The sequence below is a fragment of the Myxocyprinus asiaticus genome, chromosome 23 (genome assembly GCF_019703515.2).
Source record: "Myxocyprinus asiaticus isolate MX2 ecotype Aquarium Trade chromosome 23, UBuf_Myxa_2, whole genome shotgun sequence".
Lineage (NCBI taxonomy): Eukaryota > Metazoa > Chordata > Actinopteri > Cypriniformes > Catostomidae > Myxocyprinus > Myxocyprinus asiaticus.
The window spans coordinates 30,757,421-31,025,602 of NC_059366.1; the positions used below are offsets into that span (position 1 = coordinate 30,757,421).

The 268,182-nt window shown below is 37.8% G+C and overlaps 9 protein-coding genes and 1 pseudogene across 19 annotated transcripts in view; 7 read left to right on the forward strand and 3 right to left on the reverse strand.

Moving 5' to 3' along the window:
* The window catches only part of LOC127413585 (V-set and transmembrane domain-containing protein 4-like), an 11,004-nt gene extending 7,428 nt beyond the window's left edge, over positions 1–3,576 (forward strand). The window contains exons 3-8 of the mRNA XM_051650841.1: positions 284–337; positions 876–983; positions 1,100–1,133; positions 1,230–1,354; positions 1,505–1,569; positions 2,402–3,576. Of these exons, the coding sequence (XP_051506801.1) occupies positions 284–337; positions 876–983; positions 1,100–1,133; positions 1,230–1,354; positions 1,505–1,569; positions 2,402–2,563 (548 nt within the window). The 3' untranslated portion in view covers positions 2,564–3,576. The remainder of the gene's footprint in view (positions 1–283; positions 338–875; positions 984–1,099; positions 1,134–1,229; positions 1,355–1,504; positions 1,570–2,401) is intronic.
* Positions 3,577–8,789: 5,213 nt separating this feature from the next.
* On the reverse strand, positions 8,790–69,905 carry LOC127413583 (WD repeat- and FYVE domain-containing protein 4-like). Of its 5 annotated transcripts, none has more exons than XM_051650838.1 (64): positions 69,662–69,905; positions 68,735–68,961; positions 66,977–67,215; positions 63,751–63,862; positions 63,009–63,115; positions 62,238–62,390; positions 61,644–61,833; positions 60,246–60,435; positions 59,311–59,471; positions 58,033–58,494; positions 57,835–57,936; positions 57,091–57,281; positions 54,592–55,193; positions 54,282–54,372; positions 52,895–53,109; positions 52,709–52,791; positions 52,350–52,569; positions 52,046–52,122; positions 50,394–50,606; positions 50,040–50,218; positions 48,963–49,194; positions 48,724–48,875; positions 48,102–48,213; positions 47,777–47,967; positions 47,171–47,323; positions 45,948–46,021; positions 45,576–45,737; positions 45,017–45,108; positions 44,730–44,826; positions 44,406–44,608; positions 43,985–44,151; positions 43,142–43,264; positions 42,252–42,413; positions 41,938–42,114; positions 40,899–41,025; positions 40,500–40,651; positions 39,806–40,044; positions 39,601–39,722; positions 39,120–39,311; positions 37,626–37,735; positions 33,454–33,531; positions 33,047–33,238; positions 32,708–32,792; positions 32,436–32,593; positions 29,413–29,561; positions 28,671–28,791; positions 28,446–28,531; positions 28,293–28,355; positions 26,597–26,629; positions 23,519–23,561; positions 23,019–23,138; positions 22,775–22,892; positions 22,016–22,125; positions 20,755–20,908; positions 20,490–20,581; positions 19,268–19,480; positions 17,877–18,009; positions 16,973–17,130; positions 16,628–16,786; positions 15,964–16,143; positions 12,906–13,088; positions 12,342–12,438; positions 11,537–11,657; positions 8,790–10,023 (listed from the first exon to the last, which is right to left on the reverse strand). In XM_051650838.1, exons 3-64 carry the CDS (start codon positions 67,205–67,207, stop codon positions 9,957–9,959), a joined length of 9,531 nt encoding a protein of 3,176 aa, XP_051506798.1. In that variant the 5' UTR covers positions 67,208–67,215; positions 68,735–68,961; positions 69,662–69,905; the 3' UTR covers positions 8,790–9,956. The 5 variants fall into 5 exon arrangements, with proteins under 5 accessions (XP_051506798.1, XP_051506796.1, XP_051506795.1 ...); XM_051650836.1 differs by having other exon boundaries at positions 66,977–67,219; XM_051650835.1 differs by having other exon boundaries at positions 66,977–67,222.
* On the forward strand, positions 23,570–28,286 carry LOC127413587 (leucine-rich repeat-containing protein 18-like; annotated as a pseudogene).
* Positions 69,906–70,320: 415 nt separating the features above from the next.
* On the forward strand, positions 70,321–77,977 carry LOC127414250 (putative ZDHHC-type palmitoyltransferase 6). The gene is made up of 10 exons (XM_051652145.1): positions 70,321–70,834; positions 71,478–71,613; positions 71,749–71,859; positions 72,484–72,616; positions 73,188–73,366; positions 75,010–75,083; positions 75,172–75,334; positions 75,458–75,540; positions 75,637–75,827; positions 76,143–77,977. Exons 1-10 carry the CDS (start codon positions 70,708–70,710, stop codon positions 76,596–76,598), a joined length of 1,653 nt encoding a protein of 550 aa, XP_051508105.1. The 5' UTR covers positions 70,321–70,707; the 3' UTR covers positions 76,599–77,977.
* A 1,125-nt stretch (positions 77,978–79,102) lies between these two features.
* LOC127413970 (rho GTPase-activating protein 22-like) lies at positions 79,103–117,712 on the forward strand. 2 transcript variants are annotated; one of them, XM_051651568.1, is made up of 10 exons: positions 79,103–79,248; positions 85,550–85,749; positions 90,769–90,856; positions 106,967–107,095; positions 109,607–109,814; positions 110,327–110,459; positions 111,079–111,152; positions 111,261–111,382; positions 112,262–113,138; positions 114,438–117,712. In XM_051651568.1, exons 1-10 carry the CDS (start codon positions 79,200–79,202, stop codon positions 114,658–114,660), a joined length of 2,103 nt encoding a protein of 700 aa, XP_051507528.1. In that variant the 5' UTR covers positions 79,103–79,199; the 3' UTR covers positions 114,661–117,712. The 2 variants fall into 2 exon arrangements, with proteins under 2 accessions (XP_051507528.1, XP_051507529.1); XM_051651569.1 differs by lacking the exon at positions 79,103–79,248 and adding an exon at positions 80,315–80,483 and having other exon boundaries at positions 114,438–115,790.
* LOC127413972 (mitogen-activated protein kinase 8B) lies at positions 115,930–131,600 on the reverse strand. Of its 3 annotated transcripts, none has more exons than XM_051651570.1 (12): positions 131,448–131,600; positions 128,808–128,976; positions 128,584–128,713; positions 128,414–128,472; positions 128,068–128,206; positions 126,590–126,755; positions 124,484–124,555; positions 124,087–124,269; positions 123,662–123,786; positions 122,572–122,635; positions 120,621–120,698; positions 115,930–120,427 (listed from the first exon to the last, which is right to left on the reverse strand). In XM_051651570.1, the coding sequence occupies exons 2-12, from the start codon at positions 128,927–128,929 to the stop codon at positions 120,282–120,284; spliced, it is 1,284 nt and encodes a 427-aa protein (XP_051507530.1). In that variant the 5' UTR covers positions 128,930–128,976; positions 131,448–131,600; the 3' UTR covers positions 115,930–120,281. The 3 variants fall into 3 exon arrangements, with proteins under 3 accessions (XP_051507530.1, XP_051507531.1, XP_051507532.1); XM_051651571.1 differs by lacking the exon at positions 124,484–124,555 and adding an exon at positions 125,642–125,713; XM_051651572.1 differs by having other exon boundaries at positions 120,291–120,432.
* Positions 131,601–137,172: 5,572 nt separating this feature from the next.
* Positions 137,173–181,271, forward strand: LOC127413787 (tyrosine-protein phosphatase non-receptor type 13-like). The gene is made up of 47 exons (XM_051651210.1): positions 137,173–137,218; positions 138,244–138,399; positions 138,486–138,641; positions 140,793–140,858; positions 141,020–141,199; positions 141,303–141,378; positions 145,024–145,113; positions 146,365–146,443; positions 146,551–146,704; positions 147,819–147,890; positions 148,054–148,228; positions 148,619–148,754; positions 148,896–149,034; positions 149,121–149,273; positions 150,253–150,438; positions 150,581–150,740; positions 151,475–151,718; positions 151,837–151,937; positions 152,062–152,139; positions 152,442–152,549; positions 152,632–152,752; positions 154,195–154,378; positions 154,472–154,573; positions 154,663–154,756; positions 155,292–155,377; positions 157,811–158,000; positions 158,822–159,027; positions 159,505–159,600; positions 160,699–161,141; positions 161,823–162,138; positions 162,428–162,598; positions 162,706–162,880; positions 163,129–163,339; positions 163,446–163,483; positions 164,892–164,978; positions 165,643–165,707; positions 166,668–166,829; positions 166,904–167,078; positions 167,713–167,798; positions 168,227–168,300; positions 168,894–169,042; positions 171,569–171,714; positions 171,966–172,056; positions 176,528–176,862; positions 178,117–178,332; positions 178,936–178,998; positions 179,165–181,271. The coding sequence occupies exons 2-47, from the start codon at positions 138,268–138,270 to the stop codon at positions 179,237–179,239; spliced, it is 6,642 nt and encodes a 2,213-aa protein (XP_051507170.1). The 5' UTR covers positions 137,173–137,218; positions 138,244–138,267; the 3' UTR covers positions 179,240–181,271.
* A 41,060-nt stretch (positions 181,272–222,331) lies between these two features.
* On the forward strand, positions 222,332–226,187 carry LOC127414023 (growth/differentiation factor 10-like). Its single transcript, XM_051651672.1, has 3 exons — positions 222,332–222,935; positions 223,701–224,596; positions 224,982–226,187. Exons 1-3 carry the CDS (start codon positions 222,695–222,697, stop codon positions 225,171–225,173), a joined length of 1,329 nt encoding a protein of 442 aa, XP_051507632.1. The 5' UTR covers positions 222,332–222,694; the 3' UTR covers positions 225,174–226,187.
* Positions 226,188–228,280: 2,093 nt separating this feature from the next.
* Positions 228,281–232,560, reverse strand: LOC127414051 (PR domain zinc finger protein 8-like). Its single transcript, XM_051651734.1, has 4 exons — positions 232,404–232,560; positions 231,701–231,925; positions 231,226–231,457; positions 228,281–230,723 (listed from the first exon to the last, which is right to left on the reverse strand). Exons 2-4 carry the CDS (start codon positions 231,914–231,916, stop codon positions 229,618–229,620), a joined length of 1,554 nt encoding a protein of 517 aa, XP_051507694.1. The 5' UTR covers positions 231,917–231,925; positions 232,404–232,560; the 3' UTR covers positions 228,281–229,617.
* Positions 232,561–233,237: 677 nt separating this feature from the next.
* LOC127414151 (anthrax toxin receptor 1-like) lies at positions 233,238–266,185 on the forward strand. Of its 4 annotated transcripts, none has more exons than XM_051651938.1 (19): positions 233,238–233,616; positions 237,786–237,857; positions 237,935–238,006; positions 238,198–238,279; positions 238,384–238,414; positions 238,502–238,575; positions 238,694–238,762; positions 239,107–239,187; positions 239,271–239,331; positions 243,806–243,904; positions 244,487–244,558; positions 244,998–245,067; positions 247,466–247,544; positions 248,419–248,517; positions 248,806–248,844; positions 250,594–250,692; positions 251,213–251,380; positions 251,544–251,624; positions 265,070–266,185. In XM_051651938.1, the coding sequence occupies exons 1-19, from the start codon at positions 233,468–233,470 to the stop codon at positions 265,325–265,327; spliced, it is 1,755 nt and encodes a 584-aa protein (XP_051507898.1). In that variant the 5' UTR covers positions 233,238–233,467; the 3' UTR covers positions 265,328–266,185. The 4 variants fall into 4 exon arrangements, with proteins under 4 accessions (XP_051507898.1, XP_051507899.1, XP_051507900.1 ...); XM_051651939.1 differs by having other exon boundaries at positions 233,239–233,616; positions 248,422–248,517; XM_051651940.1 differs by lacking the exon at positions 244,487–244,558 and having other exon boundaries at positions 233,239–233,616.
* Positions 266,186–268,182: the final 1,997 nt, after the last annotated feature.

The window sequence follows — 268,182 nt, forward strand, 5'->3', positions numbered from 1 at the left end:
TCGCAATTGTTTTTTTTTTTTTTTTTTTCAAGGAATACAACACAAATTGAAAACATAATGTTAACAGTTTCAACAGTAAGACACCATGAAAAAAAAAACTGCAATAAAATGGAAAACAAGTGAACAGAAATATCAGTGGGAAAAATGCTGGCCAATGCACACTCATGAAATCTATTAACAGATGTTTACTTTTTCAAATGTTTCAAAAGTATTATTTAAAATAAATGAATAAATAAATAAATAATTCATGTTACTTTTCTTATGTCTCTCTTAATGTTTTCAGTACATCATATACCAAGCGCAGGAAAAACTGATGACATATGGCGCATGTTTGAAGGTATGCTATTACCTCTATATTTTATATTTTAATAAAACTAGTCAGCATGTCGTTCATTGCAGTCTGGAGCATGGTCTCTGTGACTGATAAAGACTAATTTTTTGTGTGCTGGATTGGATCTGTGTTAGACAGCTTTTGGATTTTGACTTATCTCCTCCCTGTTGATGGAGGAAGAGCAAACCAAATGTAAACCAAGTGTGCTCTCGGTATTTATTTCCCCGGTCCACTCTGCCCAAGCATTTATTGGAATACAGATTCTTCCTTCAGTTCTGACACATCGCAAATGTTTCACTACATTATAACAAAATTAAAGAAAAAGTTAACAGACAGAAAGTACATGAATTTGACTTAACAGTGTCCAATTCAAATTAAATACAATTTATAGTTTTACATTCAACTTGTTCAAACCCCAAAATGTACTTACTTATGTAGGACTGCTAAAAGAGAGAAATAACACATTTCTCTAAGACTGTTTTAAAGACATTTTCGATGTGTTTTACAGAATCTGTTTTTCCTGTTTTGCTTGTCCCTCTCTCAGATTTGCACCTGTGTGCTGTGCTCATCTGCTCCATCGGGCTGGTCTGTATGCTCATCTTTGCCATGACTATCACATGTCAGCACCTTCAGCACAAACGAAGACTACAAGGTAATGAGCGTTTGTCCTAGAGTCCAACTTTAAAAACAAAATATCATCACAGCAAAAATGTATATTATCTGTATTTATTATTATTATTTTGCTTGTTCAATTCTATCTCCATCTAGCCAGTTATTACCTGGTGAAGTGCCCAGAAAACAGGTAAAGCAATGTAATAATATCACTCCTTTAATGGTATGCATAATTTGATTAAATTTCAGTCTGATTATCAAATATCTCTGTTTTTTATATATCCAGCTCAGGAGAAACCGTAACCAGTGTGGCCAGCTCCTCTCCTGGAATGCACAGAAAGGAGAAAAGACACAAATCACAGCTCAGAGACATTACTGAACCACAGCCACCACCACAGATACCAGCTAAAGGTAACCAACTGGATACCTTTCAAAACCTACATTAATGCACCAAGTCAACAACGTCTTGTGTTACTAATATATTGAAAATTAAACCATAAAAATGCAATTTTTTTCTTTCTTAATTTTGTGTTATAATGGGTTCTTTGGTTTGCTGTCTAGCACCTGTACCAAGGAAACCACGCAGAACCAAACTTTTAAAGGCACAAACTACAAAGACACAAATGGTAAGAAAGCTTACTCATATTGGACTCATTTTGCATAAGAACATTATTTAGTTTCTTGCCAAATCATTACATTTTGAACAGATTAAATTATATTGATATGGTTTCATCATTGTCCTAAACATAAATCTGGCTAATCGACTTGCTTTCCAATTAATTTTGTATGTGTAATAATTTTATTCACAATTTTATAATATTTGCATCTAACAATGCGCTTTCTTACCTCTCAATTGAATTATCACAGGCTAGAAACACGCAAGAGGGAAATAATGTAGCTTTCTTATAGAGCTTTCTGTTATTACTATACTTTCTTAAGCACAATTATTTATTTAACATGCTTGATTCATATTAGATTAGTTTCCAGGGAAATCATTACAGAAAGGCAGAAAAGATGCACAGAGAGAGAGAGAGAGAGAGAGAGAGAGAGAGAGAGAGATGATACAGCCTTTTGCCATGAAATCAAGTTGTAATCTGGTTGGTCAAACTGCACCTGAGCTGCTTTACTGGCTTTGATGACAAGTGCTGCATCCAAATTCCTGTACTTTCATAGTATGTACTGAATGTGATTCCCCTACTGATCATGAATTCATAAGTGATCTGAAGACATTAATATGTTTATCCAATGGACGGACTGCATTCTCTTTAGCTTGACAAGATAAGTCTGCAGAAGCTTTGAGACATACTCAGTCTAAGTCAATCCTAAAATACACTTATAATTTCATGTTGTTCTGACCCCACATTCCCCAGCAAATCCCAAAATTCTTTTTTCAGACCTCTGACCACATACTGTAATCTCTAAATATTTGAAACGCCCTGTTCTCTTCTTGTCCTTAAGCCAAGGGTGGCAGAGGACAGTCTGACATACGCAGAGCTGGAGCTGTTTAAACCAAAGCCTGAGCTGAAAAGAGAGTCAAATGGATGTGCAGAGCTTGAGTCCCAAACACACTGCACAGGAACTGTATATGCCCAAATACTCTTTGTGGAGAAGCAAGTGTAAATATGTATTTGAAGAGTTTCATACCAAAATTATTTATGAGATTTGTTGAAAATATTTTGCACCTAAATACTGATGTTCTGGTATTTCACCTACAGTATACTAGTATGAAATCTGCAATACAACAGCAGCATCTACAGTGGGGTTCAAAATTGAGTCCATGTTGGAAATGTGGCATTCAAAATCTGATTTTAACCTGGAAAATAAACTAAATGTTTTAGGTTATGAATATGTTATGAATTTCTTTTAAGTTCTCACTCAACTTATGCTGATTTTTATTATTATTATTATTAAGAGTATTTCATTAGAAATATCCAAATTAGAAGAACTTTTCACTAGTGGATGTTTTTTTTATTTTTTTTTTTACTTTTGAACCCCACTGTATTTGAGCCCATTTATCATTGTACCTATGAATTAGGGATCTTCCTTTTCTTAACAAAACTCCTGGGGGTTGCATTACTGTTGGATTTAACCCCAAACATGCATAAATTGATTATGCACATTTGGAATGTATATAACAATTTTATTTTTTTGCTATGTTGAAATAAAGTTTACTCCTTTAAATGTTGAGGACGATAAGAACAAAAGAGTGCAGTCAGTGATTTATGTCAGCATTTATAGGCAGTCATTATAACTCAGCAGCATGTTGAGGAACATTTTACCCTCAGAGACCCAAGCATTGATATTGATGAAAAAAAATAATAATCTCCTTCTTGAAAGCATTTTTAGCAAGCCACTGATTATACAAATTGCAATATTTATGCAACATTTGTTTTTGGGCGTATTTTAGGGAAAATTTGCAAAATTGCAACACAGTAAGAGGAAGTTTTGAATTCACAATTCAACAATATAAGAAAAATTATTTATTACAAGCTGTAAGGATATGTTCATGTACAGTTAAGAAAGCTGACCATTCCAAACTAATGAGGACTATGTTTTGGTAAAATCAAAATAATGAAATATCCATCTCCATGTAATGTAGCATATTTAATAAAGTTTGAATACCATAAAACAAAGTTTTCAGTTTTGTTTTTTGACAGAACAGCACAGAAACTAGCTGAAAATAATTTGGAATCGTTATCCTATAATTTACTTTGTAGTCTTTTGACCACAAGGTTTGATGCCCAGCGTTGCATTTTTGCTACACAAATAAAAATGTATACTTTCATGAGATATAATCTTTTTTTTTTTTAAATCAGTAAACATGAATATTTAAATTGAAAATTGCTGAACTTGTTCCGAAAATGTCAGATATTGTGCCAACTAGTCGTAACCATTTTGTGTGACTTTAGCGAGCTCTGACTGTTGATATACACATTTTATTGTTGTGATGCTGTTCAGTGTGTCAGCTATTGTTATGTGTAGTTTTTACCTATGTTTAATGAAGATTAGATATCATTTAATTTCTTTAAACAGATTTCGCAATCTGCTACTACATAATAAGGTTTGGATAAGCTGAGATTAGTGCTTTAGCTATTATAAGCACAAGCACAAAGCCACTGACATGATAAGAGCTCAGGTACATCATGAGTTTTCAATTCCTCCTGTCGTCTCCCATTGTCCGTTCTTGTGTTTAGAAGTCTCTCTCGCTTGCTCTCTCCCATTTCACCCACACACAGCTAAGAGCCAGTGACTGTGATGAACCCTTTAATGGTTACATTTATTAAAATCACACTAATTGTAATCATGCTTAATAATTAGCTTTACAGTGCATTAATTGGGTTAGGCTACAAGATGGTTCTGCCTAGGTGCTATCATTTATTTGATTTAATTATTCAGAGAAGCCCAAATAGTTTGACATTTAATATCATAAAACCACTGACGTATTAAAATTGAGATGGCTATTGCCTTTTGAGAAGGTCATTTGCCTCTCTCCATGAGATATAGGGTGATTATTTTCCAGTCTATTAAGCGCCTCTACTAAGCACAATTAGCCGCATGCACAAAGGTTAAAGAGAGCGACTCTCCCCTTCTTCATTGTGGTCACAGTGCATATTAATGAGCAGATGCAGTGTGAAGATAGCAGTGAGGCCTCCTCAGTACTCAAGAAGGAGAGGTAGTGAGAGAGGGCGAGGGAGATACAGTTTCCCTTTTGCCCCAGCACTGAAACATAAGCGTTGAACATAAACACGCAGCCATGCTTTCCATCAAAGCATGCCCCTTTAGTCTCATCTATACTTACGGTGACCTTCTGCTGTCCTTATTTGTTTTAACACTGCAGGAGTGCCCAGGCTGCAGTAGTTTAGCATTTCCTCTGCTGCCCCAGATCTGCCCAGAGAGAGGCCTCTTTGCTCTTTTGTATGGAGCCATGTGCAGATGCTGCAAGTATAAAACCTAGAACAAAGAGAAAATGTTAGCTATTCTCGAGAGAGAGAGAAAGAGAGAGATCCATAACAGTGTACCACAAATAGTGAAAAGCCATTAGAAGCAGAGCAAATTCATCTGCTCTCAATTCTGTTGTTTTGAACAACACTCTCAGCTAAATATAAAGCAGCTGCTCATCAGCAAAAACCTTACATTTTTTACAGAGTTGCAACTTGGATAGAAAAAGTGCACCCCCAAAAAAGAAAATTCTATCATTATTTACTCACCATCATGTTGTTCCAAACCCTTTTGCTTTTCTTTTTTGGAGTGTCTATTTGCACCCCAATGAAAATAGCATCTGCCACACAGGGCAGCTATTTGCACCCCAATAGCCTGGTGGAACCACAGAAATATACTGTATGACAAACTAACCAATAAATGTCGATGCAATGGCGTGGGGTTTAAAGATGGTGTGTGAATGTGTACTGCTGTCCTAGCGACTGCGGTTCGAATCCGTTTTTTGTCCCACACTTTTTCCCATCCGATTTCCTGTTTCCACTCTTAATATTTCCTTTAATGCTACTTAAAATAATAGATAATAATGAATACAAATGTTGATTTCATCACAGTGATTTGGTCACAGTGAATGTGCAGAGAAGGGTTTGATCAGGAGGCTGGATCTGTTGATCGCACTTGTTCCCGTATGAAACCATAGTTACTGTAGTAAAACCAAGGTTATTTTTTCTAAGGTAAGGTTAAGGATAGGGGTTAATATAGTTTGTCTGTTGGACTCTAAATAAACACAATAAACATGCTGCAGTGATGCCCATTTACTGTATGTTAGTATTAAAATATGGGTGCAAATAGTATCTGAAGCTATTTGCACCAGGGTGCAATTAGTATCTACCATCATTTTACTTAGACCATCCCCAAGTCTATAAGACATCCTGACTTCTAGACATGTGTGGGGACCTTTTCAATGGAAGTCTATTTTTCATCCGCCAGACAGAAATGTATTATTCTGAAATAAAAATGTTTTGAATAAAAACCATGAATCTTAATTTGTGTCAAACAGGTACAATTTTTTGTACTCAAAATGAAGGGATTATTTTAAAAGATCTACTGTAAAAGAATAGTACCACGACTGACATATACAGTAGGTGGTGCTCTTTCCAGATTATTAAGCTATTTTAAAAACCTTGTGTTTTGTGTGAAAAACAAGCCTATGGCACTGTTCATGTTAATAATCAAAAGGGAGGTGCTGTATATCTACTGCACTCTACTGGGTCTTTTTGGACTCAAATAAAACATTTGATTGAAAATTTCTCCAAAACTGAATGGTTAGATCAAAAACCGCATCTTACTGCAGTGAATTGAGGCAATACATGTTTGGACATAAATATTTCTTCATCTTTCTCATTAAGAGAGTGAGAATATTACACCCATGTACATCTCACTATACACACCAGAGCACAGTGGAGATATAACCTTATAGTTCTCAGATTCCCATCCCCGTTTTCTTTATGGCCCGGCCCCCACCGCTGGATTATTCATGCTGCTTAATGACGGCTATTAGGAGAAGGCAGTCTCCAAAGGTTGGAGGGGAGCTACAATTATCCCTCTTCCCCAGAGAGACAAGTGGAGCATGGCCTGGTGGGAGCTCCCAGTAATCACTGCTCATATCTGCATTTTTCTCTGCAGTCTGCCTGTTTGAGAGAACCAGAGACAGCCCCACTCACGTGTCAAAGAGGCCCTTAGTTCACAGCAAAGTTATCTGGATAACTGAAGAGAGGAAGACCAAAAGGTTTTATTTTTCTTTTGGCTGGCATAATTTGTGCAACAGGTCCTGATAGCCTCGAGATATACAGTGGGATCCAAAAGTCTGAGACGACAAGTGAAAACGCTTCTATTATATCAATTATATTTGAGCTTAGTTGAAATTTTGTTACATAAATGTCAGAATTTCTTAGTTTTTAAAGTTTCAAAATCCTAAAAATGTCTTCAGTTCCCAGTTTAAATGAAAAATATCCCATTTTTTCAGTGAGCACATTTACATGCACACCAATTATGCTTTACGGAATGTTTTGGGTTCTATACAAGTTCAGCTCGATCAACAATATTTGTGGCATAATGTTGATTACCATAAAATGTATTTTGACTTGTCCCTCTTTTTTTTTTTTTTTTTTTATGAAAAGAAGCAAAAATCGAGGTTAAAGTGAATCACTATACAACAGAAGTGAATGGGGAAATTTTTTAGAGGGTTTAAAGGCAGAAATGTGAAGCTCACAATTTTTAAAAAGCACTTACACTAATTCTTCTGTTAAAACTCACGTATTATTTGAGCTGTAAAGTTTACAGGATTTTATGTTGTCACATTGTCAATTTTATGGTAATTAACATTATGCCACAAATGTTGTTGATGAAGCTTAACTTGCATTGAACCCGGAATATTCCTTTAATAAGCCAACAACATTTACATTACATTTATGCATTTGGCAGATGCTTTTATCCAAAGCGATTACAGTGTACTTATTACAGGGACAATACCCCTGGAGCAACCTGGAGTTAAGTGCCTTGCTCAAGGACACATTGGTGGTGGCTGTGGGGATCGAACCAGCAATGTGCCAGTTATGTGCTTTAGCCCACTACGCCACCACCACTCTCAGACTCAGACAACATGTGTGGTCACGTAAATGCTTTAAACAGGCTACGTCTAAATTCACTGAGATAAATTATTTGTTTATTTGAAATAGTTTAACTATTTTTGATGATATATGTAATGAAAAGGATAGCCTACATTTACTGAAAATGCATTTTTTTTATATAGTTACTATATTATGCTTGTTTATGCTGATCCTTCCACACAGGAAAATATTGGATTGCTTATTTTGGCTTGTGAGATCTGGCAACACTGCAACTGGTATATCACCCACCCTTAACACAGAGTAATGACATTAAAAAAAAAAAAAAACCCTTAACTGTTCTTCTATTTAGTTCTTTTGGAAAGGAGGCCATGGAACCCCAGAGCCAGAACTGAACTGAAAAACATTTTCTTTTTAATCCTGTTATTAGTAACTAGAGATTTTATATTTCACTTATAATAAGCTGACATAACAAGCAGTTACGCAGCCAGTAAACGAACCGATATTTGGAAAATATCAGTAAACTATGTCTACTTGATTAAAGCACTGAAGCATATAATGCTATTTTGTTAAAGCAAAAGCTTTACTCTGCATGCAATGACCCATATTCTTAAACATAATGGGCGTCTGTGTTGATTCTATGGATTTAACTACTGCAGTAGCCCTGACAACTACCAAAAGCATTACATCAACTACTGGATGCTGCCAGAAGACCAGATGTACAAATAGCCAATTCACAGAAAACTTAAATTTGCTAGTATTTTGTAGAATAAACACATTCGCTCATGATTCATTAAGGATGCCAGAAAACACTGGCTATTATTAATATGTATGCATGCAAACAAAAGTGTTATTCAAGGTCATAATAATAATAATAAAAAAAGCTATTCAAATTATTAGAACCATTAGAATACTTGCATCATTAATGGATGATGCTACCTATCTAAACCTCATGTGTTAAAGATGCCTATGATTTTCTAGGTTTCAAATCTGAAGCTGGGTTAAAATCTGAACCAAAGGCTAAAATTGTTGCATTGCCGCAAGACATGGTTTAGTATAATGTGGATTCTGTCCTGTAATGAGGGTGAAAAAACAAAACAAATTAGTTTAGCCATGCACAGTACAAACATGTTTTCTAAAAGACAACTGAACTAAACAACAAAGCATTCTCTTCCCAGCTCTTTACCGCACTATAAAAACAACAGATGTCCTTTCAATTCAAAACTGTAAAAGCTTTGAAAATGTAAATACAACTACTCAGTACAGACATTAGGTCCACAATAGAGGGTTTTGAAACATTTCTTTTTATTTCAAATAATAATACTTAGCATTAAAACAGCATGCCACTGTGGCTACACCATACTTCATAATTCAGTGGTATTTATTTCAGAATTGTCTACATCATGGAATGCGCAAGGGCTCAAAACGCAAGCTCTACAGACCAACACCCTCCCTAACGGCAAACTGGGGCACATTGCCAATGGAAACTCCCACTGTAATTGGTTGGGGAGGGTTGATTCAGCCCTTTAAATGTAGAGCGATGTTCCAGATAAGTGTTATTGCAAAATAAAAAATAGTAGGACCACAGTAAGCTATTTTATTCACAGTAAACCAGTTTATTCATCTTTAATTACCGATTGTTAGGTTAAACATTCACGGTTCATTTTACAGTCTTTCTATTATTATGCATTTGTATGTATTATGTATTACTGAGTAATAATTGTAAAGTAACTATATGTACATACTGTGTAATTATTTTGTGGTTTGTACTTAGATATTGTTATTGTTGTAACAAAAACACTGTAAAATAAAACTTTACCGGTTTAACCAATAAAATCATCTTTTGATTTAAAAACAACAATGTAACAACATATTGCCCAAGTTGGTATGCTATGCAACATATATTTGAACATTATGGTCCCAGCATTAAAAAACTGCTAGTAAGCAGAACCCTGCTGCTTTATAAAGTACACATACCCATTAAACGTAAATATTTGACTACCAGTGTAATTTGTAACAAAAATACGAAATGGCACATAAGCAAATGGCTTTGAAACTCCAGCATTCTGGTGGTTATAAAATAAACATTATTTTGGCTTTCTGAAAGTCCAGTGAGAGAGAGAGAAAGGAAAAGACCTACTTTACAATAAAACTGATCTGCCAAAATTTATTTTATTTTTTAAATGGCATCATCTTTCATTTCTTAAATAAGCAGGGTTAGTTTCCAGCCCAGGCCAGTGAGCCTCACTCAGTCCAAGAAAGAATGCGTCATCACTATAATTCAGCAGGACCACAGCGGGTCTCCTGAAGTCAGCAGTCCTGTTGGAAGTGGTGAGAGCAAAGAGCAAACGTAGGCAGCACTTAAGCTGGACTCTGCTAGCATGTGGCAGCGTTCAACTGCAGTTACTGCCGACTGTAACGCCGGCTGACTGATGACTGATGGTCAGATTCTAGCTCTCGCAAGTCCAGCCGTACACCCTGCCCCAGGCATCACCTACCAGCAGTGTGCCATGTGTCCTGAAATCACAAGAGTGCGTGGACAGACACATGCACACAGACATTAAAATTATGCATCTACCTCTATCTATCAGATAATCACATACAACTGAGACTTTTAAATCCCATAAGAACTGTTTTTTTTTTTTTTCTTTTTTAGCTTTTGAGGCAGAGCAATAAAAAATGGTGTTGATGAGTCTTATTGAGTGTATGCTGTGTGTTGGTATTTATGCTTCTTATTTTTTGCTTATTTATTCTTAGTTAGTTTACCTGGAAAGCACTGTGGTCAGCTTCTGTTATAATGCTATAGCAATTAATTTACACTGTATTGTATCTTCATAAGAAAAGTCATTTGAAAAAAACAGACACTGCTAATCAGTAATCGAAATTACCAAGTTAGATACCTGACTGCAGGTTCCCACACTTAATGACCAAAACATTTTGATGACTTTTCCAGTTGTTCATGATTACTGGATGAATATTTTTTAAACTCATTTGAAAGAGATTGCTGGCCCAGATTTCTATTTGCATGCAAAGCACCATTCTTTGGAATTAATGGTTTTAAATGATAATACTTAGTGTACAAATGCATCCACAAAGACCCTCTTAGGACAGACTAATTTTTTTATGCTGGTTTACAAGCGAGTTTTACTCTACACACACTCAAATAGAATAATATCTAGCTAATGAATTACTTTACATCAAAGCATGACTACAAAAATGTTTATTTCCTGACTTGAAATTTTAAGATTGTACTAATTTCAATTATTTTCCAAGCCATGAAATCACACTTTTAATATTTCCTGACATTTCCAGGTTTTTCATCATAACCATGGGAAACCTCAAGAAAACTCTGGCTTGCTGTATACTTACCATAGTATGTTGGGCCAGGATTAATCTTAAAACTTCACTGAATCATTTGAAAACTGAGAAGATCAATTAAACCATCTTTAAAGGAATATTACAGGTACAGTAGAAGTTAAGCTCAATAGACAGCATTTTAGGCATAATGCTGATTACCACACAATTTATTTTCAACTTGTCTCACCTTTAAAAAAAGCAAAAATCGAGGTTACATTGAAGCATTTACAATAGAAGTGAATGAGGCCAATATTTGGAGGGTTTAAAGGCAGAAATGTGAAGCAGTTTATAAAGCTCATACTTTGATTCTTCTATAAACACTCGTATTATATGAGCAGTTTTTAACAGTCTTTTTAGGTTTTTAGTGCTAACAGAATTACGTCATCATGGCACCAAAGTTGTAAAATTGGATATAGCTTCTCACATTAAAGGTTAGTTCATGACCGTATCACCCTAAAATCCTGTTAGTATGCATGTTGTTTACATCTTGTGGCAAGAGTATTTTAATGTTTACGGTTTTGCCCCATTCACTTCCATTCTAAGTGCCTCACTGTCACCTAGATTTGTCTTTTTTTTTTTTTTTTTTACAGTAAACAAGGGACAACTTGTATTGACAGCTTAACTTGTATTGAACTCGGAATAGTCCTGTAAGACCATATTTTGGCCTCAATACCTGGATATGCCCAGCGCAGTAACCGCAGGGTTATTTTTGCAGCGTCGACGTGAGGTGGCCTGATTGCGATTTAACTCCCGACAGAGCACCAGGTGTCTTTCCCACTTCCTCAAGCTGCTGTCTGAGAAAAGCAAAAGCAAGAGAAGAGTGAGATATGAGACAGCGAGATTATTTATGGTCAGCATGTTGCTAAATTGAGAGAAATACATCTAATATAAAGCCTTCACTGTTACAATCAGTTCCCTCAATTTAATTTATACGCATTGATACTTACACGCGCTGACGCTGTGCTGTAACCAATGTGTACCAAATTAGATTTGGTTATTATTGCTTTCTAAATTGCATGCCTACATAAGCAAAATTGCTCATCAGTGTTTACGGGCTGTATGTTTAATAACTTTGCCCCATAATTCCTCGCAGCTAGCCCTAATGCGTTGCACAAAACAGTAGATCATTATAAACTTTTCTATGGATCGCTCAAAACCAAACCTCTGGCGAAGCGCCTACACCATCACACTTAAGAAAAGACGTAATGTGATATACACACAGAAGTTTTGAAAGATGTCTAGCATTTGGTCTGGTGATTTCATTTCACACATTACTTGTATATTAGAAAATAACGACTCTTATGACGACAAAAAGCAAGTTATTTTCCAATATTCCAAGAGAGTTTTTCGCGTTAGAGCCATTAAAGAAGCTCATGGTTATAACAGTCTTATGACCGGAGGCTACTGCAGACCAAGAACAAAAGCACATTCATGCTCTAGTTCAATTTTGCACTTAAGGTGAAGTGTTTTAGTGTTACCTGCTTCTTCAGGAGCTGATGACAAAACATGCCCTTGAGACACTGAGGACTCCTCAAGTCCAGGTAATTGTACTCTCGTGTATTGAGTCTTCCATATCTGCAACAGAACCACACAGCTAATGAAAAAAAGAGGAAAAAAAAAAAAAAAAACGACTGCAATTGAAGCTATATTCATAAATCAAATCTGCCAGCCACTGATGTCGCAGGTCCAGGCTCCAATTGCCTAATTTAAGAAGCATTTTGATTTAATAACTGCTCTTACCTCATCTAAAGTGAGCACATGTAACTATTAATGCTTCTGTGGGACTCCAGAGCCAAGCATGAGAGCCCCATTTCAATATCCCAGTTACCATATTTTAATATTTTGCAACTATATTACCTGACTATTAAGCAGAAAACACTACAGGAAAGATTTATTGCTTAAACACAAAGGTGTAGTCTTTGGAGAAGATTCTCATTTAAACAGTCTCATTATAAAGTTCACTACACAAATGCAATGGCCGATCTTTCAGTCAGAGCCTTTGGAGGAGCACCGAAAAGGCCCGTTCTGAGGATCTGTCATACCCTGACAATGCCATCGGCGCAGCCGGTGATGATCACATTGTGGGGATCCCATTCAGATTTCTGTGTGAAACAGCAGCACAGAATGTTTCCTTCAGGCCCGCAGGAGGTGTTGATGGAGGTCAGCAGTTGCCCTTTCATGGTCCACAGGTACAAATGGGTCCCTGCACATGACACAATCTCACCCTAAGACAGACAAAAGGGCAGTTAATGTTTCACACACCAGGCAAATATCTATTTACAGAGGCCCGAAAAAGTATTTGGATACCTAAGCCAAACTTAAATTCTATGAACTGTGTTGTATGAGATAATCTGCAAACAAATAATTCTAATGCTAAACAAATAAATAAATGTGACTTTTCTAATTACTATTAACCAAAAACTCCCAAGGTGATTTTTAGTGGATGTGTCTTATGCAGAACACAAACAAAGATTTTAAGAAGAATATCTCGGCTCTGTAAGTCCTCACAATTCAAGTGAATGGGTACCAAAACTTTGAAGCTTCAAAAAGCACATAAAGGCAGCAATAAAAGTTATTAGGGTTTGAAATTAACACCCACCAACCTGCCAAATGCGGCCGTGGTGGGTAAATGTCACTCTTAATAGCCACTTTGGCAGGTGACGTTTTTTCAGGGTTTTTCCTGCATTGAAAATTCTATGAATGTCGGGTGACTCGTAGCTGCTGCTGAAGGAAATGTAATGGTATTCATACCTCTCATAACTTACACGTGCATCTGTGCGGTGCGAATGAAGCGTGCTTTCATGTGAACCGCCGCAGTGCACACCAAAGCGCTCCAGAGATAAGATCGCCAGAGCAGAATGATACTTGCGTGATCCTTCACACAATATTGCGCCGGACGGTGGAAAACACAAAACGTATGTGATCCATTTGAATTCTACAGAGAACATTTTAGTATAAAGCGCTATATGGAGGAAGTCAAACCTCTCAAACTGCTAGACAGCCCTGACATTAAACAGCACTGAGGAGGTAAGGAGGAGACAAATACATCTTCAGTTTTTAAAATACACAGTTTACAGTTACAGTTTTTAATCCAGTACACTAACTGGTAACTTGAATGATTCATATTAAATCTATTAGACTTTATTTTATTAGGCTTCAACTTTGAAATTAGTTAAAGGTTTTTAAATGTGTTTCGGCTATAATTTTTTTCATAACAAATACTACAGTTTATTTTTTAGAAAAGACTATCAACATTAACCTAACCACAGTAAGGTGAAGCCACCCATAGTCTTACCTAATGACATTGTCACTACAAATGCAACTGTTAAACAATGGAAGAACAATGGTAAACTTTCACAGGCAAGTACAACTTGAAGGGTTTGAAACTTCCATGAATTATGAGAAAATGATTGACAAATGTTCCTCCTGTTCTATCCTAATCCTTTTCTAACTAGCGTTTGCCTGTGGATATTTTATAGGATACTTAAACCATTAGCTCATGTGTCATGCTGAACTCATATCATTCTTGTTTAAATGAAATATCCAAACAAATGCATGCAGTTACAGTCTCCAGTTACCTTTATCACTTTTTGCGAGTTGGGGGATTATAACTAGTGAAAATGCTGAGTGGCTAGTGATCTTGGAAACCTACTAGCCACAGTGGCTGGTTAGCCAAAAAGTTCATTTCAAACCCTGCATACAACTCTAGTGGTTAAATCATGTCTTCTGAAGAGATTTAATTGATTTTGGGTGAGAACAGACCAAAATATAACTCACTGTACATCTTACCATGATCAGGCATGATCATGATTTCCAGCTCCATTACACTTCCTATTGCTTGACGCGTGTGCAGAACGCTAGATGGTGATAGGAAGTGTAATCAAGCTTGAAATCAGGATTTCCAAGGAGACTGCTGATGTCAAGATTTATAGTAAAAAGGATATTTATATTTTATATTTATAAAATATTTTATATTTATAATTTATATTTTGGTCTGTTCTCACCCAAAACCAATTGGATTGCTTCAAAAGAAATGGATTAAACCACTGGAGTGGTATGGATTACTTTTATACTGCATTTGTGTGTTTTTTGGAGCTTCAAAAGTTTTCGTCACCATTCACTTGCATTGTATGGAAAAAAAAAAGAGCTGAAATATTTTTTCTAAAAAAATCTTTGCTTGTGTTCTACAGAATAAAATGTCATACACATCTGGGATGGAATGAGGGTGAGTAAATTATGAGATAATTTACATTTTTGGATGAAATGTTCCTTTAAGTTTCCCTCAGGTTCACAAAAGTGTCTTAGCAGAGTAACCACAGGTGTTGTTCATCATAATAACTATGGAAATGTTCCAGTAAGTTTGACTACCAGTAAGTGTCCAAATACATTTTGTCTTCATTTTGAACAATATCGGTTCAACGACTGTTGTGTAGTTTTTCTATTTTTAACAAAAAAAAAAAAAATAAATAAAAGGATTGTTAAATTGTTATAAACAAACGTTGCAATTCAGCTACACTGGGTCTGAGGGTTAAGCACAACTTGAGTGTCCAAAAACTTCTTTGGCACTTATTACATAAGACTACCTAATACATTCCAACCCTTTTTATAACTCTTATTATTTCATATTTGAATAACTTGCATATATTTTCTTCTTTCTTACACAGTATATAAAAATGTTCAATCTTTGAACATTTGGAGCAACTGTAAATAGATTTTGGGTACATGAACGACTACATTTGCTGAATTAGTACCGACTGAAGGAGGTTTGGAATCACACATCAAGAGTTTGCCTCTTTCTGGTGTTTAAAGTAGCAGGTATGTTTTAGAGTGTGTTAGGGTGTTAAAACTGGGGGTTTAAGTGTTAAAACAGGTCTGAAGGAAAGGATGTTCCCACCCTTCACACCTCCACCCACAGGCACACTCCAACTGTGGATACAAATGAGCAGTGGTAAATGTGTCATCAAGACAGCAGCATAAGCTGAACTGCACTAACCAGATTAAATGTTTGTAAGTGAGCTGGATGGAGAGATCTGGGGACTAAAAAAAATGCTGGCTGACTCTCTATGCATGTGCTGTTTGTTTTTGCTGGAGGGTACTCACAGTCAGGTCATTAATAGCCAGGGCAGAAACGGCAGAGGAATGTTCTAGTAACTGTGTGATGTAGCCGAGTTCCTCTAGGTCCCACAGGATGCAGGTCTCGTCCAGAGATCCACTAATAATCACACTATGGGCTTCTGATGCTGCCAGACAAGTCACTGTATCTGTGTGTCCATACAAAGTCTAGGAAGGGAAAATCAGAGTACACAGAACATGAGATCATAAAAAAAAAAAAAAAAAAGAAGACAACTGATACTAACAATCTGATTTTTTCTGTCACCTGTTTGAATTCTAGAGTATTACACATGCAACACTGTAACAAGCCAAAGGATTTCTTTTTTAAATACATGTAGCAATTGAATTGACCTTTTGCCAGACCCAAAATATGTTGACTTTTTTTTTGCTTTCAATGTGCCAACTTTGAGGGAAAATCAGCAGAATTCTGTGGAATGCATTTATACATGGCAAAATGTTTTAAACAGAGCTGAGAGAGTTACACTCTTAACTAAAGGCATAATTAGCTAAAATATTTAATAAACAAACACGCATGGGGCAGGAGATCTGCAGAACTTCATTCAAATTCTGCATAAATCTGAAGAACTTTCTGTGCCTACCTATTGCTAACCCTGAACATGGCTTTTTATGAAAAATAAAAAGTGTGACTGACCTGTTTGAGTGTCATGTGTTTGAGTTTTTCCTTGCTGATGGATACATCCCACACACACACCACAGTGCTGCTCCCGGCTGTGATGATGGTGCAACTGTTGGGGCAGGTGGCACAAACAGTCTCCTCCCAGTCTGAAAGACTCTCGCACACTCCAAAGCTCTGAACCACAGGTAATAAAGCTATCAGACTATAACAGCACAATCAGAATTTTAAACTTGTTAAGTCATCAACAATCATTCAATTGATGACAACGAACATTGTAGACAGGGCCGTTGCTTAAACTGATGGAGCAGAATCCCTGATTACAAGCCTACAAATTAATCTAGAAGAAGTAGAAAAACAAACCTTTTCAGATGTGTAGTTCCCAAATGAGCAGGTCTGGTCATAAGAGCCCCAGCTGAAGTATGTGTTCCTCTGGGGAGGGATGAGAAGTTTGTTCTTTTCCACAACCAATACATCCTTCTCTCTACATACTATTTGACCTACGGGCCCCGACGAGAGCTCTACAAAGAGAAACAGAGGAAAATCAGCTTTATCAACATACTGTGACAATCAATTTTCACATTGCTATTATATCTATCTTGCATATGTACACAACTATACACTTTTCTGAGCCAGGTATTTTTAATAGTTTATTCGCCATGTGCAAAATATGTTGGAACAACACTATCTCAGTTTGACAGATGAAACTGGTGTAGAAATATACACATTCTTTTCTGCTTGCTTTAAATTACCTATTTATGCCAGGATATGCTGCTCAGTAGAACAGTAACAGGAATCTACACGAATCCTGTGAGACAATTGCAAATTCCTCTCAAGATAGCCTTTAAATCTCTCCTTGTTGGATTTACTGATCGGAATGATAAAGTAACACGATGTGAGAAAGAGATATTGAGTGCGAAACAATAGAGTGAGATAAAATGGACACAGAGCGAAAGAGATTCATCTAATTTTACGGAGAGATTCTTTTGGGATGTTCAGATTATTAAATAAGCCTCAGTGGCAGTGTCATCAAGAATGGCTTAACAAATAGCAGGAGCTGAATGATGACTGAGAAAATGAGCCTGTGAAAAGTCTAGCCAGCATCTACTGCCTCGCGGCTCCTATTGCTCCATGTAGACATGGCCCCATCTTGTAAAATATAATTGAGGAATGGAATAAAATAACAAGGTGACTATGAATGATTAAATCGAGGGTCTTCTCTACCACAGATTTGTGTACATTCTTGATTTGACAGTTCGTCATGTACCTTTTATAGGCTGAGCGGAAGGCTGGAGTTTGTCCAGTTTAAAGAAAAAGGGGGTTATCTGACTGGATACTGATGTCTCTTTCCCAGCAGAGCTCTTGTGAGATGTACGACTAGGGTGTGGTTTTGTGAACAGCTGGAAATATACAAAATCACATTAAATCACGTCAATACAGGAGAAAATCTTTCAAATACATACCTGCCAACATCAGAATGTGAAAAATAGGGAGATTTTGCGGGTGGGGGGTGGGTTGGGTACGTGGTTCGTATGTGAGAGGAACGGTAGCCAGTGGAGTTTCTGGTGCCCCCCAGGGTAAGATGGTGCCCCAGTAGGTGCACAACGCAGACTGCGTAATACGCGTATAGGGAGCGGCAGTACCGGTCAGTAATACTACATTGAAGATGAATATTAACAAGAAATTTACTATGTATTCAGATGGTCCTTTACCACGTCCTTCACAGTTTTAGCAATAAATGCTTTTGAGTTATTAATAATACATAAAGTGTATATACTTTCTTATTTGCTGAGAATTTTTCTGACCCATGAAAAATATAATTACTTTTATTTCTTCGATTATCTTCTTTATCATATTGATGTATCCATCTGTTTATATGTATTTTTACCTTTTTTTAATTTAATTTATTTAAAAGAAATTCCCATCACCTGTACTTTTTGTCTTTATGACTCAGTGATTGTATTCATACATTGTTGGATCTGTGTAATTTTGTACATTTTGTTGAACCTTCTGTTTTTCAATAAAAAAAAAAAATTCACAGTTGTAGCACAATGTGTGGAAATTTCAGACAGTCCCTTACCACACCCTCCACATTATTAGCACTTTTCAGCGCAATATGTGGAATTTTCAGACGACCCCTAACCACTGTATGAAAAATGTCCAACTTTTATCAACGTTAAATTAACGATCTGGAACGCTTTCGCAGTAACACCATGATGCATGATGGCGTCGCCATCTGACCAGCTTAGGTGACAAATCGCGTACCGTGTTGATTTGATACGGGAAGCATCATTTCATATTTGAATATGGGACGATCCTGTATTTTTACGGGATGGGTGGCCTACCTGGTGGTCTAATACATCCTCATGAGCAAAGTGTGGATGCAGAAAATTGTGAGTTTATTGGGAGAAATTGTAAATCGGGAGCACAGCGGGAGGAGGGGTGGAAAAATTGAAGGAACCTGGTAAAATTGGGAGTGTTGGCAGATATGCAAATATCAGACTCAATAAATGTTGCTCAAATGTTAAATGATAATAGACATTGACTAAAAGCCACAAAACTTCAATTTTTTTAATTCACAGGGGGGAAAAAAGTGCCAATAAATACAAATCCAACAAATTAGCCTTATTTTATTTAAACACAACTCAATATGTTTACCTGCTTTGGCATTTGGCCAAAGTTGTTGATGTAGCCAAGGATAGTGCTTTTTATGACAGGATCCTTCATGCTCTCTGTATTGTGTTTGTCAGTGTAGAAGTAAGGGTGGAAGCTGTTCAGGGCCTCCACTGCAGACTGACCTTGCTGTCTGTAGCCAAAGATCAGATCAATCCAAAGATGCAGACGTGCACTCACATAATCACTCTCAAGAGCCTGCAGAGAATGCAAACTCAGTCAGTCAGCAGGTTTAGACAGGAACTATTACACTATCAGAGATGCCATAACTTTTATTTCTGTAGAAATTAAGCTGGGTTTAACAATATCAGGTCAAAGATATTGCACAATAAAGTATGTAAAAAATAAATCCGGGGTACTTTTTACAGTTCAAACAATTACATCTTAAAAAATTACATTCCAAAAGTTAGTATTCCTATTCTATCTTACTAAGTTACTTTGTCCCATATTTTATTCCAAATAAAGTATTTTAGAGATGTCTAAAGTGTCCAGACATAACAAACACATACAAATTCAAAAAACGCACTTAAAATAACAACAATAATCACATGAGTTCTAAGCTCTACATTGTGGAAGATATCCTATATTACCCTTCATTTGCATATGAAGGAAAACGAGCAGACAGAATAGCTCATTTTTTGCCATTAGGAAATGATACAAATATTGCTCTGTAGATTGAGAACTGATAAAGCCTGGTCTTTATGTGCCTGCAGGCGTAACATAGTGAGAAAGCAAGCATTCATTCCAATAACCAGAAGGCTTTAGTAATGGAGTTATAGGAGGGTGCTGATATTGTGCTTGTGCTGAATTGGCGCTGTTATCTTGTAATTACAATGGTGTTAAACAGAGTAACGGGGCTTTTTTGGATGAACTCAACAAGTGACTATTATCTTAAGAAATGTAAAATATAAAGCAGCTCCAAAAATTATTTAACTCTAGCCAACTATAGCTGGAAATGAATGGTGCACAAACAAGGATACTATTTCAATCCTATGCTTGTTCTGTGATTGCACTGGCCCTCATTGTACATCTCATGCAAAATAGAATATTGTGATGTGGGTGGTCTAAGGTTCATTTTGAGGTTGATAAAGAAAGCCTGGTACAGTCTGAGTAGAGAAAGACCGATAATCACTTTGACCAATATTTTTGTTCCAGTATTTACACTTTTCTAACTAAATCGGTTACTATCTAGTACAGAGATATTGACCTCCCTGTGAATCCTGATGAACTCCTGTGGGTCTCCTTTGGCCCATGGCGGCAAAACCACATCACCTAATGGTGTCCCATCCTGCATGCAACCTGCATCATCAAAACACAATTTATAGGCTTATAAATCTGGTTAAATATTTATAGTTTATTACAGCATCCACTAATAAAATATCAACAGAATGTACGGTATTTGACAAAGATCACGAAAAACTACATTTCCATTCTAAATGCTCTCGGTTGTTGAGCTTATGCTGATGTCTTACCAAAGTCAAAGTCGTTGGAGTTGACAAGGAAGTCTGGGAGATAGAAAAACTCAGGAATGAGCTCTCTGACATCACTCATGTTGTCTTTAGATGCAGATTCCCACTCTTTCTGAATGCTGTAGAACATCCGTTCTGGAACATCAAACGATCCACCCTGCAACAAAAGTTATAAACCATCAAAATTTTGACTATGAAAGTCTAGCAAGTGTGTATTGCTGAATATTCTTCTAAAGCAAAGTGGCACAATGAAAAAAGACTGTCAATGAGTCATTAAAAGAAGTGATAAAACATTACAAAGTTTTCCAACCCTTGTCAGGCTTTGTCTAGAGGGAATTTAGATACCCTCTCAAAGAGATTGCTTTTTGTTTTGTTGTTTTGTCTGTTTTTGTCCTTTTGTATGGCTGAGTTTTTGGTCTCAACCCTGGAGTTTTTTCTTATTATTGTATACTACGTCTGGACTTAGACCAGGTTGTTACAATAAGGAGGTTGAAAAAGATGCATTATCATATGCATGTTTGTTTAATGCAAAAGGTTGGGAGCTCCACTGGAAGAAACTGAGAACTCTAAAATGGCCTGTTGTGTGTATATGAATCAAATTCAAGGAACAGTTGCTTATATTTGAGACATGATCAAGCAACTGATTCAGGCTTTTTATATTTCAAGGGAATTTATATGTCCTGATGAAAATCTCAGGAGAAGTTATGTAATTTGCAGTAAAAGAAAATCGGCTCATTGAATGAAAGTAATATACTTTTAGTGGCACAAATCTGATTATGAATATTACCGTACAGAGGAAAGCTGCTCAAGTGAAGCAAATATCATTGCAACATGTTATCCTAATGTCTGCATTACATTATACAGACTATCAAATATGCATGGCATTTTATTTTTATCAATTGGTTCCTTGTGTATAAATGAAATATTCTTTAAAAACAAAATGCGGTTTTGCATGCAAGGGATGCAAAATAATTTATTTGCATAGATATTAAAACCTTACCTAATTCAGTTTCGCTATGAAAATAATAGAAAGGACACACAAACCCAAACAAGACCAAAAATAATGAAGCTCATTTCATCTAGCAAACTTATTTGAAAAAATAAAAATATATTTTAACAGAAGTTTGTGCTTAATTTGATAAAATAAAAAAACACATATTATATATTTCAATATCTTTAGCAATGAATGCCACTGCAATGCCGCTGCAGTACCATGCTGTATGAGCCCGGCCACACAGGTGTTAAGAAGTATGAGAAAGTTTACCTGCAGGCAGATGAAGGTCTGGGAGAAAGGCTCCATCCTCACCAGGTACGAGGCCACTATGATGGCTGAGGAATAGTGTGTGCAGTAATGGCACTGTGCAGACAGATCACCTGTAATCATGACATTCACAAAGCAGATGAAGGCAGCTGTTCCAGGTTTTCATTTATTTGATCATTTAATTCAGTCCTGCAGGCCCCGGAATGTTTTTGTTCTGAATAACAGTCCTGATTCAGCCCTTATGCTTGTCAGCTGAACTGGGTTAAATTAGATTTCTTAATTTAGAGTTGGATAAGAAAACAAACAAACAAAAAATTCTAAGGTAGTCCTCCAGGACTGGAGGTGAAACATCTACAGCCATCTTACAGGCACAAGTTAAGTGATGTAGGAACAATTAATTCCACAAAACAGGGGTTCCAAAACGTTCGTATCTGCTAAACCCCAAATAGCATATTTTATTGTAACTACATTACCCCCTGAGATTATATATTATGTTAACCTTAATAAAAATTTTGTTATTTTTTTTATAATTCACTTATTTCCACATTCATTTGTGAAAAATTCTATTGTTTAAAAAAATATTTTTACATTTTAATTAATACATTTGCATTTTTTTTTTTTCCCAAGAGCATACATTAGAGTGTACATTGGTAAAACCTGGGTGTTCACAAAATCTGGGTGTTCACAAACTTCCGTTTGGGAATCCCTGCCATATAAAGCAGGAAATACCAGAAACAGTGAGCACAAGGAGTGATGCTTTACCATCGTTATTTTCCACTTCAAGGTATCTCTGAATGAATTTCTCTTTTCTCTTCTCAGTCTGGGCTCCCATTGGTTTAGACAGATCTCGGAATGTAGCAGGAGAGGATAAATCCAGATTCTAACAAGCAGTGAATAAGAATGTCATGAAAAGTGAGTGGCATCTCAACAGTTTCAACAATCTGGCTTGCTAAAAGGATCCCTCAAATTATAGAGCTTCAGGTTAGCATGTAATTGTTCATTTCACCTCTGATTCATAATCAGCGATAATCCATGGAAAGACAGGATATTGCATCAAGTCATTGTATGTCCGTCCAGCAAGTGTGTTCAGATGCATAAGGTATTCAAAGTTAGTAATTTCACCCCTCTATGGAAAAGAAAATTAGTACAGTCGAAACAGAACAATAATAATAATAATAATTTTAAAAAAATTGGCTATTTTCGACTATCCAAATATTTTGGGTAAAAAAAAGAGTCACTTTTGCATTTACATAGGTGTATGGAATCAGCAGGTTTCTCTCAACTTTTGACTAATTATGTATTAATATAATATAAAGATTACTGGATATGGAGATTGCACCCAGTCGCAATTTCCAGTCGCTGAAATATTTTAGAGCTAAGCATTACTACACAAATTCAATTCACTATAGAATCTTCCATGATTTTTTCATGACTTTACAAACAATCCATTCACTGTAAATGCAAAAAGTAAACAACAGTGAAATTCATTTAAGGCACACACATTACCTGCCATTTCATTAAGACAGTCTTCTCAGCTGCTGCTGACTTTCTGTAAGAAAGAAAAGTACTATTTGACATGTAATGCTATCAGAGCTGTTCACTTGTTAATGATCACAGAATGCAACTGAATATGCAAAATTCTGAACCAGTCATCATAAGTCTGCTTTGGTTGCATGGCAACAGGTTATGGGACAGAAAGGTGGGGCAGAGTGGCTCAGCGGTTAATGCTCTGGGTTACTGATCAGATGGTCAGGGGTTCAAGCCCCAGCACCGCCAAGATGCCCTTGAGCAAGGCCCTTGACCCTATCTGCTCCAGGGGTGCTGTATCATGGCTGACCCTGCACTCTGACCCCAGCTTAGCTGGGATATGTGAAAAAAAAAATGTTTGGGACAGTGGTGGCTCTGGGTTACTGATCAGAAGGTCAGGGGTTCAAGCCCCAGCACTGCCAAGATGCCACTGTTGGGCCCTTGAGCAAGGCCCTTGACCCTAACTGCTCCAGGGGTGCCGTATCATGGCTGACCCTGCACTCTGACCCCAGCTTAGCTGGGATATGTGAAAAAAAGAATTTCACTGTATATGTGCAAACGTATAATGTGTGATAAATAAATATAATTATAAATTATAAAAAAAGAAAGTTGTTATTTGTTTTAAAACAAGGAGGGCCTGTCTTTTATCAAACACAAGGGCCATAGGAAACATCCACACATTCTTGTGAAAACAAGGGCAAGCTTTTCTTCAAGTAGGTAGTGCCATCTATAGGTTTTGAATATAAACAGAAAAGAGCATTTTATTAACAAAGAAGTTTGTTTGCTACATCACACAGATAATTGAATTACAAGATTACAAACATCACTCTTACTCCACCACATGCAGAATCACACCTGATTATTGATACGCATGCATGCAGAAGATTTTGCAGTGAAACAGTAACTAGTAAAACTGTTCTAAGGTCTGCTCCAAATGACATAATTAATAAATAAATAATTTATCACCAACTATTCCCATATTAAAGAAAAGAGAGAGGAGAGAGGAGAGTAAGTTCAATCGAGGCAATCGTGGACTGAAACTGTTCTTAACCTGAAACTAACTTGCCAATGTACACTTCAGAGAACAATGTGGAAATGTAATGTGAGGGAGTGTAGAACCCCAAATGCTGCAACAATACTTTTTCGTCTTTCTTTTGTGTGGGTCCTGTCACAGGACAATAAATCTCCAGGCACCCGGCAAACGCGTTGCTTGGCAACAAAGTTAAACAGGACACAAAGCTTCTTTTGAACATGAGTCTGAAGATCCTCCCCTGATTCTCAGGCAATTCAGTTCTTTGTATGAACCTCATTTAAAAACTGTAAGAAATTATTTCTTGAACGGAAAGGGGATGAAATGAATCCTAGACAAAAACAGGTGGTTGGAGCAAATTGATGGTTTTCACAAATGTAATCTGTTTATAAAAGCCTCTTTAAAGTTGTTATGAAGTTTGTGTACATCAATGACAGACTAATGACAAAAAATCTAAGAAAATTAGAAATCAGAAATTTAGCTCCTGACTAATTTAGTATTCAGTTTTAGGTTTAGTAATCACTCTTATATCTTTGGCACAGGATTAGAATTAAGCTACTGAAAGATTTCCCCCACTAAACAGTCAATTGAGACATTTCTATCGATTAAGACGATTTGTCAATTAGCAAGAATTTATTTGGCTGCAAATTACTTCAGGTTTACTGATGGTCAGCTCTGTGTAATTGCACCTCTCGGATGCAACGGATTCAAAAACAAAGGTCTAGTAGAAACGGAATGAACCATATTAGCCCATCCACCAATGTGATTAATGAGTCGCCAAAGGGATTACAATGCAGCCACTCCTCCTTTTTAATGGGCAGATATGAGGAGAGTGAGTTGAAATCTCTTTCCAGTGTCATTTATCAAAGTACTGATCTGACTCTCTTTATAGTCACACAGACTACTAGTGCCACCCTGGATCAGTCAGCTGAAACACACGCAGCTTTAATACACCTTTCCCACAATATGCATTCAGTGCTCGCCGTACCCACTGTTATCTGGTATTAGCTTTAATTAGAGAATGGCATTATCCGAAAAGATCCCTTTAGGGTGAAATGGGTGAGTGAGTCATTCCCCAAATGGCCCGACACTTCTGCAAGCCCCTGAAATACTGCCTCTGGGTAAACATGATATCTCCATTCCTAAGCAAACAACTAAACTGTCACATCATTAAGTTGTACATGTTTAAAGCTATGAGGTCCTGAGATAATAATTACACAATTCGGGTTAAGACTTAATCAGATTGCTGCCTCAGAAATGCTTAACCATTAATCTGTCTCTGCAGCTGCATGGCTAAAAGAAAGAGAGCGGGCGCAGCCAAAGGTACGAAGACCACATTGAAAATGGCTTAAAATGCCATGTGAGTTACCCCAGAGGGCAAACTACGGCTTGATCTTCGCAATGCAGGCAACACCACATTTCCCAAATGCCTCCTAAAGTTAAGCAACGTAGAAAAACTTGACCTGAGCCGGAACAAGTTGAAAACAACCCCAGATTTCATTGGACATTTCGCCAGTCTCCATTGGCTAGATCTTCACAACAACCAGATCGAGGAGCTGCCTGAAAGCAATGGACACTTAGGATCTCTGGTCAACCTCAACCTCTGTAACAACAAACTATACTCTGCTGGTTTATCGCCTGAAATAGGAAGTCTGAGAAGCCTCCAGATTCTGAACTTGGGTATGAAATGTCTGACCAGTCTCCAGTCTTTGCTCATAGAGGTACCCGAGTGCATCCACGTGCTGCCCAACTTGAAGAAGCTGAACACCAAAAGCAACCCTGTGGCCTACACACGGGGTGACGGCAAAGATTAAACTCTGTGAATACCATGGGAAATCTGTATTTGGTGAGAGAGGGAGATTTGTGCAAACCTTGTCTAGAGAGATGTAAGGAGGAGGAACAAAGGTTCAGAAGAAAAAAGCTTTTTGATAGGTCACAATGGAAGAGTAACGTTTCAGGGCTGATCTCGCCAAACTCAGTAGCGCGGGGTAATCAAGAAAATTGGCGGCAGCAGACTACCATCTCACCTCAAATTTCCAATAAAGAACAAGGCAGACCTGCTGGAGATATCAATAAATGGTCTTTTATATACAGCCTTAATACTACATAATGTTAACACTGTTTTAACATTTGTATCTCCTCTTGTTTTTCAAGAAATAAAATTTAGGCTGAGAAAATCTGTTTTATGTACCATTAGAAAAAAAACAAAAAACAATATGCATCAAATTACATTTCATGCTGTAAAATGAAAATGATTGATGATATCCAATTCTGGCTTTGAAAATAATGTGAGTAAAATTAAAGGTGCAATATGTAATATATTTACTGTACTAAAGCATAAAATTATCATAATATGTTATCAGAGATTTAGGAAACATGCCAAGTAGAAAAACTGGCTTCTCCGAAAATAATGCTACAGCCAGTATATTCTAATTTGAAATGTCCCTTCTGGGCCGGAATTTCTGTTTGTGTTTTAGCCTGTGTGATCCCGCCCACTGCCCATTTCCCAGTAGTATTTGGACACCCCGGGTTGCCAGATTTGAAACAAGTTAGAAGGCAAACACAGCACGCTGCAGCCATGGAAGCCAGCAATACATCTAGCTAACACTGACAGAGTTATAAAAAATCCACATGAGCTGGTTTATAATTTGCAAACAATAAAAACATTGCAAACGTATACATTAGCTGATCAACTTAAGAGTGTAAGGCTCGTCGCTTGCCACTGTCAGTTTGCTCGTTCCTGTTGCATGTCCTCAACCTGGCAACCCGCATGAGCTCGGAATCTAGGAAGGAGGAGGGCGGGGGAGACAACTCTCTCCAATATTTTGAATTTGGACTGCAGTACCCATTTTAAACACTTGATGTCAATGTTACATATTGCTCCTTTAATGAAGTTGACATGAATGCAATGTGACATGCTATACTTCATCTAAAACTATTTTTAGCAGCATTTTTCTATGCAATCTATGCTAAATGCAATTACTATGCACATTTCCAAATTAACAGAGAGACTACATGGAATACTTGTACTTTTAAAAATGTATTTGGTCGCACCATAGAACCATTTAAAGTAAAATGAACTAGAAGGCACAAAGGTGATTAAAAATTGTGGGAACACTTGGTGACCAGTGACAGCATACATTGTCAAATATAAATTCTTATAAATATCTAAAATCTAAAATCTAGTTGTTTATTTAAATTTTTTTAATTTATATAAAAAATAATTATATTCAAATATAAAAAAAAACAGGACAACTTTGATATTAAATAAATTTTCTCTTCAGGAAAACTAAACATAATAAAACTAAGTTGAGAGGAAACTGAAATGGTGAGTAAAGGAGTAGTACTTTGAACCAAAACAAAATCTCAAGCAATGAACAGGGAAAAAGCTTATAGTACCCTTACAGACAATTAACAATTATCAAATCATAAGATGCATTGGCTGCTTTTGACTTTGAACAGTTACATAAGCTGTTTTAATTGCTAGGAAGTGCTGAAGTTGCCGTAATTGTAGTTTCAGTGTAATTCCTGGATATTGTTTAGGGGATTGAGAATCTTCCTGTCAATACTTAAACCACACACATACGAGAATGACCTTTCTGAAAACTTTGAAACCACTAAACACTGTCTGTTGCAATACAACAGTATCACAGTCTCTCAATAAAGTGGCAGCAGTCTGGAAGGACTAGTAGATGATGGAATTTTGTCCGTTTTGACACTCACCTTGCATTAAGTACAGTCTCTGAGACCCCTCTTCCCTTTAATGAGGAGACCACAGAGCAAAGCCTGGAAAAAAGAACACATCGAGAGAAATCAGTTTGGTCTGTATGACCTCACACACAGTTCTTTACATGCACAAACACTCTCTCACTTTACCTTTTATAGGCATTAACGTGATCATTGTTGAAAAATACCAGAAATACTGAAGTCCCGTTCTTCAAGAATATTTCCAGAGCATTGTCCTAAAGCATCAAGACACAAAACCAAAAAAATAAGTAAAAACAATTTAACAAACTAATAGAACAAAAATTAAACATGAAGCCCAATAAATGAACTGCAAATAAATAACTCTGGAAAACACTGCTACTCTTGGATTCTCACCTCAAGCAGGAAGCGCATGAAACTGGTCTCTTTGATGTCATCATATGACCAGCGTTTGCAGCTTGTGCTCACAGAGCTTTTCTCTTTATTCATCATGTTGCAAATATAAGAGTCTCTCACACTTGAATAAATTCAGAAAACATTAAGATATTGAGATACTGTTTATCCAATCGCAAATACTGTACATAAATGGTTCTATCTCATAGATAATATTAAAAAAATCTTAATACCTTTTAATATCATGTTTTACTAATACAACAACTTATCGCTGAATTGTGCATTTTTATATGTACAGTATATGTATGTATAGGAACAGTGGGGTTCAAAAGTTAGAATATACAAATCTGGGATTTTAAATATAATTTAAACCTAGAAATAAACATCTTAAAGTTTTAAGATTTAAAAAAAAAAATAGTTTTGATGTAAAATGAATAAATATTCATATTCAACACCATTTTATGTCACTGATCAAATAAATAATTTTGATGATGTTAAATCTTTTGTATAAAATGTCAGGTTTTCTTCCACTGAAGTACATTTTTCAACTTTTCACACAAAATGTTATGCTGATAAACTAATTTATAATAGAAAATGTATTCAATTAGAAAAGACTGCAAAAACAGAAGCATTTTCACTAGTGGTCTCAGATTTTTTTAACCCCACTGTATATACAGCAAGATCTTGGATGGCCACTAAAGACAGCTGGCTGGAGAGAAGTGCTAAAAGAGAACAGTAGCATTACTTGGTCCGATGATGGATTCTACAGCACAAATCTCCTGTGGAGGTCAACGTGAAGCCTTCACATATGTACAGGTCAGCTTTCCCAAACAACAGCACCCCTTCAGTCACCACGTGACCACTGACGACCACCACGCAGTGCTTGGCTTTGACCTGAGACAGACACATTACATTAGAACACGTTTCGAGTAGCTTATACAGGAATCCATATTGTGCACGGTATTGCACTGAGCCATTAAAAAAAAAAATAGTAGTTGAAATTTCCTTTACATGCAGCCAAATACAATGAATAAGCAAACACAAAGTTTTCAACAGTTGTACAAAGTGTCACTGCAGCTTGCCTTTTAAATTGTGCCCTGGGGCTTACGTGTCAAAGAAGCACTACTCTGGTGTTGATTGATCACTGTTACTACTTCATTACCTAAACAACATGGTGGACAGACCAAAATTAAAGGGCGAAAAAGCAAAAATGCTGAATGGATGGCGTGTTTGTGAAACGGTGCCAATCGTCTGCAGGCGGAGTTTGCACAAAACCTCTCGATTATGCACGGCTAATTGTATCTCCCTTCATTTCACACCAAGCAGCTGCACCTGGCCTCAGCCCTGAGTCACCGTGGCTCTGGGCTCCGGGGATCCGCATCTCAGAAACATATGGGGTCCAGCCGCTCCGCCAGCCGCTCCATAATTAATACAAATCAAATCAGAGCCTCCTCTCCACGCAAGCGTCCCCTCACCAGCACAGTGAGAAGGCCCCACTGTTTATTACCAGAATTAATCAATGACACAGCAACAATAGCAACACACTAATTGATTAAGGCCTTGTGTAAATATATGGTCCACCTGACGGCCTTTGGTTTTAGACAGAGCTTTTTAAACAGAATCAGCCCTGACCTGAGTCGCTCCTAATTCTGTCTGTTCTTGGGGATTTACAGCAAGGTCATACTTGAGGCTGTCGGAGGAGGTATGCTAGGTGGGAGTTTACACCAGAAAAATTGTTATATATGTAACGGTTTATCATTACTATCATAGACTTTTGCTGTGTCTGAAAACAAAGGCAGCCTTATTGTGGAGTCAGTAAATGACTTAAAGGGATAGTTCACCCAAAAATGAAAATTCTCTCATTATTTACTCACCCTCCTCGCATCCCAGATGTGTACAACTTTCTTTCTTCTGCAGAACACAAATTAAGATCTTTAGAAGAATATTTCAGCTCTGTAGGTCCATACAATGCAAGTGAATGGGTGCCAAAATTTTGAAGTTTCAAAATCCACATAAAGGGAGCATAAAAGTAATCCATATGACCCCAGTTGTTAAATCCATGTGTTCAGACATGATACGATATAGTTGTGGGTGAGAAACAGATCAATATTTAAGTCATTGTTTTAATCATAAATTCCCCTCCCTGCCCAGTACGGGGCGATATGTATGTAGAATGTGAATCACCAAAAACAGAAGGGGAAAGTGAAGGAAAGAGGACTTAAATATTGATCAGTTTCTCACCCACACCTGTCATATCACTTAAGAAGTTATAGATTTAACCACCAGAGTCGTCTGGAGTACTTTTATGTTGCCCTTATATGGATTTTGGAGCTTAAAAATGCTGGCACCATTCACTTTCATCCTACAACTGGGATGGCATGAGGGTGAGTAAATGATTAGATAATTTTCATTTTTGGGTGCACTAACCCTTTAACAAGCAGAGTTTTTGCATGAAGGTACCATGTAAGAATTTTTTTTTAAACAGGCTTCCAAAGCACCAAAAATGTCACTTATAATGATCTAAAAGCTTTACATATAAACCAAGCTAATATCTACTGACTATAATGCTATCATAACTTGGAAAAAAAAAAAATTAATTGTACATACGTAAACTAATTTACTGCTTTACACCGCTCCATCAGACACAGTCAAAAACTAGTCCAAATTAGGGCATTTAATTAGACAGAATGTTACGTAAACATTTGATTCGGAGATGCCTTGATGCATTCCTCACTCATTTTTCAGGTTTCAGTCAGAGCCTTTAATTTCTATATTTTAAAACAATGGTTTCCTCCTTTTATTGACTGATTTAAACAGGAAATGATGGGGAGAATTGGGAGGAAGTGGATCGGGATATTATGCAAACTGCACTTAAAATCACATTGCTCACGTGAGCTCCATGGCTCAATGTGTCAGAACGGCTAGGCCACGGTTGATAATACATAATACTGTATTTGTGAAGTTATTTCCATTTTGAGCAAAATAAAAAGCTAAGCCTCTGAATATATTGTGCTTGTAAATTCCAGCCATCACATGGTCTCTGGAATTACTATAAGAATGCAGATGTTGGTAGTGTGCATTTCTGTATTAATAAGTATGGAGAGGGCAGTTCGGCTGACACGCAGCACAGCAGGACACACCACATTCTGAATGAATACAAGACAGCAAACATCACCCCCTACTGTTCCTTATTAATACTTCTGCCAGGCACTCTTCACCCTGTTAATGCTGAAGAGCCCTATCAGGCTCTAGTCTTTACTGAAGCACGTGATTGTTTTTTTTCATACCACACCATAACTTGACCAAAGCTGCAAAGATGTAAAAAAAGGAAGGCAGTTCAGGAGTAACAAGAAGTACTTTGAGATGCTATGGTTCCCACGCTATTTGAGTATGATCTTTCATTCATGATTATTTGATGAAAATGTAAAAAAAAAAAATAATAAAAATTTCATAGAGATAAGTGCGGCAGGTTTCCATCTGGATATCATGTACCAAGTCTTTGAGTTAATAGATGCAAGCATTTATACTTCTTTGTGTACAAATGTGTCCAATAAGACCCTCAACAGACATAATGATAAATTATGATATACAAAAAATAAATATTCAGAACAGAGCAAAACTAGAACCATTTATATACATTTATACTGTATCTTATAAAAATGTCTATGAGTATAATTGTAAAAATACATTCTCATGACTTTTCCAGGCAGGGAAATCACTATTTTAATTGCAGCGGAAACCCTGAGATGAATATGTAGTCACTCTCACCTCTTCATTGGGTACCAGCTCCTGCAGAATGAGCTGTGTGTCCATGCACTGCTCTGAGAAATCCTCAGACAGAAGCGAGACTTCATTTAATACAGGGAAGAAGGTCAAACCAGACTGCTCCTCTACCTCGTGGCTTGCCTCACACAGGATCCTAGGGTCTGGGGTACACACGAAAGCACAAATGCTTTAAAATAGATGTGCAGATACAGCTGGAGCTGCAGAATACAAAAATGATATAAGTCATAATAAAAATGGCACAGAAAATGAGATACCTAAATCAGCCTCAACAACTTCTGTAACTCCCATGCCTTCTTCAACAAGATTCTTCTGAATGAGGCCTGAAGTCAGTGCTGGTATCTATGTTTAAAAAAAAAAAGCAACTTAAGAAATAAACACTCTTTATTTCACACTTGTCTTCTGTATCTTACCTCACTGCCAATGCGAAGAATTATATTCTAACAAGATTTTCGAGTAAGAAATTATTATAAAAAAATAAAAACTTTACAAGATTTTATTAATTTCAATAACTTATTCAGGTTTAGAAATCCCCCTGATATTTCCAGGTTTGCCATGACTGTGGTAACCCGGTAGGTACGACCACAATGGTTCACCTTTTTGGAGCGGTGTAGCTGCTTTCGACGAATTCGTGATCGCGTACGGTTGCGCCCTTCGGCAGTGTTCTGCACCCAGCCCCGTTTGAGGAAGACTCCTGGCCCGGGGCCGAAGAGGCCCCTCTCCCTGAGCAGGTCCTCTTCTATTCTTAGCCACTGAATGGCCATACGCTCATTCTCACTGCGAATCATCTACACAGAATGTGACAGCACAGCACAATGAGTCATTTAAACTGTTTCTGATGGATTTCAGTGGCACAGCAATTACAAGAAATGTGTGTGTGTGAGTGTGTGTGTGTATATATATATATATATATATATATATATATATACATATATACACATACACACACACACACTGTATATATAATATATACACATTTATAAAAAAAGAAAAATCCATAAACCTGTGCATGACTCCTCAGCATGCCATCAAATATGGTCTCACAAGTTCGCCGATGGGCTTCCATGACGGACACAAACCCCTTTAGCCAATACACACACAACATGAACATAAACACATGAAGGCACATTATAAGGTGAACAACTGGACAATTATATATACGTAAAGTCTTCTGTAGCTATTAGGTTTGCACAGAGACAATAACATTTTGCAAATTGCATTCATGTGGGAAAAACAAGCTAGTGGCTATTTAACCATACAATAAAGCTGTCTCCAATAGTCCTCAGTGTGCACTAATTAACTTAAAGTATTATATAAGCACAGTGTGAGGTGGCTGCTGGACCCACGCCATGCTCTATGTCCTGCTGATTTATTATACTGATAGGCATTAGCCCTTCAGGATGCCTGTGTACTTCACCACCAGCCTGCTCATATCCAGATTTACTTTAAGGCTCATTAAACCAATCATCACAGTGGTGTCCTTTCAGAGCCGACCCAACAGCCTCACTGACTGCAGTACAGAGACTAGATGGTACACTGTGAGAGTACTGAATCCATCACTGTTATAGCTCATACTGAGACAAGCATGAATTTAAGGCACAAGAATAAAACTAAGACTGCTAAAAAGTGAGTTTGTATGAAAATGTTTTCTAAACAAATCTCAGCATTCTTTGACTATGTACATATGCTATCTATTGACCAATGTGCCTATAAAAAGTCACAGTGGATTTTTTTGGCCACTTTTTGACCAAAAGGTGCATTTAAATAATGAATACATTGGTAACACTTTACACAAAAATGTGTTAACATTAGTTAAAAAATGTCAGCACTTTTACTATATCATTTAAAGTAAAAGTTGCATATTAGTTAATGTTAGTTAATGCATTATAAACTAAAATGACTTAACTATGAACAACTGAATTTTTATTAATTCATAATAACCAATATTAATAAATGCTGTATGTTTATTGTTAGTTCATGATACCTACTGTAATTCATTAACTAATGTTAAAGGGATAGTTCACCCAAACATTTAAATTCTCTCATCATTTACTCACCCTTATGCAATATAATAGGTGTAGGTGAGAAACAGAACAATATTCAAGTCCTTTTTTTTTTTCCTCAATCTCCACTGAAACTTTCACTTGTGAAAGTGAAACTAAACAGGCACTACATGTGACTTTCAGATGTAAAAGTGAAAGTGGAGATTGAGTAAAAAATGATAATTATATTATAAAGGTTATTATATAACCACTTGAGTGTTATGGATTACTTTTATGTTTCATTTATGTGATTTCTGGAGCTACAAAGGTCTGATCACCATTCACTTGCATTGTATAGACATACAGAGCTGAGATATTCTTCTAAAATCTTTGTTTGTGTTCAGCAGAAGACAGAAAGTCATGCACATCTGGGATGGCATGAAGATGAGTACATTTTCATTTTTGGGTCAACTATTCCTTTAACAAAAATAGTTTTATTGTAAAGTGTTACCAATAAACTAAATATAGACTTTAAGTGGGTTAATACTAAATTTAAACAATTATTTTGTGAATAATAACTCAAATAAATCAATTTGTAGAAATTGTTTCAACTTTAATCAGTGTCAAAAAAGCAAAAATATATTTCTCTGTTCTAAAACAATGAAACATGAAAACTTTGAAGGGAGTGAACACTTTCTGAAGGCATTTTACAAAAAGAACTTTGAAGTAAACAGCAAAACAGCTCAGAAGGACAACATTTCAAAACATTCAAAATCATTTCAATATATTATTGGGAACAAAATAAATTTGTTATTCAGTTTCTCCACACTCAATCTACTCGTTTCACCTACATACTGCTGATTGCTGTTTGCCACAGCAAAATGAGAAAAAAATTGGTGGTCATAGCAAAAAAACAACTCTAGTGAAAAGTTATAAAACAAGATGAAAATTGTGCATTTGTGTATGCCAAATGGATGGCAGGATTAAAAAATGTTACTAAGAAGTTCACAGGAGTAATTACTGCCCTGTCTTGACAAATAAACACTGAATCATCGCCTAATCGCATCCCTTTATTTAGAGAATCATAAGTAATATATAGCATTAATTACTCCATTTACCAAACAGCAAACTTATTGGCCTCGTACGCGAGCCACATTAAGCAGCATCCCCTCTGCAATTAACATCACACTGATTTCCATTTTAATTACTTTCCACAGAAAAAGACCACCTCTGATGATAACATAAAATTGTCAGCTTCATTTTAGGCTGTTGGTGAATGTGTAATAAACTTAACTTGATCATTAGCTATGTTAATTATCTTTCCATTATGAAGATAAAATTAGTCTGTAGCATATATCTGAAATGAATCCTGAAATGAGGAAAGTTTGCCCTGTGCTGCATCATTTAGTTCTCTGGTGTACAGGCTACTGGATTAGACTGTATATGTTAAATAAACATTTTAAAATGTTGGAAGCATTGGCAGATTTATCACCTACCAAATGGGAATCATGTAATAGACTAAAATATCTAGTAACAGAAAAGATCAAAAGGACACAATCACAAATTAACAAGATTGTTAAATGCACAAATAGATGGCATCATGAGGAAGGAAAATTATGTGTATATATTGAAGCAACATCTCAAGACACCAGCCAGGAAGTTAAAGCTCGGTCGCAAATGGGTCTTCCAAATGGACAATGACTCCAACCATACCTCCAAATTTGTGGCAAAATGACTTAAGGACAACAAAGTCAAGGTGTTGGAGTCTCCATCACAAAGCCCTGACCTTAATCTGATTTCAGCAATTTATTGTGAGAAGCTTGTGGAAGGCTACCCAAAACGTTTGACCCAAGTTAAACAATTTAAAGGCAATACTAACAAATAATAACAAAGGGTATGTAAACTTCTGACCCACTGGGAATGTGATGAAAAATATAAAAGCTGAAATAAATAATTCTCTGTACTATTATTCTGACATTTCACATTCTTAAAATACAGTAGTGCTCCTAACTGACCTAAGACAGGGAATGTTTTCTACGATTAAAATGTCAGGAATTGTGAAAAACTGAGTTTAAATGTATTTGGCAAAGGTGTATGTGAACTTCTGAATTCAACTGTGCATATATTTATTTATTTATTTTTACGAGAGATGCATCGATATAGAAATTTTGGCCTATTCTGGGGGGCGTTATTTATTTTTATTATGGCCGATAACCAATATGATGGCCAATATTATAAATCTATACTGTTTAGTCTCATTTTTTGTTTGTTTGTTTTTAAACAGTGTTTACAGTTAAGTTTCAAATTAGAATGATTCATGCTTAAAGACATATTTAAATATCTTATTTTCTTAAGTGTTTTTTTTTTTTAACTGAAAACAGAAAAAAGTACACAGCTTGAACTGGAAAAAATAAGCCCTAGTATTATCTGCTTCCAATATCGGCAGATTCAGACTGATATTAATAATTCTAAGACAAAACAAAAAAACAACAAGGCTATTTTCTACATTTATAAAACTTTCCAGGATAAACTCACAATGCCTAAAACTGTGTGCAATACTCACAAAATTACAAGCAGCATGTTTTTGAGGTGGCCAATTCATCAAGACAGCTGATAGGCTGTCACAAGCTGATATGATACAGAGTAACACAAAATGAATGTTTTCGTCAGGTCGGGGCTGCCTATAATTACTGCCCCGTTTCCGTGGCGGAGACGAAGATAGCAGCAGTTGCAAAGAAACAGCAATTTCATGCCCTTGTGCGTGAGTAAAATCTCTGTGCATCCTTTTCCAGATGGCGACGTCTTCGGCGGTGGGAACTAATGATGTGGGCCGCGTTTCAAGGGGGAAAAACAACAATAACATATTCTTTAACCTTCAACAGCAATGTTCTAGTGAGTGTTCCCATGGAAAGAATTAACAAATATCAATTACATTGCCCACTGAGGTGTACTCAGCTGTAATAATCCAAATTGATTTAGAGAAAGGATTGAGACAGTGCCACAGGGTAGGTGGGCAACTGTCGTTGATGACATTGGGATGGTGTGAGGGCACCTGTGAAGGAATTCTCCCATGCTAAGCAATTCACTATCAGTCTGTCCATCACATGCCCTAAGCATCACTGATAGAGAGCACTTGGAGCACAGCAGGACATGCATCCTGTCAAGGCATGGAAATATCTGTTGTGTTCCCTACCTCAGAACTGCTGACTGAATCCTTCCCAAACCTCCTCTGAACAGACTGCAGTGCACTGCTGAGAAGCCCTGCCCTCTTCTGGTGACCATTAATTACTCTCTTCTGAGAGTCTAAAAAGAAAATGCTCAATTACATACACAACCAATAAAGAGTCTGGAAATGTTTTTCATGATCTTAAAAACTTGTGATCTAAAGGCTTATGCTTAAACATTTAAAATTAGTTGAGTAGACAAACATTTATTGTGCCTATGAGTCTCTTTACGAAATATACATTTCCATATAAATTCAAAGAATGAGTTGGAACAGTGAAGGAAAAGCAGCTAACAAGATTCCAGCATACATGGGGAAACTGTCCAATACTACTTAAAGGGATAGTTCACCCAAAAATGAAAATTCTCTCATGATCTACTCACCCTCATGCCATCCCAAATGTGTTTGAATTTCCTCCTTCTGCAGAATGCAAATTACAATATTTAGATGAATATTTCAGCTTTGTAGGTCCTCACAATGCAAGTGAATGGGTGCCAAAATGTTGAAACCCCAAAATCCACATAAAGGGAGCATAAAAGTAATCCATATAACTCCAGTGGTTAAATCCATGTGTTCAGACATGATATGATAAGTGTGGTTTAGAAACAGATCAATATTCAAGTCATTTTTTTGGTCATAAATTCTCCTCCCTGCCCATTAGGGGGCGATATGCAAGTACGATGTGAATCTCCAAAAACAGAAGGAGAATGAGAAAGTGAAAGTGAAGTGGAGACTGACTGAGCAGGGAGGAGAATTTATAGTAAAAACAGGACTTAAATATTGATCTGTTTCTCACCCACACCTATCATATAGCTTCAGAAGATATGGATTTAACCACCAGAGTCGTCTAGAGTACTTTTTTGCCCTTATATGGATTTTGGGGCTTCAAAATTTTGGCACCCATTCACTTACATTGTATGAACCTAAAGAGCTGAGAAATATTTCTTAAAAAATCTTCGATTGTGTTCAGCAGAAGAAAGAAAGTCATACACACCTGGGATGGCATGAGGGTGAGTAAATGATGAGAGAAGTTTCATTTTTGGATGAACTAACCCTTTAAAAAGCATACCAGGTGGATACCTCATGAAGTTGGTTGAGAGCTGTTATCTAAAGGTTGGCTACTCAGAAGCAGCTAAAATATAATATAGATTTGATTTGTTTACTCCATGTTTTGGTCACTACAAAATTCCCATTCTTCCATTTGTATTATTTCATAGTTCTAATGACTTTACTATTAATGTGGAATGTGGAAAATAGTAGTAATAAAGAATGAGTAGGTGTGTATAACCTTTAGACTGGTAGTGCACAAGAAATTCATTTGCTGCACTCAAAATTAGCAGGCAAAATTGTGCTATAGGCTACAGTTAATGTACATTCTCCTCTCATATGTTAGCCATACAAATAAAGCAAAAAGATTAAAAAAAAAGATGGCTGACAGTAATCTCAGAAGTAGCAGTGACTGACCTATAAAGAGCTGCCAGGCTTTTGTTGCCATCTCCTCCCACAGAGGGCTGACATCACCCATTGAAACCTGGCCCTCTTTCCCAGTCGGCTTAGCAGACAAGTCGATCTTATAGGCCTCCTCTAATGCCTGTCTCCGCTCCTGCATCACTTTCCTCCAGGTGCTTTCCACAAGCATCATCAGCTCTGACTCCACTACAAGGATTACAACAACATTCAATACATTCTACTTTTGATCAAAATGTAATGTGCCATGTTGTTACATTGCTTGGCAAGCATAAACAGCTTACAGTTAGGCAGAAGAATTGTTTCTACAGATACTAAATTGAAATGCCGGTTTATAGAAGACTGTTGTCTTGTATCATAATTGTGTTGCCACTGATTTATAAAAGAAATAAGTCACGGCAAGTCAATGTAACACATGGCCTCAAGTGGCATAATGCTTTATTTTACGTATCTGTCTGGCAGAAAAAAGCAAACTGACCCTCTGCTGAATCTGAGACATTGATCTGTGACATCACTCGGCTGTTCTTGTGAGGGAACAGGTGCCTCCAGATGTTTCTTGAAGGCTTTTTATGGATTTCACAACCAAAACCCTCACTAAAGCTGAAAGACAGTGACAACATTCTTCTTAACATACTGATCACATGCAAACCACGAGTTTGCAACTCACCAACAATGAAACCCACCTGCCAGAGCGGATGAGGAGGAGGCAGTGCATGAGACAGCTGATGAAGTGGACATTAGCATTGTATGTCGCCATGATTACATCCCAGTGCTGCTCTAACACGTGAAGTGTTTGAATAATGAGCTCCTGCTCGGCTGGAGTCTGTCTGGGTCGGGACAGGAAGTAGAGCAGGGCTCGGTTCAAGCTTTTATAAAGAACACTGACCGTCATCTCCCTGTGACTCTGACCTCTCTCCAGTGCCTGATGCCAATACAAAAATACAGTATGGACACAGGTTTGTCTGCAGGTAGTTGACATAAAATAATTTTGGAAAGTTGACATTTCCTGCAGTGTGACACGCAATACTGCATCTAAAACTATTTTAAATAGAATTTTGGTGATTCTTTTATAAATATTATGCATGCAACTTTTATGACCTCATATTATTTGAGAGACTACATGGACTTTGTACTTTTGTACTAATATTGCATCTGTACTAAAACTCGTTTATGTCATGTCGCAGGACCTTTTAAAATGAACTAGTGAAGGCAAAAAGGTGATTAAAAATGGTGAAGAGACACATTTTCCCTTACGTCATTTAACATTTTTTACCAAAATCTTGATGTTATAAATGTGTCCATGGACGCATTATGCATCATTCACCCATAGGCTTCAAACAATAATATGCTATGACTGAAATAAGAACATAAACTCACCACTGCAATCTGTTCTGCTATGAAGACCAGGAGGTTTTCTGGATCAACCACAAACATGCCCGTATAGAGTTTCTCCACTAGCTTTTTACTGAAGAATGCCACATTCTCAACCAAAATGGCAGCCTTTCCTTCCTGCTTGGACATGGATGGATCTTGGGAGAATTTAGCGGGACATTGAGTTAACAGGATTTTATGTGAGAGGTGTAATTTAGAAGAGCATATACAATATTTAATGATGTAACAAATCTTTTGAATTCTGACAGATGAGTCTGAGGTCGTCAGATATAAATATACAGGCTAGGTTCATCCATCATTTGCAGGTGTAGAACCCAGCCTGTATATATGTGAGCTTTGCAAAGATACGTAGTGTAGCTTTATATGATGCGTGATATAGTTTACCATCTCTGGCCACATGTGTGGACTGGCCCTCTTCCTGTCCTGTCATGTGGATGATGTCCATCATAAACTCCAGAAGCTCAGTCTGGAAGCTTTGCCTATGCTCTTGACAAACACCATCTGGAGAAAACTTATTAAAAAAAAAATAAAAAAAACTTTCACGATGTTAACATAAACAACGCTGAGATAAAAATATCTTTACTACAGTCCACAAATGCACTATTGGCAAGGTTGTATATAAAAACAACAGCTTGTGATTGTCTTCCATTGCGCAGTACCATCAAAACTGCGCAAAGAGTGGCACCTTATGGAGGAAAGATACTATACACAGCATCACATGTTTAACAGCTCAAATGTGAATCCTACAGCATAATATGAGTACCTTTCATTACAAAAAAATATTTAAAGAAAACATGCACTTAGTCATATTCCATATAATTATGTTAGGGGTAGGGGTATGAACAAAGTAACCCTTATATTTAAACTTTTTTTGGTGTTAAAATACTTACGAGACAACTATAAGTAAACCATTTGTGGGTTAATTTTCTTGCAAACTGTAAACACTGTGTCTATGTGGCACTATAAAAAGTTTTGTTTTGAGTGACCTGTCCAGCCCGACACAATACTGTAACATCGACTCAACCAATGGCATGAGTTTGGGGCAGGACAATCTGTTTGTTTGATCAGCAGCTGATGGGGGGCTTATTCTGAAAGCGGTTTCAAAACAAAGCTTATTTTTGCAATTCCATTCGGTGGGGCAGAAATTATACACTTGAGCTTTAAGTATTAAAGTTTGGATCAGTATATCATGGAGACTTGGGGTTGGTCTTTAGCCTTAAACACCAAGAAGCAATCCACCAAGGAAACCACCGAGAACACCCCTAGCAACCGCACAGCAATACCCTGGCAACTACCCACAACACCCCAGCATCATGGTGGTGAGTTCTGCATGGGCAAGCACCACTCACTTCAGAAAATATAAAAAGTTTGATTTATTAAATGTCAATATTTTACATTTTCACATTTATGAGAAATGCCTCACCTCTAGCAGTTGTATTAAAGGATGTAGACCATCTTTGGCAGAGATGTTAATGAGGCTGTCCATCAAGAGGATGCGGATGAAGTCACACACCTGCTTCCTGCCTGGGTGGGAGTGGCAGAACAAGAGGGGCTCCCCCACATCACTGCTCTCCATGGTAGCCTGAACACCTGCAGAGCTCTGTATGAGAAGATGAGATGCATAAGATCACTTCTGTAAACTTCTGCTGTCACATGCCTTTGGGACAATAAAATGTCTCTTGGGTATATTTTTTAAGTTGCACAGAAAATGTAAGGTGCAGTCCCCAAAAGTCTCACTTCAGGGGTTTCAAAGGGGAAAACAGCACTGGCCAGCGAACTGAGGAAGTCAGGGGCGGTCCAGAGGGGGTCTTGAGGAAACAGGCTGTGCACCAAGCAGAGGAACTGCATCACACTACCTGGGTACTGGACTTCCCAGCCATCTGCAGTTCCTGTTACAGGCTTTGAGAAACACAAGAATGACACAAAACCTGAAGAAAGCTGGATTTACTGGCCTTGCACAATGCTTGTGATGACAGATTAAGGCTACATGTAAGTGTAACATGTAACCTCTTTGCAATTACTGATTGTAACCATCATAACCATCACCTAAAGAATGTGTCAAAGATGACATCCTCTGAGATTACAGAAATACATTTATGACATCCTGTAAATAGTGTTGTAGTCATTTTGAATGTTTCAACAAATAGGCTATATTCGTTTAAAAAGTAAACCAAAGAACTCAGATATTGTTGAATGAATCAGGTTGCCAAAATGTAGTGCATGGAAATAAAAATGCAGAGGAACTGATTTTTTTTATTATTATTTAACCTGTTAAATAAAACTGAATCAACAACAGTATGAATACAGCATATGTCTGTTTATTTTAGTACTGCATGTACAGAACATCCTTTTGAGACATGCAGTATATTTTGAACACGAGGTGGCCCTATTCCTTATTTATGTTTTCACCTGCTATTGATTTCCAGTGAATAACACCTGAATTTGCCTCAGTAAATATAATTTTTTTCATTTTTTATATTATCTTACTCCAGCACATTTAGCAGCACATTTCATATATAAAGTGTTAATGAGGATCCAGCAACAGATTCCACTTTAGGACCAATTCAACATAGCAGATTTTTAACATGACCGAGCATTATTGCAGCATATTCAACAAACACACTTACCTTAGTGAGGATAACCCTGATTAACTCTAAAAGGACGCAAGCTGCATCTGTACACAGTTGAACCCCATCAGTTTCATCACAACATCTGTCAATCAGACTCTGAAGTATCATGTCAACATCCACCTGCAACCAATAAGACAAACATCATTTTATAAACATTGAGGGGAGAAGGTAATTTAAATTCAAATCAACACACACACACACACACACACACAACCGGTCAAAACTTGCCTGAAATGTTTCTCATGATCTTAAAAAAATCAAATAATATATATATAAAATCATATATCATAAAATATATATATTATATTATATATATATATATATATATATATATATATATATATATTATTGTGCCACCATATTAATTTCATCACAAAACTAAAATTTAATTAAAAAAAAAAAAAAGTTTTTGAAATTGATGACTTGGACCAAATAATAAAGAAAAGCAGCCAATTAGTGCCCAACATAGATGGGAACTCCTTCAGTACTGTTTAAAAATCATCCCAGGGTGATACCTCAAGAAGTTGGTTGAGAAAATGTCAAGAGTACATGTCTGCAAATTCTAGGCAAAGGGTGACTACTTTGAAGATGCTAAAATATAACACAGTTTGATTTATTTTGGATTTTGTTTAGTCACAGCATAATTCCCATTGTTCCATTTATGTTATTCCATAGTCTTGATGATTTTACTATTATTCTAAAATGTGGAGAAAAAAAAAAAAAAAAGTTATAATAAAGATTGAGTAAGTGTTTCAAAACTTTTGACCGGTAGTATGTATATATAAAATATGTAAAATATGGCATAAACATTTACATCAGTTAGGAAAATGTAGCTATTACCTGACCAGCAGGAATCTGGAAGTCTGACTTTCCTAAAAGCAGTGCAGCAAGTGGTCCATAAATGTAAGGCAGGTGAACATGGCTGACAAGAAGTTTCTGCAGGACTTCAAACCCCGGACAAATACAGCTCAAACACTCAAAAGACCATGCGCGAGACTTCAAATTATCTAGAGGAAAATGGGACAATAGAAACATATCCACAATGCAAAAAGAGATTCGATGGCAATTCATTTAAATCTGTTGTGTTTCTGTAGCTCAACTGGTAGAGTAAAAATGCTAGGTCATGGGATAGATTCCCAGGGATTCCCACATTTTTGTGGTGCTGTACTTAGCAACAATGTAGATGGACACTTTTGAAATTTCATTAATAGATTGTTCTATATTTGTGTAATAATGAACCTTATCTGCAGTCTGTTAATACCTGTTACACTGGTAGGCATATCCATGGTCTCCACTAATGTTCCTGGTGACACACCCTCCTTGAAATTGGCCAGGATGTTCTGATTAGACAGGAAGTGAGTGAGTAGTGTGAGAACCAGCAGCACTGTACTGGTGTGGATGTGGCCTTGTAAGAAGAGGAGGAACCAATCTGACCCCAGTGCAAAGAACACCTCTTCCTGTTTTCTGCCATTAAAAAAAAAAAAAAAAAAAAATTAGCATAGCAGAATAAATGCACTTGTGTGACTGGGATCATGGAAACAAGAGAAGAAGACTTGTCATTGTTCCATTGTCAAACTTGACTCACTTGCTAAACAGAGGAGGGCCTGAGATGATTAGAGAAGACAGCATGGAGAGCAACTGGTTCCTGATCCAAACTGATCTCCCAGGAGTCTGACTCCAGCCTAAAGCAGCAAGAGTTTAAAGAAAACACAAGGAGTGAGCATCAGTCATAGATCAATGGTTTCAGCTTCACAAAATGACAGTCCTCAGGGAAACATAATGATTTTGGAGCGGAGCTGCTTTCATTTACATATTTATGATCATAAAGCTCATGTCTATTGCAATTTAAGGTATTTTATTGAATAATGGTACCTTGTGATTGATCATCAAAATCCAAATCGGTGAAAGTGGCATTCTCATTCAAATTGGGAGGTAAAAGAGTGTGAACTAAGAAGAGTCCAATCCTGATTGAACAAACAGAAGTGTAAGTGAATAACACTGATTTAATTGTATTTATTAATTCTGAGTCTAAAAGTGGTGATATAATAAAAAAAAATATATCATTCCATGCAAATGTGATCATGTCACATGTTCAAATGTATTTATTTGTCTGATGTTAGAAAGTCGCAGAAGTAGGTAATGAGCTGTGATTGCAACTTAGTTTCAATGGCCTTTTTTCACTGTACAATGAACTCAGTGAACTCTTATCTCAAAAGTTCAAGGACAATTTAATTCTTTATGATATGATCCCTTTAAAAGGTTTGGCAAGTTATATTTCTAAAAATAAAGAAAGTCATGGGACCACACTGGCTGCCTGACCATACATGTGTCATATAAGCCGTAACTGGCTTAGGGTTATTAATTTTGTCCTCATGTTTAGATTTGTGCAACAAATGATTCAACTCATATGAGCCTGTAAAAGGTAACATGCCTCTTGATGTCGGTGGTGTTGAAATGTTCCTCGAGGAGGGATCTGATGATGGTACAGATGTCCAACACCTTCCTTTGGGTCACACTGGTATCATGCAGTAGTGTAAAGAGTTTGCTCATCATGTTGAGTCTGTGCATGACTTCAGCATTCTGTTGGCTCCCACTAAATATACACAGAGAGATTCATCATCATCTTGATCACCAAAATCAAGTATCTACAACAAACAGAATTGGCACTAAAACATGTTTCCGGAAACATTGTTTATGCATGGTTTATGCTTGAAAAAGCGGAACTGAGCCATATGTTGCAAATCACTTCATGCAGCAACCTAAATGTGAAATCACAATTATTTGACATATTTGTGCAACGTACCTTGATGACTTCAGCACATTAACAAAATGATTTAAAACACAAAGGTCGAGATTTTCTGGAGCATTCTGCCACACCTACAAAGAAATGTAGAAAGAAAGTTGTTATGAATTAAGCAAATGTACATTAAATATTGCATTTGTAACAAACTGAATGAGAATCATTTTGTATTTTAAACTCGTGAAAATATAAGAATTAAACTATAGTAATTCTTTGTACAATAGAAGTCAAAAGTCTCGACAAACTTGACTGAATTTACACTTACAGAGCACTTTATTAGGAACACCTGTACACCTACTTAATCATGTTATTATCTAATCAGCCAATCATGTGGCAGCAGTGCAATGCAATGCATAAAATCATGCAGATATGGGACAGGAGCTTCAGTTAATATTCACATCAACCATCAGAATGAAGAAATATGTGATCCCAGTGATTTCAACCGTGGCATGATTTTTGGTGCCAGCCAGGCTAGTTTGAGTATTCCTGTAACTGCTGATCTCCTGGAAATTTTCATGCACAACAGTCTCTAGAATTTTCTCAGAATAGTGCCAAAAACAAAAAACATCCAGTGATCAGCAGTTCTGTGGACAGAAATGTCTTGTTGATGAGAAAGGTCAACGGAGAATGGCCAGACTGGTTCGAGCCAAAAGAAAGGCTACGGTAACTCAGATAACCACTCTGTACAATTGTAGTGAGCAGAATAGCATCTCAGAATGCACAACATGTCAAACCTTGAGACGGATGGGATACAACACCAGAAGACCATGTCGGGTACATTACTAGGACCATCGTGTTTCTATGTTTCTCATTATTTTAAAAAGAAAAAACGTTTTTTTTAAAGACTTATGCTTATATGCTTGAAATAAGTTTGGTAGACAAACATACTGTTAATTGTGGCATTTCTTTAAAAGAAAACACATCTAAAAAAAAAAAAAAATGTATCTTACAAAATTTTTATGAATGCATTAGACCAGAGCGTGAAGGAAAATCAGCTAACAAAATCAAATATAACATAGTTTTGATAAAAAAATGTTTGTCTCTCTACCTCAATTCCCATACTTCAATTTGTGTGTACATAAGGTACAGTAGGAGCCAATCAATTAAAAAAACAGTTTGTGTTTTCAAACTTTTGATTGGTAGTGTAATTCAAAAATATTTGCCACATGATATGGCAGATAATATCATAGTATGACAAAAACATCCCACACCAAACTACAACTTACTTCAAAGTCACAGAGGATGTCCTGGAAGGCACTGATGTTAGGGATGTGAACAGTGGCACTCCCCATCTCTGCTGTGCCCACTATGGCCAGAATAAGCTGGAAAATTCTGCTGCTGATCAGCTGAGACTTCATCTTCAGCAGGAAGGACAAGAGCTGACAACAAAAACAAGTCAAACCTACAGCTTGGATTTTATGAACTGCAATCAATACTTACTGTAAAGGGATAGTTCACCCAAAAATGAAAATTCTGTCATAATTTTCTCACCTGTGTTGTTCCAAACCTGTATGACTTTCTTTTTTCTGTGGAACACCAAAGGAGAAGTTTAGCAGCATATCCAAACTATCAAAGTACTGTAAAACTATACGTCAATAGATTTATGTGAAGAACAGATTGAAATTAATGTCATTATTAAAATCTTGCTTGACAGCTGTGGTCACCATTCAATTGCTTGAAAAATAGCAGCTTGGACATTCTGCTATAAATAACTCCTTTCCTTGTTCCATGGAAGAATGTAAGTCAGGTTTCAAAAGGCATGAGGGTGAGTAAATTATGACAGAATTTATTTTATTTTGAACTGTCCCTTTAAGTGTATTTGACAGTGCTACCTTATAACCATTGGTCCGTTTCATCTCCTTCTCCATCACAGGATTTGTCTCTAAAACTGAGAGCAGAACTTTGACAGCAGCATACAAGGATCCATCATCTGAGGCCATCGCCACTAAGCTCAGAATGGCTGCAGGTCCACCAATATACTGAAAACTGCTACCAGCACTGTATGGCCTGAACGTCCTTACTCCTGGAAATCAAGGTTTGAAATCAGCCAGTTACACTAGAAATGGTGTACAGGTACAGGTACTGCTGTGTCTCGCAATGAACACTCTGCAAGGCTGCACAACTGAGAACAGAAGCTAGTGGACTTGTGCTTTTTACCAAAACAACCAACAAGGGCTGCCCCAATTGTCCGAGCAGTTCCACTGAGGTGCTGACAGAGATTGTGGGCCAGGAGGACAGGAGTGCAGTTATCACGTGATGTAATCCCCATCTGCAAACAAAATAGTAGATGTATAAATCAAGATAATCCAATCCATTAGTGAAATAAGAGGACAATAATTAAAGGTCCAGTCAGCATTTTCCACCCTTATTAAAAAGTTGAACAAAGAAATGAAAAGTACATAAAAAATGTTTTAAAATCATGGACACTAACATAAATCCAAACCATATCAGTAGCCTAAGGGGCTGTTCAGACCTGCGTGAGACACTGATAAACAATTGAAAACAGAGCAGAGGGATGAAAAAACACATTCGGTGTGAACAGCCCCTAATAAAACTCCCCTGTTATTGGTCACTTTCGTTTAATGGAATAAATTAATCATGGCTGACCTTCAATTTTAGCACATTTCTATAATGGCATTGGTAACCAAAAACTTTTGCGTAATGCTGCCCATAGGTTTCAAAACCCTTCGAACGGCCATTCAGGCCAGCGCAACATAAACCAAAAATTACTGAGTGCACCTTTAAAGTAAATCATCTAAAACAAAATATTAACTGGCACCTCTTTAGCTATAAGACGACTGTCCACTTCATTGTACTGGTCTCTAATATCTGCTACCGTAGTGATGGTGGATACAACTGTGTTTATGGCAAAGGAAATCCTCTCTGGGGACACAATCCTAATTTGCGACCTCTCATCTTCTGTCTCGCCTCCTAATAAAACACATGTAACACATAAAAAACAGATATCTACCAAATTAAAAACTGTTGCATTTTCATACAAGAAACAAACTTTCTCACCAAGGAAGTTAAGAGCAAGGAAATTGCCAATGTATTTGGTGCCCTGCCCATAAATGATCTCCACCTGATTGGAACTCAACACTTCCTCAAATAAGTACGTAGGACCAACTCGCCAGACCAGAGCAGCATGCTGTTTCCATAGAGATGGAGTGCCAATAATCCCATATATATCAATGACTGCAGAGGGATCCATTGAGATGCACTGACCGGGAAATGGCTGAATATACTTGATCTACAAAGAGAGCAAGATTTTGAGAGTTAATGCTTCCTAATATTTATGTCATATAATTAATGCATTAAAGGGTTAGTTCACCCAAAAATGAAAATTCTCTCATCAGCTCTGTAGTTCCATACAATGCAAGTGAATGGGTGCCAAAATTTTGAAGCTCCAAAATCCACATAAGGCAACATAAAAGTACTCCAGACAACTCCGCTGGTGAAATCCATGTGTGGGTGAGAAACTGATCAATATTTAAGTCCTTTTTCCTTCATTTTCACTTTCTGCTTCTCCTGTTTTTGGTGATTCACATTCTTTGTGCATACTGCCCACTACTGGGCAGGAAAGAAAATTTATAATAAAAAAGGACTTAAATATTGATCTTTTTATCACCCACACCTATCATATCACTTCTGAAGACACTAATTTAACTACTGGAGTCTTAAGGAATACTTTTATGCTGACTTATGTGATTTTTGGAGCTTCAAATATTTGGCACCCATTTACTTGCATTGTATGGTCCTACGGAGCTGAAATATTCTTTACAAATCTTTATTTGTGTTCTGCAGAAAACAGAAAGTCATCCACATCTGGAATGGTATGAGAGTGAGTAAATCATGAGAGAATTTAAAATTTTAGGTGGACTATCCCTTTAAAGGAACAGTTCACCCCCAAAAAAGGCCTTTTCAATTCAATGACAGTTCATAGTAACCATGTTTCCAAAAATGAAAAAATAAAAAAGCACCATAAAAGTATCCATACAACATGTGCATCATATTCCATGTCTTCTGAAGCCATACAGTATTTACATTTTTGGATGAACTATGCCTTTAAGAAATAACAATATTTTGCTTGCCAACCTTTGCCGTTCCAGCTGCTGTTCCATTTAAATATGCAGTGACTAGACAGCTCTTCTTGATTCCTTTGGCCATAACTAGACAAAGATGGTGCCATTGGCCAGGTATTAGCTGTTTGGAACATTTAAACCGCACTGAGGCTGGCAGCGTACTGGGGGTCAGCACCTCAGGCTCCATCATGTCTGTCGAGCACAATAAACAAATTAAGAAATGACACATCCCAAACTAGTCCAAATGTGCAAATCAAACTTTAAACGCAATCACTGTTAATCTAAAGGGGTCTGTTTCCTTACATAGTGGCAACAATATATATCAGAGCATCTATAACGTTTACTGCAATGTAGTATCCATTTTCACCTAGGAATTGATAAGTTTCCTCCTCAGTGGAGATCACCAAGCAACCGTCAGAAATACTAACAGACAGGCAGCTGAACTGCTGCTCAGCACGAGACATGTGGCGTACAACTGTGAACAGACGCACAGGGTGAGAGTCAAAGGACGAGCTGAACCTACAGATCATGAACCAGCAGGAGAAAGACAGGCCAGCTGATGGAGGGAAGCCTCTGCAGCCTATGGAGATAAAAAAAGATATAAAAGAACAAGACCTGCAATGTGCTTTCTGTATATTATGAAATCTTCTGGCGAATGGGTCCTTTCTGAATCAAATTAATCCATTTGGAATGGCCTTTTTATTGAATTAGAATTTTCATGGCAAACCAGTTTTAGCATTTTATGTATTAGGTGATTTCCTGAGGTGGTGTTTTTATTTAAATCCAAGATTACTTTTATGTAACAATCCTCAATATGTACACTGGGGGCAAAAAGTTTGGAATAATGTACAGATTTTGCTGTTTCAGAAGGAAATTGGTACTTTATTTCACCAAAGTGACATTCAACTGATCACAAAGTATAGTCAGGACATTACTGATGTAAAAAACAGCACCATAAGTATTTGAAAAAAGTCATTTTTAATTTTGATCAAATTTAGGCTGGCCCCATTTCCAGCAGCCATCACTCCAACACCTTATCCTTGAGTAATCATGCTAAATTGCTAATTTGGTACTAGAAAATCACTTGCCATTATATCAAACACAGTTGAAAGCTATTTAGTTCGTTAAATGAAGCTTAACATTGTCCACAGTATGCAATAGGCTGGCATGTCTCAATATTAGGTCAAAATGGCAAAAAAGAAAAAGCTTTCTCTAGAAACTTGTCAGTCAATCATTGTTTTAAGGAAGGCTATACAATGCTTGAAATTGCAAAAAAACTGAAGATTTCATACAAAGGTGTACACTACAGTCTTCAAAGACAAAGGACAACTGGCTCTAACAAGGACAGAAAGAGATGTGGAAGCCCAGATGTACAACTAAACAAGAGGATAAGTACATCAGAGTCTCTAGTTTGAGAAATAGACGGCTCACATGTCCTCAGCTGACAGCTTCATTGAATTCTACCCGCTAAACACCAGTTTCATGTACAACAGTAAAAAGAAGGCCTTTTGGGAAGAATTGAAAAGAAAAAGCCACTTTTGAAACAGAAAAACAAAAAGAAAAGGTTAGGGTGGGCAAAGAAACACAGACATTGGACAACAGATAATTGGAAAAGTGTGTTATGGATCTTAACCCCATTGAGCTTTTGTGGGATCAGCTAGACTGTAAGGTGTGTGAGAATTGCCCGACAAGACAGCCACATCTATGGCAAGTGCTACAGGAAGCGTGGGGTGAAATGTCACCTGAGTATCTGGACAAACTGACCGCTAGAATATCGAGGATCTGCAAAGCTGTCATTGCTGCACGTGGAGGATTTTTTTATGAGAACTCTTTGAAGTAGTTTAAAAAGTTCAGAATTGTTTTTTTCAAATTGTAATAGTAATTTTTCAAGTCATCAATGTCCTGACTATACATTGTGATGAGTTGAATGCCACTTTGGTGAATAAAAGTACCAATATCTTTCCATAAGAGCAAAATCTGTACATTATTCCAAACTTTTGGCCACCAGTGTGTTCTTACCAGTGCCCAAGCCTCCAGTGGAGATGAAGTCTGCACTGACACCTTTCACTGTAGCAAGGGATGGCAAAATCAGACACCTGTGGGGACAGAATAGTTCGACAGAATTTAGTAAAATAAATAATACTGTGTAAATAAGACTGTATTTATGTATGAGTATGAAAACTTAATCCCTTGTTCTACTGTGAGTAATGACTCAATTTTATTTTATTTTTTTTACATAAAACCTTGAAAAGGACACAAATCTCTGTTGTCTTAGCTTAAAACCATCCGTGATTAATTTCAGTGGGCATCTCCAAATACTTACCCAAAGCCACTGTCTGTCATGTCAAACTCCACAAAAGAAGGGGAAACAGAGACTTTGTGTGGCTGAAAGCTTCGTGGCGATGTGATGGATACAAGGCTTATTATTCTGTGAAGAGGAACTACTGTTCCACTGCCTGAAGATGTTTTCAATAGACTAAAACTTCTTTTCATTTGCTTTTTAGAGGATTTCCTGACATCCTCTTCGGAATCTTTTGTCTGGTCTGTGCAATAGATAACAGAACACATTAAAGATCTAATAGATATCCTACTTCAATCAATATGTTACAAATTATCAAATATCTTTCTGGAAACGGGAAGTAAACGAAAAAGGAACACTGTAAGGACAAGGGGGAACTCTACTTGTGCCACTGGCCTCTTCACATGAGACAGGAAGCTGGTTTTCTCCACTACACATCAGAGGATCCCCAAGACACAGGAACTGCCTGAGGAAAAGCACACTATGGTAATGGCATAGAAAAAAACAACAACAAAAAACGTTTTGTCATAAATAACACATGAGGATGTTAACTGCAAACGCATGCCCACCTTAGGCACTTGTGATCCATGGACTGAGAGGCGAGTTTCTCTAGGATCCGAACTATGGGCAGGTGTAGTGAATGGGAATTGTCGATGAGAATGTGTTTGCAGTGTGTTAGCAGTGTGGACAGCAGACCAAACTCACACATGATCTGCCTGTTTCTCTCTGACTTCACCAGAGACTGCACATGATAAGCCACAGCCAACTGCAGCTCTTTAGACAACTACATGAAAGAAGGTTCTGACATTACTGTAATATACTGTATGCATATAAAGAGATGTGTTTAGCTTGGCATATAGTTTGCTAGATTAGCATGTTAACTACATTTTATACCATGGTCTGTTCGAATAATCGATTCTGATTGGCTGGAATGCGTGCGGTTCAAGCCGTTGAATGCGCAGGTAGTTCCGGTCAGTTTTAATCACCGTTCGATATGAATACGCTGTTTGTGACCCTAGCAACATAACATTACAGAGCAAGCAGAGTGAGCTATAGCAATTGAAAACATTTCCTAACCACTTTCATCAGCATTGCTAATATAATGGAATTCAGCTTGTTTTGCACGGAGGGCGAGAGAAGGAAATCGGGACCTATTAAATGTGTCTTTCACTGTCCGGCAAGGCGATGCAAGTCCATTTAAACTGTAATGTGTTGTGTATGTTATTTGCTCACAAATCTCTGACTCAAACGCTGAAGGAGAAGCACTGTTTGTTTACAAAATGCACACAGCATTTTTCAGTGAAGCGCTACCATTCAAGGATAAATTGCAATTTCATTCTTAAATCAGTCAATAGTGCAGCCTTGACGGATACCATACTGATGTCTCAGAGGTCAAAATCGTTTTTTCCACATTCATGTGAAAATGACAATGAATAAAAATTAAATCATTCATTTTCTCTGGAGTGCCAACCCCTCTACGTTCTGTCGATATTATTATTTCTGGATTGTGCATTTAGATTCACAGTTTTGACCAAGTGTGTGGTCACACTACTTTTTCTCTGTGTCTGAAAAGGTAGAGCTGTAGATCTAACCATCATTAGATAAAGTTAACCGTTATTTTTTGTTCTTCCAGTCAAAATTTGCACTGCAAAAAATGTATGACAGCTGTAACTAATCAATTCTGGCAAGTGACCATGGTATAAGCAGGATAATCCACGGCTAGATGTGCATTAAACGATTTAAATGCACTTCGCTGAGGCAAAGTGCTTCACGCCGGCAAAGTGCTTCGTTTAACGCACAACTAGCCGTGGATTATCCCTTACATAAAGTGAACACGCCTTCACTATTTGCTTGTTCTTTTGAGTAAATCTAACATGGCAACAGTTCACTTTTCTTTTTTACACACCAAATACAAAAAAAACCCAAAGAGGTGAATGTAAATGTGGCTTTACTTACATGAGGGTCACTGGGACAGTAAATACTTGGCAGGAGAGTCATGATGAGTTTAATAGCTCCAGGATGAAGAATGGTGAGGTCACAATAAACCCTGAATAAGAAATATTACATTTAAGGATAGATGGATGGATGGATGGAAGGAAAAGAGTGATAGATAGAGTGATGGATGGATGGATGGATGGACAGACAGACAGATGGATGGGTAGAAAAGAGTGATAGGTAGAAAAGAGTGATAGATTGAAAAGAGTGATTGATGAATGGATGGATGGAAAAAAGTGATGGATGGATGGATGGATGGATGGATAGATACCTCCCAGACTCTGTTGATACCGAGACACTGCCCCTGGTGTGCCTCAGAGTCTCATCGGCATCGGACGGCTCCCCTGCCCTCTGACCTGAGACTGCGGTCTGACTCTCACCAGCCTCAGTTCTATCCTGTATGCCTGCACATGGGTCTGCAGCCAAGCTCAAACCGGTAGCAAACTGTTCTAGGAAACCCAGAAGCTTAACACAGTCACCTAAAGGTGGCGGCAACTGGGGTTCTGGTCTCTCCACCATTTCCACAAACTGTTGGAAACTCCTGCAAAGTGAGCTGTCTTTGTCTGTTTCCAAGGGCACGCCTCCCTGGAAACAGCCCAGCTTATGCAGGGCCTCATCCAGCTTCTCGCAAACACCGGAGGTGTGGAAAAAGTGGCTGTTGACTGGGTGCACATGCACAGCCAGGGCAATGGTGTGTAGGGTGAGTAGGAGGAGCTCCACAAGGCTCTGGCGGCAAAGCGATGCCCACACCCCCACCGGCTGCTGCAGCAGGGATCCTTCCATGTCCACCACAATGGAAAGCAGGCCGTTAAAGCCGCCAGCAGTACGGAAGGCGTTCCAGCTGTTTGGGTTCTCCAGAACTTTCATAATAGACTGAGTAAAGGCAAGATGCAAAGGATTATTACAAACAGTTCAGACACTAAGGCATATCCAATACTACTCCTTTATGTAATAATTATTATACAACCGTTAGCTACGGTAATATAATCTGATTGGACAATCAATGCTCCAAGAGTGCTGACATTTAGTATGTTTTATAAAAGCAATATTACAAAAGCAAAAGTGCTATTGTGCTGAATATCAGCATTACTGTGATTCAGACACAGGCATGAGGTCGATGATTAAATAAGACTGGAATTAATACTTAAAGGTGACTTGTGTAATTTTTGTGACCTAGCCTTGAAATTTGATAAACAAATAAACAGTGTTGTAAAAGGCAGCTTCTTTCAACTGAGAGGTATTTCTAAACTGAAATCTATTTTATCTGTTAAAGATCTGGAGACAGTGATTCATGCTTTTATATCCTCTCGCCTTGTCTACTCTAATTCCCTATTCATGTGAATTTCACAGTACCATCTTTCCTGCCTGCAACTAGTACAGAATGCAGCTGGAAGGCTTCTGACACGTACTAAAAAGAGGGAACATATTACACCAGTGCTGCTGTCTCTTCACTGGTTACCAGTTCAATATAGAATTGAGTTTAAGGTGTTGTTATTTGTTTTCAAGGCTTTGCATGGCTCAGCTCCACAATACATTGTGTATCTTATCTGTCCCCATCAGACTTCCAGACCTCTGAGGTCTTCCAGTCAATTGCTACTGTCTGTCCCCTGATTGCAAATGAAATCTAAAGGTGATCGTGCCTTCTCTTGTCATTGCTCCCAAACTTTGGAACTGGCTTCCTTTAACTAGATCCTCACCAACTATAGTGACTTTTAAACCGCATCTTAAAACCTATTTTTTAAATTTGGCTTTTGAAGCAAAGCAATGACAATGGTGTTGATGAGTCTTCTGAATGTTTTATGCTTTTGATTTCATGTTATTTTATGTCTTATACTGTATGTTTTGTTTTTGTTTTGGGCTTTCTTTTAATTTTATTATTCTGGAAAGCACTTTGGTCAACTGAAGTTGTTTTTAAGTGTGCTATAAAAAATAAAATTGTATTGTATTGTATAATACTTTAACCTTGTGGTGCTATCAAAACATTGCTCTGCTTGAGCATCCTGACAAGCCAGATATCGCAACATCAGCTCAACCAATGGTATCAGATTAGGGCGGAACTATCTGTTTGGTGACCAGAAACATGTTTGACAACAGTAATTTTCGCAATTCCGTTTGTCCGTTTTTTCTGTTCAGAAATTATGCAGGGAAGGGTCTCTGGTTTCGAATGATTCTGGCATAAAATGGATTAACCCTTATTCAATCTACCATGCTAAAACATCAAAGAGCTAATGTGTCATAAGATGAAGCCCAAACCTTATTATGATCAATAGAAGTAATACAAATGGCTTTGACACATCGGGGTGAAATCCAATTGCCAGCAGTCTTAACCCAGTTATACTTTAATGGTCTGCAGGTTAGTATTCCTATGCTTGAATCTAAAAAATGGACATGTACAGTAACTGACTAATGTAGTTATGCATAATTAGATTTCTCTCACATTCTCTGATTTGATATTGTTCATAATTTTCTGTGTGTAGCACCACAAGGCTGCAGGCTTAATCGAATAAGGCTTGAGTTAACAGCTAGGTGTATATTAGCAAATCAATCTGAATTTGGCTATAATGCAATCAGGCTCCCAAAAGCTGATATAATAAATTCACTGGCTCATTATGCTTTAAACATATTATAATTTGTTAGAATTAGGACTAGAAGTTGAATATACAGACAGGTACTAGACACCTGAACACAGAGACTAGTTTAAGTGCAAGCCCTATTAAACAGATTAATATGAAAGCAAAAACAATCAGATGAAGCAACAGAATTTATGTACCTTTAGTAGGTCGAGTTTGAGTGTGAGTTCACTCTCAGTGGAGGAGCAGAGAGCTCCGATGGCCGTGCTCATGTATTCCTCCGGGTTCACCTCAGACAGCTGCTCCAGGATACATAGAGTGGGACTGCGGAACTGCTCAACATCCAGGAAGATCTTCACATAGGGAATCATCCCCAAGTCCCTGATGAACACTTTAAAACCAAAAGACCAATCAGATAGCTAAACAGTTCCCACATGTACTGTAGTTTCAAAGTTTAAACTCCTTATTTCAAATGGCATGTGTGTTCAAACTAATCAGAATACCACAAATGACATGATTTTTATTAAATTAAATAGAAATACTACATGCAGTGGTGAAAAAAGCATTTAGCAACACTTAAGACACAGTGCATGAATTTAGTGCATTAAATAACAAATTATAAATGAAATATAAACTTTATAGCACAAGCACACTTGAGATAAACTTCTGTTCGGTGTATAGTGTTCAAAATTAAGAAAAAAGGTATTTGGACACTTTCTGGTTATCAAACGCTGGACCACTTGATTTAAATGAATTGCAGAAAATGGCTAAGAAAAGTGAAGATAGTTTTGATAAAAGGTTATTTGCAAATGCCACTTGGTTTGATATTTTATGCAATGAAATTCATACTTTTTTTTAAATGTGGCATGACATTTTAAAAGTGTCCAAATTCTTTTTGTGGCTACTGTAGATGATTTATTATGGTGAAAACTAATGCAACCAACCAGTGTTTCTGACAGACTGCAAGGCCAATGCTGCCACTACATTTAGAATGTTGGTGGTCAACTTCATCTCGTAGTCATCTGCCTTCTCCTCATACTCATTTACTATCAAGAAATGAGATCTCAGATCAGGATTAGACATCCGCATTCCAATCATTCTTGTTACCTTTCTTAGTAAAGGCTAAACCCCAAAGTACTCACCAGCAACACCAGCCTTTCTGATGATCTTAGCCCTTCTTTTAAGCTCAAACAACAGTTGATTCATCAGTCCTCCATCACTCAGGACTTCAGACAGCAACTCGCTGTTCATGATGAGTCTGTAGAAGCAGTCCAGAGCAGCCACGCTGAAGGCCTCCGAACAGCCTTGTTTCAACACTGCCTGCACCTTCCTGAGGGTCTCGTGTGGGATATAGGAGAGCTGGAAGACGATGGTCTCAAGCAGTTCAAAGAAAATGAGGTGAACAGGTGGAGATTTCTGCCACACACACTCAGCCAGCTGAGCCAGAGACTGCAGGGTCCACTCCAGCAGGAAGAAGTTTGCCTTTTCCCATGACCAGATCATCTGGATGGTATGCAGGATTTGGCTGCAGATCACGGTGTTACTCGAACGCAGGAAGGAGGACTGGATGATTTTAAAGGCTGTGAGGTTTTTCACTAGTGAGCCTGGATGTGTAAATCAGGCACATGTTAGAGAAGTTAGCAAGACACAAACTACTCAGAAACTGAAGAGGAAACAACACCTAAATTAAATCACTTCTAAAAAACAAAGCAAACAAAACAAAAAAATTTGATTTTGACACCAAATGAACAAGAATGGAAAGAACAAAAAAACACTTGCATTATTTTTGAGGAATGAGCAGGATACCTGTAATCTTCTATTGAAGTAAACATTACATAGACTAGTAGATTGAATTTCATTATACATTTTTAAGTTTATTCCTAAAAGAACATCTCTTGTGAGAAAGCAATAACATTATAAACTACAAATGGCCCATGCCAATGAAAGATCTGCATTCATATTGAGTAATTCTCAGTTTTACTGACTGAAACTGCGTTTTATGGCATGCATGAAATAAAATAAACCACATTTACATATATATCAACATTCAAATGTCAAAAGATTAAGAGAGTGATCGGCCCTTTGGACAAAAGTGCACTAATTTATATAATAAATAAATATAGCTGCAGAGGGTACTGTAACAGGATTGAATTTCACCCATAATTAAAATCACATCAATACCAAATAAAATATAGCTAAAACAAAGGGCTGTTTCTCTCTCTCAGGAATGAGGTGCTTTTGTGGTGATGAATGGAGGATTGCTGTATGGATTAGGAGAATTGATGCAGCATGGCTTAAGTGAGTTAGTGAGGAGGGCTACACTTCATCATCTTGGACATAATTGCCTTTTCTGTGGCATTACCATGAGGTGGCTGAGCAAAGATGCAGCATGGCACACACTGTCTGTCATGGCGGTTTACCTTTTGTCAGGGCAGGGTCAAACCTGAAGCTTGGGGGTTGAGGGTTGTTCACACATATGGCCACCTTCAACTCAGCCTTGCCAAAAAGGGTGAATGACGCAATAAGGTCTAGAAGGTCTTGGACGGCAAGGAAGTGCTCCTCTGTTACTTCCTCCTCACAGCTGAAAAAGCACAAAAATATGTAATTATTTTAGTCCGGTGTGGCACGTGTGTACATTTTTGATAACCTCAAACAAATCTGAAACAGAAGTTAATACTAATGTATTAAAAATCCCTATAGAGAAGTCTAAGCTAGATAACAGAAAGTTAGGTAACAGAGTTCGATGGGGAAGACTTGTCCTCCAGTGGCCCTTGCTGTGAGGTGCAGACACACAGCAAGTTAAAGAGAGCTGGCATGATCGCTAATATGATTGAGCTCAATTTACCACTGATCTCATTACAACCTCTTTAATTATTAAATTTTCCAGCATTCAAAGAAACTTGCAGACAATGACAGACAGACGGACAGATGCAAGTAACGAAAAGTCCCTAAGAATTCATTAGGTATTTGTTAAGCAAATGCATTTTTAGAAATTCATCGGAGACATCCAGGCTTCAATAGTGTGAAATGTATGCCTTCGATGTGAGTGATATTTAGGAATTGTTACCAAAAATAATTGCACAAATAATGACAGGTTTCCATAACTCCCACATCTTCCATTGGTCGGACTAGCATATAGTCCCATCCCAAATTCACAAAGTGTCATGACATTGGTTGAGCTTATGTTGCCACATCAGGCTGGTTTGCTCAAGCTAACACAGCAATGTTTCAATAGTCACTGAGTCAGTGTTCACCCCTTTTGGGGAAATCAACCTATGAATGTTTACTTGTTTATGCATATTACTGTTGGCTGGAAAAGGCTGGTATGCATCACCTTTAATGATTTCAAACTTACCGTGATAAGACGGCCTGAAGGATGCCGTAGCCATCGTTGTTCTCAAACTCCTCAAAAAGAGCAGGGTTCATTGAATAAGAGTCCTTTACGAAGCTGAATACACTCACAACCACCTCAGCTAGAACATGCCCTGGGACCTGCTCACTGATCTTCTGCATGTTCTGGATGCAGATCTTCATGCAGTTACTAGCTAAAGAGAAAAGTAAGAATCTATTTAAAGAAACTGAAAACTAAGTGTTCAAAACACAACTCTTCAACATTCTTTGTACAAATATCGCATTAGAGCTTACATGAATAATTCTAATCAACATTATCCTTGTTAAACCTTGTTTAAACAGCAACTATCACTGGGTACGTCTCAATCAGCTTCCTAGCTCCCTATAACGTGAATCATCAAACCATTAAAACAAATTCAGACACTGGCAAGGGTGTTTATACAGTAAGCTTTGGCATAATTATGACTATCACCTGCGATACTATTATGAGCTCACACATTAAGACACAGCTGGTATTAATCAACAACTTTGTTGTATAAATGACACTGTCATGCATTTTCGTTGTAGATTTTCAAACGTACTGTGTTATTATGAAAAATGTATTATATAAATAAAGAAATAGAAATATAAAAAGTGTAATTTTAACCTTCTTCAAACAACTAATATTTAAGACTGTTTCCCTTTCTTGGTCATTATGGATGAAAGACATTACAAACAACATCTCTTTTAAAGAGAAAACAAGGCTTTGACTTAATAGTTTTACACTTGTTCTCGTCTTACTTGAAAGACTTCAAAAGACATGACAACATTTCTGGTTAGGGAACATTGTGAGCAACAATGCTCCCTTGTTTTTACGGTGGATTCTGGGATTTGTTTGGGGAGCGAATGTTTCAGTGCACTGGAACAATTTTGCGATTGAGACGCAGAAATGCTGACTCCCTGTTCAGTGCCCTGACTACTGAACTAGGGAGCTGATTGAGACGCACCCATTCCCTACTGCCTAATTTGTCCTAAATGTTACTGGCTACAAGACAGCATGCCCCTGGGTGAACTTGTAATAAGATTGTCCAATATGAAATCCTCCACTTAAAAGCAAATGTCCAACTAAAAACAAATGTTATGTAATCAGAGGTCTGGAACAACTGAGTAAATCAAATAAGCATCATGTGAAAGCATGTCATTGCTGTCTGACATGTGCTTACAATATGTTCCCTATCTCTATTCAGGCAAAACACATGCAAACAATTATTTTGCAAACAAAAGTAATTATTACCTACACTCCAATGAGAATTACAAATCTGATGTATTTAGTTTGATGATGAAACAAGCTACAGAATGCCTTCCCATGGGCTAGGGCTTGTGTGCACGAGTTTGTTTGGTGGTTGACGGTGGTAGAGCTGACCTTGCAGTGCAGATACAGTGTTGTGAGCCTGGGCAGCAGACATTGCTCTGAGCACACAAGACGCCTGCCTTCTCCATGAGGGGCTGCACTGATCCCACAAAAGGGTGAGAGAGATGATCACGTTTGAAAGCTCCTGGGTCTCCAGCAGAACCTCCACAAAACAAACCTGCCTGCAAAGCTGCAGGATCACCTGAGCAGAGTTGTAAAGACTCACTTGTCTCTGTTCTGACACTGATGCATTAGATATGTATGCATGCTTTGTGTACAAGGTCAAACACTGTGATATTAATGGACGAAATGCATTTTTGCTACTTTTCTCGCTATTCAAGCAAAAATATATGGAAAAGACATGGAGGAATGACAATGAAATGGTTTTAAAGAGTGGACTGAATGAACATTTCACAAATATAAAACACATTAGTACAGTGCATTGACCCATCTAAATGATGTCTTATAAGTGAACAAATAATGACCTATCTGAAGCAGGATGTGCAAATGAAGACATATTATCCCTTGTTTTGATATGACAAAACGAGCATTTGTCATATAACTGTGCAACACAACATTAAATAGAGATGGTGGAAATGTACAAACCTGAATAAGAGTGTCCTGAAAAGAGCATTTGACTTCCTTTTTCACATCCTCTGGAGAATCAGAACTCTTTTCTCTGGGAGGCAAAGCAACGAACAGGTACAGACACTTGACTAAAGCAGCAGGGAGACTTGTCTTGATCATAGCACTAACCTCCTGACAAAGAACAAAACAAACCCCTGTCAAAATGCGCCGAGGCCACTTAAAAGACAAGATAAAGTCATGCAGGGAAACATTTTTAATGACATAGATGCCTGAACACTGAATTATATCATAAAACAAGATAAAGATAGCAAGTAAAAAAACAACAAATTCAGTTGTTTTTTGAATGTATGCTTTAATAACTAGTAGAAAATCTTCATGAATCTTATGCTGAAAGATTTTTTTCACTTTATAAAGTATTTAAGCAGATGCTCCAAATATCTGTAAACATCTATTTAAATGACATAATGTCACAGAATTACTTATTCACATGTCGTCTATTTAGATTTTTACCATTTTTAATTATGCGCAACAACACTATCAATGTAATTACAATGGTAAGAGAAGTCTGTTCAAAAAGCAATAACCAGTGCTGTCAACTGAATAAGTGACTTCAAAAACTTTTTTGCAACAAAGCTTTTTTACTAAATGTTTAAAAGTTTGCCATCATTTCTGTCTTAATTTCTAGTCTCAAGTTTAATAAATGTGGAAACGTTTGCATTGTTGATATTAATTCAGCAAAGGATAAGGTCAGGACCTGCATCGAAAGCCTATTTTAATTGTGCAACTTACAGCATCTCCGTTGGACAAAAGAGATAATGATTTCAGCAGGAGCCATCCAGTGCTGTTGTTGACCTCTGACCTCTGAAAGAACTGCTCCAATTCAAATCGGGCTTCCTCTAATGTAAACAAAACAATAAATTAAACAGACAGTACTATAACAGCCACATCAGCAGACAACAGATTGAAGGATCTTTGTAGAAGGTTTCAGATCTCCCCACACTTCCACATCCATTTTAAATGAAGTTTTTGTAATTTCACCTATAAATCTAAGTGCAATTTCAACAGTCATTTTTCAATCAGCAGTAAGAAGAGGTGAATACATTATAAAGTGGCAAAATGAACTTTGATCGAAGACCATAACGGTCACATTATCATGCAACTTATTTTATGCTGCATGTCTGTGAATTGAAGAAGTAGGCTACTTCCCTTCAAGCACTAACCCTATCCCTTATTTAGCCTTTATGTTGGCCTTTAGAGACACCACCATTGCTTAACTACTTCTTCACAACTTTAATAAAGGTGAAAATTCTGTCACCATATCCCCACTCACCACCACACCCTATGTTTTTTCCAAACCTGTATACCTTTCTTTCTTCCATGGAACACAAAGAAAATGTTAGGCATAATGTTAGGGACTGAAAGCCTCAGTCACCAGACTCTGGATTTTGAACAACATGAGGGCGAATAAATTATGACAATTTCATTTTTGGGTAAAGTAACCTTTAAGTAACAGATTGTTTCTTGTGGGTACCTGCAGGCTTCTCTGCCACTCTCTGGTATACATGCCAGACGAAAGCCTCTCCAACCAGCAGTGCCAAGCCCTGGAGATCCAGATCATCATGGATGCTGCCAGTCTCTGAGACCTTTCAAAGAGTTGGGTGGGAGTTATTTCTGCTAATATTTCAACATGAACACAATAAGTAAAATTAGGTTAAGAGCTAATCATGATAATAATAAAATGGAACGCAAAATCAGAACTCTACACACTGGTTTCCTTTCGTCGTTCTCTTTCACCCTCGTGCTTTTCCACTGCTGTCTCTACCTCTCTTCCCACACAAAACGCATTTTCCACCCTGGATGTAAACACTGCCACAGACACACTAAGCTCGACTTTAACAACCTGTCTAGACAGCATCTGTCCTCTGCCCCTGGCTCTCTGACATCTTCTGTGAACATCGGACTGACCTCAGGGCAGCTGAGAGGAGATAGTGGAAATCTAAAGATCCAGCAGATCTGGGTAAGTATCAGTCTCTGCTTGCAACCTTTTCGGATAACTTTAAATCTGCAAAAACTTCCTATTACGAGAACAAGATCAACAGCACCACAGACACTCGCAGCTTGTTTAGAACATTCAACACACTTCTCTTTCCTTCCCCTCCACCACCGGACACATCACTGACAGCAAATGTCTTTGCCACATTTTTTACTAAGAAGGTTACAGCCATCAGCAATACATTCTCAGCACCACACCCTGTCAAACACCCACCTCCTGTATGCAGCTCTTCTGTCTCTATGTTCTCTCCTCTGACTGACACCGAGGTCTCTAAACTCCTCCCCTCCAACCACCCCACCACCTGTTCCCTTGACCCCATTCCTTCCCACCTTCTCCAGGTCATCTCTCCGTCCATACTACCTGCACTCACACACATAATTAACACATCTCTACTTACAGGCACTTTTCCCAATACATTTAAGCAGGCTCGAGTAACCCCGCTGCAGAAAAAACCTGCACTTAACCCAACACAAGTAGAACACTACAGACCAGTCTCTCTCATCCCATTCATGGCGAAGACACTTGAAAGGGCAGTTTTCAATCAAATCTCTGCCTGTCTCTCACAGAACAAGCTGCTGGATGACAATCATTCAGGCTTCAAAAGTGGACACTCCACCGTGACTGCCCTGCTGTCTGTCACTGAGTTGCTGAAACAGGCGAAAGCTGGATTCAGATCATCCGTCCTGATTCTGCTGGACCTTTCTGCAGCCTTTGACACAGTCAACCATCAGATCCTACGCTCCACCCTCTCTTCTCCGGGCATCACAGGAACTGTGGTTGACTGGTTTAATTCCTATCTCTCAGGTAGGTCCTTCAAGGTAGCCTGGAGAGGTGAGGGGTCCAAGTCACATCAGCTACTTACTGGGGTACCTCAGGGTTCAGTGCTTGGGCCACTTCTCTTCTCTATATACACAAAATCACTGGGACCCATCATTCAGGCACATGGTTTCTCTAACCACTGCTAAAACGATGACACACAGCTCTACTTGCCTTTCCAGCGCAACGACACCACAGTGACTACTCGAATCTCTGCCTGTTTGGCAGACATCTCGGCCTGGATGAAGGAAACTCCTTGTCTTTCCAGCCAACTCTGCTGTTGAACACATCACCGTGCAGCTGGGTACTTCAGTAACGCCTTCCAAAACGGTCAGAAATCTAGTGGTAACCATCGATAACCAACTAAATTTCACAGACCACATCTCAAAGACAGCACAATCATGTAGATTTACACTTTACAATATCAGGAAGATAAGACCCTTCCTCTCTGAACATGCCACACAATTTCTTGTTCAGTCACTTGTCATAACTAGACTGGACTACTGTAACACTCTCATTGCAGGCCTCCCTGCATGTGCAATTAGACCCCTGCAAATGATCCAGAATGCAGCAGCACGTCTGGTCTTTAATGAACCAAAGAGAGCGCATGTTACACCACTCCTTGTCTCTCTTCACTGGCTGCCAGTTGCTGCACGTATCTAATTCAAGGTTCTGATGCTGGCATACAGAGCAGTCACTGGGTCTGCTCCAGTATACCTAAAATCATTTCTGCAGAGCTACGTTCCCACCAGAAGCCTGCGGTCGGCTAAGGAACGTGGCCTTGTTGCACCAACACAAAGAGGCACCAAAACACTTTCCCGGACTTTCAGCTTCATCGTACCACGTTGGTGGAATGACCTTCCCAACTCCATCCGTGAAGCTGACTCACTTTCTGTCTTCAAAATACGGCTAAAAACATATCTTTTCCATGAGCACTTAACCAGTCACTTAATAAAAACAATGTTGCACTTTAATCTGTCTTGAATACTACTATTCTGATGCTAGTGAAACTTTGTAATACGGCACTTTTCGTACCACTGTCTCCTTAAGATGATTCGCTTATAATGTATTCCTCTTTTGTAAGTCGCTTTGGATAAAAGCGTCTGCCAAATGAATAAATGTAAATGTGTACATCCAGAGAGTAGCAACCATGTTTTCATAACAATATATGAAAACTTCATTTTCCTATGCTGCGTGTGTTTTCCCATAAAATTCCTGACTTCAATCCCAACTTCTCTGTGACTTTTCCAAGCGGGTGTGGAGCCTTACTTCTTACTCTATGGTTGGTCAAATCCCAGTAAGAATGCAGAAGTGGTAAGCCATTCAGTCACACGTGTGTAAACCCCCCCCACCCACATCCATTTTAATAGGTCATGAGTGTTTGTCAATGCAGCTGCAAAACAGATCAATGGTCCTGATGCAATGTGCTTCTGTAAGAGTGAAAAGGGTTTCATCCAATTATTGATGAAAAGTTAATTTGTTTTAAAGTTTAGGTTCAGTGTCATGGGACTCATTTTCATGTGTTCATTTGCACCTATGTAAAGTATGCTTTACGCAAACTATATATACTTAGTTACATAATCTGTCAAGTTATCCTTCACTCCCATCGCTCGCCATGTTTATATGCACGTAATTATCTGATTAAGGTCTATATTGTGGTAAAGCCTTTTTTTTTTTCTTCTCGAAAAGAGGTTTACATTCTCCACAGCTACAGTATTGATGTGTGCCATGTATATCAAATGCATGTATGCAAATGTATGCAAGTTAATCAGCATATTTCAAATAAACTAAGATATGCATGTTCTTTTCCTGCTATTTTCTACTGGAATTGTCCTTCTGTCCATTTATTACAATGCATACATTACATATACATAATCAGGGCCATTACCTGGATGAACAGAGGCAGGAGTCGGTTGATCTCTTGGTCTCTTTGCTCTGGCGACAATTGGGTTATTGTACTCAGCTGGGATAGTTCATCTCTCAGAACCATCACTGCATCACCATCTGCTTTCAGGTTCCCATTTGTCTCACTGTGGATTTGGCCTGTTTTCAGTTCCACACTCTCTGAACTCTCTCCTGAAGAGCTAAGTTCCCCATTCTCCTTGTTGATACTTTCCATTTCTCCACCTGCCTCCTCAAAAAAAAAAAAAAGAAAAAAAGGGGTATCACATGGACATAACATACTGACATTATTATAACACTACTACAGTCCAGATCTGTTGTATTCTTGAATAATTTCTCTGGAAAATCAGACCTTCTTTCTCAGGACAGTGACCATAACAAGGAAGTCATTAATTTCAATGCACAAAAAGACACAACCTAAAGGAAGGGGAGTTTTCTTTTTTCCTTTTTTTTTTTAATGAGATCTTAATATCTCCTAAACATTACAGGGACCTGGGTAGCTCAACGAGTATTGATGCTGACTCTCACCCCTGGAGTCGCAAGTTCGAATCGAACTTGCGAGGGTAGGGTAGAGTCACATGGGGTAACTTCCTCATGGGTGCAATTAGTGGTTCTCACTCTCAACGGGCGTGTGGTAAGTTGTGTGTGGATTGACTGTCTCAGAAGCGGAAGCAACTGAGACTTGTCCTCCGCAACCCAGACTGAGGTAAGTAACCGGGCCACCACGAGGACCTACTAAGTAGTGGGAACTGGGCATTCCAAATTGGGGAGAAAAAAAGGGGATAAATTAAAATGAAAAAATTGAATGACATCCTGCTTCCCAGATTTTGTCCCTGAGAAATAGACCCCAGAAATCTCATGTGCCTCCTCAAAAGTTTCAGTAGAGTGTCTCATTTGTTTCTATTACTTAATTTTTATTTTTATAAGGAATTTTTGGAGAAATGAGACAAAGTAGATACTTAAATAAAAACATAAGTAACTCTGTAACATTACTAAGTAACATTAAGTTCTCTATTAAGTCAGGAGTAACTTCTAGGCAAAATAAAATTCCATCTTGTAGGCTGCCACACAAAAACAGTATGATATAAACATTGAAACTGATGACTTTGACAATAAACATTCATTAAAGAGGAAGGCAAATCTGTGACTGCCTACTGGCTGTTAGCAAGGGATAATGGCAATTTGGAAGATTTTTCTGCAACTCAGAATCAGCTGTTCACATTGAGCGTTAATGGGATCTTGTGATGTCAAGACGCAAGCTTGTTTTGCTACAGGGAGGACAATTCACATTCCTATAGAAATTACATTTTGGCACTGCACATTCCTAGCAGTTTACTAATTCAGCACAGAGGCTAAATACAGCCAATGAACTCTTCATCCAACATTATCTCATCATTAGAAGTAAAAAGACAGTAACTATTCTCAATGCTTAAGTGGGTTTGTCTGTTTCTGAAATGTTTAAACCTGATAAAGAAAACTGGAAAAGGAGTTTCAGGTGAAATCAGAAAGTACTTCAGTAAAAAAAAAAAAAAAAAAAATCTGCTTCCTTTTTAATCTTGTTACTTCTTGTAGTGTTTTCTAAACTGAGCCTCCAGGGGACAAAATAGAACCAATTTGAATCACCAGGCAACCCCACAACAACAGCTGCCAAAATTAGTCCATGTCATGAGTTAGGTGAATTAAACAGAATAATATGCATACTACTTGAAACACCAGCTCAGATGGAATGTAATCCGCCACATACCTGTTGTTTGGTGGGTGGCATCTTAGTCTACGATAAGGCTTGTGTACAAAGATTTACGGCTGGATAGAATGTTTTCCCCTTGTTTCCCATGTCACAGCACCCAGTGAGTGTCCAGCAGAGACATGCCTCTTAATCTGCCTGAGACGGCTCTAATCTACACTGGGTGCTTGAATGTTGCACAATGTGAAACTCTGACATCAGCTGCGCCTGGTCATGTGCCTCACTTCCTAGCAAAAAAAAAAAAAAAAAAAAAGCAGAAGAAGGACTTTCTTGCGCATTTGTGTGTGTTTGTGTTTTCCACACTTCAATAGTCTCAAAAGTAGGATCATGTTAAGTAGACTTCAGTGAAGTATTGGGACTGATTACTCATATTATTTCAAAAGGGGATAACATTGAGAGCACGTAAAGAATTTCTATGCATGGTGTTTACTAGTGTGATTTCCAATTGACTGATAGATGGTCTATCTACACATTAAGGTAAATCTATCAGATTGTGGACAATAGCGACATCGTGTGGTGATTTAAGATAGCAGAACTCAATTCACAACAGGCATCAAGGAAACGACCTTCCCTAATCACAAATGGAAATAATACTTCCAAAATAAGAACTATATAAATTAACTAATGACTGAATGAAGCAATAGATAAATGACTCATATAATCAACATTTTTATGATAGATTAATCTCGCGTGTTTAGACAACTTTTACATTTGATCTGCGTGTTTGAATTAAGCTTATCTGCCGATGTGAAGCTCTTCATCAGCTGCGAAACCAAACCAGAATGTCATACACATTTTCGAATGGTTAAAGTTTCCCAAGTTAGTTAATTTAACCCCTAAGTTGGAGTTGATGATGGCTGGTTCAGTTAAACACAAACATATTAAAACGTCGTTAAACTCAGATAGGCTACACATGTACTTGCTTACCTTGTACGCACCCATGTAATGTTAAGAAGAAGAAAAAAACGTGAATTGTATGAAAAATAGATCTTCAGTCCCTTATTTTGAGCCCACAGGTTTTGCTTAAGGTAACCGAAGTAATCACAGAATAGACTTTCAATGTTACCTGCTTTAACTTCGCGAGGTTTGCAGAAGAATGAGCGTGAATTACTGTTATTACAATATATTTCTCGTTTTACTTGGCTTATATTTTGAAAACTGTCGGTGAGACGCGAAAATGCAGTGTCACGTGTTGAAACCACATATAGATCAGTGGTTGAAACCAGAAATAGAACCGAGTGGGTAAATCAAGTTACTGCAGAAACGTATAAGACGAAAGTATAAAATGGGCGAGGCTTGGAAGTTGTCTGTAATTATTTCGGTTCAGTGGGTCTAAATAATGGTTTCCCTCTTTTAACTCTTCATTGTGTATTTTATATTAAATCGATGTTAAAATTTATTATTGGCTTACCCGTATCTGCTCCTGGAGCTGCGCAGACAGCACTGTCATGTGATACCTGTTACTTTTCCCTGCGCTGGTTAGGATTGGCCAATCACAGTCATTTGTGTTTACATGAACGTTTTTGTTTTGTTTTTTTTTTTATTATTATTATTATTTTTTATTTTTTTTTGCATACCATGTAACAACCCTTATATTTTATATATTTCAAACGACTAATCTGTGATTAAGTCAAATACATTGATATTTTAATGCGTTTATATTATTGGGAATTTGGTTTTGGGGCCACGGAGCGCCCCCTGGACGAACACATTAGCCAGAGCCAAGCTATTGCTTTTCTTTTCAGTTCATTGGTTGAACATCAACCAGAGGCGGAGTTTTCCCCAAATCAGTACCGCATATTAACATATTACCAGATACACTCTCTTATCTGATAACTGATACATGCATGTTACGGGGTTATCGTTTTGTGCAAGTAGACTTTACAGTAGAACAACAAAGGTAGTATTATTTTATAATGTTTCTCTTCCAACTGCCCAGTAGTTTCTTCAGTCTAAAGAAGGCGTAAATGTAAATGTATGGTACCATGATGCCGCTTTCGCCTGCTGCAGGAAGTTGTTTATTTGAGTCGATTCAGCGCGGTGAAATCGATCGAGTTTCTCATTTAATACAGCAGGATCGGGGTGTTTTGAAACAAAAAGGTGAGTGCATTTGTCTTATGGCTTTAAAGCAACTGTAATTGATCCTCAGTGAAAGACAGTGACTGTTAACATTTCACTTTCACCTTCCTGATCCTGTTCAAGTCAGTGGAGATTAATGTAGGTGGTGTTTTTCCATTCCTTCCACCGCCTATCGTTTGCTTTATTATCTATTCATGGAGAAAAGCCCTAATTATGCGATTATTTGTCATGCATTTGCTGTTTCTCTTTTCGAGTGATATCGTGTCAGTCTGATACCTGTTTCGCTTTTACAAGGTGTCCCAATTGCAATGATTTACATTGGTAAACATATTTTCCTCTAAAATACCATAGTTACAGTTATTGATATACTACAATAAAATAGTATAAAACTTGGTTTTAGCCACCACTGTCATCACAAAGGAATTAAACAAGGCTTATTTTTTAATGAGATCTTTTGATAGTGTATTATGGTTTACAGTAAATACAATCACTGTAGTAGCCTAATTATACACACAATATACACAAGTTTTTTGTTGTTGTTTTTTTTTTTTTTTTAGTGCATGTCTATGCTCAAGTGATCAATCCGTCTTTATACTCATCTGTCAAGTTGCATTGTTGGTCCGTGTATCCAGCAGCATGTTTTGAAGTTTACTAATTTTTCCAGGATGGGGTGGTTTCACAGCCCTCCACTTTGCTGCTCTCCATGGAAATCGTCCAATGGCTGAACTTCTGCTGAACAGTGGTGCTGATCCGAACATCCCTTGTGATGCAGGACAAACTCCTTTTCACTTTGCTTGCAGGTATGGTAGACCTCATCCATCTTATGTTGTGCGTTATATGAAAGCATCCTTCATAACTGCTTCTGAAAGACACTATTCTCCTCTGTTTTGCAATTTGGCTTCAGACTTACTGTGCTGTGTTTGTTTCTGTAACAGAAATGGCAATATATCTATCATGCACAAAATGATGCAGCATGGTGCAGACTTAAACATAGTAGATGAGCAAGGGAAAACATCTCTTCTTCATGCAGTTGGTGGTGGAAGCGTGTAAGTAACTTCAGGGCTGTATTGTGTTCAACCTGTTACACTAGTGCTGCAGCATTTTCACAGCCAAGTGTTTTGTAATGTAGAAAACTCTGCGTTAAAGGCATAGTTCATGTTAAAATAGAGCATTCTGTCATCATTTACTCACCGTCACGTCGTTCCAAACCCATGTGATTTATTTTTTTATTTTTATTTTTTTTGTGGAACCCTAAAGGAAAGGTTTTGAAGAATGTTCACACTGCTCTCTTCCTATGCAATAAAAGTGGGTGGGGACCATAAAAGTAGTCCAAATGACTCAAGTTTTATATTTCCAGTCTTTTGAAGCCATTTATTAGCTTTTTGTGAGGAACACGTTTAAATTTAAGTAGTTATTCACTGAAAATCAAACTTGGAAGTCTTGATCACCTTTCACTTTTATTGTGTGCAAGAGTGCAAATTTAACATTACAGAATTCTGTATTATTGAAAGTCATATATGTGAGTAAAGGACGGCAGAATTGTTATTTTTGGGTAAACTATTTAAAAACCTTTAAAAAGAGTCATAGGTTTGCTTTTAATTTTGGTGTGTGCTGCGTATATCAGTATATTGTTCTTCATATTCCTCTCTCTGTCTCTTGCTCCCCATCAGTATTGCCATGCAGTACCTGTGGGAGACTGGAATGTTCCGTTTCTCAGATGCAGATAATTACCAGGTCACACCACTGCATTTGGCAGCTTCCACGGGCAATACTGACGTCGTCCGCTATCTCCTTAGAGCAAATGTAAGCTCTTTTACTTTACAGCACTTGCTCTCTCAAACAGCCACTGGTGTTTGTACATAATTTAAAAAGTGTTTGTATTATTTTTTTCCATACCATTTAGTTTTACACTTTCCATAATTACTAGAAAGAGAGAATCAAAACGACACCTGTAATCTGGTGGAAGTTCTGTAATCGTCCATAAGGAGATTTAACAAAGTAGACAGTAAGATTTTAAAGATATTTTTTAACATTTACATTTTAATAAGCAAAGTAAGAGCGTCAAAGGCAAAGTTGCTAAATAGGTAATTGGAAATGGTACTAAGACTCTGGGTAATGGTTGTTCTTTTCTTGTAGTTACTGGTAGAAATTTTTCTCACTTGTCAAATAGAGCAGACTGAGATTAGTGGCTTACATTAATTTGCTTTAATCGTAAGCTCCTAGACGCTTTAAAGCTTGTATTTGTCTTCGGCTGTAACACTGTCAGAAATCAGAGCTTTTTGTTTCAGAGGTGTATTTAATATTTTCATTGCTAGTGCTTGTGTTTTTGTGGCGTTTGATTTTTCAGCCATTTTTCCGCTAAATATTTTACCAGAGATGTACACCAGAGGCACTTGACCACCAGGGGGCGACAGCACTTCACGTGGCTGCAGAGAAAGGCATGATTGAGGTGTGCTGGCTACTGTTGAAGAGTGCCGGACTCCACATTTTACACATGAAAAACCACACTGGCCTCACACCTCTAGACCTCTGTAATCGAGGGAATACTTTTAGGTCTGTTGAGAACAAATGAAAGATTCAAAAACTCTGATTTTCAGGTTTTAGAGTTTTTGCCCAACTTTGTCACAGACTAGAATATTTGAAGAATGATATAAATAAAACTTACATGGTGAAGTCAGGAAAAATCCAAGAATATTTTTTGAAGTGATTTGCATTACTGTTGAAGCATAACTGTATATGTGTGGAGTATACTTTGAAAGAATCAAAGCATCCTTTAGCTGGATTCATACTTCTTTGCATTCTCAGATTACTGGTGCTGTCATTTTGGCATCCAGACAGTTTTATTTAAATAAAAATCATTAAAGGGGGGCCTGGGTAGCCCAGCAAGTAAAGACGCTGACTACCACACCTGGAGTCGCAAGTTCGAATCCAGGGCGTGCTGAGTGACTCCAGTCAGGCTTCCTAAGCAACCAATTGGCCCGGTTGCTAGGGTTGGTAGAGTCACTTTGGGTTAACCTCCTAGTGGTCACTATAATGTGGTTCTCGCTCTCGGTGGGGCGCGTGGTGAGCTGTGCATGGATGCCGCGGAGAATAGCGTGAAGTCTCCACACGCGCTAGGTCAACGCGGTAACGTGCTCAACAAGCCACGTGATAAGATGCGCAGATTGACTGTCTCAGACGCGGAGGCAACTGAGATTCGTCCTCCGCCACCCGGATTGAGGCGAGTCACTACGCCACCACGAATTGGGCATGCCAAATTAGGGGAAAAAAAACCATTCATTAAAGGGGTCATGACATGCCTTTTTTATTATTGTAATATGTTCCTTGAGGTCCATTTATGATATTAGTAATGTTTTTTGCACAATAAAACAGTCTTATAACATGATCATTTTCCACCCTCATTCTGACCCTCGATTTTGGTGTTGCTTCTCCTTTAAGACCTGACAGGAAATGCCCACTGTCATGATTGGCTCTCTGCTCTTGACTGACCTGCTCTCTCTCCTTGCCATCTCACTGCTCACCACTACTGGGCGGGCTGTGGAAGTGAGATGGTAAAGTAGGCATTGATGATTGTTTTTGTTGCGGAGGCGGGTTACACCCTGTCTACATCGGGCGCGAGCGACGCGTCAAAAGCAATAGAACCCCATGAGAATCAATGATTCTGTCTACACTGGAAGCGTCTGTTGTGGAGCATCCATCACACGACAATAAGTGGGTGTCGTGTTCCATTTTATTCTGCACGCGCTGGTGCTACTACACAAATTAAATGGTTTAGAACGTTCGTGTTGACGCGTCCAGTGTAGACAGCCTCAAGCTGTTGTGGTGTGTCGCGTCAACGGACATGCCTGGTGTAGACAAGGTGTTAGATGCAAATGTCTATCACAGTGTGAAATCACAATGTGGAGGAAGTAGCGAACGAGTCGTTTTGGCAGCTTGATTTCAATAAATGCTCTTCGCAGTGAGGAGGAAGTTTTGAGTTCTGAAACTTGCACTGTGTTTTTACAGGACAATGGACTCTTACATGTATAAAGATAATGGAAGATTTGATTCCTAATGTCATGACCCCTTTAAGTATAGTTGTTTCTCTTCACTGATGTTATTTTTGTACAGTAGTACAAGGAATCTCTTGTACTTCCATTTACATTACATCAGAATGAGATCCTCTAAATCAGCTTTTTCTCTTATTACTTGTGTAGACATCAGCAACTCTCCAGGATTTTGACGCATTTCAGCCAACGACCAAAGGATCTGATACCTAAAGACTCATATGGTACCTGTGCTTTGCATTTCTTTTGGTTTTATTGTATAGTCATATATATTGGCTGTAATACTTATCCATGAAATGATCTGTTCTGCAGTGCTGTACTTCTGGATGCTGCTGTTGCCATCTCTCAGTGGGGCAGCGGTTCTCATTATTGCTGCAGCTCTTGGAGAATATGGTGGCATCTTTGCAGCGGTGCTTTTCCCTTGTATGGCAAAAGTAATTCTTTCACAATACCACAGATTGAGCAGCTTTCAGAGGTTAGATGGTTATGATTCAATATTTGGAAATTGTATTGCATCGTTCAAATTGTATCAATGATGATATAATTTCTAATGGCACTAAGTTGTCCTTTTTTTCCTCTGGTTTTTATTGGACTCTAGATTACCAAACCCTATTTACCTTGGAACACTGACTGCGGGCATAATTCATTCCACAGCCTGCTTTCTTTATAAAATTGTACCTAATATCCTTTGAGAGCAGCTTATGTCATCTTTTTTAACTAATTTCAAAAGTTGAATTCCTTACAGTGTTGAATTGTAGCATTCCCTTAACTGCTCACGTTTCTGGCCAGCTTATACCCTCTTACACATTTCATTTTTCCATATGTGTGTGCTCATTGCACTTCTTTGGAAAGTTTTAAACCGGAACCCAGGACAACTCAAAGAAGCTGATACTGATGCCCAGTTTTCCAGTATTGGAGACTTACTAGAAGCCAACCAGAGCCCAGACAGATTCTGTATTTACTGTGAGGTGAGCTCTCTCTTTTTGTTGTTGTTTTTTTCTTTACTCCACAGAGAATGATTAGTCTCCACTGGGTCTGAATGTGTTTGCTGACTTACGCATTTCGACACACAATTCTTCTTTTAAAGGTGCACAAAAATTATAACTGTATATAAAATTGTGTGGTTGGATTGTCATTTATTTTGGATGGTTAAATAAGTCTCATTTTCAGACTTTCCTCTTCTTTATTAGAGATTATGAATTGCTTTCTGTCCTTGTTACAGTCTGTGAAATGTGAAATTAATCCAATTCAAATTCAGAAATGCACAAGCCATTTTCTTACAGCTTATTCAAGTGGAAAACTGCAAACACTGTCGTTTGTGTGACATGTGCATCCAAGACTACGACCACCACTGCCTCTTCCTCAATCAGTGTGTGGGACGGGACAACCACCGTCTTTTTGTCCTCTTCATCATGGCCATGGTAATGGCTCACTTCATCTTCATCTGCAGTGCCTTTTACTACCTCCACCTGAAACTGTCAGGTTTGCAGCTCTCTGACTGGGGAACCATGGCTGGAAAAGATGCTTGGATCCTACTGTTGACTCTGTTTAACATCCTCTCTCTGATCTGGGAATGCTGGTTGCTAAGTGAGCAGCTTGATGCCATTTCCATGGGGACCACCACCTACTCTAGGAGGTACGTCCACAAGAGGCCTTCTAAAAGACAACGTTTGGCTACAGTCCTTTCTTTTCTGCTTGAGGGGAAAAGAAGCCAGCAGCACTTTCACTCTGTCATATAGACATTTTAGATTCGTCTGGGGTTTATTGTGAATTAACAAAGCAACATCACAGTCTCCCTCTCTCTTCTTTTTTAAAGTATTAATAGAATGTTCCTGGTTAAAGCAAAAAGGCCGGTCTGCTCTCATTGAAAATGAATGGTTTCCTGTCGCATCCAGGGACAAAATCCCTGACCTGTGTGAATGGGGCTTTAAGCTTGAGATTAAGGTGATCGAATCACTTACCATTTTTCTTCTTTCTTTCTTCAGTCTTTTTCTTTTCAAAGTTATTTCCAATTTTCAACATCTTTCCACTCTGGCCTGTTTAACACCACATGCGAAAGCAGTGTGTAAGCAGTGCATATAGTTTTCTGGCGCCCATAATACAATGAAAACGCACTACAAACCTATTTAACCACGTAATCTTTTGCAATGTAGGCTTTTATGAAGCAATATAAAATACTGGAATGAACTTCACACCTGCTGTTTGAAATCAGACATCTGGTGGGCTTGATGCAAGTTCCACACGCAGTGACAGGTACACAAACACACTTTCTTTTCATCAAAACAGATGATTTAAGCAATTTATAGCTACACTTTGGTGTTTGTGTTCCCTTCCGTTTAGAAAAATGACCATTTGTATGTACCGTGATCCCTCATCTTTTGTGAACAAGTGAACAAGTTCGTAGTAACTCTGAATGGCCGACTAACAATAATCATTTTATAATTTGTCTGTTAATAAAGGAAATATTCAATGTAGTAACACACAAACCTCTTGATCTTCTGTAAAAAGCTGTAGCTCTGACTGTGATTTTGCTGCATGACAATGTGGAAGCTCACCACAAGTCTGTAGGTGTAGGTACACTGCAGCTTTGCGTATGTACTGCTTTGGCGTACGGTGTGAAACAGGTGTAAAACGTAAGGTTGCTAGGAAGGGGTGTGATACAACTATCCACAAATCACTTTGTACATAGAGAAGATCTACCCACAGGAAATACATCAGTAACACATTACCAGAATTATATGTAATTCAATTTAGACAACTTTATGCTCAAAATAAAAAAAATCCTGAAAAATGCATGCAAATTCTTTACATAAATAGGACAATTTTTAATGTAAAATTTCAGTCAAAATTATTGTATAAATTATTAACAATTACATCAAATGTATTTAACCTGGAATAATATAATTTAATGTTGGATGCAGGAAATGTTCTCTGTGATGTGAAGCCTTTGCAAATGTTTGTACTTTGTTCAAGTTTTATTATACATTTATAAACAATTATGAATATCTGTAATAATGCTTGAATTAAACAAAGGTCAATGTTGCCTACTTCATAATTGTATCTGTATTGTTAATGTTATTTATTTGTACTCTTATAGGAAATATTTTAAATAAAATACTTTTACACTATAGATATATTTTGGTTTTGCTTTTTTATATTTTAACATTTTGAAGTGCTGGTAATTTAGCAAGTCAACAAACTGAATGAAAATGCAATACAACAGCATCATGAGAGCCTCACAAAAAAAACAAAGAAAACAATGAAAATAGACACCTGGTCATTTATTGTTGTAGTTCAAATAATTTTTATTAATATTATTCTTGTTATTATACAAAACTTATAATAGCATAATTACTATGTAACAGCAATATAAGTTGTTTTAAGACTGGGAATAAATCACTAATAATGTTGTACGCTGTACTTCGGGGAGGCGGGGTGTCCTGCGTCTTTTTGCCAACCACCCGCAATCGTTAAACCAGGCCTTTTCAGCTTAAATGCACCTTCTTTCTAAATTTGGTTTGTTATAGATTATTATAGATGTATCTTGTTCAATAGATAGGAATACTTAGAGCTGGACTGCTTCTCTGTTCCTTCTCTTTTAGCTGTTATGAGTGTATGAGCAGCATGTTGTGAAGCGTTCAGTACTGCAGTCCCAGCCCTGCTTTTAAGATGTGTGTCCATCATTAATCATCTGTGAGGACTGTTTAGTCTGCTGCTAATTTTCCATTGATTTTGTTGCCATAATACCATTCAGTGGGGAAATCTGCAGACCTATATCATTGATCTGAGTGAAATGGCAATGAGTTTCACAGACCTAACATGACATATAAGGACAAAATAAAGGGCACTTCCACACTGCACAACTGTTTTCACTTCTCCATTACCAGTCGTCATTTCCTGTGAATCCACCGACTTTCATCACATTTTACATGTCTCAGCTTTTATAAATGTCCCTCTCCATTGCAGTTAAGCACAGATGTTTTGAGACTTTAGCTGCTACTCAGAGCTTGTGAATTGAGTTGCAAATACTGACCTCGTAGTGTTTGTCTAAGTGGGACAAATAACTACGTAATCTGCTCCTGAGCATCACTCTTGTTATTTCTTGATTATGTGGACACATTTTTTAAGATGTAGATTTGATTGAATTTCTGCATTTGAATTCTGACTCATTTAAATCATTCTCCTCCCATCAGTTCCTGAAGATATCGAGTGGGAGTCACCAGCTAGATGTCACATTGTTGAACTTTACACTCATATCTGTGGTTCTTCTATTTATACAGAGATTTGAGGCAGTTATTTTCATACATCAAATACATTAAGATGTTAGATTAGACGTCCTAATGAAGAACTTTGCAAATTCACTACCAAGGAGCAGATGGAGGTATTTAGGTAATTATCTTTAAATCTTCTTGGTTCATACTATCTAAATTGGTAGTGCAGGATCTTGTAACTGACTTATTTGTAACATTCATGATACCGTTATGGCTTAGGATTATTGCGAGCATTTATAATGAAACTTATATAATTATTTACATCACCTTGTGTCATTCCAAACCAGTGTGCTGTCTTATTTTTAAAGAGAAATTTTGGATAATCTTTCTGATAACAACAGTATATAGTGACCAATGTAACAACAACAGCATAAAAGTAGTCCATACAATTTGTGCGCTATATTCCAAGTCTTTTTACAGCTATTGGATAGCTTTGTGTGAAACAAAGTCTTCATTCACTGATAATCTTCCCCTCCGCTCCACCGAATCTCTGAAATCTCATTCACATTCATGTTCCTTATGTGTTGCACAGAAAATAACAGCATGCAGGTCGGTCTCGTGACAAGTCGTAATAATTAGCGCAAGATGTCGAAATCGGCAAAAAAGGAGGCTAGATAAAATGTTATGCCTGTATTGTATCGATTTGAAATTCTGTTTGTTGACTGGTTGGTCTCTTTTGGAATAAAAGTTGTACATTTTCGTATTAGCCAAGTCATGCTATACCGTGCAATTTCACCATCTTGTATGAATTATTACGAGTTGTCACTATGTTGGGTTTAGAATGACATGAGGGTGAGTAAATAATAGTGAACTATTCCTATAACCAACTGTTTTATTTTTGGAAGTGGATTTAAAATGAGGATAAGTTCGGGTGTAACAACAGCACATGCAGATACGTTCACCAAACTAAAGAGGCAATTAGGAGGTAGAGCGGGGGGCAATGACAGAAGCCCTTCTGCTTCACTGAATTATTGAGTGTAATCATCCAGGCCTTTAATGGCTGGCCCACCATGGAATTAATTTGGGTGGTGTAGGATAAATAATGAATCATGGGTAAGGCTGGATTTGAGCTTGTGCAAGAGGTCTGTCTCTTCCAACTGCCTCTGCATGAAAAGGGTGGGAGGGGCCCGGGAAATGTGCCGCTCAGTGTAGTGGGACATCAAATGGGGAGAGGGAGGGGGAGAGAGAAAGAGAGGGAGGTAGAGAGAGATGCTGTCCAGAGCAGGCGGAGGAGGTGCAACAGGGCGAGGCTCAGGAAGAGAGGAGAGTGGAGATCCCAACATGTTGATGGAGGACAGTGTTACTAAGCTATGAACACCATGCTAAGCCCCAAGATTAGACAGACGAGGAAAGGTAAGGATCTGCCTCTCTCTGATGCTCTTTTTTTTTTTTTTTTTTTTTTACTGCTGTTTGCCCAGCTGTGTTTTGCATCAGTCATCCACTCCCATCCTTACCAGCACCCTCTTCTGTTTGCTTCGGCTGCACCCCGGCTCTTACTCCGCTGAAAATGAGGCTCTCTTTTTGATGATCTCATTGCATGGTGATGGGCTGGTGAGGACAGTAGGCTAAATCTCTAAGGTCATAAGGCAGTCATCAAATACACTGGATGGTTGCTTAGTAACATCTTTCAGCTTGATTAGAGTGGTTAATGTGTGTAAGTGGTTTGTGTCACAGATCCCACTCTCCTTAACCAGGAAGTAATGATGCAGTCAGTGCTCTCATGGTCTGATAGGATCTTGATACACACTGGTGGTGCCTCATATACAGTGTTTTACAGTGTGCTTTCTCTTTGTCATATGTGATACAGAAAAATCGATAAACTGTGCTTGTGTTCTGTTCTTAGTCCATGATGTATTGGAGTTTGGACACTTAGAATCAGGGGACTTGCAGGTACAATAAATCATAACAGCTGAACGTCAAACATAGTTCCACCTGTATGTAATAAAGCTTGCTGACAATAGCCTACATGAGTATGCTATACTATTGAGGCAAATAGTATTCACTGTAAAAGTGATAACATGCAGTTACTTTAAGGATCTATTTATTTTTACTTGATCATGATCTTAAAAATGACTTTTGTTGGTTTAACCTAATATAGTCAGATTGATTCTGCCATATGTAATACTTTTGACTTGAATAAACCCTGTAATTGAGACCATACTACTTTTTTTTGTTACCTGACTAAATGTTTTTTGCAGTGTACATAAACTACAGTTTATTTAGATTAATTATTGATTAATTCCACAGGTGCTATACGTTATTTTTTTAAAGTTTAATTATTATGCACTGCATGGTTATTCTGATTCTTTCCTCCCTGAATGGAGAATAGAGACTTGTCTGCTCCAGCAGTCATATTGTCTTGCTGTAAAAGGCTATTTGTGGATTGATTTCCACCCTGCTGTGCAACATAATGCTGACAAGAGCATCTAAAGCACACTGCCTATCTGCTCTCTGATGCATTTGTCATCCCGGGTATGGATTGTGTCATTTTTGATGAGAGTTTCAGGTTCTCAGTGTTTTAAGCCACCACAGCACATATTCCAGCACAGCAGGCTCAGAGACATTGCCAGGTCTAATTCATTCAGAGTGTCAGAACATTAAGTGGATAGACATGTGCCTTTCCATTTTGAAAATCTGTTATTTGCAGGATGTTTTACACTATTTTTTCTGTTGATTACTTGGATGTGTGGCACATTGAACAGATTGTTTTTTTTGGTTTTTTTTTTTTTTTGCATTACAGTTTACATTTACACTTTTGAAGATGGGTAGTTGGTATGTGCTGTGGTGTGACATGCTAGACTCAATCTAATACTATTGTAAAAAAAACAAAAAAACAAAAACATGCTAATTCATGTAAAATTGTGATGTATACAGTTTTATTACATCATATTAAATACGAATACCTGGAATATGTGTATTAAAAATAGACATTTGTCACACTGCTGGACTAATACAGTATTTTAATATACATTTTAATGCACATAGTTTCAAGACACCTTGTGCATAAGTTGTACAAGATGGCGAAATCGTAAGATATCGTACTACTTGGCTCGTACGAAAGCTAAGACTTTTAATCCGACCAACCAATCAGTTAACAGAATTTCAAATTGATACAATACAGGCATAGCATTTTATCTAGTCTCCTATCCAACACTTTATTTTTAGGAAAAGTCTGTAAACAAATTTGATTACACATTCTATATTTATTTATGCAATACAAAATAATTGAATAATGTCAATAACCTGTAACACCCTTCCCTCATCTCGTTCCAAATTCCAATGTTTTCTTTCCTTACTAGCAGAAGTTTGGATTATGGGTTAAATTTATGAAAAATCATAATAACATTGATTGCTGGTTCATATACGTAACTCTTGTCATGAAACCCTGTTGTTCTGCCCTAAAATCCTATTGTTCATTATAAAAATGTTCATGGACGCATTTTGCGTCAACTACCCAGATGTGAATTTGTTCTGATGTCGTACATATTACTGGTGGAAAAGTTAACTTTTCGCAGCACATCTGTATAGGGTCTTGCATTAGGTCACTTTTTTTTTATTTGTACTTTTTTATTGCTATAATCTAACAGAGGACCGAAATGGTGTATTATAACAATGATTGTCAGCTTGCTTCAGCAAGAAGGAATAGTCTAAACCAGAGAGCTACACAAGATTCATTATAATTCTGTTCCTTGTGCCATGCTCAAGGTGTCCTCATAAAACAATGTCTTGTATGAAATCCTTAATGTGATTCTCTTTATCACATGGCTATTTTAAGTAGTCTGATCCTTTTAGGCATAGATTAATTGTTGATTTTAATTCTTAATTCGCCTTAATATCCTCTCATTCAGCAGCAGAGCACAGAAGGGATATTTAAGGAACAGTCAGCCAAAAAATTGGTCTCTATCATTCTAAAATGAGTCTGAATGAAATATGCATGGACCTGTTCAGACTTTCAGTATTTTTAGATTCGATCATCTCACCAGGGCTGAAAAGAAACAAAAGGAGGAAAAATATAATGCTTTACCCCCCTCGTCCCTCCTGCAAGCTGCAATGTTATTGAGAGTTGGCAGCTAGGTTTATTGGTAATAAGGAGAAACATCATTCTGTGTGTCCCTGGAGACTGGTGTTCAGAGGACAGGATCATTGGAGGGGCTTTCCTCCCATCTGTACTCTCTTACTATTTCTCTGCATATGGCTGTGAGGTGTACATTAACACTGATGAGGCTTCCATTACTTATAGTGATTGAATCAGAGTGGCAGCATATGCAGCCCTCTATCAGCCATAACTTAGCAAATAAGAGCATTGGGACAAAATGGAAAGAAAAAGACCCAGAGGGAGGTACACAGACATTCAGAGAGGCTATGTTCACACAGCAGTCAAATACAATTGTCAGTCCTGTTTTAGAGTGCTAAATATTGTTAAGTTCCCACAAAGTTCGGTTATAATTGAGAGTGGCAGCTGAATTTTATAACCATAGTGACTCCCTTAAATTTCCAGTAACTCACAGAGATTGAGATATGAGCTGTGTGTCAATCGAAGGATTAAGTTCAGTCGCTGTCTCTCGCCAGAGCTGCTCCCATCAGTGTTGTGGTCTGGGCACAACCCAAATGCTGTGCTCTACACTCAGGAAACATATCAAACATTTAAAGCCATTGTCGATTAATTAGGTTTTAGATGGATGAACTCTGTCTATTGGACTTGCTAATTAAATAGCATTATCTAGTTGTGATAAGACTCTCCGGTGTTATGGAAGTCACCATCTTTGATATTTATTTAGTCACTGTCACTTTAGTTACAGGTGTTATTCACAACTATCGTGAGAGTAGAAAAGGGGCTTGGCTTCAATCATTCGTTCATCTAGTAGGCTACTAAAGCCCAGAAGAGAATTAGCATTTTCAAGCCATCAGAATTTCCGTTGGGTTTTAAGAATGGTGATTTTCGTAAAATATGGTCTTTGGTTAACATTATTAGAAAATGTGGCAACCTGTTAGCATCTTTCAAAAAGACACATCGGTTTCAAAATTCATGATTGAGGTATGACTGTGTGTAATTTGTTGAAGAACAAAATGTGAAAGTCTCTTCAAATAATGTTAACCACAAACCTTATTTTGCTCATAGTTGGAAACCACCATTCTAAAAACTCACTGGAAATTCCCATGGCTAGAAAATGTACTACATGAATTAGTAGTTGAATCAAAAATTCCAGAGGAAACTCAAAAGGCAAATTAACCTTCATGGTTGGGCTACAATTTCATGTACGTTATAACTGAACGGCTCTATCCAAGTAGTAACTCTTGCTGATTTAAAGGAATATTCCAGGTTCAATGCAAGTTAAGCTCAGTCAACTGGATTTGTGGCATAATGTTGATTACCACAAAAAATAATTTTGACTCGTCCCTCCTTTTCTTTAAAATAAGCAAAAATCGAGGTTACAGTGAGGCACTTACAATGGAAGTGAATGGGGGCCAATTTTTGGAGGGTTTAAACACAGAAATGTGAAGCATATAATTTTATGAAAGCACTTACATTAATCCTTCTGTTAAAACTTGTGTATTATTTGAACTGTAAAGTTGTTTAAATTGTCATTTTTAGAGTCATTTTAGGGTTTGTTGACATTAGACATTACATTGTCATGACAACAAAAAATTGGCTATAACTTTACACAGAAAATGTTAAGTGATTTGTTTCACACTAAAATCATGTTTACATGCATATTTTTGTCTTGTGGCTACATTTTTGAAACAGTGAGTATTTTAACATTCAAAAATTGGCCCCCATTCACTTCCATTGTAAGTGCCTCACTGTAACCCAGATTTATTTATTTTTTAATTTTTTTTAAAGAATTTAATTTATGTGGTAATCAACATTACGCCACAAATGCTGTTAATAGAGCTTAACTTGTATGAACCTGGAATAGTCCTTTAAAGTGGACCTGGAAGGTCTTGCATCTGAGTCAAGACACCCCATGATCATTGTGTGCCATTGAGTTTTCCAATGGTAAATACGGCTTTGCTTGGTCATTCATGTCTTCGAAACTCGTAACTGTGATATTTCCAACTCCACTTGAAGGCCACTTGTAAGCTGATGTTAGATGAACAGGACAATTCAAGAGTCACCTGTTAGTAAATACTGTTGGCAATCTGTGAACGTAGCCAGAGAGATGCAGAGACATACTGAACAATACAAAGGAAACTTGGGAGTGCACTCTGTTTACAACTCTCCTGCTGCTCTCAGCACATAGGAAAGAAAGGATTGATTTTTCACTTCCAGCCCACAAGTATAATGCAGCTGCTGGTGACACTGGGCTCTGCATGAGACAGGACTCCCTAACAGCTCAGAATAGGTTGTATAATGTAAATGTAACTTCAGTTGAACCGTGTGTGTGTGTGTGTGTGTGTGTGTGTGATTACGTTTCCAGCTAGATCTAAGAGCATGGTCATGGGGGAGCTCTCCCGTGGCTCCAGCAGGCCGTCGTCTCCAGGCCTACAGGAGAGGGTGTTGAAAGCAGGCTGGCTTAAAAAACAGCGCAGCATCATGAAGAACTGGCAGTTGCGCTGGTTCGTGCTTCGAACTGACCAGCTCTACTTCTACAAGGATGAGGAGGAAACCAAACCACAGGTAGCTTACAGTCTAAACATAGATTATGTTTCTTAGACGTTAATCATGATAAAATCTGACTGATGTATCTGAACAAGGTGGCACTAAATGTTGCAAAAATAGATTTAGGGAGGAGCTTTACCTTTTATCTCAAATCTGATCAATATATTTACCTCTGAAAAATCAATATGTTATTCCTCTTTGTGATATAAGCATTGATGTTAGAGAATGACATGATTTTATAGTTCAACCCTCAACCTATTATACATCCAGTACTATCTACAGGCTTTTGAAGGCCAGAGCTCAAGCTGTATCAGTGGGAGGGACAACACTGTTATTTTATACTGTACATTATATATGCATAGGTATTTTTATAATAATTCAGTATGCAGCTCTCTGGAATATTTTATTCTGATAGATTAGTTGCTGCATGATGCTGTAGTCCAATATTTTTGTACAATGACTGCTAAACTGTATTAAAGGCATATTCCAGGTTCAATACAAGTTAAGCTCATTCGACAGCATTTGTGGCATAATGTTGATTACAACAAAAATGTATTGCGACTTGTCCCTCGTTTTCTTAAAAAAAAAAAAAAGAAACGAGTTTACAGTGAGGCACTTACAATGGAAGTGAATGGGGCCAGTTTTTGAGGGTTTAAAGACAGAAATGTGAAGGTTATAATTTTATAAAAGCACTTACATTCATTCTTCTGTTAAAACGTGTATTATGTGAGCTGTAAAGTTGTTTAAGCAACAGAGTTGTACAGTTGGATATAACATTACACAGAAAAGGTCAAACTAAAATCATGTTAACACACATATTGTTTACGTCTTGTTGCTATACTTTTGAAACACTGACAATTTTACAGATTGGCCCCATTCACTTCCAGTGTCTTGCTGTAACCCAGTTTTTGGGGGGTTTTTTTAGAAAAGGAGGGACAAGTCAAAAAAAATTTTTTGTTGTGGTAATAACATTACGCCACAGACCCGGAATTACTTGTATTAATTGTTGTCTCAGATAACTAATTAACAACATAGCTGGGCTAGTTTCATGTATCTCGTATCACTCTGCAATCTCTTTTTGACAGTACATAAAATGTTTTTCTAATTTTGTTGTTTGAAATTTTATTTGAATTTTTTCAAATTCTCAAATCATATCAATATTTCATGCCCATTTATGTATTTATTTGGTAAGTACACTGTAAAATAAATCCTGTTAAATTTACGGTAATAAACTGGCAGCTGTGGTTGCCAGAAATTCACCGTAAAAATTACGGTAACCACGTTTCAGGCTTTACAGGATGTAATTTTGATGCCTGTATATTTTACGGTGCATTACCGTCATTTATATTATTAAATAATAAACTTAATATATTAACCTTCTGAAACTCTAAAAATCTGCTTTTCACTTTATAATGTATTCACTGTAAAAAAAAAAAAATCCTGTTGTTTTTACAAAAAAAAATTTGGCAGCTGTGGTTGCCAGAATAATTATGAAAAAAATACAGTAAAAATGTAAACAAATTTACAGAACAACCTGTAAATTTTACAGTTTAAAACTATTGTAATTTACATGACCACGATGGCGCTGTAAAATAAATAAATAAATAAAATCTATTAAATTTACAGTAAAAAAAAAAATAAAAAAAGAAAAATGCCATAAACTTGTTATTAGCCTACTGAAACTGTAAAAATCTGCTTTTTACTTTATAAGGTATTTGTTGTAACTACAGAAGAGCACATGATGACATGAAATTCACCAACAGTGGCTCTTCCAGGAGCAATGACCAATGAACATGTAGAGACAGTGCTCAGTGTCACACACAACACTAAACACCATTAGGGTAATGCATGGGAAATTAAAATAATGCAGTAAACATTAACTAAACTACATCAAATATAAAACAGTACACCCCGATGTACGTAACGGATATTAAAAATAAGAAGAAATGTAACTATTCCTATAAAATATAATGAAATGTAATGGGTCACGCAAGGAATTGTGGGAATGCCCGATTACTGCTTTATACTGTAATTTTAACAATAATTTGCTGTAAAAAGTACATGTACTTTCTTGTTAAACTTGTAATTTTTTTTTTTTACCAGTAATTATACAGGAAAATCATACTTTTTCAATCTAAAAAAATTAATTTTTACAACATTTTATTGTAAAAACTACTGTATTGTCTTTTAAAATATATTAAAATTTTTTACTGCATATTTTACAGTTAATACTTGTTAATCAATTAACGTTTTATTTCTGTAGCATTTTTACAGTCTTTTACTGTTAAAATTACAGAAATGTTTTACAGTGTTGTTAATCACCGTAGTAATTACAAAAGAGCACATGATGACATGAAGTTCGTCAGTAGAGGCCCTTCCTGGAGCAATGACCAATAAACATGTAGAGAGAGTGCTCAGTTTCACTCACATAAACACTAAACACCATCAGGGTATCACATATATATATATATATATATATATATATATATATGTGTGTGTGTGTGTATGTGTGTATATATATACATATATATATGTATATATATATATATATATATATATATATATATATATATATATATATATATATATATATATATATATGTATATATATGTGTGTGTGTATGTGTGTATATATATACATATATATATGTATATATATATATATATATATATATATATATATATATATATATATATATATATATATGTATATATATGTGTGTGTGTATGTGTGTATATATATATATATATATATATATATATATATATATATATATATATATATATATATATATCACTCAATAATGCAGTAAATATTAACTAAACTACATCAAATATAAAACAGAACACCCCAATGTATGTAACTGATATTAAAAATAAGAAGAAACATAACTATTCCCATAAAATACTGGGTCATGCAGGGAATTCTGGGAACGCCCGATAATTGTTTTTTACCGTAATTTTTAACAATAATTTACCGTAAAAAGTACACGTACTCTCTTGTTAAACATAATATACATTTTTACTGTTAATTATACAGAAAATCATACTTTTTATATTAAAAATATATATATATATATATATATATTTTTTTACAAATTTTACCGTAAAACTGCATGTATTGTCTTTTTAAATATATTAAAAAATGTTACCGTATATTTTAAGGTAACTACCCGTTAACCAATTAACGTTTTTTTACTGTAGCATTTTTACTGTCTTTTACTTTTTACAGTGTAACTGTGTATAATCGAGATAATGTACAGAAATCTGGTCATTATCGCAAATTATTACATGGCTCTCTGGAATACTCGATTCTGATTGGTCAATGGTGCCATCTAGCAGTCTTTTATTTCTGAGTTACAACCGCACATCCATGTATCAGACCGCTCATCCGGGTATTTGAGCCATCTTTCCTGCTTCTCAGATCACTGTCTGATCCCTACAAGTAAGCTAATAAAATAATTTATACTCAAATCAATGTTTCATGTCCATTTATTTGCTTATTTGGCAAGTACTGTATTTTTGTAATAGGCTGGATAATGAGCTGTCAGACAGTTATTATTTACAAAATAAACACCAACAGAACTCCGATGCAAACCAGAGGTAGATTTCAGCTGTTCAGCGATTTGTTTCTTCTCACATAATTACATAATTTCAATGCAAATCAATATTTTATGCCCATTTATTTATTTAGTTAGTAAGCTATGTAATAAGCAGGATAATTTACAGTCAGCCAGTTGTAATCATAAAATTAACGCCTTTCAGGCTGATACAAATCCCGATCACCCTGTCGGGGTTTATTTTGTGAAAACAACTGACTGACTGTACATTATCCCTTATATAAACCTCTTCGGCGTGAATCAAGACCCCTCCATTGTCTGTCAGGTTCTGATCATCTTGTCTGGGTTTATTTTGCAATAATGGTTAGCTGACTGTACATCTCTTATGTGTTATATATTGTGGAACTTTTTAAGTAATACCAGCTAATACTGCCTTTTTAAACAACCAAATCAGTTAAAAATTTATGCTCTTGAGTCTCTCCGTGTCAGAGAAGTTTATGTAGCCTTTCACCATCCCCATTATACCAGGATAACATCAGCATGCTGTTAGCCTGACAAGCTAATTTGGGAACATCCTGCCCTTCTGTGGTGTAAGTCAAAGCATTTAGCAGATACAGAGCGACTGACCTGTAACCCCTGCATAGTTACAGGTTACATAGTTACAAAGTTCCATTACCTTGTTACGCAGGTCTTTTGACAGTTTTTTGTGCTCCCCATGGCTCAGTATCTAGCTTGCTCAGTGCATCCACACGAGAGCTAACAAACTCATTGACTATTTATACACAGATACTAATTGCAATTTTAAAAGCCGCAGGTGTGGGAAATTAACCTTTAATTGCCATTTAAACCTGTGTGTGTCACCTTGTGTGTCTGTAACAAGGCCAAACATTCAAGGGTATGTAAACCTTTGATCAGGGCCATTTGGGTGATTTCTGTTATCATTATGATTTAAAAAGGAGCCAAAAAACCATGTGATAATAAATGGCTTCATATGATCACTGTCCTTAAATAAAAGACAGTTTTTTTGCATGATCAGTCATATTTTCAAAATCAATGCCAAAATTTCACAATTTCTGCCAGGGTATGTAAACTTTTGAGCACAACTGTAAATGCTGGGACAGCAAAGTAAAGGATGAGCTAAAAGAGGATGGTGCATAATTTATTATTTGACTGTGGTTGGGTCTAGTTGTGCATGACTCAGCATTGCTAATTACAGCGTAAAATAGGGCCATGCATACTACAGACAACTAAAACTCCACACTGTCTTATCTCCAATGAAAACCAGCTCCCTGAGGTGCCACAACCAATCAGTTAATAGCTTAATGATACATTAATCTCCAGTTATCCTGGAGAGTAATTCTTCATTCAGCTAATAAATTAATAGATAAAACAGCTTAAAAATTGTAAAACTGTGTACAAACTGAACATGCTCCTTTCACTGTCTAAGGTTGCTTTTTCTCTCTTTTTTTCCTTTCAGGGTTGTATCCAATTACAGGGTAGTCAAGTCAATGAGCTGATAGCCAATCCTGATGAACCTGGGAGGCATATTTTTGAGATAGTTCCAGGTAGGAGATAAATAAACACACCTGAATCTTGTGTTCTGATTGAAAAAAAAAAATAAATACATTGAATGGTCTGTGCCATCAGTGCAAAATCTTTAATCTGTATGTCCTTTAGTTTACTTGTCATTTAATAGAAGAATATATTGGCAAAGCAAGCAAACAAACAAGACACTGTGCTCACAGTCTCTATGCGGGAGCTTGCATATTGTTACCGATGAAATACTGCTTCCTCATTACCAGAGTTAATCACTAGAGGGCTCTTGGTATCCTCGAAGAGAATATATAAAGCAGATTTCCGACAGTGCCTAATGCTTGCCACCTACAATGGGGTCCATAAGTCAGAGACCACATTGAAAATCAGAGTTTTTTATTTTATTTATTTTGTATTATTATTATTTAAACCTGTAAATAAAGAATAATAGCCAGTTTTAGGGTTTAATAAGTTGTTACTGATGGAAAAAACCCTCCTCATTACATTCATCATTCCTCATTAGTATAACATTAAAATAGTTTTTCTGATCATATAATTTGTAACAATTAAAAAAGAATGCATTTTCTAGGGGGCCTGGGTAGCTCAGCAAGTATCAACGCTGACTATCACCCCTGGAGTTGCGAGTTCGAATCCAGGATGTGCTGAGTGACTCCAACCAGGTCTCCTAAGCAACCAAATTGGCCCAGTTTCTAGGAAGGGTAGAGTCACATGGGGTAACCTCCTCGTGGTTGCGATTAGTTGTTCTCACTCTCAATGGGGTGCGTGGTAAGGGAATAAAATGAAGCAAGAATGCATTTTCTAGTGGTCTGAGACTTTGGACCCCCACAGTATGTCCAATATGAAGACATATTGAACAGTTGTTACATTGATAATTCACCTAACAACAATTCTTTTAGCACAAGGTATAGTGAAAAAAATGGGGGGGGGGGGGGTTGTCTAATTTATTCAGTTGTTGTTTAATTAGTTTGGCACACATTGTAGCCAATATTCACCAGTTATTAACTTTTACGTTTTTAGAGCGTCACATGTCAGGAATAATACACAGTTTGCCTGAATTCCTTTAATCAAAGCAAACAATCCACCCCTGTATTGTCACATTGGTCACGCTACAGATTCAGCAGTATGTTCCCATGGGACAAATTCTGCTGAAGCATCCATTGTTTACATGTACCCTGGGAACCTCCACATATCACATCATTTTGCACAGCCTGACCTTGGGTGAACCTTAATACATTTTTGAAAATGCATTAAGGATTGGTTAACTTGAGCTATTGCAGTACTGAGTCTAGATTTCAAAAAACTTAAATTGTGGCTTAAATTGATACACTTTAGGCATTTTTGGCATGCCTAGTGAAACCTTAAAGGGATTGTTCAAAAATATAAATCCTTTCTTTATTTACTCTCCCTCATGTTTCATTCTTTTGTGTTCTACATAAGAATGTCATACATGTTTGGAACAACATAAAGGTCAGTAAGTGATAACAGAATTTTCATTTTTGGGTAAACTTTACCTTTAAGCAATTAGTGACAGCTGCTCACCTTTAAACCCTGGAGAAAAATCAGTGACTTTTAGAATGTTAAAAAATGCACTCAATATTAGAAAATCCCACATAAGATTTCGCTGACAGCTGGTCTTTTTTTTTTTTTTTTTTTTTTTTCACTTATCAGTTGCCCTACTGGTTGCCTTAATCATGCCTTGCTGGCGGTATGGCACCAGGCCAGTGTCAGGTTCATAAGTGTCCATCACTGGATACACTTGTGTTTGCAAAGATGATGTTAGATAGTGCCAGCTGCAGCCCTCTGCTAATTTTGATGACGGTTTTTTAATGCCTGCAAGAGTAACAGTGATTTAAATCTGGGCCATTAGAAATTGACTGTTTCAGAGGTGTTTGTGCATTGCTCTTCTTGATGTGCTGCAGAAATGCAATATGAAACATCTTTCAGCATTACACAACTGTGAGTTACTCGCTATTGTGTTAAGTTTGGACCAGTGCTGTTGTTGGCATATCTATTTCTGTATGCTTAGATTTATGTTTATGATATAGCTTTAAAGGAATAGTTCACCCAAAAAAGAAAATTCTCTCATCATTTACTCACAATCATGCCGTCCCAGATGTGTACGACTTTCTTTTTTCTGCAGAACACAAACAAAGATTTTTTGAAGAATATCTGAGCTCTATAGGTCCATACAATGCAAGTGAATGGTGGCCAGAACTTTGAAGCTCTAAAAAGCATATAAAGGCAGCATAAAATTAACCCATATGACTCCAATGGTTAAAACCATGCAGTATCTTCTGAAGTGATACAATAGGTGTGGTTGAGAAACAGATCAATATTTAAGTCCTTTTTAAAGGTGCATACAGTAATTTGGGGCTAATTTAAAAAGTTTTACACATTAACAAATGAATTGTGTTTTTGTGAAGAGTGATCTGAATGGTGTACACTCACATGAGATGAAGACTGTACTCATAATAGTTTTCTATAAAAAGTGTTTTTATTATACATGGTGTGGGTCACCCCTTCAATGTGCTTCGCTATGTTGAAATGACATGATCCGCTGTATTTCACTAAACGTCGAAGAAGAATATCCTTGCACTCATTGGCTGCCGCCTATGTAGATATGTGTGTCTATGCTTAGCGCAGTGTTGTTTGGTGATGCGAAGATCAAAATGAATACAGTGGAATATACTTATTATCATGCGTTAGCAGCAGAGACAACAGGAGATTCAGTAGCTGTACTGACGAAGAAGCGAAAAAGGTCCAAAGCAAGAAGACAGAAAGACCGGTAAAGGCAAAAAATTAGAGTAAACATCGGTACGGCAAACACAAAATGGAAATATTTGATGACGGAGAAAAACATGAGTAGTGATGCCCATGTTGCTTCTTTTTTGTTGGACAGGTAAGACATTATTAATTGTTTAGACCACTCTAAAATAGCATCAGTGGAATTTACAGAAAACTCATTCAAGTTTCCCTCAAACCTTTTAAAATTACGTGTGTAGTCAGCGTATGTTAGTAATGGACCGTTTTCGGCGGTGTTTACAAACGCAGCTGGAAAGCAACATGTAATTTTATTTTCTTTGTTATCATAGCTATAGTAAGAGGGGCCCATATACCTCCACCTCTATGAAATGGTATACTTCATTCGTTTAGTAGCTTGGCACAGTGATTGTTGTGGATTTTGAGTAAACCATGATGTTGGTTTGTTTGGAAGCAAAACGAGTTCAAATACAGCATTCATGGACATGCTAAATTTGATCATCAAAAACAATTCTAATCTTTCCTATACTATAACGTTCTCTATCGCTAGATAATTGAAGTTTATTTCACGCTAAGCAGTTCTCTAAAAAAGGTAATAAGTGTCTCTGGAAATAACATGAAACGTAGACAGTGTCCAAAAATTATTCAGATGAGGGACAATAATAATATCTCCTTAAATTTAGAAGTCTGTTCGCTTGATTCTGACGGTTTTTTTTAGGCAAATCAATTATATTATAATAGTAGTCAGTAACTTTACCTCAGAAATTACCTCAAACTCTGACATTTTCCAGATGCAAATGACATTCCAAAGCTGGCTGGGGCAACAGAGACGATCATGCTTATCCACATCAATAGATGGCAGTACTGCGTCTAACACCACTGTCGTACCAGTACTTAAAGTACACGAAGAAGAGCAATGCTAACGCTAGCTAGAGAACTACTGAATGCCCCTTTAACTATAAAACTCCACTTTCTCTTTCACTTCCATATTCTTCTTTTGTTTTTAGGCGATTCGCATTCTTCATGCATATCGTAAAAAAAGGACTTAAAAACAAATCTTTTTCTCACCCACACCTATCATATCGCTTCAGAAGACATGGAGTTAACCACTGGAGTCATATGGATTACTCTGAAGCTCCAAAAAGCATAAAAATGCAGCATAAAAGTTCTGGCCACCATTCACAAACTCATTGACTATTTATACACAGACACTAATTGCAATTTAAAAAGCCACAGGTGTGGGAAATTAACCTTTAATTGCCATTTAAACCTGTGTGTGTCACCTTGTGTGTCTGTAACAAGGCCAAACATTCTTTCATTTACAACATGTAAATATCACAAGCTGCTGCTACAGCAGTCAAACTTGAGCGTAAAAGTTCAACCTACTGACACGTGGCTTCACTTGGCATTCAGAGCCAAGGTGTTTGTATTCTTTCCTGAGACTCTAAGCCCTTAGTCATAATTAACTTTTAAATATTGTAAAACTATGATTTCATGCTGGCATCAAAGCAAATTCTGAGTATGAGCAATTACATGATGGAATGGTAATGGTCTTATCATATTCCTATACCTACATTTTTGCAAAATCATACATAGCTCATTGTACATATCGCAGCAGATGCACAACAACAACAGTGACTTTTTTTTGCAGATTATCAGTTCATAAACACTTCTCACCCTGTTCCTCTCACAATGCTATCTTTTTTTTACTATACCATATGACTTGTAAAGCGATACATTTAACATTTGCATCACTTAATCAACTAAATTTTTTTAGCTTCTTCAAATGTAATCAAATTGTGCAGTATCTCAACTGATAGAGCTCACCTGATTGATTTCTCCTAAGAAATTGTAAGAGAATCATCTGAGACAAAGTATTTGCATTGCATTGAAGTGCATGAAGTGTGCATCAGCTGTTGGGATTGAACAATGGCCACCTCCATCTCAGGTTTTTTTTTATATGCTATTCCTAGCTTTCTTTGGTAGTTTGCGTCTAAATCTTGACCTGTTACATTGTAATTGTCAGTTCTTTTTGCAAGGTGGATCACACGTGCCTCACCAAGTGAATGAAGTTTTGTGATGTACAGAACAGCCCATGAAATTAAACCCACTTTCCATAAGGCAGATCTTTTCATTTGACTGGCACGAGATATCAGTCACTAAAACAATGTCTCTATTTATGCCTGCTTTTGACACAAGCATGGCTGGTGATTGGAATGGGGCTGCACGGTGGAGGTCTGATTCGAGCATGTCCTTACAGCTGACAACACGCTAGAGAAGTATAATGCTTAGTCTGTGAACATTGTAGTTTGGTACATTAAAAGCTCTGATCTAAACCCTTCTGGCAATCTGCAATAAAAGCATCTGTGTAACACACATACACAAGGCCCTTGTGGTCTTCAAAAATGTCTTCAAAGAGGGGAAGGTTTTTTTAGTAAGCCGTTAGATTTAATACGAGGAAAAGATCCAGGCAGCATGCAGAGATTTGTGCGTCAGGCTTTCAGAAATGTTAAACCGCCCCCACGTGAAGTCACATCAACCCCCAACCACACACACAGGCACGCACACACAGATTGATTAGCTGAGTCTGTTTGTGTTTGGGGGATGTTTGGCAAAGATGAGCTCTATGGTGGCTCCACTTATGAGGGTGAGAGAGGGCGAGCCTGACAGACCAGGAGGCGGGAAGAGAAAAGGCTGAAAAAAAAAGAACACAACTTCTTTTTTTAAATGAATGAATGAATGAAGCAGACGGTGGACTTGTTTTTCGGATATCGTGTTGGGTTGTGATGATACTGTGGGGTTCTATGTGTTCATTCTCCCTTTCCCTCATACACACTTTCACTCTTTCTATGCTTTTCTCCTGTCTCTTTCTCTCTCTCTCACACACACATGTACACTTTCATTCTTTTTCTACTCTTTCTCCGTTCTCTCTTTCTTTTCTCTCTCTTCCTCTCTTACACACTTTCACTCTTACTTTTTCTAATTATTTCTCCTCTCTGTCTTTCCTTCTTACATACACACTTTCTTTTTCTACTGTCCCTCCTCTCTTTCTCTTCTGCCATTATATTGCCCCGGCACACACCTGTGCTGCGTATTCATCTTCCAGCAGGGCCAGAGATGTAACTAGTAAGGCACAGCTGTAGCACTGCCCTCTTTGGCTCCTGTGTGCCAGCATGGGGCTCAGTTGCCACAAACTGCAGGAGCACCGATCTGTTCACGCTAAGGGTAAGGAAACACTTTCCTCATAGAGCTTTGTGAATCTTGGGGGCACAGTGCGACTTATATAGTCGGTATAAAAGCGATTGATGCGCAAGACAGATTTACAGTTGTAAAAGTACAGTTCTGCATTTATTGGAGGATAGGAATTTATGGGCATTTTGTTCTTGAACCTGCAAATCATCTATTGTGGATCCAGCTGCTGCTTGTATGGACTAGAACATCTGGAGTGTAAAAAGCATGAAACAGATCCAGGAAGCTGTGGCTTTGTGCGCCATGTATTTTTGGAACGGCCTGTAAAGAGTGGAACTGCTGCTGGTTAGGTAGTCTTGCATGAATGTAAGGGCCTGTAATTTTGCCTGTGCTATGCTGAAAGGTGTTCTCTTTAGTTCATCTGCTCTCTGATCTTAAACTGGCACTTTTAACCCTTTCTGTGCTCTGCTTGATTCTATTTTCAGATTATCATCAATTCCTGAATGATTATTATGTAAACGATATGGTTATTTCTCTTGGACTTCTTTTATTCAAAATATGTTCCACAAATGTAACAGTCGGGATCTAAAACTCTGGTAAACTCAACTGTTATACAGTGTGCCCAAAATATATTATTTGGACTATTAAGCCACACTTAAAAATGTCTTTGCATTGCCTAAAAAATATCAAACCAAGTGGCAGTTATTTTAAAGAAATATAGCACAAACACACTTTCAAAAAGCAAAACTCATTACAAAAGTTTTTTCAGGATTCAAATTATTAATCCGTAGATATATTGTTTAGAGTTAAGAAAAAACACCTGTGGGAAATCTGCTAGGACAGCTGTGTGAACTTGAGGGGAACTTCAGACATCCATGAAAAAATACCCTTGACTTTACTTACTTAAAAGTATTTGGGGGAAAAAATGGATTAGAAAGTGTAGTTAGTTCTGACAAAAGCTCTTGCACAATTTGTTTGTAAATGACACAAGTCGCTTTCAAACATTCAGCCTTTTCCTGAAAATTACCTGCAATTTTCAGTTTAAAGGTCATGTGTGAACAAGCCCTGTTCTAAAATACCGGTAAATTTTGTACTGCCTATTTTTTTCTGAATGAGAAGTTGTAACTCTCTGAAAAGATCAGTTTTGATGCTATGTGTAAACTGAGTCATAAGATTACCGGTTTGTGCACGTTTGAGGTTAGGGCGCTTACGTAAAACAGAGATAATTCAGTTACTCTGAAGTCAAAAAATTTAATGAAATTGGACAGATAGTGAAATTATTCCATTTAGTCTGAGAATATAAAAAACATTTGAGCTGACTATAGAGGAAATCTCATAGTCTATGATGCTCAGTGACTCAACTCTGAAGTTACATGTTGAGCAGTCAATGGAAATCGATCACTCGCAGCCACAACACTGAACCATGAAGAAAATATTTAGCACCAATCACCTTCAACTCACGTGACAGTCTCCATCTTTTCTCCTAAGACCACACACAAATGTGCTCGGCCGTATCTTTTGAGACTTGGAACAAAGAAGCAGCAACATCAACAGCAGCGCTTCCGTAGATCCACATTTGTTTACATCTGTCATGCATCTCCTAGAACAGGGGCTTTTCCATGCGAATTTGTGATCGTATTGACTTGACAGCTGGAATAATTTTTAGTCGTTTAGTGTGTGATGCCCAGTTTTTGTCTGTAGCCATTTACATAGTTAGTAAGTGTGTGATACCTAGTATATTTAGAAATTAAATATTATGTTTGTGTTTTAGAAGTGGTGTAGAATTTGTTGACTGATAAAATAACTAACTACATCTCTGAATTTAGCAGTATTTTGGTGCTGATATGTATTTGGTCCCAATTTTGTGAAAAAAAGACAAAAACTGTTGCATGTGTGAATAGCAGAAATATATTTAAGTGTCCAAAAGTGGATAAATACTTTTGGGTCCATTTTTATATATATATATATATATATATATATATATATATATATATAAAGCCCCTGTTTTCCTGTTTAAATATCCAAGTGTATCATTTAGACATAACTATAGCTATCCTAGACTTATGTTGTCTAGAAGAACAGAATGATCCTTGCATTTCTTAGCAAAGCAACACTTTCTGAGGTTAATACATTGTTGTGAAATCCGTAATGAAGCAAATAATCCTTTTTATCAGATAACCTTTTGTCTGTAACTCACTATTGAAAAGGTTTGTTTTTTGTTTTGTTTTGTTTTTTTCTGATTAATTAGGTTCTACCAACAAAAGTCATTTTTATGGGTTAGATCCCTAATATAAGTCGTTCAGCTGATCATTGTTTGAAGACACATGTGGAGGTGCTTGAGGAAGCACACCATTGCTGAATTTGCATTTTTATATTCTGAACATTTCATGTTTTTTGATGATGACCACTTCCTAAAAGAGAAAACATAAAAACCACACCATAAAAACACACAAGAAAAAGGGTCTGAATTTATAATCCGATTTTTGAAAGTTATCAGTAACCCTAAAATGACTTTTTGTTTGATACAGTGCATCCGGAAAGTATTCACAGCGCTTCACTTTTTCCACATTTTGTTATGTTACAGCCTTATTCCAAAATTGATTAAATTCATTATTTTCCTCAAAATTCTACAAACAATACCCCATAATGACAACGTGAAAGAAGTTTGTTTGAAATCTTTGCAAATTTATTACAAATAAAAAACAAAAAAATCACATGTACATAAGTATTCACAGCCTTTGCCATGACACTCAAAATTGAGCTCAGGTGCATCCTGTTTCCACTGATTATCCTTGAGATGTTTCTACAACTTGATTGGAGTCCACCTGTGGTAAATTCACTTGATTGGACATGATTTGGAAAGGCACACACCTGTCTATATAAGGTCCCACAGTTAACAGTGCATGTCAGAGCACAAACCAAGCCATGAAGTCCAAGGAATTGTCTGTAGACCTCCGAGACAGGATTGTATCGAGGCACAGATCTGGGGAAGGGTACAGAAAAATTTCTGCAGCATTGAAGGTCCCAGTGAGCACAGTGGCCTCCATCATCCGTAAATGGAAGAAGTTTGGAACCACCAGGACTCTTCCTAGAGCTGGCCACCCGGCCAAACTGAGCGATTGAGGGAGAAGGGCCTTAGTCAGGGAGGTGACCAAGAACCCGATGGTCACTCTGACAGAGTTACAGTGTCTCTCTGTGGAGAGAGGAGAAACTTCCAGAAAAACAACCATCTCTGCAGCACTCCACCAATCAGGCCTGTATGGTAGAGTGGCCAGACGGAAGCCACTCCTCAGTAAAAGGCACATGACAGCCCGCCTGGAGTTTGCCAAAAGGCACCTGAAGGACTCTCAAACCATGACAAACAAAGATTGAACTCTTTGGCCTGAATGGCAAGCGTCATGCCTGGAGGAAACCAGGCACCGCTCATCACCTGGCCAATACCATCCCTACAGTGAAGCATGGTGGTGGCAGCATCACGCTGTGGGGATGTTTTTCAGCAGCAGGAACTGGAGACTAGTCAGGATCAAGGGAAAGATGAATGCAGCAATGTACAGAGACATCCTTGATGAAAACCTGCTCCAGAGCGCTCTGGACCTCAGACTGGGGCAAAGGTTCATCTTCCAACAGGACAACGACCCTAAGCACACAGCCAAGATAACAAAGGAGTGGCTACAATACAACTCTGTGAATGTCCTTGAGTGGCCCAGCCAGAGCCCAGACTTGAACCCGATTGAACATCTCTTGAGAGATCTGAAAATGGCTGTGCACCGACGCTCCCCATCTAACCTGATGGAGCTTGAGAGGTCCTGCAAAGAAGAATGGGAGAAACTGCCTAAAAATAGGTGTGCCAAGCTTGTAGCATCATACTCAAAAAGACTTGAGGCTGTAATTGGTGCCAAAGGTGCTTCAACAAAGTATTGAGCAAAGGCTGTGAATACTTATGTACATGTGATTTTTTTTTTTTTTTTTTTTTTTATAAATTTGCAAAGATTTCAAACAAACATCTTTCACATTGTCATTATGGGGTATTGTTTGTAGAATTTTGAGGAAAATAATGAATTTAATCAATTTTGGAATAAGGCTGTAAACAAAATGTGGAAAAAGTGAAGCGCTGTGAATACTTTCTGGATGCACTGTATACTGTAATAAAGCACTTTTTATACGATGTAATTCTCTTCTTTAATACAGTGTCCATTAATTGTGGTATGTTAGAAAGAGAGCTGTGGACCGTGCAACACAGGAAGAACTAATGGCTGTCAGATGATATGGTAACATTGGGGGTCAGCTGATTTTATGAGGGAGTCATGGGGGTTATTCAGGCAAGAAAAGACTCACCACAGAACAGCTTCCATCTGCCGGCTCAAAGAGGAAACCTCCAATAATCAGAACCAGAGACAGCAGCCTTACAGCAAGAGCTAAACCAATGAGACTGATTGCATATGCAAATAGCATATGTTTGGAGAATGTTGGTCTTGTGTATGGTGTAACAGGTTCACAAGATGGGCAAGGAGGAGGCGGGAACCGGCTGAAAAGTCAATGTAAACTTTTAATGACACAAATGAACTTAAACTAAAGGTAAAGAGTGCTTTGCAGCAAAACCCACAGACATGCACGCACAGCTCGTGCGTCTCTCTCTCTCTCTCTCTCGAGAACTGGCGTCTCCAGCTCCCCTTTATCCCTCTCCCGCTGATTGGCCAACTCGGTGCCAGGCGCACCCTCAAGGCCCGGCCACGCTCTCCTCCTCGTCACACTTGAATTTAGAGTTTTGAAGTAATCAACAAATTTCTCTACATAAAGGAATGCTAGTTGACGCATTATGTTTGCAATTAGCATTTAGCTAGAATTTGCCAAGAACAAGATGAGGCCATTTTGTGGCCATACTTAGCTTGATTGCAGATCAATTATGAATACTGGCAAAGAACTTTAGGTTCTTTAAATTAACTTTCATTAATAAGTCATTAATAAACATTAGATACTTTATTATGTAACAGATCTGTAGTTCATGTGTATTAATCATTATTATGCTCACTGTAAATGTTTTGTGGGGTAACCTAAAAAATATTTTTCATATGATAACATCTACATTAACTGGTTTTATTCAAATCAAAACTGTTATTAAATCTGACTAAATCAATCTGACCAATTAGGTTACACCAACAAAAGTAATTTTTATGGGTTATCAAGTCAAAATAGATCCTTGAGGTAACAATTGCAGGTTGCCACTTTTTTCAGTGTGGAATGCTTGATTCTAATAGGTCAGCTGCAGCAGTCTGTGGTCAAATATTGATCAAAATGTATATATAACTGCTAAACTTAAATGACCATTGTCCTTGGCAACCAATCTCACACTGTGCTAGTTTCATGTCTCTTGTATCAGTCTGTGGCTCATATAATACAATTATTTCAACTCAAATCAATACTTACTGTCAATTTATTGATACATTTGTTGAGATAATAAACAGTCTGTTGCATCGAGGTTCTGGTTATTTTTGCGATATCCCAAAAATAACAAAAATAAATGGAGTGGGTTTTACTTAAAAAACCTAGTAAACAATTTCCACTCAGAAATTGCTAGTAAATTTAACAGACCATATTTTCAAGTAAAGGCTACACACAATTCTTGGTGGCTTTAATGAGAAATTCTCAAGTAAAGTTTACTTTGCAATACTCTGTTTCAAGTCAAAATCAAGTCACTCTTTGTACATTTTCCTTAACCCTTCTTCTATCTTAGGGTAATTTTTGACTCTGCACAGGTAAAGAATATGTTATAAATAGTGCATAGTTTTTGGTACCGGAACCAAATGTTGTGACTGTCAAGACCATCAAAACAAACGAAATAAAAAAGAAAATGTATTTTTGTACATAATTTTTTAAGTGAAAAAACTTTTTAAAACCAGTTGTTACTTCCATTGTGATAACGGGTCAATTTTGGGCCGTAAGGGAAAAAACAGTTATAACCTTTCACCTTCTGACTTTCTGGATGTTATGCAGCCTTAAATAGTTTTTTGTACATGTATGAATCAAATTTGACCTAAAAATATTTCACATTTTTTCCAACTTTAGCCCCTAGCCCCATACTGTTATCTAGTTTCCCCACCTGCTCTTCTGGGTACTGCATCTTTCCAACAAATTATATTCTTTTCTCTAAAATGGAGTTTTGTGTACACATGCACATATCTTCACAAAGTGAGAGTATTTTTACCAGTTTTGAACAGGTAATATGTAGTAAATATGTTTACTAACATGATTTTTTAATGAAAGGGAACAATTATGTGGCTAAAGGCCCCCCAGTTATAAAAGACCCATTGGATGTTATTTTCTCCGAAAACATTAAATGGCAGAAAGAACTGTTACAGCATCTTCCTAAAATCCTGTAACACTGCAATAAATTGTTTGAAATTAGTGGGAAGGAATTGATTTATTGCAATGGACTATTGCAATTTTGACTGCTGGAAAAGGCAATAGAGATTCATTTGTGAAAATGACGTACTAAAATTGTAACTCTTTTTTTTATTATTATTGAAATAAACCTAAATTGAGACATCCTTTGCCAATTTTTGCAAAGTGAGTTAAAAAAAATTTTCTTTTAAAATTGTTTCATTTATATTCAGAATGTAGCCCTTTTTTCCCAATCATTTTACACATTGGGACCACAACAAAACAGATTTTGGTTCAACAAAATTAATAAAAATGGTGTAAATCAACTTTCAAACAGTGAAACCATGCAATGACGCATTGCAAAGATAACAAACAGTCATAAATAATATTTACTTATAAGCTAGAATATAAATTTGTTTATGTTTGTATTGAGTACAAATGTAGAATTAACGTCAAATTTCACACTTTCAAAAAGTTCACACTTTAACTTATTCAATGTAGAAAGTACTTAATCTTTCCTGCTATATTTACTACACCACAAAATATGTTTTTTTATTGTACTGTAATAAGACTGGCTGACTGTACATTATCCCTTAGGTAGGACAATATATAACTTTCATAATTATTTGAATGAACATAACTAATGATCTGTAAAGCATTACATACTGTATAACTGAATAATGTTTTTTAATGTGATTAATGTGTTATGAGTGACAATTATTATTATTAAAGTGTTACTGAGATTTATCCTGGTTTCAGATTTCTCAGTGTAAGTTCTTTGAAAGGTTAGGACTTTTACCTCTCAAGGCAAGAGTGTCTGTAAAGTGCTTGATCAGAAATAAAGGTCTTCATCTGAAAGCCTCAGGCCTGTCATGTTGGATGTCCTCCCAGTCAGTGCTGGCCAAACCGCACAATGTGCCTCAGGCCTGCCTCTCTCTCTCTCTCTGATACATGAGCGGAAGACTTGCTACAGAGTACACCTGAAAATTGCTGACTGAGCTCTTGTAGTGTGATTTCTTTGTGTTATTCAAAGTGTAAATAATTTGCAGTGCAGTGATAGATAGACACTGAATGCAAAACATGTTTCAGTTATTTAACAGACCCATGCATTTTAGTGTTTGAAAACAATGGTTCTTATTTTGAAAGTAATATATATATATATATATATATATATATATATATATATATAAAATATTATTATTATTATTATTATTATTATATTTTTTTATTATTATTATTATTTTTTTATTATCAATGTTAAAATATTTTCTTTTACCCCATAAGTGTTCAGGGAAAACCTGTTTGAAACAGGTTGCAAACCTGATGCAAACTATTGGAATTATTGGAATGGTTGCTTATTTTAAATAGCAACCTACAGTATAACCCTTTTGAATTTGCAGCCATTAAAAAGACATTGAACTTTTATACAGTATACAAGATTACTAAAACTACTGTAAATGTTGGCTTACATTTTCCCGTTTAATATCAGTTGTAGAACTGTTTCATAAATGAAGCTCATGAGATGAGATCAAGAAAGATCCTTGTAAATTTGGTACCCCTACAGACTAAAAACTCTCTAAGAGAAAAAACTCCTAAGTATGTGTTTTGTCTTCAACATGCATCATGTATTAAAGGGTGGGCAGCAAGACATGGTATTGTTTGGTTCTTCACACCAGTGGAATGTTAAACATGCACATCAATGTTCAGAACTTCCGATTTAAAAATAGTCCATAGCCATGACCTTCCCGTGGAAATATGCTGAGTGTCATAGTGAAATCATTGTCCGCAGAGGGAATATGCATGCTGGGAGGACGTTGATGTGAGCAGTTTAGTGCAGCTTTGGGCAGCAGATAAGGAACGGCAAGGCCATCTAAAAACACTGGGAATTCAGCAGGAGATATTAGAAAAACTTGGAGGGATTATTTCTGACCTTCACTTTGTGCCTTGAGAGTATACGCTGGTGCCTCAAGAGACATGAGCATAGTCCCCAGAACATTTGCATCCCCGATTTGTCATTTAGTAGTGCTAGTTCAAACTACCGCATTGGAGCCAACAGTACACAATGACACAATTCTATTGGAAATCATGTAAATGAGTACAAATGTGAGTAAATTTAAATATAAAATAAAACATTGCTCAGAATATTGCATTCATCAGTAAATACTGTTTAACAGCAGGTATTCATCTGTATTTCATGCTTTTTCTTGACATTTCTCCTCCCTTCTCGTTCTGTTATAGTTCAATTATAGCAAATAATAAAAATTCAAATGTAGCAATAATAGGCTACAAACGTTTTATACATACACTTCGAGTCAAAAGTTTGGATACACATACTCATTCTCTATTATTACCATTTTCCACAGGTTAAAATAATAGTACAGTCCTCAAAATTATGCAATAACACAGATGGAAGTAGTATGGGAATTATGTAATCACCAGAACATGTCAAATCAAAACTATATTTTAGCTTCTTCAAAGTTGCAACCTTTGTTTCTACAAAGAAGTCAGGCCAATGATTATTGTCTTTACAAATGATAGAAATGCAATGGAGCTGCTGTATCTGCTGAGGGCACAAGCACAGAGGAAGTACATAATCCACTTCAACTTTCCTTGAATCATGCAGACAGAGTCAGCTAGAACTGCAGGCTCTTCAGGGAGTGCTATGTGTGCCAGAAGCTACCTGACAATATCCAGTTTATTCTAGGCCCCACAGCCAGATTCAGACAGATAATGGAACCATCCATCCACAAAAACTAGGCTGAACGCATGCTGAATACATTCAGGGGGGTGGAGAGGGAGGGCTTGAGGAAGGACATTAAAATAAGTTGGTTTCATAATGTTACAAATTTAATTTTGGCGTACTGTGCTTTTTAAAACCAACCAAAAGCAAAACAACTGTCTTTATCTCTACAATTTTTTTAATAGCCTACCAACAGAGTGATCAGATATCAGTACAAATTTATGAGACTCCTCACAATGTCATGGAATATTTCCCTTTAGCTGTTGTCAGAGCAGAGGTTAAGAAGGAAATCATACTTTTTCGTGTTAATATGTTTCATGTCTGGTATGAAGGATGATGTCATAAACAGATGTTGCTGCTCTGTTTATTGGAGATACCGCATTATTTTAGCACCATCTAGTGGTTTGTTAGCTACAATATTTCGCAAAGAGAATGTTTTGTTTGTTTGTTTGTTTGTTTGTTTGTTTTGTATCAACAGGCATGTAGATACTGTGGTATCTGATGGCTTTTCCTTATATTCAAAAACTAACATGTTTTTGGAGTAATAATAAATAAAATAGTATATATATATATATATATATATATATAAATATATTCACACAAATATGGCCCCTGTTCTTGAAGTAGGTCTTGTATTTGACAGCACTAAAAACTTAAGAGACAGACTGCCTCTCTTCCTTTCCCTCTTTATTTTATTATTATTAACATTTTTATGATGAAACATGCAGAAATTTACTCGAGTCAATGGAGCTCGTGGAAAGTCAATAAAACTGTCTGAATGTGGTGTTTTGTACACCATCAATCAGTCTAGAAGCCTCATATCTGAGTCAGAATTATTATTTTTAATCAGTTACCATTTTAAAATAACTGTGCAGCCACAAAGAACAGCAATCATTCATTGTACTTTATAGATTGTGTGCTTCTGAGAATTCTCCATATATTATTATGAAACATGCTGACAGAATGCCATCAGTGCCACTGAAATGATTTGTTCTCTCTCTCTCCTCTCTCTCTCTCTCTCTCTCTCTCTCTCTCTCTCTCTCCCTCCCAATAGGCAATACAGGAGAGAAGGACAGATCAGCTCTGAGCCATGAGGCTTTCTTGCTTATGGCAAACTCCCAGAATGACATGGAGGATTGGGTCAAAGCCATCAGACGGGTCATCTGGGCTCCTTTTGGAGGAGGTAACCTATTTACCTGATTCACACACTCAAATAAGGCCAATCAATAAGCATTAGCTTATGGAGTAATACCCTGATTTCTTCTACAAAAAGATAGACAGTTTAGTTGTTTTCATAACTTGTTTGGGTTTGCTTGATCTATATCTGGCACACAGAGCTTTAATCATATGCTATGTGGCTGATAGAAAGGCCTTTGCACACTACATGCACACTAAAATAACAACAGCACTTCCATTGTCCAGATGACGAGGTGTCTGCATCTTTATGCATTGTGTTACAGTCTTTAATTAAATGTATTATTCATTATTATTTCGGGGAGAGTTAAAAATCATTTTAGTGATATTACATATTCACCACAGGCAGCCTTTATTATATATCCCAGACAGAATGATGTGCAGGGCATAGCATTGAGAACAGCAACAGGACTCTTTAATCCTGCCTTTAATCTTTGTAAATCTCACATCACAAGAGCAGTGAGCAGCCAATTAAATTGTAGATGTGCTCAATCTTTTAATAGATGAAAAGTAAATTAGTACATCTGATATATTTGAGTGAATCTCACAAAACCTTTCAAGAACATGTCCAGGACAGAGAAAAAGACAAATTAATTATATTATGCATAAAGGAAATGTACTCTATTACTATAAATATTATTGTAATGATTGTAAATATATTTTATTTCACTAAGAATAAACACAGTACAAAAAATACTACACATGTATAAATACTTTATAATTTAACATTGCTTTTTTTTGCATTACAGTAATGAGGTTTGGGACAAAATGTGCTTAATTGTCATGAACATAATACCATTATATATATATATATATATATATATATATATATGCATGGGAACACTTTATTTTACAACGTTCTTGGTACACATAATACATGTATTGACCATAGTAATAACAGTAAATTATGTATAATTTCATGTAAATAACCCTAATCCTAACACTAAACCTATAGTAAGTACATGTTGTTAATTAATATTACACAGTACTTGCTTGTGTAATTACACTTTAACAAGTACACTGTAAAATAAAGTGTGTGTATATATATATATGTATATACACCAGTCAGCCACAACATTAAAACCACCTGCCTAATATTTTCTTGGTCCCCCTCGTGCTGCCAAAACAGCACCAACCCGCATCTCAGAATAGCATTCTGAGATGCTATTCTTCTCACCACAACTGTACAGAGTGGTTATCTGAGTTACTGTAGACTTTGTCAGTTCGAACCAGTCTGGCTATTCTCTGTTGACCTCTCTCATCAACAAGGAGTTTCCATCCACAGAACTGCCACTCACTGGATGTTTTTTGTTTTTGGCACCATTCTGAGTAAATTCTAAAGACTGTTGTGTGGTGAAAATCCCAGGAGATCAGCAGTTACAGAAATACTCAAACCAGCCCATCTGGCACCAACAATCATGCCACGGTCCAAATCACTGAAATCACATTTTTTTTTATATGGTCTATTATAAATACTTTACATTGTAAAAGTTACAATATACTTTTTGAATTATGGCAATTAAAATAATGGGATAAAAATCACTTCATTGGCATGAAAATTAAAAAAAAAATCTATTGTAAAATGGTAATGTTTTACAATAGAACAATTACAGTGTTTTGCCTTGCAGTAATGAGAACTGGGAGGAAATGTGCTTAATTGTCATGAAAATAATGTCTAATTAATGCAAAATAATTCTAATGGTCCTAAAATAGGCTTCATTTTCAAGTATATTTTTACATATTTTTTCTTCTGATATGGGGTGAAATGTGACCTGGACATGTTCTTTACTGAGATTCACAAATTTGTGTTCCATATATTAATGTTTTGGGAGGTAAAACAAGACTACGAAGTGGAAGTCTCTGACATTCACTTAATTTGTTCTACCTTATTACCGTAAACAGAAATCTAATATATTCGGTCTCAAAAACATGCTAAAATGCCAATATGTGGCCCTACAGCTTAGAGTTATTTTACATTGACTAGACCAATCATAAGCAATATGATACTTCTAATCACTTTCGGCTCACTGTCCAACATTCTCTCCACACTCTATAATGCTGGATTACCATCACAATGAAAGAGGACAATAACAGGTGTGACTGTGCTGGCTGGCTGAATATACTCTCTCACACACTCACACATATACACACTTTGTCTGAAGCCAGAAGGGATCTGTCATGTGTCTCATGCCTGAAGTTAGATCTATACTGCTGTGTTGCTCTTGTCTACTTGCTCATCATGGATTGTGTGTGCTCACTGGAGATCGTGATGCGCAAAGCAGAACCAGTACATTGCAAGGTAGTTGTCTGCATGCCCAAACAACACAGTCCAGAGCAATTAGGAGATTTTGACATTTACTGAATGCTATGGGATTTTTTTGTTTTGTTTTTTTTGACAGTGTAAAATGTTAGACTTATATGTGTTCTGAATAAGATCTTTGGCCACTGTATATAACGGTGCTTTAATTTTTTCTGATTTATTTATGTTTTGTTTTTTTAGTTATCTTTGGGCAGCACCTAGAAGACACAGTACAATATGAGAAGAAGTTTGGGCCCCGGCTGGCTCCTCTTCTGGTGGAGCAGTGTGTGGATTTCATTCGGGAACAGGGTCTGAAAGAGGAGGGTCTCTTTAGGATGCCAGGACAGGCCAACCTTGTCAAGGAACTCCAGGATGCTTTTGACTGTGGGGACAAACCTCTGTTTGACAGGTAAAAGAAGAGCAACATTTCCTCAGCTTTCATTGTAAAGTCACAGTACAATGCTTTTCAGAATCATACATATTCAGTGGATTTTGTAATGTTATAATTAGCATTGAAATATAAACTGTTTTATTAAACATCACTAATAAGACACAAAAAGGATGATTTTTCCCCTGCTGAAAAAACTGTGTAGACCAGCATGAGTTTCAATATTGGTCAAGGCTGGTTTATCCTGGTTAGTACTGGTTTGGTGCTGGTAGACCTGGTGGACCAGCTTTACCATGCTTAATCAGCTTAAACAGTCAGTATGATCTTTCTGATTAAGCTGGTTGACAAAAGGGAGCCTTCCTGGTGGGGACACCAGCATACCAGCTTCCAAAACACAACGTAGGCTGGACACAAGCAGTGCTGGTCTTTTCGGCAGAGTCTCCACTCATACTAGTCTACATCCTGTTGTTTAGTCATGAAAATTCAACTAATGTATTTGTGAATCCTCCTGACCTATGTATGACCTCTTGCAGTAACACTGATATTCACACAGTGGCGTCCCTCCTGAAGCTTTACCTCAGGGAGTTACCTGAGCCTGTGATCCCCTTCAGCAAATATGAGGACTTTCTAACCTGTGCACAGCTTCTGCTAAAAGATGAAGAAGTGGTGAGTCTGCTTATTTATCTGTGTTTTAGTAAGAGTTTGTGGAAGTTTCCCTGATACAGTTTCACAAGAACAATTTGATTGAACTATGATTGTTTTGGGGGCCTGTGTAGCTCAGCGAGTACTGGCGCTGACTACCACCCCTGGAGTCGCGAGTTCAAATCCAGGGTGTACTGAGTGACTCCAGCCAGGTCTCCTAAGCAACCAAATTGGCCCGGTTGCTAGGGAGGGTAGAGTCACATGGGGTAACCTCCTCGTGGTTGCGATTAGTGGTTCTCTCTCTCAATGGGACACGTGGTAAGTTGTGCGTGGATCGTGGAGAGTAGCATGAGCCTCCACATGCGGAGTCTCCGCGGTGTCATGCACAATGAGCCTCGTGATAAGATGCGCGGATTGACTGTCTCAGAAGCGGAGGCAACTGAGACTTGTCCTCCGCCACCTGGACTGAGTAACCGCGCCACCACGAGGACCTACTAAGTAGTGGGAATTGGGCATTCCAAATTTTTTTACGTAAAAAAAAAAAATTATTGTTTCATAGAAAAGATTGCTGCACTAATTTTTCACCAAAATGTTTGTTTTCTGTATTTCTTATGTGTCATGTTTCAATATGTGGCTTCTAAAGGGACTCCGTGAGCTTGTGAAGCAGGTGAACACTCTTCCTCAGGCTAATTATAATTTGTTGAAGTACATTTGCAAGTAAGTGACTTAATAGCATCCCAATCAGCTTTCTTGGTGATGTTTACAATTCCGTTACTGTGATTGAATAATAATTGTCTGATTTATTCACTGCATGTTTTCATTTAGATTCTTAGATGAGGTGCAGTCACACTCGAATGAGAACAAGATGAGTGTTCAGAATCTTGCAACAGTTTTTGGACCAAATATCCTTCGGCCTAAAGTGGAGGACCCTGTTTCAATGATGGAAGGCAAGAACATTCTTGATGTCACAAGGGTGGACATTTCAATAGTTACAGCTAGAGCCTGATATCTGATATTAGACATTTAACATTTAAAAAGTACAACAAATCATACAGCATAACAGTGGTTTCACTGGCCTAAAAATGGGTAGTAGAGAAAAACTGTATAATTATATAGAGTTAGGAAAGCAAAATAAATAGACTTTTCAACTTTTAAAAGTGAAGGAGAAAATACTTACCCATATCTTTTATTGTTTATGTCAACAGCTGTGTGTCCAATCAAACTTGAAGGTATTTTTATGCAAACTAATCTGTCACTAAAGCCAAATTAGGCATATCCCGAGACTTGTGTCTCTGCAAAAAAAAAAAATGGGCATTTTCCATTCAGTGGGAAGTGTCAAACTGGGATGGACATTTTTTATCCGCTTTACATGATTTGCCTACTACATTGAGATTGCCTACTTTCATTGCATAGTTGAAAAACGCCCATCCCGGTTTGAAAACAGCCACAGATTGGGAAACACCCATTATTGTTATGCAGAGGCCCATACTTTAATATCCCAGCATGGACAGGTTGCGAGATAGCCTTGAAAGCCATGAACTAAACCATCCAAATTCAAGAGATACAATAGAATACAATAGAAACTAATTGTATCATACCAACATTAAAGAAGATGTAAAACTTAAAAGTAAATTTTCCTAATGAACCTTTCATTATTTTGCAAAAATTGTCAGGCCCAGTTAATTGCAATATTATTACAATTCAATATTTGATTTTAAGGACATTTTGTTTACTTATGTGTGATAAAAATGTTGGTACTGTGTTGGGTCGCCATTTGATGTTTCGTTTAAAATCTGAGTTCAGAACCTCTTCTCTTCTCTTGTCAGGAACCTCTCAGGTCCAGCACCTGATGACAGTGTTGATCAGTGAACATGAGCTGCTATATGTTGGGACTGAGGGAGATGTTTCGTCTGAGCAGACAGGAAACTGTCCTCGGGGCATGGCGGAGTGGATCTCTGAGGAGGAGACCCTGAAATGCCCATCACCAAGTCAGACTTCCCAAATGGTAGAGAGTGTTTCTGGCAGTGCTACGTCTTTGGATATCAATGCAGGTGCCCCGACCACTGCCAAAGTGATAACTCAGGGAAAATCTGGGGTGAGCCCCAGCAAGCAGGCAAAATCTCTTCCCTCCTGGAAGTACTCCTTCAAGAGTGGAGGGGTACGTGCTCAACCCGCAAAAATTGGGGGCTCATCTATGGACGTATCCAGCCTGCCCAGCACTGGAAACTGGTTAATGAATGGGCTTTCTTCTCTGCGTGGTCATCGTCGTACAACTTCAGGAGAACAGATGGGCAAGGATTCAGCCCTGTCACACCGTTTGTCCACTTATGACAATGTGACCTCATCTAGTCTCAGCATCCCCAGTGCCACAAGTACGCCCTGGTCCACGTCCTCCTGCGAGATCTTAGTGGCAGACTCGGTGGGCAGTGACCCCTCTGGATTGAACTCTGTGGAGGCCGGGTGGTCAGCTGGAGGATCTGTTCAAGGGCAGGGTGAGGACAGGAGTTCAGAGGTCACAGACAGCAGTGATGCATTTGGAATGTGTGTGAGCAGTGCAGATTGCAGTGAGAATGGGAATTTAGAAGATCTGGCGAACTTCACAGGGGGTACTGAAAATAGTACGATGGCACTTGACAGCCTGGTAACAGAGCTGAAAGATGAGTTGAAGAAGCAGAAGATCAACTATGAATCACGAATACGAAAGTAAGTTTGAAAGCCACAGTAAATTAATAATATAGGGGAGACTGGGACTAGTTGTCACACTAGGAAAATTTGGAGTCAAAAGTCCAATCGCACAAATGTGTTTTCAACAAAGTACATTTACTTCCTATTCTTGTTGTAGCTCTTGGGTAAACAAGCAAACATAATCAAACCCCACTGACATACATTAAGGCAAGGGTCAACTATATTATAAAGGCAGACTTTTACCGAAGGTTTCAATGTGATCTTAGAACAAAGGTATTTTTTTATGAAAGTCAAGTCATTTTTATCGGTGCTGGTTCTCACGTGTTATAAATTTAAACTATATATTAATTACAATATTTGTTGGCCAAAACATTGTTTTTATAATTTTGTATGTAATCTTTTCCATTTTTGTTGTTTAATGAATACAACTCTTTTTTTACTTTATGAATTTTGCTGAAAAGCCTATAATAGGCTTTTTAATCTAGGAATGGATTTATAGAGAGGTGTAGAATTTGTTTTAGTGGTTGTAATGGGGGATGATGGGAAAATGTGCATTGGGGAAAGTTGTCACAAAAGGTGTGTGTTCAATGAACTGTATCTTTTTTCCTGGACAAAAACAGTGAAATTTCAAGGTATGTGGCTATGCAGAAAATGACTTTAAAAAAAAAACCTACTCTGAGAAATATTCACCGAAGTAAAATGTGTGACAACTAGATGGATTGACGGTCTCTCCTATACAGGGATTTTTTTAATGATTAGTATTATTAATTTATACCTGGAAATAAACAGAAGGTTTTAGGATTTAAAAAAAAAATAAAATCAAACTAAAGTTATGATGTAAAATGAAGAAGAAATATTAGACATTCTGCACAATTTCTGTCACTAATCAAATGTAAACAAAATTATGACATTGATCATTTTATCTTTGTACTAACTGTCAGCTTTCCATGCTTGAAGCACAAAAGATGCTCTTTGGAACATTCTCAAATCATTCTGGGATAGCATGGATCATCATATTTTGTACAAACTTGTGGAATCCAAACCAGCTCCAGTGCACGTAACCCTAAACCTAACGCTATAAAAAGGGAATACTGAGAAGTATTTCCCTCAAATTTTTAGCTAAAAATACATTTGTAAAAACAAACAAATTTATTCAATTAGAAAAATACAAACTAGAAGCATTTTCACTCAGACTTTATTAATTACTTGATTTTAATGTAATGTATTATATAAAAATCCTTTGCATTTCCTGCAATCTATTTCTGTGTATTTCTTTAATACATGTCATTCATAATATATATATTTCATTCTGCTAAGGCTTGAGGAATCATGCATAGCTCTGCGCTACCAGATGGAGAGACTAGAGGAGGAGTTAGACCAGGAGAAGAAAAAGTATCACATGTTGGAAATTAAACTTCGCAACTCTCAGCGGGCCCGTGAGGATGCAGAGAACCGGAACCGTTTACTTCAACATGAGATGGAGGAGTTCTTCTCCACTTTGGGAGATCTAACCTTGGGAACACGGACAAGCAATATTTGACTGGCCCTCTGATGGGACAGTACTCCTCATTTAACACTGAGAGACTGTGTGTTGTAGATAGAATTTTGGAATCTCACTGCTCATGCATCATGAGTATTCAGAGTTAATTTTATGCTGTTTTGTTACAGCTATTATCATGTGTAGCAGTTCTACTTTTCCCTTTTATCTTCAGTTTTAAGTTTTAGGGTATGGTTCAATTATTGGCAGTCATTACTTTAATAACATGCACAGTAAATACCAAAGCATTACCTTACTGATCAGACTGTTTGCAATATTTGCCCTTCAAAAAGGCAGGCCATTACAACGGCAATGGATTTTAATGCATGTTATGAAAGAAATCCTGATTAATTGTCTCTTAAAGTTCTCCCACTTCCATTTTTATTTAACAAGTCTATATCATTTAATACCAGTCACCATTTATAGTACAAGCTGCATCCTATCACACTGTGCCTGACACTACCAAACACAATGGTAAGTCATTGATGGCTCATTTAGATTGACTGTTATACGATCAGACTACACACACAAATTTTGTCAGCAAATCCCTTCACTGTAATTGTATTTTTTTTTTTTTATTAGATGAGGTAACATTGTAGCCATAATATGTCGAGTTGTTAAAAAAAAACTTTAAATCGATTTTTATAAAAAGGACCAGATAATTTCAGTTGAAAGATTGTCAAGGCTAGTATTTATTTAAGCTTATTAATGTAAAGCTAGAACTATTCCTCAGGTGGTGTTTTTCAAAATACACTCAATGAATGAGTGTATTTACATACAAAAGATGACAGAACTAAGGCTGACATATACTTGAATGTGTTCGTATAAAGTAAGACCTTTTGTTTAGTTGTTGTGGTAATTTTTTTTCCTGTTTATTCATTTTTGTTTGCAGAAAGTGCCAAAGTAGAGGCCCTCAGAAAATGGGTATTGATATGATTTCATTTTAAATCAATACTCACTAGCGTTAAATAAATTTACCATTGCCATCAAAACTATATAGTTGTGACTATATGATGTACTAAGAAAATCATAAACAACTGTAATGAGTGACCGAACAACTAAATCATACTGACTAATATCACATTGCAGTGAAAATGGAGTTCTGTATAGTTTACAAAAACTCAGACTTTCAAGGGCTTAAAAAATGCATCTTATGTGATATAATGTATAAAGCATAAAGCAAAAATTTGTCAAATCAAATACTGTATATGTGAATAACTTTTTGGAAATAGTGAACAATGTTGTGACAAATGATGACAGACACTAAGCAAACCAATTTTCTGACAGTTTATTTCTATTTTTCCAGATGTAATGATGTTAACACAGTTGAATTTCAGTGCACTCTAAAGAGGTGGTAATCTGTAAACCCTACAAAACAACTGCATCAGTTTGTGAAATGTAATAAACTCAGCTCCATGATCTTATAGTTCTTATACATTTTTTGAACTTAATATCAAATGTAAAGCAGGCCATGCAAGATACTGTACTGCCTGCTGTTGAAACTGTGGACGAGATGCCTTTCTCTCCATTTCATCAATTTCTTTTTCTGGAAAAAGCAAAACATGGACTGAATCCTTCCAAACCCTTTCAATTAGATGCCGAGTCTGAAATAAGGTGATTAATTTTTCAGCTTTGAGTATATAAGCTGAAGAACACACACACAAAACAGCATAGACGTAACAAGAATGCTCACTCGTTGAATACACACAAACATCCAGAACATTCTCAGATTCACACTTCCAAACTCGACAGACACTTAAATATTTCTAACACATCACATGACATGCACATCTTAATAAAATAAATAAATGTTACAGTAATACTTCTAAAATGTGAGCTGTATGGCGTCAGTGTGAGGTAGTTCAGACTCAACTCTCAAATGGATCGGCTGTTCCATGCCTAAAATGAACCACATGAGAAGCTTGTTCTTGTTGCAGTTACAGTAGCTCAGTCTTCCCAGGTATGTATGTATAGTAGGGCTAAATATCATTGCCACTGTTAAGAGCACTTCCACAAAACATACAAAAAAAACAACACAATATAAAATAATGGCAAAAAATAAAATAAAAAAATCTTACCCTGCGTGTAGGTAAATAAAACCAATGGGCCAAACCCCATTCAGATTTAACAATATTCAGATTCCCACTTTATACTTCAGGCCTATTCAACATTCTAGCTCACATTAAAAAACAAATGTATATTAATCTTTCATCCAATATTGCATAGAGCTCCAAAGTAGTCAGAATCACAAGTTACGATGCACACACATACTGTAACTCAATCCTCAATACAGTAGCTCATGTTCATTTACGTTACGTTATATAAAGACTTTTCATTCTGGGGGAGGAGAAACACAAAAAAGGTAAAACTATGTGGGAATAAATTATTTCCAAATTTGGTTCATTTCACTGTTGTACAAAAATAAATTAAGCAGCTTAATGACTCTAATAGAATATGCTAGAAATGTACCAATGCAGACACTTTTGTCTGTTCAATCACTTGGTGTAAAAAATAAAATAAAATAAAAATTTGATCCACCAGCTTCGAGAATTGATGATCCAAAAGTCACAAAACTAACTTGCTCATGTTACAAACTGGACTGAATATAAAAGAGAAAAATGTTGCTCAATGTTTGTTCCATATGTAGATTTAGTAGGGGTAAAACACAAATAAAAAATGTGCTGAAATCCTAGATAATCTAGAACAATTCAAACAAGGTACATCAGAAACATACACACAAGAACGTCACATTTCACAGTCAACTAAGAAATTAACAAGCAGCAAAAATATTCATGAAAAAAAAAATGCAGCCTGACAAAATAAATCAATGTACATATAAAAATATTTTTGATGTCTTGAGCGACAGAATCGAAATGAAAGTGTGCAAAATGTAAATAAAATGTGTTAATCACAAATATGGAAAACACGACCCATAAAAAAGCAAACACTGACAAGTTATACAACAATGTACTTAAATACAGTTGTGGCCAAAAATATTGGCACTCTTGATAAATATGAGCAAAGAAGGCTGTGAAAACAAAATCTGCATGGTTTATCCTCTTGATCTTTCATTCAAAAAATTCACAAAAATCTAACCTTTAACTGAAGTAAAACAATTGAAAGAGAGGAAATATCTCATTATTAAATAAATATTTTTCTCCAAAACACGTTGGCCACAATTATTGGCACCCCTAGAAATTCTTGTGAGTAAAATATATCTGAAGTATATTCCCATTGATATTTTACATTTTTTAGTGCACCTGGGTGACTAGGAACATGAAATTGTTCAGCCATGACTTCCTGTTTCACAGGGGTATAAATATGAACAAATGAATGATCATTACATTTATATAGCACTTTTCTGACACTACTCTCAAAGCGCTTTACACAGTGAATAGGGGACTCTACTCAACCAGCACCGGTGTGCAGCATCCACCTGGATGATGCGACAGCAGCCATAGTGCACCAGTACACTTACCACACACCAGCTAATGGTGGAGAGGAGTAGAATTATTGAGCCAATTAATGGATGGGGATTATTAGGAAGCCATGATTGATAAGGGCCAATGGGGGGAATTTGGCCAGGACACCAGGGTTACACCCCTACTCATTTCGAGAAGTGTCCTGGGATTTTTAATGACCACAGAGAGTCAGGACCTGGGGTTAACGTCTCATCCGAAGGACAGTGCCTTTTACAGTATAGTGTCCCCATCACTGTACTGGGGCATTAGGACCCACACAGACCACAGGATGAGCACTCCCTGCTGGCCTCACTAACACCTCTTCCAGCAACAACCTTAGTTTTCCCCAGAGATCTCCCATCCAGGTACTGACCAGGCTCAACCCTGCTTAGCTTAAGTGGGCAACCAGTCTTGAGCTACAGGGTGATATAGCTGCTGGCAAATATAAGGTAACACACAGGCCAAATTCCCTTAATCATCAATCACAGTGGGTTAGACTAAAGAATATAGTTCTGATGTGCAGCAAAAGGTTGTTGAGCTTTACAAAATGGGAAGTGGCTATAAGAAAATAGCCAAAGTATTGAAAATGCCCATTTCCACCATCAGGGCAATAATTAACAAGTTTCAATCAACTGGAGATCTTAAGAATCAGTCTGGAAAAGGACGAGTGTCTATATTGTCTCCACGCACAGTGAGGAGGATGGTTCAAGTGGCCAAAGAATCTCCAAGGATCACAGCTGGAGAACTGCAGAAATTATTTAGGTCTTGGGGTCAGAAAGTCTCAAAAAAAATATCAGACATCACCTACATTACCACAAGTTGTTTGGGAGGGTTTCAAGAAAAAAGCCTCTGCTCTCATCCAACAACAAACTCAAGTGTCTTCAGTTTGCCAGACACTACTGGAACTTCAAATTCGACCGGGTTCTATGGTCAGATGAAACAAACAAAAAAAAAAAAAAGAGCTTTTTGTCAGCAAACACCAGAGATGGGTTTGGCGCACACAGAGATGAAGTACACAATGCCCACGGTTAAATGTGGTGCAGAATCTTTAATGTTGTGGGGCTGTTTTTCTGCCAGAGGTCCTGGACATCTTGTTCAGATACATGGCATCCTGGACTCAATCAAATACCAACAGATAAAAAAAAAAATTCAAAACCTAGCTACCTCTGCCAGAAAGCTTACAATAGGCCCCAGTTGGATCTTCCACCAGGACAATGATCCAAACCAAACATCAAAATCAACACAAAAATGGTTCACTGACCACAAAATCAAGGTTTTGCCATGGCCATCCCAGTCCCCTGACCTGAACCCTATAAAAAAATTTGTGGGGTGAACTGAAAAGAGAGTCAACCAACCTCTGAATTTGAAGGCTCTGTAGAGATTCTGTATGGAGGAATGGTCTCAGTTCCCTTGCAATGTGTTCTCCAACCTCATTAGGCATTATAAGAGAAGACTCGGAGCATTTATCTTGGCAAAGGGAGGTTGCAAAAAGTATTGAATAAAAGGGTGCCAATAATTATGGCCAATGTGTTTTGGAGAAAAATATTTATTTAATAATGATGTATTTCCCCTGTTTCAATTGTTTTACTTCAATTAAAGGTTATATTTTTGTGAATTTTTCGAATGAAAGATCAAAAGGATAAACAATGCAGATTTTTTTCCACTTTGCTCATATTTATCAAGGGTGCCAGTATTTATGGCCACTATTGTAACTCTTCTATGCTTATATCAATTTGTGCAACATGGTTCCGTCCATTTGAAAATAATATAATAGACTTGTTTCTAAGAATTTCCATGTCCTGATATGACCCGGAAACAAAACACACTCAAAAATGGAAAATAAATTAATTTGAGAAAATATATTCACAATTCAATCTTTACAGATTACCTTCCGAAATCACTTTACGACAACATGACAAAATATTCTAGTGGTAGCTTATAAAAAGAAGAGATTTGTTAAGAAGCTTTGAATATCTCACTATCATTGGCTAAGCCTGTTAGGGCTTTGCATTGAAAATGTCGCTAAAAAGATAAAACTGTGTAATAATTTACAGCATCTAAAGCGGAACTCAAAAAAGCCATACTCGACCTGAAATAAAGAATTAGACTGGCCTAAATCTGATACCATGCCACACACAGAGAAACTTCAGAGGAAGGTGATAGTCATCTGCAGCAGCTCAGCGGTCCCGCAGAGGCCTCCAGGCTGCTGTCTGTGTCTGAGGCCACGGTGGGCTCTGTGGACATGGAGGAAACATCATTGATAGAGGAGGATGAGGAGGGCTGGGATGAACCATTGATCACTGCGGCACCTGTGCTATGTGAAACACAACAGTCAGTCAGATTACCTGCACATGATATGCAAATGAAGGATACAGAAATGTAATGATAACTCTAATGCAGTCAAGAATGATCTACTTAAATCACAACAATTTACTAGTGAATACAAAAAAATAACATAAGCAAATGGATCTTTTCTGTTTAAGAGAAACTTGTCTTACTAACCCAGAGGGGATGGCTGACCTCGGATCACACCATTCTTCATCCGCTCCTCCCAGTCCAGCACTTCTTTATAAATCAATTCTGATGAGGAAATTCAAAACAGTTACAAAAGAATTAAAAAGAGAAACACATAAGAGAGACAGAGAGAGAGAAACTATTAAAGTAGCTTAAAGTAGTAGGGAAGGATAGCATCACCAAACGGAATTGCAAAAATAAACATCGTTTTCAAACAGATTTACGAATACACCCTCTGTTTGCCTTTGAACAAACAGATAGTCCCGTCTCAAACTCAAGCCATTGGTTGAGCCTAAGTTGTTGTGTCGGGCAGGCCATGCTGCTTAAACAAATCGATCAATGTTTGAAAGTGCCACATAGGCACAGTGTATACACTTTTCGGGGAAATCAATGTACATATGGTTTATTTACAGTTGTATCTGCATATTAAGATGGGACAGGAAGAAATACTTTAGCAAAACAAAATGATGCATGTAAGCTTTAAATTGTGAGTAGTTTGTAACTTGACAAGCTAAAGTTTCAAAGTACTTAATCTACAGTTGAGCTAGCCTTTGAAAAAGTGTCTAAAAAAAGTAGCTAAATACATTGAAGCTATTTAAGGGGGAAAATCTTTATAAATATGCTGTATATCTACTGGATGATATTTAATTCTGCAGAGTATTTATCTGGCAGAAAAACAATAAGGATCTATATTAAGGTTACAGCATTAAATCAAACAGAAAGATTTAAATTAAGGGGTATTTACACTTGGTCACTTCATGCGTTTTTGCTTAGCAGATTGCTATCCGATGATGAAAAGGCCAACTTTAAATGCCCTCGAAGACTGATTTGAGACGGATATAAATCCGATCACCCCACCTCCGGAGGTGGTTTGAAATGCATTCCAGAGAAAATGCAAAATATAAAAGATGTTACCGAGTATTTGCATTGGGCTCACGTCATGCAATAAATGGTAACAAAGTAAGAAACGGATGCACATTGTAGGAGATACAGGACTTTTTTCTTCATTTATTGGATGCAGATTGCTGAAGAAACTAAAACTATAAACTGACAATGAGCGCAGCAGACGCGCATGATGCATCTTACCTACGACAAGCCCCGAGGGGAAAAATACACAAAATGCACTAGGAAAAGTTACTTGAAATCAAATAATAAATCAAATCTTTTAAATTCGTTGCCCGGCATTAGCATCATCACATAAGTGAACTCTAAGTTTTATTTGCATATAGTGCGGAAATTGAAGATCGGATTTTTATCAGTGAAGTGTAAATGGAATGTGCTTATTTAATCGGATAGCAACCCAATCAGTAAAAACACATGAAGTGACCAAGTGTAAATACCCTCTCAATTAAACTAAAGCACTAATTTGTGTAACAGTCGAAAGTAACAGTTTTTCACTAAATATTTCACACAAAAAAGGCAACACAGGGACTTTGCAAACACTAAAATGAATCTGTGAATCATTTATTTGATCAGTAATCGTTTATTTACATGAACGCTCTAAACTAACAGATTTGCAAAAATGAATCGCACTTCCCAACTCTACTAGAGAGAAATTACATTTTAGGGGAGTGTCTGGTTAATGTTTTATCAATTTACACTGCTACTCAACAGAAAGTCACTTTTTGCTGGTTGTTTCAAAAACAGCTGAGCTACTTTCACTCAACTGAAAAATTTAGTTATGGATGGATAAAGAACCTTCATGGAAACTGGCAAGCTTTAAGTTCAACAGCACACGCTCCTCTCCATGAGTTGAAAGAAATATCAATCTTTCTAATTTAAGCAACTGCCATCAGACATTTAAACATGCAGAGGGGCCCATTAACACTATGGCAGTGTGTGTGCAATGGGCAAATGATGTTCAACAACCTTGGACACTTTCCTTTGCATCAGATTTCAGTCAGTGAACTTTAAAGGTAGGAAAAAGTGAACAAGCTACCTTTCCACTCCTCCACCGTGTGTTCTCTCTCATCGAGCTGTTTGTCTGTGATCAGGGGAGATGGCTGCAGGGAGAAAGATAGTCAGTCACTGAATCAAAATGTGTTGAATACATGCTAATCTGAAGACCTTTTAGTCTGAGATTGGCTTTTGTGAAACTCTTTTACCAGAGCTTCAGTCTCCGATCATTAAAGGCACCATGAAATCCATATTGGAGTTTTGGGGCTTTTATGCTCCATTCAATTCAACTCGGAGAGTCAAAATTTCCAACTTCCTACTAGGAAAAGTGCAATGGAATGCCCCTTGAAATCTGACTTCCAACTTGGAGACATTTGAGATGCAGTTGCATGACTTCATGCAAACATGTTGGCACGCAGGGAGATGTACAAACTTAATGATAAACATTTCCTTTTATTAAAAAGTATCCATTAATGAGCCAAGGCTCCAACATTACATCATAATAAAACCAGTTTAGCAAATGTTTGCAGAGACAGTTGTTCAAAATATGGCAAATAATACTGTCTATTGATAATCATACATCTGAACAACAAATGCTAGTACTGCAGCAATGTTTATCAGTTTGGTTGGTAGGAGACGTCTCTGGTCACAATTAAACAACTGCTAAGCTAACAGGAGCACAGCAGTTTTGTTTGCTTACACGTCATCTTCCGAGCATCGGGCAATGGAATTGTCGGAGATTGGAGACATCAAGTTAAAATTTCCCACATCTGACTGAATGGAACACAGCATTAATCCATGTCTATCAACTTTGAAGTCATGTATATGCTAGCAGACTCCTAAAAGTCTTTAAAACCTTTAGCAGATTACCGCTTTTAAAATGTCATGCTTTTAAGATGCCTTCATCTTCTGGGAAACGGGCCAAGAATATTGATGACTCGTCTTGTACTATGCAGGAAATAACTCACAGGAAAGAAACTCGTGCTCAGAGATTTCATGGTGTCTTTAATTTCTGCCACTTTTTGAAAAGCTCTCAAACGTACAAAGGCCTTAATGTTTAACAAGGACTTGAAATTACAATGGCTGGATGCCAGCTCGCATATTTGCATCGATCTGTGCGAGTCTGCGCTTACCGCTTCCACTTCAGCTGGGTCGTACCACACATTTATGTAGGGGTGCTGCAGAGCTACATCCACAGAGATTCGTTTGGATGCATCTATCACCAGCATTTTAGACAGCAAATCCCGTGCCTGGCTCGCTGCAGAACAAATTACATCCATTACAGAGTTAATGTGGCTCACTTTTGTGCCCAAGTGACCTTGACATGTCACCTCAAATCACACTGTAGACTATTCAAGCCACTTTACTTTGAATGCACTCTGAATGGTGGATTACGTTGTTGGGTAGCTAAAGCATAACGTCCATGGAGTTTTTATTTTTTTTAAATCAACATCAAGATTTTAGAATAAAATATATATGTGAATGTAAAAGGGAACGTGTACAAAAATGCTACTGAAAGTAATGTCACACAGTTCAATTAAACTTTAAGCAGTCGTACCTTTCAGTTTGTTATGTTCTGAATCAGCAGGGAACAGGACGTCTGGGAACAGCTTCTCAAAGCTGTATCCAGTATAGCGTGGTCTGTTCTCAACATAGGTCCGCACGGACTGGTTGAGTTTCATCAGGAACTCTTGGGATGGTGTTCCGAGCTGCTCTATTACTTTGTTCCACTGATCAATATCTTCACACATTAGAGGTTAAGAATAATGTATATAGGCCTATAATTTCTAAAATGAGCCTGCTGGCTTACCACAAACATTTTACATTGCACCATTTCATTTTGGAGATCCATGCCCTAAAAAATTATAGTGTAACATGGAAAATAATGAATGTAATGTAATAGAGATAATGGATGAACCTGAAATGGATGACAAAAAACAGACAGGAAAGGATACGATCTGTACCCGGAAATAACACACTACCTCTGACAATTTCAGCCATGATACAGCCAACAGACCACACATCAACTGAAAAATGAAATGAAAGTGACATTAGCATGCAACAGAGCTAAAACAATAAGTAGACAATATGAAAGACAAAATGAAGAGGAAATCAGGTGGCAAAAGTGATGAACATCATGCAGAATCTGCCATGTCTAGCAGGAAAAGTAAGGCATGTGCGATTTTGGAAATAAGCAAGATGACACAGAGAACAGTCATTAGGGATGGAACATAGATGTAGCATAGATATGTTGATCCCAAAACTGAGAACTATAAATAAACCGGAAACAGGTTGCATAAAGCATTACAGGCCAACCATTTAAACTCATGTTGTGACTCATCCAATTGGTTTTAGCATTGGGAATAAATCATTTGTGTAATAAATACATTTTAATCGTAGAATTTTAAACAGCTGATGTCAGAACTCTGATGTAAGCCTTATAGAACTACTCCCTTTGTTCTAAAACCTGACTTGACCCACCTGAATATCCCCCACATTTACACAATAGTCCCAATAGAATATATATTCCCAGTATAAATCCCAAACATAAACCATAGAGAGAGCAAATCATTCAGATCTAATATAAGTGCAACAGACTCAGTACTTATGACTAACTTTAGAATCTGGAACCAAGTTGATTTTAGACCCTTGTCATTAAGGTAGGAAGCAGAACAAAATGACTAGAATTGCTGGATGAGTGTCAAAATAAATGGGACCAACTAGGACATTAAGTGAAAACCTAGGGTCCCAAGCCATCCCTTCAACATTGTGGTGTTAACTAAATGTAAAATCAAATGTTCTTGAATTAGCCAGAAATTTGCAAAGAAGGTTCAAAGCATTGACTGAAATAGATGATGGAGTGAAATATACCAACAAAAAGAAAGAGCTATGATGTCAGCCATAGCCAAAACACTACTGACTACTGCATGTTGAACACATAGCATGAAACAACAATACAAGTAATCTTCAAACACATTGATGCCAAACACGAGAGGGAATACAGTACATGTGAAGCATGCCTCTTCCTTGTGAACACAATTGCGTTTTTTCGAAATGACAGCAGACAATCCGGGGGTCATTGATATATTTTCATTCGTACACCTCAAGGATACAGTCCCTCCCCGGAAAAAGGATTTTGTGACGGACCATTTCTGCCAAAATGCAGCCCACAGACCAAATGTCCACTAAGTGTGTTCAGCAGAGGAAAAAGGAGAAAACAGTTAAGCAGGAAGTCAGGGGGTGTTAGTATTTTTATACTACTGCATAAGCGCTTCTTTTATTTATAACAGCTTATATAAAAAAACAAATCAATGAGAAAACCTACACAACTCATCGCAAAAGTAACATGCTTCACATTTGATCAAAAGCTATGTTTACATGGACACTTTTTTTATTTATTTGGAATTAAATAATTCCGATTAATGATTCCGAAGCTACTGTTTAAAGCCATTTCAGAGGTTGACCGGATAGCCAACCCTTTACCAGTGCTACTGTTCTTCCTTTTAAAACAGCAACTTTACTGTAATATTCTTTTAATTCAGGCCCTGAATAGAAGGTGAGCACATTATGTTTTGTTCCATGATGCTTTCATATACAAAGCAGCACAATTACCCCTTCCTCCCCCCAAAACTATTTCTAGTATTATTATTCCTAATTATAAAATTCCTTTTATTCCTATTCCTATTATTATTATCAAACGCTACTTCTGCGTCAGGAGTGAACATGCACAGAAAGTCACAACTGCAGAAAGCAATCTAATCGAGCGTTTACATGGCTGATATTATTTGGACTGGGCTACTAGTCCAATTAAAAATGGATTATTAGGGTCCATGTAAACACAGCTAAAGAAAGTTGTAGTCAAATAAACAAAGAGAATTCCTAACTAATCCTAACCCTCCACAATTTTTGGTGCTGAAACCACAAAGCGGTTAGTGTAAGGAAAGCATCAGAAGAGCCTATAAAAGCGTGAAATGAAACCTGCATCATGAGGATGATATTTGCCGTAAAGCATGCGTAGGATGTGCCAACTAGGCATTCTGCAGCCTGTCAGCAGCACTGACCATTTGCTTGATATCCCATTCCAAGGATGACTTCAGGAGCTCTGTAGTAACGAGTCACCACATATGGTGTCATCAGCAAACCCATGGCGGCTGTCCTTGCCAGACCAAAATCCAAGATCTTCAGGGTGCAGTCTGACTTCACTACAATGTTGCTGGGCTTTAGATCCTAAAGAAGCATGGGACAGAACATTAGTCAGTTCTGCAGTCAACAAATTATTCTTCTTTTACTGCATTTGTTTAAATTACACTATATTAAACACGTGAATAGTTACATTCACCATTTCTGGGTGAATGTAAATGTCAAAAATATAGGGAGTCTAAAGCATGAGATTATCATAAATACTGAAAACCCAAGAATAACTGTTGATATAACTATCATCAGCTGTTTTAAACTGTGTGCGTTTAAGAAAGGATTTTAGCTGTCAGCTACAGCAGTTACTATTTTTGGTTTCAATTAAGGCACAGTCTAATTAAAAATTCATACATATATACAACTATTGCACAGATCAATGTGCAGTTTAATACATGTGTGCAATAGGAAGTTGTGCATACCAGTGTCAGAAATGAACTACAAATTAAGGGGCAATATTTGCCCCCTTGATTTGATTTTCAGGGTTTTTTATTTTAATTAAGGCATTTGTCTATTATTTTGTCCATTTATTGTCTATTATTGATACAGTCCATATTTTGCATCACGTTTATAATGTTGACTTTTTTCCTAATAGTCCTGTATTTATATTTGGTATGCTCTTTGTACTGTACAATGATGATTGTCTGGCGGATAATACACCCCAATTTCCCACATGGAATTGAAAAAAATATCAATCAATATACAGTAGTTCCAGGAGCTAAAATGTATAAAAATTAATGTCCTGTGTTCTATTTTCATTGTTGAATAAATATGTCTTGCCACCTCTTTAACCTTGAACAAAAATGACTTGGATGACTGGATCTGTCTGAGATTATGGATCTGAGTGACACTATTTGCATTCATGTAATGCTTGATTATCCACAGTTATGGATGAAATTACCATATTGGATGTGCAAGGTTGCTCTTAATGCAAAATGACCTTGTACAATAAGATTCACTGTTATACAGATGCAGTTACATAAAGGTCTCTCATCACATCTGAATGAAAAAAAATAATAATTAAATGTATCATGTGAAACAGAGGTAAAGTCAAGGTGATCCAGAACCAGAGGAGTGCGATGTTTACTGAGGATATCTTGATCGCTTTCCTCCTTTATCCTCTCAACACGTCCCTGACTCAACAGCGCAATGCAGTCCACAGCAGCAGCTGCAGGCAAGCAGGCAGGCAGGAAGAGGTCTGGATTTTTGTAATCAGCCCATGGGGATGAAACCCCTCCCCCTCCCTCACCTTAACTGATTATTATGCTTTTCGCCGTCAGTGCAACCTTGGCTGTGTATGACAGTGTTTTTGTTTAGGTAGAGAGGCTGTAGGCTAAAGAGCACAGACCCTGTGGATGATTCCTGCCGAGTGGAGGTGTTTTATTCCGCACAGCATCTGATACAGCAGATAGGACAGCCGCTCGTGGTCCAGCTCCATCTGAATGACTTGGCAGAGGTTGGCGTCCATCAGCTCCATTACTAGGTAACTGTCGTTGGGGAAGGGGCGGGAAGGGGAGGGGCAAAAGAGGGTGTGGGGGGGGTGGTAAGAGAGAGCAGAGAAAGGGGAGGGGTGTGTGTGGATGTGAGAGAGGGGGGGCTTTCAGCTGGGGTCTGACTTTTTTTTTCCACTGAATGATATAAATACATAAGCTGGTTCCTCTATATTTATTCTTCACTATTACAAGAGTACTCACACATCCTGGAATTCTTCTAATGTTTTTTGGGGTGTGAAAACATTTAAGAGGCCAATGATCTGGGAATGCAAATAAGACAGAAGCATTAGTGGGCTTGTGCCTTGCTGGATGTGTGATTAGTAAAAGTTTCCCACTGTATGCAACATGTTATGATCTATTTTGGCACTTACATTTTTATGGTTGACACACTTCATGAGCACCAGCTCTCTGTATGCACGCTTGGCATGAGTCTGATTCTGAAAAGGACGGCTGAGTTTCTTTATAGCCACATTTCGTTCAAGGTTGTGGTCATATGCAGAGCTAAAAGAGAAAAGGGATGTAGACAACAGATGAAAAGATGTGACGACTGTGTAATGTCTTTGATTTGAATAGGAGACTTGGAATCCGAACATACCAGACTATTCCCTGAGCACCTGAGCCGATGGGTCTTAAATTCTGATACCGCTTCAACACTGTGAATGTTGAATCACTGACATCTACACTGTAGAATTCCTTTTCACGCTTATTTTTGTTCATGGTGAAGTCGATAACTGAGCATCCGAACGAGGCAGAGTTTAACGAACCTAGACCACAAACAACAAAACAAAGGGCAAAGAAATAAATAAAAATTTACTATAACACTGCAAGATGATGTATGCAATTTGTGTGATGACTCGAGCCTAAAACATCATATTTAAAGAGGTTGCAGCAGTATCTTTTTGCCTGGCACAGCAGAATAATGTGAAACGACAGCCCAGAGTGGTCCATAGTTTCTTTTTTGGCTCTGGGCTTTATCTCTGTGCCATGAAAAAAGAAAGTAAATAGAGCATACAGCTGTTAGAAACACACACAAACACACACATTAAAAGAGGAGTCATACACCAAGCATAAAGTGTAGGGCAGCATAAAATGGCTCTTAACCTGAGTAGATAAAAAAGGAACAGCAGTACTAAACCATGACCCAGTTCCACAGGAAAATGGTTAAAGCAATTTTTAGAAGAAACTTTTTTTAGCAAATGGCATCATATCAGGGACAGTATTATTCTGACATGTCATACAGAACAGAAAAAGTAACAATTTGCAGTGATGAGAGGAAGTAGCACTGAATATGTCTAAACATGAATGATAGAACAAATGGTAGTTTGGATCCATAGCAACAGAGAGAGACTTTAGGAGAAATTTGGCCAAGATCTGATTCATGGGCAACTCTAGATCAGGAGCTTGTGGTTGTAATTTCATATGGTACAGAGTGTGTGCAGTCAAGCAAGTTAAAAACTTGATTAAACCCTTATTTGATATAAATCAAATTTTTATAAATCCAATAATTTAAACAATTACTTATGATTATGAATACTTTTGTAGAATCAGCCATGCACCCAACCAAACCAGTTAATGAAGTGACACAATTTCTAAATCAGATCTATGGCCAAGGTGTTTTCTTCTAAAAACTGTTTTTATCATGTAGGATTACATTAATTGGAGATAAATCTTAATTTCAGTAAATCATTTCTTCTGTCGGTGCAAGAAAAGGTACTTCACGACTTAAAAAAACAAAAAAAACAAACAGATTTCAAAGCAAATTGTAAATAATTTCAAACCACAAATCCAAATAAATATTACAGTACATTGACTAGATTGAATTAATTAGATTTAACTTGGAATCTCAATATAACACATTTTTAAATCAGATGTGACAAACTTTTAGAACGTGTTTAAGGGATAGTTCACCCAAAATTGAAAATTCTCTCATCATTTACTCACCCTCATGCTGTCCCAGATGTGTGTGACTTTATTTCTTCTGTAGAAAACAAATTATGATTTTTAGAATATTTCAGCTCTGTTGGTCCATACAATGCAAGTGAATGGTGGCCAGAAATTTGAATCTCCAAAAAAGCACATGAAGGTAGCATAAACATAATACATCCGACTCCAGGAGTTAAATTCATGCCTTCAGAAGTGATATGATAAGTGTGGGGGAGAAACAGATCCATATTTAAGACCTTTTTTAATAAAAATCTACACCTTTAACCAGACCCGATCAGTGGTTTTCAATATGCACGAAGAATGCGAATCACCAAACGAAGAAGCATGTGGAAGCGAAAGTGAAAAAGGAGACTGATAGTAAAAAAGGACTTAAATAATGTTTCTTAACCACACATATAATGGAGTTATGGATTACTTTTATGCTGTCTTTATGTGACTTTTGGAGAACCAAAGTTCTGGCCACAATTCACTTGCATTGTGTGGACCAACAGAGCTGAAATATTCTTCTAAAAATCGTCATTTGTGTTCTGCAGAAGAAAGACAGTCATACACATCTGGGATCGCATGAGGGTGAGTAAATGATGAGAGAATTTTCATTTTGGGGGTGAATTATGTCTTTAATGTCAGTAATCACTGTAGGTCATATTTTGTTCTTTTTATTTTAAAAAGAATTGCCACAATTTTACTCAACTAACAACAGCTATACTGTCAGATATACTGTCACGCAGCTATAAAGCTGCCTGCTGCCAATTCATTTAGAAGTAACATTTAAAATATTATACACGTTGATCATTCAGGATTCATACTGTATATAGGCTACTCAAGATGAATTAAACAGTAAAGGCCTAAATTAGACACAACCGTGTGTATACAAGTAAATAACCTGGATAAAGCTAGATCCTTACGCCTAGTCTTGAACAGTTATTAGCAAGCGTTGTATACAGGCTACAACAGAAACAAACCATAGCTAATTCAAGCCAAATTCATCTATTATAGATCATTTAAATATAACGTTCCTGGTCAAATTCTTTCCAGAACACACATAAAAAGTATAGTTGCAGTGCAGCTTGTCAAATTACACTGTTACCAATATCCCGTAACCTAGTACGGAGCCCTGATCATTTATTAGTCGCTACATTTCAAAGACACATAGTGTTCTCAACATTCCAAACAGCGACAGTGTTACATTATCGATGCAACGGAAACAAAATCAGCTGTGATGTATGCAGACACCCTCCCCCAAGGAGAAACAATACCACGCTTTAAAACCACCTTTAAAACGCTCACTTACCTGCTGCGATTGAAATATCAGCAACACTCCCTATATCCTAAATGCCACTGTAATAGCAAGACTCTTTAGAAATGATGCGGTCAAGGCTCTATCGATTATTAATAGCGCTTATTCTGCCGGTGGTTTCGAAAACATGACCTCACCGTATTGAAAGCGCTTTCTGCACTGGCAGCAGGCCTCGCGTGCGCTGCAGACAACATGTGCTGTACGTCACCAAACCCCCACGCGCTTCCGTGCCATCATCACACCGGTCTATTCATTGATATTACATAAAGAATGAACTATCCATCTATACATACATATGTATCTATCTGTCTATCTATCTATCTATCTATCTATCTATGGTTTACCTGATCTGATCTAGTTTCTACTAAAATACTATAGTTAGCCTACCACAGATTGTTACAACAATAAGTGTCATCTATTTTAAACACAATTGCAGAAGAGTCTGAAATCATATTTGAAAGAGATCTCATATTAATTTGTTATGGGTTTTACAGTAGTAAAAAAGAGTAACTGTAGTAGCAGCAAAGGCCTAATTGCAATGCTACAGCACATATCTATAAATTCAGTAGGCTATATCCAAATAATAATTATATATATATATATATATATAGGGTTAGGGTACAACGGGGCTAATGGCTCCTTGGGGTAAAAAGCTCCTTTGATTTTAATTTCTCCCAAAATCTAAATAGCAACTAAACTACCACAGGACTTTCATTAACTCCTGTTTGCCACTATACACTGCAAAATGTTCCTGTTCCATGAGATCTTTGCGTGTGGTGTCTAAAGGTTGATTTTGAGGCAATTTTATCTAATATTTAATCATTTTTAAAATATTGTAAATTTATGTAGCTACTGAATATCCTGGAAATTATCATTATTCTTCATTATTATTATTATTATTATTATTATTATTATTATTATTTTCAGACAAAATACATTTTACATTTTTTGAAAGGTGATTAAATCAAAAGTTTTTCAATAACTGTCCAAAAAGTGAAAGGATATGATTTGGGGTAAAAAAAAAAGTAAATAAATAAATTTTAAAAAAAAGCCCCAAGTGGGGCGAAGTGGGGTGAATAGATTTGTTATGAAGAATGTTCAAAGTGGGCTCACATCTATTCAAAATGGAGATTAATTTGTTTATAGAATACTTGAGATGTAATAAAATGTCAAATGTGATTGAAATGAAAAAGAAATGATACACCATTTTCTGAAGTGGTTATTCTAAATAAGCATTATCTTAATTTGTTTCTCGCTAAGTATTTGCATAAGTTGACAAATTGCGCCCTATAACTATAGACCATATTCACGGTAGTGCCATCTTTGATTTTTAATGGGAATGTCAATGAGGCTGTGAGGGATAGACTTAAAGGTGCACTCAGTAATTTTTTTCTCATTACAAAAGTTGTCTCCTAAAGACATTAATTGTAAGTTTGCAATATATGTAGTAAATCATGGCCACTCAAATTAAAATGAAGACTGCAGGTATATCAGTAACCTTATAAAACTGTTTTATTCTTCACGGAGAGGGTCCACGCATGGGGGCTGTCATGTTAGATCCACATGACCATCCAAATACTACTTGCTTAATCTCAGTAACTGTCCTGTTATTTGAAACTTTCACTCATTGATTAAAGTAATCATGGCTGCTGTGAATACTACATTTCTACGATGCATCTGAAACTGAAAACTTGTGATTTTAAATTAAGCTGCATCCAAGCCGCTAGGTGTCAGTGTAAGTCCACGTTGACACAAAGACAAACGTTACTGAGTGCACCTTTAACATCTCTTCAATGGCACGCACGGTGTAAAACTGTAAAAAGCTCCATGATCACATCTCATTTTCCCCAACTCATGTTGTCTGGAGTTTTTTGTCTACTGACTGTTCTTAGAAAGATATATTTTCAGTGTTATGTCTGCAGAACGATCCAAAAACACTTTAAACTGCAGCACAGTCCATTGAAGTGACTGTGCATCTATCCCTCACAGCCTAGTTGTCATTCCTATTAAAAATTAAAAGATGGCGCTAGCGTGAATAAGGTCAATTGCCCTGCTAACTATATACTATACCCCCTGGGCCCACTCAACACTTTTTATTTATTTATTTATTTTATTATTATTATTATTATTATTTTATTCAAAACAGCTTTCTGTTTTCATTTCTTTTCTTACAAATTACGTTACTCCATCAATATTCAATAAAAAATATAAATTTTTTGAATCTTGATACATTTTGTGTCCAGAAAAAAAAGCAAATTTTCCTTAAGGTGTTCCTTTAGCCCTGTTATATATATATATATATATATATATATATATATATATATATATATATATATATATATATACAGTAGGCCTATATATAAATCAGGACAACAATGCTCCATGCCTTTACACAACTTGAGGGAAATTTTTTTCAAAGACTTCCTTATCCTCTCCTGTCACCGCTCCTTAATCCAATTGAGCTCTTAGCTGTTGTCTAAGAATAGTTCCTTAATTTGCTAAAAGTTTCGAGGCCCACAGACATCAATTGCTCCATAGCGAGTAGGCATGGATGTAGTTTATCAGTAAATGCATTTTTAAATGATCATACAGTGCTATGCTGGAACAGAGACTGTGAATCGTTGAGTCACTTGCGGCGCTTGGTAACAGAAGGTTAACGAAACATGTAGTGACTGATTCACAGGATTAAAGTGTGCACTGGGGCTGAAGGCATCAGAGGGAGATCAAGACTTTAAGACATCGAATGCTAGAAAGTGAAATCTTTATATTTGTAAGTTGATACGCTTAGATAGTTAGATCACATTTATTAATTATAAAGTGTGCATTTTTTTAAAATTTTTTTTTTAATCTTACTTGATTTTAAATACATGTTTTCGTATGTTATAGAATCTAGGAGATGCAACATAGTCTATTTGTAATTAATTAAGGCTACTTCCATTACTTGGTCAGCTATATTGCCTGATGCTATTACTGTATAAAGCTACAGTGCTGAGCTGTGATTGGTGTTCTCTACTCTGTACTGTAGGCTATATCTCTTACCTTGTATTTAGCCAGGGATATCTTAGGACTTTTCAGTTAATAGTACAGAATGTCAAAGGAATAGAATGGAAAGAAAATTCACTTTTATTCTACTTATATCTCTGAATTTGAATATTTGGTCAGTCCTTGAAGGTGCCCATGTCAACTTATACAAGTAAACATTTGGAAACAAAGGCTGCACTGTTTTTTGGAATGTCCTCTGATTTGATAAATGTGGGAATGCAGAGAGGGTTTAGGGTTTTTTCTCTTTCTTAGTCCACTTGGGAGATTACATGTCTAATGGGAGATTGCATGTCTAAACTATATCAAACTATTAAACATCCAAGATACACTAATCTAGAAAGTTATACATTTCTCTGGACTAATATAAGAAAAGCTTAGAGACACTGCACCCCAAAACACATTTGTTTGTTAATGTAAGCTTACTTCACTAACTCGTAGTGTCACTTGATTGCACTTAAAATAATTTCTTTTACTTCTGCTTGTATTATTCTCATTTGGTATCTGCTTTTATTATTCTTATTCGCTTTGGATAACAATCTTAATGAATTAATGTGAATGTAAATGTAAGCTGCAAAAACTGCTATAATTTCATAATGCAAAAATCACTTTTTTTAATCACTTTTAAAATACTTTAGTATCTTGCTGAGTTATAACTGTATAAAAAAAGTTATAATAAAAAGTTAGTCCTTGTCATAATTGTAGTCAGTCTTTAATATGTTGCAGATGGATAATGTTGCAAGCAATGGATAAAACATATTAGTATTTAATATTTTGTGAAATTTTGTTGATTTAAGCTGTTCTATATTCTACATAGTTTTTAGCATTCGTATGCTTGCAATGACAGAGACTAAATTAAGCACGCCATTTTTGTCAATCCACAAAAAGAAACTCTAGGCTTCCTGCATCCATTATGTGTACACATCCTCAGGTTCCATCTTAGCCCTCTTTGCAGCACAAGCTCATTATTGCAATTGTACATTTCTTGGTCTAGCCCAAACATTTGTGCTTCTGTCTGATCTATGCCGAGACAGAGAACAAACTAAGGTATCCATAATTAACTAATTTAATATATTTTAATATTAGATTCTTGCATTTAACGTGTTTAGTGTGTTTTATGTACAATGGTGTTAAGTCCGTTTGTTAACACCTAGGTTGTGTAATTAACTAGATTGTGTAATCTCCTGTAAAAAATTGACACACACACACACACACACCTGATCTGGTTTAATATAGCAAGCCAAACAACAACAGACTGAACATAAGGCTCTGAAGTCCACTAGAATGGTTTATTTTTGACTCTTCTTTGATGCATCCAACATTATCACACAGTCTTATGCATCGCCACTATTCGCATTTAATATATTTTTGAGGGCATTAAGAATTGAGTTCCTACTAGTCATATTGAACTCTCCAACTCTATTTTCAAGTAGACCTTTGTAGATGACATATACTACTGCTATTTGTCTGTGGCACAGTTAGAGAAAGAATACTGCAGCAGTAAATTAGGAACATCAGCATGATTTATAATAAGGGTCATATAGCCATTTGAACTTAATTTTCTTCTTCTTCTTCTTCTTTTTTTTTTTTTTTTTGTATTTTATTTTTATTTTTTTTTGCATATGTAGTTTTGAAAATATTTTTGCCATATGTGCATTCAATCTGACAGTGCAGCATTTTACCTTAAAATGTTGAAATCTCTCTTTTGATTGAATAAGAGTGTGATTGAAAAAAGAGAGCTGTGACTCTAAGTCTCGGTGCTTTGTACTGTATGACTCGATGACGTCGTACTGTAGGTGACATCTCTTGGCAGATTTACTTGAGCAGTCACTGGGTGTACCTTAGCTATTGTTCAAATCCTGACATTTCCTTGTGGACATCTGATTATGTCCCACTTTTCACGCCAGATTACATTATAATCTATAATTTTTCATTTTGTTCTACTGCATTTGTTTTTATAAACATTCACTAAAAGCACATTATTATTTAATAATGAGTTGACAATGTGACTTATGTAACTGATTCTGAAAAGTTATTTTACTTCGTTAGATTGGATTTATCCTGTAAACATGAAAATAGTGTGCAATACCTAATTATTTGAAACAAATGGTAGCATGATATAAGATCCTTATGACCCCCAGCAACTCTTCAAACTGAGATACTTAAACTACTTTTAAGTTTATACTATGGAGCACGAGAAGTCCTTTAAGCAGAGAGCAGTAATATTTCCTTAGGACACTGACAGAGCTTGAGTTCTCTAACTTTCCTTTAGATGCTGGAATTTATTGAAGAAACAAGGCATTTACAGTTGTTACAGTTTCTCTAAAATCACAGTTTGGGAAAAAAACTTGCTAACATTTTTATTTCTGCCAAGTACCAAGGACTGTACATCAGTCTGATACTGTAGCTGATACAGTTTGAAGTCATATAAATAATATCTGAGGTTGCTAGTGGTTTAGCAAATGTAATTATATTCAACTGTCTTTTTAAAGTCAATATGAAACAACTTTTGCAACCTATCTACTTCCATAATGTGCATATTTCTAGAGTGAAAGAGGATATTCAATCAGAAAGAAATGAACAATGTGACTTGACTTTATCCAGTTGGAATTGATTGGATCATGGAAAGTGGTTTCTGTATGACAGGTGGCTGAAGGGGAGGGGTTGAAAAAGTAACAAGGATTGATGATGTCAGCCCAGAAGGAAAGTCTTCAGAGGCGAAGCAAGTTATTACATTGTGATAAAACACTATGACGATAAAGGTTTTTTCTTTGGAATGATGTACACCAATGAATCATACAGAATTAGACTAAAATGTACATTAAGTAAATAAGTCTGATCTCATGCCATGCATGCATCACATGCCCCCAATAGATAATAATGATTTTAAAACACTATAAAAAAAAATCCCTATAAATACAAAATGCTCAATATTTCTTGCGTGTAAAAAAAAAAAAAAAAAAATCCAATACTATGGTGCTGCTCTTGCAAGCTATTTAAATGTCAGTACAGCTACATCATACCAAAGAGCATTATTTTTCAGGGAATGGTCTTTTGTGCATCGATCATCAGCTAGTTTTGTTATGAACATGCACTTCTGTTGTTGATAATGTGACAAATGAGAAGGAATTTAATCAAAGCAAACTGAAATGGCTCCCTCTGGCTTCTGTGTTGAGTAGTTACAGTTCAATACACCGGACTAAGCTGAAAGACTGAAGAAAATTATATATTGGTTGTTGATATCAGGGACAAGCTGTCTAAAATATAACATAATCTGATGCACTCCAAATTTCAAATGAACACTGAACTTGTGAGAATGCCATAATGCACTGATAATACTGAAAAAATACTCATATTTGTAGCTGATTGAATTCACTAAAGCATTTCCTGAATCTCAACTGGTTGAGCATGGTGCTAGGCTAGCAGCAACAAAGTCATGGGTTTGATTCCCCTGGACAACATCTAGTGATACATTTATAGCCTACCCTCAATGCACTGTAAGTCACTTTGAATAAAAGCATCTGCCAAATGTCTATAAATGTAGAACCACTACTGATTAGTCTAGAATGATGCCTCAGTTTTATGTTCACAATATTCATTACATTATTGTCACGAAACACTGGTGATGAAATCAGAGTTCCTGAACCAGAGCATGACCAACCACCATTCTCTTTTTTGAATATAGAATTTCCTAGCATCTCTCTCTCCACAGTCCGCCTCCTTTAGACCATCTTGTGTCTCTCCTTCTCAGGTATCTGTCTCGTGACTCTGCAGGATGAGCAGCACATTTGTGACCCTCGCCGAGGTGCTGGAAGCTAGAAGAGGACCGCTGGAAGAGGACGAGGTGTGGTCCCTATTGCTGGGCTCGGCTGAATCGCTTGTGGATCTTTCCTACAAAGGTAAAACAATGACCATTGCAGTTGTTATGTCCGACCGGTGAAGAGTGCACTCCATGCTAAATTTAATGAAGGTGGCTCTGTTTTTCTAGGTCACAATATCTGCAATATTATAACTCCTGCATCACTGCTCTTGTCAGCGACTGGAATGCTGGCATTCAAGAACTGTGCCATGACAGATGAGGTGTGTGCCTTCACAGCCCCAGAAATGCTGCAAGGCCGTGCCATCTCTACCAAGCTAGCTATGGAGAAGGTCAGTTTCTTTTTGTGACATCATGTGGGTATTAGACACCTAACATGCAGGTTGACACAATGTGCACTGTATTTTAGCAAAGTGAGGTACCTCAAATTGTGTTTGTTCTGGAAAGTTATTTGCTATGACAACTGTAAAGAACATTGAGAAAGAATTTCCATTTGTAACATTATAGGGTTGGATGCATAAGACACATGACAATTTTTATTTTATTTTAAATTAATAAATGCAAATTCATAAATAGCTAACTAACTAGCTAACTAACTTAACATATAAAATAAATGTGTATTTCACTCTTATTTTATAGTGATGACCATGTCAACATACTACGAGCTAAAATTATTTGGTAACCCTTGACAATAAGGTTCCATTCTTTAACATTAGTTAATGCATTAGGTATAATGAACAGACAATGAACAATATATATTTTTACAGCATTTATTAAGTAAGGAATAATTGTTGACGGACCATTGAATTGTATCTTGACCGCATTACCACCTCGGCTGTACATTATTTTTCAACACTTCAATGGGCTGGAGTCAATTATTCCGCTTATACCACGGTTACCACACCTTAAGACAATGTTCAGGGTTTTATCTCAAGACATTTTCTGGTTTTCATCCCTAAAACACTCTTGTGAGTGGAACTACTTTCTTCCGGCATGGATTCAGCATCTTGCTCTGATACAGCTCAAGCCTTCGTTGCTTGAGCTGTATCAGTCACTTTAGAACTAGCAATGGAGGATACAGAGGCTTGCTCTGCTTTACTGGAGCTCTTACTGGAGTAAAAAGTTAGTGCATTTGTGCGTGTGTGTGAGAGTTTATGTGTGAGTTTGTTTTTGAATGATTGAAAGAGAAAAACTCAGAAAATGAGAGAGATCGCTTCTGGGATTACCTTTTTTTGTTGCAGCTCTCGGCAGAAGTAACATCGCATCAAAATCGCCAAGATGTAAGTTTAAGCACTTCTCAGCGGCAGCATCGCCATATTTCCATTGTAAACCTTAACAACTTTTTTTAACCCTACTGAGATGCAGGAGTGCGCTGACATGATGGCTCTGTTTTTCTCTCATGAGTAAGTGTGTACGTAGCACGTATAATGTGTGTTCACGTGTGTGGGAGTGTGTGTGAGAGGGGGAGGGGGGTGCGAGAGTGTTTCCCACAGATATTTCAGATAATATAGAAACTGTTTTATTGATCAAGTGTATCTAGCTTTGATACAGCTCAAGCCTTCGTTGCTAGTTCGAAAATGTCACTTTAGAACTAGCAACGGAGCATGCGCTGCTTTTCAGCATTGGAGTAACAATGTAGTGCACAGTGAAAGACGAACTGCTCAGTATGAGAGCATAGTCTATATACTGAGCCAGAGTCCATGTAATCCTGCCTCTGGGCAGCGTGGAATACAGAGGTTCCTCTATGTTCGCATGAAAAAGTCCTTAAGGGAAACCTCTCAGAAATCCACCCGGTCACAGAGTCTACAAAAGTCCACCACAAAGTCCTCAAGGGGACAATTCCCCTGGCGGAGGCGCATCAGTGCTACTGCTGGGTTCATCCTTTGGTCTAGTATTCTGTAATGTAGTTGGCAGACAGGACAGGCAGGAGACGAAGACGACACTGATGATGTGAACCCAAGTGCAGTATTTATTTACAAACCAATGTGAAGACCAAAACAGACTTAAGAAATAAACAAAAGTCTCGACTAGACTAGACTAGACTTGACTATGATTAAAGAAATGAACAGACTAAGAGTACAACGTCACACATAAACAGTACTAGGCAACTGACAATGGCAAACATGACTAACAAGATAACAAGACACAGCTGGGATAAAATCAGGGAAGGAACCAAGAACAGAACTACAACAAGAGACCAAAACTACATATCAGTATAAGAGTTCAAAGACACAGACACAACAGAACATAATACAAATTTACAAAAGTTACAGTTATAGTATTTAACTGATTAATTCCACAACATGCATAGCATTCTCCTGAGATGTTCAGCTTTTGTGAATACAAAGATGTTTTGTTTGTGTTTGATTATTGTTGATCATTGATTATTAATTCAGTCTATAGACCTAATGAAAAGCACAAACATCAATAAATACTCTCATCAGCTTATTTTAATTCCTACTGATTTGTGTCATTTCTTCCAGATAATTGTGTATTCTCTCGGTATGACTCTATACTGGTCAGTTGACTATCACCTCCCTCAAAACCAGGTCAGTCTCACAGACATCCCATAAAGCAATTAATGTATGAACTATGCTAGTGAAGAATAAGCCTGCTACATTAAACTGCTTACATTCCAATTGACAATGTAGTGGAAATTCTTCTTCTTCTTCTTCTTCTTATTATTATATTTGTTTTTTTGCTTATTCAGCCCATTCAGTTAAGTGATTCTCTGAATTGCCTTCTCCTGAGCATGTGTGAGGACATGGCCCATCGACGAGCAAACCTCAACTCCATCTTGGAGATGTGTGAATCACACCACAAAACTTCTCTCCTGCCTCCTCCCAACAAGGTCATCAAACAGCTGGTCGAGGATGTCTTCCATGACTCTGTGAGTCAAAGACGACCATTCATGTCTCAAAGACTTGTTTATAGGAAATCAAACAAATTTGAGATAATGTAGCTGAAAAAGTTCATGAGATCTTTATTTCCAGGTGGACCGAGCTGCTTTAACTGACAATGTTGTGCAGTTGAGTGGCAAAAGTCAGATGGTCAGAGAAAGACTTCATGGTAGGAACTCACACTCAGTCAAAATCTGTTCAATCCTCTTGAATCATAAAATGTAGTTTATCCTCCTAAGGTTGTCTTCTATTGTGGAATCTTTGAATATAAAATTAAGAGACTGCATTACACAATACTTAAATAATTGAAGAAAAAGAGCATAGTTAAACTAGTTAAATGATTCAAATTGTTTATACAGTATGTTAAATGTGACTAAGCTGTTCTGATAAATATGCAAAGGAGGTGACATAATGGGTACAGCTCTGGATTTACTATTTATAGGTATGTGTTTGAGTAAAATTCAAATGTTTGTTTTATTCTATAAAGTACTGACAACATTTCTCCCAAATTCCAAATAAAAATATTGTCATTTTGAGCATTTATTTGCAGAAAAGGACAACTGGTCAAAATAACAAAAAGATGCAGTGATTTCAGACCTCGAATAATGCAAAGAAAACAAGTTCATATTCATTTTTAAACAACACAATGATAATGTTTTAACTTAGGAAGAGTTCAAAAATCAATATTTGGTGGAATAACCCTGATGTTCAATCACAGCTTTCATGCATCTTGGCATGCTCTTTACCAGTCATTCACATTGCTGTTGAGTGACTTTATGCCACTTCTGGTGCAAAAATTCAAGCAGCTCGGCTTTGTTTGATGGCTTGTGGCCATCCATCTTTCTCTTGATCACATTCCAGAGGGTTTCAATGGGTTCAGGTCTGGAGATGTAGCTGGTCGTGACAGGGTCTTGATCCGGTGGTCCTCCATCCACACATTGCTTGACCTGGCTGTGTGGCGTGGAGCATTGTCCTGCTGGAAAAAACAATCCTTAGAGTTGGGGAACATTGTCAGAGCAGAAGGAAGCAAGTTTTCTTTCAGGATAACCTTGTACGTGGCTTGATTCATGCGTCCTTCACAAAGACGAATCTGCCCGATTCCAGCCTTGCTGAAGCACCCCCAGATCATCACCGATACTCCACCTGGTCGTCTAATGGTTAGACAGAGACCTGGAGAGGCATTCAAGCCACAGTGTCTCGCACCTACTGTGAAATTTGTTGGAGGATCGTTGATGTTCTGGGGGTACTTCAGGAAGATGGATGCTCACAAGCCTTCAAAAAAGCTGAGCTGCTTGAATTTTTGCGCCAGGAGTGGCATAAAGTCACTCAACAGCAATGTGAAAGACTGGTAACAAGCATGCAAAGACGCATGAAAGCTGTGATTGAAAACCAGAGTTATTCCACCAAATATTGATTTCTGAACTCTTCTTAAGTTAAAACATTAGTATTGTGTTGTTTAAAAATGAACATGAACTTGTTTTCTTTGCATTATTCGAGGTCTGAATACACTGCATCTTTTTTGTTATTTTGAGCAGTTGTCATTTTCTTTAAATGAGTGCTCTCAATGACAATATTTTTATTTGGAATTTGGGAGAAATGTTTTCAGTACTTTATAGAATAAAACAAAAATGTTAATATTACTTAAATACATACCTATAAATAGTAAATCCAGAGAAACTGATAATTGTGTAGTGGCCTCTTAATTTTTTTCCAGAGCTGTATGTACAGGTGCATCTCAATAAATTAGAATGTCGTGGAAAAGTTCATTTATTTCAGTAATTCAACTCAAATTGTGAAACTCGTGTATTAAATAAATTCAATGCACACAGACTGAAGTAGTTTAAGTCTTTGGTTCTTTTAATTGTGATGATTTTGGCTCACATTTAACAAAAACCCACCAATTCACTATCTCAGAAAATTAGAATACATCATAAGACCAATAAAAAAACATTTTTAGTGAATTGTTGGCCTTCTGGAAAGTATGTTCATTTACTGTATATGTACTCAATACTTGGTAGGGGCTCCTTTTGCTTTAATTACTGCCTCAATTCGGCGTGGCATGGAGGTGATCAGTTTGTGGCACTGCTGAGGTGGTATGGAAGCCCAGGTTTCTTTGACAGTGGCCTTCAGCTCATCTGCATTTTTTGGTCTCTTGTTTCTCATTTTCCTCTTGACAATACCCCATAGATTCTCTATGGGGTTCAGGTCTGGTGAGTTTGCTGGCCAGTCAAGCACACCAACGCCATGGTCATTTAACCAACTTTTGGTGCTTTTGGCAGTGTGGGCAGGTGCCAAATCCTGCTGGAAAATGAAATCAGCATCTTTAAAAAGCTGGTCAGCAGAAGGAAGCATGAAGTGCTCCAAAATGTCTTGGTAAACGGGTGCAGTGACTTTGGTTTTCAAAAAATACAATGGACCAACACCAGCAGATGACATTGCACCCCAAATCATCACTGACAGTGGAAACTTAACCCTGGACTTCAAGCAACATGGGCTATGAGCTTCTCCACCCTTCCTCCAGACTCTAGGACTTTGGTTTCCAAATGAAATACAAAACTTGCTCTCATCTGAAAAGAGGACTTTGGACCACTGGGCAACAGTCCAGTTCTTCTTCTCCTTAGCCCAGGTAAGACGCCTCTGACATTGTCTGTGGTTCAGGAGTGGCTTAACAAGAGGAATACAACAACTGTAGCCAAATTCCTTGACACGTCTGTGTGTGGTGGCTCTTGATGCCTTGACCCCAGCCTCAGTCCATTCCTTGTGAAGTTCACCCAAATTCTTGAATCGATTTTGCTTGACAATTCTCATAAGGCTGTGGTTCTCTCGGTTGGTTGTGCATCTTTTTCTTCCACACTTTTTCCTTCCACTCAACTTTCTGTTAACATGCTTGGATACAGCACTCTGTGAACAGCCAGCTTCTTTGGCAATGAATGTTTGTGGCTTACCCTCCTTGTGAAGGGTGTCAATGATTGTCTTCTGGACAACTGTCAGATCAGCAGTCTTCCCCATGATTGTGTAGCCTAGTGAACCAAACTGAGAGACCATTTTGAAGGCTCAGGAAACCTTTGCAGGTGTTTTGAGTTGATTAGCTGATTGGCATATCACCATATTCTAATTTTTTGAGATAGTGAATTGGTGGGTTTTTGTTAAATGTGAGCCAAAATCATCACAATTAAAAGAACCAAAGACTTAAACTACTTCAGTCTGTGTGCATTGAATTTATTTAATACACGAGTTTCACAATTTGAGTTGAATTACTGAAATAAATGAACTTTTCCACGACATTCTAATTTATTGAGATGCACCTGTATATATATATATATAGTGTGTGTTATTTATAGCTGTATATATATATATATATATATATATATAATGTGTTATTTAACACTCTGTGCATGCCACATCTTTGCATAACAAGTGTAAGTAGTTTGTCTTGATCTATACCATTAACTAAATGTTTTGGTGGTAATCCAGACCTATACTTTGGATTAAAATGTTTATCCTGTAAAATTCAAAATTAGTAAAATCTCTGAAGTTTGACCAACATGTGCATAAGAAAGCACCACTGCACCAATAAAACAATAGAATTAAGAGTTTAATTTAAACCGAACATGGGATTACAAAAAGTTGTAATCAGGATCTAAGTGTTGATGGAACAAGGCAAACCCTAATATAGAGTTTAGAGCTCATTTGTTTGGCTGCTTTCCAGAGGTCTTTCTGGGGCTATCATGTGCAGTATACTGTATACTGTGGTGTGTATTCAATGTGCTGGACGACTGGACGTTAGCAGTGATCAGTTCTTCTTGTTGAGCAGGTAAGCGTGGACCATATACTGGTTATACAGAGGAGAGCACAGCTCCAGGAAAGACTCATAAACTGTTTCTGGACTCTGAGACAAAGCAAGGTGAGCCCATGTTTCATAATCGATAAAATTCTGTGCTGAATTCAGTGTTGCTGTATGTTGCTGTTTAAATACATTTTTTTTTATTTTTATTTTTTTTATAAAATCAGTGTGAAGCCAAAGTTACAACCTGCAGTGATAAATTTGTAAAATTTTTTGACCATTTTGAATTTCATAACTGATTAAGGAAATTGAGTTTGAAACTCTGAAAACTCATAAATTTGAATAGAAATTAGAGAAATTATTGTGACTTAAATGTTTTAAATGGGTGGAAAATATGATGCTGTTAATGATGAAAATTTGTTTAATGTAGGGATATTTGTTTGTGTAGCACTTAAAATAATTTTATAGCAATGCAATTTACAGCATTTATTAATATTGGCTCATGTTAATTTGGTCAATTATAGTTGGCTAATTGTTCATTGTTCACAGTCATTCATAATACATTAACTAATGTTAACTTATACAACTTTTAATGTTAAAATGTATTAGAATATGTAGAAATTAACATTCATCAATATATAAATATCAATATCAATACCATTAATCAATATAATAAATGTGTTAACACTTTACAATAAAGTTGAATGTGGTAACCTTAGTTAACATAAACTAACAATACTTTTTCAGCACTTATTATTTCCGGTCAATGTTAATTCCAGCATATTCTAATATATATATATATTTTTTATTATTAAAAGTTATATATGTTAACATTTGCTAATGCATTATAAAATAGCATAAACTAACAATTACCAATAAATTGTATTTTTATGAATTAATTAGGATTAATAAATGCTGTTAAAAAAGTAATTCATTGTTCATTGTTAGTTCATGATACCTAATTCATTAACTAATATTAACAAATACAACATTATCTAAAGTGTAAAGTGTTATGATCAATGCTATAAAAGGATTTTTTATTGTTAGTTCATGTTAACTGTTGCATTAGCTAATCTTAACGAAGAAAACCTCATTGTAATGTGTTTATGTTAATAATAATAATACTTTTTTTTTGTATATAGCGCCTTTCTAAAACCCAAGGTCGCTTACAAAACGAACAACAACACAAATGTATCACAATAAATGGCAGCAATACAACAATACACACACACGCACACACACAAAAAACACCACATGGACCAAAAACAGAGGACCATGGACCATGTTACTAACTCATTGTGTTTTTTCATTTTTATTGAAGTTTCTTTAATCAATGTATATTCAATTTAGTTTATTTGGTTTAAATTTAAGGAGATTCCCATCAACCGAAAACCTGGTCTCTCAAAAGTAGACTTTGTCAGACTCCGGCCTATCAGGGCAACTCAAACAGGTTAGCAATTTTTGTTATGCTCTTTTAAATGTTCAGCTGTCATTACTCTGAGGACCCTGAGCAATATCATTCTCTGATGGGAGGAAATCAATTCTTTGATATCCTAGAAATCCTCAGGAGCTTTATCACAGACAAAGCACAAGTTGTTGGCTGTCACAGAGTACGTACCTCAACGTTCCTAACAAGAGTGAAGCCAGACCTTCCAGTCTGTCTATTATTGTCAGTGAGTCTGCAGTCAGCCTCTCCCAAAGGAAAGCTAAGGTGAAGTGCTCGGTGTCTTTGCTGGATTTTGGCATTACACAGAGGGCCCAAAATGTATTTGGATGATTTTGGACACTTCCATTTTTGGTCATTTGAAATAACTTTAAACCAACTGATCTCCTGGTCATTTACAGGTAATGATGTGTAAAGTCAGTTCCCCTCAAATTTACAAATTGTGTCCTATAGCAGAGTAACCGTAGGTAGTTCAGTGTTTCCTACCCCGCTTTCCAGCAGCAGTGCCACGCCACTACTGAATCCACAGCAAAATAAATTATTTTGTGAAGAATTTTTAGTATAGTTGTGATCATTCAGTCTAAATTAAATGCAATGAGATAAAAAGAGTGTATTGCAAAATAATGTCAAAATTTTTTTAAATTATGCATACAACTACTGTTCCCAAAAGAAGGGGAACAAGGTACAACACATTGACTATGAGAAATCGTACTCAGTACGAGTACGTGAGAGCGCGATATCCAGTCAATGTGCTGTACCGAATGAACCGACTGAATGGGAACACGTCTTTCTACTTTGCTGTCATTGCTTACTGCATGCAAAAACAGCGTGACCAGTCCGATTCATGAGCAAATGACTCTTTTGAGTTGGTTCAGTTAATAAATTGTTAAAAAAACTCAAAAGCTCAAGTTAAAACTTGATTATATATATATGTATATACAGTATATCTGAAACAAAAACAGAATACTGTAGGAAACACTGGTGTAGGGAATCAAATTAACAATGGATGTTATCCAAAAACTTTGACAACTAGAAAGTGTCCAAATGCTTTTGTCTTATTATTATTTGTTTATTATTTATTTATTTATTTATTTATTTTGGAAAATCTTTTGTTTTATCATTTTAAACCTAAAAAACTTATTTGGTCAAATGTTTTGCCTTAAAATATGCTTTTGCTCTCTTTAAAGTGAATTGGTTTGATATTTTATATTATACATTGCAAAACCATTCATGCATTTGTAAGTGTGTCTTAATCATCCAAATACTTTTAGAGCTACTGTATGCTTAGTCTGTGCTGCTTATATGCATACTGTATTATGTATGCTAAATCCCAGTCTTGTTTTTCAGTTGCTGATAATCTGTTTTCATGTTTCAATTGTAGAGTCGTGGCCCTGAGTTTATCAAAATGACTGATGAACCTCAGATTGTTTTAGAGCTGCCTGGATCTATAGTGGTAAATGTGTTTTAATGTTGCTGTTACATATATCATACACACTACTGAATTAAACATTCAATATTCTGTTAAGAGTTTTAATGTGTTTTAAAATTTTAGTGCCCACTAAGGTTGCAGAGTCGTATCTCCTTTTCTCTCTTTCTTTCTCTCTCGATCGATATAGTCGAAGAAAGGCAAGTCAGGCTTGTCTCAAAGGGAAGTTAACGTGATCATGCCAAATGAGCAGTGTTTGGCAGTGAAGTGTGACATCAAGTCCCGTGGGAGAGATGTCTTCGACATGGTTGTGGCTCACGCTAACCTTGTGGAGCACTTTTACTTTGGCCTTGCTTTCATTGATGGTAATGCAATGTTCTTCCAAGTCATTCAGCTATGTAGCTTTCCAGAATAATTTTGTATTGCTCTCTCATGTGTTGTTTATGACTGAGAGGGATCAAGTATTTAATATTAAACTCATATCAAAGGTTATGGGTAGTTGACATGAATCACTTTTCGAAAGTTGATATGTCAATGCTAAACTCTTTATTACCTCTATTAATTGATGCATTAACAAATGCATTTGTCTCACTGCAGGGCCAGTTGAAATTAACTTAGTGTAGGAAAAAGGTGAAAAAAATGGTGAAAAGCTTAAAAGAAATGGTGACCAGCCATAGGATCAAAGATGTTCACTTTCTTTTTATATTTATATAAAATTTGACCTAAAATTTTGATGATTTCATTTTCTCATATAGATGGTGAATTTTTCTTTTTGGATCACGAAACAAAAATCTCCAAAGTTGCACCAGATTCCTGGAAGAAAGTGGCTTGTGCCACATTTACCCTTTTTCTCTGTGTCAAATTCTTCCCTGATGACATCTCCTACATATTGTATGTCTTTTTCCACTTCAGATTGCCCTAATATTTGCGTGTTAAATCATAGTTTAATTAATAATATACCTAATAGTTTGCAGTGAAGTCTTCTCATTTAATACTCATTTTTGTTTTGTTTTGTCTAATTACTTTTAAAAGGCATCGGCTTACACGTCACCAATACTATCTCCAGTTGAGGAGAGACATTCTGGAGGACAGAGTGTACTGTAATGAAGAAACAGCATTGTTTCTAGCAGCTCTAGCACTGCAGGCTGAGTTTGGAGACTACATGCCTGAAGTGAGTCGTGATATGGATCCTTACAACATTCAAAAGTCATAGCTAGACATAGCTATAAATTATTCTGAGATATCACACTTTTTCAGGTTTATGGGAAGAACTATTTCCAGATGGAGCAATACATCTCTAAGAGAGTCATAGAGAAAGTGGCCTTGCCGTGTTTAAGAGAGGAGTTGCCAAGGTTACATGCCAATAATGCCCAGATGCTTCCAGAGGAGGCTGAGGTGGAGTTCTTAAAGGTAACTTGAATCAGTCACACAGCTCATTCTAAAAATACTCTTGTGATGCTTGTTAAACTAAATCGAATGAACTTTGAATTTATTGAGTTCAAATAAATCGAATGAACTCAAACAAGTTGTTACTGTAGTTTTAAATATTTTTTATTTTCTCCCCAATTTGGAATTCCCCAATGCACTCTAAGACCTAGTGGTGGTGTAGTGACTTGCCTCAATCTGGGTGGTGGAAGACAAATCTCAGTTGCCTCAACATCTGAGACTGTCAATCTGTGCATTTTATCACATGGCTTGTTGAGTGTGTTACTGTGGAGACATAGCACGTGTGGAGGCTTCATGCTATTCTCTGTGGCATTCTCGCACAACTTACCACGCACCCCACTGAGAGCGAGAACCACACATTATAGCTACCCCATGTGACTCTACCCTCCCTAGCAACCAGGCCAATTTGGTTGCTTAGGAGACCTGGCTGGAGTTACTCAGCACACCCTGGATTTGAACTCACGACTCCAGGGGTGATAGTCAGCGTCTTTACTCGCTGAGCTACCCAGGCCCCCTTAGTTTTAAATTTTTTAAGATTTAGCTCTATTTTATTTTCAATTTGTCCTTTCAATTTAGTTTTGCTTTTATTAGTTTGAATGCTAGCTTTTGTTTAGTTTTAGTTTAGTAATAGTTTTTTTTCAGTGTATTCTAGTTTCAGTTGAGTTTTAGTTTTTCTGAATTTTTTGTTTATATTTCAGTATTTCAGTTTTCAGTATTTCAAGGCATTTTCAGGTTTAAAGTTGGTGGACTGTAAAGATTTCAGTTCATATTTTTATTTCCCCTAGTTCGTTTATTTTTAGTTTAGGATTCATTAACATTAATAACACTGCTCAGAACAATATAGGCCAAATGGAAGCACTTTGTAATATATAATAGTACTATTGGTCAAATATCTGGCTGTTTGATCATATTTTCAATGCCAGTGTCTTACATGCCTTGATAGATTGCACAGCAGCTACCAGAGTATGGGGTGCTGTTTCACAGAGTTGCCCGGGAAAGAAAGCCTGTTATTGGAGAGCTGATTTTGGGAATTTTTGCCAAAGGAATTCTGGTTTATGAAGTCAAGAGCAATTCTCGGATATTAAGCCGCAGATTTTATTGGTCAGAGACGGACAGTCTCTCAACAAGTGTGAGTTCACAATTGTTATTTGTGTAGCTTACATTGTTTGATTTGGTTAAATACCTCATGAAATCCAATAACATGCTATTTGAAAGTTGTTTGAAGATGTTTATTGGGTGTAGGTTTTTTAATCATTTTGATCCTGCCACAGAGAAGAAAATTCACCATTGAGTGCAGCCCGAGTGGAAAGAAGCACTCGTTTGTGACAGAGAGCTCAAAGATTGCACAATACCTGCTGAACCTCTGCTCAGCCCAGCACAAGTTTCACAGTGAGATGACCTCTCGTCAGCTAACCTACTCTTTAGCCTCAGGTGTGTGGAAGTCTTTTCAAATTATTTCAGTATACAGAGTCATTTAAAGCTGAAGTGCAGTGGCCCCAAAAAGTAACAAATTATGCTAGACATTTTCTCAGATGTAACATAACACTTTTTTATTCTGAGCCATTTTGCAATTATTTTAAACAGCTGGTCAAAGGGTAATTTTAATGGATTCATCATGTTAACTATGGACATAAATGTTCCTCTAAGTATGACAACCAGAAAGTGTCTCAAAATGCTTTGTCTTCATTTTTAACAGTATATCTATTGTTTTATAATTTGGAACCTAACAAACTCCTTTTTGTTGAATGTTTTGCTTGAAAAAGTTGCTTTGTGCCATCTTTCTTTAAAATAAATGCCACCTTGTTTAATAGCCTATTTTGTAAACTAATGTAAGGACATTCATACACATTTAAGTGCCCAAAGAGGCCACTGTATGTAGTTAATTATATAATATTGATGATGTTGATGTATGATTCTTAAGAATTCTTAAGATTCTCTATGTCCTTGTAGAAGTTTATTTGTTTATCTGTTTTTGGTCTTACAATAAGACCCCTAAAATTATGCAAAAATTGGAAATCTGTAATCTGATTGGCCTTTCTACTGTGCCATTATTTTAGTTGTTGTTGTTGTTTTTTTGTTTTTTGTTTTGCTTTTGTAATTATTATCATGAGTGTGAATAAACTGAATTTCTTGGAGTTAATTAATTCTATAATATTTTGTCCTAGATGACAACATTGCAAAATATACTTCAATATACCGTGCACGACGTGATCAGATAAAGCGCTTGTCATGCTCTGAGATAGTGCTCAATAATATTGGTTTGAGCGCATTACCAAATGACTGCATGAGCAAGTCCTGTGATGACCTGACAGCAAAAATCAGGGTTCGGATACAACAGCAAAATGAAAACAATTATATTTCTGAACCGAGAGCTCTGAGTGAACTGAAAGACCATAGCCAAAGCTGCAGGTACTTCAATGGACTCTGCTTTGCACCTAATTGAAATCACAATGCAATAAAAAAATTAAAAGACAAATAAAAAATTATAATAATAAAGGTCCTTCATGTTGATCTTGTCTCTCTGCAGCCCACCGGAAACTTTCAGTCCTCCAGTCTACCGGATAATGTCCAGCGTCTCTTTGCAAAAGCAGGACTCAGAGGTTCATTCTACCACATCATCTATAAGAGGTAATAAGTGTGAAACTCTTAGTTGTCAATTATTAGCTGATTCTAAATTATATTTGCCAATCTGTGATGAACTAATCTGAGTATTTAATTTATTTATTTTAATAATTTTTTCATTTCTTTGTAGTGGACACTCCCACAAGAACAACCCCAGAGAGAGAAATCATCTGTGTAACTCTGAAGAAAGATCCCAAGTTTGGCTTTGGTGAGTGAGAATGAGTTAAAAATATAAAAGTATCAAGAATCCATCTTTTGTATAGCATTAAAGGTATACTTCACCATTTTGTCATCATTTACTCAACCTAATCCAAACCCATATGGCTTTCTCTGCTGTGGAACACCATAAAATTATCATAAAAGTAGTCCAAACAACTTATTTTTGTACTATATTCGAAGTCTTCTGAAGCCGTATGAAAGTTCTATGAGGAACAGATCAAAATTAAAGTTGTTATTTTAAAATTATAATTTAAGTCGTGAAAAAACTGGTGTATCACTATTGTTGTGCAGGTTTTGTAATAGTTGGGGAAGACAACACAGGAAATTTAGATCTTGGCATTTTCATTGCATCCGTCGTTCCCGGCGGGCCAGCTGATAAGGATGGAAGAATCAGACCAGGTACACTAGTGACTTTCTTTCCCCATTCATTCCCAAATAAAGAAAATAAATATAACTTTCAGCTTCTCTCGTTTATGTTTAGGTGGTCGGTTGATCTCTCTGAATAAGATCAGTCTAGAGGGCGTGATGTTTAATACAGCTGCTACCATCCTGCAGAACAGCCCAGATGAAGTGGAGCTCATCGTGTCCCAACCCAAACGTACGTCTTGATCATTAGATCTGTTGAATATTACACCATGTAATTTGGTGTAATAACAAAAAAGGTTTTCACATACTCTGTCTCCATACATGCACTTTAAAGATGAAGTGTGTAATTTTTTCAATGTTAAAATACTTTCTTCTATTAATATGCAGAGACAACTTTAAACCATTCATAGGTTGATTTTCACAATAAGTGTAAACATTGTGGCTCTGTAGTGCTATTAGTACATTGCTCTGTTTGTTTGAGCATCCCGACTAGCCCGACACTGCAACGTTGACTCATCCAATGGCATGAGTTTGGGGCGGAACTACCTGTTAAGTCAATCAATGGCACTGGGGAGTATTCAGGAAACCTGTTTGAAAACAGTCATTATTTTTGCAGTTTTGTTTTGTGACACTATTGGTGAAAGAAATTACTCTTCACCTTTCAAAGGAAGAAAATTGACAAAGCTATTGCTGGATAAAATTATGGCAGAGGCTATTTGCACAGCAACAAAAAGCATTTTCTTTGCACTAAGTGCAAATAATGTTAGATGTTATTTTCACTGTGGCAGATACTATTTGCACCCCTATTTAAAAACTAATATACAATATAGGTGCGTCACTTAGGCATGTTTATTGTGTTTATTTAGAGTACACCAACCCCTACCTCTAAACCTAACCCTAACTTTGCTTAACCAAATTTAACCATGGTTTTACTGCAGTAACCATAGTATCACCATAGTATTGTGTAGTAAAATTATAGTAACCACAAAATTATACATGGTTACTACCATATTACTGCAGCTGTAACTGGAGCCATCTGGTACGTGATAGCTGTGCGGTATGTGTAAAACCTCACTCCTCTGGCCTCAAGAGGCACAGTAGCGACTGATGCTATAGGCTGTAACCTTTAGCCTCCTTGTTAGCGTGACTGCCTCCAATGCCTGTTTATGCCGGTTCGAATCCCACTCTGAGCGGGTCGAGCAGGACTGGTTACAGTGGTGCCATGACCCGGATGGGAGTGAGGTTTAAGGGGGTGAGTGTACTGGAAGCCAGCTGGTATGTGATAGCTGTGCGGTATGTGCAAACCTCACTCCCCTGGCCTCAATAGGCACAGTAGCAACTGATGCTAGAGGCTGTAGCCTTTAGCCTTCTTGCTAGCGTGCCAACCTCCTGTGCCGGCTGACACCATTTCGAATCCCGCTTGGAGCGGGTTGAGCAGAACCGGTTATACAACACCATGTTTAATTGCATCAAAACTATGGTTTCCGCCCCAAAAAAACATGGTTACTACAATATTGCTATAGTCAGTGGCATGGTTTGTTCATTTCTGTGTTTCCAACTGACAGTTGGAGGGCAAATAGCCAGGTTGTGTGGCAGGTGCTATTTACACCTAGTGCAAATAGTCAATCCATAAAATTCTTTCTTTCTTTTTTTCATAATTAGAGGACTTTCAGGACAGTAAGACCTCTCTGACTACAAATAATCTAGGGATGATGCTGGAAAGAGGCTTTGACTCCCAAAGCACACTGAATACAGAGTACAGGCCTGTCATGGAGGAACTGGAAGAGACCCTATCCAATATCATGGCTCCAAAAATGGGGAAAAAGCTGCACATACCTGTGGTGCGGATTCTGGATATTCAGGTGTGACTTACAGCACTGTAGTGTCCATTTTTTTGGGGAAATGTCTCACATGAGTCAAAAATAATTAAAAAGAATTGTATTCATTCTGTGCAGGATGAGCTCTCCAGCACCTCTTCCAGCTTTAGCCTGAAGCCAGGTGAAGTGATCTACATGGAGCTCAGAAAGATCAACGGCAGCTTGGGAATCAGTGTTGCTGTGAGTGTCATCTACTCTCTGTAGCGCTCATTTTTGTGAATCTTCAAACATGGATGGAGGAATCAAGAATGACTGACATTTATTTTCAGGGAGGAATCAACACTAATGTACGGCATGGTGGAATCTACATCAAAAGTGTGATACCAGGAGGAGCAGCAGATCATGATGGAAGAATACAGATTGGTATAGCCAATTATAAAACATAATAAATGTTCTGCATTAAAAATATTCTGTTATCTGCTATTTTTTCTAGAATACCATTTTAAAGATCTAATGTTTGTATGTGTTGTATTAGTATACCCTGCTGAAGAAAAAACTGTTTAAACCAGGCTAAGATGGTTTGCTGGCTGGTCTTAACTGGTTTAATCTGGTCTAGCTGGTCTCCTAGCCTGGCCAAGCTGGTGCTCAGCTGGCCGCCAGATTGTCTTCCGGTATAACCAGCTGAAAAATGCCCAAAACCCTGGTTAAACCGTCAAACAGACCAGCCTAACCTGAAAGGTTAAGCAAATAAGGTTAAGCTGGTTTAAGCCTTTTTTTTTATTTCAGCAGGATTGGTAAGATTTTTTTTGTGTGGTCCATACATGATAAACAACTATGACTCCGTGTTCTTGATCAGATGTGTTGCTGACTTGCAAATGAGCATGAATATGCAACATCTTAACCAGTTGTGACGCATGATTAGTGTTGACAGCGTGATAATATCTTGTGCGTGTGACAGGTGACAGGCTACTGGAGGTAGACAGCTGTAACCTGCGTGGTGTCACCCACAGGCAGGCGGTCGAGTGCCTGAAGAGGACAGGAGAGGTACCCTCACAATTATTTAAGTAGTTGGTGTTATTTGTTTGCAACAAGGAGGTCTATATTACCTGGAGAAAGCTATCCGTTTGCATTCCCATTTAACTTAATGGAAGTATGTGATGTGAATTATGTAATCCTTGTTTTAGGCAGTTCTGGGCATTTAAGATTGAACCAATCACCAGAACCGTAAAATTATGTCATGACAATGCTAAATGACTGATGGCAACACAAGAACGTGCACAGTCCCAAGCCATTCAATAGCGACTATCCTACACTGTGACATCAGTAGCAGCAGACAGGGAAAATATTAATGATTTTAAAGCAATATCACACGAGCAAGAGTACTGTATGGCCCTACATCACGCAGGTAATCACAGCCGTGCTGATTTAGGGCCATATAGCACGATTGCGAGTATGATATTGCTTTTATACAACAGTTCAACGAACAAGTAAACAAAACAAAAAAATGAGGAAAAACTAAGGATTGACACAAAAAATAACTACTTTCTTACACCACGGATCAGGATCTGTCGTTGCTAGTTACAAAGATGCGCACGAGAGAGAGAGAGAGCGATTACCTTCGTCTGTCACGACTCCCAAACAGTGATGAACAGTGAAGCTATAGCTGTTTAACTTTATTCCACAGCTGTAGTGTAGTGTTAGCTTAATGAAAATAATGGAATTTTGGTCAAATACATTCTATTTTCTCTGTGTAAAACTAGCCGTCCAAACAGTGGGTCCCCTCTTAGTATTTTGCGGTAGCCTGTGCATAATCTCCTCTGTGATCTTGAATGTTTACATTTCCCAATGCGGACACTTCGGTATCCAATAGTATCAGGTAAGCATATGTGCAATTACTCAGTCAATTGTGTCTCTCTGCTGTGATATGCCTTAATGTTGAAGCTGTTTGTTTAACTGTATTTCCCAGCCTGGATTTTGTAGTAGTAATTTGAGCAATCATGCAGTGAGAGACAATGTCGATGACTTCAAAGAAACCGCTTGTGTACTGGCGTGTGCTGACTCAATGAAAGTCAAATTTAACTGGCTCATAACACATAAAAATGGTCTTTTGTCGCCACCTGCTTACTAAAACCTTTAACGTCACAGGGAAAAATGACAAGACACCCATCTAGCTGCTCTTATCTACGCTGCTCTCTTACACTTTACTTTAGAACACCACGAACAGAAACATAGTGATACAAACAGTGAAGCGTCTGAGTGCTGATGTTCTGAGACATAAGTACTCATGGAATGTCTCTCATCCAATCAGATACGAGGACTGTAACTAATTGTTTTATAAAATGTAATATAATTAAATATTTATTTTGTCAGAAGTCATGGTTACTTTTGAATGGTCGTCAATGGAAAAAGATGCTTTTTGCCCACAGAATGGTGTAGTTATGGCATCTACTAGCAGGGGCTGGCTGGACAACCAATCACAGAATCCACCAGTTAATGAAAGCAGAGCACTTGCATTTAGTTTTGTACTGTGTTTATGCAAACAGTTAGAGAGCAGTTATTTTCATTTAATCTTAGCCAAAATCTTGAGAAGTAACTGCTGAAAATATGAACTCTGGCACAATGTCACAATATGTCTGAAGGGTCTTTGCCTCTCTCACCAACATGTCAGTTGCTTTGGGACAACACCAGCAGCCCTTGTGTCTTAGGGGTTTTCCAGACTACAGAGAGATCTGAAGTGACACATGGTTGAGAAAGCATACATGTTGGTAGTTATTTTTGTCTGGGCTAATAAGATTTTCTGGGGTATGACGCTGAGCCATGCGTGGTCGTACTGACACACTATAACACTTAAGATGACCAATCCACACCCCTACGCACTGGTTAGATAATGCACCTTGAGTCAAGCAGCATGATGACGTGATAATGTCCATTACAGGAGTGTACATGACTGTGTCCCAAACTGAACTCCCAAAAATTACTTCCTTTTCAATGTCTTTAATCATGAACATTTGTTGACAAACTGTCTCTTGAACCAGACTGAAATTGTGGGTTAACCTTTAAGGAAAGTCCAATACTGTGCTTCACCAAACTGCTAAAAAAGCTTTTTTCTTAATCAGTATATTTGTCTTTTTTTATACAAGTAAAAAATAACTACAAATCCTTAAAACCAAATACATTTACTTGAGAAAATAAAACATGTTTTTAAAGAAATAAGTCTTATATCTTTTACTCCATTGGATAATTGTTTTGTTTTGTTTTAAGAATAAACCTCACTAAATGGTGTTTGAATGATGCTTAAAACAAGAAAAAACAATGCATTGAAACTTAATTGATATACTCTCCAAAAACAAGTCTTTGTGCTATGCAATTTTGCTTCTCAAGTACATTTATTTTGTTTTGAGGATTTTTAGATAGTTTTACTTGAAAACAAGACAAAAATGCTTGAATAGCTAGTGACAGGATGCTTTGCTATTTCAGGTGGTGCGCCTGGTTCTGGAGAGAGAACCTCCGGTGGTGTTGGACAGTTCAAGTGCCTCATCCACGCTGGAGAGGCAGAGATCTTTTTCACCACTCAGTGTGCAGAGCGCCCCCACCCCCCTAAGGAGAGATGTGGCCATGGAAACGTCCTTGTCTGTCAGGGCTAAGGACTTCAGCTTTGTGTCAGATGGTGAAAAGGGGCTAAGAGAGGGGGAGAGCACTCTGCCAAACATTTCAGCTGAATCTGACAGCGACACTGTGCTAGCTGCCAGACCCATATAACTCAAAGATCCAGCCAAATATAGAACTTATCCAGAGGGGCATTGTTTTTTATATTTATATTAAAACATTATAATTAAATTTTTGGGTTGACATACTGTATGTTCACATCAGTTCTGGTAGTTACATTGACTTTTATATGCAAAATTTAAGCTTTGTGCAGGCAGGCACCGAAATCATATTATTATTATTCTTATTTTATTTTATTTTTTTGTCATATCCGACTCAAATCCATTTAGTTGTCTGTTTATAGTCTGAATAGGAAAGAAAAACACATGAAATACAGTTTTTACCAGCCCGATCCAAAATACATCCACATGTGGTTTAAAATCAGATTAAAATATGATTTTTGAAAATGTTTTTTTTTTTTCATTTGATACCCAACATGACTGTAACATCATAAACAAAGTACAGTAATGTCTTCAGCTGTCTGAATTCACTCATTTTCACTCACATGTGGCATTCATGTATTAAATGGTTAATAAGCAAAAGAGTGGGTGGTTTTGGATGCAGCATATGCATGAATTTATAAAATATAGTGATGACAGTCAGTCCTTAAGACTGGATTTGAAAAACAAATCAGATTTATATGCAGTGTGAACAAAGCCTTAGTTTTATTTAACTGTACAATATTGTAAGGGACAATTCATTTTTATTTTTTTGTAAGGAACACTGTGTCTGTACCCATTGCAAACATCAAATTGAGAATGTCCTATGCTTTCTATGTGGCAGAGAACACTGTGGAGGTGACTGTACAGAAGAGTGAGAGTGGCTTGGGGTTCAATTTCCTAATATCTGAGCCGAGTCCTTATGAGGGCAGCATGGTCCATATTAAGAGCCTCTCTTCTGCTCAGCCTACGGGGGACTGTGGGCTTCTGAAGGAAGGAGACATAATCCTGGCTGTCAATGGGGAACCTGTTAGAGGCCTCTCCTATGAGGTAATGGATATATTAATCCAGCATTCCAGGACTGGACACATCAAAAAAGTGTGAGACAAATAAATATTAAATATGCAGTGGGATGTAGTAGGATAGATAATAAGCAAAATATACTTGCATTTGTATATTTTAAGTAGTGTGGCATAGTTTAGTTTTTCTCTGATTTATGACATTGTGTTGTGTATGTGTGGTCAAGGAACATGCTTAGCATTCTTTCTAAAAACTTGCCCATCAACATCACAGCTAATCCAAGGAAATTAGCCCTTTTTGCTTTATTTTCATTTTGAATTAAATAACTAATTAAATACATTTGTATTTTTTCATTTTTTTATATATAAGTTTGAATTATTCATTTTATCAAGATGATTTTTTTCTTGATTATTCAAAGACATATAATATCTTACCCGCTATAGTTCATATGAGTCGTTAAGAGGCTTGTCAACCCTTCATGATAAACATATCTTTCTCTTACCACAGGAAGTTCTGCATCTCCTCCAGAAATCTCCATCTGAGGTCAGGCTGTCAATCTGCAGACCGTCACAGGATGAACGTCTGGATACTGGCACCTCCCTGGTAAACAGGGGGTGTATAGAAAGTTTATAGGGTACAATGGAGCTAAAGGCACCCCTTAAGGAAATTTTGCTTTTTTCTGGTCACAAATATGTATTTTTTATTTTTTTATTGAATATTGATGGAGCAACATAATTTGTCTGAAAAGAAATTCGATTAAAATTCAGTAAAAAAAAAAAAAAAAAGGTGGTTAGTGAGCCTTTTACCCCACACCTGGGGTAAAAGGCTCCCTCACTTGGGGTAAAAGGCCCCTAGGGGGTTTAAAGTGATATTGTGTAGATACTGGGGCAATAGTTACAGGGCACAATTTATCAGCTAATGCAAATAATTTTGAGACAGCAAGATGCTTTTATCGACCTTTTGCAATTTATTACAACTCAAGCATTCAGTAAACAAACTAATCTCTATTATGATTGGATCAGTCAGTCTGAGCCCACTTTGAAAACTTTTCATAACAAATCTATTCGCCCCACTTAAGAAAAACAGTGTGTTTTATAGGGGCCTTTAGCCACTGCAACAGGGGTCTTTATACCCCAAATGCTGAAAAACTGAAAATGATAAATAAGTGTTTTGTCTCTAAAGAAATGTGTTCATTTCAGGGATTTTTATTAGCTATATAAATTTGCAACATTTTAAAAAATATATACAATTAGATCAAATTGCCTCAAAATCAACCTATAGACACCACACGCAAAGATTTCATGCATCTGGAAAACTTTGTAGTGCATAGTGACAAACAGGTGTTTAGGAAAGTGCTGTGGTAGTTTTTATTGCTATTTAGTGTATTGGGAGACAATAAAATCAATGGAGCTTTTAGCCCTGTTGTGCCCTACTGTAGAACGTTTTGTCCAATAAAATGCTACTTAATAAAATGCTGCTTCAAAAGAAAATACGTCAACACAGGAAAGAAATCTGTTTTCACCAAGTCATTTCATGGCATCTTTAAGAACATGCATTTTGGAAGAAAAAGTTCAAAATTACTTTTGAAACTGGGTGTGTGTTATATTGTTCCATGTTTAAATGAAAAAATATACTAGATCACATTTTTTTAATAACTGCAGTTACTGAGGTCTTTCCCAAACTTAAATCCCTCTCTGACAGCGTCTTTCTACACTTCCAACCCGTGAACTGAGATCCAAGTCTCTAGACCTGCAAGCAAGGTCTGTCGCTCCAGACTTCCGAGAATTCCTCAAGAAGAGGGCAGTGGAGATGGGCCAAAGGAAAGAAGTTTCCCCGGAGAAAACCCAGGAGATCACCGTGACCCAACAGAGCCAAGACAGTGAGCTGGTGGATAAGACTACATCTAGCCCTTCATGTCCACCTTCACTTCCATCCTCAGTTGAAACTGGACAACCAAAACCTCATGCCATGATGGAAGAGGAGCATAAGAACAAAACCCCACCCTCAACTCCGCCCCCAACTCCATGCACTCTTAAAGTGACAACTGCCAACACCACGCCAACTCCAGTAGCCCCTGAAGCAGCAATTACATGCCATATGAAAGAGTCAAAAGATGATACCAGTCATAGCTCAGCTTATACCAGGTAAAAGCTTTTAAGTTCTGTTTAGTATTTGTACGATACAGATGTGACATATTTTCTTTCATGCACAGAGGTGAATTGGCATTTGTTTAGTTTGATTTGGTGTATGTTTGAGATACAGTGTCCCCCAGAACTATTTGGACGGTTAAAGGTGAAGTGTGTAACTTTTTCTGTGTTATAATACTTTCTCCTATCCCAGCTTAATATGCAGAGACAATTGTAAGTAGGCCGTCCATAGGCTAATTTTCTCAAACACTGTGTTTCTGTGGCGCTATAAAAATTCCTCTGTTTGTTTTGAGTGACCCATCCAGGCCGACACAACGACATTGACTCAACCAATGGGGATGGGGGTTTTGTTTATTTAATGTTTATTTTTTATTGGCTGGCATTAGTGGCGCAGAAAGGACACGCTTCAGCTTTAAGTTTCATATAAAAATGTATTTCATTGCATTTTAAAACAAAATATCAAACCAAATGGCATCGGCAAACAAACTATGCATGAATAAATTGCACTTGGTTTGATATATTGTTACCTAATGCATTGACATGCATGGATTTTTTGGGGACACAATATTATGGGTGATTTGGCCAATTAAAAGTTTGATAAGATCTTTAAAAAAAAAGAAAAAAAAAAGCTAAATTAGTAGATATTTATGGCAACAAAAAAAAATTATCTGTTCACAGTCATTCCAGTGAAGGTATGGAAAGGAGCGCTTCAGTTTTCACAGCTCATGGCCTGACTGTCATAGCTGATGAAGAATACTTGACCATCAGCACCACAGCACCCTGTCCCCCTAGCTGCAGCACTGCTGTCTCCAGTGATCTGCCTCCCCCACCACCCCTTTCTCCATCATTGTTAAGCACACCTCCACTCTACCATGAAGTACCTCAACTAGCATCCCCACCAGAACCTCAGGCTCCTGCCCAGTCCACTACCCCCTCAACTAGCAACAACGGCTGGGGCAATGAAGATGAGGAGGACGATGAAGATCCCCAAAAGGTGAAGTCTGGTTGCTTAGGCCTTTGCCTTGAGATGTAGATCTCTTTTTTTTTTTTTTGGTCTAAAAAAGACTAACTTAGGCCTGTATACATTTTCATGCTGGTCTAGCTGGTGTACCATCATAGCCACTCTGTTCACAAGCAAAACTTATTTAGTGAATCTTGTAGAAGCTGTGATTAAGCTGGCAGACCATGGAAGTATTGCAGGTTAAGCTGTGTTTTTTTTTTTGTTTTGTTTTAGCAGCATTTCATTTTTTTAAATCTCATTAATATGTTCTTTCTTCTTTAAGGGCATGTTGAAGGAATTTGAATTGACCGTCTCACTCACCAAATCGTGGTGTGGCAGCTTTGGTTTTACAATCACCAGGAGTAAACTGGACCATTGCTATTATGTCCAAGATGTCCTGGATAATCCTGCCAAAGCAGACGGAAGACTGAGAGCAGGAGACAGGCTTGTCCTGGTTCAGTTTTCCCCCACTATTATTCTTTTTACATATAACCTAACTTTATGATCTTACAGAAGATTTGATATGATTGAAATTTGATGGCATTATCTCATATTTTTCAGGTGAATGGTCACAATGTGACTAATGTGACAGATGATGTAGCTATTAGAATTCTCAGGTGCTCCTCCAAAAGACTGCACATGGTGGTGTGCAGAGCTGTGCAAAATCTGCTGCCCCCACCGCCTCCTGACACACTCAAAGACATTGTAATACCCAAGACTCCATCAGGACAACTAGGTGAGGAAATGCTTTATAGTAGGGAAGATAAGGGGCTATTGTAACGAGTGGCAAATGCAATAGTAAATTTCTTCAATCACTAAAATCTAAAGTGATTATATTCACACTTATGCAGCATATTCTCAGTAAAGTCTTTTTATGATGTGTTATTATGGTTAATGTGATTTTTTCAAGTGTTACAGTTGCCCATGTAACCGAGACAGTTGTAACATTTGACTTCTGGACTTTAATTCCATACGCCTGTGCAGGTATCAAGCTCACAGGGGGCATTGGCAGCAAGTGGCAGGGAATCTATGTTCTGGAGGTGGTGCCAAGCTCACCCGCTAGTGAGGAGGGCAGCATCCAGCCCAATGACAAGATTGTTTATATCTGTGGGAAGTGCACCCTGGGAATGACACTGGAGGATGCAGTGAAAGTATGTGAGAGTGCCCCACGCAAAGTCAGATTCAAAGCTATGAGGTGAGATCAGATTTTTAGTGTATCGCACAGTATGGTTAAGGAAATTCATTCATTACATGTCAGTGTTTGCATTTGTAAATGTTGTTAAATGTTTTCTTTGTTTCAGAGATGATCAGCCAGTAACACCAATGGGTAAATGGAATGGTACGTGTTTGACTTAAAACCATAATAGCAGTCAGTCTATTTGAATTACAGCAATAATTTACTTGCAACTGGTTGATTCATATTCCATCCACATTCAATCCCACAACAAAGAAAAATATCTTTAAAATATCAATTGTTGTCTCATTTTTATCTTTTTATTTCTTAAGAATTTTAGGAGTAATATCTGAGACAAAGTTGATACTTAAATTGAAATTAAATCCATTGTTCAATCCAATTTTTCCAACCTTCCTTATACACACTTCCTTATAGCCTATTTTGTGTCCTTATACAGATACATAATTTAATACACACACTCCCAGATATTCTGTGGCTTTTTCCTTTTGCTGTTAACTTTACTTTGTTTTTATTAAGGCAAATCGTTCCATCTCTGCTGTTAATTCACTTTGAGAGTCGTGTTTGTTGGTATTTTGAGTCATATGATTATATGGCATTATATAGAGTCTTTAACCTTCCCATGGGCGAGGTAACAGCTCTGGCTGTCAGTGAATTGTGTTCTTGCCAGCTCTGGGCATGTAAGGGCTTAGGCTGGGCTGCAGAGGGCAGTCGTGATCGACGTGTTCAGTTTTGTTCAGTCTAGTCTGAAGTGACAGAAATGAGGTGTTGAGCTGCTCCATTGGTGCTGTAGAGCAGCCCAGGCTTTCACTACACGCTTCACTGGCCATTTCGATTTTATGAGCAGTGTCAACACATATTAGAGGGCTTTACCATGGGTGTCAGTCCTGAGTAATATTTGATTCTCTTGACTTGATTTGAATCTTCACTGTATTTTGCCAGTGTGGTTCAGTTGCATTAGAATTTCTTAAAAAAGTTTGCTGTTCATGTGCTCATGTGTAGTTGCTAGGATGTTGCTATGCAGTTGCTAAGGTGTTCGGAAGGGTTACTTACTGTACCAAATCAAAAGAGCCCACCCTAAGTCTTTATGATATTTTGATCCCTAGATATGACTTAGGTCCTTCCTTCCCTGTATGTGGGATTCGCTGAAATGTAACACTTAAAATTAGAGGTTTGTTCAAATCCCTAACCTTAAGCATGAGCAAAAGTTATAGTGATGCTTGCCTAAGCAAACACCACTAATCAATATCATTCATGTTTACAGAAGACGTGTGTAAACGTGTGTCTGATGAAGAGCATGTAGCATGAAACGCCATGTATGTTCATTTCTGTGGTGAGCTCATTACATTTTTTGGGAGCAACAGTGTGCTGACTTTCCAGGCGTTTTTATAACTTGTGTAAAGCCTATACATTTGTTTAGGGCCAAGAACAATATGCATTGTGAAAAGGGCTATAAAAAATAAATTAACAAATCCTGATTTCTGAAGAAGCATACTCTACACAATTCCCATAAAATATCTCTTTGGTACTTATCCTTACTATTTCTCCTATTCAGGTTTGTTTGATTGGAAGAAGGAGAAAAAGCTGTTCCCTCATCTAGAGGAGCCCAGCTCACCTGATGTGGAGGCAGCTTCTGCAGATGGTAAAGCCTTTGGTTTCCTGTTTCTCTGTTGTGTGGGAGTTCTGTGCTGATAGACACGGCATGTCCTGCTCAGAGGGCAGCAGGTGCAGGATTAATTATTAGCAAGGGACATGGCCTCCTCTGGCCGATCAAAGTAGCTATTCGTTGTGACTGACGAATAAAAGGCCAAGCTGATCTAGTGGACATCCGGGTTGCTAGGAGATTGCTGGCCAGGAGGTCCTAAAGCGCTTGAAAAGGCAAGCATAGTTTACAGTAGGTAGCTCGGAGCAGGTCATCAACACATCTCCCCCAAGAATGGCAGCAAAGGAGGGGGACACTCGTGAGTTTGGGAATTGTTCTCAGTTGCAATGCAGTGTTCTTGGTTTCCAGTTTAGCAGGAGGGATAAGATTTGGTGTGATGCTTAAGCTGATTTTGTCATTTAAATTTTTTTTTTTTTTTTTTTTTATGATTTCAGTAACTTGATCTATGTTCAGTGAGTATGATGTTCCTAGCAATGTAATGTTTACATTTATCCTCAGTTGATTTATGTGTTTAAAAATATAAATGTATTTATTTATTCCATTTTGGTTGGAGAGTTTTTTTAGACACAGAATCTCTCTCACTTTTTCCCTCTATTTCATTATCTTTCTATCTCTCTCTTTCTCTCTCTCATTTCTGTTGCAGTTAAACTTGTTGCTGAGAGTGCCTCACGATTCAGGGAAAGGCTCTCTGTGACATCAGAGCAGGAGGTAACTGTCTCGGCCTGGTTTTATGTTGATATCATGGACTGTAATCTGACTCTAACTCTGTAATCTCTCCATGTCATTTACCTCTAGACACCTTTGTCATCGTCATCAGCACTAGATACATAATTCATTAATTTTACACTGCTCAAATAGTAATCTTTTAAACCTTTTTTAGAATATGGGAGTGGATACCAGGGTTGGGCAAAATTCGGAATGTAAGAAATGCCTCCTGTTTAAAAGTTGAATCGGAATTGAAATGACAGGAAGAGGAATATCTGTGTATTCAGCTTTCTGTCTGTCCTTTGTAACATTTAAGACTTTTTAAACTTTGGTAATGTTCTATTTCTTATCATTAGTAAATGCATTAGGAATCATGAACTAACAATGAACAATATGTTTTTACAATATTTATTAATTTTGGTTATTTTTTATTTAAAAATTGTTCATTGTTAGTTCATGTTCATTCATGATGCATACTAATGTTAACACATACAACTTTTAATTGCAAAATGTTTACAATATGTTGAAATTAACATTAACCAAGATTAACAAGTGGTGTAAAAGTATTGTTCATTGTTAGTTCATGGTAACTAATGTAATTAACATGTTAACAAATACAACCTTATTGTAAAGTGCTACTGTACCTATATATATATATATATATATTCTAGTTAAAAATGTATAGCAGTTATAGGCATTTCTTTGAATTGCATTATATTTTAATTCTTCTTCCCTAAATTCAAGTTTGAAATTGTAATTCTGCATCCTGTTTGCTACCTCAATTCAAATTCAATTCAAAATCAGGTATGAATTAAAACCCTTTCTCATTTCACTTCTGAAAGGCACACAACCGTGGTGGATACTGTTTGTGTTTTGTTCATAGATTTAGTTTTCCAGTTTGTTTTGATTGGATCTTGATCATATATTAAGTAGGTAAAATTCCTGTTCCTATTTTTTCTGCAGAGCTGTATTGTACAGGTGGAGTTCACCAAGCCAGAAAGGGGTGGGCTTGGCTTTGCTCTGGTGGGTGGAGTCAACGGGAGCACACTGAGAGTGAGGGATATTTGTTGCGGAGGCGTGGCTGAGCAGGATGGTCGCTTGCGAGTGGGAGACATCCTTTTAGAGGTATATGCAAATAATTCAAATAATTCTGATCCACAGATTTGGCATCACCATATAATGTACTGTATGTTTTGTAGGTGAATGGCATCATTGTGTCAGGGCTGAGCCACAGTAAAGTGGTGGATATTTTGCGGAAGGCAGAAGGCACGGTTCAGCTGATCGTATGTAGGGACATCCTGCCCCTGTCAACCTGCTCTGGTTCCAGCTCACCTGCTGAGGCCTCTCAAGAATTAAACGCATCAAACTGTGCAGGTCAGCAAGCCTGTAATACACTCTTCTCTGCTCTGCCTTTCCATCTTCTGTACTGGGTCATGAGTTACTAGACTAGAAGCATAATTTATACACACAGTGGGGTCAAAAATAATGATACCACTATTATTGGCATTCAAATTTAAGTGAAAATGTTAACTGAAAAATGTACATGAAGTTCAGAATTTCTTAGTATTTGGAATATCGCACTTTTGCTTTAATGACAGCATGCAATCAAACTGGTAAAACCTGATGATTATGTTATCCCAGTGTGATTTCAGAAACAATTGTATTTTTATTAACTAACATGTTCATTGTTAGTTCACGATACCTTATGCATTTACAAATGTTAACAAATGTAACCTCATTATGTCCTAATAAGTGTCATAGACATAATGCAGAATCTAATATGTTGCAACATAACGTTTCATAGTTTTAACATTTTCAAAATCCTTAAACTTTCCAGTTTATTTCCAGGTTTAAATAAGAGTTTACATTTTGCATCCCAGATTTTTAACTTGGTCTCAGACTTTTGGCCTCCACTGTATTTATATACAACTAATAAACCTACACTTTATATACCTTACTATTGGTTTTATTGGTTTAATGGTCTCCTGTTATAACACTTAATTTGCAGATGTTAAAGCACATACAGACACACACGCTGATCATGTGTCTTTCCAGCCCTCAGAATGTCATGGTCTTGGAGGGGAATGTGAGCAGGTATAAAAACCTTTGACATTTTTGTGCTTAAATGAAATGATGACCAGTTACAGGACCTAAGATATACACTTTTTTATATAGATTCATATAAATTTGTTAACTTACTATGAAGTGCATGGACACGTTATGCATCAACTTTCCAAATAGCAATATTGAGATGATTACTTGCTACAGTGAACTGAATCCCCTTCCCCAGAACAGATGAGACCTGGAGACAAAAGCCTTGTCTATGTAAATTAGTGTTACTTGTCCACGTGTTCCATCGCCTAGAGAGGTGCACCATAAAATTAATTAGCACCGCTTCCTATTTCCGTCAGATGAAACAGTTGAAACTCAGATGACAGTAAGTGTTGCCGAGCCGAGTTAACTCATCACTTGTCTCTTCTTTCTCTCTCTTTCTCCTTTTTCTTTCTTTCTCTTGCCTGTAGGATAGTCGAAACTGGACACCAACTTGTCAGAGGTGTTGTCCGTCTCTGGGAGTTACGAACATGCTACAGGAAAGGTGAGTGTCATTGAATTCCTGCATTTAAATTTTTATTTTAAAAATGTATTTGTTGATCCTACTGCTCATTAAAGATCTGTACAGAATCTGTAAATGGAAACAGACTTCAATTTAGGATAGTTTCTGCTTTATTGGGCAGTATTAGATCTTAAAGTGTGTTCTGACTTCAAGTAAACTTGGTAAAACCATAAGTGAAACTACAGTTCGTTTATTTTTTCATACATCTTGCAAGGTGCTATGACCGATCATTAACCAGGTCATAAGGACTGGACTTCATTGCAATTTTTTTGTTTGTTCTTGTTTTGTTTTTGGTCGTTGTTTTTCAACATATCTCTCAAAAGGAATCACCACAGGGAGGCGCTAAAGAGTCATTAATGAAATACAGGCACAACCTGACAATAATCACAACTATGGCCTCTAGTTAGGTTGACCTCCAAGCCGCACATGTTGTAGCACGTAGCACTTGCAATTAGCAGCTTTTTTACATTTTAGGTGGAAAAATCGCAGGAAAATCAGCCTTGCATGATAACAGGCCCAGGAACGTAGCAATGTGGTCAAGGTCTCTGCTCATTCCTGCCCCGTACCCCCTTCAGGACAAATCCCCCGAAGCAGCATCTAGAACATTCTGCCATGAGCAAAGAGCATAGCCAGTCAGACGGCTGGAGCAGTGATGAGGAAGATGAGGGTGATGATGACGACAATGCTTATCTTCCATCGCCACAAGAGACAGTTCCTCATACAGGTAAATGAGACTACATTATTTGTTAGATTTCCTATTTAAAGGTGAAGTGTGTACTTTCTTGTTAAAATACTTTCTCCTATCCCAGCTTAATATACAGCTTTAACATTTTCCCCCAAAATAAATTGCAAACACTTGTTGCACTATTAAAATATTGCTTGTTTAAGAATCCCAATCAGACCTGCACAGCCACATTTTGCTTAACCAATAGTGTGGGTTTGGGGGCGGCACTATCTTTTTGTATGACCAATGGGAGACAGGTGTTGGTGAAACCTGTTTGAAAAAAATTTCATTATTTTTTTCAATTTACATTTATGCATTTGGCAGACACTTTTATCCAAAGCAACTTACAGTGCCCTTATTACAGGGACAATCCCCATGGAGCAACCTGGAGTTAAGTGCCTTGCTCAAGGACACAATGGTGGTGGCTGTGGGAACTGAACCAACAACCTTTTGCTTACCAGTTCAGTGCTTTAGTCCACTACACCACCACCACTCAGTTTCAAGCAAGTGTATCAGTCTGTGTCCCACAAGAAGACAAGGAACACCCACTACACAACACCTCCACTCTAAATCTAAGTAACGCCCTTTTTGGATCATAAAGCCATTCTATTGGCTTAAAGAACTATTAAAATTCTATGCAATCACTGTAAAATTCATGGTGTCTTAAAGGGATAGTTCACCAAAAATGAAAATTCTCTCATCATTTACTCACCCTCATGCCATCCAAGATGTGTATGACTTTCTTTCATCTGCTGAACACCAAGGAAGATTTTCAGAAAAAGTTCTCAGGGAGTGAATGGGTGCCAACATTTTGACGCTCCAAAATCTACTCTGGTGGTTAAATTCAAATCTTCAGAAGCGATATGATAGGTGTGGGAGAGAAACAGATCAACATTTTTTTTTTTTTCTACTATAAATTCTCCTCCCTGCTCAGTCAATCTCAACTTCACTTTCCCATTCTTCTTCTTCTGTTTTTGGTGATTCACATTGTTTGTGCATATTGCTCCCTGCTGGGAAGGGAGGAGAATTTATGATAAAAAAAAGAATTACTTAAAAATGAATCTGTTTCTCACCCACACAAATCATTTAGTGTCTGAAGATATGGATTAAAACACTCGAGTCATATGGATTACTTTTGTGATGCCTTTATGTGGATTTTTGAGCTTCAAAATTTTGGCACCCATTGCATTGTGAAGACCTACAGAGCTGAGATATTCTTCTAAATATCTTAATTTCTGTTCTGCAGAAGAAAGGAAGTCAAACACATCTGGAATGGCATTAGGGTGAGTAAATCATGAGAGAATTTTCATTTTTGGGTGGACTATCCCTTTAACTGTGTAAATATAACAAAGAATAACTTTTAAACATATCACATTATTAAACTGAAGATATTGTGAAATTAGACATTTCTCTTTTCTGTTTTCTCCTGTTAGCTCACAAGTTAACAGGTTAGCACACTGCTTAGCTTAGCAGAACTGCTAGCTTCTTCTCCTCTTCATTTTTATGACCTGTCTCCTCACTGTCGCCACCTAGTGATTCAGCGGTATGATTGCATTGAATATAACTTTAGTAGCGGTAAATAATAATTTTACAAACTTCTCATTCTTCTATTTTTATTTTTTCTTATTGAGGTTAGGTTTAAGGGTAATGACAGCTATAGGTGTAGGGTTGCTGTGGGACTCAAAATAAACACAACAAACACAATTTATGAATGTGACATTCAGTGGTTGCGAGACTTATGCACTTCAGGTTATTTGAAGGGAGGCATAACTTTTAGTGGATGTGCCTTGATGTGGGCGCACCTAGTAGTAGCTGTGTATTGTAGTAGTCTTGCAGGACGCAGACAGACCCTTCTATCCGTTATAGTCACAGTAATGAAAAACTTCACCTTTAACTATCATCTTATTAATTCTATTTATTTTAATAATTTATAGTGTATTTTAATGTATTTTGTTACTGATAATTGAAATATTTATTGTTAAAGTAACTTTTGGATTGTGTCATCTTGGACTTACAGTGACACCTAGTGGTGTGGATGCAGCATCATTCAAAATCAATCATTTTCAGATGCCATTGTAGAAATCAAATATTCACAATCAGCCATGATTAATTTAATCCAAGAGTGAGAGTGTCCAATAACAAGACAGTTACTGAGATTAAGCAAGTTGTATTCAGCTGGTCATGTTATTAAAAAATGGCAGCCCCCACGAGGGTGCCCCATGTAGAATAAAACAGCTTTTATAAGGTTACCGATATGACTAGAGTCCTCATCTCATGTGAGTGGTCATAATTTTATACATATGTTTCAAAATAATAATTAATTTCTTTAGGAGTAAAACATTTTTTACTGGGGAAAAAAATGACTGAGTGCACCTTTAAATAGAATTGATTTTAATATTATTATATTACTGTGAGACAATGAGCATTAGTGAAATTTTTTAGAAATGGCTTCTTAATTTGTGTGCTTCCTATACCTAGTTTATGGATCCTTGAAGCTCTTGTATATGATCACTTTATTACATGAAGGTCGACCAGTCGTGTCAGAAGATGAGCTTGTCAGTCTTGCAGTGATATCCCCTTCTAAGAATGGCCAGTACTCTGGCTCCCGTGTCAAAGCCCTCATCCAGGCCCTAGAACAGTTGGACAAGCAAGACCTCATCAAAGAGTTTATGGTAAGATCCTCTAGTTTTGGTGAGATACATCTATCTCAACATGATTACATTGAGTGACTAAAACAAGCAAACAAATCCAACCTCTGATTTATTTTCTTGTAGTGTTTTTCATATACTGTAAGTCTGTTCATATAAAACCCTCTCTTGATAATCTGTTTCAATCCAGTGTCTATAATACACATTCAAACTTCCGTTAAAGAATGATTCAAGTGCGTAAATAGAAGAATATGTATTGCTTTTTTTCCTAATAGGCCTTAGAGCATTTGAAACCCTCAGACAACTGCCTGGTTGGAAAAGCACCTGAAAATCGTGAGAAGAACAGATACAGAGATATCCTTCCCTGTAAGTCCTTCTGCTTATCCCATAATCCACCCCAAAACCCTCTTTTACTAGTCCCCTTAGTTAAGATTTTTATTGCCAGTTGTGAGCCCCAATTCTCATAAAAGAGATTTCTATGCTTCACATTTTCACACCATTTTGAAACCATGAAGACAACAGAGCAAAGAATGTTTGTTCAGTCTGAAACAACAGCAGACACAATGAAAGGCCCCTGTATACCTTTACCAGTAAACAGTGGAACACATGACACAGCAATTAAATGAAATGTAACCAATCCCTAATTATTTACTCCTGGGTGTCTGATCAGGTTGCATTGCTGGCGTAGAAGTATATTTCACACTCTATCTGACACCTCTTTGTGGCTTTCCGGGCCTCCTTACCCATGTGGTGGCATTTTCAAACCACAGCCACTGTTATCCTGTTTGTACTCACTCAGTTTTTGCTGCTGTTAAGTGTGTGTGTGTGTGTGTGTGTGGGGGGGGGCATTTATTTTCCCCCTCTGTTTAAAGCATAACACAGTATGCTGCAAACGTAAAGTCAAACAGGAGATGTGTGACTTACAGATCTGCTTTCACTGTTAATAGGAAACATCCATTCGTGTGAGGGGTCAGAATGTAGAGTGTGATTTTTGGGCTGGTGGAGTGTATGTGGAGAGTGGGCTGTATCTGTATTGAAGAGAGGGGGTCTCTGTTCACAAGAGGCACAAGAGGCACAATACGGCGCTTCATGTGCTGGCGGGAGGCAGACTGGCCCTCGCCTGGCCTGGAGTGTTTGTTTATTATCACGGCAGCTCACTGGGCTTCTGTTCCCCGAATAAAGCGCCCAGGATTGAAAAGTGTGAGGCCCCTGGGACTTAACCACTGTTATTGCTGGAGACAGTTCAAAGGCCGCAAACTTCTCCAGGAAGCCTGATGCCACCCATTGTGGGAGCCACTCTGCACGAATTTACCTACTCCCAGCGACATACACTTCCCCTCACATATGCCCCCCCGTTTCTCTCCTTCCATCTTAGTTTCATTTTTCAGACCCCTTCCTCTTCCGAGCTGTTGAACATGTTTTCGCAAGCAGCCCCCCTTGTAGAGAGTTAGAGGCAAACCCAGGGCCATCAGTACACTAACAGTAAAATATTGTTAGAGGGACACCTTCAAGTCTGCCCTCATGAGACAACACAACAACAATCTCCTCGGTACTCTGAATATACACAGTTATATCAATCTACATGGCCATCCTGGAAGTATTCTAGAGCAGTGGTTTTTGACCAGTGTGGCTTCAGAAGCCAGATTTTACATTAGACATCAATTGGTGACCAGTGTTGAGTAGGTTACTAAAAAAATGGAATCCATTACAAATGACAAATTACTTTTCTAAAAATTGTGATCAGATTACTATACTTATTACTTCATTGAAAATAAATCACATTACTCATTACATCACTTTTAAGTTTCCACAGAAAAGTTTTTTTTCCTCATCAGATTAAAAAGATAAGGTCTAGATTTCCTCCTTGTTCATTGTCGCACACAAGTCACACACAATCAGCACCACTAATTTTCCTTACAGTGACTCATTAGGGAGCACACACTGTCATAGAAATGCCAACATACTATGAACATAATTCATGTTTTAAATACATTATTCTAAATATTATTTTAGAAATATGTGTAACCCAATTAATGTACTTAAAATTAATTAACTTAATTAAAAGTCAGCAACTGTAATCTGATTTCAGTAATTTAAAATGTAATGTGATACATTACTTATTTACACAAAAGTAATTTGATTACATTAACTTACTAAGTAAACAAAAATACTCTTAAAATCAAACATTGAAATGTATTAATATTACCAAAAACTGCATAGGCCGGACAATATCAGAAATGTCTCTTTCGAGGGTTTCATGCTTTTGGCAGCCAATAATTCACCATACACACACAAAAAAAACAGTGTGGTCGCCACAAACCATATTCTAGTAAAACTGCATTTTTGTTCAAGGGATATTTCACCCAAAAATGAAAATTCTCTCATCATATAGTCAACCTCATGCCATTCCAGATGTGTTTGACTTTCTTTATTCTGCAGAACACGAATGCAGATTTTTAGAAGAATATTTCAGCTCTGTAGGTCCTCACAATGCAAGTGAATTGTGAACAGAATATAGAAGATCCTAAAAGGACAAAAAAGCAGCATAAAAGTAATCCATATGACTCCAGTAGTTAAATCCATGTCTTCAGAAGCAATATGGTAAGTATGGGTGAGAAACAGATCAATATTTAAGTCTTTTTTTTATTGATTTTTTACTGTAAATCTAAATTTTCACTTCTAAATTCTGGTGTGGAAATGACTTTCACTTTCACATTCAGCCACCTACTGGTTGGGGCTGGTCAATGGTGGAGATTTATAGTAAAAAAAGAACTTCAATATTGATCTGTTTCTCACCCACACTTATATCACTTCTGAAGATATGGACTGAACCTTGATATGGATTACTTTTATGCTACCTTCATGTGCTTTTTGAACCTTCTGCGATCTGGTCACCATTCACTTGTATTGTGAGGACCTACAGAGCTGAGATATTCTTCTGTTTTGCAGAAGAAAAAAGGTCATACACATCTGGAATGGCATGAGGGTGAGTAAATTATGAGAGAATTTCTGCTTTTGGGCAAACTATCCCTTTCATGGTTTTCAGGATGAGGGCATGTAATGCAACCTGTCCACGCTGGCATTTGCCTAATTTGGCTACCTCCTTAGTAAGCATGTGACAGTATCGATAATTGCTGTAGCTTTTATCACTGTATACGGTATTATCACGGTATTGAATTACATTACAAAAACGGGTTTCTGAATAGCAAGCCAGCTGTATATAGCTAGGCGCTAGCTACATATTTAACAACAGCAAGTTCTCTCACAATGTATGGCAATGTACAATTGCGTTGCATTTCAATTTGAACTTGATATTGAAACCAAAATTGTACCACATTGCAATTATTAATTACAGGACTTAGTATTAATTGATTCCAACTGTATTTTAGTTGTTACTACAAAACGCAAAGGTGTTACGTATTACTGTGTAGCTAGCGATCTACTCTTCGGCCCAGTAGCGATTCTAGCTTGTATTATTATTATTTTGACATCCTAACTATGCAAAATTATATGATTAGTTGAATTTGATTACTGTGTAGCATTGCTTTTCTCTGCTGTCTACAACCCTATTAGAACAGACCTGCAATCCATATTTGGGTCACGACGCACCCGTCGAAACCTCTGTTCTAGAACAATCTTCTCACCCTGCTCCCCTGTGTTCACTCCTCAGGAATGCTAGCCTGCATGACCTTGAGACAAGCTTGTTTCATTTATTTGGAGTTATTTGCTGTAACTTGGGACAATTTGTTCCTTCTTTTCTATGGGGAAGCCAACAACATTGCATTCTTGCTAGATTTATAACACTGTTGGCTTTCGAAGCCAACAACAGCATTATATGGGGCCTCTACATTCCTGTAAATTTTCTACCTGGGTTTTAAATTAAAATTTGTTTGTGTTTTGGGAAAAATACATTTGATAGTAAGTGCATGAGAACTATGTTTGTTTGCTCATGCATAGATTTTGCTTGAATCTGGAAAGAATATAATTGCATACCTTCAGGATATTTCGAGAACTCAATGTTTAAGTTGCCCTAGGGGAATGGAGCAGTCACAGAGTTTAACTGTTGTTTTCTTATCTTACAATATTGCAAAATAAATGCAGAGGCCCCAAAAGGTATCTGGGCACTTAAGCCAAACTTTAAAATGTATGATAGTTTTCTGTGTTAGATAACAGACTGTCAAACCAAGTGGCATTTATTTTAAAGAATGATGGCACAAACAAATGTTTTAATTTGACCAAATAATAATTATAATGATAATAATAATAATAATAATAATAATAATAATAATAAAGCAATGGATATAAGCTAAGCATTTATATAAGCATGTTCAAAATGAAGACACTTGAATATTGTCAAATGTTTTTGGAATATGTCCATAGTTAAAGAGATTAACTACATCTGTGGTTCCTTTACTAAAACACCTGTGTGAACTTGAGGGGAACTGACTTCATACAGTACATCCAATAAATATTTCATTAAGACCAATGTCAAAAATAATTTGTGTTTTAAAAATAATTGTAAAAATGGCCAAGAGAATTGAAGTTAGGTTTGAGAAAATCCTTCATTTGCAGATACCTCTTGGTTTGATCATTTTTTACCTAATCCATTGACATTCAGACATTTATAAGTGTGTCTTAAGTGTCCACTTTTTGGGGGCCACTGTACATACTTGTTAAAGCTCAAATGTACTAAAATATTTGCCTAAAGCCACACGATAGGAGGCGAATACATCTATAATTTCAGAAGATATGCTCAATTAAAAGTATGATTCTGCATATTATGATTAATTGATCACAAGATACGATCCCTGTTTCTCTCTGCTTTTTAAACATTCAGATGATAAAACACGTGTTCCTGTTGGAGAGAAAGAGGACTACATCAATGCCAGCTATATTCGTATGAAGGTGGGCACAGAGGAGTTCTTCTACATCTCCTCTCAAGGCCCATTACCTGGCACGCAGGATAACTTCTGGCAGATGGTATGGGAGAACAAGACCGATGTTATTGCCATGATGACACAGGAGGTGGAACGTGGCCGGGTCAAATGCCACAAGTACTGGCCTGAGAAGCTCAATGTTCCCGAAGAAACGAGCCGTTACCAGCTCATCCTGGATAACTACCAGATGCTTGGCTATTTCCACATTAAGATCATCAAAATGGTGGAAAAAGAGGTTAGAAGCGTGTACCTGTAGGATGGAAATAATGCGTCATTAAAATTATTTTCCTAATCAGTGTTTTTGTTTAGTTTTTCAGTAAAAAATATTTTAAAATCCTTAAAACAAGATAATTTTACTTAAGATTCAAAATAACAAGATAATAAGACATTATTTCAGATTATATACCTTGAATTAAGTTTATTTTTCTTACCCTATTTGCAAAGAGTTTATATATATATATATATATATATATATATATATATATATATATATATATATATATATAATCTTTGTTAGAAAATCTAATAAAATTCATATGATATGGGGTTAGAAAAATAAATGTAATTTAAGATAGATTCTTTTTATCAAACACAATTTTGCTTCTCAAGTAAATGTATCTTGTATTAAAGGGATATTTAAACCAAAAATGAAAATTCTCTCATTCTTTACTCACCCTCTTGCCATCCTAGAAGTGCATGACTTTCTTTCTTTAGCAGAATGCAAACAAAGATTTTTAGAAGAATATCTCAGCTCAGTAGGTCCGTACAATGCAAGTGAATGATGATCAGACCTTTGTAGCTCAAAAATCACATAAAGGAAACAGAAGTAATCCATAAGACTCCAGTGGTTAAATCCATATCTTCAGAAGTGATATGATAGGTGAGGATGAGAAACAGATCAAGATTTAAGTCCTTTTTTTACTCTAAATCTCCACTTTCACTTTTACATCTGAAAGTCACATGTGATGCCTGTTTAGTTTCACTTTCACATCTGAAAGTGAAAGTTAAAGTGGAGATTAAGGGGTACAAAAAGGACTTAAATATTGTTCTGTTTCTCTCCCACACCTATCATATCGCTTCTGAAGATATGGATTTAAACACTGGAGTCATATGGATTACTTTTATCTTTCCTTTATGTGATTTTTGGAGCTACAAAGGTCTGATCACCATTGACTTGCATTGTATGGACCTACTGAGCTGAGATATATTTCTAAAAATCTTTTTTTGTGTTCTGCTGAAGGAAGAAAGTCATACACTCCTGGGATAGCATGAGGATGAGTAAATGATGGGAGAATTTGGATTTTTTGTGAACTATCCCCATAGGGATGTTTAGATATTTTTACTGGAAAACAAGGCAAAAATACTAATTGTGAAAGAGATTTTTGCAGTGTGTGAGGCTATGCATTTAAGTGGAATCACGATGTTTTCTCAAATCAATATCTTCTAAAATTCCAATCACATAATTATTGAACTGTGTGTACTTTTCCAGAGTGGAGACATTCACTTTGTGAAGCATCTGAAGTTCACCACATGGCCTGACCATGGCACGCCCCACTCCTCTGAGCAGCTGGTGCGATTCATTCGCTACATGAGGGCTGTACACTCTAAAGGGCCAATCACGGTCCATTGCAGTGCAGGCATTGGCCGAGCTGGGGTTCTTATCTGCACTGATGTCATTCTAAGTCTCATTGAGAAAGACTTGAGTGTGAGTATTTCATGCAAGTATAGCATGAGCACTTACATTAAAGGCTCAAAAAAGATATTGCATGTTGATATAAATTATTCTGTGTTTAAATGGTCACGAATTCTGTAACGTGAAAACAACATGATAAAAGGCACTTTTGACCAATATATCAGCTAGCTGATGTTGACGATATTTGCCCATTTTGAAATTATCAGTATGAGAACATTGCAGCATTTTAACCTTTAACAGCAGCATTAGCTCTCCTTTGTGTCAGTTCCTAAATTTAAAAACAGCCTTGCCAATGGATAATTCACAATGTGATTTCAAATACTTGGTGATTTTTTTTTTTTATTAATATTTGCATTTTTTATTTTTCATAATTGCATATGAATAATAGCAATTGAACATCTCAATTGCTATTAGCCAGCAATATATTGGCCACCCTACTCTCTACTTATTGGTATCGCCATTGGGTGTTGAATTAACTATATAGGTCTACCACTACTCTGAAATATTTTACCAGTCTTCCTTTATATTTATAGTTATTTATAGATCCACTTCAACATAAAACTGAACATTCATTTTGATCGGGCAAATGTTTGTACTACTGTCTTGCTCTTACAGATCAACATAAGTGACATAGTCAAGGAGATGAGACTTCAGCGGCATGGCATGATTCAGACCAAGGTGAGTAAATATGGACATTCAAGAATACCTTATTTAGCATCAAAATGGGGCTGTGAAGAAAACTTGTCCTGTGCAACTATTTTATGCATTACCCTTCCTCTGAATGTATAGATGAATAAATTATCTCAAGAGGTTTTGACAATGCCATTCTTCTCTCTGATGTCAGGAACAGTACCTCTTCTGTTACAAAGTCTGGCTGGAAGTGTTGCAGAGCATCTCACTCCTTCATGGTAACCACTAGCAACCCGAAACCTCTTCACGAATGAATCCTTAAAGACTTGCAATTGTTTCCTGAGTAAGGCAACAATATATGTGTTTTTGAGGGTAGAAATGATGTGTGACTTTTTCTGATGTTGATCATGTGTGTGTCTGATATAGGACGAGCACTTGTTCCACTAATTGAGTATTGAAAACATCATAGAAAATATGTTACAAATGTTCATTAACTGTGCAATGTCCTTGTGTGATCTGATTTATATTTTTCTACCATTTCTTTGGCTTAAAACACTGATAACATAGCCTTTTCGAACTCTTAGTCACTTTGCCTTGAATGTGTGGTAGTATTTTTTTTTTTTTTTTAAAGACAAAAATGTGTGTACGTATTAGTCATTAATTTAAGCTGCTTTTCATTAATTCCAAAAATGTTTGCAGTATTTCATTGATTTATATTGTATACAGTAATTCAGCCTCAAACCAAGTGCATAAAAGTCTAAATTTATGCTTTGAAGACTTCATTACCCGAACTGAAATATGTGACGTTTTCTTAAAGTATTGCATTGTTTCAACTCAACAGTATTGCATTGTGTCAAATTTAAGTAGCTGTGAGAGAGGCCACTAGACAGACACTTTAAAATAAATTTTAGCAAAGTGCCTTTTAATTTCTCTATGTGGCCAGCTCACCGCTGATGTTTCGTTATCAGGACTCTCTGATTAAAGCAAGCTGTTTTACCTATTAGTTCATATAGACCCCATTTACACCTGGAATTAAGATGCGTCTCGTGATCCGACGTGGTCAGGTGAGACAAACTGCTGTTTGCACCTGGTCATGTAAATGCGTCTCCTGTGACCACTTGTGATCAGATTTGGAGGGGATGGACTCTGTTTCATGATGACATACATCAATCACTATGTCAGTGTGTTAATCCATGACATTAAAGTGTAACAAAGTCAGAAAAGACAAAGAATATGCATAAAAAACTGCACTCTATTTCTCCAAGATGCAGCTGAAATTTAATCTAAACACAAAAGCAACATTTCAAGCAGAATTGTCATGTTATTTTAGTGGATTACCTGTATTAAACTGAGCTGCAGATGTTCGTGCCTCTCGTAAATCCCTGCATGTTGATATCAGACACACTGAAGAAGATCTGTGAAGTTCTCATTCTTGTGTATATATCCACTTTTTTTAATTTTTCTATTGGATGTTTTTTTCCCCTTTAAACCACTCGTAACCAGTAAAGTTTAAACTGTTGTTTTAGTGCAGCAGTTGACTGACAGGTGAGGGGAGGCCCTTCGCTGCTGCCGGGACGCATACAGGATGGATTAGCGTTTACAACTTGAATGTGATGCGGTCATATGCGTTTTTCAAATTCGAATGTGGTTTTTGTGGTCGGATCACCAAAAACACATCTTATTACCAGGTGTCAACAGAGTCATAAGGTCAGAGCAGAAAGAGTTAATCCAAAGAAATAGGACTGATGCTTAGAGATTACATACCACAGCCTTCTTATCTGTATGTGTAGCCTCTAAAAGTCTGCCAGCAGGCGAAATTCTATGGAAACCAATATGTCGACATTGGACAGCAGAGAAAGTATCTGCTTACACATGTAATGGAGAAAGAACTGCTTACAGTAAATCATCTTCAGTCATCAATTGCACAATATTAAGCAACAAATGTGAGAATGGATTGACAATGGCAATGGACCAATATTCTGTGATATTTTAGTACTGTTTTGTAACAAATCTGAGCTTAATGCAAACCTACAGCACAATAATTAGCTGCACAATAATGTCTTAAACTGTTTATTGTAGAGCACATCAGAGCTTTTAAGGAGGTTAATCCTCCCATTTAGTTTGATCACATTTGATTTATTTGTATTACTTTTCAGCAGGCTTTGTGAAAAGGTGATCCTATCACTGTACTACTGTATTACACTATAAAATATTAACCTTTACTTTGATTGAAAGCTCCAATATAAGCTATGGTTATGATCTTCGATGTATCAGACATGTATTACTCTATTACTGTACTAATTTTTACAAATAAATATTAGATCATCCTTTCAGATTTTAAATATTCATATTCACAGTCATTTCAATAATGAAGAACTAAAGCACAGATCCTGGAAGCAGACTGGAGCATACTTCATATTTCAGCACAGCTCAGCAGCTTGTCTTCCTGCACTTTGTTTTTACACATTCTGAGGTTTCCAGTTGTCATTGTGGCCACTCTGTGGATGATTTCAGTTGAAGAAAAAAAATAGTGACTTTACAGCCAAAGCTATGGCACATGGGGTAGAGTGTTCCCATTCTGTTTTTACTGCAGAGTAAATATTGGCTTCCTCATGGGCTCTTGTGACAGCATGGAAAGCCATTTGGCCTTGTACAAGAGAAAGAAAGCCTTTAAAGCCAAACTTTTGGGCAAAAACATAATTAGCAAGTTTGGCTATTCTAGGCATTGTTGGTATTATAACCTATGACTGCCGTTGCAGAAGTTATCTAGTGCTAAACCACAAATAAATGGTAATTTCACACTAGGAGGGATGTTCCCTAGTAATATTAATTTGACAATCACTTTTTGTTGAAAAGCTATGTGATGGAAATGAAGTGCGTGAGATTTCAGAATTGTTTTGCAACATATCGGACCCATCTGGATTTCATTATTACTTCTGTTTTCTTCAATATGTTCTCCAAGTGTTTCCAATTAGTGAAGACCAACAATGCCACTGTTGCTTCATAGTAAACATAATGTGTTGGTGGAATGGAATTCTTGACATTAATTGTGGTGGTGTTATTTTGTAGTTGTTGGCAATCCCATCATCATCATTTATGAAAATTACTGTGGTTATGTGTGAATATTGCTGCATTTTTTAAGTACAATGTGGCCATACAATAGCTAAAACAGCCCAAAACTCAATTTATTGACAACAGTGACCCACTGAAATAAAGCAATTCCTTCAGCGAAGATATACAGACCTTATTTAGAGCATTTGCAGATGGGAGCTGTTGAAGGATGTGGTTGATGTCCTGCATACTACAGTCATTGATCATGCAACTGAAACCGCATGTGCGGAAATTTGAACATACTTTAGGAATTAATATAAGATCTAACCCATGCCCTCAGCGAGCTCTTCTTTCCGTTTTATAACACTTCCAGTGCAGCTGGTATTGTTACTAAGCATGAATTGTTCAAGAAGACAGTGAATTTTATTTCTGTGCAAAGCACTGGATTGGGTGTATTGTCATGGTAAAGTCATTTGGAAGCATGTATTTGGAGAGAGCCGGTGATTTATAAGAGTGTGGAAAGTGTAGAAATGTTCTCACAGGCTCCTTGTAAATCCACCAACTCTTGGGTTCACAGCAAAGGGAAGACATTATTTTTTCTTTTTCAAATGTAAAAATAGAACACATTTAATGTGCCACTAATTATCCAATGTCCTTCTGAAGCTGTTCCACAAAGAAAAGAATTACACTGAAATAATCTCAGAAAAAAAAATGTCCCTTTTTCAAGACACTGTATTTTAAAGATAATTTTGTAAAAATCCAAATAACTTTACAGATCTTTATTGTAAAGGGTTTAAACAATGTTTTCCATGCTTGTTCAATGAACCATAAACAATTAATGAACATGCACCTGTGGAACGGTCGTTAAGACACTAACAGCTTACAGATGGTAGGCAATTATGGTCACAGTTATAAAAACTTAGGACACTATAGAGACCTTTCTACTGACTCTGAAAAACACCAACAGAAAGATGCCCAGGGTCCCTGATCATCTGTGTGAACATGCCTTAGGCATGCTGCATGGAGGCATGAGGACTTCAGATGTGGCCAGGGCAACAAGTTGCAATGTCCGTACTGTGAGACATCTAAGACAGCGCTACAGGAAGACAGGAAGGACAGCTGATCATCCTCGCAGTGGCAGACCACGTGTAACAACACCTGCACAGGATCGGTACATCCGAATATCACACCTGCGGGACAGGTACAGGATGGCAACAACAACTGCCCGAGTTACACCAGGAACGCACAATCCCTCCATCAGTGCTCAGACTGTCCGCAATAGGCTGAGAGAGGCTGGACTGAGGGCTTGTAGGCCTGTTGTAAGGCAGGTCCTTACCAGACATCACCGGCAACAACGTCACCTATAGGCACAAACCCACCTTCGCTGGACCAGACAGGACTGGCAAAAAGTGCTCTTCACTGACGAGTCACGGTTTTGTCTCACCAGGGGTGATGGTCGGACTCGTGTTTATCGTCGAAGGAATGAGTGTTACACCGTGGCCTGTACTCTGGAGCGGGACCAATTTGGAGGTGGAGGGTCTGGGGTGGTGTGTCACAGCATTATCGGACTGAGTTGTTGTCACGGCAGGCAGTCTAAATGCTGGAAGACATCCTCCTCCCTCATGTGGTACCCTTCCTGCAGGCTCATCCTGACATGACCCTCCAGCATGACAATGCCATCAGCCATACTGCTCGTTCTGTGCGTGATTTCCTGCAAGACAGGAATGTCAGTGTTCTGCCATGGCCAGCGAAGAGCCCGGATCTCAATCCCATTGAGCATGTCTGGGACCTGTTGGATCGGAGGTTGAGGGCTAGGGCCATTTCCCCCCAGAAATGTCCAGGAACTTTCAAGTGCCTTGGTGGAAGAGTGGGGTAACATCTCACAGCAAGAACTGCCAAATTTGGTACAGTCCATGAGGAGGAGATGCACTGCAGTACTTTATGCAGCTGGTGGCCACACCAGATACTGACTGTTACTTTTGATTTTGACATCCCCCCCCCCATAATGACACATTATTCCATTGCTGTTAGTCACATATCTGTGAAACTTGTACAATTTATGTCTTAGTTGTTGAATCTTTTTACGTACATACAAATATTTACACGTTAAGTTTGAATAAATAAATAAAATCGGTTGAAAGTGAGAGGACGTTTCTTTTTTTGCTGAGTTTAGTTACTACTGTTCATAAATACTTCAGGCAGTTACATTTTATAAATTAAAATATACATTTTATCACCAAATCAGCTCTCAGAGTCTGTTTTAAAACATTTGTATAAGTACTTTATCAATGTCCTAACACAGTGGTTTGCAATTAGACGTTTCACTCAAAATGAAAATTCCAGGTTTGTAACAACATAAGTGTGAGATATTGCTGACAGAGTTGTTTGGGGTGACATTGTGACAAGTTTTTGTAAACACAGTGAAGCTGCAGCAAATTATGGAGAGCAAAGGATCAGTACATAATGGCGAACCAATGGATCTTTGAGAGAAACCAGAGATGACTTGTATACAGACAGAGGCGATACAGGAGATGTCTTAGATACATACAGCTGGAGCTTCACTTATGGACTTCTTACACACAAAAATATATATAAAGATTAAGGGTGAAGAGTTGAAGTGAGTGAATGATGGATATAGCAGAGAAGTGCATGTGCTGTGAAGTGAACAGGGCAGGTGATGACTAAGGCCAGTCAGTAAGTAATAGGGTTTCACCTGTGCTGTATCCCCCATGTAGTCATGTATATGATTAATAGCAGGAAGGGCCCTCTTCCAATGTGTGCTGTAAAATATGACCAGGCTTCTTGAGAACTGCAGAATGAGGTATAGATTTTACACTGTGTCCTAAGCAGGCGCGACACGCTAAGTTTCCAGCATCAGGTAATTTGTCTGTCAACACTGAAGAAAACCTGCTGCGCTAAGGGCTTTACAATAACAGCCAATCGAATGAACGATATTCCGATGTGGACTACCCAGCATGATGCCACAAAAACGGCATTTTCTTTGCATCTTTGAAGGGCACTGTGTGAAGAGGATGCTACTCGAAACAACAAAATTGAAGAACAAAATCACGGAGGGCCCATCCACAAAGCCGTTAGCTAAGGGTATATTTGCTTCTAGAAACTCTAGAAACTCTCAACACTCAAATTATATCGTAATTATTGTTTTTATCCCTAACTGTTGCCTATATAATCACGTTGACTAAGACTTTTCTTTTTTAATTTTGCCTTATTGTACTGTTTCTGGATCAAAGTGACTGATGGAGCAGGTTCAATTTTGTTTTTTTACAAAGTGCCAAGGTAACATTTTTATTCAAATTAAAGAAGTAGTGACATACTGTATGTTTTCGTATAGGGTGAGAGAGCCATTTTTCCTTCAGAGTACTCACTTCAAGTGCTCTACCTTTCAGAGTAAGTAGGGCATAACGATGCTCACTTTCGAATAGAATTTGCAACCAAATGACAAACAGAATGTCCTAACGCGACTGGTTAGGACACAAAGTTAGTTAAACAATTTTTATTACAACTAAACCATTCATTCATGAAAAGAGAGGGGATTGCACCTGGAACAGCACATTTGAAAGTATTTAGGCCTAAGTGCCAGAGGCAAAGAGAGCATACAGTAGGTCTTCGAGTTAAATTTGGAAAGTAAATCAGATTGAACTTTACGTGCGCTGACAATTTAGCTCCTGTCCTGTAGAAAGTCCAGAGAACTATCAGAGAATCTAAAGGTCTGTGGATTAAGTTTGCAACAAGCTTGTGACTTTGAAAGGATGGTTCATAAATGGGAGCAGGCTAGGGATCTGACCATATAGGTTGATGCATTGCAACTGATGCTTGTACTTGTGTTTATTTTCTACATTGTGCTTTTGTATGGGTACACTCCCCTGGAGTCTCTTTGGTGACACACACAGAGGAACTATTCATTATAAGTACTGAAAAACACTGGTGGGCTTCACCAAAATCACAACAAAGAAACAGACACTAAGAAAATCATGAAAAGCCAGTTATAACGAGTCAGGCTTGTAGGTTCAGTTGTAATTATCTGGAGGTTGTAAATTTGATTTATATTCTGAGTTTAGCCAGAAGTGCCCCCTTTTGGCAATGCGATACTTTGTGGGAGACTGCCAGAGTTCTTTATTTTCCAGAAAGAAAGGGCCTTCAATTTGCGGTTGGCTTGTAAACCTTTGCATGGGCATAATGCAAATTTGTTGTCAGGGGGAAAGGATGCCTAAGTTAGTTTTTCATTTTAGGCAGAGGCTATTTGCTCTATGTGCAAATGGCGAGTGTAAATAGCAACCAAAAACATCTTCTTAGTGTCAGATGCACTTTGCATCCAGGTGAAAATAGGGGCAGATACTATTTGCACCCCTATTAAATACTAACAGACAGTTTGGGAGCATCACTGCAGCGTGCTTGTTGTGTTTATTTAGAGTCCCACAGACACCCTACCTACACCAACCCCAACCCCTAAACCTAACCCTAATCTTCCCTTACAAAAATTAATCATGGTTTTACTACAGTAACCACAGTATCATCATGGTACTTTGTTGTAAAATCATAGTAACCACAAAATTAAACATTGTTGCTATATTAACACCATATTACTGTTGTACCACCATGGTTAACTGCATTAAAACCATGGCTTCCACCAAAAGAATGTTTACTACAATATTAATATAGTGAAATCATGGTTAATTTTATCTTGATCAAACCTTTCTCTCAACTTCCCGAACTTCAGTGTGACCAAATCACTGCGAGGAAATCAACCTTTATATTAATTTTTTATTATTATGAGCAGTTTTAAATTAAATATTAAAAAGTTGAGGCAGGAAACAAGAAGGGGAAAAGTGGGGGAAAGGGTGGAATCGAACCCGGGTCGGCCACACGAAAAAGCACCTCCAACTGTCCCTACACTCCATGCCACTGCAGCATCACTAGTTGTGCAGTTTGTCTTCAATTTCTGTGTTTCCAGCAGACCATTGGAGTGCAAATAGCTGCGCTGTGTGGCAGGTGTTATTTACACCTATTCACATGTTAATTGTATGTATTCTAGACATATTAGTTTAGTGATCACCATCCAGTTGTGTTGCATGGGGAAAAAAACAGCTTTGATATTATATATACCCACTTAGCTCACGTGCCCCCTCAGTTTGAATAGGTATGATGCTTCTGAACCTTTGTACTTGGCATAAATAGGGGTTTCCAAATGTTATACTTGGTGTAGACTAACTGTGTCATTTAACAGGACACTGATAGATGTATACATCTTAGGGCCTATTGGAACCAGCAATATCTTTGACATTTAAAACGCATGTTTCAAAGCTGTTTTGCAGCTCCAGGCTTTCAAAAAAACAGCCCCAACAACAGGAGGACTACACTCTGACTCCCAAATGGAATATAGCTGAAACTGCATGACTCTTATAAGGGGACTTACCCACAGAAAGACTGAAAGAAACAAACAGGTACAAGATTTTAGTCCCCAGATGGGTAAATCAATCCCATTATATCACACTGTGCCAAGAGTCTAATAAGGACAGTCATTACCAGTGTGATGACTTGGGAGGTAAAACGAATTGTACATCTGCAACCAATCCTTATCTACATCATATTAAAGGGTTCATTGAACCTCCAAGGACATGTAAAGTCAATGGAATAACCAAAAATGTTCCTGAAAAGTGCTCACTGGCGGACCTCTCTGGTGATTAGACCTTTTCATGTCATTCAGCGTAAATGCTCTAAAGACATAACCGTCTGTCTGTAAGTTGAATGGAAGAGCATTTGGTGTTGGGGTTATTTTTCAGGATTAAGCTTGCCAGTAGAAGAGAAGAGGCCAAGCTTGTGAAAAGTGAATGTCGTTGCAGCTGTGGTTATGGTGTTTCATTTTGAGTGAGTAGGACATACAGCAACTTGACCCCCTGCTAACCTGACCTGTCTGTTCAGTAATTGACAGATATTGTTGATTGACACCGTTGAAATGAAAGTGCTCTTTCAACCAGAGTCAAAGACTGAAACCCATTAAAGTTCCTCTGTGGTGTGATTAGGTTGCATCAACACACAGGCTGTTTGTCTTCATTCAGCTGATGATCTAATCTTCCCTTTAACATCCATGCTGTTTTCCAGCAATCAACATGGACCCTTTTTACAGACTGTGATGATGCGTGTCCGCCTTATTTTGCAGCATAAATCTAGAAAACTTTTTTTATTTTAGCAATTTTTAAACTATTTGGTGAAAATATATATCATAATATTTTGTATTATATTACCCTGGAATTAGGGTAAAAAGGGTCCACCCCTAATTTTCTATGATATTCTCTTCCAAAGATATCGCTGAAGTACCTCCTTCAGTGCAAGGCAAATATGTTTATTTTTATTTTTATTTTATTTTATTTTTTCCACCACACAAAAACAGTGCAATCGGATTGAAAAGTACTAATAGCACACATTTCCTGAAAGGGATAGTTCACCCCCCACATTTTCTTTCATCATCTACTCACCCATTATGTTGTTCCAAACCCGTGTGACTTTCTCTCTTCCGAGGAACATAATAGGAGATGTTAGGCAGAATGTTAGCCTCAGTCACCATTCATTTTCATTGCATCTGTTTTCCATGTAATGAAAGTGAATGGTGAATTGTATGGCCGAAACATACTCCTTGGAAGTACATGAACGCATACACTTCTTTTTACGCAAGCTTGATTTCATGCCTAGTTTTCAAAATGTGTCAAATTCACAACAATTCATAACACACAGTTCGCAAAGCACAATTCGTAACACAACATAAATGCACGTTGCATTCTCAACGTTGACACAAGGGATGCTATAGCTGATGTTATTGTGAATTGCCTGCTTCTATGGTGAGTTTTCTCCTTCATGTCAACTACTATGAATGCAGTGCAACAGTTTGAAGAGAATCTTGCTTAGCAAATAAAGTAAATCAGTCAAGTCAATATAGTTAAAGCAACTTACTGGTATAAAACCTGAGGTTTGTCACCGCCACAGTAAGGCAAGAACGCACCTTATGTATGTTTAACGGGACCAGGTGTTGGCAATGCTTTGTATTAAGTATGTTTCTGGCCTTAGAAGCTAACATTCTCCTTTTGTGTTCCACTTATGAAAGGAAGTCAGACAGGTTTGGAACAAATTAATTTAACATTTTTGGTAGAACTATCCCATTAAAAAGCTGCACAATTTGAGGTATTAATCATTTTCTTTAGCACAAATGGTGTGGGACGAGCTGCACACCAAAGTTGAATACTTGGGTTAAGGGGTGTTAAAAAAAATCTCTAACCTTTAGTGTGGACAGCAGTAAGGAGTGATGCTAGCTTCAGCAAGCACCAATAATAATGAGAAAGGAGCTATTTTGGCTGGGACAAAATCTACTTGTATGCTTAAACTGTAGAAACCATCTGTCTTTAGGACCACTGTTTTTAGTATCTCTGTCTCAGCCCATGTTCAAAAATGCAAATTTTCCATAACACTTTAACAATTTTTAACAATTATCGTAAGTTCTTCCAGGGAGTGATTGACATTGAATGAGTGCCTTTCATTAACACAACAGTAGGTTTGGCAACATGCTCGCAAATGCTGTTCTGTTAAAATGAACACCTTTATTCAAAGTGCAGTTAAATCGTGTGCCCTGCTATGTTAACAATTCAGTATTTACATCTTAATGATGTTCTCCTGCAATCCAATTCTGTAAGACTTCACGTTCTTTGTTATAGAGATAAGAGCACTAATATGGCTCTCCAGTGTTTCTAAGAGGTACTCTGAGTTGCGTGAATCCAGATTATAAATCATGGACACAACGGTGCGTGACATAGCCACATTTAAACAATTCACAGAACTCTGTGTGTATTATCCTAACGCTATTGTGTATGTTGGGCGAGTAGATCATTTTTATTGTGGATAAAGAATGAGAAATATTATTTTAAAGGTGATAAATCTAAAACTTAATTTACAGTGCGCCATACACCCAGAGATACGGTTTGCATCAAAGGCTGAGAACAGCTTGGATCAGGAAACCTCAGCCACTCGTTTTGACAGACAGAGGGATGGTGACATTTGACAACAGATTACATGGCTTGTAAGGCAATCTGGGATGCCAGTTAACCATGATGCCAGATGGAGAGGGCACCAGTGACACTCGAAAACACCAGTAGCTTGATTAATCTAAAGACTCTGTCCACAAAGTAACACCCTGCCTTTGATTTTTATCAAGAAAACTTGCTGACATGATGTTAATTACTGTTTAATCGCTGTGTGGAAAATAGGTTCTCTGATCAAGATGCTGTCCTCTGTTTGTTAATGTTCCTGTCCAATCAAAGGTGTAATTAGCACCTGCTTTCAATTACATTACTGCAATGTCAAGCCGGAGATGTAGATAGATAAATCATGTCTCACATCACAGAAGATGTGCCTAAATGAGAAAACTATTACAATGATGCAGCAGACACTCCAAGATCATTTATCTTCATCAAAGAGGGCTATCCTTGAGCAACTCAACAGGGTAATTGAAAAATGCAGGGAGATGTGATTGTTGGGAGCAATAATAATCTATTACACCGAGTGCCAGGAGCTCTGGGAGCCATTTGTTTTCATTAATGTGAATTCAAATTACCTTTGCGATTAAAACGTGACTTTGACAGGCAGAGTAGCTCTGATCCAGGAGACAGGAATGATGAGACCCCTAATTTGGGTCATTTGTTTTCCACCCAAAGAATGGGTGAGTGGTGCTTTTCTGTGCTGCCTTCATTTGGCATTTGATTTGATTTGAGACATTAAAAGTGATGGCCACAAAGTGTGGGATGGATCTTCCTGGTCATTAAAGAGAGTGTTTTATCTGGAACTGAATCAGCTAATTGGATTCATGAATACAAAGCCAGAAGTCTGTTTTAAAAATCAAAAATGGCCAGTCGTTGATTCTTCATTTTAAAATCTCTGTGACATTTAGAGGGATAGAGATCAGAAATAGGTCACTGTCATAAAGATAACGTCAAATGATACTGAGCAGTCATTCCGCCACTCAACTCTCTGTCAAGAACGGTGATGATACCATATCATGGATGGATGCTCTGATAGCTCACAACTATAAATAAGCGCTAACTCATTCTGGCACAATGGAAAGTGAGTAAGTTAAAGTAACTTTATCAGATGTGGACTGCCATGGGTCATTTGATCAGCAGGCTGATAATGTAGCATCTCTAACAAAGTCTTTTTTCTGTATCTACTATAAGGAATAATATGCAAAGACGTTGAGTTCAACCTATTGCAATGACTGCTTTCTGAGAACAAATACAAAAGGGAGTTCAACTGTTTTAAAAATAGCTTTTGTGTGTGTTGCTTCAGAATGTAAATTACAGCATGTTGTCTGCCTTTCAATGCTGTATAATAACCCCTAAATAATGTTCTTTATTGGTACCACTCTAAGTCTTTATATTTCACTGAGTCAACAATAAGGTAATCACTTTGATAAGTCACTGGTCCTTTGAGTCCACACAGAACATAGAAAAACTAAAGGTAAATCGCTTTTGTTTTGGAATAATCTGCTGTTTTATCACACTTTTGTGACATTTCCAGAGCCACTCTGTTTGGAACAGGGGAGAGCATCAGTGACATCATCACCAGGGTAGATGATTACGGGGTAGATAATGGTGAATAAGTGATAATTCCTTCCAAAGTGATGTAATATTAGTGAGTATGTGAGTACAAAATAATGAAGAATAAATGTCACAAAAAAGAAAATAAAGCAAAAATGAAAAATGAGACAAAATAAAACACAAAAGAACAAATTAATAAATGCAAACTAAAGTGTACCTGTAGGTGGCACAAGAGGACTCAGTGGCACTTCTCAAATTTCTGGGGCACCAATGTGAAGCTGATAACATATTCCTTCCTGAGCAGGAAAGTTTTCTCTGTTCTTTGCATTCATTTCTGGGGTTCAGGAACAAGAGATTTGTAGTTTCATATGCATATTAGAATGACAGAGAGATTTACTTTCAGGAGCTTGGAGAAATAACATCTTTAAAATACTGCAGTACTGTTTTCCATGGGCAACTCTGGTGTTTCAAGGATTTATAATGAAGTGTGGATAGGAAATGACTTAAAACCACTGTCCATTAAATATCTTCTTAAAAAACCTGAATGGCTTTCATACAGCACAAAACTTTTTTCTTTTTCTTTGATTGATTTGATTTGAAAAAGATTGATTGATTGATTTATTGACATCTTCTAAATGTTGTTGCCCAGAATAAAACCACCTCATTTGCATTATCCAGACCATAAGTTAAATAAATATAAATTATTACCAAAGGGTTGTGTGTGTGAGAGTTTACTTAGCTATGGATTGGGGACAAATTTGTCCACAAAGTGAGTTACATTTGACAAAACCTCCTTTTGGGGACAAACAGGGATGCCCTTAATTAGAAAAACATTTCATATTAACATTTTATAAATGTATATAATTTATTATTATTCTAAAAATGCTAAAAGTTTTCTTTTAGGGATAGAGTTTGGGTTAGTCAGTAATATTGAGTAGTATGTGTATTTTAGTTTTAGGTAGTAATTTTTTTAATGAGTAGCAATTAGTCAGTGTGTGTGTGTGTGTGTGTGTGTGTGTGTGTGTGTGTGTGTGTGTGTGTGTGTGTAACTGTATGTGTATGGACTAAGGGGAAGTGCAAAAGGTGTCTGGAGTTTTAACCGTGTATAACAGGTTTATACAGTATAAAAGACATGGAACGTGGCATGTTTCTCATTCGTTTTTTACTGCTGTCACTTCGTTAATAATAAATTATGGTCACTAGACACACACACTGCTTAAGTATTTCACTCTTTTGTAACATTAACCCTCTGTTTGATGTAAGTTTCAGACAGAGACAATGGGAAATGGGAGCGCCTCAGTCCCTACATAAAACACACAGTCCCCTCTCATGGTGTGATAGATTCAGCTCCAGTTACGGTACTTCCTCATAATTCATCACTCGCCCAATCAAAAGGAGGAGCTGTCGCCCCCAGTCTCCAGCTAGAGTTTCATCCAAATACTGGTCAATAATCAGGCAAATCAGCCCCTCTGATCTGGGAGAACTTGGAAGGAGAGCTAAGAGAAGGAACATCAAACAGGGCAATGGGTAAGTATGTGTATTTGTACATTCTGCCTGCAATTTACCTCTGTAACAACTTAATTGATTCATAACAACTTGGTTCAATTTCTGTCCAAAAACAGCACGAATTAGAGAATTAAGCAAAAGAGAGGAAAAAGATGACGAGGGAAGCCCAGGTGACGTGTTTTCACACATGGAATCCCCCTGATTCATTGGCCAGCTTGTTACATTTTCCAAGCTTCTAAAAACAACTGCTGTTTCATGAGAGGCATCCCTTCCATCTGCAAGGGATACTGAGAGGAAGACATTCAAAGCTCAGCTCTTCAAACCCCCCCTTTTAATCAGCTGACCTGTCAGAACTTATTTGATTCTGTAAATGCCCCATATACCATATAAATTTAAAGGTTGGACAAATGGCCTGAAGAATCCAACACACACAAGCTTTTTCAAGGCATTGAAATATCAAAAATTGATAAAATATTGTTTCTATTGAATTACTGCACTGTAAAAATTGGTAATTAATTTTTGTTGTTGTAATCTAATGTATTCAGGTTGATTCGATGATGTTAAATAATATTTTTGACTTGAATAAAACCAGAATATTTATATGTTATCACATGAAGCACATTTTTAAGTTATCTGATGAAACTTTTTTTTTTCTTTTTTTTTGTTTAATGGATACACTCTAAAAAGAAGATACATGCAGTTGTTACCTTGAAGGAATGTTCGGGGTTCAACACAAGTTAAGCTCAATCGACAGCATTTGTAGCATAATCTTGATTACCACAAAAATTTATTTTGACTTGTTCCTCCTTTTCTTTAAAAAAAGCAAAAAAATCGAGGTTACATTGAGGCACTTACAATGGAAGTGAATGGGGGCCAATTTTTGAACGTTAAAATACTCACTGTTTCAAAAGTATAGACACAAGACATAAAAGATATGCGTGTAAACATGATTTTAGTGTGAAAAAATCACTTACAAATGTAAAGTTATAGCCAATTTTACAACTTCATTACCATGACAATGTAATGTCAACAAACCTTAAAATTACTGTAAAAATTACAATTTAAATAACTTTACAGATTAAATAATACATGAGCTTTAACAGAAGAATTCATGTAAGTGCTTTTATAAAATTATAAGCTTCACATATCTGCCTTTAAAGGTGCATTCAGTAATTCTAATCCAATACACTTTTTGTCAATTTTTGCAAATATCTCATCACAGTCTGCTAGCTGTCCATTCTGTGGGTGGGCTGGAAAAAAGTCTAGTATTTGTACACAGCCCTGGCTCTGTAAATGGGACAAAAACTAAGTGGTTCAGACCAACACACTCTCACGACGAAATCGTCAGGATTCGTACGACTTTTCTAAATTTGCCTAATTCGTATGACATCGTGCGACTGCACTCGTTTGAATTCCTACAACTTTCACTACAGCCAATGACGTCACTGGACATCGTTTCCATCTAATACGTGACAATTACTTGCTTCTGCCACACACAACAGCTTCCTATCATGTTTACACACTCTACTGATTGGTTAACTTTAGATAAGGGGTTTGAATCTGGCTGATGCGAACTTTCTAAACTCCAAGGAGGACAAATGGCTGAGAAACAGACCAAGAGAAAAAGGTCAGATGAATATAAACTAAAAAAGAAGGACTATGATAAGTCGAGGGCTAGGAGCTGCGTCAACATTGGCGAGGCTTTTCAGCGGTGGAGAGACCTCCGAGAGGTAAAAGGAATGAATCTGCGTGCATGAATTTGGGGGGCGGAGCTTCCAAAGGAGCACTGAAGGGAGGGGTGTGTTTGTTTTGGCAGTTGAGTTGAGTGTTTCTCATGAATCTCTGAGTGCACCTTTAAACCCTCTAAAAATTGGCCACATTCACTTTTATTGTCCCCATTCACTTCCATTGAAAGTGCCACACTGTAACCTCGATTTTTGCTTTTTTTAAAGAAAAGCAGGGACGAGTCGAAATACATTTTTGTGGTAATCAACATTATGCCACAAATGCTGTCGATTGAGCTTAACTTGAATTGAACCCAGAACATTCCTTTAAGGAGTTATTTCTACCTGATTTGACTGATGCCTCTAAATTACATTTGTCAATATAACCTAATGGACTCATGTAGATTGACTCATATTATCTAATAGTTTTGACTTCATTAAAATCTATTAATTTAGATGTTACACCATGAAGCAATATTTTTAAGTTATACCTGACAAAACATTCTGAGTAATTCTGCACTAAACTCATGATCACTTGTGAAGCTGATGAAAACCAAACCACTCCAAGCAACAAGGATGACATGAAATATCACAGAAAGAAAATGTCTAGAATCCCTGAGACCACAGATCTTAACAAAAACAGTAAATGAAAGCACCCCTGCTCTTTTATGGCTGGCTTTTACTGCTGGTAGCACTGAGGTTCAATGCCATGATTAATGCCATCCAACAAAGAATTTTCAGTCGCCTTTGTCGTGAAGTGTGAAGCTCACAAATTGTTAGCCAGAGCTGAAATATTCAGTTCCCTCCTCCACCCATCGTGTTTTAATAGCAGTTGCTGGAGAGGGCACAAATGCCAGAGACGAGATCCATCTGCTATTCTCTTTATAAAACACTGACAATATTCTCACTTTCCATGCACCTTGCCATATTCTAAACACTATGCCTGAGACTGATATATTTGCATTTGCTCCAGATGATACAGATGCAGGTAAGAGCAAAGAGTGACAGAAGTTGATTTGGCTACACTGATGTGTATGGTTGCAAGGAGTGTGCCAGTTTCTTTCCATCTGAATGAATTCAACCAAAATCAACATCCAGCTTCACACAGAAAGCAATTCAGAGTTGAGAATGACAAGCTGACTTGGTGAGTTGTAAACATATTGTTAAATTACAGGGATTTTTTTTTTTTTTTTTTTTTTACAAGAAAGAAAGAATGAATGATTATGTATTTGTTTCTCATCCCACCATTCAAGCTGTTTAAATGTTGTGCAAGTTCTAGAATCCATGCAACAGATCACCAAAATGAGGTCTGAAACATTTTAAAAGCTTCAAACTGTAAATGATTTATGTCACACAATATTTCAGCCAAACAACTCAGGATGCAATGACTCTGGATTGTCGTGCACTACAAACAAAATCTTTAAAGTGACAACTGACAGAAATCAACACATTTTGTTTACCTTTGTTTCAAACATGACAAGGAGAAAAAAGTTGCCTTCCTCCCCATTCATTCAAGGAGGCCTAATAGATTTCTCACTTTAAAATAACTTGAGTTGTACACTTTCCCATTTTAAGAGTTCTTTGGTTAGATTTTGCTGTTCCTTTCCGAACTCGAAAAATAAAATCCCTAACGCCGCAGAAGAATGATCGTGATAAAGCCATGTGACATGCATTGTTTGCAGAAGAGAATTTAAAACGTGGGCCTTTGGCCTCACCTACAGTCTGAGTTGCAACCGCAGCCCTCAGCGGCTGAGTGTGACTAATTAGCTAGAGAATGGTATTTATACATGGCAGGGCCATTAGCAATTTAAGCTCATGGGTGGCACAGCGGGGAGAAACGACAGGCATTGTAACCGGCCACATCAGCTTTGCTACGTCTTATTCAGCCCTAAAGCAGAGTCTGCCATTTCGGAGACCTTAACCATCTTAATGGGTTAGCAAAACAAACAACAGCTGCCATTATGGAAAGCTGCCCTTGTTCTGCTTAGTTTCCAAAAATTTGAAAGCTATTTTGCACTGGAGAAGACAGGACTTATCCGCAACAATAGGATGTAATCAGTTCTTTTGATTTTGCTAAATTGTGACTGTTAGTATGTAAAAACAGCTTTTTGTTGCCAAGACTTTAAGGTAAGTGTCTATACAAAAATTGACTTTTATAATAAACCTCAGAAATATACACTCAAGTAAAAAAAATGTGTCAATGAGGCCTAGGTCTCCCCTTACTTATGAATAAATTATTGGTACCACTCAGTCTGTGGTCATTACAACCTGTTCTTTATTAAGTTTCACTGTCCTAGACCCAACAGCCAGTGTTAGGAATTGTCTAAGGCACATGTATAGAGGAAAACAAAAGACTGACCCATCAGTGAGAAAGAAATCCTGCCTGTCTAGTGATGGAAGCTTGGTGGCAGAGTGTTCAAACATGAGTTTTTACGAAAGGTGTAAAAATACCAGACTGCTCCAAGAAAAACTCACTCTCCCGGGGCCTGACATTTAGCCTGGCGAAAGCCAGAGGGCTTGCTCTTACCTGCAGAAAAGCCCCATTGATGTGAGCTGGTGCAAACCTTCCGCTCCTGTTTGAAGTGAACTGGGCACATTAGCCATTTGGGAAATACTGGGTTTTTCCATATGCCTCACATTGCAGAAAGTGTGTCATGGGCAACCCCTGTTTGTACAGGTACTGTATGGGTGACAGCTTTTTAAGGGCATACTACATTACTCATGCCCAATTGAGAATTTGGGAAATACGTTTTTACATTAAGTGTTTTAAACACTTTTCTGAACCACCTGAGGAACCCCCATGTATTTTTTATGTTTTCCCCAAAACAGAAATACCCTGGTACCAGGAAGAATACATGCAATTTACATGCACACGATGTATTGTTAAGTATGACTTAAAAAGAATAATAACATGAGGGAATTAAAATTCGAATTTAATTTAATGCATAATAGACTGAACGGATGATGTTCTAAACATATATAATCATAGTAAAGGTAGCGTAAAGCAATAGAAACTTTCATTCCATTTCTTTGCTTTTTGGCCCTCTCAGCATGTTACCTCACCCATTGTCTCAGTGTGTTGCTGCAGTGAATAGAAAACACACAGTTCAGGATTTACATTCAAGTTCTGTGTTTTTGCTGGGAGGTGTGCTTTTAGTGGTTAAAACGCAGCTCCAAAAGAACAGAAAAGTGACAGAACAAACCTTATATCCCGCTCATGGATTTCTTTGGCACTTTTTTGCTGCGCCTGATGACTTTATCTCAAATTTCAGGTTTATGTATTTATTTTTTTATGTCTTTACAGTACCAGACTCCCTGTGACTTTAAAATGTTTTTTCCAATCTTTTAAAAATACCTTGAAGTGTATGAAAGAGCGCCTCAGGGAAATTCAAACAGGAAGATTTGCTGTAAAATCTTCAGTGTTTATTCAATGACGTGTGACTGCCAATACAAAGCAAGATAAAAGAAAATATGTAATTATAACAATAGTATAAGATTAAGCACAAAAATCTATTGTGTGTTTGAGCTCAAGGAACTATTTCTTCCTTACCTGACCCTTAAAAATAGTTGTTTGGTGTAACCAGATGTAGTCAGGTTGATTCAGTCATATTAAATAATATTTACGATTTGAATAAAAATCTAATTTAAAGTTCACCCTAAAAATGAGAAATTCTGTTCTTATTTACTCACTCATCTGGTTACACACCCATGACATTCTTTCTTCTATGTAAAACACAAGGAGATGTTAGGTAGAATGTTAGTCTCTCAGTCACCGTTCACTTGCAATGCATAATTTTTCCATACAATAAAAGTTAAGTGTGACCAAGGCTAGGCTAACAGTCTGCCTATAATAAGTTCATTAGTGAGAGCAAATGTTAACAGAATTAAACTTTTCGGGTTAACTATCTCTTTAATTAAAAACTTAATTTAGATGTTCCCAAATGGAGCATATTTTTAGGTTACCTGACTAAACTGTTAATAGAGTGAGTAAAGAGATTAAAATGAAAGGAAAACAAAATTTCAACCCACAAACATGAATAGGCTATAAAAGCAAACCTGAATGCAAATTAATTTGGGTGTATTTCACATGAGATAAAGCTTTAATAACAATGGGACTAGATTTACTCTTTACATTATTCTTTTAGGAAATTTTTTCTAAGAAAACCTCTGCTCAAAAATCTTTGAAAACTCTTGAAGCATCTCTGCCAATGTTAGCAAAGCATCACAGAGAACAGAATATCCCATGACTCCCAATGATGTTGTATCACTGAAGAGGGCAGGATGAGGTCATGGGTTACAGGAGACCTTGTTTGTTGTGAGGGAAGAGATCAGACAGCTTTGATCTGGCAAAAAAAGAGCATCAGACCCGCAAGCAACGGCACAGCTCCCGCGAATCACACCTGCTGCCAAGGCTGACTGCTGTCATTTCCACATCTGATAGCAATTATTACCCAGTTAACGGCACCACGCCATTAACTTGATGCGCAAATCCCACCAAGGATGACAAGACTCATCAATCTTGTGCCGTCACTTGTCTCAGAGACACTGCTGTGCTGTTAAGTGTTGCTCTTACATCCCAAGAAGCCTGGTGTTGATAGACAAGTCTTTGGTTTGCAGGCACAGCCATTTCCACAATTAATTTATTATCCTTTCTGGTTTGACAAGTTATGCACCCTTTTATCTTTCAATAATACTGTATATAAAACTCTACATTTACACTCTCACTTCATTAATTTTGTTTTGCTTGGACACAAGGAGCCCTTGCTTACATAAGTCTTTCAAAACCCAGAACCTGCAGCAAGACATGCTGGCTATGTTCTGTTTACCTCAAGACTCCCTCTAGCAAGTATACCTTTCAGACGCTTGGTTCCTGTTCTCATGCGAAGGAGGCCACAAATGAGTGTGAAGATATCCTGCATTAGTTCACTAGTGCTCGCAATGTCCTGAGGGCCATCTCTTGGTTATGACTCTGACAGAACACGAGGACTGCCATGATTGTACTGGCAGAGACCTTGTTTCTTCTCTGTTTTTGCAGAGGCCTTCTCTCTCTCACTCTCTCTCAGCTCCTCAAGTCGTGGATGTGTTTTCAGCATGCCCAGCGGGTTCTTGACAGTCCACAAAGGCCTCTTCCTTCACAGGCGGAGAATGCCAGCTGGTGTGAGCACTAACCAAATAATGACTCTATCTGCTGCAGCCCACTGACCTGCAGCGACAACACACATGACATCCCGCAGACCTGGAGAAATTTTTTGTGGGAAAAAATGTTGGATCATGAGGAGAACTAAAAAAGGTATTATGACTGAGAGGAGCTGGAAGAGAGAAGGGGTGGGAGTGTTTTAATGAAGTCAATCAACTGTTCACATCTACAAGAACCAAAGCCAACATAGCTGTGTGAAAAACTTGTTTCAGTAACCATTTGTGCTAGAGTCATGCAAAATTAAGTGAAGATGAAAATCTTCTCAATACTGAATAAAACATGACAAGATTGTCATGGCAATGTTATAAGAGACAAGCGAGATTACAGGGATTTTAATTCATCCCACTGACTCCAGTCTTGAATACTTTTGAGATTAATACAGATCCATTCACTGGCGCATTCAGCAACCATCTTTCTGCCAATAGGTGGTGACAAATATATGTTTAATGATGACTGAGTCATTCATTGAATCTTTAGTTCAACTGATTCGTTCATGACCAAAACAATGAAATGAAAATGAATCATTATTTCAAAATACTGATTCTTTCACTAACAAAATTCAACCAGAGTTTTAGGCATATACTCAATTCTAGAGAAGAGCAAATTATTTGACAAACCGATGGAAGTAGTACGAACAGAACATAAAATATGGATTCACATGCTTCATGCTAAATAACTAACCATGTCCACGGTATGCTGTATATTCCAAGGTGCTTGCAATTGACAGTGGGGGGAGGGGTAGCGGAAAATTTTTACTCTGTGACCATGCGCTGCATGGACCGCTATCTCTGTTGCACACCGTCTCCGTGTTACATTTCAGAATCAGAATCAGAATGAGCTTTATTGCCAAGTATGCTTACACATACAAGGAATTTGTCTTGGTGACAGAAGCTTCCAGTGTACAACAATACAAAAACAGCAGCAAGACATAGATAATAATAAAAAATAAAATATAATTATACACATACGTACAGACACACACATACACATGGGTAGTGCAAATCTAATACAATCTGTTATGTACAGTGTAAATAAAAATCTGTTATGTACAGTGCAAATGTTTTTTCTTTTTTTTTTTTCAGAGGAATGAAATGGCAGAAGAGTTTGGATGTGTTGGATAAATATAAGAAAGACTAAACTGTGTATTGCACATTGTTATTGCTCAATGGGGCAATTTAACTGTTCATGAGATGGATAGCCTGAGGGAAAAAACTGTTCCTGTGCCTGACGGTTCTGTTGCTCAGAGTTCTGAAGCATCGGCCAGAAGGCAACAGTTCAAAAAGGTAGTGGGCAGGGTGAGTGGGGTCCAGAGTGATTTTTCCAGCTGTTTTCCTCACTCTGGAAGTGTATAGTTCTTGAAGGGGGGTGGGCAGGGGGCAACCAATAATCCTCTCAGCAGTCCAAACTCTCCTTTGTAGTCTTCTGATGTCTGATTTCGTAGCTGAACCAAACCAGACAGTTATTGAAGTGCAGAGGACAAACTCAATGACTGCTGAGTAGAACTGTATCAGCAGCGCCTGTGGCAGGTTGAATTTCCTCAGCTGGCGAAGGAAGTACAACCTCTGCTGGGCCTTTTTCACAGTGGAGTCAATGTGGGTCTCCCACTTCAGGTCCTGTGAGATGGTAATGCCCAGGAACCTGAATGACTCCACTGCTGCCACATTGCTGTTTAGAATGATGAGGGGGGGTCAGTGTTGGGGTGTTCCTCCTGAAGTCCACAATCTCCACCGTTCTGAGTGTGTTCAGCTCAAGGTTGTTTTGACTGCACCAGACAGCCAGCTGTTTAACCTTCTTTCTGTATGCAGACTCATCGTCATCTCGGATGAGGCCGATGACAGTGTCATCTGCAAACTTCAGGAGCTTACCATTTGCGACTACCACTGCACACATTTACATACGCGTGATCCCGCGAACGTTCACGAGGGAGTACTGCGTGACGGATGCCGTGACTGGGCCCCATCACTCACCCCTAGTGATGACATAATCTAAGCTTTCCGAAACTTCGAGTCAACTGAACCAATTGCTTCGTAAAATGATTAAATTGCTGCATCCGAATATCCATATTTCCCTACTATATAGTATGCCAAAAACAGTATGCCAATGGAGTAGTATGTCCGAATCCACAGTATTCATGAAGCAGTAAGCGATAAGTACCCGGATGACCTACTATTTCTGGTGAGATTCTGAAGTACGGATCGACTGGACACTTTATGATCCCATAATCCCTCAGGAACTGAGGCGACGTCACGTTCAAAACGCTGGATTTAAAAGAAGGCCGGTGAATCGTGAGTCGGACGGCTCTTCTCAACTGTAAGTGTATATATAGCTATATATACCAAGATAATTGTTCCCTGTGCTTAAATTGTGCTTGTTTAAACAAACTTGAGTGGATAGTTTTCGCGCTTGTTGTTCTTACGTCATGTTTTCGGGTCACGAGACAATGCCCACATACCCGGATGATGTATGTCCGAAATCTATTCATACTACTTGCATGCATACCTAAAATAATGTATTGTTTTGCTGGCAGACAAGTGCGTCCTTCATCAAATACAGTACATACTGTGACAGTACCTGGTTTCGGACACAGCAACTGTTTCAAAACGCCGCACGCTGAGGACATCTGCTGGTCACAGGCGTGTAAATGCAATGAGAAGACTCGAGTCAAAAGCAGTTACAATGACACAATGCATTAAAATTAATTTACTGCCCTGCTGTAATTGTCAATACTTTGTTTAGTATAATAATAGAAAATAAAAATAAATTCTATTTATGCTTTGACAGACTGTGCAATACAATTTTGAAAAAGAAACGTTATTGTAATAAGTTTCACTCGGTCAGTATGAGACTCGAAGATCATGACGAGTGTGTTGACCATAACATTGCAGCATTTTAGCGCTTTATATTTGGGTGTACAAAATAAAAAAAGAAAGTGAAGGCGTGTTATCATATACAATTGTTGAAATTCCAGATTCACCTTTTGTAAAACAAATAAATCTCTTTAAATGTCACAAAATGTCTGTCTCTCTTACATTTCTTTCTCACAAGCATATATTTTTTGATTTTCTTTCCTTTGGGAACACAACTCAAGGTGATCGACAGGTAAATTAAAATGACTGAATTCAAATCAGCAACTCTTCTTTGAATCTTTCAAGTTGTTGCTGAACTGACTCGAGATCAGTTACAGCCAACATTTAACACTGATTCACGGTTAAATTGCAGGATCAACGCCCCCTCCTAGCAAAACTCTTTCAGAATCGTATGACGTAACAAAGCCTCGTTTGATGAAATCACATGACTTGGCCAGTTTGATACGCCCTCCAAAGTATTGGTTCGAAACAAATGATTCGTAAAGATTCCGAAGCTTTATGAAGCAGTGTTTGGAAAGCTGCCATCACTACTCACCCCCACCGCCCAGCCCAGGTAAGCCTGTGCGTTAATGCGGCCCTTCATGAAAGTACAGCTCCCATCTTTTTGAATGGGGAAAGACTGAAATCTCCAGAATGTTGGGTCAAGATTAAGATTAAAGAATGTATTTTAAATCAGCAGCAAAATCTGACAATAGAGGAATCATAAATAGCATTTTAGCTCATATCATGCTAAAAATTTTATTTTTCAGGCTGGTCCAGCTAATGCGCAAATGTGTTCCCAAGTTGACTGAACAGCGATGTCTGTATCTGAAAGGTGATTGGCTCTTTTACCTATTGACCTTTTTCATGTGACGTCATTGTATGACCGCGCCACCATGTTTGTGACCAATATTCCATATACCTTTAATGTGCTGCGCTGTGGGATGTGACAAAAACCTTCTTCAGGAGTTAAAAGCAGCTCCTTCATTCATACAGACGGGATGATCACAGACGTTTTTAAATATTGTTACTAAATCAGACCAGAAAACAACATAAACATATGTCATTTCTGAATGAGAGATGTTTATGGTGATGTAGCGGTGGGTGGGTGTGTACTCGCTGGCGTACGGAGATGAATCGTGGATAAAATATCTTTAAATGTCAATTTGCCAGTATTTGTGCTGTATTCAGACCTATATGAACCTTTCCTGACACTGGGCATGGACCAAAAGCAATTTTTTGTGTTTTTCTTTATATTGTTTTTTGGGTGTTTTTCCATTTACCACCATTGTTTCCTCCCGCTGTTGGTCACAAAAAGGGTGGCTGCGGGGAAAAGAGACATCACTAAAACAGGTCAATAATGCGGGACTTCCTTTTCTACATCCGCCATATTGGGCATTCCAATTTTATCCATTCATTTTAATACAAGTGCTCTGTCTCTGCCTAAATTGTCTTTGCGTCAAGCAACATTAGGGAGAGTCTCTAAAGTGCACTGTGTGGAAGTCCACAGTGCTGGTGAAAGGGAGCAGATTGAGTGGAAAGAGACAAAGTGTTGTCAAAAGCGATGAGTCAAAACACGTACCCAACACGTATTCAGTTGTGACTCTCGAGTTGTAAATAACAACTGTGTGAGTCTGTGAGAAACTCTGTGGGTACAGAACGTGAAGTATGCACTCATTAGTGACAACCATATTAAGCTGCAATGTGTTGACCTATGTAAACAACTGCAGGTAAATTACTGAAAGCAATATAAAAGTATTCATTATATTACAATATTATTACATTTTATATTATGTCCATCTAATCTTTAAAAATGTTAAAGATAAAGACATTGATAAGGGTAAATATATTTGGCTAAGGCAAGAGACTTTACTCAAGAAAATTGTGGTCTAATTCACTTTTTAGTGCTCCACATATAAACTATTTTGCATACAATCATATTATAGTTTACATATATAAGCATTCCTTGAAATATGACCCTGAATCCAAACTGTTCATCATATAACAGAAAATGTGTCATTCCATTATGTATTCCCACTCCTATTCCAACTGATTTTAAAAAAGTCATTCGATATTTGAGATAGTTTATGGTATCAATATACTCTTAAGTGTAGACCGAGGTTAACACATTTTAGAATCCAGGGCGTTTGGGTCAAGGCAAATGTGTACAAGGAGCTAGACTGCCTCATTTAACTTTCAGCATGAGTACTAAATTGTATTGCCCTTTCACCTTGTTAAGCTTTAGATTAATGTCAGGCATTATCAACCATAATATTCACTGTGTAACCTCTGAGGGAGGACTAGTTTAGCTGTCTCTGAGTAATAGTATTTACCATCTGTGCTGAACTTGAGAGCAAAGGTCATCAATATCAAAAGCATGCATATTTGCCTTGGACATTAAGATATCCATGTGAAGATATTGCTTCAATTAAGCCATGGCAGAAAGCAATGCAATGGATGGAATAATTCAGATGCTAGTAACTTCAGAGTGGTGCATTGTTGGGTTGCATCAGAACCATTCTCAGATCTGTTTAGAGAATGTTCTGTGCAGTCTGTTCCCTGCTGTTAAGGGTTGTTTTCAAATGTGATGGTGTGGTATTAGAATACAGCGCATGTGTGTATACAGTACATGTGTGTGTATGTGTTTACTGAGGGAGGTGTTGAACATTTACTCTGGAAAAGCTCCCAACATAACACCTCAATAAAGCATCAAGCCAACATTGATTTTAGGACTGGGAAGTCTTGCCTGGTGGTCCATGGTAAGTCCTGTTGAATAAGAGTGGGAAACAGAAATGTCACTGGAGATCTCAGTGAAATGGTTCTGCAAGGAATCCTGTGTTAATGCATGCTTTGCATCTAGATACCAGCATAAAGTACTAGACAGTAGCTGCTGGTTATCCATGAACTGCTTAGGTTAAGGTTTAGGATTCACAATAACACATAGAATACAAAGAAAGTTAAATAAAATAAAATGAAATCAGGAGACAGTAGTTGTTATTTTTTGCACCACGTAATCTTACCACAGAGTGAACATTTTCAAACAGGCACATTTCAAACAATAATGTCTCTTCCTAATCAGCATTTTTGACATTACCGTATACTTTTCTCTTTTTTTTTGTCCTCTAACGTGCATTTCTTTACTGCGTCCATTTACAGAACTCCAGCGTGCTGTTGTTTTAGCTGTAAAGCTGATACAGTCTTGATCATGCTAACCACATTCAAGTTGATCCAGGCTGCAGCCAGTAAACTGAGACTGGATGTGCCCCTGTGCCACGGCTGATGATTGTATGGCGGGGGGTGACTTTCTGACCTGTTCACATGGCTAATAAAACATTCATAGAGGGAGAGGAATTCCAGTGTATAGTTTTGATGTTTAGAATCCTGCAGTGACCCCATGGAGAGTGCCATTCTGTCTGCAGACAAAGGCTTGCTGTTTCCCTCCATATCATCATGGACTAGACCAACACTCCTAACTGCTCGTTGCTAAACTAATCAAATATTTTTCTTCCACCACAGAATTAGTCTCAATAAATATTTTTTGCGTGATTTTTCCCCTTTCCTTCTCCCTCTGTAGAAATTCATCATGTTCTGCATTGTGCTACAGTTCACACAGGTGGTCAAGAGAAAAGTTGCCTCTTGTGTTAGGGAAAGACTAAGCAAAGATTAAGTTCAATTGCTCTTACAACTGCCTGGTTTGCCCCAATTGCCTAACCTGTTTGTAAGAAAAATACCCTTAAGTTTCCACAACAGATCTCGTTGGCTTTTAATGTTAAATGTTTCACTTCAATTAGCCTATGCTTCACCCATGTCTGCGAAGTCCAAAGAGACTTATGAAATATTAATTGCTCTCTCTGTGCATTATTCCTTTGAGACTGACTTGAGATGGTTCTCACACACTAATTTCTTAATAAAAGAGTCGTTCTGAAAAGTGCTAAAGTTAAATCACTTGGCACAAGAGGCTGTTCAGCAAAATAAATGATAGAGGTTTGAAGTATTCCTGCAGAATTTATATCAATTCACTTCCATGACCCACAAGCACTTACCATCCCTTTTCATCTCACATTTGACAATTTATGTAGCTGTCAGTATTTGCCATCAATTGGGATGGCTAGTTATTTTTTGTGGTTAGCATTTAAAGGCATAGTTCACCCAAAAATGAAAATAATTGTATCATTGATGCAACCTAGTGTTGTTACAAGGCAATCGATTGATCGATCAATTGATTCATTTATGCATTAATTCTTTCATTTGTTCATTCATTTATTCATTCATTCATTCAATTGATCGATCAGCAGATATGGCATTTCCATTTATTTCTTGTGATTTTGTTGCTTGATGAAGTATTTTTAAAGCCTCAATCACTGACTCCCCTTCCCATGTGGGAATATCAGATGTATTTAAGTTCAACTTTCACCATTACCATTTGCAGTTTACACAAATAACCCCACATTTCATGCTCAATGGCATTCTAGAAATAGCAGAGATTACCGTTTAGTGTTTGATCAGTGTGCAACTGTGTGACTGAATTGTGGCCTATGGCTCACCTCTGCTTTCAGTTCTTCTAAGTCTAAATGATGGCTGGAATGCATCCAATGCCTGTACATTTATTGACTTGAAAAAACCATCATTAACGTTCTTATTGGAAACAAAAGAACCTGCGTTTTCCAGTTATGTTCCCTGTGTCTAGAGAGGCCATAATAACTGCTTAGACCAGAGAGTCCAATGTATCTGATTGTTATAATTCATGTAACATTAAGACCCCTACAGTACGGGGCTTTCATCTTCAATCTCTGTTACAGACATCAACTCAGTTAAAAGCATTAAATGTGGTCTCCCTTACAATGCCGATTCCAGGGTCTCAGAATCATATGCAATATTAATAGAAATGAACTGGCATTGGTTTTTATGCAGACATAAATAATAAACAGCAGGGCTGGTAAAATGATTCAGAGTCTTGCATGTATCCCAAGATAGTATATATTAATCAGATTTATCTGCTTCTCTGGCTCACTCTTCCTAATACAGATTGTATTTTCCAAACTAAATGAATCTGAATACCCCAAGATAGCATTACCTTTTCTCCCCTGGCTCTGTATCCCTGCTAGTCTACATATTTTTACTGGCAAGTGTTTCAAAAGACCCTACAGAAATACACGCAGGTAAAGAAACATGCTGAATGTAATGATGGCTGGCGCTAGCAATGACGAAGACGATGAAGATGTGATAAACTTGAACCCAAGTGCAATTTATTTACATAAGTGATATCCAAAACCCTAACTATAAATGTGAACTAAACAAAACAAACAACTAACATGAACATAAACTTGACCTGACTTGACCTTAGCATGACACGTTACCAAACACACAATACCTAACAAAATCTCAATGGAAAACATGAGGGCTTAAATACTTGGACGTGGGAGAACATAAACCAATGAACAAACAGAACTCTAAACAAGATAATCAAACAATGAACCAATGAAAACAAGACACACAAATATGGAGAGAAAACAGGACATCACATGACTAGGGAACACATGACATGAAACAGGAAATAAACTTTCAAAATAAAAGACATGAAATACATGAACACACACATTAAACATTACATATCCCCCCCACTAGGGGCAGCTCCCGACGCCCCAAAACATGAACAAATAAATGACATAGTTCCAAAGTTCTGTAGGGAGCTGGGGGGGGCAGGGGGTCTTGAGGTGTGGGGCGTGGCCTGGTGAGACAGGGCGTGGAGCATGGGACCAGGGCAGAGTCAGTGGAAGGTGGGGCCCTGAGAGGCTCAAGGGGCGGGGCCGTGGAAGGTGGGGCTGTGAGAGACTTGAAGGGCGACACCATGGAACTTGATGCCCAGAGAGTAGCTGAAGACTCGAAGGGCCAGGGTGGAGCCGATGGCAGGGAGGACCAAGGCGGTGCTGGAGGCTCGGAGGAGCAAGGTGGAGCTGGAAGATCGGAAGACTGAGGCGGAGCCAGTGGGACTGAGGTCCAAGGCAGAGTCGTAGGGAAGGAGGTCCCCGGTGGAGCTGACGGATCGGAGGGACGAGGCGCAGCCAGAGGATCGGAGAGCCAAGGCGGAGCCAAGTGACCGACAGACCAAGGAGGAGCCGGAGGGACGAGGGACCCCAGCAAAGCCGACAGGCTGAAGGACCGCAGTGGATCCGAGGGAACGCAGAGCTGAGGCAATGTCGAGGGACCAACAGGCCAAGGCAGAGTCCAGGGCTCAGAGGATTGAAAGTTCCCCTTGTCTGCTCAGGAGAACTAAGGGTGGGTACAAGTGCGGGAACCATCTCCAGGTACAACTGCTCAGATGTGGCCATGACGTGGCATGGAGCAGGCTCAGGCATGGCTGTGACGTGGCATGGAGCAGGCTCAGGCGTGGCCATGACGTGGCATGGAGCAGGCTCAGGCGTGGCCATGACGTGGCATGGAGCAGGCTCAGGCGTGGCCGTGACGTGGCATGGAGCAGGCTCAGGCGTGGCCGTGACGTGGCATGGAGCAGGCTCAGGCGTGGCCGTGACGTGGCATGGAGCAGGCTCAGGCGTGGCCGTGACGTGTAACTCTGGCTCGGCGGCCATGACGAGGAGCTCTGGCTCGGAGGCCATGATGTGAAACTCTGGCTCGGCGGCCATGACGTGAAACTCTGGCTCGGCGGCCATGACGTGGACCTCTGGCTCGGCGGCCATGACGTGGACCTCTGGCTCGGCGGCCATGACGTGGACCTCTGGCTCGGCGGCCATGACGAGGAGCTCTGGCTCGGAGGCCATGATGTGAAACTCTGGCTCGGCGGCCATGACGTGGACCTCTGGCTCGGCGGCCATGACGTGGACCTCTGGCTCGGCGGCCATGACGTGGACCTCTGGCTCGGCGGCCATGACGTGGACCTCTGGCTCGGCGGCCATGACGTGTAACTCTGGCTCGGCGGCCATGACGAGGAGCTCTGGCTCGGAGGCCATGATGTGAAGCTCTGGCTCGGCGGCCATGACGTGGACCTCTGGCTCGGCGGCCATGACGTGGACCTCTGGCTCGGCGGCCATGACGTGGACCTCTGGCTCGGCATCCACCTCCCCCACAGTGAACGTGGAACCAATAATCTGCAGGGCGAGGTCAATATATTGAGCCAGGTTGTAGGTACTCTGACCGCCTGGCATCAGAAAAGAGATGGGCTCATTTAATCCAAATCGGAAACAGCCCGGCAGGCTAGAGCGCAGAAATCCTTCACATATTCCTTCACCTGATTTGAACTTAGCATGACACGTTACCAAACACACAATACCTAACAAAGGACAATGGAAACATGAAGGCTTAAATACTTTGACATGGGAGAACATAAACCAATGAACAAACAGAACTCTAAACGAGATAATCAAACAATGAATCAATGAAAACAAGACACATGAACATGGAGGGAAAACAGGACATCACATGACTAGGGAACACATGACATGAAACAGGAATTAAACTTTCAAAATAAAAGACATGAAATACATGAACACACACATTAAACATTACTCTGAATGTGTCTAGACACGAGGTGAGGCTGCTGAGTAGGTTTGGATGCTCTGTACGCAGAGTATGTTCAGATGTCTGCTGTGGCATATCATGAATGTTTGGGATGGTTTTGAAATTAAGTATTGCAGCAAGTGATTTGGTTGCGCCACTGTGTCTGTTTATGGACAATGCACAAAATGTATTTAAAGCTGCTATCATTGCATCTTCAAAGAGGAATTTGGGTGGGTGGATTTGAGATGGAATTTGGTTTGTTTGCATATATGGAGCAGTGAAGTAGGAAAAGGCATGCTGTGGGATTACACGATTACTCTGGAGAATTCTGCATGGTGGTATCCACACTCCAATAATCAGATATGGCCAGATTGTACCCCCCGGTTTAAAAAAAAGTTACATTTTTACTGCACTCAGTAGTCTATATCCGCTCGTCAATGTCATATGAGATAGCCAATCAAATCGATGAAGGCAGGACTCAAGTTTAAGACGCTAAGCAGGAACCTCATGGAATGACGCTCATCAGCAACAGTTCAGTTTAAGAGTGTTTGTGTCGTGAGATGTGTCTAACTAAACATGCAATATTTGACCACTGTTTTATGACTGAAATGTTGTACCGACAGACAATAATTTCCAAGGATGCAAATTATTCACCATTTGGCGAAATTCGCCGTTTTGAATTGAAAATATGTCATGTACAGTATGTGATTTGTATGTCATTCATAACTGTGAATGTGAAAACATTAACGGAGCAGTTTTCAGCATATCATGCTTAAGACAAAGAGCAAATGTGTGTGTATTGTAAAGGAATTGAATGAATGTGGTATTCTGGCATGATTTTGAAGTAGATTTTTAGATAATTCTCTTGACATTGTCTAAGAAAATTATCTATAAAAAAAAAAAAAAAACACACAAAGTAGAGCGTTATCACCCAGATCAGAACTAGAACATTGTCAGCCATGTGACTTGTGACTTCTATTGTGCTTTTAGAATTTGGCAAGGACAGTGTCATACATTCTTAATGCAAATATTATTAGGAAATAATTTAAAATAAATTTAATAATAATTTCTTTATGTCTTTAATTCTGAATTTTAAAATGACTTTTAAAAGAGACCATTTTATTTTGAGTATGTCTTGTCAGGTTTGTGCTAAAAAAATTAAAAAAAGAGCCACCAGTTAAAGGAGTAGTTCAAAAAATGGAAAATGTACTTTTACTCACTCATTTACTCACCCTTATGTTGTTCAAAACCCATATGCTGAGTTGTTTCTTGGAACATAAAAATAGATATTTTAAGCAGCTCTATTCCAAAGAATAATAGTTTATAGTGAGCAGGAGCTGTCAAGCTTCAAAAAGGAATATACTATAAAGCACTATTAAAAGTTCAGTAAAAACATCATTACAGTCGTCCATATGACTTGTGCATTATATTCCAAGCTTTCTGGGGCAATACAACAGCTATGTTATATGGACTACTTTTATGGTATTTTTTAGGGATGCACCGATCTGATACCTGGATCGGTATCGGCTCTGATATTGACGTTTTTAGACGGATCAGATATCGGTCCAACAAGCCCGATCTAAATCCGATACTGTGTGTTAGTCATGTTCGTTACTGTCAAGCTCAAAAAATGACATGAAAGAACCATTGAAACACAATTAATGTAATTCATATGACTCGTGCATTTTATTCAAAGCAACTTGAAGACGTGCGATAGCAACGTAGAATATAAAATGCACGCGCAGCTCCAGCGCGTTATTGAATGGCGCTGCTCCGTTTACACACGCATGCCTATTTTTAGCCTTCTCGCCGTGCGCAATATTTGAGTGCTACTCACGAACAACATCTCAGATGTAGATGCTCAATAGTTTGGTTCACTTATAATAGCATTTAGAATGGCACCGGAGGTGCATTTTACTAGAATTTGAATAAGAAGCCAATTAAACTACTGTGAACTTTCCTACAAACAGACACATACAGGACTTCCTGGAGAGTTCAGAATGTCAAAAGAAAAACGTGAGGGTTTAAAAGTTAAAGGTGTCACAGAGACAGAGATATGAACTCAGTAGCAGGGTTTATTGAACAGATGATTGAAACAATGATGTAAACATTGTGAGTAAATCCAGTTGAGCAGAGTGGCAAACAGCAGGTGAGTAATATCCAGAAAGGGGATTAACACAATGAACAGATAACTCACAACAGTCTGATGATACTTGCAGGCAATAATGAAGACACAGGTATGTTTGACATAGTAGAAAGGTCTGGAGTCTCAGAGATAATATCGATGAGAACAGACAGAGTGTGTGTGAAAGCGGGGTATATATGCAGTTCTTGATTAGCCATTAATGATATGCAGGTGCGTGTTATCAGAACTCAGGAAAGAGTGAGCACTGACGCAGTGAGGAAGAAAGAGAGAGAGACCGGTGGATCCGTGACAAAAGGTGCACAATTGAGATATATTACTATTATTATTATTATTATTATTATTATTATTTGTTTACAAATTATAATAATATTTAAGTTGAATGGGTTCCAAAAAAATAACTTTGTGAATGAAAAGTGAGCTGATATCTTACAACTAAATTGAACAAAAAAAGAGATCTGAATCCTTTAAAGGGGACCTATTATGCAAAATTCACATTTATATGGTGTTTGAACATAAATGTGAGTCGGCAGTGTTTGTACACAACCACCCTACAATGTTAAAAGTCCACCCACTCCTCTTTCTTATATTTCTATTAATCAAAAACAGTGTCTCAAAATGACTGGTTTTCATATCCGCTCTAAAGTGACATCACTTTAGAGCAGGCCACGCCCACAACTGGTTACGGACTCCAATCTATTATCATAGATCCTCCCCTGAGTGATCTACACACAATCCGCTGGAGCAGCTATGGTGTGAAGAATAATGTCTCTTCGTAAGCGTCATAAGTGTTCTGTTTTTGGCTGTAAAAGTGAACATAAGAGTCTTCATGTACTCCCGGCATCAAAGCCACTGAAGACGCAGTGGACAAGTTTTGTTTTTGAAGAAAATGTGCCCCAAAACATACCAAAATTTGTGTATGTTTGTGCAAATAATTTTATCTAATCACTGCTTTGTGAATGAGGGTCAATATAAAGCAGGATTTTCAAAAAATTTGACTCTCAAGCATGGATCACTATCAACTGTTCGTGTTCCAGCTTTATATCCTGAAGATGTAAGTATCGCACTTTATATTTTGTGAATGTTTGCAAATCGCCTTTCCGAATGTGCTTGTTAGCTGATTCCACGGCTAATGCAGCTAAAGTTACCATTCTACCGATTGTATTCACGGAGACCAGAGCTATGTCGTTATAGCTTGTTTGCACATGACGTCACGTCACTGCGTTACTGTGGCGTGAAATGCAGATGGAGGGCAGGAAGTGATTTTCTACATAAGAAGCACTATCACAAACTAAAAATGCCTATGTTTTGCATCGTTTATGGTTGCTCATACATATATGGCTGAACTCCGGTATTTACGGTGTCAGTCATATTGGCTCTGATTTGTTGTTGCTATAGTATCCGAAGCACCAGCTGTAAAGGCACAGCCCTCTTCCGGAAAGGGGGCGGAGAGCAGCAGCTCATTTGCATTTAAAGAGACACACACGAAAACAGCGTATTTTTGATTCGACCCAAAAAGAGGCATTTACAACATGGTATAATAAATGATCCGTGGGGTATTTTGAGCTGAAACTTCACAGACACATTCTGGGGACACCTGAGACTTATATTACATCTTGTAAAAGGGGCATAATACGTCTCCTTTAAAGTCCAAATACAAGTTGAAAATATTTTGCAAAAAAAAAAAAAAAAACGCTTCTTTTCTACTGATGACTTGTACTGGAATTACTGTTAATTTTGCTGCTACATTATCCAGTATACTAGTTAACAATAAAGTTTTTCTTAATAAGCTATACATTTATATTGAAATAATGTGTAGTTGGAGGTTTGTGTTTCTTTACATATTAAAGAGTACGCCCAATTAGTTCCACACAATAATGTAAAGATATTCTAAACTGATTATGCAAAAAAACAACACAGGTATCAGATCGGGATCGGGATCGGCCGGTACTGAGATTTCCGATATCAGAATCAGATCGGAAGAGAAAAAGTGGTATCAGTGCATCCCTAGTATTTTTATAATGATTTTTTTCTCTCTCTCTCTTTGAACCTTGACAGCAGTGGTCAATATGAACTGTTTTTGTATGGAAAAGAGCAGCGTTAGGATTCTTGAAGAAAATATTGTGTTAAGATTTTACTGGGAGGGACAATTTGAGGGTAGTAAATAATTTTGTATATTTTCTTTTTGCTAGCCAGCTGACACAGTCATGTCATTTTACAGGTACATCAATGATGGAAAGATATTCAAATTATATTCATCTTTTCTTTGAGACAGCACAAAAAAGAAAGAAAAGATGACTGAAACAGGCAAATTGCTAGCAATGCAGACACAGTGTTTGACTTGTACTGTGTGAACTTTCAAAATACATGTATCTTTTAAAACTAAAAATTACACAATTTTGGGCCATTATTGCATTTCAAGCCTTTATGCAGAAAAGTATTGCATTTAGTGCCTTTACTATATTAAAGGACAAAAGTGGACCATTATATTTGTGACCTCAACACCTGTGACCCCCCACCCCCAAAATGAATTATGTTCATAATACTAAATACCTCCGGATAAAAATAAGGAATGCATAGAAAAAGGACTAAGTATCAGCTTCACAACATCCAATACATGTGATGTTTCATTCAACAAGTGCAATAAAGATACCCACCCCCAAAATATGAATGAATAAAATAAAAAGCGGTGTAGTAAATGTTTAACACTAACCATTAAGACAGATCTGGCGCAGTCTAAGATGGGAACTTGAGAAAAGATCTGTGCAAAGCGCAAGCATTTTTAATACTTGAAGGCTCAAGGTCAGTTTTAAAGCATTTTGCTTTTCTTGGAGACTTTAAAACGTGCATACGTGTCACCAATGATTTATGCCATATTTTTTATGCTCTGATTGGCTTGTAAAGTAAACCTCTAGTTGCACTTAGCTCTTTCCATTTGATTTGCAAGAAATACTGTTAAATGGATGAGCTTTCTCTAAAATAGTTTAAAAGGCAGTATCAAATATCTTTATGACTGAATGGTCCTCAGCAATCTGTTTGTGACTCACTCCCTGATGAACTCTTAAGTGTAGGACTTAACAGGAATACAGCGCTCAGACTTATCATTAAGGACTGATGATGAAAGGGATGGGGAAAAAATCTGATGTGAATAGGAATGCAGAACAGGAGAACGATGACGTAATGTTTGCCAACTGGGAGAGCACTTCTGGAAGCAGTCACTTCAAGAAATCATCAAGTCAGTCCTTCCAGAACTTCCAATTCACTGTTTTGTTGGAATGCAGAATAAGGTAAGCAAAGAAACTATTTAAGTAATATCGTTAATGCAAGGAGGTTGCTGAGGAAGATAAATGTCTACAATGCTTCTTTCCAGATTTTTTGTAATTTGAAGGATTGACATTACAATAACAAGCTGTTTTGTTTTTTATATTTATCAGTTAGTAACAGAGAAATGATGGCATACACATACATGCCAATGCCAATATCCTTATGTTCTGGTCTTCATATTCATGTCCAATATCCATTTTATGGATTGTGTAAATGCTTAAAGTGGGTCATTTTCAACTCACAGCTTAATCATTAGATAGAATTGATGCTCATCACAGCCGCAAAAGGACACTGAGCGTTCAGACTGCATGTGGGCTTAAAGGTGACATGTGGCACTCGTGTGGAGCAACACAAACTCAGCATGTGTCCATTTTCATGAAGACATTCGGCATAGACAAAGCCGTGCTTGTTCTTAGATAGGACTGTGCATGGAGAGAGGAGGGGTCGGTATTGAAGGATAACTAATTTTGATTGACAGAAAGTTAAAGATCAAAGCCAGACTGGTCCATGAGACCTACTGATCACAGTATTCAGGGGTGAAATCATGTTAGCCATAAAGCGACAGCAGTGGGCTTTTGCAAACGGTTCAGCATGAGGGAGTTTTATTACTTCTGGACCAGAACAATGGATGCACTGCATCTCTCCCTAAAGCCAAGTGATCTCATGCCTTAGTCCAGGGCCACAATCCAGAACTGGACAGGAGGGAATCTGCCATGTTTACAGGCCTTGTACCAGGAGCACGGACATGGACAGATTCAGATCAGTTCATTCTGTTCTATTAATCAAGATTCCTCTGGATCCAGCTGGAATGTACTGTGCTACACAATGATGCTCTGTATGATTAAAAATAGAAAAACAAAGAGAGACAGACAGATAGGCAGACTGACTGATAGATGGATATATGTAGAGAGAGAGATGTAGGTGGACTGAACTGCTCTGAGACAATAAAACAAGAGATGGGGGAATGTTTATACGACTAAAGTTATTAAGTTATAAAGACATATTGAATGTCATATACACAAACCTACACAAAAAGATCCAGCTATCCATGCTTGCCTTCACAGCCAAGGAAAATTGTTTGGTTGCAAGAAAATTTAATGTAAGAATAGCACTTCCAATCTCATTAATCCAGAGAAGAATTATTTAAAAAGAAAAAAACAAAACAAGTAATTATAGGAGACAATGTCTAGAGTTTTTTTCTTTCAGAACAGAGATTTTCAGTCTAACAAATAGTGCTTTCAGCCGTTTTAACTTTTACGTTTTTTTTTTTTTTGCAAGTATACTGGAAGTGACTGAAGCCAGAATAGAATGCACTTTGCTATTCTGTCCATTTGGCGTGATTGGCCTGTTTATAGTGTGCTGGTACAAATGCACCAGAATTTTGAGGACTCTTGAAGTGATTGATCACTCAAGGCACTGCAGGGATAATTGTATTTCACTTGAGTTGCCACATAGCCAACCCAAACAGGGAAAAAGAAAACAGAGAGACCGGGCAATAACTTACTTTCTGCCTTGCAGAAATTCCTTGCAGATGCTGACAGTTATAGATGGCTGCTTCAAATGTATTTGTCCTGGTTTCTTAAAAGAAACCAAATAAAATGTGTTATGCAAATGTGAATGAATGTCCTTTAATGCCTTTTAATTTCTGATATCAGCAAACATATCCTTATTACTTAGACTCAAATTATGTGCACAAATATAAATTATTTCCTACATTATAAGTGCAGAGCTTTTCTATCAATATAAAGGAAATAATTATAATTTAATAATAAAATGGTTGATGCCCAGTGTGCTGCTGTCATTTGAGTGTTTTTTACCATCTTTCTTTTATATTTAAAATTTTCTTTGTGGAAAAGTGACATAAAGACACTTTATTTATCCCTTAAGATAAGTTCAGAATTCATCTACAAGAATCGAATTATTCACTTGGCGTTAAAAGACATTTTCATGCAAATAAAACATGCTAATGTCACGATAAGCCTATTATATGTATTCAATTATGTGTGGTATTCTTTTGCTGTAAAAAAAGTGTATGCTGTTCCTGGTTTGACTGCATACTGTATAATACAATTTCTTCATCTCTCATTTTTTAACTTGTAGGGAAAAAACAGCCTCAGGAAATCAAAGACCCATCTGCCATTTATGAAGCAAACCACATAAACCATTTAAGGATTGGCAATTTAGTTTTGCAGTATTGTTTGTTTTTGCTGCCCATATCAAATAACAAATCCATTGAGTTATGTGTGGTTGCCCACAGTTGATTTTGTATGAACACAATTACAAATATTATATATTATGGTTATCCATGGCATGAGAGCTCCAAAATTAAATCAAGTGAAGTCAAATAAGGTGAACAGAGAGCAAACATATTGTCACGTTTTTTTGAAGAAGGACCCAAGATGCAGGATGGCAGTGAAGGGGTTTTCATTGAAAAAACACAAGCAAATATAAACAAAATCTCTCAATAGGTAGAAAATAAACAGCAGGACAAAAATAGGACTGAAAATGAACCGAGAGGGGAAAACTGGAAACAGACAGGAACAACTTGACTGGACTGGAGACAAAATACAACAATATGGCAGGGAAGATGAGACAAAGGAGAGAATATATAGAGGAAAGGAAGACTGGATACAGGTGCTGCCAATAATCACGGGCAGTGTGAATAAGCACTGCCAAGGAAACCCTGATTTCGCTGCTGAGCAGCACCTGTGAGAAACACAAGGGAGAGAGGGAAACACAGCACATGGGATAGCCTGAGAGATGGGAGGAGGAAACTGTCACAATCCTGCCAAAACAGGAATAAAATAAGACCAAAGAGGCAGGATCGTGACAGTACAGGATAGCGCCAGCGAGATGGACCAGGGAGGAGCCGGCGGGTTGGACCAGGGTGGTGCCAATGGGATGGGCCAGGGAGGAGCCAGCGAGTTGGACCAGGGTGGCACCAACGGGACAGACCAGTATAGTGCCGGCGAGATGGACCAGGGAGGAGGCGGCGGGTCAGACCATTGCAACGCCAGCAGGATGGACCAGGGTATAGCAGCTTGGAAGAGTTTGTGCAGCTGGACTAGGCTTGGCTGCTGGGCTTGGCTAGCTGCTAGACTTGGCTTGACTGCTGGACTAGTTGAGATTATTTGACTTGACCAGCTGGCTTGACTAGATGTAGTGACTTGACTTGACAGGACGACTTGACTTGACATTGCAACTTGGCTAGGTGTGTCGGTTTGACTTGGCGTGTTGGCTTGGCTTGACTTGACAGCTTGACTAGGCGGGACAGCTTGACTAAGTGAGATGACTTGACGTGGCATGGCAGTGACAACTTGACTTGAAGTGACGACTTGACTTTACGGCACGACTTGACGTATCGGTTTGACTTGGTGTGGTGGCTTGATTTGTCGTGATGGTTTGGCTTGGTTTGACAGCTTGACTTGGCTTGATGGTTTGACTTGGCGTGTCGATTTGACTTGGTGTAGTGGCTTGATTTGTCGTGATGGTTTGGCTTGGTTTGACAGCTTGACTTGGCATGGCAGTTTGGTTTGACCTGGCTGCTTGATTGGCTTGACAATTTGAAGGCTTGACTTGATTTGATGGCTTGACTTGACATGGTGGCTTGATTAGACTTGACTGCTTGACTAGGCTAGGCGGCTTGACTTGGCTTGTTGGCTTGACTTGGCTTGGAGGCTTGGCTGGGTGTAGCAGCTTGACTTGATGTGGTGTCTAGACTTGATATAGCAACTTGACTAGGTGTCAGTTTGACTAGGCGTGATCGATCCAGGATATAGCTTAAGGGAATGAACGGGATCAGGTGTCTATAGGACAGGAGTGAGCACAGATGGCTCCATGACGGGAACGAGGACAAACGGATCCAGAACGGGAGCAAGGACAGATGGCTCCAGGACGGGAGCAAGGACAGATGGCTCCAAGGCGGCCGCAAAAACAGACAGGCAAAGGACCTCCACTGCACTGGCAGCGACAGGGGAATGACCTCCGTTGATGTGGCCATGGGCGCTGGCAGCTGCAGGGGAACGCCCTCCGTGGCCATGGGCACTGGCGGCTGCAGGGGAACGCCCTCTGTGGCCATGGGCGCTGGCGGCGGCAGAGAAGCGGCCTCCGTGGCTGTGAGCACTGGCAGTGACTGGGGAACGGCCTCCATGGCCAGAAGCACTGGTGTCGACTGGGGAATGGCCTCAGTGGCCGGGAACGCTGGTGGTCGGCAGCGGGAACGGCCGCTGCCAGCTGCCATGGCCGCTGCCTCCTGGCGGCATGCTTCCTCTGACGACGGTTTCGAGAAACCAGCGAGGCGCCTGAAGAAGCTACAATGGACTTGTCCACCTCTGGTGGTCAGTAGCGGGCTCAGCGGGCCTCTCTAGAGACACTGGCAGTGAGGGATTTTGAGATTTGGTGTTCCACCCCCCCAGCAGACGTTCCATCTCTGCCAACCGGCAGGGGTGGTCCACCAAATCCTAAAAGGGCAAATGAAAAATCAACCTCAGCTCCTCTGGACATATGGGCTTGTCCAGACCTGTCACAAAAATGAGCTTGAGGATGGTCTCATCAACATCCTGCTCGGAGACCACTCTGGCCAACTCCACAGCAAAAATGTCAATGGGGCAACCGTGCTGAAAGCAGGCCAGGAGGTCGGGCAACTGGGAGAGGCTCTGAGAGACTGATTGCACAAGGGCTGGAGCTGGGTTCAACAAACCGCCAATCATGCCTCCACTGGGTCCACAGTTGGCCATTTCGTTCTTTCACATTTTTTGAAGAAGGACCCAAGATGCAGAATGGCAATGACGGGGTTTTAATTGAAAAATCACAAGCAAATACAAACAAAATCTCTCACGAGGAAGAAAATAAACAGCAAGACAAAAATAGGACTGAAAATGAACCGACAGGGGAAAACTGGAAACAGACAGGAACAAATTGTCTGGACTGGAGACAAAATACCACGATATGGCAGAGAAGATGAGACAAAGGAGAGAATATATAGGGGAAAGGAAGATTGGATACAATAATCACGGGCTGATTGCGCAGCTGAGCAGCACCTGTGAGAAACACGAGGGAGAGAGGGAAACACAGCACATGGGACAGCCTGAAAGAAGGAAACTGTCACAATCCTACCAAAACAGGAATAAAACAAGAACGAAGAGACAGGATCATGACACATATACACGCATGAGGACAGCTTCTACTTATTGTCAGTACTACTTATTGTTTGTTGTTGTTTTCTATATAAATAAAGGATTAATGTGGTTGAAAGTGCAGTCTGTAAGCAGAATAACTTCTCTAAATTTCCTTTAGAAATAGCTGCTTATTGAGCATGTATGTAAATAACTTTAAAACGCTACTGAAATCAAATCTATTAGTTTTAATCAATGAAATAGTGAGACTTTGAAGCAAATTACATCCCTCATTCACAGAATCCTTCATTATTACCCCTTCAAGCCAATGAAAGATTTGTTTCTTTTGCAGCAAGCCCCATATAAAGCTCATGAATGGAAGGGAAGGGAGGAGGCAAGCAAAAATAATAGCATGGTTTACAAGACCACAGGACTAACGCTGTTTCATAATAAGGGACAAACATATTAAGGAATTTACCCCACAGAGGCAACTCTCTAAACAAGACCATATGCTTATTAGCATCACTCCTTTAGCTTGTTAATTAAAGAATCATTGTCAGTATCCAGAACCAGTAGGATCCAAAACAGAAAAACTCTCTCCCATGTGCCTTGGAGTTCCAATAATCATTCATATTCAAGAATCAAAGGTCTTTTGTGAACCAGAGTTAATTTGAATTCTTTCACCCTTGTTCGGTTTTTTATTCACTTTTAAAAGTGGTGTAGGATTCTGTAGCTTTATGGCTTCACCTTCCCACAGTCTGACAATAAAAAGAGGGGTGGAAACACAGAAGAGCAGAGGTATATCCACTCTTACTCAATCTATCCTGCGATTCACTTGGTAACAGTGTCCTAGTGGACAGGAACGTCAGATTTTTAATGCAGATTTCAGACACATTCAAGTGTAAAGTAAAAAGGGGGTCTCCAGTAGTGTCCCCAGGGACCACAGGAGGTGTTTAATGGCACGCAATGACCCAAACGGCTGAGCTTGTTATGGTCTCTCCACTGGAGCCCCGGCTTTCACAGAACCAGCATTGTTGGCATGGCACTGCGGACACTCCACACAAAACACAGAGGTGACAGGGCCGCTCCCCCAGTGTGCTTCATGTACTGAATGAAATCACTATAATGAAATCAAATAAAAGCACTCACAAATATTCAAAAATCTTTTGAAGTATTTTGCATTTCTTGCCTGCCTAAAAGTACAATATTATTTCCAATGTGCACTAGATCTTTGCAATGGTCATCCCTCAAGAAAAAAGAAAGAAAGAAAGAAATGATAGGGATTATGGTCAGAAAGTTTCTTGAGGGCATGTTTGTGAAAAGAAATTAAAAGCTATTGACAATAATTTAGCACAATGGAATTTCAATATATTTCCAAAAGACTTTGAATGAGCATGTTTGCTGGTTTGTCCTCTTGTTGGCCTCCTGCTGGTTCGGGTGTAATGTAGCAGCAGCTCCCGTTGGCTGATAGGCGGATACGTCAGCAACTTACTCAGCTTATGCCTGTTGCCGTGGATTGTGGCGGTCAGAAGAAATAAGTGATGTATAACACATTATGCACGAGACTGGTAGAACGTGAGAAACACTGTAACCACTTCTGTTCTGTGCTGCGTTAAAAGGCGGGTGGAAAACAGCTTTTATTAACCAGATTTGATCATATCGGAAAACTTTTTAGAATCTACACGGTATTCAAGTCTCATCTGGAAACTCATTTAATTCTCTCTTTTCAGCATGGCTTTTAAATGTGCGTTTTTGGTGCACCTGTTCCTGTTTTGGGTTGGTTCAGAAACTGGCGCATCTAACGCTGTTTGGAGAAGTGGGCGCGACAGCGACCTACTGGACGTCCCGACGGACGCACTCACTGCCACAGACGCGCTCATGCAACACATGTTTAAACTGTACGAGAAGTACAGCGTTGAACTTAATCGACCCAAAGACGGAAATACTGTAAGAGGCTTTAAAGCAAACCCTGGTAAGTAGTTATAATGTACAGATGACATTCTGAATGCACTATATGCGTTATAAAGCATATTTAGCTATCTTTATTCAAACGTATTATACTATTACACTATAATTTTAGATTTATCTTTCTGTGTGTGTTGCTTGAGATTACAAAAATATCTTTAAAAAAAAAAAAAAAAAAAGCCTGTATAAAAGTTTCAAGTATTTGTGTGTTGAAACTGGGAACTTACTGTACCTGGGAATTGTATTGTATGTGAGAGAAGCTGTGATCTCGGAAGGCATGTGATCTTGTGTCTACACTAAAATTTAAACTATTGATTCCGTACAAATTATGGACTACATAATTTCAGATAAAAAAAAACTGGTGGTCCATAAAAGCTGAGAAATTAATCAGTACACAATAATTTTGCATTTCAAAGATAGCAGGCTTATAATTATGCTATTGTGGCATTTTAAGTGTTTTGCATGTTATCAATTAAAATCACAGTATGCATGTTAATGTTATGATAAAATAGTCAAAAGTATTATTATAATTTTTTTATGCAGTCTGCTAGAGCATTTAATCAGTTGCTATTAAAAGACTTGCATTGTTGAAGGTTCTTTAAAACTCTTAGGGGAACCTAAATAAACACTTCCATGTCTGGTCTAGGAGTAACATGTCTCCTCACTTCCTTATGCCTTCTCCAAAGTCATACACGTGAAACAAAAAGCCTGTTGTTTGAGCCCATTTTCATAATTAAAATGTAACTCAGCAGTTTCTCTCGAATCTCTGCAGAGAATGTGGAGCACAGGGTTTTGTACCAGCTGAATCTGACGTCCCTTCAGGAGTCTGAGGTGATCCTCACGTCCACGTTTCATTTCTTCTTCGACAAACGGCCACGCCAGAGATCCTGGTTCTGCAAGCGCTTCAAGAACCCCTCTTGTCGCATCCAGAACTTCCACCAGCTTCCGTCTTTTTGTCTTCTTTTCTGGTCTTCCTCCTCAGGATCACTTCTTGGAAACATCACTGTCGTTTCTCATAGACGTGGCACCTGGCAGACCAAGGATGTGTCTGTCATTATAAAGGAGGCCCGAGATAAGAATCACCTTTTGATCACAGTGGAGTTTGACTATGGCGAGAAGTATCAAAGTTATCAGGACCAGCTCTCACCACTTAGCCTTCCATATTTGCTGATGTATTCTAATGACATGGCCATATCAGAGCCCAACAGTGTGGCTATGAGCCTACAGAGATACGACCCTTTCCTTGCAGACCACCACCCAACTCAATCTCCAGAACATTCACCTGACACACGCGTAAAGCGGGAACTGGACTTGAACTTCCCTGATCCCATTGAGAACAATGAGCTCCCGGAGGTGGAGTACAACAGCTTCAAACAGCACGATATGTGGGAAAGCGCTTATTTTGCACTCAAGCCAAAGCCCTTCAAAAAAGAGCGTCGGAGGAAAGGCCAGGAGCACATTGATGTATTCGGCAAATCTCAGGTTCTCAGGTTTGATGAAAAAACCATGAAGAAGGCTCGGAGGAGACAGTGGAAAGAGCCTCGCAGCTGTTCCAGGAGATATCTGAAGGTGGACTTTGCAGATATCGGGTGGAACGAATGGATTTTGTCCCCCAAGTCTTTTGATGCCTACTACTGTGCAGGAACTTGTGAATTCCCCATACCAAAGGTCAGAGAATCAGACTGAGAATCAGCATATATGAATGTGAATAGACATGTTGGAATATTTAAAAATGACTATGGTTAATTCAGTTTCTTTAGCCATAGATTTGAAACAAAGAATCCATTCAGAAATGGTGCACAACTAAAGCACACCAACTTTGTGTGTAATTATAGTCAAGTAATCCTATGCCTAATAGGGGGTTTAAGGGCAGTTTGGACACATTTTCTTTCTTTCCTGCTTTTAAAATGAGCCAGTTTAAAAGCTTTTCTGTTCTGAATTATTAAAGGGTGTTGTAAGACATAATTTCCTCTGCTCCATTTAACAAAGCAAAAAAAGATGCATATCTAAACACTTACCATAGCTAATTTTGTTCTCATTCTGCACTTTTTAGGTGGTCCGCCCCTCCAACCATGCAACCATACAGAGCATAGTCAAGGCAGTTGGTATAATTCCAGGGATCCCAGAGCCCTGCTGTGTCCCCGAGAAGATGAAACCTCTCAGTGTACTATTTTTGGATGAGAGCAAAAACATTGTATTGAAAATCTACCCAAACATGTCTGTGGAGACATGTGCTTGTAGATAGACTGGCTGAACAGGGAAAAAGAGACTAATTGACATCATTGTGGTTTTGACACCAGAATTTATCATGAAGAGGAATATTGTCTGTAGTTTGCACTTGAGGCTAATTTTTTTAAGGACTGCATCTCATGTTTTTTAGACTGCTTAAATGTGCAGAGGGATCTGTTTTAAACCTTTTTCATTGTACTAGATGAGTAACAGGAGCACTTACGCTTACTTGGTAATAAAATGTCAGCTTTTCTGTCATTCCCATGCATAAATAGCTGTTTGACTCTCATCATTGTAGATTAATGGATGTACAACAGGTTTTATAGCATACTGAATATACCATAAACCTTTAACTTTGGCCAGACTATTCAGTTACAATGTAAAGTCATTTAGAACAAAGAATTTGAACTATTCTTATGAATGTTGGGTGTAGTCACAGTTTAAGGTGGCCCTACAATGTCTTGGTATGTATTATTTAAAATCCAAGTAATGTGTAGCTTGATATTTGATACTTACCATAACAAAAAAAGATGCAGTGCAAATGAAAAATTTAAACTCTTTCATCTTTTTCATCAGGCATTTGCTAAATCTGTTATCATGACTGCAAAGCTGTCTGGTAGTTCAATAAAAAAAATTTTTTTAAAAATCCGAGCTTAGTTTTGAAACAAAACTAACTTTGAACAAAAAATAAGAAGCAGAACTTTAACAAAAGATTTCAGTACATTCCCAGATGGAGGAACACTGCAAAAAAAGTCTTGCAGCTAATAGTCACTGTTGGTTAGTGCATTTCACATGGTTTCTTTGATCTCTCAGTGAGTGACAGTGAATAGACAATCTTTTTTTTGTATTCTGACACATTTCAACATGACCATGTTGGATTGGTGCCATAAGCAAGGAACATTTGGGCCAAGTGTGTCAGTTTGTATTAAAATGGTTGACTATATTATATTTTAGAGAATGTATTTTTGTAAATGTGTTTTTAAATTATGAAAACTCGCCTTGTAAGTAGAATTAAATATATAATACACCACCAGTGTGTGTTTTCTGTGACACAATTATATATTGTTTTGAGCTGTCTAGCATTGATTGTATGTTTGTATATTCCTTACCAAATGGGAATCCTGGCAAAGCGAAGAGATGACATCAGAAACCTGCCTTGTACATTATTTCTTCACCTGCACATCAAAGACAGCTTCAACTCCCTGTTCCTACCTTCAACCCACTTCAAGAGCATCAGATCTCAAAGTGCAGGAAGTTCACCTCTTACTTCAACAGATGATGTCACCCAGTTTAAACTTATTTGACTTAAACCCTTTTAATCCCACTAGCCCATGAATGAAAATGGGAACCCAATTATTGTTGCTGTGTCTTTCCTTTGCATAACGATGTGTGCTGAATGGTTTCTCTGTGCTGTGTGTAAAAAAAGACGACCCTTGAAGATGTCAACATGTTTGGGACAGGCACAAAGCTGAGGTGGTGTAGGCTAAAGCGAATGCAATTTGGATGAGCATGTGTCTGATGCTTTTACTGTTGGCCACTGAAATATTAAAGGGATAGTTCACCCAAAAATTTAAATTCTTTCCAAACCCATATGACTTACTTTCTTCCATGAAACACAAATGGAGATGTTACAATCTCAGTCACCTTTCATTTTCATATGGAAAAAGGATGCAAATACAGTTGATGATGACTGAGACCTTATAGAAATGATGACAGAATTTTCATTTTTGGGTGAACTATTACTCACAAAATAATACAATTCACAAAATGTATTATTTTATATTAATAGAGCTTGCAGATTTTGGGTAAACTATCATGTAATTACATTTGACTAATTTACCAGCATAAAATTCAGTGGCAACTGATGAGATGATGAATATATGGCCTCCAGTGTAATGAAAAGCTGTTTTCATCTCCCGTCTATGACCAAGTGCCCAATTTTGACAGTGTCAGCATGTATGAGGTTTGTTGACTTGGATATAATTTGGTCTCCTGCAGAGACCATAAAATAACAGAAGAATCAGAATTCCAGAGTCTAGCTGTAATGCCAACATAAAGCTGCCCAGAAAAACTGAGGGTATCTATCAGGTGAATCCCCTTCAGGCAATGCGTAGTTCTCCTGAGGAGTTCTTTAATATTTAAATCAGTTAGGACATGAGAGGGTTCACCAAAATATAAATACTCAACAGTTTCTGAGAACCAAAGTCAATATTTAGTTTTCCAAATGAGGCCTGATCAATTAATGGCAGTGATGAAAGTTTCTCTTGAGAACGAACAGAGGATTTTCTATGTGTGTATAAAATTACTCTATCCTCAAGCGATTACCATCAGAAGCAGACTGCTGGTCTTCTAATTGGGCCAATATTATGCCAGTGAATACACATCTTTTCATTCAATCTAATGTCTTTAGAAGTTCAATATTTGCTTTCTTGAATAAGTAGAATGTTTAATTTTCCAGCTAAATGCCGACGGACATCCTTCTGAACTTTGCAGCTAAGTCTAAACTTTGACTTTCCTGTGAACTTTCTCAGAGTGTTGAGTTTATTACCTGCTACTTTATGTCTATATTTAAAGGGAGAATTCCTGGCGGTTTTCACATAAAAGCTTATTTTTTGGAATTGTGCATAAAATGGCAAATATCTTTCTGAACACAATGCTTTCAGCACATGACCATGTGATCATGCTTTCATGATGCCCTCAAGGTCTTAACAATTGTAAGAGAGTGCACTCTGCTGGTCTCTGGATGTTTGTGCTTGGGTGTGAGCTAATGTTTGTCTTTTCACACACCATTCTGTTTCTTCAAATAACCCAGAAAGTGAATATGATAAACGGCATCAGTAACTTTATTAATGAAAAACACATTTTTCACTGATTCTTGAGATAAGGGACAAAACATGTCCTAAATAAACTTCCTCTTTATGTTATAATTCAAGAAATTTATTATAATAAAAATACTGAAAAAGTTAAATCTAAAGGAAATGTGTTTACTCAGGGCATTCATTACTTATATTTTTAAACAATTAATTTCATTAAAAAAAAATTTAAAAGCATGATCTATACTTGGAAGCATATGTTACTTAACCTGTCCTCAGCAAGAGGTCACAATGTTAAACTGTCAAACAAAGTGTTTAAAATAAATATGTCATAAATATAAATACCATATGAAAGGTAGGGATCTGTACGATATCAAACAATACATAAAGAAAACTTCAAATTATATTTTACATTAAAAAAATATGCCTATCAAAGTTGTCCTCACTTTGCATCAACTTCATCAGATTTTTTATTTTTTCCTTAATAAACCAGACAATGTCTTTGTCAGCTATAACTCTGAGGACTCCTTTACCACTTTCATGGTGGATGCAACAGTAGGACACGTGGTCTGGTAAGTTTCCTATTTTTTACATTTTAAACAAACATTGTTGAAGTCTCTGCGGTCACAGTTTCAACATGTCAACTCCGTCATACTATTGTGATAATGTCTGTTAAGAATTGCAAAATAATTTTGTCATCTGGGTTGTTTATGTCAAAAAAAGGAATGTTTATTTTGCCTTCTTAAAACCACTAACCATTATGGTACACCTTCAAAAATATATATTTATAAGGATTTCAATAATAGAGGGTTTCTTGCTGTGCAATAGTTCCCTTTTCACAAATATAAAACAATATAGGCTAATAATGACTAATATTGGCATTGCCAAAGAAAACAAATAAGTGTTTTTAGACAAACTGACATTACCTTGATAAATCTCTTAATGTCACTGTGTAGTGCACATAGACAATAACACTTGATGATAATTGTGGATGACTAAAATCAGAGACAACACCTATGGAATACGTTCAAAATCTTTAATGAAATACAATGACTGTATGTCATTTTTGAATTAAATAAATACATCCTCCTGGTCGTTGTGCTGAATTAAGTGTTAAAAAGTAGACATCTGAAAAGAAAATTGCAACAAAGATTTGGCATTCTGAGAGGAAAAGTACTGATGGATATTTCAAGCAATAAGTAATGGTTTAGTCAGCAGCTGGCTACACTTATGAGTCTTTTTTATATATAATATTAACATTTCTCTATGCATTTACACTCATCCTGACCTGTATAAGGCACCGTTAAGTTTAAAACAACCATGCAATTAACCTAGTATTAGTCACAACTAAAAAGAGAGAAAATAATGAATCTCTATAGCCATCTAGTGGCGGTGTAGGCCTACTCCGATGCGCACTAACAATGCCCACATTTCAAAGATACATGTTAGCTACATGATGGATTAAAATGACAATGACACTTTAACAAAGTTAAAAAGTTTTCAACATGACCCGGTTTGGAATGTAGGCCTGTTGTTCTTTGAAACAACCTCTTCTAAGACTCTTCAAATGCTTTTTGTAACGGACAAACAACCTCATGGAATCCCGCGAACTGTTTTCTCAAGTAAAGTGCGATAGAGTTTTCCGTCCTAATTATGAGAGGTCATGTGACGTGAGAGGTGGTGACGCTCCCGGAAGTACTCATGGCAAATGGGGCAGGTAAGTTTCTCCTCTCTCCTCCGCCTCACTTGAGCCTCTGCAGCGAACTCTTTTTTGTGATGTGACCGCATGTGAAACACCAAGTCGGAGGTCATTCGAAATGAAAGGTTGCATTTGGCGCACCAGTTCTGAACTGAAACACCCAATGGAGTGAAAGTAGGGGGGAGGACTGCCAAAGAAGTAGATTGCAGCTGGCCACCTATAGCTCTGGTCCAGTGCTCAGGCGCGTAATAGAAGGAGCCTCCTGTAGCCAGTGGAGTGGACATCACTCCACCTGCATGGGTGCCCGGCAAGTCACCGTGAAACAGATGCGAGGCCAATACATTTCTGTATCCTAGAACAGGCTTTGATTTGAAAGTGTCTGAGATAGTATCCGAATCTGGAGGACCGCGTAGTTCAAGAGGTGAATGATTCTGAATTTCGGTAATGGTGCGTTTGTTGGGTTCGCAGAACGCGCTCTTCTGTTCCGAGTGCGCGCTCTTGGGGAACACGTACGAGAACGCGCTGCAGTCGGACTGTAGGCCGGCGTCGGACTCTGTGTTAGTTAGATTTTGTGTCATTTTATCACATGATGGCCGTTCGGTCTTTGACTGTTCTTGTGCTTTTCTAACCAAGGTAAACGCGCTGTTTTTACTCATCTTCGACTCATTTGTTGAGCCATTGTCTAAAGAGAGCTTAATGGCAGATTCTGACATATCCTGATAAAGTGGATACCCTTTGTTGGTGATGTTTATGTGATTAGTGATGTTGGTTTTCTCCAGCAAAACAGTTTTTTTGCTCCGGGGACTTAAGGAAGCCTCATGTTTCCTTTTTCGAGGCATAGTCGTGTCTTCAGAACAACCGCTTATTTTGTGCTCCAGATCTCTTGCAATGTTGTGAAAATCTGTGACTTTGCGCTGTCGCTTGACTTCAGCTTGTTTCTGTTCTTGGTTAGGCCGGATGATATCGACTTTTTCCTGTGCACATAAAAAACGACAATGGGCAAGGAATGGATTTTCGTTCTTGAAGGCCTGGCCGCATCTCGTACACGTGAAGCCTGCAAATGAATATACACATGCTGTCAGATCACTTAAAATACAAATAAAGTCATAACAATAGGCTAAATAATAATAATAATAATAACAATAGTAAAAGAAGTATTATTAATATAAATAATTTTATTATTATTAACAGATAATTTAACATACAAATAAGGCCATGAAATATGGACCAGTGAACCAGAAAATAATAGGCATAATAATAAAATAGCCTAATAATAATAATAAATAATAATGTATAATTACATTCAGTGCTAATTAATTTACGAACATTGTAGGCATATAGCGTGGACTTAACAGATCAGCATCAGTTTATAATCGAAATATATCACTGAAAGTTCCATGACATTTAAAAAAAAAAAAATTCCAAATTATTTTAGTCATTATGTCTGTTCAGCATTAGATCAGATGTAATTATGCCATTAGGTTATTATAAAGTGTTAATTAATAATCATAATAAAAGTTGCCTAATATAACTTGCCAGAGGAAAGATGCACTCACCATTTGTCAAGGTCTTTGTTTTTATGTCTCCGAATCCCAAAAGATGAGACAACTCCTCGTCGTACCAAACAAGCAGTTCCTCGCCTTCTTTCACATCTCGAATAGTCCGAAAATGCAGCTGTCCACCCTTCAAGTAGGCCTCAGTATTCTGGTCTTCTGCACTCATTGCAGCCTGCACTAATCGTAGCCAAGGAACAACTAATGGGGAGCCTTTCATCGCCTCAGGGTCTACCTGTTGATAGAGGAGATACATTTGCCTTTAGAGGAAATTAAGGCTTTTTTTTTTTTTTTTTTTTTTGCAAGTCGCCCTTTTTTACAGAAGACTACAGAGAAACAAGTTATGCACTCTATTGATGTCTATTTGCATTTACAAAAGCACAACAGCAACGATACTATACGCATAAATAGTGTCAAGTGCAGTCTAAAAAAATTAAGTCTGAATGTATGCATGTTTAAATATTCAGTAGTGACTCACCCGAAATACATAGGATTTATTCCGTTTGTCAAATGATTTCAATGCAATGAAGGCTATAGTATCATAAAAGGTATTATGAAGAACGCAAGGTCCGAAAGATGCCCCAGCTGGTATATCCTGCGTAACTTGTACACTGGTGAAAAAATCCGCAACGTGGTGATGGAGAAATTTGCTGTCATTAGTCCACAAGGAGCGGGGGATAAAAGTGTGTTCCATGTTTTATTCCTGAAAAGTTTAAAGGAACACAAGTTAGATAACATATAGGCTATTAATGCTTCAATTTGATTAATGGAATAACCTACGTTCTTATGATTTTATCGATGAGTAGGGTACTGACTGCATATATTATTGTTGCAGTTTTTTGGTAATCAATATTCGTCTAAAAAAATTTACTTTTCTTTAATAAATAAACGTATAGTTGCATTGATTTAATTAAAATCGACTATTTCTGTAAATAAATAATTATTTAAAAAATAATAAAATGGTGAAGGTCTGTATATTGCGAAAATAATTTATCTGAAAAATCAGAGCTTTAGTGATTATATATATTTATTTATTTATTTATTTATTTATTTATTTATTTTACAAAATATCCCTTTGGTTTTTGCGGCTTTTCCAAAGGCTAAATATACAAACAGCTGGCTTTGTTAAATACGAATGTACCAAAAATAGTAGTCTAGCATGCAGTCAAAATTCAACTCACAGCAGGTTAGGGTTTAGGATGTTCCAGAGCAGGTGCACAGTTCAAGCAAGACGGGATTTGGAATTATCCACAGAGCGCGCGCAATCACGACGGTCTCTTGATCCTGACAGTCTCTTGACTGTCTCTCGCGCTACGCAGTCACGCACTTATCCAAGCTGAGGACGGGAAGGAATGATGTGCTTCATTTCTCCCCAACACCCCCCAGGAGGCATTTGATTGGTCCTTCACAAGCTTTGCAGGCGTGCTAATTAGAAGCGAGGGATATCAATGACAAAAGTCAGGGACCGTTGGATGCAAATCAGTATCACACACACACACACACACACACACACACACAAAAAAAAAAAAAAAAAAAAATATATATATATATATATATATATATATATATATATATATATATATATATATATATATATATATATTAATAATAAAAAATTGCACAGTTATGCCCATTGAAAATATATGCATTTCTTTATAAACCCAAGACATATGACGGAGTGTGTGGAGTGCAGTGCACAAAAAGTCTACCTACAGTCAAGTGTAAGAATGTGTAGTTATTAATGAGCGATTGAAATACAGCATTTTTTCTTATTTCTGCATTTTTTGTTTGGAAATAAATACATGGTTGCACAGTTTAAACACTGCTGTGCCTTCACTGTTGTGGAGTTTATATGATCCATTTCACTTAAAGCAGTATGAATGCTTGAATCAAATGGTCAAACAACATTCTGAATGGTTTCATAACTATAAATGGAAAAACTCAAATAGCCTTAAAGGAATTTTGTTAAACCCAGACTTCTCCCTCTCCCGGAAAAAGGAAGTTTCAGTGAGCTGTTGCACGCCGTCCGGTCTGTGGTCGCTCCTCCGAGCGTTTCTCCATGAGGAGGGGCTTTCTCTGTTTTGGAAGCGGACTGATGACTACGGAATATAACACTGCTACAATACATTTAAATATCTTTATTTGAGGAATGCATTACATGGAAAATAGTTTGTTTCCATTTGCTGCAAGAATATTATGAAATGCAATTTTCTCCCAGTGGTTTTGGAGAGAAAAAACTGATGAAATGGCACGTTCACTGATTCGCATGGGTCTCGCTGTGGGTGTGTTTGGGATTCTGATGCCCAGTCTTCATAAGGGACAAGCTGAGCCTTATTTGGGGGAAGAGAAGAGGTCTTGTCAAGGTGCTTTCGACTTGTATTTTGTCCTCGACAAGTAAGTGGCATTCATATTTATGGCATCTTATTCTCCGCACACTGCACACTGCCGCGCGACGCCTCTGCTCGTGAACCGCTGGAATAGCACTGTCATAATGCTCTTGCTCTGCTCTGTGCAGCTGAATTACGTGTAATAGATGGTGTAACCTTGTTCAGCATCCAAATACTTTAATATCGAATGCAATGGCAAAAAATGCATGAAATCCCTTGTAATTCTGAGGTATTCCATCAGAAGTTGTAAGTCTGCCTGGCGAGATCCCAAAGGGGACCAGACATGATTCATTGAGAAGGGCTGACTGTCTGTGTCGACTTAAAATACAAACCATATAAACAGTGAACCAATTCAATGACTAAATGCATTATAAAATTCCTTCTGGTTTTCCTGATGATGTGATGTTGGATTCCTGAAGTTCTTTCTATTGGTAAATTGGTTTAGACGCAGCAGATATGAGGACAGAACTCACTGCCCCGGGCAGTGTTTTAACAAGCGTGATTTCTCTCACCTGGTGCGGTTCACATGCGTATTTGTGCATCTTTATCACTCACAGGGGCGTCTCAATCATCAGCTGTAAGAGAAAGGAAGACCTCATCTCGCTGGCTTCCATAATTTAGATAAATTGTATTCCTCATGATTCAGAAGCATGAAGGATGTTTGAAAAATCTATACAAACACACAGTCTTAAAGGAATAGTTCAGCCAAAAATGAAAATTCTTTCACCATTTACTCACCCTCATGCTATTCAAGATGTGTATGACTTTCTTTCTTCTGAACACAAACAAATATTTTTTTAAAGAATATCTCAGCTCTGTAGGTCCATACAATGCAAGTGAATGGGTGTCAACATTTTGAAGCTCCAAAAGGCAGCATAAAATAATCCATACGATTCCAGTGGTTAATGCAATATGATAAGTGTGGTGAGAAACATCAATATTCAAGTCCTTTTTTACTATCAATCTCCACTTTCACTTTCACATTCTTCTTCTTTTTTTTTTTGGCAATTTGCATTCTTCGTGCATATCACCACCTACTGGGCAGGGAGGAAAATGTATGATAAAAAAGGACTTAAATATTGATTTGTTTCTTACCCACACTTATATCACATCTGAAGACAAGGATTTAACCACTGGAGTCATATGGATTATTTTATGCAGCCTTTATGTGCTATTTGAAGCTTCTAAATTTTGGTATCCATTCACTTTCATTGTGAGGACCTACAAAGCTGAAATATTCTTCTAAAAATCTTCGTTTGTATTCTGCTGAAGAAAGAAAGTCATACACATCTGGGATGCCATGAGTGAGTAAATGATGAGAGAATTTTCATTTTTGTTTGAGCTATCCCTTTAATCATGCAACATCTCAATAGAATACATTTTTTTGAGAAATAGCATCACAAGTTCAACAATATCCATATTAATACTTTATATGTCACTTTTTGTCTGTTTGGCGATTTCTGAAATCATTTACAATGCCAGTCATATACATTTCAATATTCAAATGCCAAGCTTTCAGATTTAATATCAGTATCTTTGTGCCAGTTGTTGGCATTTTAAATATGTTCTAGTGACCAATGTGTTTGTATTTAGTGCTGTGTTTTTCAGTCATTTACAGCACAGATTTTGTATTAGAGCTTGTCCCACTATGTATCTGAAAGAGCATTATTTCTTGAAAATGTTAATCCTTTAAATGTTAATTAAAGTTGCAGTTCAACCAACATCAGCGTAATCAGCCTAACCAACAGCCAGTTGGGAAGCCAGTTGTTTACATGCATGTTCTGTTTGTATCAAGCACCCAAATAGTTTTTTTTTCATATGTAAGACAGCATAGCTGTTATGTGTGTAATGAGCTCTCAGTGAGTGTAAGTAAGGAGTAAGTGGTATCTCTGGCATAATTCTTTAGCTCCTGGCAGTTGTGAATACCCAGACAAGCTTTAACATGCTGGAGCATGCTTTAGTTCAGATATACTGTACTGTACACTAAATAGTTTTGTGGCCATCAGATTTTAGTCAAAAAATCTAATAAAAAGTAGAAAATGTTTTTGCTTATACAATAAAATATAACTGAAATGTAAAGTGGTACAGTAACATATCTAGATAAATTATACTGTTAGTTCATGCACCCAAATAAGAAAGAGTATATCATTTATATAAATGTAAAACAAAACAAAACAAAACAAAACATTGTCAGTCCTTCCAGCTATAACCTTCTGTTGCTGTGTAGTTTGGAGTGCAAACACCTATTAGTTACACTTCACAGTTCACTTTTCTATTTGTGAAGTTTTCTGAATGCATTTAGAGACCTATGGGCATGCATCATCCACACTTGCACATCTTTAATCAGTTGAATAGTTTTGGCTGAATTTTGGAGGCCTTAAATACCACTCAGTGACTAATTATAAATATCAGGCCATCGGTTTAGAGAGGCTTTGGGAAGGAAAATCAGCTGTTTTTCAGTGAGGTTAACTGAGAGAAAATATCATTGATTATTGGTGGAACAAGAATTAGTATCATAGTGCTCCCTTTTTAAAGACAAATGCAGGGTTTGTGAACAAGCTGATGTTTTGTAATATGTCGGACCAGCAGCAGTGCTTAAATGCTGAAGAATTAATTAGGTCAGAGGAAAAGATATACAGCCTGGATCAAGCTACATCAAAGGAAACCAACACTGTTTTTCTAGACTACTGCATACCACAACTGGGTTTTCAGACCACAACACGCATGCTGTGGCACATTCATTATAGCTGTACAATAATATTAAACATCCAGGAGACAGGACATTAATTTAAGAATGCTGTTAAAGAGTGTGGATATCTGACGCTGTATTGACTTAATTTTGCAGTGGCCCCAAAATAAACTTAAGCCTTAAAAATATATGGTAAGTTATTGCTTTAGATACCAAATATAATCTGTGGCATCTGTGAACAAAGGATACTAGACCTTTTTCATAACTAACTTAACTTTTCTTAGCCATTTTGACAAATATTTTTAACCAACTGGTCTAAAGGTGATTTTTAGTGGCTGTATGAAGTCTCAAGTTCAAAGGTTTCAAAGCAGAGTAACCACAGCTCATTGACTTTGGACATGTTCCACTAATTTTTGACAACCAGAAAGTGTCCAAATACTTTTTTTTTTTTTTTTCATTTTAAACAGCATACTATTATTTTAACAATTACTATTGTTTTAACATTTAAATGGATAGTTAACCCAAAAATGAAAATTCTCACATCATTTACTCACCTTCATGCCATCCAAGATGTGTATGACTTTCTTTCTTCTGATGAACACAAACAAAGATTTTTAGAAGAATATCATAGCTCTGTAGGTCCTCACAATGCAAGTGAGCAGGTACCAAAATTTGTCGCTTTTAAATGCACATTAATGCAGCATAAATGTAATCCATATGACTCCAGTGGTTAAATCCATGTCTTTAGAAGCAATATGATTGGTGTGAGTGAGAAACAGATGAATATTTTAGTTTTTACTCTAAATTTTGCTCCCTGACCAGTAGGTGGCGATATGCAAGAAGAATACAAATCACCAAAAACAAAAGAAGAAGAAAGTGAAAGTGGAGATTGATAGTAATCGGGGACACCTGTATATGAAATTTTATGATTCATATTTTATTACCCTTTTTTATGCACACATACAATATACATACAGTATATTCGTGTAAATCTGCGAGTGCAGGCGTGTTTGGAACTGACATCAAATTAGCATTGATTATGCTGTTACTACATCCACTCTTCAATTTAATGTTCCATCACCCCTGTCAGAGATGGAGCTGTGAACCTTTTTGGATGCTGATGTAGATGCCAGCTCTGTTTTGGATCCCAACCTGTTACACTCACTCATTGCCATCTGCTCCCATTCAATGGCTGGCTGAAGGAGGAAGGGGTGTTTCTCTAATAGCAGGAGGCAGATTCATCTGGCACAAAGGCAATTAGCCCTTGTTGGGAGTGCTTTGGGGCCTGTAATTAATTAGTGGCATGTGCGCATTTTATTGAGTAGTGAAGGACCTGCTACTCTCACATAGTGTAAAAAGATGCTAATTGTTATGTAGTTGTGGTTAAGGCAGCCATTATTATGTTCAGAAGAGGTTTTTCACATTTGCCTCTGTTTCAGGCTTTTTTCAGCATGAAGTGTTTCAAATAAATGCTGATTTAATTGCAGATCAGGAAGTGTCAAATATCACTGGATTGAAATTTACTCCTTTGTGGAGCATCTCGCAGAGAAATTTATAAGGTAAAGGCTTGATTCATATGTGCTTTATAAGTCCAATGTGATTTCTTGTCAAATATGAGAATTGTTTCTTGTTATAGCCCAATGTTACGGATGTCCTTCATTGTCTTCTCTACTCGTGGAACCACGATTATGAGACTCACTGAGAATAGGTATGACAAACACACAAACATCAGCTGTACTATTAAGCCTATGTCACGTTAACAATTGATGTCCTATGAAAAATCTGCTTCCTGAAGTAAAACCAGTTGAGAACCACTGCCCTATCACATAGCTGGTCAGTGTTGCACACAAATAGCTTTCTTTGCATTGTAATATGTCTCCTCCATTGTCTTTCATTAAGGGATGATATTACCAAAGGCCTAAATATATTGAGGAGAGAAAAACCAGGGGGTGATACATATATGAATCTTGGTTTGGAAAAGGTATCTTTTTACCTAATAACTCCAGAATCATCCTCCAGTTTTCTGATTTGACCATATTTAAAGTTCCTGCATCAGTGATGTTGACAGCTGCTTTCCAATTGCAGGCAAATGAGCAAATATATCACGGAAATTATGGTGAGTGCCACACCGAATTAACATGCAATTTACTTCCTCTTGTATTTGGAAAGAGTGAAGCCCGAATGGAACAATGTTTTTTCACAGGGACAGCCAGTGTTATCATAGCACTGACGGACGGGGAACTAAATGACTATCAGTTTGTCACAGCACAGCAACAGGCAAGTACCCAAGCCAGTGATATCACAATGGATGTGGCTTGTTCTCTAATGGCTGTATAATCGACAATGGGATTTGCTTAGTAAGAGTGTTAACTCTCCGTTGCCTGTCTGTTTGTAGGCACAGAGGGCTCGGTCTATGGGAGCCATCGTATACTGTGTAGGTGTTAAAGACTTCAACCAGACACAGGTAACCCACAGCACCACAAGTGGTAACCTGCAATTGTTAGCTTAAGGAGCTATTTCTGCTTGATCTAACCCTTAAAGTTCGTTTAATTGGTGTAACCTAATGTATTCAGTTTGATTCAGTGATTTTAAATAATATTTTTAACTTGAATAAAACCAGTTCATTTAGATGTTACTGTACCACATACAGCACAATTTTAGGGTAACTTTTTTTTTTCAGTGCACTGAACAATGAGATGTATGATGACATGTCAGATGTTAACTCTGATTAGTGTATTGCTTTTCAGTACTGGAGATGTTTTGATGTCTCAGTTTACCTGTATTGACACTGTTGTATTGCTTCTTTAGCTGGCCACAATTGCAGATACCATTGAGCATGTATTCCCTGTAACTGGAGGATTCCAGGCCCTGGAAGGAATGATAGGCTCAGTAAGTCTCTCTCTTTCTCTCTTTATCATTGTAATTTTCACTGTCCAGTTTGGCAGGCTTTCTTTTTTTCTTCTTCTTTATAGATCATCAAGAAATCCTGCATTGAGATTTTAGCAGCTGAACCATCCAGTGTATGCGCTGGTGGTAAGAGTCAACTAAGCACATGTCACATTGTTTTTTCTAATAATTTTAAAAGAATAATATAATATACAGGTCTTGTATCATCCTGAGGCTGACTGTACATTATCCTGCTTAATACATGGCTACTTAGTATATAAATAAATAATGGACTTGAAATATTGATTTGACATTAAAAAAATATTATGTTAGAGGAAAGAGACTCCCTACGAGACATAAAACTAGTAAAGTGTCGGAGACTGGTTGTCAAAGACAATGATCAAATATACAGTAGTTTAGCAGTCATAATGCAAAAATATTTGACCACAGAATGGCACGATTGACCAATCAAAATCAAGTAATTCAGAGAGCTGTGTAATAATTTAAACATAATTTACACCTCACCGTGATTTTTTACAGTATATGCAATCCGTCAGTTACAGTAATCCAGTAATACCACAAAACCCCTCAGTGTGATTGACTCTCTGTGCTACTTTTATGAAAGCAGTGAGCAGTGCAATGGTAGCTTGTGAGTTGCACTCTCTTGCACTCCCCAGAAAATTAAAATTGATCATGTCTAGGCAGAGCTAATCCGCCTATTCGCGTCACGAGGAGACAGCACTGTAAGTGCACTCTCGCGCAGTAAGTGCATGCTAATAAGGTCATGTCAAGCCACATCCATCCTCCCTGGCTCAGTGTGGCAGTCCTGTCTGCTGAGCAGCAGCCAATTAAACAAATGGGCATTTCACTGGTTAAGGCGGAGCGGAACTGTAACGCAGTTATTCAGCTGCACCACAGATAGACAACAGATCCGATGTGGCAAACTAGGCCAGCAAGAACCAGCCAGGCAAAAAACACAGCTCTCTAATTTCACTTGAGCATTCCTAACAATAAGTTCTCTGTCACGTTGTGGGACATCAAACCCTGAAGCACATGGATGGAGAGGGAGAGAGGTTACACAGTGACCACTAGCCCATGACGGCTTATAAAACTACAATAACCCTTCAGTTAATCCGCACACCCACTGTTGCCATCTCTGCACCAAGATCTGTTTTAATTGAGTTTATTTAAATCATAATTGTTCTCCGTCATTGTACAAGTGAGTTATTATTTGTATTTGATTAGACTTAAAGGTATAATCTGTCAATGTTTACTCACCCTCGTGTTATTCCAAAACAATATAACTTACTTTTGGAACACAAAAGGAGATGTTAGGTAGAGTGTTACGGACTGACAACTTCAGTCACCATTCACTTTTTTGCTTTTTTGTTCCTTACAATGAAAGTGAATTGTGACTGAGGCTGTTAGTTCCTAATGAAGGTCAGATGGGTTTGGAACTACATGGGTTTGGAGGCAGAATTTCCTTTTTTTAATGAACTATCCCTTGAACAATCATCACATGTGTTATTTCTTTATTTCAAAATCACTAGCCCCAAACAAATCTGGACTAATGACCCCAAACCAGTCAGATTATCATGATTAATGAACATAATCCTAAATGGAAACATTGCATGACAATGAATGTCATAATTAATGGAAAATATTGTCTTGTAATTAAATTAATCCTCGAAGTAATTCACTGTGCAAATTACTATGTGCCACTGGGCTAATATTCCTACCAATATTATAGTTCAGCAGAGGATTCATTTGATTCAGTGCATGCAGATGCATGTCTGCAAAAGGGCTCTTTTTGGGGGTGTAGTTTTATCATGGTTAGTGGTTTGGTTCACTGTGGAATGGAGGCAGTTCCAGTAGCTGACAGTCTCAGGGATCAAACTGATGAGAAGTGACCAGCCCATGCAGCCTGCAAACAGGCCATCACACCCTGTTCTGAGAGCAGGCCCAGCCATCAAACGTGACAGCAATCGTTGCTTTGATTAACCCTCATGATTCTACTCGATCCCCCCACCCCCCTCCATCCCCCATTTTTAGCAATGATTGAAGTGTCCGTGCTTGGACGTGGCACTTCTGCTGTAAACAGCCTGACCCATCAAGCTCTCAGGTGTGGATGGGAAGCGTCAGCTCTCCTGTGCAGCACAGCAGGCGCGAGCAGACAGCGTACCAGCCCCTGCCCACCATCTCGCTGCTAGCGCTGCCCGCTGCCAAGCCAGTGTTGACCTTTTTACCCCTGCGCTGTCCTGTCAGAACCCGACACACTGCATCTGACAGTAACACGGGAAGAAAAGGACATGGATGTTAATGCCCGGCCTCCAAAATTAAAAGGAATTAGCCATTTCAGCTGTACGGCCGTCACATTAAGCAGGCATGAGCAAGAGATCTGGGCAAATTTAGACGCTGTGGTGGGGTGGAGAGGGGCATTTGCATGGCAGACAGGATAAGGATAATTAGAGAGGAAATGACAGGTTAATTGGATGGGATGGGAGTGGAACTTGTTTTGGTAGATCTTTGAAAAGACAACAGGCATGCTGGGAATTTTTGACTAAAACTGGCCAGCTTTTTTGCCATTCCCCAGAACCTTATGGAGAAATACTAAATGAAGGAAGTTTATAGGAATAGATCACCCAAAAATACTGTCGTCATTTACTCACCCTCAAGTTGTTCCAAACCAGTATGATGTTTTTTTGCTCAGTGGAACCCAAAAGGAGTTATTTATAGCAGAATGTCCAAGCTGCGCTGTCAAGCAAATTTTTCTGCACATAACAAATACAATTTCAGCCTGTTCCTTACACAAACCTATAATATGGCTTCAGAAGTCTTGGAAGATAATGCACTGCTTGTGTGGACTACTTTTTATAATGCTTTATGATACTTTTTTGTCATTTTTGGAGCTTGAATGAACTGGTCCCCATTCACTTTGTTTGTATGGAAGAAAGCAGCTTGGACATTCTTTAGTGTTTCATGGTAGAAAGAAATTCAGTCAGGTTCAGCACAACATGATGGTGAGTAAATAATGAGAGAATTTTTATTTTAGGATGAACTATCCCTTTAAAATGTTTTTAGCTTGCCACCCCATCCGCGTCTAGTTTAAAGGAATATTCCAGGTGCGATACAAGTTGCGCTCAATCGACAGCATTTGTGGCATCATGTAGATTACCAAAAAAATAAATAAATAAAAAAAAGCCAAAATCTGGGTTATAGTGAGGCAACTATGGAAGTGAAAGGGCCAATCCGTATGTTTAAATATTCACTTTTCAAAAGTATGGCCACAAGATACTGTATCAACAATATACATGTTAACATGATTTTAGTGTGATAAAATCACTAACTTACTAACCTTTTCTGTGTAAATATATATCCAATTTTACAACTTCGTTGCCATGACAATGTAACTTTGTAAACCCTAAAACGACTGTAAAAGATGATTTAAGATTTTTTACGGCTTAAATAATACACAAGTGTTCATAGAACAATTAATGTAATAGCTTTTATAAAATTATGTGTCACATTTCTGCCCTTAAACCCTCCAAAAAATGTCCTCATTCACTCCCATTGTAAATGCTTCACTATAACCCTGACTTTTGATTTTTTTAAAGTAAAGGAGGGACGAATCAAAATAATTTAACAATATGAATTGAACCCGGAATATTCCTTTAAGTTATCTGTTTGGGTTAATAAAGGCATATTATCTATCTTCTATATTCAGAATGTAATGCTTAAAATAGATAGTCAGGCTTACTGACGTACAAAAATATCTGGTAACACTAGTGTTATTTCTTATAGCAATGATATTCTACTGACCTTTCCATACCACTGTTTTTCCCTGATGGCACACTGCACTGAATGTTTTTTCATCCTGTGAACTTTAGGCACGTAAATGTTAAAGGTAGAACCAACACATATTTGAAGTGTAACATTATTGAGTGGACACAGAAAGGAATTTGCTCAAATCCACTCACATCTTCCTCAAACACACATAAACTGGTACTCACAGTGCCATAAGTAAGGTCATATCCACTCTGTGTCCTCTGACGCCTGCTGAGACAGGTTTAAAGTGAGCGTGTTTTTCTCTCTAACATATGCTGCTTAGCAGCCGTCAGAGAGTCTACAGCATTGCCTGAGGGGTCTCAAAGGTCAGGCAGTCAGCTTTGTTGGCCACCAACGCAGCCCCTCCAGCTACATAACTCCAAGAGATTTGTGAACCTCTTCACTTTTATTATTAGCACCACTGGAGCATATGCATTTTTTGCCCAGTTGAGTTGAGTGTTCTTGAAAGGTTAAGGATGGAAAAAATAAGGAGAATAGCCCTCCAGCTATGCACAATATAATTTCACAGTGTATGGCATTTTTTTTAAAAGGTCTACATGAGACAAATATCTAGAGAACTGGAACAGCCTTGTGGATGCATTGTGTTAAGACTGGTTAAGTAAAAATGACATCTTTCTATATATTTTTTTTATCCATTAAGTCATTTTGGTCCATTTGTTTTCTTCTTAAAAATAAATAAATAACATAATAATAGTAATAAATTCATAAGAATTTGTTTATGTATTAAAGGGAACTGCTAAATGTATAATATGTTTTTGGTTTGCGTTTCTTCAAGATTCTTTCCAAGTGGTTGTGAGGGGGAATGGATTTTTGCATGCTAGAGACATCAACCAGGTTCTGTGCAGCTTCAGAGTCAATGACACAGTAACACTGAGTAAGTAACATTACATTACAAACTGCATCTGTCTCAATGTTTTTCAATTCTGAAATGCAATTATAAGCTCTATAACTAAACACCATAAAACTAAACGGTTCAAGGAACGAAAATGGTAACAGAAAACAAAAGTTTTTGCAGAACGTATCCAAAAACGGAAAATCTACAAGTCCCCTACAATAGTTCCGGAGTGAAAACATGATTTTTAAATGCTGGTAACTGGTTAATAGCTAGTTAACTTTGTTTAAAAAACAAGTTTATTAAATAAAAGACCAAATTGTTTAACACAGTAAACTTTTGGAATAACACCCCTTCCTGTTGCCCGAAAAAATCAAGCTTCTTTATTTTTAGTAGAACATAAGCATACGCTTTGATCCTGAAGGACATGGGTAGTTTAAAAACCAATGTAAAAAAAATTAAAATTATTCGGCCCACAAAAGTGATGTTAAGTCCAAACGAAAAATGAAAAAATATTGTTTCTGCTCAGAAAAAACTATTAAAAACATTTCGTTTTTAGTTCCTGCTTGCATTACAGACCCACCTACATTTACACACTTCCATTCTGATTTACTTGTGTGGTAGCTCACCTGATAGAGTGTTGGACTTGGGATTCGGAAGACTGTGGTTCAAGACCAACCAAGCACAAGCTGATATGTGAGACAAAAGTGTCTTAGAAGCAACACAAAATAATGTGGTTAGTTTAGAAAATGTGCTTTTCATGTCACATTTCCTTTTAGAACACTATTGGTTAGGTTTAGGTGTTGGTTTAGGGTAAGGATGTCTTGTGTAAGGATATTGTTTTGTTAACCTCTCATTTGCTTTTAGGACACATTGGTTAGGTTTAGGTTTGAATTTAAGGTTAGGGAGGGACATTTTACCCTTAACATTCAAAGGTGGGATTACAACACCATTTGGGGTGGGACTATCTATTATTTAACCAATGGAAAATGGGAGGGATTGTTTTGGATACATGTTTGAAAACAAATTTTTGCAATTCTGTTTAGTGCCACTATTGGCACAGAAAATACACACTTTACCTTTAAATGTAATAAAATACATAAATTTAACATTTTTCCATTTACTTAATTTTCAGATGAAAGGCCTGTCAGTGTTGAAGATACACTCCTCCTTTGCCCTGCACCAATCATAAATGAGGCTGGAAAGTAGGTGCTTTTCTACCTTTTTTGATCTTAATGTATTACATGTTGGTACCCTTGAAAAATTCATTTGGAATTTGGAGTCAATGACATTTGGAATTATTCTTATCAGTCAATCCGTACACACACTAACACATCAAGACAGCAGGCATGTGGTGTAAAAAGCCCAAGATGAGCATATAATTAGCCTCTATGAGAGATTACCCACCAAGCTTGGGCTTGACCTGTACGAAGTTTACAGTGAGTGTGCATGTTAGCCCAAGGCTCTGGTGGTGAGAAAGAAAAGAACAGACAGTGAAATACAGAGCCTTCTGTATCCACATTAGCCAGAGCAGAGCCCCACAGAGTGGCTACAGGTTCCTTTGAGGCCCTCCACAACAAATGAGCTGCTGCCAGCGGCCCGTTTTCCTTCAAACCCCCTTAATAATTATAAGTACTGCGGGCTCTAGACACCTTAAGGATTTAATCTGTCTTGTTCTTGTCAGGAAGATTCCTTGAGATAGTTTGAGCCTCCCCTGATGTCTTCCAAAGTGGGAGTGTCTCATGGCACCTTAAGAAAAATAGGGTCATTTTTTTACACTTGGTCTGTATACATCAGAATCCCACTGTATTGCATGTGACAAAAGCAGATGGTGTTGACGTATCAATATTCAACACTACAAATCATTTGAAACAATTGATTGCGAGTCATGTATTCTTGGCCATGTTTATTTCATAACACCAAATTGGCCCCAATTCACTTCCATTGTAAGTGCCTCACTGTAACCCAGATTTTTGTTTTTTGTTTTTAAAGAAAAGGTGGGTCGAATCCAAATTATTTTTTGTGGTGATCAATATTATGCCACAAATGCTGTCGATTGAGCTTAACTTGTATTGAACCCGGAATGTTCCTTTAACGTTTACGGATTGGCGCCATTCACTTCCATTGTAAGTGCCTCACTGTAACCCAGATTTTTTTATTTTTTTAAAGAAAAGGAGAGGCGAGTCCAAATGAATTTTTGTGGTAATCAACATTATGCCTCAAATGCGTTCGATTGTGCTTAACTTGTATTGAACCCTGAATATTCTATCCTTTCATTTTTGAGGGGTGAGAAAAAGCTATTTTAGGGCAAAGACAACCCTGTCCTTCTATGCATCCATGTCTCATGAGACGAAGCTGTCAGCGCTGTCACCTAAACGCATGGTGACTGAGAGGCCTCCTAAAGATGTGTTCAAAAAGAGCCAGCCGCTTCCTGATTGATGGAAAATGAGATGGATCTGTCATTGGACCTCCCCTCCACCCAATCCCCCCAAATCCTGTTGTGCCCCCTTTCAACCCATCCCCCACCCTGCCAACATAGTGGCACTGGAAGGGGTCTGCAGGACAGAAATGAGAGAGAGAAAGAGAGGAGATGGGGCAATACTCCTTTAGTTACTTATTTTCAGCTTCGACTTCAAATACCCCACCGAAGCATGGAAAGAGGGGTTGCCTAAATCTAGAAAGCTGAGACCTCTACCAGCAGACCAGCGCTTTAAGTGCCTATGGTAGAGCCAAACAAGGAAGCATCTCTGATGTTGAGGAGCAATCACATTCAAGGATTCACATTCAAGCAATCAAATCACACTGTCGGTTTCAATATTTTTCGTAGTTCTTCATGGGCTGTCATCCATTACATGGCAAAGCCTTCCTTTTCTTCTCTCTCTGTCAAGATTTTAAAACTAGATTTAGTTCTAAGATATTCATATCACATTTGGAAGTCTCCGATGAGGAGAGTATAAATTTAAGAACCCTAAATGGAAGATTTTATTGCTTAGATGTTGCTTTGCAAAAGCTTGAGACTTAAAAGTCTAAATTGTCTCTGATACAATTTCTTAGGAGAAATAAAAATAAAAACATATGAGACAGTTGTTCACATACACTTAGACTATGCAGTTTATGTAGATGTTTGAGTTCATAAGGAAATGTCTGTTTTCTGATTGATCAGTTCTGAGCACATTGTGAGATTGTTGAGATCTCTTCTGAAACTCTAGAGGAGACACATCTTGGCCTACTTTTTACAGTCTCGTTGGCCTGTTGTCTGCATTCTGGGATGTAAAAACTAAATTTAGACATGCATAGTCGTGCTTTGCTTCCTTACTTATCAGTCAAGTTCTTGTGCCTACATGCTTCAAGCCTGCTGGTCTTTGAGAGTTGTTTTCCATCCAAATGGAATGCAGTGAGAGTCATTCAAGCATCAACATTATTCACTCTGCTGAAGGATTTTATATCCTGGATCCTGATACCACATTTTACTAAGAAGATACTGAACTTATCTTAATGGCTTTTAAAAATAATCCCATTACAAGCTTACACAAGTCCATCAAAGGAATGTAATGAATACGCTTTTTTCAAAGGGTGTGACTATGTGTCTGTGTTATGTTGCAGGGTGATATACCTGCAGGTTAGCATGAATGAGGGTTTGTCCTACATCACAAGCTCAGTGCACATCACCACCACTGAATGTGTAAGTACATCTGTCTTCTTGCCTTTTGTTGTGATACAAATCAATAACTCCCTTGATAGTGATTCGCCCTCTTTGAATGTCTTTCTCAAAGGCTATTCAACTTTGTCATTTGCTATCTACTACTTATTTGTTTCCTTTCCCTTCTCTCGTTCCCCTTTTCCTTTTTTGAGGTCTCCTCTGCTTTCTTTCATCAGAGGAGTCTGGTTTTCTCACGTAAGTTAACATTAGCTGCGAAAAGACATTTTATCTCTTATAGCACTTATTTCCCTTTGTAATAATGTGAAACACCTCTGATACAGGAATAGTTCACACAGAAATGAGAAATTTGTCATCATTTACTCACCCCCACATTGCTCTGCACCATACATTATTTTCTTTCATCTGTCGATAGGCTGAATGTCCGAGCTGCTCTTTTACATACAAAGAGAGTTGTTGGTGAATTACACTTCCAGGCTTTAAAAAAGGACAAAAAGCACCATAAAAGCAATCCGTACAACTAGCGTGCTATAGTTGTTATTGCTTAAGTCTTCTAAAGCTATATTATAGCTTTGTGTGAGCTCTCAAATCAAATGACAAATTATACCTTTAGATGCCTAGTGCTAGGTTTGATGTCATTGATGGCAAACGCCATTGGTACTTGTGTGTCTCGTAAACAATCCCGATGGGGCAATTTGAAATATATACTCAACTGTGAATTATGTACAAGAGCTACGGTGGAGGGGAAGATTAGCAGTAAACAACGAATACAATTTTTGTCTGAGCCTCATACAAAACAGTTTTATGGTGAACTATACCTTTAACCTCCTGCTCCCAACATATTCATTTGTGTTATCCAAATGATACTTATGAATATCTGTGTGTTTCTCTCTGAGAGCAGTTTGATGGAACCATCCTGCTCATCTCATTACTGGTTGTTTTCCTGTTGTTGGGTCTGGTGCTGATGTGGTGGTTCTGGCCCCTGTGCTGTACAGTGGTATGTCTTTCTCTTAGGTTGAAGCAGTACACAGTGCTGGGTAGTAACTGATTACATGTAGTCTGATTACGTAATCAGACACAAAAATGGAGTACTTGTAATTGGATTAAATGACATTTTTAAATACTTGTAATCGGACTAGAGTTACTTTTTATAGATTACATGACTACATTTTAGCAAGGCAACGGCAGTAAATTGTTAATTTATTTTTGATCCTTTTATATTGTTATTGTTGTGGGAGGCTTTGCTTAGATTTTATTGTTTCACTAACAATTATTTTTCTTTCAGGTCATCATGGAACCGCCACCACCCCCTCCCCCTGAACCTGTGAGTCTATCTCATACAGTTCTGTAATCTGATATATGGCCATCAAGTTCAGAAATTAAGGGAGCCTTAATTTCTGACCCTGATGGCCATATAAAAACATATATGAAACATAATATTTATTAATAACAAATTATAGTTCATATATTTGTGCATTTAGTGTATGGACATATTCAAATTCAACTATTATTTGGAAAATATGTTTCAGAAATGAAAGCGGACATTATTCCAGTAATTTGAAATATTTGTTGATATAAGTATGTGACTTTTTTTGTATCAGAGAAAAGCATATATGGGCATACATCTAACGTGTTTTAAATACTTTGCCATTTACTGTATCACATTTCTACATGACCGTGTGTGTGTATGAGTGTGTGTGTTTAGCCACAACCATAAACACTCATTAGCCAATATATTTTACAGCCGTTGTGAATCAGGGCACTAAAAACACATTACATGTGATAAAAGCGAATATGCCAGAAATGGCATCATTCCTTGCAAACCACATTCCCTAACTCTGCCAAAATCTGCTTACTGTTAGTGCAACTGCTTGGAAAGACTGTCTAACACCATTTAAGGGCATTTTTTTACCCCAGCTACACACTCAGTGTTTGTCGGTTCACTTTGAGCAGACTAAACTCGTGAGGAAAGCCACAGCCATGTAAATAAAGACAAGTGAGTAGTGTAAGTGGACACAGTGGAGACCACAGACTAAACTGCAGGACTGAATGGCAGAATGCATAAAAAAAGCTCATAATGATCCTCTTGTGCTTGCTTTGTTCTCAGAGGTCAAAGGCAAGCAGTCAGTGTGGCTGATAGAAAATAAAAGAGCTTTGTAGAAATGGCTTTAGAGTGTGCATCTGTGCTTCTTAACACTGAGAGTGCAAACAAGGCGCTCTGTCTCTGGGGCTTCAATAGATGGAAGTCGCCCTTTGATTTGGAGACACAATGCGGTTGCTAGTTTTGCGGTTAACATAATTTGACTGTCTTTGTGTTTATTCTATCTGTTTATACTAATGCGTAGAGAATGCTAACAGTGAATTTAAATTAATTTCACCAAAATAAAAGCACAATGGCAACAATGTGGATGTTGTTTTCAAACCAGATTTTACATTGACATCAAGTAGCGTCCCAGCTTGGTACCAAAATAGTTTATTGTACAAAAGCAAAAATGTCCTCAAAATCAAACAGTACAATTTATTAGTTTTACAATGGACTGCATAGGCCCAACAATATGCAAAACAACAACAGAAAAGTGATTTACCAGTGAACCGTTTTTTAGTTAAGTGCGGGTTGTATTATCTTTTATCTTGCATAAGTTTGTTTATGGTTTCAAGGATGAGAGCATGCTATGTGACCTGTCCTTGCTGGCATCTGCCCAATTTGGCTGGCTTCTACCAAGTGACTGATGAATTTGCACCAAAATACCATTTTTGGATGAGTTTGACTGGACACATGGCATTTGACATCAACAAAAAATTATGGGAAAAGTTTTAGTCCCTTGTTAAAGTTAGAATATACTGTAAGTCTATTTATTTTGACATTTTATGCACGATTAAATGTTTAGGTTAATTGTAATTTTATGATTTACTGTCCACGACCCTTGCACAACAGACCTGTGATAAATGTTAGGGTTGCAACCCACCAGTTGAGAACCACTCCATACTGAAGTACGAAGACAGCTTTTTGATAATCATTTCTAGTGTGATATTAGTTGAAGTTTCCAAGTGTGTATGTGTGTTTGCTCAACAGGAGTCTGATGATGAAGATGGCATGCCCAAGAAGAAGTGGCCCACAGTAGATGCATCCTACTATGGAGGAAGAGGAGTCGGTGGAATCAAACGGATGGAGGTGATGTTGTCTGTGGTGCACATTCTCTTGTACACGGGGTGCAGTTCGGCTTTCTATAGGGTGTCATTTTATCAAAGGTTAACATAGGCTATGGGGGATTAAAGACCACACATGACGAGTGATGTTATGGACCCTTAAGCTATTACAGCACAAGGTCATTGTGACCTCAAATGCTCCTTGTCTGCCTGATACCAAAACTAGATGGTATGACATCAGAAAAACATGTTGATGCCTGTAGATTTAAGCCTGTAATTTACAAAAACAGCAGTACTGAAAGACCTATGAATTATTGTCCTTTGTAAAATAGACACCTTTTTTCACACCTACAGGGTCTATTACATGTTTAGTGCACTCAAAGGCACTAATGTTAATGTAACCTTTTGTCAAATAGCTATAGATGAACACACACACATATATACACACACGCACACACACTAGAAAGCTTCTTGATAGTGTTTTTCATGTGGAAACAGCCTATTCCCATAGTTTCTGTAGGTTAAAGTGTTCCTGTGGTCTGAAGGTGCGCTGGGGCAACAGGGGTTCCACTGAGGAAGGAGCCAAACTGGAGAAGCCAAAGAATGCTGTAGTGAAAATGCCTGAACAGGAGTATGAGCCCTATGAACCCAAACCCAGAAAGCCTGGTGGGGGCAAAGCTGCCCACCATAGAAAGTGGTACAGTCCTATTCAGGTACAGGAGTGTTTTTTTCCCCCTGTAAATTCTTCTCTATGTAATAAATTCACTCTTGAATGTCATTTCGATGAGACTCTGAAATAACTACCTCAATAGACCAACTCTCTGAAACATGTTAAGGACAAACAGTGTTTGAAACGTAGACTTTTTTCTGTCTTAGGGGAAACTGGATGCTTTGTGGGCCCTTTTCCGTCGAGGATACAACCAGGTGTCACTCATGAGACCTCAGCCTGGAGATCAGGTACGAAATTCACCCATTCAAGATACAGACCCAATACTCTGCTTCAGCATTGTGAAATGACACCATTATTACTGAAGATGACAATGGATTTTCTGCAACTGAAGAAATGCAATCATGCATTGGGAACACTTTATAAAAAGGTTTTAGTTGTTAACATTAGTAATGCTTTATGTATCATGAACCAACAATGATTTTGTTTATTTATTAATCTTGATTCATGTCCAATTGTTAATGTTAGTTCGGAATATATTAATCAGTGTTAACATATGCTTAAAAACATATTAGTATATTTTGAAATTGATCATTTTGTTTAAAAGTGTTGTTCATTGATACAGTAGCTCATGTTAACTAAAATTGTTAACTGTTGCTAACAAATACAACCTTATTGTAAAGTGTTATCATAACATTTCCATTTTTGCTCATAAGAAAGATCTACCAAGCTTCATAGTGCTTTTGTTTAGATTATTCTAATGTTGTATTCTTCAAGTCCATTTCTGCTCGTTTCAATGGCCGAATCCACCTTCAAGCTGTTCCTCAAAATAGGTAAAAGAGCTGGTATATTTAAATTGTTTATTTTATTTATTTTAAACTTACAGGTTTTCCCAATCTGAAACCTGCTATGTTAGATCAAGTATACTGTATAAAATAAACATTAAAACTGTTTCATGTGGAAAATTTGAAAGTTTCCAATCAGTCAAAGCCTGAATGGTACCTTTTCACATTTCCGGGTTTGGAATGTGGAACTATAGCGGTGTAAACTTCTATAGTGGTGAATGAAAGACCACATCAAAAATAATTTTTGCTTTCCCATTTTTTCGAACAGCAAAAGAAAAAAATCCACCATTACGTTTCCACAACTTAATATAACACAAAGAATAATGTTATACATTCACATTAAACAATTAAAAAATTGAAAATGCAAAAGATTTTACAAGATTAAATTGAAGCGGGAATGCATCATCAGTCTGTGAAATGGGTCCATGGTTCATGCGTTTTCCCTCAAGCACATTAGTTCATTATAAGACAGTGTGACTTTCCCACCCCTAGACATAGCAGAGACAGGAAATAGCAGTCTAATTGTGTTCTGTATTCTCATGCTGCTCATAATTCCTCCTTACATGGAGCGGTCGTGTGGCTGAGCACAGTCTCTCATTCTCCTGCTCCTTTTGTAAGAGACATCCCTCAGTGTCTGAGCCTGCTCTCTCCACACCCCACATTATTCCATCAGCACAAGCTGTGTCATGGCAACACATCTGTGTGGCTATGAAAGACATCTTTCATGTGGGCCGCAGTGTCACAGGCTGTACAGTATGATCCTATTGAAATGGGCAGGCTATAACTCCACTGCCACTGTAGATGGACTGATCTGATTTACTTTTGTTTTATTCTTCATGGCTCCATAATGGGCCTCTTGTCTGAGGGACCGCAAGTGTCCAGCTGCTATATGTACTCAGCATGAGCTTTAAAAGATGCTGGTAAAGGCAGCAGACTCTGTAAAGGAGTTGCTTTGGGTGGAAACAGCTGTGCCATTCAGGGGCAAAGTTGTGTGTTTCATGCCCACCTGCAGCACAATGCACCATGAGCTTTGCTTGCCTAGACAGCAGCTACACAAACAGCTCGCTGTGCCCAAACTAGAGCTTTGCTCAGCTAGACAGTCTAATCTCTATATTAGTCTGTATCTCTATCCCTTTATAATTCATTGCCTTTCTTTGCCTTTTGCTGTGACTTTTTCTCTGTCTGTCCCTTCCCCCTACTTTGCTATCTGTATTTCCGCATGACTCCAAAATTAATCAAAATAAAATGGAAAATACCTCATTCATTTTAATTGTAGTTTTTGACAAAACCCACTTTTTAACCTGCCAGTAAACATGAAAATGCATCAAGATGGCAATAAACAGGCCTGATAAATGTAATGGTCTCAAATATATTTAAATGACATGAGTTAACGCAATAATGTACAGACTCCAATCAAACTTTGTTTTGTAGATAATATCACCTAAGGCTGTGCTGCTGTTTTGTACAGTTTCTTCTTTTAAAGAAATTTAAGATTAATGTTTGAAAATCTTCAATACTAGGCTTTGTTTACCATTCAAAATGTAATTGACAGCATTGCTGCCTTATATTTGTACACTTTTGCACAGGCCAACACTTTTTATATTATTAATGAGCAGTTATCAAAATGTTTAAAGCCTTTAAAGTCAGATCAGCTATCTTTTATTTTGAATGAATGCTTAACATTAAGTATGACCTGAGCTAATGTGTTACATAAATGATTCAGAGGTCAAACTCTTTCTCCAGAGGCCTCAGTGCACACATTGTGATGCAGAGGTGACAGCTTTGCTTTATTGCATTTTTAGTTGTTGTGTAAAGAAAGAAGCAATTGTTGTTGAAAGTCTTTTTGTCTGCCCAGTTTACAAACTTCACCTCACATGGCCAGTATCTGCCCCCTCACGTCGGAGAGCCATTTGAGATAAAGAAAATCTCTGGAATAGAGTGTTTTTCCACAGGAATGTAAAAGTTGTGACAAGAAGGATTCTGGTTAACAGAAGGAAGTGGCTTTTTTTTATTATTATTATTTTTCCCCTTTTCTCCCCAATTTGGAATGCCCAATCCCCAATGCGCTCTAAGTCCTCATGGTGGCGTAGTGACTCGCCTCAATCTGGGTGGCAGAGGATGAATCTCAGTTGCCTCTGCGATCATCAATCCGCACATCACGTGACTTGTTTAGCGCGTTACCGTGGAGACATAGCGTGTGTGGAGGCTTTACGCTATTCTCCGCAGCATCCATGCACAACTCACCATGCGCCCCACCGAGAGCGAGAACCACATTATGTCTAAGCACATTATAGCAACCACGAGGAGGTTACCCAATTTGTGACTGTACCCTCCCTAGCAACCAGGCCAGTTGGTTGCTTAGGAGACCTGGCTGGAGTCACTCAGCACGCCCTGGATTCGAACTCGTGACTCCAGGGGTGGTAGTCAGCGTCTTTACATGCTGAGCTACCCAGGCCCCAGGAAGTGGCTTTTTAACATAATTTAAGGGTGAATGACATGCTGCTCCAATTGTTCTCAGGGATTCCCCTCTCATGTGCCTATCTGCCCAGTGTTGCCAGTTCTTGTTTTTTTTATTTTTTATAAAGCAATATGCTCAGTCAACAAGCCTAAAATAAACAATTTGCCTCAATAAAATAAACCTAAATAAGTTCACCAATAAGCATAAATATTTTTTTATAAATCAAGGAGAATTGCTTGATTGCATTGATCTGTTTTTTTATTTTAAATTACCCTTAACCCTTAAATGCATACATCGGGTCTTTAGTGACCCGGGACCTCATTCCACCCCCTTTACCTCATCCATTTTTTGGAGTTATCCCTCCACCTCTTCATTATTCCTCAACCTTTCTCTTATAAATAATGTAAATAACATTAAAAAAAGGCCAAAATTGCTAAAAGTATATATTTTCCTTATTGCTTAATTACTAAGACATCGTTTACACCTTGTATTATGGTGAGTTTTTGATGATCCGATCACGTGGTCAGCACTAAATACAGGTCTAAACGGGGTCTAAAACCACATATGAATGTGGTCATATGATCACAAAAACCACATATGAATGTGGTCAAAAACGCATCTGACCGCATCACATTTGAGTTGTAAACGCTAATCCATCCTGAATGCGTCCAAGCAGCAGCAAAGCGCCACCCCTCACCTGTCAATCAACCACTGCGCTGAAACAAGAGTTTAAACTTTGCCGGTTATGAGCTGTTTAAAAGGAAATAACCATCCGATCGAAAAATTTAAAAAAGCGGATATACACTGATGAGCCAAAACATTATGACCACTCACAGGTGAAGTGAATAACATTTATCATCTCCTAACAAGGCCACATGTCAAGGTCTTGGGAGATTAGATGGTTAGCGAACAATCAGTTTTCGTAGTCAACGTGTTGAATGCAGGAGAAAAGATCTGAGCGACTTTGACATGGGCCAAATTGTTATGGCCAGACGATAGGGTCAGAGCATCTCTGAAATGGCAAGGCTTGTGGAGGGACAAACCACAAACCGGCGACAGGGTGTTGAGCCCAAGGCTCATCGATGCACGAGGGCAACGAAGGCTATCCTGCCTGGTCCAAACTGAGAGAAGGTGTACTGTGGCACAAGTCACAGAATATTTTAATGATGGTTATGGGAGGAATGTGTCAAAACACAGTGCATCATACCCTGCTGCATTTGGGCTGTGTAACCGCAGACCAGTGAGAGTGCCCATGATGACCCCTGTCCACTATCAAAAGCGCCTAAAATGGGCATGCGAGCATCAGAAATGGACCTTGGAGCAGTGGAAGAAGGTCGCCTGGTCCGATGAGTCACGTTTTCTGTTACATCACGTGGACGGCTGTGTACGTGTGTGCCGTTTACCTCAGGAAGTGATGGCACATGGATGCACTTTGAGAAGACAACAAGCCGGAGGAGGGAGTGTGATGCTCTGGGCAATATTCTGCTGGGAAACCCTGGGTCCGGCCATTCATGTGGATGTCAATTTGACACGTGCCACCTACCTAAACGTCATTGCAGACCAGGTACACCCCTTCAAGGCGATGGTATATCCTGATGGCAGTGGCCTCTTTCAGCAGGATAATGCACCCTTCCACACTGCACACATTGTTCGGGAATGGTTTGAGGAACATGATAAAGATGGGTGGATATCTATTTCTTTGTTTATTTTAAGACAAATGAGTACTTTATTCATATAAATGACAGGTGTTTCCCTGGCCTCCAAATTCCTCAGATCTCAATCCAATTGAACATCTGTGGGATGTGTTGGACCAACAAGTTCGATCCACGCTGGCTCCACCTCGCAACTTACAGGACTTGAAGGATGTGCTGCTAATGTCTTGGTGCCAGATCCCACAGGACACCTTCAGGGGTCTTGTAGGGTCCATGCCTCGGCGGGTCGGCACTGTTTTGGTGGCATGAGGAGGACCAGCAGCATATTAGGCAGGTGGTCATAATGTTTTGGCTCATCAGTGTATACACAATCATGAAAACTTCACAGATCTTCATCAGTGTGTCTGATATCAACATGCAGGGACTTAGAAGAGCCACGAACATCTGCAGCTCAGGTTGATATAGATAATCCACTAAAATAATGGACAATTCTGCTCTAAATATTGCATTTGTGCTTGGATTAAATTTCAGCTGCATCTGGGAGAAATAGCACACTTTTTTCATGTTTTATTTGTCTTTTCTGACTTTGTTGTGGGTTATTATCATGCAGTAATACACTGAAATAGTGACTGATGTATGTCGTCATGAAAAACAGTCCCTCCCCTCCAAATGCGATCACAAGTGGTCACAGGAGACGCATTTAAGCAGTGGCAAAGCCTTCTCTGCTGGCCTAACATGCCAAATAAATAAATATTTTTCATCCTTTCATATTCAATCACCTTTATGCCTATGTATTTTTAATCGCTTTCCACTCTTAATTAATCTACAAACAAATAGAGAAAAACGAAAAGCTTATCCAGTCAGAATTTATTCCTTGATGCTTACAAGCGAAACATGACGGCTGTTTTACAAGTCACATGCCTGAAGCAGCGAGTGAGTTTGAGCTCCACCCCATCAGGCCTTCAGAATTTCCACAGAATCCCTCAACAGTGCAAATGAATGAGCAACTAAAGTCAGATTGTCAGATTCATCAGCCAATCAGATTGATTTATTTGTTCTTGGTGGGTGTGATCTTTAGGATATGTCCCGGTCGTGGCCTTCTAGCTGGCCTTGAGTGAGGCAGTCACGCTTTAAGTGATGTACGTAATTTGAAAACGAAGAGCACGAGATCTTGCTGACGAGTTGGCTGTCATCACTGCCGGTATTGCCGTTGAGAAAGAGATCCTTATGGATTTAAAAACACGAGATGTTCTGCATGACCGTGTGATTGCTTAATTTATTAAACAGGAAAGGAGGACTGATTTTCACTTCAAGTAAATTGGTAAGTGCTTTTTGCATTGTTATAGCAACATCAGGAGTTTTCTAAGTGTAAATTAGGCTGCTTGAGCATTCAGTGTCGGATCAAGTTTTGAAAAGTAGTCCTGCGTTCCAATCAACTCAGAAAGTCGGATTTTACAACTTACTACTAGGAAAAGTGCAATGGAATGCATCTTAATGTCAGAATTACAACTTGTAGGCTTGTGCAGAAATTCTCAACTCCGATTTCACCGAGATGCAGGTGTATGATGTCACACAAACATGTCGACACTCAGGGATATATACAAAGTAAGTGATAAACATTCACTTTATTAAGTAATATTGATAAATGAGTTTGTTTCCACATTACATGATATTAAAGCTTGTTTAACAAACGCCTGCTGCAGAAACAGGTGTATAAAACATTATAATCTCTTTTGATAATCGTAAACCTGAAGCACAAATGCTAGCGCTGCAGCATTATTTATCAGTTGGGTTCCTAGGAGACATCACTAATGAGAGTCAAACCCCTGCTAAGCTAACAGGAGCGTTGCAGTTCCGAATATCGGGGAAAGGAATGCATTTATGGTTGGAGATATCAAGTAGGAATATCCCACATCCAACTTGAATGGAACGCAGCATTACCGTGTACCCTGACGAAATGAAATTTATTGCAAGCAACATTTAAATCGCAAATATTATTAGATAGATTTTTCCAGGTATTATAGACCTCCTTGGTAGATTCATATGAAAAATTATGATTTTTGAATGTCTGTTCAGGAGACGTTCATTTCACAAACAGTCATGCTGCAGTTAAAATTAGGCTTGCTTGAGCATTAAGTGTCCTTTAAAGTTCTGGCTTTCGTGCGTGGATATGTTTTTAAAATGTCAATTGGTATTATTAGTTAGCTGCGACATAATGTATGATGCCCAAAGGCATAGGGTGTCTTATTCATTGTGAAACTGTGTTTTCTTAATGGCATGAATCACACTGAAGGCCTAGACTTTAAATGCACGGCCAGCCACTGTATTTATATGTGTCTCACCTGACCACATGTGATCGGATCACCCAAGACGCATCTTAATACCAGGTGTAAACAGGTCTAAAAATGTATAGGGTCGTTAGTGTCCCAAAATATGTAATGGTGTCATGATATGTATATAGTGCTTCCATAAGTCATATTTTTATGATTATTTCACATCAATATAAGTTTGCCATCACAGGATATCTATTTCTTTGTTTATTTTAAGACAAATGAGTACTTTATTCATGTCGATTCTGCGCAACAATGGTGAATTATCAGTATGCCATAAGCGTGCACTAATACATTTTATATATGCTATTTGTTACTCAAGGTGGCACTTTTGTTTCAGTGGTTGACTTGATTTACATTTGACATTGCTGCTTGACAAAGAAGCAATGTGGATGTAAACTAATTCTGTAAGTTGTATGTTCATTTAGACTCAATAAATCAACCTAGTCTCATAGAATGAATGTTACTATAACTAAACTGAAATTTTCGTGCCGAGTTCTATGTTTCGTCGCAGTTTCCTTGTGAAACTAACACTGATTTAAATGTGCATACATTCAAATGTCTTTTTAATAGTTATATAATATCATTTTACAAAAATAATGAAAATGTCTTATATTGTGGGCAGGTGGGCTTCATTACATTTATCTATGATTGGGAAGGTTAATGTTATTAAAATGAATTGTATTCCAAAATTCAACCAGCTGCTACAGTCTCTCCCTGTTGATGTCCCCCTCTCTTATTTCAATCAATTTGATAGCATAGCGAAGTCCTTCATTTGGAATGGTAAACGTCCCAGATTATGTAAGTTGCATAGGCCGATTGACAAACACGGGCTAGGCCTACCCAATATTTGGTTTTATTATTATGCATTCGGTCTCATTTGGCTCATTGGTCGCTTCCACCTGAGAGAGCCCCTCCCTGGTTTTGTATTGAACAGGAAGTTGTCTTCCATATGGCTGAACCCAGAATTATTTATTAATAAGTCCCCTTTCTGCTGGACAGAGTGGATTGTGAAGGAGGTTAGTATGCTCGGTGACTTGTATGAGAGTGGAGTGTTGAGAGCCTTTGAAAATATGGTTCAACATTTTGGGATCCCCAGGTCTCAATTCTTTAGGTATTTACAGCTGCGCCACCTGCTTTGTACTATTTTTGGGAGTAGCATACAACCCCTAAAGCAGCAGATACTCATGGAAGTGGTGATTACTGCTTTTTGAAAAGGCCGTGAGGCATCAGTGTATTACTCCCTGCTAATTCAGAGTCTGGGGCACAGAGCTTCAACTTCTCAAGATATTATGGGAGAAAGATTTAAACTTGGTATGGAGGAGGGAGTGTGGGCTAGGATTCTAAAAAAACATCAAGTCTACATCTAAAGATGCAAGGGTGCGCCTTATGCAATTTAAGATTTTACATGGATTCTATTGGACCCCCTCTAGATTGTATAGACTTGGTCTTAAAGACACACCCACCTGCTGGCGATGCCAATCAGAAGATGGGGACACAACCCATATTTTTTGGTGGTGTGTTAAGATCCAAGATTTTTGGTTGAGGGTTCAGAGTTTTATGTGTGGATGTGTATTGGACACTCAAATTTCATTTTGCCCCAGATTCTGTATTTTAGGCAATGGGCGGTCATTAATATAGGGGATAATTATATAAAAAATTGGGTCCTAGCCAGTGTTATGATTGGCAGGCAGGTCATCATTAGGGGATGGAGGTCAGCTGGAGTGCCCTCACTTCAGAAGTGGTGCATAGAGATGGGCAGGGTGGCGGCATTCGAAGAAATGATATATAGAAGGCAGGGAAACTTGGAATTGTTTAATGGGAAATGGGGCAGCTGTTTGGCATATGTGGAGGGCTCTCGGGGAGGGCAAGTGGAGAGAGATGTGTAGGTTTAAATGTGTTTTATATATATATATATATATATATATATATATATATATATATATATATATATATATATAATTAATTTTTTTATATTTTTTTTTTTTTTGTGTGTTCTCAAGTTGGACCACAGGGATGTTTGTTGGGGGTCGGGGTGGGGTTAGGGATTTGGAGGGCGAAAGGGAATTATGGGGGTTAAAAGTTGATTCGGTGTATATATTTTTGCTTTTCTGTTTCATGTGTCTGAATCAATAAAAGTGTTAATCAGAAAATATCTTATATTGAGCTGGCCATCTACATCAAAGAATAAATTGCTCTCTATCTCATCCACACACACACCTTTTAGGGAAGGAAAAAGCGTGAAAGCCCAAATATGCGACTGTATTGTGCAAGTAAGCCCTCCAATAAAACACAACCTGCAACGGCCCATATTTATAAGCAACTTTATGAAAAACAAGCCCAAAGTTGCTTATTATAAGCAGACATGGCAACACTGCTGTCTTCTGTTGGGGTCTGCATTAGGTCTAGCCCTCATGTGACCAATACTTGGTGGTCTGATTTAACAGCTTATTAAACAGAGAGCCCTATAACGTGACACTGGGCCCATTCAGCTTGGGTTGTTATTATAATGAGCCATTGTCAAGTTGGCAGGGGGTTGCTGTGATTGATTCAGGACTGCCTGGCTTGGGGGCAAAGCCATCACTTTGCCAGTCGTGTGCTGCGAAAAGGACAATTTGGCGAGCAGCACAGCAACAGGCCTGCACAAGGGTGAGCATATGGCCCGAATGAGAATGGAGACTCATGAATACTGTGCAGATGTGGGCGGAGATAGTGAACAGATTACGACAGAGAAGAAAAGAAATCTGTCCATATGGTGTTTTAACTACTATGGATGGCCCCCAGCAGGCTACAAGCTTCTACAGGCTTTAGATGGTTGTTTGTTTACTGTATCTAACCACGGACGTGGCAGGCACCTATTTAGTGCGCCTGATCAAAAAAATCAACAATTCCCATTTCCCCTTATTTGGAAATTCTGACTACCAGTTTGGTTTTGAATAAACTATGTGACTGTGCCAGCATTTTTGCTAAATTATATTATGAAGTTCCTTACATGTATTGCAGCATGTCCACTGTGTGATGTTAAAAGTGAGTTAAATTTAACCCAAACAGATTAGGTCTTTAAATATTCTGGGTTCAATACAAGTTCAGCTCAATCGACAGCATTTATGGCATAATGTTAATTACAACAGAAATGTATTTAGACTCGTTCCTCCTTTTCTTAAAAAAAAAAAGAAGCAAAAATCGAGGTTACAGTGAGGACCTTACAATAGAAGTGAATGGGGGCCAATTTTTGGAGGGTTTAAAGGCAGAAATGTGAAGCTTATAATTTTATAAAAACACTTGCATTAATTCTTCTGTAAAGCTGTTTAAATTGTCATTTTTTTCAGTCGTTGTAGGGTTTGCTGTAAAGTCGAAGTTGTAAAATTGGCTAGAAGTTGACAGAAAAGCTTAGTAAGTGATTTTATCTCACTAAAATCATGTTTACATGCACATTGTTTATGTATTGTGGCTATATTTTGAAAAAGTGAGTATTTTAACATTTAAAAATTGGCCCCTATTCACTTCCATTGTAAGTGCCTCACTGTAACCCAGGGGCAAGTCAAAATAAATGTTTATGGTAATCAATATTATGCCACAAATGCTGTCGATTGAGCTTATCTTGTATTGAAACTGTAATATTCCTTTAAGGTTAAGGCTGTATTGAGTTTTAAATCAACAAAAACCTACCTCCCTAATCTAAACCTTAAACCTAAACTTAACCGATAGTGTCATAAAAAGCAGTGTGACATGGAAAATGCAATTGCTCAAACAACCACGTCATTTTGTGGTGCTTCAATTACACTTTTGTGGTTGGAGATGAGATGGCTGGAGGACTTCAGGGTGCCCACTTGTTTGTGTGGGTGCCTCATTCCACCCCCGGTAAAAAAAAAGGGCTCGATGACATCATCTGTAAAGAAAATTAGTTTTAGCCGTAAGTAATTTTTAAGTAATTTTGATGACAAATTACAAAGACAAACATTTTTTCTTTACTTTAGAATCATGTGCATTGATTAATCATCCTTAATTAGACCAGGGACATGTATTAAAAAAAGTAAATATTTGGGTTTCTTGAGAGTTATATAAACGTCTCCCGTTTTTTTTTTTTTTTCTGTCTTTGTTTTATGTGAAGGTTGAAAAGCAGCTGAACAGACAGATACATGTGTCCTACCCACTTTGCCTGTCAAGTCAACTGGATTTAAACAGCCCAACACAATCTGACAACAATATTAGAAAATAGACTTAATAGTCTTTCTGATATTAATGTAGATCAATACAGTATACTTGATCAATCAAGAGCAACCTCATTACTATAACATAGAAAAGATGTATCCTATCCTAGCCTTAGTCCAGTGCTATAAGGGCTTGAACAAAGGGGAGGGAACCTCTCCTGTCACAATTTAGCTAGTGGCCTATAAACTCTCCATTTGTCGGATAAGTGCTCAAACAACGACTGGCTACCCCCTTATTACCGTTCTCCTTTCCACTCAAGTGAAAATAATTGAAATGGTGTTTAGAGAGATCAGAGCAGGACATATATTAGTTTACCCTGTTCTTTTGTGTTGAAGGTGATTGGAACAATTGCTGCTATAGTTCTTGTAATCAATTTAAATAGCTGCCACGCTTTTCTAGCTATTATTTGGGTAGCTGACATGAAATACTTTTAGGAAGTTGACATATCCTGCAGTGTGACATGCTATACTCCATATAAAACTATTGCAAATAGCATTTTGCTAATTCTTTTATATTCATTATGCATAAAGTTTTCATTACTTCATTTCAATTCAAAGACTCTTTGTCACACCTCAGAATCATTGAAATTAACTAGCGCAGACAAAAGGGTCATTAATAATGGTGAAAATCTTTGTTTTTTACCATAGACCATTGTATTCATTGTAAACTTGTTTTGAATAATTTTTTTACTTTTTGGTATATGTATAAAAATGATACAGGGTATGAAACTCCTCTTGTAAGAAAGCTGAAACATGTTTTTTATCAATTATATTCAGAATTGGCATACTATGTGAAGTCAATGTGTCTTGTGTTAAAAAGAATAAGATTTAGAGCTTTGCCTCAATGCAAGCACCTGCATATGAATACGTCACATTTCTTTAGCCCTCTGACAAAAGTGGGTGTTGTGGACCCAGTGTCATCCAGAGTTTCATTTTTTGCACTTAATGAAGCGTAAAGTGAGTTCTGAATGGCTTTGGTCAGTCCGTCCCTAAGTTTGAACCCCCAGAAACACTCTCGGACAATTCCTCCTAAAGAATCAGCCTTGCTAACATCAATGAATCACTTCATTTTTAAGAATGTACGTTTTCTCAGAGACCAGCCAACACCGTTTTCACAAATAGCTATTCTTCCTAAAGCCCACTGCTGCAACTCTTCAACCCCACCCCCATGATTTATGGGACAGAATTGCAGTTGACAGCTGAGTTTTTGGATGTCTGAAGTGCTGTGGGTTCATCTCCTGGGCATTTCAAGCCAAAGCTAGCAAGAGAACCCAGCCTAGGATCAGCTGCACCAGTGCTTGAGCCTTTGTTTGTGGATCCAACGCATTTCAATGTGAAGCTCAACTTGTCACCTCTGGTATTTCTCCTTCATGGAGTCAAAAATACAATATACATCAATACTGAATATGAAAACAGTTTGAGAAATCATTTCTCTGGAAATCATCTTTCAGCATGACAGAGAGAGTATAGTTATTGATAGCAATGTAGTTTAAATTTTAAGTAATATTTTACCCAAAAATAAGAATTCTGTTATTATTTACTCACATTTGTGTTGTTTTAAACCAGTATGCATTTCTGTTGTCTGTGGAACACAAAATTATATTTGAAAAATATCCTGGCCACTTAGTGGATTTCTGTACAATGAAAGTAAATGAGGACTGGGTCTGTCAAGTTCCAAAATGACACAAAAAGCATAGAATGTCATAGAAGTTTTTGATTTTATTCCAAGTCTTCTAAAAAATATTGACATCTGCCCCAGCGCTTGGCATGTTCACGAACGTCCATGAAAGAAGTAGTGACGTCAAATTGTGAACACACCATTCTTTTGAGTCTGATCATTTCATTGAATCAATTGATTAATTCCACAAAACCAGTCTGAATAAATTGCTCACAATTCTGACTGGTTAAATTCTCAGGTTCAACTCACTGACTCAATGATCAGATTAACAGTTCACTGGAACCAAATATTATCAGTAAATAACTAAAATTTGAGTGTGTTCCTCAAACAAAGGTATATTTTGACTCTAGAAGACTTGAAAAATAGTGCACAAGTCATATGGACCACCTTTATGATGCATTTTGGTCATTTTGAAGCTTGACAGCCCCAGTCCTTATTCATTTTCATTATATGGAAAAGAGTTGTCAGGACATTCTTTAAAAATTCACTTTTTTCCTTTGGAAGATTTTTGTGTGAAGTAATCTTTTAAAAAGACAGTGATCCACCCATCTGTTCCTGCAGGGACGATGCATCAACTTTACCCGGGTGAAAGCAGATGAGCCAAGGTCACCGCCATGTAACCACCTACCACCTCCTCCGCCCCCTCCAGATCATCGGCCACTAATGCAGCCGACCATATCTCCTCCACCCAAAAGACCACCATCCCAGGGACCCTCCATCAGCCGCTCACCCCCAGGACCTCCACCACCCAGAGCACCCCAAGGCCCCCATGGACCCCCTCCTTCACGACCCCCACCCTGCCCTGGGAACAGGCATTGAGAACAATGGAGGGCCGTTACAACAATCCTAAAATCTCTACCTTTAATACCAGTTTGTGATATTTGGTAAAGCCACTGGTTTCCCAGTTTCAGATATGTTGAACAGGTTTGTTGTTATGTGGCAAAAAAGAGAGAAAAGAGTGATGGATATTAATTCATTTTCCAAATATGCAAGATATGTTTAGGGTGTAAAATGTACTCTTTTTGGTTTGTTCATTTGAAATGAATGAAATATACTGTGATATCTGTATGTACTTTCCTTTAACAGAGACATTGTGATTAAAGAGGGACTGCATTAATGCATGAGATTATAACATAAGCAAAATGAATGAATACGATTTTAAGGCACTTAAGAACTTGTATATGAAATGTAGCATAATGTTAACATGTATATGTCTGAATAGATGGATTGCAATGTTATTTAAATAATGCAATACATATCCAATGTTCAAGGTTTGATGGTTTTAGTATGGAATACATTAAGTATGGTATACACTATGCCCTGTTTTAATTTGTTTCATAATTAATTTATATCATAACTGGTCAAATCTTTAAAAGAAAGAAAGAAATTCTGACATGTGACTGCAGGGCAGCACAAACCACTAATTTATTTAGCCTTTGGTACCTGGTAGGCACTTGAATACAAAATGACAGGGTGTACACCAGTGGTACAGGACACTCAGCATGCTATTTTATACATTTCCTTTTTTTGCTTTGTTGATCTTGGTAAATAATAGCCACTGGCAGTATGCATCAAGAAAATACTTATGTTGGGCTTTGAATCTGACATTAACCTTTATGTTTGGAATCTGGGTTAATTTTTCTGTTGCCTTCATTAATAAAAATGGTAAAAATGTTCCCCATTTGGCTCTGTCAATTATGTAATGATATGAAGTAAAAGGCAATATTGCCCTGTTATATGTAAATGTAGAAAGAGTATCAAGTCCTAAAATTGTTTGAACTTGAGTTGAACAAGCAGTAAAATTAAAGTCAATCACAGTTGTTGATTGACACAGAAATGTAGAATGCTTTATTTAGTGAAGCAGTGAGACATCCTATTTGGTTCTATTTTCTTTTAAAATATTTTTTTTCCCCCCAGAAACTCCTAGTATATGCAACACAATTAACTACCCCAGAGAGACAACAAAAATGCTACATAAATGTAACACCTTTTATGCAGATGTAACCATAATATCAAGGGATATAAAGGGTTAGTTCACCCAAAAATGAAAATTTTGTCATCCTTTACTCACCCTCATGTTGTACCACACCTGTACAACTGACTTTCTTCTGAGGAACTCAAAAGCTGAATAGGTCACCATTCACTTTCCTCATATGGGGAAAAAAAAAAGATGCAATGAAAGTGATTGACTGAGGTTGTCAGTCTCTTAACATTCTGCCAAAAAGTAAGTCATTTGAGTTTGGAACAACATGAGGGTAATGATGACCATTTTAATATTAGGTGAACTTCAAAAACTCTCTGAAATCTAGAAGCTGCACGCTTAGCTTTAATCTATTCCCTGACTCCCTCGTGCCACACAGTTAACCTCATTGCACTGTTAGAGGCTTGATGAGGAAATAATACTCAGCAGGAGCATGAATCACATCATGTAACATGACATGATTCATATGTCTGATGACTGCATCTCCTTTGGCTGGGTGCACTGAACACTCCGTGAGAAACATCAGTGTGTTGACAGTAGCCACAAAACCTGGAGCCCTGTAGCTGCTCTGGGGATGTTCCCATTACAGGCACTGACAGCCACACATTATGACAAGTATCCCTGTGCCTGCTGTGTTAAGACAGCTTGAATGCTCTTCTACCAAAGGAGAATCATTAGTGACCACACTAAAATCCACACTTCTGTAACAGTCTATATTGCCTACATCTGATTTGAACTTAATGGTGCATTCAGTAATTATTTACCCATTAAAAAAGTTTTATTCCTAAAGAAATTAATTGTAATTTTGAAAGGTATGTATAAAATCATTACCACTCACATGAGATGAGAACTCCAGTCATATCAGTAACCTTATAAAAACTGTTTTATTCTACATGGAGCACAGGCGCCCTCATGGGAGCTGCCATTTTTGAATCACATGACTACTCGCTTAATATCAGTAACCGTCTTGTTATTGGACACTCTCACTGTTTGATTAAATTAATGAGAATTGTGAATAGTGAATTTCTACAATGGCATCTGTAACTGAAAACTATTGATTTTGAATGATGCTGCATCCACACCAAGTGTCACTGTAAATCCAAGGTGCAGGACCAAAAAGTTACTGAGTGCACGTTTAAAGAGATGGTTCACCCAAAAATGAAAATTCTGTCATTCACTCAGCCTCAAGTTGTTCCTAACCTGTATGACTTTCTTCCATGACACACAAAAGGAGACGTTATAGGCAGAAAGTCAGCCTCAATCACCATTCACTTTCCGCAATGGGAGAAAGGTGCCTCTGGTTGTTCCTGGCAGGGTACTCAGCCTTACAGGTTCCATTTGGTTATTACTAGGGTGGGGGCATCTGCTGCCTCCAAGGAACAAACTGAGGCACCTTTGTACAATGGGCTTCACTTTCAATGTATGGAAAAAGATGTAATAAAAGTGAGTGACAGAGGTGAACATCCAATCCCTTTGATGAAATATCCCTTTAAGAAACAGCAGAAATCATTTTTATTATGTAAATGAATGCATTTACAAAAGCATGTGCTTCTGCATGCTGTAGTGCTGCAAGAATGAATCCTCTAAAATAGATGTCTCACTTTTTTGTGAAGTGAAACACAGCCCTCTTCTGGCCTAAAGCATTCTCACACAAAAACACAGCTGGGATCCACATGAACACCACCAATATCCT

Bases quoted from the DNA above. Each gene is read 5' to 3' on its own strand.
- LOC127413583 (XM_051650835.1), bottom strand. From the start codon at position 68,755: ATGCCACCCACCAAACAACAG. The intron at 42,115-42,251 runs GTGAGACTTTTG...CTTCTCATACAG, and splicing joins TCCCCTTTGAAACCCCTGAA to AGCTCTGCAGGTGTTCAGGC. The intron at 23,139-23,518 runs GTAATGTGTGTG...TCTTTTCCATAG, and splicing joins CTGTCTTAATGAAATGGCAG to AGGGGTGAAATTACTAACTT.
- LOC127414250 (XM_051652145.1), top strand. From the start codon at position 70,708: ATGTATGGTACCATGATGCCGCTTTCGCCTGCTGCAGGAAGTTGTTTA. The intron at 72,617-73,187 runs GTAAGCTCTTTT...ATATTTTACCAG, and splicing joins GCTATCTCCTTAGAGCAAAT to AGATGTACACCAGAGGCACT. The intron at 75,335-75,457 runs GTTAGATGGTTA...ATTGGACTCTAG, and splicing joins AGATTGAGCAGCTTTCAGAG to ATTACCAAACCCTATTTACC.
- LOC127413970 (XM_051651568.1), top strand. From the start codon at position 79,200: ATGAAGAACTTTGCAAATTCACTACCAAGGAGCAGATGGAGGTATTTA. The intron at 90,857-106,966 runs GTAGGAGATAAA...CCCTCCCAATAG, and splicing joins TATTTTTGAGATAGTTCCAG to GCAATACAGGAGAGAAGGAC. The intron at 111,383-112,261 runs GCAAGAACATTC...TTCTCTTGTCAG, and splicing joins CCCTGTTTCAATGATGGAAG to GAACCTCTCAGGTCCAGCAC.
- LOC127413972 (XM_051651570.1), bottom strand. From the start codon at position 128,929: ATGAACAAAAATAAGCGTGAAAAGGAATTCTACAGTGTAGATGTCAGT. The intron at 128,207-128,413 runs GTGAGTACTCTT...CCCCAACGACAG, and splicing joins TTAGAAGAATTCCAGGATGT to TTACCTAGTAATGGAGCTGA. The intron at 122,636-123,661 runs GTAAGCGCAGAC...TTCTCCCTGCAG, and splicing joins ACCCAGCTGAAGTGGAAGCG to CCATCTCCCCTGATCACAGA.
- LOC127413787 (XM_051651210.1), top strand. From the start codon at position 138,268: ATGAGCAGCACATTTGTGACCCTCGCCGAGGTGCTGGAAGCTAGAAGA. The intron at 152,140-152,441 runs GTGAGTGAGAAT...ATTGTTGTGCAG, and splicing joins AGATCCCAAGTTTGGCTTTG to GTTTTGTAATAGTTGGGGAA. The intron at 162,139-162,427 runs GTGAAGTCTGGT...TTCTTCTTTAAG, and splicing joins ACGATGAAGATCCCCAAAAG to GGCATGTTGAAGGAATTTGA.
- LOC127414023 (XM_051651672.1), top strand. From the start codon at position 222,695: ATGGCTTTTAAATGTGCGTTTTTGGTGCACCTGTTCCTGTTTTGGGTT. The intron at 222,936-223,700 runs GTAAGTAGTTAT...GAATCTCTGCAG, and splicing joins AGGCTTTAAAGCAAACCCTG to AGAATGTGGAGCACAGGGTT. The intron at 224,597-224,981 runs GTCAGAGAATCA...TGCACTTTTTAG, and splicing joins GTGAATTCCCCATACCAAAG to GTGGTCCGCCCCTCCAACCA.
- LOC127414051 (XM_051651734.1), bottom strand. From the start codon at position 231,916: ATGGAACACACTTTTATCCCCCGCTCCTTGTGGACTAATGACAGCAAA. The intron at 231,458-231,700 runs GTGAGTCACTAC...CTCTATCAACAG, and splicing joins ATAAATCCTATGTATTTCGG to GTAGACCCTGAGGCGATGAA. The intron at 230,724-231,225 runs GTGAGTGCATCT...ATTCATTTGCAG, and splicing joins AACAAAGACCTTGACAAATG to GCTTCACGTGTACGAGATGC.
- LOC127414151 (XM_051651938.1), top strand. From the start codon at position 233,468: ATGGCACGTTCACTGATTCGCATGGGTCTCGCTGTGGGTGTGTTTGGG. The intron at 248,518-248,805 runs GTATGTCTTTCT...TTTTTCTTTCAG, and splicing joins GGCCCCTGTGCTGTACAGTG to GTCATCATGGAACCGCCACC. The intron at 251,381-251,543 runs GTACAGGAGTGT...TTTCTGTCTTAG, and splicing joins AGTGGTACAGTCCTATTCAG to GGGAAACTGGATGCTTTGTG.